This window comes from Anolis sagrei, chromosome 8 (genome assembly GCF_037176765.1).
Source record: "Anolis sagrei isolate rAnoSag1 chromosome 8, rAnoSag1.mat, whole genome shotgun sequence".
In the NCBI taxonomy this organism is placed as follows: domain Eukaryota; kingdom Metazoa; phylum Chordata; class Lepidosauria; order Squamata; family Dactyloidae; genus Anolis; species Anolis sagrei.
This window is the reverse complement of record NC_090028.1, coordinates 14537718-14826075: the sequence shown is the minus strand read 5'-3', so window position 1 is coordinate 14826075 and position 288358 is coordinate 14537718. Positions and strand designations below refer to the sequence as shown.

The following is a 288358-nucleotide window of genomic DNA, read 5'->3' as shown; positions in this document are numbered from 1 at the left end:
TAAGTGCTTTGCAGGTCCATTTGTATGCAATAAAGCTGTGTTTGAACCTTTATTTTGTGTCTGGCATTGTTTAAGGCTTCTGGGTCCTGACAGTGTATTTAAGATTACAAACACAAGAAGCACCTAGAAATCAAACACCTGATAGACGTGAATAATTTGACAGTTCCCGTTTACGACCATGAGATCACTGGTCATCAAGACTTCATTGTGATCCTCCTAAAGCAAAACAACCAATTTTGTTGTAGTGTATTGCCCCTAGCAATATCACCGTAGCCAGTGAGTTTGCGCTTGTTATTGTGAGAAGGCATAACTCCATATTATGTTTTCTCTGAACCCGAAATCTCAACATCAATCATTTTAACTCAGGTTTGATGTTGGGTATTTATTTTACTTTCCTCTTCCTTTTTAAAAATAAATTCTAAGTCTGTTGGACTACCAATATGATCCGTACTTCACAAACATAAAACTGGATTTACTTCCCACTTGCTCAAGATGTGAGAAAGGGTTTATTACTGCTGTTAACACAGGCTGTTAAAGGAAGACAGGAGGTGTGAAGCAACAGCATATCACTGAATGGTATATATATGCGGCAACTTCTAGCTATTTTTGGATTTGCCAGAATATATAATTTGTCCTGACAAAACTGTCCCAGATCTGTGTGGAGAACAAAGCTGTGGGAGAATAGCCAGTTTTGATGGCCTCTGCAACTGAGAGGTCTGTGCATCTGGTATCATGCACCAGGATTATATAGAGAGAGGCTGGATTAAGAGAGTGACGATATAGCTATGAGCTATAAAGTCCTATATGGTTCAGATCCAGACTATTTGGAAGATCATGTCTCTTTGCCTGCCTACGTGATTGCATTTCTGTGTAGGAACCCACACAATCTCTTCGATCATTTGGAGAGACCCTGCTCATGCTCCCACCTCCTTCGCAGGCACGATTGGTGGGGATGAGGGAGAGGGCCTTCTCAGTGGTGGCCCCCCGACTCTGGAACTCACTTCCCGAAGACATCAGACATGTCCCAACTCTGGCAATCTTTAGGAGGAGATTGAAAATGTGGCTGTTCCAGTGTGCCTTCCCAGAATAAGGAAAATTCTCAGCAATATGCCCGCAGAAAGCACTTTACTACTGGTTTGGGATTGACTGCATTCCCTCATCTCTCTTTGAAAACCCTATACCAGTTATATCCTACCTTGTTCATGCCCAGTGTTTATTTTTTAATTTTTCAACTATTACATTTGGCCCAGCCATAGGTTTTTAAATCCTTGTGTGTTACTATTTATTGGTTATTGTTTATATGTGATTTATATTAATACTTTGCATGTTTATGCTGTATATATATGTGTTTGAGTTAGCTACAGTAACACTGGAGCAGCCTATTTCAGAGAACCTCAGTCAGTGTTACCATGGAGACCAAGGCAAGCTGGCAGAAGGAGGAGTGGGAGGAGCCAAGTGAAGAGAGTTTTGAAAACAGACAGTTGGAGAGTCAGTTAGGAGTTGATTTTGTATCTGAGAGGAGTGGAAGTGAAGAGTAGAGTGGGAGAGTGAAGTGTGAAGCAAAGAATTGTGGCTTTGGGAAGCCTGAATAGCTACTGGAGGTTTCTCAGTCTAAGGAGGTTGAAAGGAGAAACATAGCCAGTTTTCTTTAGTCAAGGGAAAGGCTAAAGAATAAGCTTGTTAATTTATTTGATCAAGGAAAGATCAAATAGGGAAGATATTTCTGTAGTGAAACATTGTTTAGTAATAAGAGCTTCACCTCAGTGAGATACTGTGTAACCCGGAAGAGTGAAATGTTTAACTAACCAAGTACTATTCAAAGTTCTATAAATTAAGTTTCAACTTGTAACCACATGCTTTGTACTCAATAAACCAGTTGTCTTTTGTTGGAGACAGTCTCATCTCCATCCATTCTGCGTCTGTATTGCCATATCTCACAGTAATACCTCATATCTCACATTGGTGGCATTTACCATAGATTACATATATGGTAAATGGTGGCAGAATTCAGAGAAATAAACAATAAATCTTCCTTTACTCTCCTGTCACACGACAGCAGCGTGTGCTTTCTCTCCATTCTGATCACCTCCTCGCAGTATTAAATGTATTGTTTTTGTTTATTGCTTTTGTTTATTGATGTACTATTGGGCTTGGCCTCATGTAAGCCTCTCTGTGTCCCTTGGGGAGATGGTAGCGGGGTATAAATAAAGTATTATTATTATTATTATTATTATTATTATTATTATTATATAAAGCCACCTGTTCTGAGATCCTCAAGAAAGGTTCCACACCACAATCACAAACATAGTATATGGGCATTCAAGAGAAGACCTTCTTGGTGGCTATCCCTGGACTCTGGAATTATTTTCTCATTAAAGCTAGAATTCTCCCCTCTCTATTGACCTTCCAATGGCAGACCAAAGCCTTTTTATTTAGACAGACTTTTTAAATAGAGGGCTTTTAAGAATGAGCCAGGGGATTGCCGATTTTTTTACTTATTTATTTTAATATAATTTTAAATAACTTGCTTTAATAACGGCATGTTTTTAATTCTATTTTAACATTAATAATTGTATTTTTAAGGTTTTGATTTGCTTTGGGTTTCCCTCCAGAGGAAAAGCAGGGTATTTGTTGTTCATTCGTTCAGTTGTTGCCTACTCTTCGTGACCATATGGAGCAGTCCACGCCAGAACTCCCTGTCAGCTGTCACCACCACCAGATCTTTCAGGGTCAATCCAGTCACTTCAAGGATCCCATCCATCCATCTTGCCCATCCTTTTTCCTTCCGTTTTCCCCAGCGTTATTGTCTTCTCTAAGCTTTCCTTTCCTCCCATGATGTGGCCAAAGTACTTCATCTTTGCCTCTACTATCCTTCCCTCCAATGAGCAGTTGGGCTTTATTTCCTGACATATGGACTGGTTGAATCTTCTTGCAGTCCAAGGCACTCTCAGAACTTTCCTTTAGCACCAAAGTTGAAAGGCATCTATCTTCTTTCGCTCAGCCTTCCCTATGGTCCAGCTCTCACATCCGTAGGTGGAGCCCCCGGTGGCGCAGTGGGTTAAACCCCTGTGCCGGCAGGACTGAAGACCGACAGGTCACAGGTTCAAATCCGGGGAGAGACGGATGAGCTCCTTCTATCAGCTCCAGCTCCTCATGAGAGGGGACATGAGAGAAGCCTCCCACAAGGATGATAAGAACAGCAAATGATCCGAGCGTCCCCTGGGCAACGTCCTTACAGACGGCCAATTCTCTCACACCAGAAGTGACTTGCAGTTTCTCAAGTCGCTCCTGATATGACCAAAAATAAAAATAAAAAAATCCGTAGGTGACTATGGGGAATACCATTGCTTTAACTATGTGGATCTTCATTGTCAGTGTGATGTCTCCACTCTTCACTATTTTATCGAGACTGGACCCTGCTCTCCTCCCAAGAACTGAGCGTCTCCTGATTTCCTGGCCACAGTCTGCATCTGCAGTAATCTTTGCACCTAGAAATAAAAAGTCTGTCACTGCCTCCACGTTTTCTCCCTCTATTTCCCAGTTGTCAATCATTCTTGTTGCCATAATCTTGGGGTTTTTTTATGTTTAGCTGCAACCCAGCATTTGTGCTTTCTTCTTTCACCTTGATTAGAAGGCTCCTCAGCTCCTCCTCGCTTTCAGCCATCAAAGTGGTGTCATCTACATATCTAAGGTTGTTAATGTTTCTTCCAGCAATTTTTACCCCACGCATTGCATTCACCATTTCCATTTGTTCATCACCGTCACACACACCTTCTTGGAAGGTGCGGGATAAACCCACTATTTCCGGTGTCTGGACTCCAGTCCAGACAACATTCCCACAGTTTTCCGAACTAAATTAGCCCTGAAAAAGTGCGGTAATACCCACCCAGCTCCCCAAAGCCTCCAAAATCCTTTAAAAAGTAAGGAAAATTTACCTGGCCTCCAGTCAACTGCAGCTGGAGCTCTCCTGGTGCATAGAGGAAAACGCTCCCTGGTGCTCTCCTGGCGTGCCATTTCTATGCACCGGGAGGGCTCCAGCTGCAGTATACTGGAGGCTGGGTAAGTTTTCCTTACTTTTAAAGCGGTTGGGGGCTTTGGGGGAGCGGGGTAGGGTTCCAGATGTTCTCTTGGGCCAGTCCTGTGAAAGCATCTGGACACCCACCCCAGAAAGTGCACTCTTTCTGCGGTGGGTGTAGACAGGCCCCCAGGAACATCTGCATTTTTAAAACACTAATAGTTCTGGAATAACCAGGAGCGGCTCGTCCATTACGCGAAGTAAGCGGTCGCAGAACACTTTTTTTTGCCAGGGGCGCAGAGGCGCTTCTGTAAATGCCCCTCGACCGCCACTTGAGGAGCGCCCCCTCAGCTCACAACAGCCCTAGCAGTCTGGGGGGAGCCTCGGCTTTCTTGCCTCACTGCCGGGCAATCCTCTTCCCAAAGGGGCCAGGCCCTTGAGCCTCGTCTAACCCCTCTCGTTCCTGCTCCACCCGGCCACCGGGTGCGAGAGCAGAGCCAGCGCTCAATCATTTTCCTTGTTTGATCCCTTCCCCATGACCAGCTCCCTTTCCCAATCCCCCGGTGCTCCACCCACCTCCTCTCCTCTCCCCAATCCGCGGGTGGGCCAAGGGGCAGAGCCGCCGCATCTGGCCTGCTTCAGGTCCGGAGGCATGTCTGAAGACCCCAGCGTGCGCACCAAAAGTCGCCTCTTCTCCTGACTTTCTCTTCAGCCATTGGGACCGAGAGAGAGAGAGAGAGAGCGAGCCCCTCCGGCTGGAGGTATCTCCCACCTCCGCTCCTCCTTTGTTTTTGCGCCTACCTTCAGGAAAGGTGGGCATCTCCACCTCTCTCTCTCTCTTTCTCTCTCTCTCTTGGTCCCAGTGGCTGAGGAGAAAGTAAGGAGAAGACGTGACTTTTGGTGCACACGCCGGGGTCTTCAGGCACGCCTCCGGACCCAAAGCGGGCCAGGCAAGGGAGCAAGTGTGGCAAGTGTAGTTACTGGGATGTATAGTTCACCTACAATCAAAGAGCATTCTGAACTCCACCAATGATAGAATTGAACCAAATATGGCACACAGAACTCCCACGACAAACAGAAAATATATATCAATGATTGGTTGGGGGGGGGGGCGCCAAAATACTGTTTGCTTACCTTTGAAAATTGCCTAGGGCCACCTCTGGGAATAACTACCTGCCTGGAACCACCCCAAGTCCACACTAAGGCTGTGTGGAAGGATCCAAAGAATCAATGTAGTTCATGGGATGAAAGATTCCCACCCCTGATTTAGGCTAATGTTTTAAAAGAGCAAACAAAGTTCTCAGTGTCTTAGCAAAGACAATAGATTGGCCACAGTTCCTTTCCTTCATGTCAGCTTGATGAAATAGCAACTAATTGATAAGGTAGGAACATGAACAGTATATTGCATTTCTCATATGTTCATGCTTCACTATTCTATTTCCAGCATTGCCAGCGAAATCCAACAATGTACCCTGTTTTATGAAAGGTTATTTTTTTTATTCAAGTTATATAGTAGTTGCTCTTGAAGAGTTGAACTTCCAGAAACTCAAAGAAACATAACGGGGAGAAAATAATCCCAAGGATATTAATAAAATAATGGTGGTTACATACACAGCACACACGCCATCTCTATCATGACATTTAAACTGGGAAAAAACACAAACAACAGCTTCATTTTGTTCTTTTTTCATCCTAAAACTTGAGCTTATTGGACAAAAGCTAAACGGATGAGATAAAATGAAAGATGTGACTTTTTATTTATCTATGCATCCATTCATTTTATGGCTTTACTGCTTTTCTCTTTTTCTGGCTTTGTGATGGTATCAGCTATTACTTTAAGTAATGTGACTAAATGTCAAAGAATGTGCATAGTATTGTGGTTGTTGAACGCCATTCTATTCTAATTTCTAAAAGGATTTTATTGGATGTTCTCCAGTTTTGGCTTGTATTTTGAAAGAGCATTTTAATTATGAACCAGAATTCAAAACTTCCACAGAACATGTTGTATGAAATCTCACTGTGATTCTAATTATAGAGAATTAATAGTAGGATAAACATTATAATCAAAATTGAGATTAATTGTTGATTTAAAAATACTTTACCTGAATTTGGCCAACCAACTCGCAACCAGTGTGTTTGCGCATGTTGTCTCTTTGATCCCAGGAGTCTTGCCAGCATTATCTCAAAGCTTGTTTGATTGTTGTGAGTTTTCTGGGCTGCATCCTCTAAAGATGCCAGCCATGGATGCAAGTGAAAGGTTATGAGAGAATGCTGCTGGAACATGGCCATACAGCCCAGAAAACACACAGAAACCCAGATGTTAAAGCAGGCATGGGCGAACTTTCTAACTTGGGGACTGCATGCTAGTGCTCCCTACTAAGAGGACTTGCCGCTCAGTGATGGAAGGAAGGGAAGGAGGAAGAAAGAAAGAAGGAGGTGAGGGAGGAAGGGAGGTAAGGAGAAAGGAAAGAGAAGGAAGGAGATACAAAAAAGGAAGGAAGGAAGGACAAAAGGGTGGAAGGGAAGGATGGAAGGGAGGGAGGAAAGGAGGAAGGAAAAACAGAAGGAAGTAAGGTAGGAATGGAGATAAGGAGAAAGGAAAGAGAAGGAAGGAAATACAAAAGGGAAGGATGAAAGGGTGGAAGGGAAGGATGGGAGGGAGGGAAGGAGGAAGGAAAAATAGAAGGAAGGGAAGGAGGGAGGGAGGTAAGAAAAAAGGAAAGAGAAGGAAGGAAATACAAAAGGGAAGGAAGGGCAAAAGGGTGGAAGGGAAGGATGGAAGAAAGGGAGGGAGGGAGGAAAAAGGAAGGAAGGAAGGAAGGAAGGAAGGAAGGAAGGAAGGAAGGAAGGAAGGAGAGAAGGAAGATAAGGAGAAAGGAAAGAGAAGGAAGGAAATACAAAAGGGAAGGATGGAAGGAAGGATGGAAGGGTGGAAGGGAAGGATGGAAGGGAAGGAGGAAGGGAGGAAAAATAGATGGAAGGAGGGAAGATAAGTGGAAAGGAAAGAGAAGGAAGGAAATACAAAAGAGAAGGAAGGAAGGAAGGGAGGAAGGTAAGGAAGAATGAAAAATAGAAGAAGGGAAGGAAGGAGGGAATGGAGAGAGGAAGAAAGAGGGAGGGAGGGAGGGAGGGAGGGAAGAGAGGGAGGAAATAGAGAAGGAAGGAAAGATACAAGGGAAGGAAGGATGGAAGGGAGGAAGAAGAGAGAAAGAGGGAGAGAGGGAAGGGGGGAAGAGGTAAGGAAGGATGAAAGGGTGGAAGGGAAGGAGGGAGGGAGAAAGAGGGAGGTAAGGAAGAAAGGAAGGGAGGGAAGAAGGAAAGAGAGATGGAAGGAACAATAGGATGGTGTGAGAGAGTAGGGCCTGAGAAAAGAGTCCAAGGGGCCACATCCGGGCCCCGGGCCTGGTTTTGCCCATACTTGCGTTAAAGCCTTCAACACTACATCTCAGATACCCTTTTCCCATTTCCCTCACTTTTTCAAACTTCAGGGATGCCTTAGTCCTCTCCTGTTTTCCCATATCTGCCTCAACAATTGAGTTTAATGAAACTCGAATAAAATTCTAATATGTGGAGGGTTGGGACATTTTTTCCTTGTCTTCCTGAAGCAGCAAAAAGTAATCTAATAAAGTTCTAATATATGGAGGGTTGAGACATTTTTCCTTGTCTTCCCGAAGCAGCAAAATATTTCAGTTTGGTGAACTTAGGAAAGTCAAAGGGGATTGAGAGGTCACGTACATTTAGCTCTTGGATTCATTGAACAGAATTCACATACCAAATGAACATATGACATTTGCTAGGGCTCGGCAACCACGGAAAAATTTGTTTCTAAACTCGATTCGTTTTTAGGGGGGGTTTGCGTTTCGTTTTTTAAAAGAATTCCGAAATTTTCCTTTAAAAAAGTTCGAAATATACAAAATTTCGTAAAATTACGAATCAATTCATTAATGGCGACGCGATTGCGCAATATGCTAAAAAACCCTCCAAATGGGACAGGGGGAACTTCTGAAGCTTCCCTCTCCCTCTGTTGTTGACTGTTGGTGTGATAATTTATTTCAAACAACAACTATAAAACTTGCACCAGACATACGGAAATAATAACGAAACGATTTCGAAACGATTTCGAAACGATTTCGAAACGATTTCAAAACGATTTCGAAACGATTTCGAAACGATTTCGAAACGATTTTGAAAAGATTACGAAATAAATTGAAAAATTCGTTTCGATTTTTAGTTGCTCCTGCATGGCTCAATATCGGATCGTAAGCTAATTTAAATACGAATCAATAACGAATTACGAAATTAACGAACAAAACCGCCCAGCCCTAACATTTGCAAAAAAAAAGTTCATTGTCACACACTCAGTTCAGCTAGTGTAATGATTTTCTACCAACTGAACAATGAGGAACAGAGAAATGGTGACAGATGGACGCAGGTAGCTAGAGGTGATGGGATGGAATATACATTAATGTTGCTTTGGGTTTGGAGTACCTGTTTCCCATAAGAGAATGCCAAAGCAGCTGTCTGGTTCTTATAGACCCTAAGAGGAAATGCCACCTCTAATCCAGATCTGCTTTCCATTTACTTGTCTCTGAAAAAAAAAATCTAAAACAGCATCTGTTGCAACTTAAAGCAGGTTATTTGCCCCCGCTGAGCTGAGGAGAGTGAATGGAATAAATAAAGAGAATAGATGTTGCTGTGGAGTTTAGTAGTTTGGACTTGATAGATTGCATGTGAAAAGGGAAGCTGCGGCTGGCAAACAACACTCCACAGCCTTGTAGCATGAAAGCAGCGAATGTTTATTAAAAATGAAGGCACAAAGCAGTGATAATCTTTTTATGTCCTGATTGTGACAAGCCATCTTTTCTCCCTCACGCTCTTTATCCGATAGCTGATTATTAATACCTTGAACACTTTGGGCTGAAGTTCGGAACAAGTCCTAAGTTGTGAAAACACATCTCAGTTCTTAATTTTCAGACTTCCCGTATCAGTCTTGCCACATAATAAGTTCCAGGTGGGAACACTGCCAAAGTAGCTTTAGCATCCATGGACAGTCTATAAGATCTGACAAGTGGGCTTGTTCTTCACTTGAGCTCCCAGTCCTGGTTCTCTTCTTTTGTCCCTATTGCTTTCCATTTATTTATTTACGACATGTATATGCTGCCCTTCTCACCCCAAAAGGGACTCAGAGCAGCTTACAAGTAATATGTAAATACAATATATATTTTATGTACCCTTTGTAAAGATAAAGGGGCCGAACAAGATCAAGAAGGACAAGAGAACGTTTAACTGGTTTCTTTCTGGGCATCACAGGCACGGCTGGCGGGGACTAGGGACAAGGCCTTTTCTGTGGTGGCCCCTGGGCTGTGGAACGCCCTTCCCATGGACATTAGATCAGCCCCTTCGTTAATGGTGTTTCAAAGAAAACTAAAAACCTGGCTGTTCGAACAGGCGTTCGGTTAAACAATGCAATGTACACGATGAATATAGGAAACAGAATTATGGAAGACGAACTGGATCACGATTCTAGTTACGAGACGTTAATGTGTTGTTATTGATGTGTCATTTTGTATATTATGCTGTTAATGATTTTAAAATTTTGTATGCTGTTGGATTGACTTTTGCTCTTGTTGTAAACCGCGTTGAGTCGCCTACAAGGCTGAGAAATTGCGGTATACAAGCAAAGTAAATAAATAAATAAATAAATAAATAAATAAATTAGTAGAAAAAGACATAGGGCCATATCTACACAGTTTAATTAAAATGGACTTGGTGTTCAACTGCTGCGGGGAGTCCATAAGATATACTGTTAGATTAGCGGTACACCCATCACATTTATTTACTTTTATTTCTATACCGCTTTTCTCAGCCCGTAGGCGACATCCAGTTTCTAATCTCAGATCCAGAGGGAAAGATCTATTTTGGAGTTGGGGACAGCTGAATTAGCCTGGATCCTGTATGATCCACTGTTCACACTGCTAATTGATTCCATCATGGAGTTTAAGATCATCTAGGGAGGCCCACTTCTCAGTCCCGGCTCCCCCGCAGGCGCGATTGTCAGATATGAGAGACAGGGCCTTCTCAATATTGGCCCCTCGGCTGTGGAACTCCCTCATCAAAGATATTAGATCAATCCCCTCCTTCCTGACCTTCCACAAGAGAGTGAAAATGTGGCTAGTGCAATAGATAGACTTGGAACAATGTGAAATAGCCATTGGAATGGCCTGGATTAAACTCGTGGATTATGTGTTTAACTCTGAATGTATTGTTATAAAATGTTTTAATTGTTTTTAATGTACTTTTAAATTCTATTTTAATATTTATTTAAATGTACACTGCATTTTAAGGCATCAAATCGTTGCCTGCATGTAAAGCCTCCTTGAGTTCCCTTTGGGTGAGAAAGGCGGGGAAGAAATGTTGTAAATAAATAAATAAATAAATTGACCCATCACTGTATTTTCAGCAGTAATCAACTCAATTCCCCATAATTTCTGGTGGTGTCATTTTGAGCCATGTAACCAGAAATGGGATGTCACCAGCAAGAGCAGCAGCACTGGCCTCAAAGAACCTTCAGACCAGCCATATATAGACAGGCAAAGACTCCAGGGATGCTTCTGGGCTGCATCAGAAGAGGTCCAGACTCCTTTACCTGGATTTTCCTGAAAGGTGGAGATGTACCCAGAGAGAACAGGCAAATAGATAGCACTAACCATCCTAGGGAAGTGAACCCACTCAGGTAAAGTGTCTCCCTCAATTTGATCTAAGGGAAGAACAGTCTCTTTATCCTTTAATCCAGCTAAAGGTGATAACCACCAGTAAACAAAGTTGTCACTATCTCAGTCACCCATGTAGACAATTTCAGATGTTGGAGAACATTGGATTTTGGAATTCCAGGTAAGAGGTGTTCAACCTGTAATACTACTGTATTCTACTTCAGTTAGGCCACACTGTGCTGTCGCACGCTGGGCCTGTGCATAAGACTGTAGACAGGACATAAATTCCGTGTGCCCAACAGGACGCTGGGGCTGCCTCAGATTAAAGGCCTTTGGATTTCCTTAAAACAGAGTCTTTAGATTGCTTAAAGGTTCAACAAAGTTATTTATTATTGAAAACAAACAGGTACTTTAGGGCTTTCTTAACAGTTTATTGGCTCTCTCTCAATCTTGTCCACAGGGAACAGGCACTATCTTCATAACTGTAACTAATGGGGAAATCCTTCTAATCTGGGCAGTCTGTCTTTGCCTCTGTTGGCGTGGAGCCCCTGCACCCGGTACCAACTGCTTCTGCCTTCCGCGAGTGACCCTTACCAAGCAGAGCTTTGTAGATTTCCAGGGGAAAAAGAGTTCAGGTTTCGGTGATGGCTGGCTGAAATCCCTCAGCAAAGGAGCTGTAATCTGTATAATCCTTGGCCAAGGTATGGGACCTTTCTCCCCGGCCAAGCTGTAGAAGACGACACTTTCTACAGGAGCTCTTGGTATTATGTCCTGCATGAAAGGCTTCTCTGTGTGGACTGAACTCAAAATGGCTCCTATTCCATCCAAAACCCAAAAAGGGAGCGGGACCAGGGAACCTACTATAATTGACAGGTGGCTTGCCCTATGATTGCAGCCAAAAGAAGCCACCTATCTGCAGAGCCCCAGAAACTCAGGCCTACAACCAACATTCAATGCAAAGCAAACAAAATTGGAGTTCCTGGTACAGCTGTACCTACACACACGCCATGTCCAATTCTGGGCACCACAATTATAGAAGGATATTGAAAAAATTGGAAATGCCCAGAGAAGGGCAACCAAATAGTAAACATTCTGGAAACCATACTTTATGAGACATGGATTAGGGAACTGGTTATGTTTAGATTAGAAAAGAGAATTGAGATATGAGATGATAACCTTATTTAAATACTTGAAGAGATGTCATAGTGAAGATGAGATAAGCTTGTTTTCTGCTGCTTCAGAGATTGGGACATAGAGAAATGGATGCAAATCATAGTAAAAGAGATTAGTGGCTTTTGAACAGGGGCTGTATGGCATCTGTCAGGATACTTTGGTTGTCTGACAGTGGGGCGGACTGAAAGGCTTTGGAGTCTCTTGCAGCTCTATGCTTCTTCTGCAATGTAGTAACTCTAAATAGAGAGAGAAAATCTTCCTAGCTCCCTGGCTTAGAAATAGAACAAATGCAAGTGCAGGCATGTTATCCCATAGTACATTTATATCCTTTCCCCAAATTGCAGACCAAATGGTTCCCAGCACAACAACTATGTGCAATAAGCCTGAAAAATCACAGTTGGCTCAAGATTAACCATTAAGGTTTACGAGATAAAACTTGTCTCCGTGGCTCACTCCAATGGGAAATGAGACAGCTATCTTCATTCTCAGTGTGAGAGATGTTTGTTTGTTTATAACTATGCCAAACCAAGGGCTCTGAAGGCTTTTGTCTTTATCTGTCCCTATGCAAAAAGCCACTCCTTAGGTTTGTGGATAAAATCCATTCTGGAGAAGGAAAAGATCACCCTGTTCCTATACCAGTGATGGGAAACTGGGGGAGGCTCGTACTCACAATAATGCCACAGGAGACCTTGGAGTGTTGTGTTCCCCCACGGAATACCCTTCAGACATTTTTTCCTGCAACCATTATCTAGAACAGAGATCCCCAAACTAAGGCTCGAGGGTCAGATACGGCTCTCCAAGGTCATTTACCTTGGACACTGACAACCTCATCAGATGGGGTACTTTTCGGTGGAATGTGCCTGTACCAGGAGCTCCAATTTTGTTTGCTTTGCATTTAATGTTTGTTATAGTCCTAAGTTTCAGGGACTACCATCAGAACTCAAAAACCACTGGGGGAATTGACACCAAATTTGGACACAAGACACCTAACAGTCCAATATATGTCCTCCACTAAAAAAAAAATTTGATTTTGTCATTTGGGAATTGTCGTTGCTGGGATTTATAGTTTGTTGTTGTTGTTGTTCATTCGTTCAGTCGTCTCCGACTCTTCGTGACCTCATGGACCAGCCCACGCCAGAGCTCCCTGTCGGCCGTTACCACCCCCAGCTCCCTCAAGGTCAGTCCAGTCACTTCAAGGATGCCATCCATCCATCTTGCCCTTGGTCGGCCCCTCTTCCTTTTGACTTCCACTTTCCCCAGCATAATTGTCTTCTCTAGGCTTTGCTGTCTCCTCATGATGTGGCCAAAGTACTTCAACTTTGTCTCTAGTATCTTTCCCTCCAGTGAGCTGTCGGGTTTTATTTCCTGGAGGATGGACTGGTTGGATCTTCTCGCAGTCCAAGGCACTCTCAGAACTTTCCTCCAACACCACAGCTCAAAAGCATCGATCTTCCTTCGCTCAGCCTTCCCTAAGGTCCAGCTCTCACATCCGTAAGTGACTACAGGGAATACCATGGCTTTGACTAGGCGGATCTTTGTTGCCAGTCTGATGTCTCTACTCTTTACTATTTTATCGAGACTGGACATTGCTCTCCTCCCAAGAAGTAAGCGTCTTCTGATTTCCTGGCCACAGTCTGCATCTGCAGTAATCTTTGCACCTAGAAATACAAAATCTGTCATGGCCTCCACGGTTTCTCCCTCTATTTTCCAGTTGTCAATCATTCTTGTTGCCATAATCTTGGTTTTTTTATAGTTTACCTACAATCAAAGAGCATTATGAACTCCACCAATGATGGAATTGGGCCAAACTTAGCACACAGGGCTCCCATGACCAACAGAAAAAAAATGGAAGGGTTTGGTGGACATTGACTTTGAGTTTGGGAATTATAGTTCAGCCACATCCAGAGAGGACTATGGACTCAAACAATGATGGATCTGGACCAAACTTGGCATGAATATTCCAAATGCCCAAATATGAACACAGATGGAGTTTAAGGGAAATAGACCTTGACATTTGGGAGTTGTAGTTGCTGGGATTTATAGTTCACCTACAATCAAAGAGCATTCTGAACTCCACCGATGATAGAATTCAACCAAACATGGCATACAGGACTTCCATGACCAACAGAACACACTGGAAGGGTTTGGTGGGCATTGACCTTGAGTTTGGGAGTTGTAGTTCACCTACATCCAGCGAGCACTGTGGACTCAAACAATGATGGATCTGGACCAAACTTGACACAAATATTCCATATGTCCAAATATGAACACAGATTGAGTTTGGAGGAAATAGACCTTGACATTTGAGATTTGTACTTACTGGGATTTATAGTTCACTACAATTAAAGAGCATTCTGAAACCCACAAACGACAGAAATGGGGCAAACTTCCCACACAGAATCCCCATGACCAACAGAAAATACTTAAGGCCATCCAGTACAACTCTCTTCACCAGGGCAAGAGAATGTAATCAGAGCCCCCCTGACAAAGAGCCATCCAGTCATAAATATAGATAGATAGATAGATGATAGATATGATTCTCACACACCAGAGATATAGTATCATAGATTTGAAAGAGACCCTTAAAGAAGGACTATGATATGTTGCATATTCCAGAGTAGGCAAACCAGACACTCTCCACATCAACACTGACCAAGAAACCCACAAGCATAAAGGAATTACATATATTAGAAACCAACACTTTCTCATTACTTTATTTTCCAGATCACCAGACTGGGCCACTGCAACACGTGGCAGGGGACAGCTAGTCTTCAATGAAAGGATTGTTTTTTTTTACCATTCAACATGTGGTGTTTAAAGTCAGAGGGTTATTCCTGTTCTGGAGTGCAACAGAAAGCATGTTTTCATGCTACTGAGATGGATGTGCTTTAATTTTTTTTGTTTTTACATGAAGAATTAAAACTTGGCTGAAGGTTTGATACTGGAGGACATGGAGCATCTTCACCATTTTCAGGCCATTCTGGTATACTTTGTTTGCAGCCTCAAGTCACAGCTGAAATATTTGCCGCATGGAGTTGCTAACAGATTTATTTAAATGTCTAAAATGGTTCACAGGTGACAATCTGCACAATTTTTGTAGCCCCCAAATTCAGTTGGGTTGGGGTGGGGGTGGGGGGCAAATGGGGTCACAACTCACAGTTTAACAAGCAGTACCATAGTGATATAGGGAGCGTTTTGGTGCATAAAACATACATTTTGACCCCTTGGTTTTTGAAAGTGAATATAGTTTGTGGTCTACCCTTTGCTAACCGATCCTTCCTTGAGGGACGGTCCCAGAAGGTGTTATTGGGTGACACCTGTTCGGCCCCACAACTGTTGTGTGGAGTCCCACAGGGTTCAATCTTGTCCCCGATGTTATTTAACATCTACATGAAGCCGCTGGGGGAGATCATTCGGAGTTTCGGAATGAGATGTTATCTCTACGCAGATGATGTCCAAATCTGTCACTCCTTCCCACCTGTTACCAAGGAGGCTGTCCAGACCTTGAACCGGTGCTTGGCTGCTGTGTCGGACTGGGTGAGAGCTAACAAATTGAAACTGAATCCAGACAGAGGTCCTACTGGTCAGTCGTAAGCCGAACAGGGCTTAGGGTTATAGCCTGTGTTAGACGGGGTTACACTCCCCCTGAAGACGCAGGTTCGCAGCTTGGGAGTGATCCTGGACTCATCGCTGAGCCTGGAAGCTCAGGTCTCGGTGGTGGCCGGGAGAGCTTTTGCACAATTAAAACTTGTGCACCAGCTGCGCCCGTAACTTGGGAAGTCGGATCTGGCCACAGTGGTCCACGCTCTTGTTACATCCCGAATAGAGTACTGCATCGCACTCTACGTGGGGTTGCTTTTGAAGACTATTCGGAAACTCCAACTAGTCCAGCGGGAGGCAGCCAGACTGCTCACCGGAGCGTCATACATGTAGCATACCACCCCCCTGTTGTGTCAGCTCCACTGGCTACCAATCCAATTCCAAGCACAATTCAAAGTGCTGGTTTTGACCTACAAAACCCTATACGGTTCCGGCCCAGCGTATCTGTACGAATGGATCTCCCTCTACGTCCCACCTCGGAGTCTAAGATCTTCTGGGGAGGCCCTGCTCTCGACCCTGCCTCTATCACAAGTGAGATTGGCGGGGACGAGGAGCAGGGCCTTCTCGGTGGTGGCCCCTCACCTGTGGAATTCACTCCCCGGGGAAATTAGATCAGTGACATCCCTCCTTTCCTTTAGGAAAAAATTGAAAACTTGGATTTGGGAGCAGGCATTCGGACATCCTGGCAGCTAAAGAAAGGACTTGGACAATGGACAGGAATTGACTAAGCAGAATGGAATTATGGAACTCTGAAAGATGAACGCTGAGCATGAGATTAGTTTTATTGATTGTGTTATGTACCAATTGTTTTTAACTTGATAATTGTTTTAACTGCTGTTTTGTATGTATGTGTATCTTGTGAGAGGCCCTGCTCTTGGTCCCACCAGCCGCACAGGCGCGCCTGGTGGGGACGAGGGACAGGGCCTTCTCGGTGGTGGCCCCGTGACTCTGGAACTCTCTCCCACCGGAGGTCAGAACCGCCCCGTCTATCCTGACATTTAGGAAACGGGTGAAGACGTGGTTGTGGAGAAAGGCTTTCGATGAATGAGACAACACCCTAGGATTTTGGATGGAAGATGATGTATATTTGATTTTAATATGATGACTGACCACCATAGTTTTAAATATATTGTTATTTTAAATGTGTTACTGTAATTGTGAACTATGATATTTTATTGATTGTATGTGTTTTTACGGTTGGAAACTGGGCTGAGTTCCTCAATGAGGTGAGAAGGTCGGTATACAAAACTTTGAAATAAATAAATAAATAAATTGTGTAGGCATCGAACTGTACCTTTTTGTAAGCTGCCCTGAGTCCCCCCCCCCCCCGGGGGGGGGGGGTTGAGAAGGGCGGGGTAGAAGTACCCAAAATAAATAAATAAATAAATAACCTCAAGTGGAGGCCCTCCAGGAAGGCATATTTCCAGCCAGCTTAAAGCAAGCTGTAATAAAACCGCTGTTGAAAAAACCATCACTGGACCCCACTCAATTCGTCAACTTTCGGCCTGTTTCCAATCTCCCCTTTTTGGGCAAAGTCCTGGAACGTGTGGTGGCCTCACAACTCCAGGCATTCTTGGTAGACACGGATTATCTGGATCCGGCACAGTCTGGCTTTAGGCCGGGGCATGGTACCGAGACAGCCTTGGTCGCCTTAGTGGATGATCTGCGCCGGGAGCTCGACAGGGGGAGTGTGTCCCTGTTGGTGCTGCTGGACCTCTCAGCGGCCTTCGATACCGTCGACCACAGTATCCTTCTGGGACGCCTCGCGGGAATGGGTCTTGGAGGAACTGTTTTACAGTGGCTCCACTCATTCCTCGAGGGTCGGTCTCAGAAGGTGTTACTGGGAGACTCCTGCTCAACCCCACAACCTTTGTCTTGTGGGGTTCCTCAGGGCTCAATATTGTCTCCCATGTTGTTTAACATCTACATGAAGCCGCTGGGTGAGATCATCCGGAGTTTCGGAGTGCGATGTCATCTGTAGGCGGATGATGTCCAACTCTGTCACTCCTTTCCAACCGCTACTAAGGAGGCTGTCGAGGTCCTGAACCGGTGTTTGGCCGCTGTGACGGTCTGGATGGGGGCGAACAAATTGAAATTGAATCCAGACAAGACAGAGGTACTCCTGGTCAGTCGTAAGGCCGAACAGGGTATAGGGTTACAGCCTGTGTTGGATGGGGTCGCACTCCCCCTGAAGACGCAGGTTCGCAGTTTGGGTGTGATCCTGGACTCATTGCTGAGCCTGGAGCCCCAGGTTTCGGCGGTGACCAGGGGAGCATTCGCACAGTTAAAACTCGTGCGCCAACTGCGCCCGTACCTTGGGAAGTCTGACTTGGCCACGGTAGTCCATGCTATGGTTACATCCCGTTTGGACTACTGCAACGCTCTGTACATGGGGTTGCCTTTGAAGACGGCCCGGAAGCTCCAACTAATCCAACGCTCGGCAGCCATGATACTAACGGGAGCGGACCGCAGGGAGCATACAACTCCTCTGCTGCACCAGCTCCACTGGCTGCCGATCTGCTACCGGGCTCAATTCAAAGTGCTGGCGTTGGCCTTTAAAGCCCTAAACGGTCCTGGCCCAACTTACCTATCCGAACGTATCTTGGCCTATCAGCCCACCAGGGCCCTTAGATCTTCTAGGGAGGCCCTGCTTTCTATCCCGCCTGCTTCACAGGTGCGGCTGGCGGGTACGAGAGACAGGGCCTTTTCTGTGGTGGCCCCGCGGCTATGGAACGCCCTGCCCTTGGAGGTAAGATCAGCCCCTTCATTGATGGTATTTCGAAGAAGCTTGAAGACCTGGATGTTCAAGCAGGCATTTGGTTAACTCAGTGCAACAAATGGTAATTGACTAAAAGACTGGCAATATGGATGACGAACTGGATCACGTTTTTAGTTAAGAGTCGAACTGGATTGGTATTGATGTATGAATTGTGTTTTATGTTTTTATGCTTTTAACTGTATACTGTGATTGTTATATTATGTTGTAAACCGCGTTGAGTCGCCAGTTAGGCTGAGAAATATATACAAATATAGCAAATAAATAAATAAATGAGCAGAGAGTGGTTACCTTCTCCTCACTTTCCTTTGGACGGTTGTAGCTTTGTTTGCTCAGGTTAAACTCTATCTCAGTGAGAAGCCACCCCCTTCATTTCTTCTCATATAAGATTGAAATTGCTGCAAAAGGACCAGCTTTAATCTCTTGTTTAAACGGGGCTTCTCACTTGAAATTTCCATATTTCTTCAAGATAACATGAATACTAATTGGTTCCTATGACAATTTAGCCATGTTCGTTTGGAGCAAAATGAAGTATTTATACTACCCATGAGCATCTTTTTTATGGAATTCTCCTTGATGAGAGACAAGGAAGATAATTGAGAGAATAATGAATTTCTGTTTGCCTCTTGCTGTTTCCTTCCAAATATAAAAATCACTGGAGCTCAAGGCCCTAGCAAGAAACCTCCTTGTCCCTTCAGGCTTAATCTTACGGCTTATTATATGATCTTTGTCATTCTTATTTCCAGAGAAATGTGCACTGTAAGTGGAGTTTACAGTCTGTGTCTCCAAGTACTACAGAACATTGATTTTTCAGTAATCAACTGAAGGGATTATTAGAATAGATATTGTCCATTTAAATAATATGGTCCTATATTATCCAGAGATGACGTTTTATGTCCCTAAAACATACAAACCTGTTCAGCACAATGCTCCCTGTGAAATCACTCCGTTGATTCCTGCTTCAGAGAAGTCAAAGGACTAAAAGGCATGGCCAGACTTACCTGACCAAAGAAGTTGCGGTGCTGGGCGTTTCCCACCGCCATTCTTGCCGGAGGGGGGGCTTCTTCCTCCCAGAAGCCCCCTCGGATGGCGGGAAGGTTTCCCGCCGGTGGGTCAGGGGGCCAATGGGGCGTCTGGCCACGCCCACCTCAGGTGAGGCCTGAGCTGGCCTCCCCCTCCTCGGGGGCAGCCTTCATAAGGCTGCCCCTGGCTCACAGGCAGGCACTCGACCTGCAACAGCTGATCCACCCCACCCACCCTGCAAACGGTTTATGTTTTCATTGGCAGTTTACTTGTGTTGTGTTTTCCTGTCATGGTTACCTGTTATCTGTTACCTGTTTGTGGTATGCTCCTTGTCACAACTCTGTGTTGGCGTGGGGCATGGGCCCTGGATCTGGTTTCGTACCCCCCCCCAGCGGTTAGAGGGGGACGCCCGGTGGTTCCAGGGGTGCCAGGTTGCGTTTGCCTGGTATTGTGCCGGCGGCACCCCTGATGTGTTCGGGATCGGGCAGTATTGGGCTGCCCGATCATGATCCAGGACCCATGCTTGGCTGCCAACCCCTTGTCCTGTTATCAATAAATGAGTTGTGGCCATTGTTCTCCCCACATCTTGTGTGAGTGTTCTTATTGGGTTGGCTGTGGGAGGCGTATCGCACGTGCACATGCAATAATGAATTTAGTCCTTTTGTAACCTTTGTTACGATGTGTTAGCTGCTTTCTCCAGGGGTGGTGTGGTGCAGAGCAAGTATTGGAACAACTAGTTCAGTGTTTCTCAACCTGGGGGTCGGGACCCCTGAGGGGGTCACGAGGGGGTGTCAGAGGGGTCACCAAAGACCATCAAAAAACACAATATTTTCTGTTGGTCATGGGGGTTCTATGTGGGAAGTTTGGCCGAATTCTATCGTTGACGGGATTCAGAATGCTATTTCATTGTAAGTGAACTATAACTCCCAGCAGCTATCAACTCCCAAAAGTCAAGGTCTATTTTCTAGGCCTGGGTAACAACGGAAAAATTTGTTTCTAAAATCGATTTGTATTTGGGGGGGGGGTTTTGTTTCGATATTTAAAATAATTACAAAATTTTCCTTTTAAAAAGTTCGATATTTACGAAATTTCGTAAATGGTAAAAAAATTAACGAATCGATTTCCGAAACAATAACGAATCGATTCGTTAATGGCGGACGCGACCGCGAAATACGCTAAAAAACCTCCAAAACCTTCTGAAGCTTCCCTCTCCCTCTGTTCTTGACTGTTGGTGTGATATTATAATTTTTTTCACTAATTAGACCATAAAACTGGCCCAGACATGCGGAAATAATAACGAAACGACCTCAAAACAATAACGAAACGAATACAATATCGAAATACGAAGCATTTACAAAACGTTTTTGAAAATTCGTTTTTTTAAATAATTGCTCCAGAATGGTTCGTTATCGTTTTGTAATTGAAAAAATTAACGAATTATTAACGAATTACGAATTAACGAAACGAAACCGCCCAGCCCTACTATTTTCCCCAAATTCCACCAGTGTTCACATTTGGGCATACTTAGTATCCGTGCCAAGTTTGGCCCAGATCCATCATTGTTTGAGTCCACAGTGCTCCCTGGATGCAGGTGAATTACATCTCCAAAACTCAAGGTCAATGCCTACCAAACAATTCCAGTATTTTCTCTTGGTCATGGGAGTTCTGTACGCCAAATTTTGTTCCAATTCCATCATTGGTGGGGTTCACAATGCTCTTTGATTGTAGGTGAACTATAAATCCCAGTAACTACAACTCCCAAATGACAAAATCATTTCTCCTTCCAACCCCACCAGTATTGAAGTTTGGCATATTGGGTAAGGTATGGTAAAAGTTTTCCCCTGGCATTAAGTCCAGCCATGTCCAAGACTGGGGGTTGGTGCTCAATTTCTAGGCCGAAGAGCTGGTGTTGTCCATAGACACCTCCAAGGCCGACATGACTGCATGGAGCTCCGTTATTGGGCATTTGTGCCAAATTTGGTCTAGTCAATGAAAATTCATCTTGCATTTCAGATATTTTCATTATGATTCATAACAGTAACACAATTACCGTTAGGAAGTAGTTGGTTGAGGGTCACCACAACATGTATTAAGGGGTCGCAGCATTAGGAAGGTTGGGAACCACTGAACTAGTTCCTTTTATTTGTCCCTTTGTTACTTTTTATTGCATACTAGGACATTAAGATCTGCTGGGGAGGCCCTGCTCTTGGTCCTACCCCCTTCGCAGATGTAACTAGAGGGACGTGGGACCTTTTCAGTGGTGGTCCCTTGGCTATGAAACTCCCTCCCCAGTGATATTAGATCCTGGTTTGCAGAAAGTTAAAACTTGGCTCTGGAACCAAACGTTTTGGTTGTTGTACAACCATAGTGAAATATACAACCACAGAGTCAATATAAACGAATCAGCTTGGACTATGATTGCAGGGTGAGGTGCTATGTTTTTAAAGGTTATCTAATTGTATTTATATGTTTTATTTTCTGATTTTAATGTTTAACTAGCTGTACCCACACGATCTCTTCGATCATCTGGAGAGGCCCTGCTCTCGATCCCACCAGCATCGCAGGCGCGATTGGTGGGGACGAGGGAGAGGGCCTTTTCGGTGGTGGCCCCTCGACTCTGGAACTCACTCCCTAAGGACATCAGACAGGCCCCAACTTTGGCAGTCTTTAGGAGGAGCTTGAAGACGTGGCTGTTCCAGTGTGCCTTCCCGGAATAATGATCCCATAGCACTTTGTCCTCTAAAGCACTTTACATTTTTAGGTCTGCTCGTATGCCCTTCCACAAACGCCACTATCAACTTTCGTCCATGCTCCAGCATTTTTAATTTTAACTTTACATTTGGCCTTCCCACAGTTTTAATTGTGCGTTGTCTTATTGATAATGTGTATTTTTACTGTCTATGTTTTTATTTTAACTGCTGTATTGTTGTTATTATTGCTTGTATTGTTGTGTTTGGGCTCGGCCTCATGTAAGCCGCACCAAGTCCCTTGGGGAGATAGTAACGGGGTACAAATGAAGTATTATTATTATTATTATTATTATTATTATTATTATTACCCGCCACGCATTGCTGTGGACAATCTTCCCTCCCTCTTTCTCTCCTTCCTTCCCTCTCTCCTTCTTTCCTTCTCTCCTTCCTTCCTTCCTTCCTTCCTTCCTTCCTTCTCTATATCTTTCCTTCCTTCCCCTCCCTTTTTCTTTCTCTCTTTTCTTCTTTCTCTACCTATTCTTGGACTGTAACTCCCAGCAGTCCTCCTGATTGATCTGTCTACTTACTATCTATCTCTATCTAATCTATATATCTTATCTATCTGGAAGATTGCTGGGAATTGCAGTCCAGGAGTTTTTGAGTGGTTGCCGTTGCCCTGAGCGGCATTCTAACCCCACCTCCTGGCAATGATGGAGTGTGAAAGGGGGTTTCACCCTCTCCCTTAGGAGAGAGGTAGCCAATACAGAGGGATTGTTGCACTCCAGAACAGGAATAACCCTCTGACTTCAAGACACTATACATTGATTAGGAAAACAATAGGCTTGGGTAATCACGGAAAAATTTGGTTCTAAACTCGTTTTGTTTTTAGGGGGCCCTTGCGTTTCATTTTTTTTAATAATTCCAAAATTTTCCTTTTAAAAATGTCGAAATATACGAAATTTCGTATAATTACGAATCGATTCATTAATGGTGGACGCGCTTGAGCAATTTGCTAAAAAAAAAAACCTCCAAATGGGACAGGGGGAACTTCTGAATCTTCCCTCTCCCTCTGTTGTTGATTGTTGGTGTGATAAAACAAACAACAACTATAAAACTTGCACCAGACATGCGAAAATAATTACGAAATAATTACAAAATAATTACGAAATAATTACAAAATAATTACGAAATAATTACGAAATAAATTGAAAAAATTGTTTCGAATCTAATTTACTCCTCACACTATTCCTGCATGGCTCAATATTGGATCGTAAGCTAATTTAAATACGAATTAATAATGAATTACGAAATTAACGAACGAAACCGCCCAAGCCTAGAAAACAATCCTGTTTTAGTGAAGATAAGTAAAAGCAGCAAAGTTGAAAAAAAATACTTTAAGGGAGTAGGTAAATCCAATTACGTAAGAAGATAAGCAGGAAGAAATTAGTCCAAGGTATGGTTCAGCAAAGTTCAAAAGCAAAGTCCAGACTTCTCTAATAAAATCCAAAGAAACAGGGAAACGTTGATCCAAGGCATGAGTCACAAGAGACATGGGGTTAAATCATAAAGCAAAAAATCCTTAAACATGAATCTTCTAAGCAGGGCTACCATGAGGCAAGAGCAAGAACTTAGCAGGATTCTGAAACAATGCTTCATCTGACTATATTTCCCATGCGTGGAACTTTATACACTCACATTAAGCCATTCCGAGCACTCAGAAATTGGTTTCGTTTTCCCTGAATGCCTCTTATCCTTATCTGTTGAAGCCTGGCAGAATGTCAAAGGCCTTGGTCGAGCTGTCTGTTTTGGCTAATTTCCATCTTCCTGTCAATATTTTCATTAGTTCCTGCAGGTGCCAAGTTTTTATCAAGCCACAAATCCTGGGAACTCTCTGGGAGCAATTCAGGGAGTAAACTCTCATACCTATACCCTGTAGGAACATTCTCATGGGAAACTACACTTTGAACCGGCATCTCTATGTCATTGGAAGGAACATTATGGAAGAAACATTAACAACCTCAGATATGCAGATGACACCACTCTGATGGCCGAAAGCGAGGAGGAGCTGAGGAGCCTTCTAATCAAGGTGAAAGAAGAAAGCGCAAAAGCCGAGTTGCAGCTAAACATGAAAAAAACCAAGATTATGGCAAAAAGAATGATTGACAACTGGGACATAGAGGGAGAAAACGTGGAGGCCGTGACAGACTTTGTATTTCTAGGTGCAAAGATTACTGCAGATGCAGACTGTGGCCAGGAAATCAGAAGACGCTTACTTCTTGGGAGGAGAGCAATGTCCAGTCTCGATAAAATAATAAAGAGTAGAGACATCACACTGGCAACAAAGATCCGCATAGTCAAAGCCATGGTATTCCCTGTAGTAACCTACGGATGTGAGAGCTGGACCTTAGGGAAGGCTGAGCGAAGGAAGATCGATGCTTTTGAGCTGTGGTGTTGGAGGAAAGTGCTGAGAGTGCCTTGGACTGCGAGAAGATCCAACCAGTCCATCCTCCAGGAAATAAAGCCCGACTGCTCACTGGAGGGAAGGAGACTAGAGACAAAGTTGAAGTACTTTGGCCACATCATGAGGAGACAGCAAAGCCTAGAGAAGACAATGATGCTGGGGAAAGTGGAAGGCAAAAGGAAGAGGGGCCGACCAAGGGCAAGATGGATGAATGGCATCATTGAAGCGACTGGACTGACCTGGGGGTGGTGACAGCCGACAGGGAGCTCTGGCGTGGGCTGGTCCATGAGGTCACGAAGAGTCGGAGACGACTGAACGAATGAACAACAACATCTCTCATCACTTCTGCCTCACCCTCGGAATGCGAAATACATATATAGCATCCCTACTTCATGGATTTTCACATTTCGCAGTTCATCTTGGAACGTAACACTAGTGATAAGTATTACTTTCATTCTTATTCAGAAAGTTCAAGGAGAATGTGGGAATTGAGAAAACTCTTAGCCCCCAACTAGACAAGAACCACTGATTCACTTGCCAATTGGTGATGCAATAAGTTAATAAATCTCATTGATTCCATTATCTATTCTGGACTCTGGCCAAGTTGGCTGACTGTTAGTAGCATGGTTCTTGTGCTGCTCCAGGTTTGGGGGATTTATTATTACCTTTAAACCTGTAGAGATCCAGAAGGATTCAACAAGGGTAAAATCCCAGTCTCTGACTCAAGCGTGTGTTGGAATGATAGCACTTAACCATTACAAAGTTAAAGAATCATAAATGATTTATTAAGGTTGGCTAGACAGAAAGTTCTCCAAACAATAACCGATATTTACAATGTGATTAACAGGGCCTTTGATGCCCCATAATGAACAGAGATTGAGAAGCTCCTCAGTTGGAGACTTTTGAAGTTGAAGGGAGAGAAGACAATATGTGATATTTATGGTGCTATACTACCATCTAGAGGAGCTACAAATCAATAGAGAAATATGAGAGGCTGGCTTTTTTTCATCCTATAGATGCTGGCTTTCCATTGGTGATCTCCTGAAGGTGGAACACTGTCCTTCTTAAGAAATTCTGCAGAAATCACTGAATGAGATCAGAACTATGACAAATGATGATATAAAGGATTTGAATAAAAGATTTAAAGAAAGAGGTGAATAGATTCAAAGAAACTGTAAAATTTGAATGCTAAATATGAAATTAGACAAAGAAATGGGCAAGGATGCTTTACCCCACATTACTGCATATCAGTTCTGTGTTGCATTTGGCCACTGCCGGGAAGTAGCAGCCAATAGTGAAAGGACCAAGGCAGAGACATCTCCAGCTCATCCCCTGTTTGGGTATCAGCCAGCATGCCAACGACTTAAATCTAGACATAGTTTTCTAAGATCTACAGAGACACTTGCTGGAACACCTCAGCAAGCGAGAGTCCAAAAGTGGCAGGCTCAAACCCAGCACCTCAACCAATGGCTGATACCAAATGAGAGACTCCCTCCTGGGCACACAGAAGACTGGGCGACTTGGAAGGCATTGAATAGACTGCGCTCTGGCACCACGAGATGCAGAGCCAACCTTCAGAAATGGGGCTACAAAGTAGAATCCTCGACATGCGAGTGTGGAGAAGAGCAAACCACTGACCACCTGCTGCAATGCAACCTGAGCCCTGCCACATGCACAATGGAGGACCTTCTTGCCGCAACACCGGAAGCACTCCAAGTGGCCAGATACTGGTCAAAGGACATTTAACCAGCTACCAAACTCACAAGTTGTGTATTTTTCTGTTTCTTTGCTTTGTTCTGTTAGACTGGTTGTTCTGACACGACAAATAAATAAATAACACAGAGCTGCTTTGGAGCCCTTCCACATTAAGTAATCACAAATGTCCTGCCTGACTTTCCAGGCAGGGATGTTGCAGTGACGGGCATCCACCTACCTGACATTGCACCTGGGGGGCTCCTCCTTTGCAAGAGCTCCCTGTGCCAAGAATGTTTCCCACTGCATAGCCAGGTGGCTAATCATCAACAGGTTCTGCTCTGCTTCCTGATTGTCTGGGGTCAGCTGCCAGGGGATTCGCTGGCAGCCTATTTATGGCTGTGCCAGGTGACTCCCTGCCAATGTGCCTTTTAGCTGTCAGCGAAAGCCCTGTTGACACCGAGAAGAAGAGAGAGAGAGACGAGGCAGTGAGAGCATGAGGTGGCAAGCAGGAAGCAGTGTGAGTGAGCTTGGCAGCATCTCCTTTTCAGGGCTAATTGACCCATTGCTTCATCAGCCTCAGGGCCCCTAGCTGCACACTCATCTCCTGATACCTACTAGTCAGATGTCTTTCAGCCTCTCGGGCAGATCAGTCTGATCCGTAGCCCTGGCCCAAGAAGGAAGTCAGTTCCACCAGCGGAAGCTCCACAGGAGTGGCTAAGTGAGCCTCCATCCTTGTCCAACCCCCTTTCTCTCCCCTACCTCAGCTAGGCTGCCCCGTATACTACTTTGGCCCAAGGCTTACCCTGACAACTTCTTGTGGGAGGGCTTTACTTCAGGTTTTTGCATCCCAGCTGAGGACCCCGCATAACCTTCACCTCAGGAAACTTAAAAACTACAGTGCAGCTGCCTGAGGTCCTCAAAAGCAAAGTTTTCAAAGAATTAGCAGTAGAGAGTATCTCTGGGCCATTTCAGGCCCAATCCTTGGAGAACTTTAGAGTGTCCCCTCTGGGGGTAGTCCCTAAGAAGACCTCAGGGGAATACTGCCTTATTCATCACTAGGCCTGGGTAACAACGGAAAAAATTGTTTCTAAAATCGATTCGTTTTTTGGGGGTTTTTGCGTTTCGTTATTTAAAATAATTACAAAATTTTCCTTTTAAAAAGTTCGATATTTACGAAATTTCGTAAATGGTAAAAAATTAACAAATCGATTTCCGAAACAATAACGAATCGATTCGTTAATGGCGGACGCGACCGCGAAATATGCTAAAAAACCTCCAAAAACTTCTGAAGCTTCCCTCTCCCTCTGTTCTTGACTGTTGGTGTGATATTATAATTTTTTTTCACTAATTAAACCATTAAACTGGCCCAGACATGCGCAAATAATAACGAAACGACCTCAGAACAATAACGAAATGAATACAATAACGAAATACGAAGCATTTACAAAACGTATTTAAAAATTCGTTTTTTTAATAATTGCTCCAGAATGGTTCGTTATCGTTTTGTAATTGGAAAAATTAACGAATTATTAACGAATTACAAATTAACGAAACGAAACCGCCCAGGCCTATTCATCACCTCTCTCACCCAAAAGGGGCATCAGTCAATGATGCCATACCACCAGAGCTCTGGTCCATAAAAATGCCTTCTTTGTCTATGCAGTTAGCTTGGTCCAGACTTGTGGCCCACATGCATTTATGGATATTGTGACATTCAGTCGGCCTTCTGGCTGCCCCTGATTAACCCAGAAAATTTTAATCTCTTGGGTTTCAAGGAAGCCCTTCCACATTGGAGTCCTTCCAATGTGGAAGGTACTTCGACAAGGCCATGCCCATGGGCTGTGCAGTCATCTGTGCGTCCTTTGAGAACTTGAGCACATTCCTGGAGTGGGTAGTCAATTCTCTGTCCTGGTCCAGGTTCTTAACGTGTTACCTGGATGTCTTTCTTTTTGTGGGTAGGCAAGGCAGTGGGGATTGCTCCTACCTGCTTAATATTTTTATGGCAATGTCCAGGGTGTTTGGCATCCCGATGGCACAGAAAAAAAAACCTTTAATTTTCCTGCATTTCTCAGGAGAAGAAATGAGCAGGAGGTGGGAAGCAGAATGGCACTGCAGAACCTCTCACTATCACCCACAGATCCTCTAGGGCTCCACACAACACAGTTTGAGATCCCCTGTATAAAAGGATAGGGATTTATTCGAGAAATAAAAATCCCCCCCCCCCCCCAAAATCACTTAGATTGAAATGAGGCTTCTGTGTTTACAAGCCCAAAAACAAAAAGCTGTAAAGAAAGCTAGAACTTTCTTTTGGCTGAAAAATTCCTTTTTGAAAGCCCTCTCTGGGAGCGGAGCCTAAGTGAAGGAAAAAAGTGACCTTTAAACTGAGGTTTGAGGTCCCAGTTTGTGAGTTGGAGGTTGGAAAGGGTGGAGAAAAGAAGTGTGGGTGTTAGCAAGAGCAGTTTGGGTTTGAAGAAGAAGTTTGGGTCAGTCTTTTGTGTAGTATTCAGAATAGTTATTGAGAAGATAGCTAGAATACTGTGTGGAGCAGAACCCCGCTAGTGGTCTGTTCATTTCCTAAGGAAGTCTAGTTCAGGGTTTTTGACTAGATTCCTAAGGGGGATTTTTGGGAGTTACTTTCAGAGATTCATTTCCTGAAGTAGTTTTCTGTGTTGTAACTGTGAAGACTTGTAACCCAGTAGTTTTTAAGAGCTTTACTCAAACGCAACCACAAGCTTTTTATGCCAATATTTTACTGAAACCACTAAGCAATTGTACCTGAATATTTCAAGCCTGTTCAATAAACATTCTTGTTATTTTTATCAATTTATACCAGCCTCAGTGTGAATACTTTTGTGGTCAAAGTATTATTCAAGTCAGCTTTTAACAGCCTTTAAGAAAACTATAGTGATAGAGTGTGTTACTGAACAATAGGCCTGGGCGGTTTCATTTCGTTAATTCGTAATTCGTTAATAATTCGTTAATTTTTCCAATTACAAAACGATAACGAACCATTCTGGAGCAATCATTAAAAATAACGAATTTTTAAACACGTTTTGTAAATGCTTCGTATTTCGTTATTGTATTCGTTTCGTTATTTTTCTGAGGTCGTTTCGTTATTATTTCCGCATGTCTGGGCCAGTTTTATGGTTTAATTAGTGAAAAAAAAATTATAATATCACACCAACAGTCAAGAACAGAGGGAGAGGGAAGCTTCAGAAGTTTTTGGAGGTTTTTTAGCGTATTTCGCGGTCGCGTCCGCCATTAACGAATCGATTCGTTATTGTTTCGGAAATCGATTCGTTAATTTTTTACCATTTACGAAATTTCGTAAATATCGAACTTTTTAAAAGGAAAATTTTGTAATTATTTTAAATATCGAAACAAAAAAAACCCCCAAATACAAATCGATTTTAGAAACAAATTTTTGCATTGTTACCCAGGCCTACTGAACAACCTCTCAATAATACCTCAGCCTGTTTGTTATTAATATGGTGGCAGCGGATATCTTTTGAAGAATCATTGTAAGTCTCTCAGTTCCAGTGGTTCCCAGTTCCTAATTTTTAAAAATACAGTTGGTTCAGCAACCATACTCCCTCTATATTTTGGTGAGCTAGTCTGTAGTGGTGGTGTATCGTTATAATTTGGCTGAGCAATGTTGGGATTATTTTTCTATATTTCCCTGTCTGATAAATCCCTTTAAAATCTTACTACTATCTTCCTGCTCATTATAGCCCCATTCAGGAAATTAGTAACTAAAATGGATTCCGAAATGGCTGCCAAACTTCCTGGGCCTACTTTTCTAGGCTTTTCCTAGCCTAACAGGTAGGGAATTCACTACACCCTGTTCTAGGGAAGCTAGATTTCATAACCAAAATTGTGTTGGTCCAACTAAGCATGCAGAGTTTAAATAATTTATTAATGGAGAGTCTGCAAATGAGTACTGATTCAATGGGTCTACTTTCATTAGGACTAACAATGATTTAACAACTGCTAGATCTTCAAGGCATTTTATTTGTATTCCAATACATTTTATTTCAGTAAATTCATTCTTTAAACTTTTTCTGTTATTACTTAACATAGCCACATGAGAGCAGTATAAGAACACTATTCAGATAGGTAGACTAGATGGACTTAAAAATGAATTAACAATGTCCTCTCAGTGTGCATTAGAGGGCAGCAAAAGAATGGAATGCAGACAACATAAATTAAATAATATTTTGAATAGTGAAGATAAAATCTAAAGCATTTGAGTAATTACCAGTATGATTTAACTGTAAATGTGGGAATGATTTTGGAGTGCTCTTATCCTAACTGCTTAGGAACAACATTTGGATTTTTTTTCTTCATTTTTTGGAATACCTGTACTTACATATATCCACTCCGGTGGGAGTGGATAATTGTAAATACAGGTATTCCAAAAAATGAAGAAAAAAAATTTCCCACCGGAGTGGAAATAATCTATCGGACAGATGGCAAGCTATTCAACCTCAGCAGACTGAAAGCCAAAACCAAGGTTACAACAACAGCTGTTATAGAACTCCAGTATGCTGATGACAATGTCGTCTGTGCGCATTCAGAAGAAGATCTACAAGCCACTCTAAACACCTTCGCAGAAGCATATGAGAAGCTCGGCCTGTCACTGAACATTGAGAAAACCAAGGTGCTGTTCCAGCAGTCACCAGCCAATCCCTCTCCAATGCCAGTAATAAAGCTTAATGGCGTAACATTTGAAAATGTGGACCATTTCCGCTACCTTGGCAGCCCCCTCTCCACCAAAGTCAACATCGACGCTGAAATACAACACCGCCTGAGCTCTGCAAGTGCAGCATTTTCCAGAATGAAGCAGAGAGTGTTTGAGGACCGGGACATCCGTAGGGAGACCAAGGTGCTTGTCTATAAAGCTATTGTCCTCCCAACCCTACTATATGCCTGTGAGACGTGGACTGTCTACAGACTTCACATGCAGCTCCTGGAACGTTTCCATCAGCGCTGCCTCCGGAAAATCCTGCAAATCTCCTGGGAAGACAAGCGGACAAACGTCAGTGTGCTGGAAAAAGCAAAGACCACCAGCATTGAAGTGATGGTCCTCCAACATCAACTCCGCTGGGCCAGCCACGTTGTCTGGATGCCTGACCACCGTCTCCCAAAGCAGTTGCTCTACTCCGAACTTAAGAACGGAAAACAGAATGTTGGTGGACAGGAAAAGAGATTTAAAGATGGGCTCAAAGCCAATCTTAAAAACTCTGGCATAGACACTGAGAACTGGGAAGCCCTGGCCCTTGAGTGCTCCAGCTGGAGGTCACCTGTGACCAGCAGTGCTGCAGAATTTGAGGAGGCACGAGTGGAGGGTGAAAGAGAGAAATGTGCCAGGAGGAAAGCACGTCAAGCCAACCCCGACCGGGACCGCCTTCCACCTGGAAACCAATGCCCTCACTGCGGAAGAAGATGCAGAGCAAGAATAGGGCTCCACAGCCACATACGGACCCACAGGGAAATCCATAATGGAAGACCATCTTACTCGTCCAACGAGGGATCGCCTAAGTAAGTAAGTAAGTAAGTACTTACATATATGCATAAAATTAGTTATTGTGTATACTCAGGCATAATCTGATCTTATGTATAAGTCAAGGTCAGGTTTTTGGAGGCAAAATTATGCATTCTGATATGAACCATGGATAAGTTGATGGGTTTTGTTTTGTTTTGTTTTGTTTTTTTTGGTATTTGTCATGTCAGGAGCAACCTGAGAAACTGCAAGTCATTTCTGGTGTGAGAGAATTGGCCGTCTGCAAGGACATTGCCCAGGGGATGCCCGGATGATTTGATGTTTTATCATCCTGGCCTGGGTAACAACGCAAAAATTTGTTTCTAAAATCGATTTGTATTTAGGGGTTTTTTTTGTTTTGATATTTAAAATAATTACAAAATTTTCCCTTAAAAAAGTTCGGTATTTACGAAATTTCGTTAATATTTACAAAACATTTTGTAAAGATGGCGCCCTTTTTTTTCAATATTTTTTAAATATTTTTTTAATTTAATTATTAATTTAGTAGAATAGGGAGGAGAAATTATTATTAAGGAGGGAAGGCAGGCACTCACTCTGGCGGGCCCTCAAGTGCTGCCGCTGAGTCGGGCCCAGCTCCTCCGAAGCAATGCGAAATTGGGAGAAGGGCTCCCCAAAGGCTATCTAGCCCAGCCCTCCGCTAAGGAATTGAGAGAACGAAGCACAACCCTCCGCTAAGGAATTGGGAGAATGAAGCACACCCACCGCAAAGGTGAGGAAGGAGGGACGGGCCGCCTTCCCGCTGAGGGTCGCTCGCCCTCTCGCTCGCTTGCTCAGCCGGCGCCTTCCCCGCCCTCTCCTCCTCCTCCTCCTCCTCCTCTTTCAGGCTCTGCCTCTGACTAGCTAAGAGAGGAGAGAGAGGAGAGCTCCCAGCAAGCATCGCCAGGCCATCTTACGTATTTCCGAAATGGACGGAAATACAAAATTTTTTGGCGCCTGCCGTTTCGATATTTAAAAACACTTCCGGGTTTAAAAATAAGTTTTGTAATCGTTTTGTAATTGCTAAAATTAACGAATATTTAACGAATTACAAAATTAACGAACGAAACCGCCCAGGCCTAATCCTTGTGGGAGACTTCTCTCATGTCCGAGCATGAGGAGCTGGAGCTGATAGAGGGAGCTCATCCGCCTCTCCCCAGATTCGAACCTGTGACCTATCGGTCTTCAGTCCTGCCAGCACAGGGGTTTAACCCACTGTGCTACTGGGGGCTCCAAGTTGATGATAATTCCATGCAGAAGAAAAAGCATGAATGCAAGCTTTGGGGATCAGTTGCCCCTGGCCGCCACACTCAGTCATTCAAAAAGGCCAGAAACTGTGCCATTGGGGGGGGGGGGGAGTAAAAAAGGTGTTTCTTTTTGGTTTTCCTGGGATGGACTAAAATTTTTCTTTCACCATTCTACTCTGAGCTCCTACTCTGCCAACAATTTCAATAATCAAAACTCAGAGAGTTGTAGTCTAGCAAGATCTAGCAAGGCTGAAGGTTCCCCAATTTTTGAGTAAACTGTCTCCATGGTATCATCTCAGCTTTTTCTATTCTGTATACATTTGATGCAGATATCTCAGTACGTTTTTTTTTTTATCTCTTTCAAGCAGAAATACTTGAGCAAAAGAGATGCAGACAAAGATGTCAATCCCTGGAAATTTTAAAAATAACTTCCCACATTGGCACACCTATAATTTTGGTAAGAGGGATTAACTAGTATTTTAGACATGGCACAAAAAAGCCAGCTTACAATGAAGTGGTAAGAGGAACACTTTGAGTATGCCTATATTTAAGAAATCTGAAACTCTAAGGTTGGTTTTGTGTGCACCACTGAACATTGTTGGGTTTTGATAATAATACTGATCATGGTCCATGAAATGCACTTGGCAAGTGCCTTTTCAACATACCAGTTGTTGTTCCCACCACACGGGTGATGTTGCCTTCCATCTCAAGATGAGACATACTGTAGGAATATCGTACCTTCAAATAATTGCTTCAGAAGTATTGTCGAAGGCTTTCATGGCTGGAATCACTGGGTTGTTGTGTCTTTTCCAGGCAGTATGGCCATGTTCCAGAAGCATTCTCTCCTGACGTTTCGCCTGCATCTATGGCAGGCATCATCAGAGGTTGTGAGGTCTGTTGGAAACTAGGAAATTGCTTCAGAAGTTAAATATTAATTATCAACTGTGATTTGAAGTGCTTTAACATAATTTGGATATGTTGACCAATTACCTTAAAGTCACTAGATGCCATCTGGTTTTGGTTAGGACTTAGATGGGAGACCACCAATGAATATCAGGTGCTGCAGGGTATATTTCAAAGGAAGTAAAAATGATAAAAGGTCTTGAGAACAAGCCCTATGAGGAGCGGCTTAAGGAGCTGGGCATGTTTAGCCTGAAGAAGAGAAGGCTGAGAGGGGATATGATAGCCATGTATAAATATGTGAGAGGAAGCCACAGCGAGGAGGGAGCAAGCTTGTTTTCTGCTTCCTTGGAGACTAGGACGCGAAACAATGGCTTCAAACTACAAGAGAGGAGATTCCATCTGAACATGAGGAAGAACTTCCTGACTGTGAGAGCCGTTCAGCAGTGGAACTCTCTGCCCCAGAGTGTGGTGGAGGCTCCTTCTTTGAAGGCTTTTAAGCAGAGGCTGGATGGCCATCTGTCAGGGGTGATTTGAATGCAATATTCCTGCTTCGTGGCAGGGGGTTGGACTGGATGGCCCATGAGGTCTCTTCCAACTCTTTGATTCTATGATTCTATGATTCTAAGTAGCCGGCAAATCTGCTAATTTCTTGCCATACAGAACCATGTGAACGTCATGGGGTCTTCCTAAGTCAATGGGAAAAGTCGAAGACACACACACACACACATATACCAAAACTAAATATCTGGTTGTCTAGAGGTTGGATTGAAACTCTCAGCAATCCTATCTAATAAGCCAGTAACAAGGTGTTAGTTCAAAAACTGGGGAAGTCATAAGTTCCAATCGTAGATTTTTGTGGCAAGGTGCTTTTCCGTTGCTGGGAAATTACCAGATATATTTTGTGCACAGAATCAGTTCTTAATTGTGAATAAGCTTCAAAAACAGTGTCCTTTTCAAAGACTTCTCATCAGCAAGAAGGAAAATGGTTCAAAACTATGTATTGCAATGTTTCTCAGCCTGGGGGTCGGGACCCCTGTGGGGGTCGTGAAGGGGTGTCAGCGGGGTCACCAAAGACCACCAGAAAACACATATTTCTAATGATCATAGGAACACAGTGCTATCCGGAGATAGGTGAACTACATCTCTCCTAAATCACTGTCAATTCCTCCCAAATCCCTCCAGTATTTTCTGTTGGTCATGTGGGTTCTGTGTGGGAAGTTTGACCCAATTCTATTGTTGGTGAGGTTCAAGTGGATCTTTGATTGTAGATGAACTATAAATTCCAGCAACTGCAACTCCCAAATGCCAAGGCCTATTTTTTCCAAACTCCGCCAGTGTTCACATTTGGGCATATGGGGTATTTGTGCCAAGTTTGGTCCAGATCCATCATTGTTTGAGTCCACAGTACTCTCTGGACGTAGGTGAACTACAACTCCAAAACTCAAAGTCAATGCCCACCAAAACCTTCCAGTATTTTCTGTTGGTCATGGGAGTTCTGTGGGCCAAGTGTGGTTCAAATCCATCATTGATGGAATTCAGAACGCTCTTTCATTGTAGGTGAACTATAAACCCAGCAACTACAGCTTCCAGATGACAAAATCAATTTGCCCTCAACCTCACCAGTATTCAAATTTGGGCGTGTTGGGTATTTGTGCCAAATTTGGTCCAGTGAATGAAAATACAACCTGCATATCAGATATTTACATTACAATTCATTACAGTAGCAAAATTGCAATTATGAAGTAGCAATGAAAATAATTTTATGGTTGGGGGTCACCGCAACATGAGGAACTGTACTAAGGGCTCATGGCATTAGGAAGGTTGAGAACCACTGATGTATTGCTTCCTTTTGAGAAGATACTTTTGTGAAGAATTACTTCCCTACATCTCTCACATATATTGAAAAATCCTGCAAATCTCTTGGGAAGACAAGCGGACAAATGTCAGCAAATGTCTGGAAGAAGCAAAGACCACCAGAATTGAAGTGATGGTCCTCCGCCATCAACTCAGCTGGACCAGCCACGTTGTGCAAATGCCCGATCACCGTCTCCCAAAGCAGTTGCTCTACTCCGAACTCAAGAACGGAAAACGGAATGTTGGTTGGCAGGAAAAGATATTTAAAGGTGGGCTCAAAGCCAACCTTAAAAACTCTGGCATAGACACTGAGAACTGGGAAGCCCTGGCCCTTGAGCATAGAATCATAGAATCAAAGAGTTGGAAGAGACCTCATGGGCCATCCAGTCCAACCCCCTGCCAAGAAGCAGGAATATTGCATTCAAATCACCCCTGACAGATGGCCATCCAGCCTCTGTTTAAAAGCTTCCAAAGAAGGAGCCTCCACCACACTCCGGGGCAGAGAGTTCCACTGCTGAACGGCTCTCACAGTCAGGAAGTTCTTCCTCATGTTCAGATGGAATCTCCTCTCTTGTAGTTTGAAGCCATTGTTCCGCGTCCTAGTCTCCAAGGAAGCAGAAAACAAGCTTGCTCCCTCCTCGCTGTGGCTTCCTCTCACATATTTATACATGGCTATCATATCTCCTCTCAGCCTTCTCTTCTTCAGGCTAAACATGCCCAGCTCCTTAAGCCGCTCCTCATAGGGCTTGTCCTCCAGACCCTTGATCATTTTAGTCACCCTCCTCTGGACACATTCCAGCTTGTCAATATCTCTCTTGAATTGTGGTGCCCAGCACTCCAGTTGGAGGTCAGCTGTGACCAGCAGCTGTAAAATTTGAAGAGTGCTGTAAAATTTGAAGAGGCACGAATGCTGTAAAATTTGAAGAGGCACGAATGGAGGGCGAAAGAGAGAAATGTGCTAAGAGGAAGGCACGTCAAGCCAACCTATAGCAATTGGCTTTTGAACAGGACATGCTCTTTGTGCCCAGCGGGAAGCCGGGGTGCCTCGGATGAGAGGCCCTATGGGTTTTCCTATACAAAGCCTTTAGAAGCTTAAAAGTTTAACAAAGTTCTTTATTATTGCTTAAGCCTTCAACAAACAATCTTAGATCTTCAACAAATCAAGCAAATGCTTCTTAACTTGCCTACAATGGACAGGCAACTTCTTTGGAGAACTATTTCTTTCCTTTACGAGGAAAACCCTTTTTGACCCCTCCCAGGGCAATCTGCTTTCTAGGCTTTGCTGGCGTGGGCCCTACCCCCGGCTCCAAATTGCTTCTTGGGTACCCTAGTAGACCTACCAGCCAAGGCTCTGAAGAATTTCCAGCTGAAGTCCTTAGGATTTTCCCCATGAGAGTTGTAGGTCTGTTTCTCTAACCCCAAAAAGGGTTGTGCTGTAAAGCTGTTTCTCTTAAAAGCTTTTCTTAAGAGACTGTTCTTAAAGCTGTGAGGCTGTAAATTCCCCAGCCAGAGCTTTTGGGACTGTTTTCCCCCGGACTTTGTAAGAAACGAAGCTTCTCTACAGGTAGAAAACTTTCATGTCCTGTAGCTGAGCTTCCAACTGTAAGACTGAACTAAAATGGTTCCCTTTCCCTCCTGAACCTGGAAAAAAGGGCAGAACTAAAACCTAACGATGATAGACAGGTGGCTAGCCCCATGACTGCAGCCTAGCAGGAACCATCCAACTGCAAAATGCATGGCCAGAACAAGCACATGCAAACGCTCAAAGAACGAAAGGGAGTTTGGAGCTCCTAGTACAGCCATGCCAGCACAATCAGCCATGGCAGATAGAGAAAAGATAAATTCCTCCCTATGGTCACAAAAGCTGCTAAAGTTTCCTTTAAGCATCTAGTTGCATAACAAAATGAAACCCAAAAATGCATGCTGCGATAGCATTTGTGCAATGAATGTCACAGTCTGATTGCAATGTCAGCCAAATGTGAAGTCTTCATTAATACACTTTTCACATCACACATGATTCAGGAAAGCTCAGCTTTTGTTTGCACTCTTTAATGAGAACCACTGCTCTACCAATTAAAGCTGTGTCATAAACCAGCTTAACTTCAGTGACTTCCTAGATGCCATGTCATTATAGCAGAGCCCATCCCTGTTCTCTCCCATCATAGACAGCCCTTCCCAAATTTTAGTTTTTGATCCAAGTACATTCTTAGGAAGCCACAGTCCCAAAGATGTGCCCTTTCTTCCCTTCCTTATTTAGTCTCTAACCAAGCTGGCATATGCAGAGAGCCAATCCATGGCTTGCAAAGGTTATAATTTGGTATAAATAAATACAGCAAGACAATTTGCTAATGAGGTTTGCTTACTTCGGTTTCTCATGAATGCTCCTTTGAACTGTGTGTATCTGATTAGGTCTCAGGCACGGAGATTCCATATTGCTGCCCTCAAGAATATTGCCTGTACAAACTTGAAAGCAATACAATAACTAAAATGAAGAACAATTTTAACAAATACAAACTTATTAGTATTTCAATGAGAAGTATGGACCTGCTAATTATTGTATTGTTTTTAAGTGTTTTTTGTGCTACAAATAAGATATGTGCAGTGTGCCTAGGAATTCATTCATGCTTTTTTCAAATTATAATCCAGCCCGCCAACAGTTTGAGGGACTGTGACCTGGCCCTCTGTTTAAAAAGTTTGAGGACCCCTGTGCTAGACTTGTGATTGGTTGCGCAACAGAATCCAAAGTGTGCTTACCAATGGTTCCTCTTCATCCTAGAAAGAAATGACTAATTTGATGCCATAAAGAGGGTTCTGTCTTGGGGTCAGTGGTGTTCGATGTGAAGTTCCCTTACCTTGCCAGCCGGGGGTGGCAGGGCCTAGGAAGAGACAGGCTAGGTAGTTTCAGCTTAGAAGGCCTGGCAGAGAGCTGCAGGAGCCATCTTAGTTTAGGGAAGACTCCAGTTCAGAGAGGGGGAGTGGCCTAGGCCTGAGCCAGCCCAGCAACAGCCAGGATTGGTTTGGAAAAGGGGGCGGAGTTAGCCAGATGGAGAGAAAGAGAGAAGCTTATTTTGACAGTTTAGTTCAGTTCTGGTTAGTGTTAGAGTAGGATTAGAGTTTTAAGGAGTCTCTGTTAGTAAATAGGCAGCTTGCCTGAAGTTTGCACAGCAAAGCAGGCTGTGGCAGACTGGTTACAGCTATTTTTAGAAAAGAAAATAGCTGGGTTTTGTAATAGGAACTGTAACAAAGATAGAACCATTCACTCATGCAACCGATACGCTTCTAAGAACAAAGAACACTTTAATTGTAACAGCCAAACCTCTACAACTGCATTCGCTTTATTCTGTAACTTCTACTCAATAAACCTTTCTTGTTATTTTTAAAATTTAAGCCTGAGTCAAGTGGCATTTGTGGTTTGAGTCACTTTCCTTTTTGAATCAACCTCTCCTGTTTCCCCTCAAAGAAGCCCTTTTAAAAGAGACAGTACATGGTGGTCTAAAAAGCCTTTTAATATTTTAAATAGCTAGAGGGTTCCTGATTATTTGGTTTATGGTGGCAGCGAAAGGTTTTTAAAATAAAGAGACATCCCCTCAAACGCTATAAGGGCCAAAGTGGTGTGAATTCCTTATTGAAGGAGGGACAGTGGTGGGATTGCTTGACCCCCTGCCCAAATAGCATTAAGGAGCCTTTATAATTTGGTGGCAGCGGTGGGATTTCTTGCCCCCTGCCCAATCGGCCATCGAGGGTATCTTTATAATTGGTGGCAGCGGTGGGATTTCTTGCCCCCCTGCCCAATCGGCCATCGAGGGTATCTTTATATTCGACATCTTTATTAATGACTTGGATGGAGGCTTAGTGGACATGCTGATCAAGTTTGCAGATGATACCAAATTGGGAGGGATAGCTAATACTCGAGAGGACGGGATCATAATTCAAAATGATCTTAATGGATTAGAGGGCCAAAACCATCAAAATGAATTTCAACTAGTAGAAATGCAGAAAAAAAAATGCACAGGATGGGGGACAACTGGCTTGGAAACAGTCCAAATGATAATAATTATTTGTTTATTTGACTAGTCATATGACCATTTCAAAATACAAGACAAGGCAAGAAGGATAGGACAGCAGCTGACTTTCTATTTACAGTTAGAATCTTATTTTCCTGGTTCTTCTTTCAGGAAATGTGCTCTTTTCTGTTGCGGTTTATCAGTCTATGCGGAAGCTACCCAGTAGTCTTCCCAGCCCCAGCCCTCTAGTTGAATCACACAGAGTCAGAGTAAAAGGAAAAACAAAATTTACTCTCGAGTAGTCTGAGATAAATATGCAGCTTTACAAAATAACCAGCCTTGAAAATAAACTTAGTCCATTGCAGCCAAATAACTCACACAAAAGTCCAATGCATTAAAATCATGCATTCTCTGCTTCTTATTTATTTATTTATTTATTTATTATTTGAACTTACATGCCGCCACTCCCCTGGGGCTCGGAGCGGCTTACAAGAATAGCTAAAATCTAACAAAGTTTAAAAGCAATTTAAAACAATTTAAAAACAACAGTATCAAACATTAAAAGCCTGTCGGAACAGGTATGTCTTACATGCCCTGCGGAAAGCTGGTAAATCCCGCAAGGCACGGACTTCAGGTGGCAGAGCATTCCAGAGTGATGGTGCCACTGCTGTAAAGGCTCTGCATCTGGTTGCCGCTAGACACAAGGTCTTGACACTGGGGACCTCCAATAGATCTTGGTCCTCAGAACGGAGGGATCTCTGGGGTTGGTAGGGGGTGAGACGATCCCTCAGATACATTGGCCCCAGACCATGCAAGGCCTTAAAGGTGAGTACCATCACTTTGAAAGTGATCCGGTGCTCAATTGGTAACCAATGCAGCTGTAGTAAGATTGGTGTTATGTGGCATCTTATCGGAATTCCCGTAAGAAGCCGAGCAGCTGCATTTTGTACCAACTTGAGCTTCCGAATCACCGACAGAGGGAGGCCAATGTAGAGGGCGTTACAGTAGTCCAGTCTTGAGATGACCGTGGCCTGGATCACCGTAGCTAGGTCGTCCCTGGACAGGGAGGGGGCCAGTCGTCTAGCCTGCCGCAGGTGAAAGAAGGCGGTTCTGCTCACGGCAGAGACCTGGGCCTCCATTGTCAGCAGAGGGTCCAAAAGGACTCCCAGCCTCTTTACCAATGATGACGGGCATAGCGCCTCGCCATCCAGGGTGGACAGATGGATGTCCCCACTGCCCGATCCACCCAGCCATAGGATCTCCGTCTTTGCCGGATTCACCCTCAACCTGCTGGCACGCAGCCATCCAGTAACAGCCTCGAGGCACTGATGGAAACAATCGGGTACAGAGTCCGGTCGGCCTTCCATCTTCAGCACCAGCTAAGTGTCATCGGCATACTGATAACACTCAAGCCCAAAACCTCGAACCAGCTGAGCAAGTGGTCGCATATAGATGTTAAACAACAGAGGGGAGAGAATGGCCCCCTGAGGAACCCCACAAGATAGAGGGGACCTCTCAGAGACCAGGCCTCCCCTCTCCACTCGCTGTCCACGGTTGTGAAGAAAGGAGGACAGCCAGTTTAAAGCTGTCCCCCTGATTCCAGCAACAGCAAGGCGGTGGGTCAAGAGATTGTGGTCGACTGTGTCAAATGCTGCTGTGAGATCCAATAACACAAGCAGTGCTGACCCGCCCTGGTCAAGCTGGCATCGAAGGTGATCCGTGATGGAGACCAGCACAGTCTCTGTCCCGTGCCCCGCACGGAAGCCGGATTGGAAGGGATCTAGTCCGGCTGTGTTCATTGGTGCAAGGAGCTTTGTAGTAAATTGTTCAGGATCTTCAGCAAGTCCTGTAGTATAGAAGTCCCATCCGGTCTCTACCTGATCATCCAATCACCATCTCCATCTCTGAATACACCATGAAGCACTCCTCATGTTATACTCCATGCAGGGAGTGGCTCAAGTTTAATTGCTTAATTGTCCAGGTGTTCTTCCTCAACACACACCCATACAGGCAATGATCCTTGTATAGACTTAGCATACATATGCACATTCTGTAATATTTTCTTGATAGTTTTCTGAATAAAACGGCTTACTCTGATTATGGTGGCTCTTTCTTGTCCCTGCAAGAGGGATGTCAGAAGATCATTTCTGTTGGGGGACCTGCAGTTGGATAATATTGGATGTAAATATCTGTCTCACAGTTCAGCATATGCTGGACAGTCTATTAAGAACTGTTCAATATCTTCCAGAGTTTGTTCTCGCCATACGCAGAACCTCTCACTTCTTGGGATGCTACAGTAATGCCTGGTTTGCATCATAATACCAAGTTGTTCAAACCTAGCCCTAGCATATATTCTTCTTAAGAGTAACAGAAGTGGGAGAGTCAGATAGTGTTCTAAATGAACATTTCTTTTGTGGGAAGCTAAAAACCTTGTGGCAGAAGACCTACCTATGCTTGCTAGGTCCAGTTGAGCATAGATATCTCGAGTGCATTACATGAGCACTTGTTTTGTCTTAGGTCCTAGATCATTCAGAAATTGTAAAGGCAGGTCAATTTTAGTCAACTCATTGATTACAGCCACTATCCATGATGACTTTTAGTCATGCTGGACTTGGTCCTCTAGACATAGGCATGGAAGTCTACTGGGATTCATCTGGTTTATTTTTGACCAGTAATTGAATTGTCTCATTAGGATTTGAGCTTTTACTGGGGGCATTCCTACTGCCGCCATCAGTGTGGTTCTGGAAAGGCCCAGGAGCAGGCATGTAGCCGGGGGGGGGGGGCTCGGGGGGCTTCAGCCCCCCCCCCCCCCGAAATTTTCATGGTGGTTCGTGAAAAGGCCTTATTGGTGCATTATTTAAACTGTTATGTTTATTCATATCATGATCTGATCACCATACTCAATATATCCCATATGCATGGGGGTATTGGGGTAATGATACAAAAGGTTTGCTAGGCTAGACCCTCTTTCACTCAGACTCAGACCCCCCCCCCCCAAAACTCAGCCCCCCCTAAACCCCCCCTGAAAAAAATTCAGCCCCCCTCCCCCCCCGAAACGAAATCCTGGCTACGGGCCTGCCCAGGAGGGTGTGTGATTGCTTAACTTGGAAGGCTTCGACCTTGGTCAAATTGAAGTGCCCCCAAATGTACCTTGGGAAGTCTGACTTGGCCACGGTGGTCCACGCTTTGGTTACATCCCGTTTAGACTACTGCAACGCTCTCTACGTGGGGTTGCCTCTGGAGACTGCCCAGAAGTTGCAGCTAGTCCAACACTCAGCAGCCAGACTACTAACGGGTGCTGGGTACAGGGAGCACACCACTCCGCTGTTACACCAGCTCCACTGGCTGCCAATTAGCTTCCAAGCACAATTCAAAGTGCTGGTGTTAACTTATAAAGCCCTAAATGACTCCGGCCCTGTATACCTCTCCGAACGTATTCTCCTCTATGAACCATCAAGATTATTAAGATCGCCTGGAGAGGCCCTGCTCTCGGTCCCACCGGCCTCGCAAGCGTGTCTGGTGGGGACAAGGGACAGGACCTTCTCGGTGGTGGCCCCTCAACTCTGGAACTCTCTCCCACTGGAGATCAGAACCGCCCCGACTATCCTGACATTTAGGAAATAGATGAAGACTTGGTTATGGAGACAGGCATTCAACGAGTGAGCCAACACTCTGAGATATGGATGGAGGATGATGAACAACGATTTTAGTGTGACGACTGAGCATTATAGTTATTGATTGTAATTGCTGTTTTAATGTTTTACTGTAATATGTATTATGATGTTTTATTGATTGTATGTGATATTATGGTTGGAAACCTGTCTGAGTCCCTCAAGAGAGGTGAGAAGGTCGGTATACAAAATTTTAAATAAATAATAAATAAATTTCAGTCCCAAATATAAGTGTTGGCATTATTTTTGTCTTAAAGACTTCCAGGGCAGGTCTGATTGTGCCTGGGCATGAAAGTGAAAGGGATCTAGGGGCCTTAGTGGACAACTAGTTGAACATGAGCCAACAGTGTGACAGCAGCTGAAAAAGCTGATGGGGCTTTGGATGGAATCAAAAAGAGTATAGATCAAGGGAAGTCATGGTGCCTTTCTATTCCACTTTGGTCAGACCTCTCTTGAAATATTGTGTCCAATTCTGGGCACCATAATTTCGGGCAATATTGACTCTAAGCTGGAAAGTGTCCAGAGAGCGACTAAAATGATCAAAGATCTGGAGACTATGTCCAATTTTTTTTTTGGCCATGTTCTAGAAGCATTCTCTCCTGACGTTTTGCCTGCATCTATGGCAAGCATCCTCTGAGAGAAAAAACCTACAACAACCCAGTGATTCCAGCCATGAAAGCCTTCAACAATACATTGAACATCTCTATGGAGAGAAACTGTTCCAAGACACACAAAAATTGGAAAATTTCAGTTGACATTACTCTGAATATACATTGAGCTTCCATACTTTATTAAAGACTTGTAAAAGTATACCAAACATAATGAAATAGTTAAAGAGTATTTTTTTTATTATAAAACTTATAAAATAATTAAATAGTACAGTTTATACTTTGCTCTTTTTTTCCTTTTACACCATAATCCGTACTTCTTTATGTAACTCTTTTTTTGCTGTATCATGTCCACTTACGCAGGAAGCAAGTGATGAAATAAAAAAGAAGGGCAATGAAAGCTACATATTAATAGGTTCTTGTAGGTTTTTTTGGGCTATAGGGCCATGTTCTAGAGGCATTTCTCCTGACGTTTCACCTGCAACTATGGCAAGCATCCTCAGAGGTAGTGAGGTCTGTTGGAATTAGGACAATGGGTTTATATATCTGTGGAATGACTGGGATGGGGCAAAGAGCTCTCTGCTGAAGCTAGGTGTGAATGTTTCAGCTGACGACCTTCATTAGCATTTGAAGGCCTGGCTGAGCCTGGGAAAATGTTCTGTTGAGAGGTGTTAAGATGTGCCTGGTTGTTTCCTCTCTGCTGTTTTGCTGTTGTAATTTTAGAGTTTTTTAATACTGGTAGCCAGATTTTGTTCATTTTCATGGTCTCCTCCTTTCTGTTGAAATTGTCCACATGCTTGTGGATTTCAATGGCTTCTCTGTGTAGTCTGACATGGTGGTTGTTGGAGTGGTCCAGCATTTCTGTGTTCTCAAATAATATGCTGTGCCCAGGCTGGTTCATCAGGTGCTCTGCTATGGCTGACTTCTCTGGTTGAAGTAGTCTGCAGTGCCTTCCATGTTCCTTGATTCGTGTTTGGGCAATGGTGCGTTTGGTGGTCCCTATGTAGACTTGTCCACAGCTGCATGGTAACAGCTGCATGAGAACACAGAAATGCTGGACCACTCCAACAACCACCATGTCAGACTACACAGAGAAGCCATTGAAATCCACAAGCATGTGGACAATTTCAACAGAAAGGAGGAGACCATGAAAATGAACAAAATCTGGCTACCAGTATTAAAAAACTCTAAAATTACAACAGCAAAACAGCAGAGAGGAAACAACCAGGCACATCTTAACACCTCTCAACAGAACATTTTCCCAGGCTCAGCCAGGCCTTCAAATGCTAATGAAGGTTGTCAGCTGAAACATTCACACCTAGCTTCAGCAGAGAGCTCCTTGCCCCACCCCAGTCATTCCACAGATATATAAACCCATTTTCCTATTTCCAACAGACCTCACTACCTCTGAGGATGCTTGCCATAGATGCAGGCGAAATGTCAGGAGAAATGCCTCTAGAACATGGCCCTATAGCCCGAAAAAACATACAAGAACCTAGTGATTCCAGCCATGAAAGCCTTTGACAATACATATTAATAAATTAAGTTTTGTACACAAACAATAAAGACAACTCTAAAACCAAACTTGGCCTTTATGGGGAGAAAGCCCACTCCCCTCCTTTGAAAGTGTATGTTTAAATTGTTGAATAAACTGCATATTTTGGATATGCTTCTATTGATGGTTTCTTAAACAAACTCTGCATGCGTGTATATATGTATATGTTTTCTTAATCTGTTAGAAAAGCCACTGCTAATTTTAGCTGACCACTGTCTGTGATTAGTGCTGATGTGGCTAATTTTAGTTTGGTAATGGTGGCAATAAAACCAAACTACATTCATCAAATCAAGCTGTGGGTTTGGGAGGAAAGATATTTTTAAACAGTCCTTTTTAACTGTTCCCCAGAAAATTGGATCAGAACGCAACCGCATTTTTGCCATAGGGGGTTTGGCAAAGATGGAGTGGATGTTATTTTTCCTTCTCCTTAACTTGAAATTTTCACATTTAAAACCCATTGTGTCTTGAGTGCTCTGGATTACGAATGTATAAATAATATTCCCAACATGGCAGAAAAGTCTTAAATGAAGCATGTGCACACCAACAAGTTCTAATCATTCGGAACAGGTGGTTTCAAGCACAAATAAAGCCCTAAATGGTTCCCGCCCAGTCTATCTATCTGAACGCATCTCTCCCTATGAACCCCCCAGGAACCTAAGATCGTCTGGGGAGGCCCTGCTCTCGATCCCGCACATCTGGCGGGGATGAGAGACAGAGCCTTCTCTGTGGTGGCCCCTCGGCTGTAGAACTCCCTCCCTAGGGATATTAGATCAGCCCCCTCCCTCCTGACTTTCCAAAAAAGAGTAAAAACCTGGCTCTTTGAGCAAGCATTCAGAACCCTGGAGTAAACAGACAAACTAGAGTTGGAAATTGACCCAGGAACGGCCAAGACAATGTAACGGATGAGGATTGAATGGGAGGACATAGTTCTTTTTAAATTGTTTATTATGTTTAATTTGCACTTAATGTTTTTGCTTTATTAATTATGTATTTTGTTTCGGCATCGAATTGTGCCGAATGTGTATACCGCCCTGAGTTGCCTTCGGGCTGAAATGGGCGGGATAGAAATAATGTAAATAAATGCATAAAATTATTTGTTTCTTCATTATGTGATGATATGGTGGTATCACAGTTTTGTGTGCATTGCATGGAAAGTTTCTTTCTCTGATCCAAAATATAGGAGATAAAAGTAGAACATAGAACCATATTCAGCACCTCTGTACATATATTGGGGATGGAGACGGTAGATCCCTCCAAATTTAGATTTTTTTTGTGGGTATCAGGAGCAACTTGAGAAACTGCAAGTCGCTTCTGGTGAGAGAGACTTGGCCATCTTCAAGGACGTTGTCCAAGGCCCCCGGTGGCGCAGTGGGTTAAAGCACTGAGCTGCTGAGGTTGTTGATCGAAAGGTCGCAGGTTCGATTCCAGGGAGCAGCGTGAGCTTCTGCTGTCAGCCCTAGCTTCTGCCAACCTAGCAGTTTGAAAACATGCAAATGTGAGTAGATCAATAGGTACCGCTCCGGCGGGAAGGTAACGGTGCTCCATGCAGTCATGCCAGCCACATGACCTTGGAGGTGTCTACGGACAACGCTGGCTCTTCGGCTTAGAAATGGAGATGAGCACCACACCCCAGAGTCAGACATGACTGGACTTAATGTCAGGGGACTACCTTTACTTTTACCTTTAAGTATGTTGTCCAAGGAATACATGGATGTTTTACCACCCTGTGGGAGGCTTCTCTCATGTCCCGACATGAGAAGCTGGAGCTGACAGACAGGAGCTCACCCCGTTCCCTGGATTCGAACCACCAACTTTTTGATCAGCAGTCCTGCCAGCACAAGGGTTTAACCCATTGCACCACCAAGGGCTACTTCAGATTTCTTTGCCTTCCTCAACAGTTAACAGATTTTTTTTGAATATTTGTGTATTCAATTATATTTGTAGATTTGAATTGAAATATCTGCCTTTTTTCTTCCTGGAGAGTTTACCTATAGGTAGGCAAAAACATTAAACAGCTCTACCTACTGAATAGGTCCAAGACATGGTGACTTATTAAGCATGTCCATAAAATTGTGGGAATTCTGGCAACAATTATGATTCAGCACCAATAATAATGAGGCGTAACAGCAAATGTGTGTATTTCATAAGTTAGCTGAAGTAGGAAATTCTATTTTGCTCATACTACACAAAAAAAACAACGCATTGTTCTTCTGGATGAAGCAACTCAATGAGTGCCTGCCTCTCTAGTGGTTCATAAACCATGCCTGAGTACTATTCAAAGTGGAAAGGTGAACATAGTAAAATTAAAACTCCTACCATGCTATAACCCTTGCTTTCCCAGCAGCAAGTGAAATTGAAAAGCACCTTTTATCTCAGGGGTGGGGGACATTTTCAAACTTCAGTTCCCAGAAGGTCTAATTACTACAGTAAACACAAAGGAATTGTGAGACTTTGAGATGAAAACAGCAACCTCAAGCTACATAATATGGGGATTGCCAATCCCTTCCCCATATGTCAAGCACCAGTACCATGTTTCCAGCTTTTGGCTTCTACTTGTTCTTTCTCTCCTGGAAATTTGTGTGGGACTATCAGCCAATGACTCATGGATTGGTACCAGTCCATGTGCCACATCTATGAGTAGCAATGTTTAGAAACATAGAAAGGTGCCCCAGCTTTGTTTTATTTTGTAGGCATGTGCAACCATGGTTCTAAATGGTTCTAAACTACTTAGAAAACTAAAGTTCTGGTGGTGAAAACTAGGGGGCGCTGGTGCTTTGCTTCTGTTGTTGTTGTTCATTCGTTCAGTCGTCTCCGACTCTTCGTGACCTCATGGACCAGCCCACGCCAGAGCTCCCTGTCGGCTGTCACCACCCCCAGCTCCTTCAAGGTCAAGCCAGTCACTTCAAGGATGCCATCCATCCATCTTGCCCTTGGTCGGCCCCTCTTCCTTTTGCCTTCCACTTTCTCCAGCATAATTGTCTTCTCTAGGCTTTGCTGTCTCCTCATGATGTGGCCAAAGTACTTCAACTTTGTCTCTAGTATCCTTCCCTCCAGTGAGCAGTTGGGCTTTATTTCCTGGAGGATGGACTGGGTGGATCTTCTCGCAGTCCAAGGCACTCTCAGCACTTTCCTCCAACACCACAGCTCAAAAGCATCCATCTTTCTTCGCTCAGCCTTCCCTAAGGTCCAGCTCTTACATCCGTAGGTTACTACAGGGAAGACCATGGCTTTGCTTCTACAGTGTTGCTAAAGTTCTGGTGGTGAAACTTTCAGAATTCTAACCCAACTTTCAAAATCTATATATATATATATATATATATAAATGCTCTGTGCATAATGAGTACCCTAAAAACAAAAGAACCAATGAACGAAATCACACCCAATTTGGCAACAAAATGTCTCACAACACAAGGAGTGACCATCACTCAAAAATTATGATTTTGTCATTTGGGAGTTGTAGTTACTGGGATTTATAGTTCACCTATAATCAAAGAGCATTCTGGACTCCACCAACGATGGAATTGAACCAAACTTGGAACATAGGACTCTCATGACCAACAGAAAACACTAGAAGAGTTTGGTGGGCATTAACCTTCAGTTTTGGAGTTGTAGTTCACCTACATCCAGAGAGCACTGTGGACTCAAACAATGATGGATCTGGATCAAACTTGGCACGAATACTCAATATGCCCAAATATAAACACAGATGGAGTTTGGGGAAAATAGGCCTTGACATTTGGGAGTTGTAGTTACTGGGATTTATAGTTCACCTACAATCAAGGAGCATTTTGAGCCCACCAATGACAGAATTGGGACAAACTTCCCACACAGAACCCTCTTGACCAACAGAAAATACTGTGTTTTGCAGTGGTCTTTGGCAACCCTTCTGACACCTCCTCGCAACTCCCCTCCCCCCCCCCCCCCCCCCCGAGGTCCCAAAACCCAGGTTGATAAATGCTGCCTTAAGGCCATCCAGTCCAACTCCCTTCACCAGGGCAAGAAAACATAATCAAAGCCCTCCTGACAAAGGGCCATCCTGCCATGCACACACATATATGTATATGACAGATCAAAGATTTGAAAGGGACCCCTAAAGAAGGGCAATGATATGTTGCATGTCCCAGAGTAGGCAAACCAGACATTAACACTGGCAAAGAAACAGCAAGAAATACTGTTTACCCACAAGCATAAAGACATTACATATATTAGAAACCAACACTTTCTCAATACTTTATTTTCCAGATCACCAGACTGGTCCACAGCAACGTGTGGCAAGGGACCGCTAGTTTCATGATAAATGGCAGTTCATAATAGGTTCTGTCATAAAAATCACCAATAATGAAATAATAATGAAATTTTGAAAGTTTTGTAAGAGTTCTGACATTTTCACCACCAGAACTTTAGCAACACTGTAGAAGCAAAGCACCACCGTCCCCTAGTTTTCACCACCAGAACTTTAGTTTTCTAAGTACTTTAGAACCATTTAGAACCATGCTTGGACATTCCTATTATTTAGATCAGTGGTTCCCAATTGTTTTTTGACCAGGACCCCTTGACCAAGGACTACTTTGACCAGGGACCACTTTCCAACATTAGTACCAAAAGGGTAAACTTTAGATTCAGTTTGGTTATTTGGGGTGCCGATTCAGAAAATTGCATTGAGTAGACTACATCAGCTCTAGTTTCTGATACAAAACATATGTCATCCAGTAGTTACTATCTGTTCACCCACAGAAAACTATATTTAATAATCTAGAGCTGATGTGGTAATAGTAATCTTTTGTGGGTAGCCAGCCTCTCCTCTCCCGACATGTCTGTAGTCTTGGCAGTATAAGAGGGTTTTGCAAGACCAGTTGCTCTTGTTGCCACGTGGTTTCGAGGCAACAATGTAGTAATGGTGAGGCCGCGGACCATATTTTTGTTGTTGGGGACCACTGATTTAGATAGTGCAGCATATTTGATTATTGTGGATAACATCAATCCTTTGTTAGGGAGCACAATGCATTGTCTCCATAGCCACTAATGGAATTTATCTTGATCATCTTCTCCTTCTTTCAGAGAACCAGCATCAACAGTTCGTTATGGCACTGTCATAATTCTGATGGTTAAGAGCACCATGCCAAACATGCCAGTTCATTTTGGAGACTGGCTTTGGCCATCAACAATGCAGTTGGTTTTCTTCTCTCTTTCAACCAAGGACAACAGAAAATACAGAAAGCACCTAATCTACTAATGTTCAACAACACCCTAGTTGTTTGGTAACAGTGCAGCTTTTCTGTATGTCTGATTCAGCACCAATTGTACCAGAGCAGATACTGCTCTGTAATACCCAAAACACTTTCACTGGCAATCTCGGTGACATTCAGTTCCAGAAGCTTCACAAAACATCTCAGCATCTGCAGAGAGGAAGACTCGATGGCACCAAAAAGTCAGACTCCGACCATTTAAATCAGTTCTTCCACGTGCATGATTTGCAGCATTGTTTGCCGTAAAACTTGTGGTTACAGACACCGTGTTGGGGGACGAGGTGGCACCAAGCGAAGAAATCCACACAAGAAGGATCATCTGCAGTAAGAAAATTGGAGATATATTTATTTTACAGTATTGCATACTGAAACCTAGCAGACTGATAGTAATGGAAGTTTAGGTTCTTGTGGGTTTTTTCGGGCTATAGGGCCATGTTCCAGAGGCATTTCTCCTGACGTTTCGCCTGCATCTATGGCAAGCATCCTCAGAGGTAGTGAGGTCTCTTGGAAGTAGGAAAAATGGGTTTATATATCTGTGGAATGGCTGGGGTGGGGCAAAGAGCTCTTCTCTGCTGGAGCTAGGTGTGAATGTTTCAACTGACCACCTTCATTAGCATTTGAAGACCTGGCTGAGCCTGGGAAAATCTTATGTTGAGAGGTGTTAAGATGTGCCTGGTTGTTGGAAGTTTAGTTATCCCATGACAAGGGTTTGTTGTGTGTTATGCTTGTGCGCTAAGTTCCACATTGCACAACAGTGCCCACCATTGGCATGTGTTGTGCCTTGCTGCTATTCTTCATGAATATAAAGGCATAGGACCATACAACCCTATGTTGAGGGAATATACAGTTCTATTTAGAGCCTTTCCACACAGCCCTATATCCCATAATATCAAGGCAGGAAATCCAACATTATCTGAGTGTGGACTCAGATAACCCAGTTCAAAGCAGATATTGTGGGATTTTCTGCCTTGATATTCTGGGATATAGGGCTGTGTGGAGGGGTCCATAGAGCAGGGGTCCTCAAACTATGGCCCGGGGGCCAGATGCGGCCCTCCAAGGTCATTTACCTGGCTCTCACTCAGGGTCAACCTAAGTCTGAAACGACTTGAAAGCACACAACAACATCAACAATCCTATCTCATCAGCCAAAAGTAGGCCCACACTTCCCATTGAAATACTAATAATTTTATATTTGTTGAAATTGTTCTTCATTTAATTATTGCATTTTTAAGTGTTTTTGCACTACAAATTGAAAGTGTCTTTGAGCGAAATTTGCAAATACTAAGCAAGGGGCTTTGAATGAAATTAACAACAAAAGAGAAATACACCCTTTCTCCTTAGAAAAAGAGCAATACAGAAGAAAATGTTTTTAAGAAACAAGATGTGAGATGTAGAGGTACAAGAAGGTACTTTCTTACATAGGATGTTGTGTTGTGGTTAACTTCAAAGGTTGTGGTAAAGTGCAGAGTCTTCATGTACAAGAAGGTACTTTCTAGGGCTGGGCGGTTTCGTTCGTTAATTTAGTAATTCATTATTAATTCGTATTTAAATTACCTTACGATCTGATATTGAGCCATGCAGGAATAGTGCGAGGAGTAAATTAGATTCAAAACATTTTTTAATTTATTTCGTTATTGTTTCGTAATTATTTTGTAATTATTTCGTAATTATTTTCGCATGTCTGGTGCAAGTTTTATAGTTGTTGTTTGTTTTATCACACCAACAGTCAACAACAGAGGGAGAGGGACCTTCAGAAGTTCCCCCTGTCCCATTTGGAGGTTTTTTTAGCATATTGTGCAATTGCATCCGCCATTAACGAATCGATTCGAAATTAACGAAATTTCGTAAATAACGAAATTTTGAAATCTCAAAATTTTGGAAGTATTTAGAATTTGGAAACGCTAGCGCCCCCTGGAAACGAATCGAGTTTAGAAACAAATTTTTCCGTGGATACCCAGCCCTAGTCCATCAGAGTCCGTACGTTCCACGTACCGAAGTTCATTTTCCTTTTTTGGCCGCAGGGTGGTGACCCCACTGGACATGGCAGTCCAGTCAGGGATAAGTGAGGCAGACTATGTTTAGGGCACCTTTTCTAGCCCCCTCCCCATTTGGGGTGAGCAGAGTGGGTCCTCAATAGGGCTGCTCAGTTGCGGATACAGCTGCCGAACTACTCAACTGCCTCGGACCTTGAGGTAGAACGACTGAGTCCGTACCCACCGCCCATGTGCCAGTCTGTGACTAGGGGCTTCCAGATTTCACAGTCCTGCCCCCGTCGCCACTCGCTGATCGCCATGGGACTTTGGTTGCTTGGTTTTTGTTTTCTGTGGAAGACGCCTGTGCGTGGGTTTTTTTAATGTGTGGAGGTCAGTGCACAACTGATCAACACACAGACTTCACAGAGTGAGGTTCCACTGGTGATGTAGTTTAACACAATGACCGTGGCTTCTCAGTCTGTTGCAGCCTTCTTCTGCCTTCGCAGCCGTTGTAACATGTGCCATGTTATCCTCCGCCTGCTCCGCCGTTGAGGTCTTTGGGTCTTCGGACTGTGCTTGGTCTGGAACCCCCCCCCCCCCCGCGGCCACTCCTGGGAGTGCACGACTCCAGTTGTTGTGCCTACAGGTTCATCGGAACACACAAGCCCCCTCACCACGACAAGGTGACAGTCCATCAAGGGGGCCAGCCCTAATACTTTCCATCAAAAGGTCAAGGGAGAGGGGCTGAAAAGAGAGTACTTTCCATGACAAAAAAAATGTTCTTGTTTACTTGAGGTTATATAACGGTGTTCAAACGCCAAGGGGGCACGGCAGTCACTTGAAGAGTAGCATCTACGCATGCTACCAGGCTGTCCGACTTCTTCATGAAGAAATTAAAAATAAATCTTGTTTTTTTATCTCTTTTGGGACTGTCTCCTTCCTTACGTGTTCCCATGACTGCACGGACCTAAGAAGACCCAATATAGGGTCTCTAACAAAATAAGATATGTGCAGTGTGCATAGGAATTCATTGTTTTTTTTTTTCAAATTATAATCCAGCCCTCCAACAGTTTGAGGAACTGTGACCTGGCCCTTTGTTCAAAACGTTTGAGGTCCCTGCCATGGAGTGTATGGAAGCAGCCTGGATGGGAGGGTATCAAGGTGTGTGCCATCATAGCCAGATCTGACATCTTCACAAATAGCAGGGCTGGCACAATAGTATAGGCCACTGCTGAAACTCGGGCAACCAGGTTCAGCTCTGAATCCAGCATTATACATAAGACACAGAGCTGAGATTTCAGGGGGAATGCAATCCCATCTCTGTCCTTTCTTGAAGTTGGTTTCAGGAACACATTGGGCTTCTGCTTGGTCCCTCTCCCCCTTTGGGCATTGCATCTTCATGGGAATGGATGCCCACTCTACAGAAATACAGATAGTTCAGAGAAGAGATCGTGGAAGATATATGTCCCGAATACTTTCATCTGTTACTACTACAAATTATATATGCATCTGTAATGTTCAGCCAGACCTCTTGTGTCATTGAAGAGGATGATAGCCACATGTTTGACACACCATGGATTGTCTACAGGGTTGAAGTACAGGGTGCAGCAGCATAACTTCCTTTTTTAAAACTCGCGCCATTCAGTTGGTTGAAGTTGTAGCGGAGCGCTAGTGGTCTCGTTCGAGAGGCGGGAGTATAAAGTTTTGGCCTGACACAGTTCAGTCGTCATCATGCGTTGGAACAGTGAGGAGCATGCTTTTGATGTTGAGGCCTATTTTTTGAGCAGATTTGGAGTGGCCGGGCCGCTCTCCAGATTTGGCCCCTTGTGATTTTTTCTATGGGTTTTTTTGAAATCCCATGTTTATGTGAACCGTCCAAGGACCCTACAAGATTTGAAGACCAACATCCAGGACGAAATTGCTGACATAACACCTGCTATGCTAGCAAGAGTCATGACAAACACAGGAAATCGGTTTACTCAGTGTATGGAGAATGGGGGACATCACCTACCTAATTTGATCTTCAAAACTACGTAAAACAAAACTTTAGGTATGTGCCTACATTATAATTTTTTTCTGATTCATAAAGTTTTGAAAAAAGGAAGTTATGCTGCTAAACCCTGTATAAGATATGGAAGTTGGTAGATTCAAACATTTGACAAGCTCCACTCCTGCTGGTTTCCACTCATGCCCCTTCCACACTGCCCTATATCCCACAATCTGATCCCAGATTATCTGCTTACCCCAGCGGAGACTCATATAATCCAGTTTAAAGTAGATAATTGGTTACATCCCGCCTTGATTACTGCAACGCTCTCTACGTGGGGTTGCCTTTGAAGATGGCTCGGAAGCTCCAACTAGTCCAACGGGCGGCAGCCATGGTACTAACAGGAGCAGGGCGCAGGGAGCATACAACTCCTCTGCTGTACCAGCTCCACTGGCTGCCGATTAGCTACCGGGCCCAATTCAAAGTGCTGGCATTGGCCTTTAAAGCCCTAAACGGTTCTGGCCCAACATATCTATCCGAACGTATCTCGGCCTATCAGCCCACCAGGACCCTAAGATCTTCGGGAGAGGCCCTTCTCTCCATCCCGCCTGCTTCACAGGTGCGGCTGGCGGGAACGAGAGACAGGGCCTTTTCTGTGGTGGCCCCGCGGCTTTGGAATGCCCTCCCTATAGAGATAAGATCAGCCTCCTCGCTGATAGTATTTCGGAAAAAACTCAAGACATGGATGTTTGAGCAAGCATTCGGCTAATCCGATGCGATGAAATCTCTGATCAAGGACTGGCAATCACAGACAACGAAATTGGATTATGATTTTAATTTAAGAGATGCATTGGTCTGTATTGGTGGCCCAATACTGTGTATTGTATATGTATGTGTTTTATATTTTTAATTGGAATATTGTTGTTTTTAAATGTTGTAAACCGCAATGAGTCGCCGTTTTAGGCTGAGATATTAGCGGTATACAAGTGTACTAAATAAAAATAAAATAAATAAATAATCTGGGATCAGATCCTAGAATACAGGGAGGCGTGGAAGGGGCCTCGGTTGCATCAACTTCAGATGAACTATTGGATGGGAAGCTTGTTCTTTCTTTTATGTTTGGTTCACATCGGGTACACATATTTGCTTTTCACATCCAAGAAAACCAAGTTGACCCAAAGGCTATGAGACTCTCAAGTCAAATGATGGAAATGAGCTGAAGAGCAGGTCCAGCTTGCCTAGGGAAAGCATGCTAACTCTCCCTGAAAGCCTCATTTCTTTCCTATGATCTCTCCCCAATGATTCACTGGGCTGAAACTATGTGGTGGGTAATTGAATGTGACTGGCTTCAATACAGTTCCAGCACAGCTGGCTGTGTGCAATGGTGGAGACAGAGACTTAGAGCATGGTGAAGAGATAATTGATCTCCAAGGCCCCAAAGACCTAGTTGCAATAAAGTCAAAAGGACTTCTACAGCTGTAAAGAGAGGGGAGGGTTGGGGCCAAAGCAAATAAATAACAGACATTGGATACACTATTTCCAATAAGAGGAGAGAGGGAAAATGGGGAGAAATTGTATTTGGAAATATAAGTTAAAAAAAAAAGGCTGGGCAAAAATAAACATAGATGAACCCAGTAGGCTTGGGTAACCACGGAAAAAATTGGTTCTAAACTCGTTTTGTTTTTAGGGGGCCCTTGCGTTTCGTTTTTTTTTATAATTCCGAAATTTTCCTTTTAAAATTTTTGAAATATATGAAATTTCATATAATTACGAATCAATTCGTTAATGGCGGACGCGATTGCGCAATATGCTAAGAAACCCTCCAAATGGGACAGGGGGAACTTCTGAAGCTTCCCTCTCCCTCTGTTGTTGACTGTTGGTGTGATAAAACAAACAACAACTATAAAACTTGCACCAGACATGACAAAATAATTACGAAACAATTTCGAAACAATTACAAAATAATTACAAAATAATTACGAAATAATTACAAAATAATTATGAAATAAATTGAAAAAAAAGTTTCGAATCTAATTTACTCCTCACACTATTCCTGCATGGCTCAATATTGGATCGTAAGCTAATTTAAATACGAATTAATAACGAATTACGAAATTAACGAACGAAACCGCCCAAGCCTAGAACCCAGCACCAAATCAAAAGACCTGTCTGCGCTCTTATCTGGATGTTAAGATCTTCGCTCCATGCAGTCATGCCGGCCACATGACCTTGGAGGTGTCTACGGACAACGCCGGCTCTTTGGCTTAGAAATGGAGATGAGCACCAGACACGACTGGACTTAATGTCAGGGGACTACCTTTACCTTTACTTTTAAGATCTTCAGGACAGGTCCTCAAGAATGCTATTCCTACTGAAGATCTACCTAATGGACATTCAGGAGTAGGAGTTCTCCTGTGCTGTCTCTAGAGAACAATATTGTCTCGCCTCAGAAATGCCATCAGTTCTCATTCTTATTTTTTTTTAATTTTTCACTAGTGTCAAAACACACATTGTTTAAAGATCCCTTAAACAGTATTGAGGGTTGTCGAAGGCTTTCATGGCAGGAATCACTGGGCTGTTGTAGGTTTTTCGGGCCATGTTCTAGAAGCATTCGCTCCTGACATTTCGTCTCAATCTATGGCAAGCATCCTCAGAGGTTGTGAGGACCATTTGAAGATTTCAAACAGTCTTCAAAGGCAGCCCCATGCAAAGCGCGTTGCAGTAGTCTATATGAGATGCAACCAGAGTGTGGACTACCATGGCCAACAGACCTCACAACCTTTGAGGATACTTGCCATAGATGCAGGAGAAATGTCAGGAGAGAATGCTTCTAGAACATGGCCATATAGCCCGAAAAACCTATAACAACCCAGTTTTGAGGGTTATTCTAATGATTTTTGTAATTTGATTGCAGAATTTGTTGCCAACAAAGTTTGTTAGCCAACTAGAGTGTATTTTAAGTGGGAAAATTGAAGAAAATTGAAATAAATTATTCATTGGCATAATTCCAGAAGACTTGAAAAAAAATCATGCACGAAAGTATAAATGAATGGATAAGAAACCCCATGCTTTGGACAAGATCTGCATAAAAATAAATTCCCACTCTAAAATCATAGAATCATAGAATCAAAGATTTGGAAGAGACCTCATGGGCCATCCAGTCCAACCCCCTGCCAAGAAGCAGGAATATTGTACTCAAATCACCCCTGACAGATGGCCATCCAGCCTCTGTTTAAAAGCTTCCAAAGAAAGAGGCCTCCACCACACTCCAGGGCAGTGAGTTCCACTGCTGAATGGCTCTCACAGTCAGGAAGTTCTTCCTAATGTTCAGATGGAATCTCCTCTCTTGTAGTTTGAAGCCATTGTTCCGCGTCCTAGTCTCCATGGAAGCAGAAAACAAGCTTGCTCCCTCCTCCCTGTGGCTTCCTCTCACATATTTATACTTCAGGAAATAAAGCCCCACTGCTCACTGGAGGGAAGGATATTAGAGGCAAACATGAAGTATTTTGGAATCATAGAATCAAAGAGTTGGAAGAGACCTCATGGGCCATCCAGTCCAACCCCCTGCCAAGAAGCAGGAATATTGCATTCAAATCACCCCTGACAGATGGCCATCCAGCCTCTGTTTAAAAGCTTCCAAAGAAGGAGCCTCCACCACACTCCGGGGCAGAGAGTTCCACTGCTGAACGGCTCTCACAGTCAGGAAGTTCTTCCTCGTGTTCAGATGGAATCTCCTCTCTTGTAGTTTGAAGCCATTGTTCCGCGTCCTAGTCTCCATGGAAGCAGAAAACAAGCTTGCTCCCTCCTCCCTGTGGCTTCCTCTCACATATTTATACATGGCTATCATATCTCCTCTCAGCCTTCTCTTCTTCAGGCTAAACGTGTCCAGCTCCTTAAGCCGCTCCTCATAGGGCTTGTTCTCCAGACCCTTGATCATTTTAGTTGCTCTCCTCTAGACACATTCCAGCTTGTCAATATCTCTCTTGAATTGTGGTGCCCAGAAGTGGACACAATATTCCAGGTGTGGTCTAACCAAAGCAGAATAGAGGGGTAGCATTACTTCCCTGGACCTAGACACTATGCTCCTATTGATGCAGGCCAAAATCCCATCGGCTTTTTTGCCGCCACATCACATTGTTGGCTCATGTTTAACTTGTTGGCCACGAGGACTCCAAGATCTTTTTCACACGTACTGCTCTCAAGCCAGGCATTTCCCCCCATTCTGTATCTTTGCATTTCATTTTTCCTGCCAAAGTGGAGTATCTTGCATTTGTCACTGTTGAACTTCATTTTGTTAGCTTTTGCCCATCTCTCTAATCTGTCAAGATCATTTTGATTCCTGCTCCTGTCCTCTGGAGTATTGGCTATCCCTCCCAATTTGGTGTCGTCTGCAAACTTGATGACATAATGAGAAGACAGGAAAGCATAGAGAAGACAATGCTGGGGAAAATGGAAGGAAAAAGGAAGAGGGGCCGACCAAGGGCAAGATCGATGGATGGCATCCTTGAAGTGACTGGCTTGACCTTGAAGGAGCTGGGGGTGGTGACGGCCGACAGGGAGCTCTGGCGTGGGCTAGTCCATGAAGTCACAAAGAGTCGGAAGCGACTGAACGAATGAACAACAAAGGTGTTACTATATCACAACTCCTATCAGCTCTAGTCATGATGTCTAGAATTGTAGTCCAGCATTTGGAGGACAACTTAAAATGACATGATGGGTTAAATTAGGCCTGGTGGCCTTGAGTGTGAAGCATTTGATCTAGGAGATCTGTTCTGATACAAATTTACCATTCAAAAAGTAATTATTATTCTTAGTATTACTTTACCTTTCTTTTCTGGAACAAGGCAGAAGATAGTATTGCAGGCTCTGGACATGGCAGGCTGTTGATGAGGAAGACAACCTGTAGCTATCTGGCCCTGGTAAAGACACTGCACCACCCGTATTTGGACTCCACCACCACAGGTCACTGAGCACTGTAAAGAAAAGAAAATGCCCTTTACACATTCATTCCAAACTTTTCAGCTACGATTTCATCCCTACTGCTGCTGTTGCATGCCTTCAAATAATTTCCAATTTATTGTTTGAATTCCCATAATGAAATAAAGAGCCAGACATAAGAACATGAGTTAAAGTGCCATTTCTTGACCTATTTATTTATTTACTATAACTTCTGGGAGAACCTGTAAATTGAAATAACCAGTAAGGGGAGGAACTAATAATATAATAATAATAACTATTATTATATTGTTGTTATTATTACATTGCTGTTAATTGTATATTTATGTTTTGATGTGGGCGCCATGGGGTACCATTTTGTTAGCCGTCCTGATTCCCTCTGCGGAGGTTGAGAAAAGACGGGATATAAAATCCCTAAATAAATAAATAAATTTTTAGTGTGGCTGGCATTGGAACAAGCCCAAATCACAATAAAAACAACAGCATCAAAATCAATCAATGAAAACATAATATAAACCCAACAACAGCATCATAAAAACAATAACATGGCTGTAAACAGAGTAAGAACTGGATCCGGGCTCAAGTAACTGCAATAAATTTCTAAGTAGTGCCGAGGGAAAGTGCAAAAAGTATCAATCTACAGGGAATACCTCTGGTCATAAAGTGGCAAGATTAGTGGGGTGTATGGCTCTTGAGAGTCTCTTCCAACCTGTTCTAAAGTATGAGTCGCAAAGTATGTGACTAAAATGATCAAGGGTCTAGAGAACAAGCCCTATGAGGAGCGGCTTAGGGAACTGGGCATGTTTAGCCTGAAGAAGAGAAGGCTGAGAGGAGATATGATAGCCATGTATAAATATGTGAGAGGAAGCCACAGGGAGGAGGGAGCAAGCTTGTTTTCTGCTTCCTTGGAGACTAGGACGCGGAACAATGGCTTCAAACTACAAGAGAGGAGATTCCATCTGAACATGAGGAAGAACTTCCTGACTGTGAGAGCCGTTCAGCAGTGGAACTCTCTGCCCCGGAGCGTGGTGGAGGCTCCTTCTTTGGAAGCTTTTAAGCAGAGGCTGGATGGCCATTTGTCAGGGGTGATTTGAATGCAATATTCCTGCTTCTTGGCAGAATGGGGTTGGACTGGATGGCCCATGAGGTCTCTTCCAACTCTTTGATTCTATGATTCTATGATTCTATGAGGATCCTTTATGTGCAAGTATATATAGCAATAACATCTTTTCTGAGCCAGAGTGAAGACAGTTCCACCTTGTCTCCTGTGCTATACTAAAATATAATATAATATAATATATATTGTATATACATATAATATACTAGCCGTCCCCTGCCACGCGTTGCTGTGGCCCACATAGGGGTTCTGTGTGGGAGGTGTAGCTTAATTCTATCGTTGGTGGGGTTCAGAATGCTCTGTGATTGTGGGTGAACTATAAATCCCGGCAACTACAACTCCCAAATGTCAAGATTCTATTTTCCCCAAACTCCACCAGTGTTCACATTTCGGCATATTGGGTATTTGTGTAGAGTTTGGTCCAGATCTATCATTGTTTGAGTCCACAGTGATATCTGGATATAGGTGAACTACAACTCCAACACCAAAGGACACGGCCCACCAAACCCTCCCAGTATTTTCTATTGGTCATAGGGGAACTGTGTGCCAAGTTTGGTCCAATTCCATCGTTGGTGGGGTTCAGAATGCTCTTTGATTGTATATGAACCATAAATCCCAGCAACTACAACTCTCAAATGTCAAAATGCTATTTTCACCCAAACTCCACCAGTATTCACATTTGGGCATATTGAGTATTCGTGTAGAGTTTGGTCCAGATCCATCATTGATTGAGTCCACAGTGATCTCTGGATGTAGGTGAACTCCAACTCCAAAACCAAAGGACACTGCCCACCAAACCCTTCCAGTATTTTCTGTTGGTCATGGGAGAACTGTGTGCCAAGTTTGGTTCAATTCCACCATTGGTGGAGTTCAGAATACTCTTTGATTGTAGGTGAACTATAAATCCCAGTAACTACAACTCCCAAGTGACGAAATCATAATTTTTTGAGTGATGGTCACTCCTTGTGTTGTGAGACGTTTTGTTGCCAAATTTGATGTGATTTTCTTCATTGGTTCTTTTGTTTTTAAGGAACTCATTATGCACAGAGCATTTTTATATATATAGATATAATATTATAATGTAATACAGTATAATACAACTAATAATATGATATTATGGTTATATATTTTATATTACATGTAATATTACTAATACTATTACAATATAATTGTATAGTATAATATAGTGACGTATAGCACTGATATTGTACTGTGCTATATTATTATTATTATTATAACTTTATTTGTACCCCGATAGCATCTCCCAAGGGATTCGATGCGGCTTACAACAGGCCGGAGCCCAACACAATACAACAATACAGTACATAGCAAATAAAACAGTTAAGCAGAAAACAATAAAACAATAGCAATACAACAAGACATTATTAAAAACTGAGCCGGCCAGGAGTAGGGGTACAGGATTAAAAGTGCTGAAGTGTCGGAGGGATATGGGATTAAAATATAAGTGCAGTGTGCAGTGTGCGGTGATCTTGGTTCTAACTAAAGTGCTTCTGGGATTTGGTAGTGGGGTTCCTAATCTGAAAAGGCACGTTGGAACAGCCAGGTTTTCAGATTCTTTCTGAAGACCGCCAAAGTAGGGGCCTGTCTGAGATCTTTTGGGAGGGCATTCCAGAGGCGGGGGGCCACCACAGAGAAGGCCCTGTCTCGCGTCCCCACCAAACGCGCCTGTGACGCAGGCGGGATCATGAGCAGGGCCTCTCCTGATGACCGGAGTGAGCGTGTGGGTTCATAGACAGCGATGCGGTCACGCAGGTAGGGTGGTCCCAAACCGTTCAGGGCTTTGTAGGTAAGCACCTGCACCTTATATTGGGCTCGGAAAATAAACGGCAGCCAGTGGAGCTCCTTAAACAGGAGGGTTGACCTCTCTCTGTAATGGGCCCCAGTTAACATCCTGGCTGCTGCCCGTTGGACCAATTGGAATTTCCGAGCCGTTTTCAAGGGCAACCCCACGTAGAGCGCATTGCAGTAATCCAGTCTAGAGGTGACTAAGGCATGGACCACCCCGGCCAGATCAGCCTTAGCGAGGTACGGTCGCAGCTGGCACACAAGTCTCAGTTGTGCAAAAGCCCTCCCGGCCACCGCCAACGCCTGAGCCTCAAGCGAGAGCGATGAATCCAGGAGGACTCCCAAGCTGCGGACCTGTGGCTTCAGGTGGAGTGTAACCCCGTCCAACACAGGTAGCCACCCTATACACCGATCCGGTTTACAATCGACCAGGAGGACCTCTGTCTTGTCAGGATTGATCTTCAGCTTGTTCCTCCTCATCCAGATAGACACAGCAGCCAGGCACTCGTCCAACACCCGAGAAGCCTCCTTGGAGTTAGATGGAAAGGAGTAGTAGAGTTGTGCGTCATCTGCGTAGAGATGGTACCCAACTCCAAAACTCCGGATGACCTCTCCCAGCAGTTTCATGTAGATGTTAAAGAGCATGGGAGACAAAATAGAGCCTTGAGGGACCCCACAGGTCAAAGGCCAGGGATCTGAGCAGGCGTCTCCCAGCTTCACCATCTGGGTTCGTCCCTCCAGGAAGGACTGGAGCCACGACAGAACCATGCCCCCAAGGCCCATCCCAGAGAGACGACCCAGAAGGATACCATGATCGATGGTATCGAAAGCCGAAACATTACATATATTAGAAACCAACACTTTCTCATTACTTTATTTTCCAGATCAACAGACTGGGCCACAGCAACACGTAGCAGGGGAAAGCTAGTATTACAATATAATTGTATAGTACAATATAGTGATGTATAGCACTGATATTGTATTGTGCTAATGGTATATTGTACTGTATGTATTTATATATATCTTGTAAACTGCTCTGAGTCCCCTTCGGGGTGAGAAGGGTGGCATATAAATGTCGCAAATAAATAAATAAATAAAGCACTCAAACTTACACGGATGGGCTTTCAAATAAAATACTTGTATCCAGGATATGTGAGTCATACAGTCAAGCAAGTTCCAAAAATACAGAAGCTTGTTGCAAAACTCTGGCAATTTTTTACAAACCGAGGCACTAATCAATCAAACAATTTCAGGAATTCCAGACAGCCTTTGCAAATCTCTACGGATGTTGTGTACAATGATTTGTAGGTTCAGCCACACTACAATCCTCTGAAGAATGATATGGAAAGCACCATGGAAGACAGCATTGCTGAAACAGCAGGAGCACTTTTATGTAAGTGACTATCAGTTTCCAGACAAATGAGTCAGTGAGAACAATATGCTGTTATTGCTGTTCCTACACTTGACACAGCAGGAATCCCGGCAAGACTACCCCTGCCATTAAACAGAATATGTTGGCTGTCTTAGGCAGCAGATTTTGGTGTCTCAAATGAAGACATTTTTGACTGTATTTTTCTTCTGGCACCCGTGAGGAAGTGTCTGTGGGACGTTCTGCCTTATATGTCAGAAGAACGTGACTATCACTAAACCAGTGGTTCTCAACCTTCGTAATGCCATGATCCCTTAATACAGTTCTTCATATTGTGGTGACCCCCAACCATAAAATTATTTTCGTTGCTACTTCACAACTTTTTTTTTGTCGTGTCAGGAGCGACTTGAGAAACTGCAAGTCGCTTCTGGTGTGAGAGAATTGGCCGCCTGCAAGGACGTTGCCCAGGGGACGCCCAGATGCTTTGATGTTTTTATCATCCTTGTGGGAGGCTTCTCTCATGTCCCCGCATGAGGAGCTGGAGCTGATAGAGGGAGCTTATCCGCCTCTCCCCGGATTTGAACCTGCAACCTGTGGGTCTTCAGTCCTGCTGGCACAGGGATTTTACCCACTGCACCACTGGGGGCTCCACAACTTCACAACTTCACAACTGTAATTTTGCTACTGTTGCGAATTGTAATGTAAATATCTCATATGCAAGATATATTTTCATTCACTGGACTAAATTTGGCACAAATACCGATACACCCAAATTTGAATACTGGTGGGGTTGATTTTGTCATTTGGGAGTTGTAGTTGCAGGTATTTATGCACCGGGACTGTGGCGCAGCTGGCTGGGTATCAGCTGCATTAAGATCATTACTGACCAAAAGGTCATGTGTTCGAAGCCAGCCTGGGTCGGAGTGAGCTTCCGGCCAATTTGTGTAGCTTGTTGTTGACCTTTGCAACCCAAAAGACAGTTAATAATAATATTTATTTGATCAGTCATATGACCATTTCAAAATAAAACACGAGTAAAAAACAAGGCAACAAGGTGATAAGTCAGAAGAAGAAGTTATCTTTGAATATCCATCAGCATTAATAATTTTACTTGGGGATTTCAACGTGGGACTGGGAAGCTCAGCAAATAAACTGACAGAGTTATCCGGCATCCCCAAGGGAGACCTGCCCTTCAATGCTGATTGGAACTCTAGAGACATGACTAGAAATAAAGCAGGGATTGAGCTGGTTTCTGTTCTATACAAGTTCAATCTTTACATACTAAGTGGGGAAAATAAGAAATACTGTTATCCCTTTACCTACCATTCAGCGAGAGCCAGTAGCACCCTGGACTATGTGTCTCTAAGGAATTCAGTGAGTTCTTCTCTGAGGTTACAGTCAAACCAAGGGAAGACAGTGACCATCAACCCTTGTCAACAGTTATTTTCAGTCACTCTGATATACGTTCAACAAATCCCACAGATGCGAAATTTATACACTCCATGTCTACACTTCAATGTAAGACATTAAAATGGCAGGCTGTCAATTTAACAGCCATTGATGAATATCTACGTAACCTGCAAGCTGTCGCATGTGGTGAAGTGATAAAAGCCCAAAAGACAGTTGTATCTGTCAAGTAGGGAATTTAGGTACCACCTGTGTGTGAGGAGGCTAATTTCAAATTTACAAAGTCATAAAAAATATCCAGCGAAAGCATGCGGGGAATGCGGAAAGTACTTCATCAGTGTCGCAGATGGACAGTGAAGTGACAGCTCCCCTAGAGTCCAGAAAATTGGAATGTTAAATAAATAGCCTCTGACTGTCTGTCTATATATGTTGTGTGTCTATGGCATTTAATGTTTGCCATGTATGTGTACATTGTAATCCACCCTGAGTCCCCTGCGGGGTGAGAAGGGCCGAATATAAATACTGTAAATAAATAAATAAATAAATTTATAGTTCACCGACAATTAAAGACCATTCTGCACTCCACCAATGATGGAACTGAACCAAACTTGGCACACAGTTCTCCCATGACCAACAGAAAATACTGGAAAGGTTGGGTGGGAATTGATCTTGAGTTTTGGAGTTGTAGTTTACCTACATTCAGAGAGCACTGTGGACTCTACACAATGATGAATCTGGACCAAACTTGGCACAAATACTCAATATGCCCAAATGTGAACCCTGGTGGAGTTTGGAAAAAATAGACCTTGCCTTATATATGTAAACCAAATCACAAATCAACACCATATAACTAAGCACAAAATTAATGGGGCAATTCACAGTAAGTTTTTTTTTGTCGTGTCAGGAGCGACATGAGAAACTGCAAGTCGCTCCTGTTGTGAGAGAATTGGCCATCTGCAAGGATGTTGTCCAGGGGACGCCTGGATGATTTGATGTTTTTATCATCCTTGTGGGGGGCTTCTGTCATGTCCCCGCATGAGGAGCTGAAGCTGATAGAGGGAGCTCATCCGCCTCTCCCCAGATTCGAACCTGTGACCTGTCGGTCTTCAGTCCTGCCGGCACAGGGCTTTAACCCACTGTGCCACCGGGGGCTTAACAGTAAGTTAAGATAAAAGGACCTTTAAAACATGAAATGTAAGAATTAAAACCCCTAATAAAACATTAAAATCACACGATCCAAGGATGTAGACCGGGCCATTCCTAATGTTGATTGCACATTTTCAATATTTGCCTCTTGTAAGATCACTTCTGACCAAAAGGTCATGAGTTTGAAGCCAGCCCGGGTCGGAATGAGCTTCTGACCAATTGTGTAGCTTGTTGTCGACCTTTGCAACCCGAAAGACAGTTGCATCTGTCAAGTAGGAAAATTAGGTACCAGCTATGTGTGGGGAGGCTAATTTAACAAATTTACGAGGCCATAAAAAAGACTCCAGCAAAGCACTCCAGCAAAGCATTCGGGGAATGCGGAAAGTACTTCATCAGTGTTGCAGATGGACAGTGAAGTGACAGCTCCCCTAGTGTCCAGAAAATTGGAATGTTAAATAGCCTCTGACTGTCTGTCTATATGTGTTGTGTGTCTATGGCATTGAATGTTTGCCATGTATGTATACATTGTAATCCACCCTGAGTCCCCTGCGGGGTGCGAAGGACGGAATATAAATACTGTAAATAAATAAATTGTACTGTGTTACTTTACTAGTCAAAAGCTTGGTTCCATAACCATGACTTTGTTCTCTTTCTAAAGGCCAGAAGGGAGAGTGCTGATCAAATCTCACTGGGGAGAGAGTTCCAGAGCTGAGGAGCCACCACTGAGAAGGCCCTGTCTCTCCTCCCCACCAACCGCACTTACAAAGCAGGCAGGACCTCCCCAGAAGATCTTAACCTCCGAAATGGTTCATAGAGGGAGGTATGTTCGGACAGGTAAGCTGGGCTGGAACTGTGTAGGGCTTTAACAGTTTTGAATTGCACTTGGTAGCAGATTGGCAGCCAGTGGAGCTGGTGTATCTTACAGAATTCTGGTTTAATGAATGCCAGGCCTTCAAAGATGCTGTCTCCAAATGTCTAATCAAGATTTTCATATGAATTTGTGTCTTTTACCTGTTGCCAAGGTGAAGAATACCATCCAGACACTCTACTGTACAAATGGTGCAGGGGACATGCTCCTCGGTTGCACACCTCTTCCAGTTCTATGTGCGGCTTCTTGAGATTTCGGCAACGCCGGGGTGGGAAAGTTATCAATTTGCCACTGATGCTTTTCTCACTGCATTGCATCTCTCGCCTCCTTAGACCTGGGCCACAGGTAACAGAACACTGGGTGGCAAAGCACACAGGAATACCTCAATTAACAACATTGATGTGTTCTTCGCTATTACCTCTTTAACAAAAAAAATGGTACCAAAAGCACAAATCACATAGAAGCAATAAGAATAGATTCCTAAACCACAAAGAAGAATAGTTCAGCATGTTTCAGAACTAATATTAATTGCATACACTGTCAGGGATGGTTAGATAGGTAGGTAGATAGATAGAGAGATTAGATAGATAGATAGATAGATAGATAGATAGATAGATAGATATGATAGATAGATAGATAGATAGATAGATAGATAGAGAGAGATAGATAGATAGATAGAGATAGATGATAGATAGATAGATAGATAGATAGATAGATGGATAGAGAGATTAGATAGATAGATAGATAGATAGATAGATGACAGATAGATAGATAGATAGATAGATAGATAGATAGAGATGATAGATAGATGACAGATAGATAGATAGATAGATAGATAGATAGATAGATAGAGATAGATAGATAGATAGATAGATAGATAGATAGATAGAGATAGATGATAGATAGATAGATAGATAGATAGATAGATAGATAGATAGATAGATAGAATCGTCAACTTTCTAAACACTAGTTCTAGAAATGCATCCAGGAATGACTTTTTCTTTCAACATTCCCAACTTTTTAAAAACGATCTTCAATTTTGCAGCCAATCTAACAAATCAGTAAACTGGGATAGTTGCTAAGACAGGTTTGCCTGCCCTCTTTTTTGCTATTCTCACATGCTCCATACAGAATTTTGGAGGACGCTGCCATTTATTTTACCTTGCTATAGTTAAATGCCCTCTGATGGTGCAGCGGGTTAAACCGCTGAGCTGCTGAACTTGTTGACGGATAGGTTGTCAGTTTGAATCCAGGGAATGGGGGTTTTTTGTTTTGTTTTTTGTCGTGTAAGGAGAGACTTGAGAATCTGCAAGTCGCTTCTGGTGTGAGAGAATTGACCATCTGCAAGGACATTGCCCAGGGGACGCCTGGATGATCTGATGTTTTATCATCTTTGTGGGAAGCTTCTCTCATGTCCCCATATGAGGAGCTGGAGCTGGTAAAGGGAGCTCATCCGCCTCTCCCCGGATTCAAACTTGCGACCTGTCGGTCTTCAGTCCTGCCGGCACTTTGCCACCGGGGGCTCCAGGGAGTGGGGTGAGCTCCTGTTGTTAGCCCCAGCTTCTGCCAACCTAGCAGTTCAAAAACTGGAGACCCCGGTGGCGCAGTGGGTTAAAGCCCTGTGCTGGCAGGACTGAAGATCGACAGGTCACAGGTTCAAATCCGGAGAGAGGCGGATGAGCTCCCTCTATCAGCTCCAGCTCCTCCTGCACGGACATGAGAGAAGCCTCCCACAAGGATGATAAAACATCAAAATCATCTGGGCGTCCCCTGAGCAACATCCTTGCAGACGGCCAATTCTCTCACAACAGGATGCTCCTGACATGAAAAAAAAAGTTCAAAAACTTGCAAATGTGAGTAGATCAATAGGCACGGCTGACAGATAGGTTGGGGGTTCAAATCTAGGGAGCGAGGTAGCTCCTGCTGTTAGTTCCAGCTTCTGCCAACCTAGCAGTTTGAAAACATGCAAATGTGAGTCGATCAATAGGGAAGGTAACGGTGCTCCATGTAGTCATGCTGACCACATGACTTTACAGGTGTCTACAGACAACCCCAGCTCTTCGGCTTAGAAATGGAAATTAACACCACCCCCCAGAATCAGACACAACTAGACTTAATGTCATCTTTACTAATAGGGAGATGCACATACAGTAATATTGGCTAAAGTAGAATCCTTTTCACTGCTATCTAATAAGTTGGGGAAAGAAAGTAGATGTTGCTTGGAAGACTTACTAAATATCTATTTTATGAACCATTATTTTCCAAAATTTATATTTTAAGAGTGGAAGCAAAAAAAGGTGTATCAGACAATGTTATATCAAAATCTGTGTTGCTGAAAATTACTCATACACATAATCTATCTATATATAAATCTGTTAGGTTGGTTCAACCGGACAGCAAAACTCCACAACCCCCCAACGAAACTGTACCAAAATTGCCATGCCCATAACACAACCCACAAGGTACAAACATATCTACTCAAAATGAAAAACAACACAACAACACACTCACAAAATGGCAAAACAACTGAGCATGCGCATTGGTGCCCAGCCGCAAGTTCCCTGGTGCGCGCACACAGTTCCCTCTGTGGAAGCCATGCCCACTCCAAGCCCCGCCGTGCCGCTTCCCGCACACACACCCCCCCTGCCGCACGCACACACACAACCCCACGCTCCATCACTCCCCCCGCCGCACACACACACGCAACCCCACGCTCCATCACTCCCCCCACCGCCACACACACACGCGCAACCCCACTCCCCCCCCCGCTGCCGCACACAGACACGCAACCCCACGCTCCATCACTCCCCCCACCGCCACACACACACGTGCAACCCCACTCCCCCCCGCTGCCGCACACACACACGCAACCCCACGCTCCATCACTCCCCCCGCTGCCGCACACACACTCACAACCTCATGCTCCATCACTCGCCTGCCCCAATCTTACCTCGTTTTACTGCACGCCACCTCCAAACCCCACCCCGCCCCTTCCCGCCCTGTCAAAATCCAGGAAAGACAGGAAGGAAGGAAAGAAGGAAGAAAGAGAAAGGGAGATAAAGAAAAGGGGGGAAGGAAGGAAAGTTAGAGAAAGAAGGAAGAAGAAAAGGAAAGAAAAGGAAAGATGGAAGGAAAGAAAAGAGAGACAGCAGAAGAGAAAGAAAAAGGGGGAAGGAAGGAAAGAGGTAGAGAAGGAAGAAATGAGAGACAGAGGGAGGGAAAGAAAAAGGGGGAAGGAAGGAAGGAGAGAAGGAAAGAAAAAAGGGAACGAAGGAAGGAAAGAGGGAGTGAAGGAAGGGGGAAGATGTAGAGAAAGAGGGAGGGAAGGAAAGAAGGAAAGAGAGAAGGAAGAAAAGAGACCAGAAGAGAAAGAAAAAGGGGGAAGGAAGGAAAAATATAGAGAAGGAAGAGGAGAAGGAAAGATGGGAGGGAAGGAAGGAAGGAGGGAAAGAAGGAGAGAAAGAGGGAAGGTTGGCCACAGCAACGCGTGGCGGGTAAAGGTTGTTATTTCTATTATGATTATGATGCTATTATTATTCCTCTGAGACCCTTTGAGGGGGAATGGGAGAGGTGTCAGGTCCCGGAGGCAATGCATTGCATTATTGTTATTGTTATGATGGTGGTGAAATAAAAGGAAATAAAAAGAGAAAGAAGGAAGCAAACAGGGAGGGAAGAAAGGCAAAGGAAGGAAGGGGGAGGGAATGAAGGAAAGAGAGAAGGATGAAACCAAGTAGTGAAAGAAGGAAAGAAAGAAAGAGGTAGAGAAGGAAGAAAGGACCAAGAAATATATCAATATAGCTTTGCAGCGGCAAGATTGACCATAGCCAAAGATTGGAAAGGAGAAAAAGGTCTAACCAAAAAGGATTGGAGGGAAAGAATGCGAGAATATATGCTAATGGCCAGACTAACTTATAACAGGAGGAATAAGAGTAATGAGGACTTTCTAGAAAAATGGAAGTTGGCCATGGCATATCTGAATAGAGAGTCAGTAATATAGAGGAGCTCCATTAGGAATTTAGGTTTACCATGAATAAGGAGAGATAAATAGGCTTAAAGGCTTCATAGTGTTTCGGTGCGGGAAGTCATGGTGAAGGGTGCACGGGTGTGGGGATGAGGGTTTAGTTTGTTCAGGATAGGGGTTTTGCATGAGTGTAAGGTCTGTGGTATGTGTGTAAAATGCCATGTGCTGATTTCCTGAATGTTATGAAAAAAATTAATATTAAGCTCTGACTGAAAGCAGCAGAAAACAGCCAGAAATAGCAAGTTTATGTGTATTAAGATATGTAATTGATAATAATTTGTACATAACATCAAAATTAACTGATTGATTGAATAAGGTAGATAGGCATGTACACGTCAAAAATATTGGTACCTGATTACATTTGATTTGCCATGGTTTGCTTTTCTGTTATGTACCATAATCAAAATAGTTTTAACCAAAAAAAAAAAAGAGAAGGAAGAAAGGAGAGAAAGGGGGAGGAAAAGGGGGAAGGAATAGGTAGGTACCTCTCTTTCATAATAGTCCAGATATCTACCTCAACTTTGATAAGTTTTACTTTAGGCCACAGCAACGCGTGGCAGGGCACAGCTAGTTTAAATATAAAAAGTTTGAAGCCATTGTTCCGCATCCTAGTCTCCAAGGAAGGAGAAAACAAACTTGCTCCCTCCTCCCTGTGGCTTCCTCTCACATATTTATACATGGCTATCATATCTCCTCTCAGCCTTCTCTTCTTCAGGCTAAACATGCCCAGCTCCTTAAGCCACTCCTCATAGGGCTTGTTCTCCAGACCCTTGATCATTTTAGTCGCTCTCCTCTGGACACATTCCAGCTTGTCAATATCTCTCTTCAATTGTGGTGCCCAGAATTGGACACAATAATCCAGGTGTGGCCTAACCAAAGTGGAATAGAGGGGTAGCATGACTTCCCTGGATCTAGACACTATGCTCCTATTGATGCAGGCCAAAATCCCATTGGCTTTTTTTGCCGCCACATCACATTGTTGGCTCATGTTTAACTTGTTGTCCACGAGGACTCCAAGATCTTTTTCACATGTACTGCTCTCAAGCCAGGCATCGTCCCCCATTTTGTATCTTGCATTTCGTTTTTCCTGCCAAAGTGGAGTATCTTGCATTTGTCACTGTTGAACTTCATTTTGTTAGTTTTGGTCCATCTCTCTAATCTGTCAAGATAGTTTTGAATCCTGCTCCTGTCCTATGGAGTATTGGCTATCCCTCCCAATTTGGTGTCGTCTGCAAACATGATGACCCTGCCTTCTAACCCTTCATCTAAGTCATTAATAAAGATGTTGAACAGGACCGGGCCCAGGACGGAACCCTGTGACACTCCGCTCATCACTTCTTTCCAGGATGAAGAGGAAGTATTGGTGAGCACCCTCTGGGTTCGTCCATTTAACCAATTACAGATCCACCACACCGTAGTTTTGCCTAGCCCACTTTGGACTCACCTTAATGTTTTCCATGGGTACAGCCTCATCCACAATTCGAAACAAACGGATTCTACACTATTTTGTCTCAAAGGGATACCATAATTGACAAAAGCAGTTTTAACAACAGATGTTGCCAGAAAATCATACCTTTTGTTTCAATATAAAATCGTTTTATATCTGAGCCCATATAAAACATGCCAGTTGTTTTACCTCACTCCATGAAGAAATTACCCACTGAAGCCGATCATTTTTGGGACACCGTCCCAAAACACACATCTGCTGTACTTCTGGTTTTGTTCTGCTGTTGCACATATTCTCTGGCAGGATTTTCAGTGTGGAGGGTCCTGCACTTTTGCAGAAAACGTCACGTTTTATAACACCTCTTCCACATGTTTTGGAACACTTTATAAGGATGGGAAAAAGTTTGATGTTAATGACTTATATTGGAGTATAACACAATAGAACAATAAACCAAGTGGATCTCAGCCAATTTGGAGGAGTTGTATACTCCACTCTTCCTCGTGGTTTTGCACTTTGTTGGCCCCGACTTGATTCCTCTGTTTTGGCAATGTTATGTGAGATGTCTGACATCCTATATTGTTCCCAATCAAAGGTCTGTATTAGGGCTGGGCAACCACGCCAAAATTTGTTTCTAAACTCGATTCGTTTTTAGGGGGTTTTTGCGTTTTGATTTTTAAAAGAATTCCGAATTTTTTCTTTAAAAAAGTTCGAAATTTACGAAATTTCGGAAATTACGAAACAATTACGGAAAAATTACAAAACAATTACGAAACGAATTGAAAAATTCGTTTCGATTTTTAGTTGCTCCTGAATGGTTCAATATTTCTTCGTTATCAAAAAATAACGAATTAATAACGAATTACGAAAATAACGAACGAAACCGCCCAGCCCTAGTCTGTATGTATGTACATATAAGAATTTGTGTGAGGTCAAGTGATACCAGCAATTATTCTCAGTGCAGTTTTAAGCTGTGTCATGGTTCCTCAGAATGATGTATGATTGAAAGAAAGATACATTGCGAGCCATTATTTTGGGTGTTGGTGTAAAAGAATGGTTCCCATCCTTTTTTTAAAACCAGGGTTCACTTGAACAGGGACCACTTTGATAAGGGACCACTCTCCAACATTAGTACCAAAAGGGTTCTGAATCAGTTTTTGGTCAACTTTAAATTTGGTTTGGTTATTTGGGGTGCCAATTCAGAAAATTGCATTAGATAGACCACATCAGCTTCTGATACAGAACGGTTCTGGCCCAGACTACCTGTCTGAACGTATCTCCTGCCACGAATCATCACAAAGTTTAATATCTTCAGAAGAGGCCCTGCTCTTGATCCCACCACTATTACAAACATGGTTGATGGGGACGAGAGACAGGGCCTCCTCAGTAGTGGCCCCCACCTATGGAACACCTTCCCTAGAGATATCAGATTGGCCACCTCCCTCTTGTCTTTTAGAAGGAAAATCAAGACCTGGTTATGGGACCAAGCGTTTGATCAGTAAGCAGCAAGTGGAAGAAGATCACACAACTTATGGCAATGAATTAACCCGGACAGGTTTCAATTTTAATGGATGTGTCTTAATTCTTTTAATTGTTGTTTTAATTTTTAATATTTTGATTGTACTGTGGTTGTTTTTATGATGCTAGCATCTTATGATGCTTTTGTTAGGCCGCTCTGAGTCCCCCTTCAGGGGGAGAAGGGCGGGATATAAATATAGGAAATAAATAAATAAATAAAATAATATTCTATCCAGTAGTCACCATCTGCTCACCTACAGAAAACTGTATTTAATTAGCCATGGCACTATAAGAGGGTTTTGTGAGACCAGTCGTTCTCGTTGAAATGGTGTAGGCACGGTGTGACCGGTCCACAGGTTGGGAACCACTGGTGTAGAGTCATAAAACCCATCAGCTTGGGCCAAATTAATTGAAAAGGAGATGAATGCCCTCTGTGGTGTCTACATGATGCACAGGGTCAATTCACTTTAATAATAATAATAATAATCATCATCATCATCATCATCTTTATTTATACCCCACTACCATCTCTGAAGTTCCAAAACTTGCCTACACTCTGTGGTGGTGTGAACAGTAGGCTTGGGCGGTTTCGTTCGTCAATTTCATAATTCGTTATTAATTTGTATTTAAATTAGCTTACGATCCAATATTGAGCCATGCAGGACTACTGTGAGGAGTAATTAAAAATCGAAACAATTTTTCCAATTTATTTCGTATTGTTTCGTAATTGTTTCAAAATTGTTTCGAAATTGTTTCGAAATTGTTTCGTAATTATTTCGGTATTTCTGGTGCAAGTTTTATAGTTGTTGTTTGTTTTATCAAACAACAACCCTAAAAGCACAGGTACGCAGTCTGGGAGTTCTCCTGGATTCATCGCTGAGCCTGGAACCCCAGGTTTCAGTGGTGGTCAGGGGAGCATTCGCACAATTAAAACTTGTGCGCCAGCTGCGTCCGTACCTTGGGAGGGCTGACTTGGCCACGGTAGTACACGCTTTGGTTACATCCCGCTTAGATTACTGCAACGCTCTCTACGTGGGGTTGCCTCTGAAGACTGCCCGGAAGCTGCAGCAAGTACAACGAGCGGCAGCCAGATTACTGACGGGTGCGGGGTACAGGGAGCACACCACTCCGCTGTTACTCGAACTCCACTGGCTGCCGATTAGCTTCCGAGCACAATTCAAAGTGCTGGTGTTAACCTATAAAGCCCTAAACGACTCCGGCCCTGTTTACCTCTCCTGTTTATTCTCCCCTACGAACCATCAAGACCACTAAGATCGTCTGGAGGGGCCCTGCTCTTGGTCCCTCCGCCTGCACAAGCACGGCTGGTGGGGACGAGGGACAGGGCCTTCTCGATGGTGGCCCCTCGACTTTGGAACTCCCTGCCAATAGAGATCAGAACTGCCCCCTCCCTCATGATGTTCAGGAAACTAACAAATACCTGGTTGTGGAACGCGGCATTTGACAACTGATTTAATTCTTTGCCCACATGAAAGGAGGATGATGAATGGGATTGTGATGGTGTCGGACGATTTGGCTCTTTTAACTGGGATGATAATGTTTTAATGTGTATAGTGCTGATATTTTAACCGTGTAATGAAGTAGCATTGTGTTGTTATTGTATATTTTTTGTATGTTAACACATGTTGTGAACCGGTCCGAATCCCTCTTTGAAGGTGAGAGGGTTGGTATATAAAACCTCGAAATAAATAAATAAATAAATAAATAATCAGTGATAAAAAATAAATTGTCACACCAACAGTCAACAACAGAGGGAGAGGGAAGCTTCAGAAGTTCCCTCTGTCCCATTTGGAGGGTTTTTTAGCATATTGCGCAATTGCGTCCACCATTAACGAATCAATTCGAAATTAACGAAATTTCGTATATTTCAAACTTTTTTAAAGGAAAATTTTGGAATTCTTTAAAAAAACGAAATGCAAGGGCCCCCTAAAAACGAAACGAGTTTAGAACCAAATTTTTCCGTGGTTACCCAAGCCTAGTGAACAGTTGGGCTGCTTCCTCTTTCTCTTTTCCAGCTACAATTTCTCTCATAACTTAATCATTCCAATCAGTATCACTGCAAGCAATGAGCAATGACTACCACCAGTATCATAGAAGTCCTCTCCTGTATATCTGCCAGATGAACCCGTGACAGTGGTAAAACCGAAAGAAGAGTCTCCCCAACTCATTTCAAAGCATGGGCAGGTTTTATAAGGGAGAATTTGACAAAATTTTGGAATGGTTCAACATGGTCTTGCTATGTTCTTATCTATAATAACACTCTGTAATTAACATCAGCTATTTCTTTTAACTACCTGAGACCATGGTCCAGGACTCCATTCCGGCAGACACTCTTCAGTATTGCATGTTTGTATCTGTGCTGGAGTTGTAACTGGGCAAAGTGCATGTGGCACAATGTGTTCCTTCTGAAAAGCCCTTTTCTGGACACACTGGATCTGACGACTTTGTTGTCCGCCACCACAGGACCTGCTGCAAGCACTCCACTCTCCTGCTGACCAGCTTCAAGAAAAAATGCATTTGTTATACAAGGAACAAACAATAGATTCAAAACAGGGTTGAAAGCTACAGAGCACCTCACAATCCAGAAAAAGCTATCTCTTGTTACTGTACCAACTGCAGATGTACCCACACTCTATAGTGATTCCAGTTTGACTGTGTAATGAACTCATACCTTTTCTTCGTAGGCCGCAGCATGGAAGTCAGTGAGCTGGCCTCCATGTTGGGAAGGCAGCTCAGGATGGCGGACATGATGGTATAGGCAGAAAGGCAAGGGGAGGAGTCAGCTAACTCCTGATTGGTTCAGACCCCAAGGGGAGTAGTTGAAGGAGAGTGTAAATAGGCTGTCATTTCTGACAGAAGAGAGGGAGAAGGATTTGATCTAGCAGAGAAAAGATTAGGATTTCAGACAGGGAGAAGAGAGTTTCTTAGTGAGCTAGGAATTAGCCTGTTAGGGAATAATTAAAGAGCAAGTGCTTGGGTATAGTTTGACTAGGGCAGTCAAAGTGAAGACTTGTTTACTTGTATTAGGACAGAATACAAGTGGGTTTATTTCCCTAAAGTTCAGAGTAGCCCAGGGGAAACCTAGATACTCTGGAAGGCAGCCAGGGGGGGGGGGGGCTGGTCAAAGAAACGCACTGTTACATATTACGGGATAGTGTGAGGAAAGTAGCTCATGTTAAGGAAAAGTTACTCCTTCTAAAGAAACCATTTGCTTAATAATTCTGTGCTTCAGAAACTAATTACGCGTATGTACCTCTCAGTAGTCAGTCGTTTGCTTCAAATACTTCAATAAACCTGTTCTCTAGTTTACTGTTAATTTGCCTCAGCCTTGTTTCATCATATAAGGTTAGATACAGTAAGCCTCCACATCTCTACAGTTCAGTCACCAGAAAGGGAGCCAAAAGGAAGAACCGGTGTATAGGGACATTTTACCTCAAGTACAAAAACAAGACAATTCCTCAAACTGTAATTCTGGGTGGTGGCAGCAAACCTACCATTACACACTCATGTTATAACAACAACACTCGTATTGAAGTGCTTTGGGTCTGACAGGAGAGATTAGAGACGGTGTGTTGTTTCTCCTGCCTGTAAGAATACACGATATTCATTATAGTGGTGGCAGTGGTGGGATTGATCTAGGGATCTAGGGAAGTCATGCTACCCCTCTATTCCGCTTTGGTTAGACCACACCTGGAATATTGTGTCCAATTCTGGGCACCACAATTCAAGAGAGATATTGACAAGCTGGAATGTGTCCAGAGGAGGGCGACAAAAATGATCAAGGGTCTGGAGAACAAACCCTATGAGGAGCAGCTTAAGGAGCTGGGCATGTTTAGCCTGAAGAAGAGAAGGCTGAGAGGAGATATGATAGCCATGTATAAATATGTGAAAGGAAGCCACAGAGAGGAGGGAGCAAGCTTGTTTTCTGCTTCCTTGGAGACTAGGACACGGAACAATGGCTTCAAACTACAAGAGAGGAGATTCCATCTGAACACGAGGAAGAACTTCCTGACTGTGAGAGCCGTTCAGCAGTGGAACTCACTGCCCCAGAGTGTGGTGGAGGCTCCTTCTTTGGAAGCTTTTAAACAAAGGCTGGATGGCCATCTGTCATGGGTTATTTGAATGCAATATTCCTGCTTCTTGGCAGGGGGTTGGACTGGATGGCCCATGAGGTCTCTTCCAACTCTTTGATTCTATGAATCTATGAAAAGAAAGGTTCCCCCCTGTCACATGCGATAAAAGACCCTTATCTCCCTTACAGGCTGGCATAGCTCCATCTTACTGATGAAGACACAGTGGCACAATGGGTTAACCCCTTGTGCCAGCTGAACTGCTGATCTGAAGGTCGGCAGTTTGAATCCGCAAAATGAGGTGAGCTCCCATCTGTCAGCTCCAGCTTCCTGTGCAGGGACATGAGAGAAGCATCCCACAGTATGGCACAGCGGGGTACAAATAAAGTTATAATAATATAATAATAATAATAATAATAATAATAATAATAATAATAATACATCTGGGCATCCCCTGAGCAACGTCTCTGCAAACAGACGTTCTCTCACACCAGAAGCAACTTGCAGTCTCTCAAGTTGCTTCTAACATGACAAAAAAATTCTTACTGATGCCACTTTAGTTACAATGGCTTCATCCAGTGGGGAGATTTTAGTGCACCAGCTATGGAGGTATCCACAGTGTACAATGAAAGCAGTTGGGTATCATTTTCACTCTCATGGTTCCACCTTATTGTTACCACTTCATTAAATGAGTCTCCATACTTTAATTAATTCTACAATGCAATGACCGTGCATTCCTCCCTAGCAAAGGATTAAATTGAATGACCTGTGCCATCTCTTCTGATTCTGTGATTCTTGGATTTCAAGTAAGATACTTTGCATTATCTGATAGAGAACACTGCTCTACTCCGCATCTGGGAAAGAATTTTAAGCCTCAACAAAACTACATCCTACTCAATGGAGCCACGCTAATAAAAGCAAGAACATAATGCTACAATTTTATAATGTGGATATACCTATGCTCTCAGGCTGGTGGAGTTCTGATGCTGGCTATGTATCAAGTGAATGAGGGAACACCTGGGAAGGAATCCCACTGGAGCATTGCAGCACACTCAAATACCTGGGAGTCACTCTGGACCGTGCTCTGATCTACAAGAAGCACTGCCTGAACATCAAGCAAAAAGTGGGTGCTGGAAACAATATCATATGAAAGCTGACTGGCACAACCTGGGGATCACAACCAGACACAGTGAAGACATCTGCCCTTGCGCTATGCTATTCTACTGTTGAGTATGCATGCCCGGTGTGGAATACATCTCACCACGCTGAAACAGTGGATGTGGCTCTTAATGGAACATGCTGCATTATCACGGGGTGTCTGCACCCTACACCACTGGAGAAATTACACTGTCTAGCCGGTATCGCACCACCTGACATCCGCCGGGAAGTAGCAGCCAATAGTGAAAGGACCAAGGCAGTGACATCTCCAGCCTATCCCTTGTTTGGGTATCAGCCAGCATGTCAACGACTTAAATCAAGACATAGTTTTCTAAGATCTATAGAGACACTCGCTGGAACACCTCAGCAAGCGAGAGCCCAAAAATGGCAGGCTCAAACCCAGAACCTCAATCAATGGATGATACCAAATGAGAAATTCCCTCCTGGGCACACAGAAAACTGAGCGACTTGGAAGGTGCTGAATAGACTGCGCTCTGGCATCACGAGATGCAGAGCCAATCTTAAGAAATGGGGCTACAAAGTGGAATCCTCAAGATGCGAGTGTGGAGAAGAGCAAACCACTGACCACCTGCTGCAGTGCAACCTGAGCCCTGCCACATGCACAATGGAGGACCTTCTTGCGGCAACACCAGAGGCGCTCCAAGTGTCCAGCTACTGGTCAAAGGACATTTAATCAACTACCAAGCTTGCAAATTCTGTGTTTTTTTCTGTTTGTTTGTTTGTTTTTGTTAAAAATGTAATACAAATGTCTGGTTGCTGATGACACGATAAATAAATAAATGAGGGAACAAAAATGGTGACTTCGTCTAAGCACAATTTTGCGACCAGATTTCAACCACTAAAGGAAAGAACTTTGAACACAGGATTATAGGATTGCTCTTAAAGCCTTTACCATATATAAGAAAACTGAGCATATAAGACGACCCCCAACTTTTCTAGTCAAAATATAGAGTTTGGGATATACTCGGCATATAAGACTACCCCTCTTCCAAGGCACACCAAATAAAAATTTAAAAACATCAGATTTGATTTCAATTTGGTAATTTTCCTATTACTGTACCTCCTTCTCTGCCTCTCAGATCTCACACATGCGCACCTGCACTGCTTCATTGCAGTCTTCAGGAGCAAGTTCTGAGAAGCAGAGGAGGAGGAGGTACAGTAATAGGACACAAGGGCAGGTCAGACAGGTAAAAGAGGTGTGCTTTTCTGGGACCAGAGCCACTCTATCTCTTTTTTCCATACCCTGAGTGACCCGGACGCCTGCAGCTTGCTCTGCCCTTCACTTACACCTTCCCAGTGTGGCACCCCTTCACCTCACCATCGGGACCGCATTAAGTCCATGAATCGTGATGAATGGATTTTCTTCTACCGTACTTGTACAGCATCGCCCTTAATGCTTTCATACAATAGCTGCATATGGCAGGGATCCGGCCACTGCCATTTTTGAGATCTCCCCACCATATGCGGCAATCACAGATCCTCCAATCTAGATTGGAAGTTTCAGCACCCGCTCTATAAGACTACTCCCGGCGTATAAGACTACTCCTAGCATATCAGACTACTCTCATCATGTAAGTCTACTCCTGGTGTGTAAGATGACCTCTGACTTTTGAGAAGATTTTCTTGGGTCAAAAAGTAGTCTTATACACCAGAAAATACGGTAATTCAATTTCACCCTTTGTCCTCTCTTTCCTCCAAGAAATTCAAGGCAGTATCTACGTTTTCTCTATTCACCTTTTAGTTTTAACAGCCAACCTATCTATATATATAAAATGCTCCGTGCATAATGAGTACCTTAAAAACAAAAGAACCAATAAACGAAATCACACCAAATCTGGCAACAAAATGTCTCACTAATCATGGAGTGACAATCCCTCAAAAAATTATGATTTTGTCATTTGGGAGTTGTAGTTGCTGGGATTTATAGTTCACCTACAATCAAAGAGCATTCTGAACTCCATCAATGATGGAATTGAACCAAACTTGGCATACAGAACTCCCATGACCTACAGAAAATACTTGAAGGGTTTGGTGGGCATTGACCTTGAGTTTGGGAGTTGTAGTTCACCTACATCCAGAGAGCACTGTGGACTCAAACAATGATGGATCTGGACCAAACTTGGCACAAGCACTCAATACGCCCAAATATGAACACAGATGGAGTTTGTGGGAAATAGACCTTGACATTTGGGAGTTATAGTCATTCTGAACCCCACCAACAACAGAATTCGGGCAAACTTCCCACACAGAACCCCAATGACGAACAGAAAATACTTAAGGCCATCCAGTCCAACTCCCTTCACGAGGGCAAGAAAACATAATCAAAGCCCTCCTGAGAAAGAGCCATAGATTAGATAGATAGATAGATATTATTCACACATACAGATATAATATCATAGATTTGAAAGGGACCCTTAAAGAAGGACTATGATATGTCGCATGTTCCAGAGTAAGCAAACCAGACACTCTCCAAATCAACACTGACAAAGAAACAACAAGAAATACTGTTTACCCACAAGCAGAAAGAAATTATATATATTAAAAACCAACACTTTCTCGTTACTTTATTTTCCAGATCAACAGACTGGGCCACAGCAACACGTGGCAGGGGACAGCTAGTATATTACAAGAAGGGTAAGAAATGTGCCTTCCAAGTCGCCCAGTCCTCTGTGTGCCCAGGGGGGAGTCTCTCATTTGGTATCAGCCATTGGTTGAGGTTCTGGGTTTGAGCCTGCCACTTTTGGACTCTCGCTTGCTGTGGTGTTCAGTGAGTGTCTCTGTAGATCTTAGAAAACTATTTCTTGAATTTAAGTCGTTGACATGCTGGCTGATACCCAAACAAGGGATGAGCTGGAGATGTCTCTGCCTTGGTCCTTTCACTATTGGCTGCAACTTCCCAGCGGATGTCAGGTGGTGCAATACCGGCTAAGCAGTGTAATTTCTCCAGTGGTGTAGGGCGCAGACACCCTGTGATAATGCGGCATGTCTCATTAAGAGCCACATCCACTGTTTTAGTGTGGTGAGATGTGTTCCACACCGGGCATGCGTACTCAGCAGCAGAGTAGCATAGAGCAAGGGCAGATGTCTTCACTGTATCTGGTTGTGATCCCCAGGTTGTGCCAGTCAGCTTTCGTATGATATTGTTTCTAGCACCCACTTTATCATATGAAAGCTGACTGGAAGGGTAAGAAATGTGCAGCCTTCGAGATGAACTGAGACTACAACTTTCTTCCATCTTGACCGCTGGCCAATCTGACTGAGCCTGATGAAAACTGGAGGTCAGCAATATTGAAGTGACCACAGCTGAGTGTCATCTGGTAAGGTTCAAGAACTTGGATCTAAATCCAACTACACCACAGAGCCTCTCACCAAGCTCTTTTCATCTTACATCCTTCAAATCAAGGAAGAAATAAATAGCTGGCTATACTGAGCAACCCTGTCATTAGACTGTGAAGGATTTAGACAGTGATCACTGGTGGATAATTAAAAAAATGGATTTATTTTAAAACAAGACAGCAAATTATTAATCCAGTGACCACTGGCAGACAAATATATCTTTAAGACATGCCAGAGGCTTCAGGAATTTGACATGAAAACTCCTCAAACTATGACTGTTAAAAATGGGATGCAAGGTCAAAAGAACCTCTCAGAATATGATTGCACACTCTTGGTATTTATTTTATTTATATTGTGCCTTTATCTCAGGACGGGGAGCCAAAATGACTCTCAAAATATGTTTGAAGGAGTAATATAAATATAATTAGCTATTATATTAAACATAATGGCAGTAATGAAATTATCATATTAAAACAACAGAATTCGCAAGGAATTCAGGTCTGACTCTGGGGTGTGGTGTTCATCTCCATTTCTAAGCCGAAGAGCCAGTGTTGTCCATAGACACCTCCAAGGTCATGTGGCCGGCATGACTGCATGGAGCGCCGTTACCTTCCCGCCGGAGCGGTACCTATTGATCTACTCACATTTGCATGTTTTCGAACTGCTAGGTTGGCAGAAGCTAGGGCTGACAGCGGAAGCTCACGCCACTCCGCAAAAGGCATGGCCCGAATTACCGGGCCAGGGAAGTTGCGGAGCTGGCCTCTCCCTGTTTGCGGGCAGCCTTATATAGGCTGCCCGCAAACAGGGAGAGGTCACCTCCGGCCTCTCCGGCAGTGAGGTGTGGTCTGCTGCCAATTGGCCACTTGGCCGGGCGGCGGAAAACTTTCCCACCACCCGAGGGGGCTTCTGGGAGGAAGAAGCCCCCCTGAGGCAAGAATGGCAGGCTCCCCAGCAGACACTGATACTGCCAGTCCCTCCCTCACCCAAATTGTGCTTCAGTAGTTATATTTATGGGAGCCCCCGGTGGCGCAGTGGGTTAAAGCACTGAGCTGCTGAGCTTGTTGATCGAAAGGTCACAGGTTCGATTCCAGGGAGCGGCGTGAGCTTCCGCTGTCAGCCCTAGCTTCTGCCAACCTAGCAGTTCGAAAACATGCAAATGTGAGTAGATCAATAGGTACCGCTCCGGCGGGAAGGTAACGGCGCTCCATGCAGTCATGCCGGCCACATGACCTTGGAGGTGTCTATGGACAACGCTGGCTCTTCGGCTTAGAAATGGAGATTAGCACCACACCCCAGAGTCAGACATGACTGGACTTAATGTCAGGGGACTACTTTTACCTTTTTAGTTATATTTATATTTTTAATGTACCAAACATACTTTGTATGAAAATGTGACTCTATTTCCTGTGCTGGTCAATGACCGAAATAAATGATTTGATTTGATTTGATACTGCCAGTCTCCCCAGCAGGCACTGTGCCTGCACCAGCTGATCCACCCCACCCACTCTACATGCTGTTTATGTTTTCATTGGCGGTTAGCTGTGTTTCTGTTTTCACCTTGTCCTGGTTAACTGTTAAAAGTTACTTGTTGTTATGCTCATTGTCGCAACTCCCTGTTGGCATGGAGCATGGGCCCTGGATCTGGCTTGGTATCCCCCCTAGCGGAAAGGGGGAACGTCTGGTGGTCCGAGGGGTGCTGAGTTTACGTTGGCCCGGTATTGTGCCGGCAGCACCCTGACACTTTGCGGTATCGGAAAGGGGGAACGTCTGGTGGTCCGAGGGGTGCCGAGTTTACGTTGGCCCGGTATTGTGCTGGCAGCACCCTGACACTTTGCGGTATCGGAAAGGGGGAACGTCTGGTGGTCCGAGGGGTGCCGAGTTTACGTTGGCCCGGTATTGTGCCGGCAGCACCCTGACACTTTGCGGTATCGGAAAGGGGGAACGTCTGGTGGTCCGAGGGGTGCCGAGTTTACGTTGGCCCGGTATTGTGCCGGCAGCACCCTGACACTTTGCGGTATCGGAAAGGGGGAACGTCTGGTGGTCCGAGGGGTGCCGAGTTTACGTTGGCCCGGTATTGTGCTGGCAGCACCCTGACACTTTGCGGTATCGGAAAGGGGGAACGTCTGGTGGTCCGAGGGGTGCCGAGTTTACGTTGGCCCGGTATTGTGCCGGCAGCACCCTGACACTTTGCGGTATCGGAAAGGGGGAACGTCTGGTGGTCCGAGGGGTGCCGAGTTTACGTTGGCCCGGTATTGTGCTGGCAGCACCCTGACACTTTGCGGTATCGGAAAGGGGGAACGTCTGGTGGTCCGAGGGGTGCCGAGTTTACGTTGGCCCGGTATTGTGCCGGCAGCACCCTGACACTTTGCGGTATCGGAAAGGGGGAACGTCTGGTGGTCCCAGGGGTGCTGAGTTTACGTTGGCCCGGTATTGTGCTGGCAGCACCCTGACACTTTGCGGTATCGGAAAGGGGGAACGTCTGGTGGTCCCAGGGGTGCCGAGTTTACATTGCCCCGGTATTGTGCCGGCAGCACCCTGACACTTTGTGGTATCGGACAGCAGCGGGCTGCCCGATCTTGATCCAGGACCCATGCATGGCTGCCAACCCTTGTTCCTGTTATCAATAAATGAGTTGTGGCCATTATTCATCCTAACAACATGTGTATGTATATTTCTCTGGTTGGCGGTGGGAGGTGTATTGCCCTTGCACACGCAACAGAAAAATGCAAAGTACGTCATTTTTCTTTTAAAGATCCCCCTTTCAGTAGCTGCAGTTGCACCTCAGCAAGAGTTCATAAAGGAAGCAAGTCCCAAAGGCAATAGGTAAATCCAGAAAACAACGGTTAAAACATGAACATTAATCCAGGAAACGAGGAGCAAAACATGGGTATGAATCCAAAGGTAAATCCATAAAATAAAGAGCATGAATCTTGGGTCTTGAACTAAAGCATGAACTAGGAACAAGACAGGAGTTCCTCATGGAATGCATTACCTAGTGAGTTTAGGCTAGCCCCCTCCTTATAAACTTTTAGTAGAACCTCAAGACGTGGCTTTTCTGTTGTGCTTTTGGGGAGTGATCTCATATTGGGGAGTCCTCATATTGTATTGTCTCCTGTCTGAAATGTGAGGGCACATCAATTTGGCCAAGATCGAAGCCTTCCAAGCTAAGCAGCTTCGCACCTTCCTGGGCCTTTCCAGAACAACGCTGATGACGGCAGTAAGGGCTGAGCTAGGAATACTCCCAGTAAAAGCTCAAATCTTAATGAGACAGTTTAATTACTGGTCAAAAGTAAACTCTATGGATCCCAGTAGACTTCCTCGCCTACATCTAGAGGATCAAGTCCAGCATGACCAGAAGTCATCGTGGATGGCGGCTCTGAATAATGAGCTGGCTGGATTCGGTCTACCTTTGCAATTTCTGGGTGTTCTGGGTCCGGGGGCAGGGCAAGTGCTCAAGTGGCGCATTAGGGATGTCTATGCACAGCTGGACCTAGAGAGCATAGGTAGGTCTTCAGCCACAAGGTTTTTGGCTTCCCACAAAAGGAATATTCATTTAGAGCACTACCTAACTATTCCACTTCCTCTACCCTTAAGAAGAATATATACTAGGGCTGGGTTTGAACAACTCAGTACTATGGTGCAAACCGGGCACTAAAATCCCAAGAAGTGAGAGATTCTGCGTCTGGGGAGAACAAACAGTCGAAGACATTGAACATTTCTTAATTGACTGTCCAGCATATACTGAACTGCGAGACAGATATTTACATCCAATATTATCCAACTGCAGGTCCCCCAACAGAAATTATATTCTGACATTCATCTTGCAAGGGCAGGAAAGATCCAGTATAATCAGAGTAAACCTTTTTATTCTGAAAGCTATTAAGAAAAGAGCAGATTTCCTGAAAGAAGAACCAGGAAAATAAGATTCTGACTATAAATAGAAAGTCAGCTGCTGTCCTCACCTTTTTGCCTAGTTTTTTTACTCATGTTCTATTTTGAAATGGTCATATGACTGATCAAATAAATAAATATTATTATTATAGCTGTATTGTCTCCTGTCTCAAAGAAGGATTGTCACTACTACTCCGTTCATGAGTCTCTTTTACAAATATGTAGGTTTTATCTTTATCTCATCCCGAGTTTTTATCGTTGCATTTTACACATGTGGCCTACTCCTTGTGATTGTGTTTGATTTTCTATTGTATTATTTTGTATTGTTTTGTTATATTTTATGCTTGTCTTATTTTATTTTATTATGATATTGCCTTATGTTTTTTGTTACCGTATTGTAATGCATTTCTGGACTCTTTGATTGTAGGTGAACTATAAATCCCAGCAACTACAACTCCCAAATGACAAAATCAATCCCCCACTCCCAACCCCACCAGTACTCAAATTTGGGCATTTCAGGTATTTGTGCCAAATTTGGTCCAGTGAATGATAATACATCAAGATTATTAAGATCAAGATTATTAAGATCAAGACCATCAAGATTATTAAGATCGTCTGGAGAGGCCCTGCTCTCGGTCCCACCGGCCTCGCAAGCGCGTCTGGTGGGGGACGAGGGACAGGGCCTTCTCGGTGGTGGCCCTTCGACTCTGGAACTCTCTCCCACCGGAGATCAGAACCGCCCCTTCTATCCTGACATTCAGGAAGCAGGTGAAGATGTGGTTATGGAGACAGGCATTCGACGAGTGAACCAACACCCTGAGATATGGATGGAGGATGATGAACACCGATTTTAGTGGGACGACTGACCATTGTATTTATTGAATGTAATTGCTGTTTTAATGTTTTATTGTAATATGAAGTATGATGTTTTATTGACTCTATGTGATATTATGGTTGGAAACCGGTCTGAGTCCCTCAAGAGAGGTGAGAAGGTCGGTATACAAAACTTTTAAATAATAAATAAATAAATACATCCTGCATATAATATATTTACATTACAATTCATAACAGCAGCAAAATTGCAGTTATGAAGTAGCAACAAAAAATAATTTTATGGTTGGGGGTCACCACAACAGGAGGAACTGTATTAAGGGGTCGTGCCATTAGAAAGGTTGGGAACCACTGCTTTGAAACTGGTGTGTGCTCTAGAATCATAGAATCAAAGAGTTGGAAGAGACCTCATGGGCCATCCAGTCCAACCCCATTCTGCCAAGGAGGAGGAATATTGCATTCAAATCACCCCTGACAGATGGCCATCCAGCCTCTGTTTAAAAGCTTCCAAAGAAGGAGCCTCCACCACACTCCGGGGCAGAGAGTTCCACTGCTGAACGGCTCTCACAGTCAGGAAGTTCTTCATGTTCAGATGGAATCTCCTCTCTTGTAGTTTGAAGCCATTGTTCCATTGCGTCCTAGTCTCCAGGGAAGCAGAAAACAAGCTTGCTCCCTCCTCCCTGTGGCTTCCTCTCACATATTTATACATGGCTATCATATCCCCTCTCAGCCTTCTCTTCTCTTCTCACAGCTAACAGCCACTGGCAAGGGAGTGATGGTCAAAGCTTAGATTCTACAGGAGCAAAGAAGAGGAGCTCAGAGGCAAAGTTCTCAGAGGCAAAGTTCTCTAGTTCTCAGTCTGAATTTTAAATGAACTGTCCAAGGTCTTAAACCTGTTTAAGGGACAGATTTGGGATACGGGTTTGGCTTAATATCCAGAACGAAGAGAGCCCCCAGCTATTACAATTCAGAGAGGGCTTCAGCTTGTATATCTGCACCTGGCACATTTCAGATCTACCCACACAGCTTCAAAGTGCACATGCTGTATACAATGAAGGCAGAGGCATGCAACATTCACTACTTGTGTGGCTTTTGCATCAATTAAAATAAATGCTATGTTTAAGAAGTTGCCAGCCACAATTAAAAGATAAATATAAACAACATGGAAAAAGCAGCAGGAAATGTAATAGAAGGATTTTCTGTCTGCAAGGTCCAGATACCATGGATAGTGAAATAAATGTCTGGCAGAAGATTAATCACATGAAAATAGATTATTTGGCTAGGGATATTACTTCAAATTAGTTTGCAGACAATGGTGTAAGCTTAAGGCAAAGCAATGAAATTGCTGCAACTGTCACAGGGCATCTTACCCCAGTTAAATCTTATCTCTGCTTTCTTGTGGTTCTTCCATTATTTCCTTTTAGATTTTATGCAGTATCTGCCTCTCTTTCTTCTCTCTTTGTCCATATGTGGGTTTAAATGCCTAGTTCTCTAGATGTCGCTGAATATAAATAAGCACATGCATTCACACATATCTGCATAAAGCTATCCTGTCGGTGAAATAGTTTTCAATATATAATATATTATTTTTTGTCATGGCAGGAGCGACTTGAAAAACTGCAAGTTGCTTCTGGTGTGAGAGAATTGGCAGTGTGCAAGGACATTGCCCAGAGGACACTCAGATGTTCTACCATCCTTGTGGGAGGCTTCCCTCATGTCCCCGCATGAGGAGCTAGAGCTGATAGAGGGAGCTCATCCGGAGCTCTCCCCGGATTTGAGCCTGCAACCTGTCAGACCATCTTGAGGGGCAGCCCAACATAGGGTCCATTACAGTAATCCAACCTGGAGGTAACTAAGGGATTGCACTCCCCCTGAAGTCACAGGTCCGCAGTTTGGGTGTCCTCCTGGACTCATCACTGATGCTTGAAGCTCAGGCGTCGGCGGTGGCTGGGAGGGCCTTTGCACAATTAAGATTTGTGCACCAGCTGCGACCGTACCTCATGAAGGCAGATCTGGCCAGGGTGGTCCATGCCTTAGTCACCTCCAGATTGGACTACTGTAATGCACTCTATGTGGGGTTCCCCTTGAAAACGGCCCGGGAATTTCAATTGGTTCAATGAGCGGCGGCCAGATTGTTAACTGGTGCTCCTTTCAGGGAGCGGTTAACCCTCCTGTTTAAGGAGCTCCATTGGCTGACGTTCATTTTCCGGTCCCAATTCAAGGTGCAGGTGCTTACGTACAAAGCCCTAAATGGTTTGGGACCCGCCTACTTGCGTGACCACATCACTGTATACGAACCCACGTGATCTCTTCGATCATCTGGAGAGGCCCTGCTCGTGCTCCTGCCTCCATCGCAAGCGCGATTGGCAGGGACGAGGGACAGGGCCTTCTCAGTGGTGGCCCCTCGACTCTGGAACTCACTCTCCAGGGACATCAGACATGCTCCAACGTTGGCAATCTTTAGGAGGAGCCTGAAAACATGGTTGTTCCAGTGTGCCTTCCCAGATTAAGGAAACTCCCAGCAATATGTCCCTTAACACACTTTAGTAGTGATTTAGGATTGTCTGCACGCTCTATCCCTCTCCAAAATTTCTATCCTGTTTATATGTCACCTGGTCACACCCAGCATTATTTTTTTTAAATAATTAATTAGTACATCTGGCCCTGCCATAGGTTTTTAAACGTCGTTGTGTTATTGTTAATGTTTACTGCTATTTTCTGTTTATGAGTTTATTTATTGTTGTATTACTGTTGCTATGTTTTATTGTTGTATTGTGGGCTCGGCCTCATGTAAGCCGCACCAAGTCCCTTGGGGAGATGGTAGTGGGGTACAAATAAAGTTTAATAATTAATAATTTAATAATGGACTCCCATAGTCAAGTAAAGATTTTCAAGGTACGGTCACAGCTGGTGCACAAGTCTCCATTGCACAGAGGCCCTCTTGGCCACTGCTGATGCCTGAGCATCAAGTGTCAGCGCTGAGTCCAGGAGGACCCCCAGACTGCGGACCTGTGTCTTTAGAGAGAGTGTAACCCCATCAAGCGTAGGTTGCCACCTTATATCCTGATCCGTTGAGTGACTGACCTGGAGGACCTCTGTCTTGTCAGAGTTAAGCTTCAGCTTGTTTGCTCTCATCCAGCTCATCAAAACAGCCAGGAGCTTCCTTGGCATTTGGTGGAAAAGACTAGCAGAGTTGAGCGTCATCTCAGTAGAGATGGCACCCAACTCCAAATATATATATATGACATAGAGGAAATTCCATCTGAACACGAAGAAACCGTTCAGGAGTGGAACTCTCTGCCCCGGAGTGTGGTGGAGGCTCCTTCTTTGGAAGCTTTTAAACAGAGGCTGGATGGCCATCTGTCAGGGGTGATTTGAATGCAACATTCCTGCTTCTTGGCAGGGGGTTGGACTAGATGGCCCATGAGGTCTCTTCCAACTCTTTGAGTCTATGATTCTATGATTCTATTTGAGTCATTTAAGGCTGATGAAACCTTGACTGATAATTCCACACACAAAAAAACCTGAGAGGGCAGATGCCATCATTTGGTGACCCACTTGGTCCAAGTGTGGGATGGGCTTTGTCTCCTACCAGCAACAATAATAATAATCTTTATTTATACCCTGCCACCATCTCCCCAAGGGGGACTCGGGGTGGCTTACATGAGGCCACGCCCATCAATACAGAAAACACAATAATCATTAAAAAAAACATAAAATGCAAACCAATGTAAATATGCAGAATCTATATATATATAAATGCTCTGTGCATAATGAGTTCCTTAAAAACAAAAGAACCCATGAACCAAATTTGGCAACAAAATGTTTCACAACATAAGGAGTGACCATCACTCAAAAAATTATGTTTTTGTCATTTGGGAGTTGTAGTTGCTGGGATTTATAGTTCACCTACAATCAAAGAGCATTCTGAACTCCATCAACGATGGAATTGAACCAAATTTGGCACACAGAACTCCCATGACCAACAGAAAATACTGGAAGGGTTTGGTGGGCATTGACCTTGAGTTTGGGAGTTGTAGTTCACCTACACTCAGAGAGCACTGTGGACTCAAACAATGATGGATCTGGACCAAACTTGGCACAAGCACTCAATACGCCGAAATATGAACACAGATGGAGTTTGGGGAAAATAGACCTTGACATTTGGGAGTTGTAGTCCCTTGGATTTGCAGTTCACCTACAATCAAAGAGCATTCTGAACTCCACAAATGACAGAATTGGGGCAAACTTCCCACACAGAACCCCCATGACCAACAGAAAATGCTTAAGGCCATCCAGTCCAACTCCCTTCACCAAGGCAAGAAAACGTAATCAAAGTCCTTCTGACAAAGAGCCGTCCAACCATAGATATAGATAGATAGATAGATAGATAGATAGATAGATAGATAGATAGGAGATAAGGAGTTGTAATTGCTGGGATTTATAGTTCACCTACAATCAAATAGCATGATAGAATTGAACCAACCAGGGCACACAGGACTCCCGTGACCAACAGAAAACACTAGAAGGGTTTCGTGAGCATTGGCCTTGAGTTTGGGAGTTGTAGTTCACCTACATCCAGAGACTACCATGGTCTCAAACAATGATGGATCTGGACCAAACTTGGCACGAATATTCCATATGCCCAAATATGAACACAGATGGAGTTTGGGAGAAATAGGCCTTGACATTTGGGAGTTGTAGTTATTGGGATTTATAGTTCACCTACAATCAAAGAGTTTTCTGAAAGCCATCAACAACAGAATTGGGGCAAACTTCCCACACAGAATCCCATGATCAACAGAAAATACTCAAGGCCATCCAGTCCAACTCCCTTCACCAGGGCAAGAAAACGTAATCAAAGCCCTCCTAACAAACATCTATCCAGCCATAGATATAGATAGATATATATGATTCACACACGCACAAATATAGTGTCATAGATTTGAAAAGGACCCCTAAAGAAGGACAATGATATGTTGCATATTCCAGAGTAGGCAAACCAGGCACTCTCCACATCAACACTGACAAAGAAACAGCAAGAAATACTGTTTACCCACAAGCAGAAAGACATTACATATATCAGAAACCAACACTTTCTCATTACTTTATTTTTCCAGATCAACAGACTGGGCCACAGCAATGCGTGGCAGGGGACAGCTAGTAACAATATAAATTCAAAACATCAAGCCACTAAAAATGATCACAGTGGGCAGTGGGAGATAGGGCAGTGTAAAATATCAGGAGGGGGATCTGGGGGATAAGGTAGGAAATCATTGAACAAACCAGAGAATAAAGTGCTTCTGATGACATTTCATGCAGACTTTGGTCAGGGATTATCATACATTTAGTCATTGAAGGCACATTGGAGCAGTGAAGTTTTCAGGCTCCTCCTAAAAATTTCCAGGGTGGGGGCTTGTCTAATATCTCTGGGGAGCGAATTCCAGAGCCGAGGGGCCACCACAGAGAAGGCCCTCTCTCTCTTCCCCACAAGCCGTGCTTGCGATGAAGGCGGGAGTGAGAGAAGGGCCTCTCCGGAAGATCGAAGAGGTCACGTGGGTTCGTAGATGGAAATGTGGTCATGCAGGTAGGTGGGTCCCAAACCATTTAGGGCTTTGTAGGTCAAAACCTGTACCTTGAATTGGGAAATAAATGGCAGCCAGTGGAGCTCCTTAAATTGGGGGGGGGGGGGTGGACCGCTCCCTGTAGCTCACATCAGTTAGTAGTCTGGCTGCCGCTCATTGGACCAGTTCGAATTTCCGGGCCATCTTCAAGGGCAGCCCCACGTAGAGTGCATTGCAATCTAGAGGTAACTAAGGCGTGGACCACCATGGCCAAATCCGACTTCATGAGGTACAGTCGCAGTTGGCACACAAGCTTCAATTGTGCGAAGGCCCTCCCAGCCATCGCCGACACCTGAGCTTCAAGCGTTAGCGCTGAATCTAGGACACCCAAGCTGTGGACCTGTGACTTCAGTGGTAGTGCAACCTCGTGAAGCACAGGTTGCCACCCTATACCTTGATCTGGCCTACGATTGACCTGGAGGACCTCTGTCTTGTCAGGTTTGATCCTCAGCTTATTCCCTTCAAAACACACATAAAATATTTACTGTACAATCTGATAAAGTTTCCTTTGATGAACAGTCTAGAGGTCAAGCCAACTACTTAAGCTGATCCTTTTTTTACTCTGTTGCAGCCACTTTAAATTTCGATCCCAACCCTGGATAGCTGACATCAGACTTTAAATACTGAAAAATAAATGTAGATTTCTGGAATAGATGTATATGCAAAACACTTACTAGGCTGGGCAAGGATTTCCATTACATATTTTTGTCTCCGTTAAAGGTTTGGTCTTTGGGCCACAGAAGGAGGAATTGACTCGGGTTTGATGATCTTGTAAACATACAGCTTTCGCTATCAAGTGTCCTATGGAAAAACCCAAGAGAAATAAGATGCACAATGATTGAATGGAGACATGTAAGAAAGAATAGTTTTGTAACAAGAGCAGAGAATAGCAAGACATTATGAAGAATGGGAAAGCAATCTGGTGGTTTTGAAATTCTCACCAAAATTGTGAATTTGCCAATCTGGGGATCTGTGGATAGTAGGCTTGGGTAACCACGGAAAAATTTGGTTCTAAACTCGTTTTGTTTTTAGGGGGCCCTTGCGTTTTGTTTTTTTTAATAATTCCGAAATTTTCCTTTTAAAAAATTCGAAATATACGAAATTTCGTATAATTACGAATTGATTCGTTAATGGTGGACGCGATTGCGCAATATGCTAAAAAAAACCTCCAAATGGGACAGGGGGAACTTCTGAAGCTTCCCTCTCTCTCTGTTGTTGACTGTTGGTGTGATAAAACAAACCACAACTATAAAACTTGCACCAGACATGCAAAAATAATTACGAAATAATTACGAAATAATTACGAAATAAATTGAAAAAATTGTTTCGAATCTAATTTACTCCTCACACTATTCCTGTATGGCTCAATATTGGATCGTAAGCTAATTTAAATACGAATTAAAAACGAATTACGGAATTAACGAACGAAACCGCCCAAGCCTAGTGGAAATATATACTTCAGCGCATCTGTGAAGCTTACTGTACATTCTAGATAAATAAAAATACACAGAATTCTACAAACATTTAAAAATTATAAATAGCTAAAAATTAGGGCTGGGCGGTTTCGTTTCGTTAATTCGTAATTCGTTAATAATTCGTTAATTTTTTCAATTACAAAACGATAACGAACCATTCTGGAGCAATTTTTTTAAAAAAACGAATTTTTAAACACGTTTTGTAAATGCTTCGTATTTCGTTATTGTATTCGTTTCGTTATTGTTCTGAGGTTGTTTCGTTATTATTTCCGCATGTCTGGGGCAAGTTTTTTGTTTAATTAGTGAAAAAAAATTATAATATCACACCAACAGTCAACAACAGAGGTAGAGGGAAGCTTCAGAAGTTTTTGAGGTTTTTTAGCGTATTTCGCGGTCGCGTCCGCCATTAACGAATCGATTCGTTATTGTTTCGGAAATCGATTCGTTAATGTTTTGTAATTTTTTTCACATTTACGAAATTTCGTAAATATCGAACTTTTTAAAAGGAAAATTTTGTAATTATTTTAAATAACGAAACGCAAAAACCCCCAAAAAACGAATCAATTTTAGAAACAAATTTTTCCGTTGTTACCCAGGCCTACTAAAAATGTGTGCCATTGAGAAATGCACAACAATATGTTTTAGTCAAAGAAGAAAATTTATATAAAATGTGCACATTTGCAAAATTACATAAACAAAATGAGCACCTAGTGGGACATATGAAGTTACATATGGAGAGGAAAAAACGACCGCTTTACCAAAAACTGAATGTTGGTTTGCATTGAGTTGAGAAGAATCCCTGCGCACCGGGATTGTGGCACAGCTGGCTGAGTGTCAGCTGCATTAAGATTGCTCTGACCAAAAGGTCATGAGTTCGAATCCAGTCCGGGTTGGAGTGGGTTTCCAACCAATTGTGTGTAGCCTGTTGTTGACCTTTGCAACCCGAAAGACAGTTGCATCTGTCAAGTAGGAAAATAAGGTACCACCTTAAAGTGTGGGGAGGCTAAATTAACTGATTTATGAGGCCATAAAGAAGACTCCAGCAAAGCATTCCAGCGGGGAAGCATGCGGGGAATGCGGAAGTGCTTCATCAGCGTCGCAGATGGACGATGAAAGTGACAGCTCCCTGGCGGCCAGAAAAAGTTAAATAGCCTCTGTGTATGTCTGTATATGCTTGTATGTCAAAAATTGGCATTGAATGTTTCCCATATATGTGTACACTGTAATCCGGCCTGAGTCCCCTGCAGGGTGAGAAGGGCGGAATATAAAAGCTGTAAATAAATGAATAAATAAATGAATAAATAAATATTATTTATTTCATTAATAGCTAAGGAGAGTCAAATGCCTTGTGTGACAATGTCCAAATTTGGGTAAAGGTAAAGGTTTTCCCCTGACTTTAAGGCCAGTCGTGTCTGACTCTGAGGGTTGGTGCTCATCTCTATTTCTAAGCCGAAGAGCCTGCATTGCCCATAGACACCTCCAAGGACATGTGGCCAGCATGACTGCATGGAGCACTGCCAAAGCAGTATCTATTCATCTACTCACATTTGCATGTTTTCAAACTGCTAGGTTGGCAGAAGCTGGGCCTAACAGTGGGAGCTCACCTTGCTCTCTGAAGTTGAACTGCCAATCTTTTGGTCAGCAAGTTCAGCAGCTCAGCGGTTTATTTGTTTATTTATTTACAGTATTTGTATACTGCATTTCTCAAAGAGGTTTACACATAGATAATGGTAAAAATTCGATCCTTTATAATTACAATTGTAAAACCGCACATAAATCATATTAAAAACAGTACATTACCAAATATCAAAACAGTTATTAAAACTATAAAACAATCTCATCAGTCGAGTCGCTATTCCAGTCCTTGTCCCATTAAAAGCTGCATACATCTATTGTCCGAAGGCCTGGTCCCAGAACCATGATTTTAATATGGGCATCACCATACATACAAAAATAATTTGATTTTGAAGAAGCAATACTCTAATGGCTTTTAGATAATTTCCCAAGTTAGCACATTATCACGATTCCTTGATATCTTTCCAGTGTTTAAATCCACTCCCATGAGCTCTTTCATGAATTGTTCATCATTCATCCATGTAATCAGTGTTTTTTGTTTAGATTAAGCCCTTTACATATTCTACATCCTCAGCGAATTTTTTAGTCACAAACTGATAATATATGAGTGTGCCGTGTCTTTTCATCAATATTAAACTGAGAGCTTCGTGTCTAATCACATTTTCCTCTGTTTTTCTTTTACTGTGAATGTGACACGTAGACTTTTGTGTGCAATGTTGGCACTGAAAATTGCCATTCTGAAAAACAGATGATTAAGGGAGACAGAAATTGGGCTTTGCGATATTCCCCGAAGAATGGTTAATTTGATAATGCTGAAATCCTTTCTGCTGCAGACCTTAACTGGCAATGGTGCCGCTGTGAGATATTAGGCAACTGTTCCGGCTGTATGTGACTCATACATTTTTTTGGTTTCCTCTACTATCCTTTAGGGATAGAAGGAATATTGAAAAGCTTTTGGAAAATGGTACAAAAATGTTGCAAAAACATGATAAAAACTGATTAGAATTGTTTCAGTTCGGAACTTAACTGTCAAAATCACATTGAGTATTTTGTTTGTATAGAAGCAGCTTTTTTTACACAGAAAATGCCAATTTTTGTGCAAAACTACCATATGTCAATTTTGTGCAGCATTTTGTTGTTCATTCGTTCAGTCGTCTCCGACTCTTCGTGACCTCATGGACCAGCCCACGCCAGAGCTCCATGTCGGCCGCTACCACCCCCAGCTCCCTCAAGGTCAGTCCAGTCACTTCAAGGATGCCATCCATCCATCTTGCCCTTGGTCGGCCCCTCTTCCTTTTGCCTTCCACTTTCCCCAGCATAATTGTCTTCTCTAGGCTTTCCTGTCTCCTCATGATGTGACCAAAGTACTTCAACTTTGTCTCTAGTATCTTTCCCTCCAGTGAGCAGTCGGGCTTTATTTCCTGGAGGATGGACTGGTTGGATCTTCTCGCAGTCCAAGGCACTCTCAGAACTTTCCTCCAACACCACAGCTCAAAAGCATCGATCTTCCTTCGTTCAGCCTTCCCTAAGGTCCAGCTCTCACATCCGTAGGTGACTACAGGGAATACCATGGCTTTGACTAGGCGGATCTTTGTTGCCAGTCTGATGTCTCTACTCTTCACTATTTTATCGAGACTGGACATTGCTCTCCTCCCAAGAAGTAAGCGTCTTCTGATTTCCTGGCCACAATCTGCATCTGCAGTAATCTTTGCACCTAGAAATACAAAGTCTGTCACGGCCTCCACGGTTTCTCCCTCTATTTTCCAGTTGTCAATCATTCTTGTTGCCATAATCTTGGTTTTTTTGATGTTTAGCTGCAACCCGGCTTTTGCGCTTTTGTGCAGCATAGCTCCAGAATTATGAATAGTCTTTGAAAACTACTTGGTTTTTGAAGAGCTTATTGGAACAGGAAATAAATTGCTAAAATTACTTGCCACAATTACAGAAAAACAAGTCCTTACAGGTTAGGACAGGCCTGTCCTAATTTTGCCTAATATCCATGTTTCTAATATCGATTTGTACGCACAAATTCAATGAATTTGATACGACTTACGGGGAGTAATTATATTTTTACACACCCCTAATATTTATATTTATTTATCATTGGACTGGATGACCTCCAAAGCATCTCACAACTTTGTAGTTCTATGAAACCACTCAGCCATAAACTATCCTTAAACCAGATGATTCAAGCTCACTTTATTTTGTGTCTTCCAAAAATCCCATTGAAAACACATTTTATTTTATTAGCTGAGCTTTTGTTTACAGAGTCATTTGCATGAAATGTTGTTAATGCAAGAAAGTACTGCATCTTTTGAAATAAAATCTGCGGTTAAATATGATTGAAATATATTTCCACCTGAATAGTCCTGAAAACATTGTTGAAAAAGAAATAATGTATTAAAATGTCATGGCATGATTTTTCTTGCACTAGTGGGTCTTATGTACAATTCAAGTTTTTTCAGCAGATGACTTACCCCCACCACATGTGACTGAACACTCAGACTGCACTGTCACCCACATGTAGCTGTGTCTTTTTGTGAATATTTTATTCTTGTTGACCAGCTTCGAGAAGGTGTACTGCCAAGCAATTCCTGGGTTTTTTCCTTGTAACAGGATCTAGATGGTTTGAAAGAGAAACAAGAAGATCAAAACAGGAGGAAAAGAATCCATTCATTAAAATTGTTGCATAATCTATATAAATAAAAATGTAATGTTCATTTGTGGGGTTAACATAACTAAAAAACCACTGGATGAATTGCCGCCAAATTTGGCCACAAGACACCTACTAACCCAAGGAGTGACTGTCACTTAAAAAATGATTTTGTCATTTGGGAGTTGTAGCTGCTGGGATTTATAGTTTACTTATAATCAAAGAGCACTCTGAACTCCACTAGTGATGGAATTGAACCAAACGTTGCACACAGGATTCCCATGACCAACATAAAACACTAGAAAGGTTTGGTTGGCATTGACCTTGTGTCTGGGAGTTGTAGTTCACCTACATTCAGAGAGCACTGTGGACTCAAACAATGAAGGATCAGGACCAAACTTGGCACGAATATTCCATATGACCTAGTAGGAACACAGATGGAGCTTGGGGGAAATAGACCTTGACATTTGGGAATTGTAGTTACTGGGATTTATAGTTCACCTATAATCAAAGAGCATGCTGAACCCCATGAATGACAGAATTGGATCAAACTTCCCACACAGAACCCCTTTGACCAACACTTAAGGCCATCCAGTCCAACTCCCTTCACTAGGGCAAGAAAACATAATCAAAGCCCTCCTGACAAACATCCATCCAGTCATAGATATAGATAGATATGTATGATTCACACACGCACAGATATAGTGTCATAGATTTGAAAAGGACCCCTAAAGAAGGATAATGATATGCTGCATGTTCCAGAAAAGGCAAACCAGACAATCTCCACATCAACACTGACAAAGAAACAACAAGAAATACAGTTTACCCATAAACATAAAGAAATTACATATATTAAAAACCAACACTTTCTAAAACCAGGGTCCCCATCCCGCAGTCAACCAATTTTGAATGTGTCCATCTGAAATTGGGTGACCGAAACAATAGGGATTCTGTTAGTGTACCGTCCACCTCGCTGCACTACGGTCTCCCTACCTGAGCTAGCTGGGGTGGTCTCAAGCTTGGCATTGAAGTCCCAACGGCTCCTCATGCTGGGGGACTTCAATGTATACGCCGAGGCTACCCTATTAGGAGCGGCTCAGGACTTCATGTCTTCCATGCAACGCATGGCAGGGGACGGCTAGTATTAAATAATATCTTTTAGCTCTGAATGATCCTGAAATTCTAGATGCTCCCAGTATAGCTGAAGACCTGGAAGATATGAGAGAAGCCTCCTTGCAGGATCATAACACATCTGGGTGCCCCCTGGGTAAAGTCTTCATAGACGGCTGATTCTCTCACACCAAAAGTGACTTGCAGCATGCAATCAACTAAACAAACAAAAAATTGGCCCTTTTCAGGACCAAACATGACAATAATCTCAATCAACATCAAAGAACAGCTGCTCCATCAACTGTGTCGAGATAAGAAATGGGAATACCTTAGATGTAGGATGTTGTGTCATTGGAGGAGGTTGAGCATCCTGTGGGGCAGCATAACTACAATATAGTCTCATGTATAAATCTCATCCCACATTAAATATCCATATCACCTTACAACACTTCACTACATGCTCCACGGACAATATTGTCTACGTACTCCAATGTCCGTGTCAATTATTATATGTTGGAATGACCACCAGACCCCTGAAAATCAGAATTAGTGAACACCGCTCTCGAATAAGAAATGGGTCTACTGACTCTTCTTTATATGCACATTTCCAAGAGAAGGCACACTCTTGCTATAGCTTTAAATTTTGTGCTTTGGAGAAGGTATCACCTAAACCTCATGCTGATGTGAAAAGGTACTTGTTACAGAGAGAGTCATTTTGGATTTTCAAATTACAAACACTTATTCCCCAAGGGCTTAATGATAGAATAGATTACACTTGCTTCCTGTAACATTCTATCCTACTTAAGAGTCACCAGTTACCATCACAATTGCTCTATCCAGAACTCCTTACTCAGAGCCAAGGCTGTTTACAGGAATGTAAGTAGACTTACATGGGTTTGAGAATCCCTTCAAACAATGGGGTTTGGGGCATTCTAGTATATCTTTTTGTTTATATATTGTCCTTTTCCTATCTAGTGAATCCTAAAACTATAATGCTGATAGGAAATCAAAACAGAACTGATAGCCACTAGGGCTGGGCGGTTTCGTTTCGTTAATTCGTAATTCGTTAAAAAATTCGTTAATTTTTCAATTACAAAACGATAACGAACCAGTCTGGAGCAATTTTTTTAAAAAACGAATTTTTAAATCATTTCGTAAATGTTTTGTATTTCGTTATTGTATTCGTTTCATTATCGTTTTGAGGTCGTTTCGTTATTATTTCCGCATGTCTGGGGCAAGTTTTATAGTTGTTTTTGGTTTTCTAAGGGTTTTTATAGTTGTTTTTGGTTTAATTAAGCTTCAGAAGTTCCCCCTGTCCCATTTGGAGGTTTTTTAGCGTATTGCGCGGTTGCGTCCGCCATTAACGAATCGATTCGTTATTGTTTCGGAAATCGATTCGTTATTGTTTTGTAATTTTTTCACATTTACGAAATTTCGTAAATATCGAATGTTTTTAAACGAAAATTTTGTAATTATTTTAAATAACGAAACGCAAAAACCCCCAAAAAACGAATCGATTTTAGAAACAAATTTTTCCGTTGTTACCCAGGCCTAATAGCCACCTATAAGAATGTAAGTAGGCATGCATGTACAATGACAACCTTTTTAAAAACTTTTCAAAACTATGTCAATTTGGTGATTGTAGTATATCTATTATTTTCATGTATAAATCTAGACATTTTAGCAAAACAATCTAGCCAAAAATATTTGGTTGACTTATTCATGGATCAGCATATCTTAACTATTATCAAAAGGGGAAGCATTCCATTTTCTGAGCAAAGGAACCACAGACATGATCTCAGTCTATTACAGAGAGAACCTAAAAGAAGCACCGGTCCCCTCTACTCTTTCCACTGCAGCATCACTTCTGGCCTTTTCAAATCCCTGTGTGGCAGCAACCAGAGCCAGCTGGCTCTCATTTATGCAACATAGCAAAATGCATAATTTTGGCCCCAAAACTACTGCTCAACTTATACATGAAGCCAATGCAAACACAACTATATACAACATGTTCTTCCATAGAAGGGGATTTCCAGAAGGCTACTGCCTTCAAGTGGTCTCACTTTACCTAATGGTAGGGCTAGCCTTCAGCCTAGCAATGGCACCTGAAGCTTAGCTCGGGTTTATCACTCATTGATAACAAAAACTCTATTTAACTTTCATCATGGGGATTCCAGGCAACTTAAAAGAGATAATTCAAGTATATAGACAGGGATCCCTAAAGGAGAGCTGGAAGAAATAAGTAATAAAGACACAAACTCTGGTGTCTCAACTCATAAGTCTTGCATGATGTGCACTCCAAATAACATTTTGTTTTGTCTGTGTAGGCATGACTATCTTTTCCATCATGAGCCATTTAATTTTATAATGCTATAAATTTTATGTGTACAGCCCAAAAGTCATTACCAGGGGAAGAGGGTGAGATTTCCATCTGTTTCAATTCAGATCATAGAAAATTCAAAGAATCCTCACTTTTGTACCTTACCTAAGTAGTTTTTAACTCTTTACAGACTGAATTCAAAACATGGGATACAGGAATTAGATCTTTAAAAACAGGAAAAGAATGAATGTTTTCATTTTAAATTAGTGCAAGGAAAATCATACCATGACATTTTAATACGTTATTTCTTTTTCAACAATGTTTTCAGGACTATTCAGGTGGAAATATATTTCAATCATATTATTTAACCGCACATTTTATTTCAAAAGATGCAGTACTTTCTTGCATTAACAACATTTAGAATCGTAGAATCATAGAATCAAAGAGTTGGAAGAGACCTCATGGGCCATCCAGTCCAACCCCCTGACAAGAAGCAGGAATATTGCATTCAAATCACCCCTGACAGATGGCCATCCAGCCTCTGCTTAAAAGCTTCCAAAGAAGGAGCCTCCACCACACTCCGGGGCAGAGAGTTCCACTGCTAAACGGCTCTCACAGTCAGGAAGTTCTTCCTAATGTTCAGATGGAATCTCCTCTCTTGTAGTTTGAAGCCATTGTTCCGCGTCCTAGTCTCCAGGGAAGCAGAAAACAAGCTTGCTCCCTCCTCCTCCCTGTGGCTTCCTCTAACATATTTATACATGGCTATCATATCCCCTCTCAGCCTTCTCTTCTTCAGGCTAAACATGCCCAGCTCCTTAAGCCGCTCCTCATAGGGCTTGTTCTCCAGACCCTTGATCATTTTAGTTGCTCTCCTCTGGACACATTCCCGCTTGTCAATATCTCTCTTGAATTGTGGTGCCCAGAATTGGACACAATATTCCACCTGCAGAAAAGCTTCATTTCCACAGCTTCAGGGGAAACAGCTTCTGGGGAGAAATAGTCCCAAAGCTCTGGCTGGGAACTTACAGCCTCTCAGCCTTACAGCATCCAGGGGAAACGGTTTTGCAGACCCAAAGAACTCCAGCTGGAGAATCTACAAAGCCTTGACTGGTAGGTCTACTCGGGACCCAATAAGTAGTTTGGAACCGGTAGTAGGACCCACATCAGCAAAGCCTAGATAGTAGATTGCCTGGGAGAGGTTAAAAAAGGGTTTTCCTTTTAAAAGAAAGCAAACAGTTCTCAAAGCCAGTTGCCTGTCCCTTGTGGACAAGACTAAGAAAGCCACCAGTCATGTGTATGATTGTTGTTGAAGATTGAAAAAGTATTTGTTTAATTTGTTCAATAATAAAGGACTTTGTTAAACCTTTAAAGCCTCTAAAGACTCTTCCAGATTACTGCAATGCTCTCTACGTGGGGCTGCCTCTGAAGACTGCCCGGAAGCTGCAGCTAGTCCAACGCTCGGCAGCCAGATTTCTAATGGGTGCTGGGTACAGGGAGCAAACAACCCCTCTGTTACGCCAGCTCCACTGGCTGCCGATTAGCCTCCGAGCACAATTCAAAGTGCTGGTTTTGACCTACAAAACCCTAAACGACTCTGGCCCTGTTTACCTGTCCGAACGGATTCTCCCCTACGAACCATCAAGGTCTTTAAGATCTTCCGGGGGGGGGGGCTGCTCTCGATCCCACCACTGTCACAATCGCGGTTGGTGGGAATGAGAGACTGGGCCTTCTCGATGGTGGCTCCCCGGCTTTGGAACTCCCTCCCACAGGAGATTAGAACTGCTCCCTCCCTCCTGACGTTCAGGAAGCCAACAAAGACTTGGCTATGGAATGCGGCCTTTGATAACTGAGTCAACTTTGGTCCACATGGAAGGAGAATGAATAACTGTGAATTATGACCAGGAATGCTTTGACGACGTGGCTATATAAGTGTGATGATGACGATGTTGTATTGTAATATGTTTTTAATTGTGTAATGATGGTGCATTGTGTGGTTTGTATTTTTGTATATGAACACATGTTGTGAACCGGATCTGAGTCCCTCTTGTAGGTGAGAAGATCAGTATAGAAAACTTTTAAATAAATAAATAATAAATAAAATCCTTAGGGCCTCTCTATCAAGGCACCCTGGCTTCCTGCTGGGCACAAAGTGCACGTCCTGTTCAAAAGACAATCATTACAGGCCCAGCGCATGACAGCACAGCATGGATAAGCTCCCCCTGTCAGCTCCAGCTCCCCACGCGAGGACATGAGAGAAGCCTCCCACAAGGGTGGTAAAACATCAAAATATCCGGGCAACAACCCCTGGGCAACGTCCTTGCAGACGGCCAATTCTCTCACACCAGAAGCGACTTGCTGTTTCTTGAGTTGCTCCTGACACGGAAAAACAAAACCTGTTCCACTGACACAGAAAAACAAATTAAATGGACTTAACATTGCATATGATGGATTGTTGTCACTATTCAGTGTCAACTGATTTTTTTTAAAAAGGAACAACCCAGATTCTGTACCAGAGCAGCAATAATAATGAAAAGGGAACTGTCACCATTTGGAAAATGATAATGCCATGGAGAAAGAAGGAAGGAAACTTTAAGCCACAACAATGGAAAACGTTATTAGAAACGTGCATTTGCTGTAATAACATACATGATCTAGGGAGCTCACTATTCACGATTCAATAGACAATTTTATTGTGTGGAGGTGGGGAAAGGAGTATAAAGAGAGAATAGGGAAGGTCAATTCATTTTCCAATCTGTTGGCCAGATTCTATTTCAGTCCATGAATTCTGGTAGAGATCCAAACCGGAAATATAGGAATTAGTCCAGCAATATATATATATAGCTTGGCTTTCTGCCTTATTACAAGACTTAAGGTGGAGAAACACCTAATACCAGGCGCATGTAAAATAATGCATGACATGTTATAGAACACTGGGGATTTAAGCAGCTTCTCTTTTGCACCCACCCACAGTGAAAGCAAGCAAATATATATTGTGCGTATGAAAGGCGCACACAGAGAGAAATTCTAATAATATCAGATGATAAAAATGTAAAAAATAGATCCAGTGATTATTTAATTAAATTTCCGATGCTGCTTAAGTGCTTCTATGTATGATTCAGAAAGTACAAACATTATATCTGCTTATCTATATAAATAAAAAATGTAATGTTTGTTTGTGGGATTAACAGAACTCAAAAACCACTGGGGGAATTGACCCAAATTTGGTCACAATACACCTAACAACCCAATGTATGTCCTTCACTCATAAAAACACTGAAAAACACAGCAGAAGGGACTTTAAAAGCCCCCAAAAACTAAACGACAATACAGAAAAAAGGGAAGAAAGAGGGAGGGAAGGGGAGAAAAGAAAGAAAGAAAATAAAAGAAAGAGGGAGGGAGGGAGGGAAAGAAGGAAAGGGAGAAGGAAGCATGGAAGCAAAGAGAGAAGAAAGGAAGAGAGAGAAGGAAGGAAGGAAGGAAGGAAGGAAGGAAGGAAGGAAGGAAGGAAGGAAGGAAGGAAGGAGAGTAAGAGGGAGGGAAAGAAAAGGGGGGAAGGAAGGAAAGTTGGGGAAGGAAAGAAGGAAGGAAGGAAGGAAGGAAGGAGAGAAGGAAAGAAAAAGGGAAAGAAGGAAGGAAAGAGGGAGAGAAGGAAAGGGGGAAGATGTAGAGAAAGAGGGAAGGAAGGAAAGAAGGAAAGAGAGAAGGAAGAAAAGAGAGACAGCAGAAGAGAAAGAAAAGGGGGAAGGAAAGAGATAGAGAAGGAAGGAAGAAGAGAAGGAAAGACGGGAAGGAAGGAAGGAGGGAGTGAAGGAAGGAGGGAAAGGAGAGAAAGAGGGAAGGTTGGCCACAGCAATGCTTGGCGGGTACAGCTAGTTACCCAATATAATAATAATAATAATAATAATAATAATAATAATAATAATAATAATCTTTATTTATACCCTGCCACCATCTCCCCAAAGGGGACTCGGGGCGGCTTACACAAGCCCAAGCCCAACAGTATATTACAACAAAATAAAACCAAAACAAAAAAATCACAATTAAATAGATAAAAACATAAGAAACCATGTTTACTGATTTAAGCAAATTTTTACCACTCACATTTTATTTTATTCATTTGCATTTTATTGTTGTTTTCATCTTATTTTGATATTTTGGTTGAATAAATATGATTTTCTGTGATCGCCATGTGGTTTAGAACGTTTTAAACAGTTAGATAAAATTCAGAGCCTTTCCTCACAGTCTATTGTCATGAGCAGCCAAAAAAAGCCAATGCACCCCTGGGCTAAGTCAACAAGATCATAATGTTCAGATCAAGGGACATAGTTGTGTTACTAGTCTATGTTGTTCAGACCTCTCCTGGAATATTGTGCTGTTATCAACACCGTATGATGGACATGTCCAACAAAAAGCAACTAAGATGATCCAAAGTCTGGTGTGATGATCCAAAAGCCTACCTTTAGACCAGAATAAGCTCAGGAATAGGCCCAGATTTTTTGTGGCATCCATTTTGTGTAATGGTGCCTGGAGGCAGCCATCTAAGGTTAGTAATTTCCTAGTGGAGGTGGAGCCTAGAAGCAGCCTGGGGGAAAATGTGGAGAACTCTTGTGATTGGCTGGGAGAAAGTGGGCGGAGCTTGGTTGAAGCACAGAAAAAAACGAGCCTTGAAGAGACCTTTTGAAATCTGACAGATAGTTAGATTCTGGGTTTTGAAGAAGACAGGTAGGAGAGAGTTAGAAAGAGGAGAGTAGAAGTTTGTGAAGCCAAAGAGTTAGAGAGTTCAGAGAGTTATTAAGGAAGAAATAGCTGGTATAGTGATTACAAACAGATCCCAGGAAAAGGACGGTTTGAAGTAAAAGGATTCTAGTCAGGAAGAAGTCTGCTAGTTTCCTGAGGGAGTTAAGAGTTGTTATTGGAAACCAAGAACTGAACTGTTTTAAAGTAACCAAATAATCTTCATCTCGTTCTTGCAATTGTTACGCTTAAGTACCTATGTTTTTGAAAACCACACAAATAAACATCTTTGTTCTTTGTTGACAAACATTTGCCTCAGTGTGCCACTGTGTGAAGAAGTATCCATAACAGTTTAGGGAGACAGAGTTTTCAGATTGGTGGCAGCAACCACTTAGAAGAATCTCAATAATATCCACCTCTGTGTTCTGCACCCTGAGTTCGGGTTCAGCACAATCCAGCTTACTTTCTAAACTCTGGTCAAACTATATATTCTACCAATAAAAATCAATTTGAAAAAAAAATCCTCTAAACCCATTTTGTCTTTGGTGGAAGCCTGATTCCAGAGCAAAAGATCCTCAGAATAGTATTAATTGGTGGCAGCGTGTTACCTTTAATTGAGGCAGCAGCCTGAAGATTATTCTGCCTCTCTCAAACCCAGATTTAAGTGCCCCTAAGTCTCTACATATATTGGTGGCAGCAGTGGGATGTAGGGCTGGGCGGTTTCGTTTCGTTAATTCGTAATTCGTTAATAATTCGTTAATTTTTTTCAATTACAAAACGATAACAAACCATTCTGGAGCAATTTTTTTTTAAAAACGAATTTTTAAATAGTTTTGTAAATGCTTTGTATTTCGTTATTGTATTCGTTTCGTTATTGTTTTGAGGTCGTTTCGTTATTATTTCCGCATGTCTGGGGCAAGTTTTATGGTTGTTTTTTGTTTAATTAGTGAAAAAAAATTATAATATCACACCAACAGTCAACAACAGAGGGAGAGGGAAGCTTCAGAAGTTTTTGGAAGTTTTTTAGCGTATTTCACGGTCGCGTCCGCCATTAACGAATCGATTCGTTATTGTTTCGGAAATCGATTCGTTAATGTTTTGTAATTTTTTTCACATTTACGAAATTTCGTAAATATCGAACTTTTTTAAAGGAAAATTTTGTAATTATTTTAAATAACTAAACGCAAAAAACCCCAAAAAATGAATCGATTTTAGAAACAAATTTTTCCGTTGTTACCCAGGCCTAGTGGGATGATTGAATGAAGGGTCCACCCTGCCAGAAGATCATCTTAGTCTTCAGCCTCTATTTAATTAATCAAATAACAAATAGTTCCTCTTTACATCTGGAAACCAAGCTTTATGATGAACATCTGAGAAAACTGAGATGTGACACAACAGCTATCTTGAAATATCTGAAGAGATGTCATGTAAAAAATGGAGTAATATCTTCTTCTACTCCAGAGACTAGAACTGATTGAATAGATTCAAATTACAAGAAATAGACGCTAGTTAAACATGGATTGTCTCTGAGTTTGGTGGACTCTTGGAATCTCATCGTATTGAGGTCAGTAAGCTGGGTGATAACGGAGGGATTCTCCATGGATCACCAAATCTGACATGGGAAAGCCATCAACCCGCATCGCGCCTTACCTTATCCCACAGAGGTAAGCATCGCTGTCTGGGTTCCCCCTGTTCTATGGAACATGGGAAGCTTCATGTGTTCCTGATGCTGCCTTTTACAACAGCTTGACTTCAATTCAGACACAGAGCCCCACTGGAAGTACATCTACGTCATGTGGTGGGATCCAGTGGGCTCTGTGCCTGAAGTGAGGCTAAACTGTCATAGGATGGGCAATTTTGCCCATGTGATGAAATCATTGGTCTGTGGAAATCTTTAAAGAGATACTGGAAGAACATGTTAAAGTAAAAGTGTGACAGCGCGAGTGGTGCCACCTGTGTGTAGAACTTTAAAGTGCAAAGGTTTAAACTGTATAACATGCCCAAACTTGCCTAGTTTGTAAATGTATAATTGAATTGATTGGTTATTTATAGCTGTCAATCAAGGTGGTTTGCACCAGTTATATTGCTTCCTCAGCTCAATGCTTGGCTCCACCTCTTCCTGGAGGAGGGCAGAGCTTTTCCTTTTCCATTCTACCATCAAACTTTCTATCAGATAGATGTGAGAAAGAGACTTGGCTCTAAAGCCCTTAATTAAGTTACCTCTCATCACCAATTCTAAGGTTTTTACCCTTGGGACTCATACTTCATGTCCAGTTCATCCTGGACAACGTTGAGGAGACACAAGCGCCTTCAAATCAGTCCTTTGGCATCAAAGGGAAGACTCTGTGCCTTTAACATAGGCCATTGGACTGGGGGTTGTGTTTGTTCCGACCTTCACAGCCATTGAGAAAAGAGGGAACAGGAAAAGCTTCTCAGCTGCGAAATCTCCTTGGACCCAAGACAACCAGAGACTGTAATGTATATTTCCCTTACCGCTTTGAAACTTCCAGTTTATTGCCTTAACGGGATAACTCTTTGTGAACAATAAAACCTATTTTGAGTTATTAGGCCTGGGTAACAACGGAAAAATTTGTTTCTAAAATCGATTTGTATTTGGGGTTTTTTTTGTTTCGATATTTAAAATAATTACAAAATTTTCCTTTTAAAAAGTTCGATATTTACGAAATTTCGTAAATGGTAAAAAATTAACGAATCGATTTCCGAAACAATAACGAATCGATTCGTTAATGGCGGACGCGACCGCGAAATACGCTAAAAAACCTCCAAAACCTTCTGAAGCTTCCCTCTCCCTCTGTTGTTGACTGTTGGTGTGATATTATAATTTTTTTTCACTAATTAAACCATAAAACTGGCCCAGACATGCGGAAATAATAACGAAACGACCTCAAAACAATAACGAAACGAATACAATATCGAAATACGAAGCATTTACAAAACGTTTTTGAAAATTCGTTTTTTTTAATAATTGCTCCAGAATGGTTCGTTATCGTTTTGTAATTGAAAAAATTAACGAATTATTAACGAATTACGAATTAACGAAACGAAACCGCCCAGCCCTATGAGTTATCTACAGTGTTTTGGTCCTTGGGAGTTCCAGTTTTCTAGAGGAAGGCAAGAAGCAATCCCCTGGGGAAAAGGTGTCACGTCTATGTCTCTTTCACTAAGAGTTTTATCACCCCCAGGCGCTATGGCATAAGAAGCTAGGCAAGACTATTTTGTGCCAACCACATCTCAGAGTATTCTGTGAAGTGGGGACTATGGGGGAGAAAGGATACACAAGCTGAGGCTTAATTTTGACAAAAGGCAGATGGGGAAAATATAATCTAGAGAGATAGGGAAAAGCTTGTTAAGAGACAAAGAAAAGCTGTAATAGTGATAGGACAGGAAGCTGGAAGAACTGACTAGAGTTATGAATGATTAAATAGTTCAGGGGTTAATACAGTGGTTCTCGACCTTCCTGATGACATGACCCCTTAACACAGTTCCTCATGTTGTGCTGACCCCAACCATAGCATAGTTTTGTTGCTACTTCATAACTGTAATTTTCCTACTGTAATGAATCGTAATATAAATATGCAGGATGTGTTTTCATTCACTGGACCAAACTTGGCACGAATACTCAATATGCCCGAATGTGGACTCTGGTGGAGTTTGGGGGAAAACAGACGTTGACATTTGGGGATTGTAATTGCTGGGATGTATAGTTCACCTACAATCAAAGAGCCCCTTCAACACCGCCAATGATGAAATTGAACCAAACTTGGCACACAGAACTCCCATGACCAACGGAAAATACTGGAAAATATGCCCGAATGTGGACTCTGGTGGAGTTTGGGGGAAAACAAGACGTTGACATTTGGGGATTGTAATTGCTGGGATTTATAGTTCACCTACAATCAAAGAGCCCCTTCAACACCGCCAATGATGAAATTGAACCAAACTTGGCACACAGAACTCCCATGACCAATGGAAAATACTGGAAAATATGCCCGAATGTGGACTCTGGTGGAGTTTGGGGAAAAACAGACGTTGACATTTGGGGATTGTAATTGCTGGGATTTATAGTTCACCTACAATCAAAGAGCCCCTTCAACACCGCCAATGATGAAATTGAACCAAACTTGGCACACAGAACTCCCATGACCAACAGAAAATACTAGAGGGATTTGGGAGTAATTGACAGTTATTTCAGAGAAATGTAGTTCACCTACCACGAGAGAGCACTATGAACTCAAACGATTATGGATCTAGACCAAATTTGGCACAAATACCTGATACATTGAAAAGTAAATACTGGTGGGGTTTGCAGGGCAGGGATTGACTTTGTCATTTGGGAGTTGGAGCTGCTGGGATTTATAGTTCACCTACAATCAAAGAGCTTTCTGAATGCCACCAACGATGGAACTGAACACAGAACTCCCATGACCAGTTTGATACCGGGCACAATTCAAAGTGCTGGCTTTAGCCTATAAAGCCCTAAACAGTTCTGGCCCAACTTACTTGTCCGAACGCATCTCCTCCTATGAACCAGCTAGGATGTTAAGATCATCTGGGGGAGCCCTGCTCTCGGTCCTGCCTGCATCACAAGTACGTCTGGCGGGGACGAGAGCCAGGGCCTTCTCAGTGGTGGCCCCTCAGCTGTAGAACGCCCTTCCTACAGAAATTAGATCGGCTTCCTCCCTGTTAGCATTTCGGAGGAAAGTGAAGACCTGCTTGTTTGAGCAGACATTTGAATAGGCAGTGTAACGAATATAGGACTATGGAACAATTGGGTGATGAGACTGGATCTTGATTTTAACTATGAGACGATAATGAGATGTTATGATGTTTAAATGATTGTTGTAATGCTATTGTTTTAATTGTTTTTAACAGTTTTATGATGTTTTAAGCATTTAATTTTGCTAATGTGAACCGCTCTGAGTCGCCCTAGGGCTGAGAAGAGCGGTATACCAATATAGTAAATAAATAAATAAAATACTGAAAGAGTTTGGTGGGCATTGACTTTGAGTTTTGGAGTTGTAGTTGACCTACATCCAGAGAGCACTGTGGACTCAAACAATGAGGATTCACCGTCTGTTTCCAAAAAAGAAAAGGAGGATCGGCGGAGAAATCTTCGGCCTTCGCTGCTAAAGGGGTTTCTTACTTACTTACTTAGGCGATCCCTCATTGGACGAGTAAGATGGTCTTCCATCATTGGTTTCCTTGTGGGTCCGTATGTGGCTGTGGAGCCCTATTCTTGCTCTGCATCTTCTTCCGCAGTGAGGGCATTGGTTTCCAGGTGGAAGGCGGTCCCGGTTGGGGTTGGCTTGACGCGCCTTCCTCCTGGCACGTTTCTCTCTTTCACTCTCCACTAGTGCCTCCTCGAATTCTGCAGCACTGCTGGTCACAGCTGACCTCCAGCTGGAGCGCTCAAGGGCCAGGGCTTCCCAATTCTCAGTGTCTATGCCAGAGTTTTTAAGGTTGGCTTGGAGCCCATCTTTAAATCTCTTTTCCTGTCCACCAATGTTCCGTTTTCCATTCTTAAGTTCAGAGTAGAGCAACTGCTTTGGGAGACGGTGGTCAGGCATCCGGACAACGTGGCCGGCCCAGCGGGGTTGATGTTGGAGGACCATCGCTTCAATGCTGGTGGTCTTTGCTTCTTCCAGCACGCTGACGTTTGTCTGCTTGTCTTCCCAGGAGATTTGCAGGATTTTCCTGAGGCAGCGCTGATGGAATCGTTCCAGGAGTTGCATGTGACGTCTGTAGACCACGTTTCACAGGCATATAGCAGGGTTGGGAGGACAATAGATTTCTAGACAAGCACCTTGGTATCCCTACGGATGTCCCGGTCCTCAAACACTCTCTGCTTCATTCAGGAAAATGCTGCACTTGCAGAGCTCAGGCGGTGTTGTATTTCGGCGTCGATGTTGACTTTTGTGGAGAGGTGGGGTTTCTAATACCATCAGAAATGTGTGTTTCTTAATGGTCTTTGGAGACCCCTCTGACACCCCCTTGTGACCCCCCCCCCCCAGGGATCCTGACCCCCAGGCTGAGAAATGTTAGGTTAATGTGTGAGTTAAATATGTCTTAATAAACTTCCACTTGTTTATTCCCTTTTTCTTACAGTTGTGCTTGGCTGTTCCTGTTAAGTTTTGATAGAGCGTCTTGTCATGCTTGCTTACCATAGTAAAATGCTGCATAACTTTTATTTCCATTGCCAAGACAAAGCTATTGCCAAGGTATCATTTGTATAGGGATGAGAACATAAAACACTATCTCTTCCTACAACAGTGTCAAGTGTTTGCCGAAAACGGTTTTCCAGGGCAATCCAATATCTACCGTTGGCGAACACGGCCATGCTATTAAAACTATGAATTTTGAAAGACCTCCAGTGCTTCAGTCTACTTAACTGGACAAGTTCCAGAAACATCCCAGCCAATTGGCATTTGCTTCTGGATTTACAGCTGGCAAACCATCTCCTTAAACATTTCCAGGTCTTCCACAGAACTGTTTTAATGTATGCCTTTAACACAACAGCCACCTGACTTCAGACACAACACTCAGCAGTTTTGACCACAAGGCAATGCATTATGAAATTTATAACTTTGTATATTTAAAAAAAAAACCCTACAGACTCAATGGCTAAGATTTGCCAATTCTATGTGGAACATTTGTTTGCTTAGGGGATAAGACAGTGAAAACAATGAGCATATTCCAATCTATTAAATAAACAGACATTTGCTTTTTATTTCAAAGATAAAACTAAATAAATATCTGTAACCGCCTTTTTCTCTATTTCTCTCTTTTCCATTCTGCGCCTGTTCCAGTTTACTTTACATTAACCAAAGGCAACTCTATGGCATTAACTCTAGACAAAGAAGATTTGCAAAACTGGACTTGATGTGTAGTGCGCCAGCTGCGCCCGTACCTTGGGAAGTCTGACTTGGTCACGGTAGTCCACGCTCTGGTTACATCCCGCATAGATTACTGCAACGCGCTCTACGTGGGGTTGCCCTTGAAGACTGCCCGGAAGCTTCAGATGGTCCAGCGCTCGGCAGCCAGGTTGCTAACAGGAGCGGCACTCAGGGAGCATACCACTCCTCTGTTGAGCCAGCTCCACTGGCTGCCAATTTGCTACCGGGCACAATTCAAGGTGCTGGCGTTAGCCTATAAAGCCCTAAACGGTTCTGGCCCCACTTACCTCTCCGAACGCATCTCCACCTATGAACCGACGCGGACATTAAGATCGTCCGGGGAGGCCCTGCTCTCGGTCCCGCCTGCGTCACAGGCGTGGTTGGCGGGGACGAGGGACAGGGCCTTCTCGGTGGTGGCCCCTCGGCTATGGAATGCCCTACCTGTAGACATTAGGCCTGGGTAACAACGGAAAAATTTGTTTCTAAAATCGATTTGTATTTGGGGGTTTTTTTTGTTTCGATATTTAAAATAATTACAAAATTTTCCTTTTAAAAAGTTCGATATTTACGAAATTTCGTAAATGGTAAAAAATTAACGAATCGAATTCCGAAACAATAACGAATCGATTCGTTAATGGCGGACGCGACCGCGAAATACGCTAAAAAACCTCCAAAACCTTCTGAAGCTTCCCTCTCCCTCTGTTGTTGACTGTTCGTGTGATATTATAAATTTTTTTCACTAATTAAACCATAAAACTGGCCCAGACATGCGGAAATAATAACGAAACGACTTCAAAACAATAACGAAACGAATACAATATCGAAATACGAAGCATTTACAAAACGTTTTTGAAAATTCGTTTTTTTTAATAATTGCTCCAGAATGGTTCGTTATCGTTTTGTAATTGAAAAAATTAACGAATTATTAACGAATTACGAATTAATGAAACAAAACTGCCCAGCCCTAGTAGACATCAGACAGGCCCCTTCGCTGCTGGCGTTTCGGAAGAAGGTTAAGACCTGGCTCTATGAACAAGCGTTTGGCTAAACAGTGCAACTGAATATAGGAGGACGGTTAAATTTGATCTCAGGAATGGCACAAGGATTACGAGAACGGATTCTGATTTCATATTGAGGCGTTATGAATTGTTAATGATTGTTTGATTTTGTTGCTGTATATGATGTGTTTTAATTGTTTAGGATATTGTTGTGATAGTATTGATGTTATTGTGATAATTTCATTGTGTAAACCGCATTGAGTCGCCTTATCAGGCTGAAAAATGCGGTATAGAAATAAAGCAAATAAATAATAAATAATAGTGTGAGGCCTACTTGCATTATAGCTCCCTTTCCTTCTTTTCCCCCTAAGGTTTCCTCTAAGCTTCTTTTCAAGTAATATAAACCTGCATTAATTACTTTCTGGTCCAAAGCTGCCACCACCCTGACATTTTTTTAACAAGTTCTAGAAATTAAAGCCAGATGACCTTAAATGATCTGTGCAATGTTCTAATGGTAAGCATTTAACTTAATCATTTTAAGGGGAAAAAAATCTGTATGTCTCTAGTTAAGATGACACAACATTACCAAAACCATATGCAAAAATCTGATAAGAACTTGCAATGCCAGATAGATTGTTCTATCATATGTTCCCTATTTTGTTCTATTTCATTCCTCTTCCAGATAGGATCTCCCTGCTTTTACAGAATCAGATTCAGAATATTTTATTTATTATTTAAATAATAGTCCACGCTCTGGTTACATCCCGTTTAGACTACTGAAATGCTCTCTACGTGGGGTTGCCCTTGAAGACGGCTCGGAAGCTCCAATTGGTCCAACGTGCGGCAGACATGATACTAACAGGAGCGGGGCGCAGGGAGCATACAACCCCCCTGCTGTACCAGCTCCACTGGCTGCCGATCTGCTACCGGGCTCAATTCAAGGTGCTGGCATTGGTCTATAAAGCCTTAAATGGTTCTGGCCCAAGATACCTAACTGACCGCCTCTCGGCCTATGAGCCCATGAGGACTTTGAGATCTTCTGGGGAGGCCTTGCTCTCGATCCCACCTGCGTCACAGGCACAGCTGGCGGGGACGAGAGATAGGGCCTTCTCGGTGGTGGCTCCTCGGCTGTGGAACACCCTTCCCGCAGACATCAGGCTAGCCCCCTCCCTGTTGATATTCCGCAGGAAGCTAAAGACCTGGTTGTTTGAGAAGGCATTTGAATAGTAGTGCAATGACGGGTAACTCGACCATAGGAATGGATCAACGGAAATGGTATTGGATTGTGAACTTGACGATGAGACGACTCGGAATGGCTTGTAGTTATATTGATGTTTTTGATGTGATGTTTTGATAATGATGTACTATGGATTATTTTTTGTATGTTGTATTTTGCACCTGTTTTTTATGTTGTACACCGCAATGAGTCGCCATTAGGCTGAGAATCGCGGTATATAAGCGAAGTAATAAATAAATAAATAAATAAATTTATTTAGTGCATTTCTATGCCGCCTTTCTCAGCCTGAAGGCAACTCAAGTCAGATTACACTGGCACGATTCGATGCCACAATGAACATAAACAAAATTAAAACAAAATTAAAAACAATTAACACACATTTTAAAAACCTTATAAAAGTATTTAAAGCATAAAACACCAGTAACTTCTTATTAATTAGCTCATTTTCCAAAGATATTGTCAAGCCCTTCCATGTTCATTCTTTCCTGGATTCCATATTCATCCATTACACTGCGTTTTCAAAGGCTTGTTCAATTTTTTTCCCAGAATGTCAGTAGGGAGGGGGCGGTTCAAGATGAGTTTCAAGATGGCAATGGTTTGGTCAGTGATACTGAGTCAGAGAATGGCCAGGAGATCCCTGTAGTTTCCCATGAGAATGTCCCTGAGGGGTGTGGGGATGCACCTGCAGAAATTAATGAGCAAATAGATAACGAGCCAAGAGAGCAAATAGATAATGAGCCAAAAGAGAAAACAGATAATGAGCCAAGAGATAGACGAGAAGAGTTCAGTCAAAACAGGAGAGCTGTGCAAAGGCTTAGGCGATCTGCCAGGCTTCGGGAGAAAACAATAACAAACAAAGCCTCAACTAAAGAGAAACCAATTTCTGACCACTAGTGACCTAGCTAACGAGGGGATAAAAGTCTGAAGCTTGAGATATGTAGTCAGCTCAAGCATTGTTGAGTTTCACGCTAAGTTTTGTTTTATGGAAACCTTGCTTTGAAGTTTCATGCTAAGATTATTCTCGTTCATAGTTTTGGATTCCTATATTTCATGATTGCTTACCCAAGCCTTGGATCAATGTATTCCTGATTTTTTGGATTGTATTGGAGATGTGTGGACTTTGCTTTTATGGACATTGCTGAACTCTGTTGTTCATTCGTTCAGTCATCTCCGACTCTTTGTGACCTCATGGACCAGCCCACGCCAGAACTCCCTGTCAGCTGTCACCACCCCCAGCTCCTTCAAGGTCAGTCCAGTCACTTCAAGGATGCCATCCATCCATCTTGCCCTTGGTCGGCCCCTCTTCCTTTGAACTCTACCTTGGACTAATTTGTTTCTGCTTAGCTTCTTACCAAATTGGATTTATCTATTCCTTTAAAGTGCTTTTTACTTTGCTGCTTTTTACTTATCTTCACTAAAAAAGGATTGTTTTCCTACTCAATGTATGGTGTCTTGAAGTCAGAGGGTTATTCCTGTTCTGGAGTGCAACAAATATCCCCAGAAGATCTTAAATTCCTAGCTGGTTCATAGGGAGAGATACGTTCGGACAGGTAGGCTGGGCTGGGACTGTTTAGGACTAAACAGGCTAAAGCCAACACTTTGAATTGTGCCCAGCAGCAAACTGACAGCCAGCAGATCTGGCGCAACAGAGGCATTGTGTGCTTCCTGAGTGCTGGTCCCGTTAGCAACCTGGCTGCCACCCGCTGGACCATTTGAAGCTTCTGGCGCCACTTGCATGTAAATATATAGTTGAATTGTTTGGTTATCTACAGCTTTCTATTAATGTTGTTTTGCATCGGTTGAATTGTTTCCCCAGCTCAATTGTTTGGCTCCACCCCTTCCCAGGAAGGAGGGCAGTGCTTTCTTTTTCATTCTTCTATCAAACAACTCAACAGATGGACATGAGAAAGGCTTGGCTCTAAACCCTTAGTCAACTCATCTCTTACCACCAATTCTTAAGTTTGTACTCTTAAGATTCATACTTCATGCCCAGCTCACCTGGACAACATTGAGGAATCTTAAGTGCCTTCTAACCAGTCCTTTGGCATCAAGAGGAAAACTTTGTGCCTTCAATATAGGCTATTGGACTGGGGTTGTGAATGTTCAGACTTAACAGCCATTGAGATAGAAGGAACTTGGAAGCTACTCAGCTGGAAAACTCCTTGGACCCAAGACTCTAGAGACTATAATGTATATTTTCTTTACCCCTTTTGGAACATCAAGTTCAATGCCTAAGAAAGATAACTCTTTGTGAACAATAAAGCCTATTTCGAGTTATCTATAGTGTCTTGATCCTTGAGAGTTCCAGTTCTCTAAAGGAAGGCAAGAAGCAATCCCCTGGGGAAAAGATGTCACGTCCATGTTTCTTTCACTAAGAACTATAGCCCCCAGGCAGCGACGGCACAAGTGAGATGATACATTTTGGTTATATCACATTTATGTGCCTGTAAATTCACAATAAACAAGCTATACTTAAGGTATATGATTTTAAAGGGTATTGACTAGAACAGATGACCATTCTCACATGCTAGTCTTTCAAAAACATATTTGCAATACAGATTATTATTGTTGTGCACTACACTGCAAAAAAAAGTGGTTTTTTTTTTTTAAAAAAGCACCCTGACAGTACTACAAAAACATGAAAATCCAGCTTATTAGTTTGAAGCATATTGACTAAAGGCAGCAGGGAACTGCTGTATCATCTCCAAACAGTCTTATGATCAGTTGTGTTGGGCTATCTTTCCATTGGCCATTTCCCAGTTTATTAGGGTGAATTTGTTGGAATTTGCTTTTCTTTGGCTGTGAACAATCTTTTGTTTGGTTTTGCTTGCTTGTTTTCTGTGAAATATCAAACAAGCCTGACTGCATAACATTTAATATTCTGGCAATAAAAATTTAAACCTTTAAAAAACCAAATTTGTAACAAAAGTGGTGGTGATTATGGAGGTAATGATTATTGTAACCCAGAGCCTACAAACATGGTTTGAATCGAGATTATATATGGTAGGCCTGGGTAACAACGGAAAAATTTGTTTCTAAAATCGATTTGTATTTGGGGGTTTTTTTTGTTTCGATATTTAAAATAATTACAAAATTTTCCTTTTAAAAAGTTCGATATTTACGAAATTTCGTAAATGGTAAAAAATTAACGAATCGATTTCCGAAACAATAACGAATCAATTCGTTAATGGCGGACGCGACCGCGAAATACGCTAAAAAACCTCCAAAACCTTCTGAAGCTTCCCTCTCCCTCTGTTCTTGACTGTTGGTGTGATATTATATTTTTTTTCACTAATTAAACCATAAAACTGGCCCAGACATGCGGAAATAATAACGAAACGACCTCAAAACAATAACGAAACGAATACAATATCGAAATACGAAGCATTTACAAAACGTTTTTGAAAATTCGTTTTTTTTAATAATTGCTCCAGAATGGTTCGTTATCGTTTTGTAATTGAAAAAATTAACGAATTATTAACGAATTACGAATTAACGAAACGAAACCGCCCAGCCCTAATATATGGGATTGTCTTTTCATGTAAAATCCACCTTGTATACTCAAAAGATCTTCTTGGAATATTGACTTCAGTTAGCCAGTAACTATCACCCAATGGACTTTTTCTTCAGTTGTCCCCAGATGGGGACATGACCTGCCAGAAAAGATTCAACAGCTGGATACACTGTCTGAATTTAAAATAGCTCTGAAGATCAGTCTCTTCCGGCAAGCCTACCCAGATGTTTTTTAAATTATAAGTTTTGGAGTATGAATTGGCTCTTTCAATATGTATTGGTTTTATATATTCCTTTTACAGCTGTTATATATTTTGCAAGTAATGTTAAGTGTTTTCAAATAACGTTGTATGCCTGTTGCTGTATTTTAATGTTTTCTCCACCTTGAACAATAAGGAAAGACAGGTTAAATTATTATTATTATTATTATTATTATTATTATTATTGTCACTGTTATTATTATTTTAAAGTGATTGCATAGTATAAATTTATGTGCATGTAGTTATATAGTTGGTTAAGCTACACAAGAAACCCGGGGAAGGTATACACAAAACTGGGGCTGGATTTACTTGATGGACAACAGATCAGCCCCTGGTATACTCCCACGCAGGACTGACCCCAGCCACCGCGGAGATTGGAGGGACTCTCCAATGCTCAATCATCATCATCATCATCATCATCATCATCATCATCATCATTTAATAACTTATTAATTGCCCTCCATCCAAGAATGCTCCAGGCGATTTACAGCTAAATTACAAAAGATAAAATACATACATACAAAAATTAAAAATCAACAGAGATCGAATGCTCTAGTAAAAAGCCAGGTCTTAAGTGTGAGAGTAAAAGGCCCTAAGTCACGCATGGCTCTCATGTAGGGCAGCAAGGAATTCCACAAGGCAGGGGCAGAAATAGAAAAAGCCCTGCACCTGGTCCTTTCCAAGTGCACTTCTCTAGGACCCGATATATGGAGTAAGTCACGTTGGGCTGGTCATTGCGACCTCCGATGATGGGAGGAGAGGCAGTCCCTAAGGTACGATGGACCCTGGCCATAAAGAGTTTTAAAGGTCAGAATGAGCATCTTATATGGGCCACGGTACTCAGTTGGAAGCCAGTGTAAATGTTGCAGCACTGGTGTTATATGGCATTCCATGGACGTTCTTGTGAGTAACCTGGCTGCCGCATTCTGAACAATACGAAGCTTTCGGGTCGTAGACATCGGAAGGCCCACATACAGGGAGTTGCAATAGTCCAGCCTAGACGTGACTGTGGCATGGATGACAGTTGCCAGAGCCTCGTCAGATAGGTAGGGTGCCAGTTGCCTCGCTTGTCGTAGATGGAAAAAGGCCTGTTTGCTGGCAGCAGCGACCTGAGCTTCCATTGTCAGCTGTGAATCCAGGACGACACCTAAGCTCTTAACAGTGATCGATGGAGATAGGGTGGCACCATCGAAGGTGGGTTATGGAGGAGTCAGACCTGCCGGGCGGCCATGCCAGAAAATCTCAGTCTTCGCCGGTTCACCTTCAGTCTGCTAGCACATAGCCAGTTTGACAAAGCTTCCAGACATAGGGTGAAATTGTCTGGAATTGACGTTGCTCCAGGCTCCAGGTGCAGAAGGAGTTGGATATCGTCTGCATATTGGTAGCAATCCAGGCCGAAACTCTGAGCCAAACTAGCAAGGGGTCTAACGTAGATGTTGAAGAGAAGAGGAGAGAGAATTGCACCTTGGGGGACCCCACATAGGAGGGGGGATCTATCGGAGACTTGATCCATGTACTCGACGCGTTGACTCCGGTTCCAGAGAAATGAGTTGAACCAATTGAGGGCCTGACCATGAACTGCGGACATGGCAAGACGGTGAATCATTAGATCGTAGTCGACGGTGTCAAACGCTGCGGTAAGGCCACAATCGCCACCATAACTGCCCCACCAACTCATGTGTTGATGGTTTTCAGCCACAACACAGGTCCTACACATTCTCTGTCACCTGCTCCTTTCTTTGCTCTTTTCCCAGCATTCCAAGACACTCAAACAAATTTAATGGCATGTGAAGGAGAACAGGTGGGACATGTTTCACTGGTGGGGGGGGGGGCACTGCAATCTTGTGTCTGAGCCACCTGAGCTTGAGAAACATACGATGGGATGAAACTGGAACTTTTGGGAAATGTCCAAACTGTCCCTACAGGCTCCAAGTTCATGGAATGTCTGAATTCTATGGAATAATTTGGACTCTCCCCTTGCTTTGGCTAACATGGGCAAAGCTGTGCTGGGGTGGCCTTGCCTCATATTATCCCACTTCAGTCCTGTGAGTTCAATGTAGGTCACTTCTTGAGTGGTCAGTGTAGATTTATTATTTATTTCGAGTACTTCTACTCCGCCCTTCTCAACCCCCGAGGGGGGACTCAGGGCGGCTTACAAAAAGGCACAATTCAATGCCTACACAAAATACACATACGTACAAAACAATAGTTAAAACAATTATCACAGTTAAAAACAGTCAATATATAACACAATCAATAAAACTAATCTCATGCTCAGCGTTCGTCTTTCAGAGTTCCATAATTCCATTCCACTTAGTCAATTCCTGCCCATCGTCAAAGTCCTTTCTTTATCTGCCAGATTGTCCGAATGCCTGGTCCCAAATCCATGTTTTCAATTTTTTCCTAAAGGAAAGGAGCGATGTTGCAGAGAGTGAATTCCACAGGTGGGGGGCCACCACCGAGAAGGCCCTGCTCCTCGTCCCCGCCAACCTCACTTTGTGATAGAGGTGGGGTCAAGAGCAGGGCCTCCCCAGAAGATCTTAGACTCCGAGGTGGGATGTAGAGGGAGATCCGTTCGGACAGATACACTGGGCCGGAACCGTATAGGGTTTTGTAGGTCAAAACCAGCACTTTGAATTGTGCTCGGAATTGGATCGGCAGCCAGTGGAGCTGACACAACAGGGGGGTGGTATGCTCCCTGTATGACGCTCCTGTAAGTACTCTGGCTGCTTCCCGCTGGACTAGTTGGAGTTTCCAAACAGTCTTCAAAGGCAACCCCACGTAGAGTGCATTGCAGTAATCTAATCGGGATGTAACAAGAGCGTGAACCACCATGGTCAGATTCGACTTCCCAAGGTACGGGCGCAGCTGGCACACAAGTTCTCCCGGCCACCGCCGAGACCGGGGCTTCCAGGCTCAGCAATGAGTCCAGAATCACTCCCAAGCTGCGAACCTGCGTCTTCAGGGGGAGTGTAACCCATCTAACACAGGCTGTAACCCTATGCCCTGTTCGGCCTTACAGTCTCTGGTATGTAAGAAACCTGTCAACATCTCTCTTTTTTTTTAAAAAAACTTTTTTCAGTGTTAAGTTGTTTCCCAAAATAGTTAGTAAGATAAACCTTTATTTCTGACAGAACTGTATGGTGGACAATAAAAAAGATGGAGCCACTCAAAACCATGTATATGATTATCCCATGTTCCCTGGGTTTAGAAACCCTGGAGACATCAAGTGTCAGTCACTATCCCCTTCTATTTTTATTGTTACAGCAGTCACTTGTCGCCTGGAGTGACCCTAGTCAGAGCAATGGCGCAATCAGAGGAAACAGAAGAGGAGATGTTGCCACTTCAGGTGATGAGTGAATGGCATTACTTATGTTGCACCTACAGATCGAGGAGCCCCCAGTGGTGCAGTGGGTTAAACCCCTGTGCCGGCAGGACTGAAGACCACAGGTTCGAATCCGCAGGTTGCAGGTTCGAATCCGGGGAGAGGTGGATGAGCTCCCTCTATCAGCTCCAGCTCCTCATATGGGGACATGAGAGAAGCCTTCCACAAGGGTGATAAAAACATCAAATCATCTGGGTGTCCCCTGGACATCCTTGCAGACGGCCAATTCTCTCACACCAGAAGTGACTTGCAGTTTCTCAAGTCGCTCCTGACATGACAAAAAAAAAACAACAACAACAGATCAATGCAACAAAGAGAATGGGATGGGATGGGACGGTGGACACTGAATCCAGATGGTCAGAACTCCTCCCACCTCTGCAGCAGTCGGGGGTAGCAGTCTGAACCATCCTGGGGTCAATGTTGCACTGGAGCCCTGGAGTCTCTTTTCACCACAAACCACGCAGGTTCCAATTGATCCAATGTAAGAGTTTAATAAAAGCTGAATATATGAAAAGCAAGTAAATATAAAAAGGGTTCAAAAGCCAAAGGTCCAATAACGAATTCAAAGAAAGTCTCTAAATCAATTCCACTGAAATTCCAAAGCAAGGTACATAAATCTAAGGCAGGCAAAGCTATGCCTCACAGGATCAGAATTCGGGAAAAACTTGAAAACTTGAATACATGAAATACAAGGCCCATGAAACCAAGAGATTTTCACCTGAATGCAGCATTGCTCTCACAAAGAATATTGCAGCATGAATCACTTTTTAAAAGCCAGAATCCCTCCCATGAGATCCTTTCTCTTACACCTGCCATCTTGTGCCTTATCTCTAAGTTGACTGGAGAAGCAAGTCTGTCTTAATTACAGGCCCTGTTTCCTCAACCCCAGTCTCTCTGACCTTGACAAACATTTGTCTCCTCAATTCTATTATTTTCTATTTTCTGTATAAGTGGGATATTTGTTGAGCTTACTAGCTCAGGAACCCATTCATATTGAAACATTTGTTTCCCACATTCTGCACTTCTGGCAGGTTCACCTTCACCTTTCTCTTGGGATCTGTCAAGAGCAGGAGATTTGGAAACATCTCTCTCTTGAGTCGCTTCCAGTCTCCTCTGGTCCCTCTGAATCTCTCCCAGCATCTCCTTCCTCCTCATTTGAACACTCAGAATCTGACCAGGCCTCAGCAGTCAATTTGATGTTCACCACACTAGATCATCCCTGGGATAAGTGGTCTATGTAGAACCACTCCCAGTGGAAACTATGAAACAAATCCCAAAAGTGGAATTAATACACGACTGAAACTTACTTCAAAGACGAGGGTCTCATTTGTTGGCCCAGATGCAGTGAGTCTCTCTGGATGGTTAAAAGAGCGCTGATATTCAAATATTGTTCCAGCAAAGTAGAATTTTCCAGGCCAGTCAATAGTCCAGTCCTTTGTTAAGTAATACCTCTTATTTAAGTTACGCACCGCAAGGTAGCTACCAGACATCTGCAATTCTTGGACTTCAATGCTATAAGCGCCTGCTGGAATTGTAACAATAGGGTAATAATCTAAAAAAGAAAGAAAATGTAGCATTTTGTTGCAGTTGTACAATACGGGGCAAAGGATTCCATGAAAGTGAAAAACCACAAAGAAACAACTATTTTTAAAACTGAGAGAACAACTTTATGAGATTTTCTAGATTTTTCAGCATGACTCTATGGTCAACGTCCACTGGAAACAGAACACAGACTCACCTTGGAAAACCTAGAGCCGGCATGGGCAAACTTTCTAACTTGGGGGCTGCATGCTATCACTCTCTGCTAGGAGGACTGGCTGTCCGGTGATAGAAGGGAGGGAGGGAGGGAAGGAAGAAGGAAGGAAGGAAGGGAGGAAAGAGAGACAAGAGGAAGGAGGAAAGGGAGGAAAGGAATGATGGAAGGAGAAAAAGGAAGAGAGGGAAGGAAGGAGGAAAGATGGAAAGAAGTAAAGACAAAAAAAGGAGGGAGGGAGGAAGGAAGGAAGGAAGGAAGGAAGGGAAAGAAGGGAAAAAAGAATAGAAGTAAAGAAAGGAAGGATAAAAGAAAGAAGGAAGGAAAGGCAACAGGGAAGGAAGGAAGGAGAAAGGGGGAGAGAGGGAAGGAAGGGCAAAAAGGTGAAAGAGAAAGACAAAAAGGTGGAAGGGAAGGAAGGAGAAAGAGGGAGGGAAAAGAGGGAAGTAAGGGGGAAGGAAAGAGAGAAGGTAGAAAAGACAAAAGGGAGAGAAGGATGGAAGGACTAAAAAGTGGAAAGGCATGGAGAGAGGGAAAAAGAGGGAGGGAGAAAAGGAAGGAAAGACAAAAGGGAAGGAAGGAAAAGAGGCAGAGAGAGAAGGAAAGATGAAAAGGTGGAAGAGAAGGATGGAAGGAGAAGGGGGGAAGGGGGAGGGAAGGAGGGAAGAAAGAGAGAAGGAAAGAAAAACAAAAGGGAAGGAAGGATGGAAGGACTAAAGAGTGGAAAGGGATGGAGGAAGGGAGAAAGAGGGCGTAGAAGGGGAGGGAAGATAGGGAGGGAGGGAAAGAAGGAAAGAGAGAAGGAAGAAGGGAGGGAAGGGTGGAAGGGAAGGAGAAAGAGGAAGGGAGGAGGGAAGGAGAGAAGGAAGGATAAGATGATAAGAGAGAGGAGGGCCTAGGAAAAGAGCTCAAGGGGCCACATCCGCGCCCCCAGGGGCGGCTCGTCCATTACATGAAGTAAGCGGTCACAGAACACTTTTTTTTGCCAGGGGCACAGAGGCGCCTCTGTAAATGCCCCTCGACTGCCACTTGAGGAGTGCCCCTTCAGCTCACAACAGCCCTAGCAGTCTGGGGGGAGCCTCGGCTTTCTTGCCTCGCTGCCGGGCGATCCTCTTCCCAAAGGGGCCGGGCACTTGAGCCTCGCCTAGCCCCTCTCGTTCCTGCTCCACCTGGCGAGCAGAGCCGGCGCTCAATCATTCTCCGTGTTCGATCCCTTCCCCATGACCGGCTCCCTTTCCTGATCCCCCGGTGCTCCACCCACCTCCTCTCCTCTCCCCAATCTGCAGGTGGGCCAAGGGGCGGAGCCGCCGTGCCTGGCCCACTTTGGGTCCGGAGGCATGTTTGAAGACCCCAGCGTGTGCAGCAAAAGTCACCTCTTCTCCTGACTTTCTCTTCAGCCATTGGGACCAAGAGAGAGAGAGAGAGAGAGAGAGAGCCTCTCCGGCTGGAGGTATCTCCCACCTCTGCTCCCTCATTTGGTTTTGCGCCCGCCTACCTTCAGGAAAGGTGGGCATCTCCACCTCTGTCTCTCTCTCTTGGTCCCAATGGCTGAGGAGAAAGTCAGGAGAAGAGGTGACTTTTGGTGCACACGCCAGGGTCTTCAGGCATGCCTCCAGACCCAAAGTGGGCCAGGGAAGGGAGCAAGTGCGGCAAGTGTAGTTACTGGGATGTACAGTTCACCTACAATCAAAGAGCATTCTGAACTCCACCACTGATGGAATTGAACCAAATATGGCACACAGAACTCCCACGATGAACAGAAAATATATATTAATGATTGGTTGGGGGGGGGCGCCAAAATACTGTTTGCTTACCGTTGAAAATTACCTAGGGCCGCCTCTGCGCACCCCCTGTGCCTGGGTTTGTCCATACCTGACCTAGAGAGGAGTTATCCCAGGAGGCAGTCCCGACCCACCCCATACCTGCAAAGATCGAGACTGTACTGGAAGGTCCAGCTTTAAATCCTGGAATAAACTTTGATAATCAGATTTATTCCAGGTTAAAACAAACTAGTCTGGAGCATAATTTGAACACACAAGCCAATTTGTTTCCTATGCTATCTTATATGACAGTGTAGATGGGACCTCAGTTTTCCAAATCTGCAATCTTAAAGTACAAGGAGTCAAACTATATGGAGAAGCAAATAAAAACCTGGCTTAAATCTCATGTGGAATTTTCTTACTCTTACCATTCATTTTATGCTGTATCAAATAATGGCCTGAAAAGAAGGTGCATGTAGAATTATCTCCTTTGCATACGCCACAAGCATCCAATGTCGTGTTAGAGCCGAGCTGATGGTCACACCCGACTTGCTGCAAGAAAGAAAGTCAGTTTGAAAGACCACAAGGAAACACAAAGTAACTGCTACTTTTAAAAATGGGAAAAATCGGTTTCCAAAGAGTTGGTTTACCATGATATAATTTCTCAATAGGATGTCAGCTGAACTATGAGAAAAGTTGGAGAGAATTTTATTTGGTGCCCCTTTCAATGCACATCATAGCTAGTTTTACAAATGCTTGCTGTAAAGCAAGCATTTACCCGTCAAGGAATGCAGACAAAAAATTACAAATTAAGGGAAAGATGCACATAAAATGGGCAATTAGTGGAAAATACATCCAGGACTTTAAGATCGTCTGGGGAGGCCATGCTCTCGGTCCCGCCTTCGTCACAAGTATGGCTGGCGGGGATGAGAGAAAGGCCTTCTCAGTGGTGGCCCCTCGGCTATGGAATGCCCTCCCTAAGGATATCAGATCGGCCCCCTCTCTTTTAATATTTCGAAAGAGAGTCAAGACTTGGCTCTTTGAGCAGGCATTTCCAAATACAATGTAATAGACATAGGAAATGGAATGGCTGAATGATAATTGGACAATGTTTTAAAAGGAGACCCTAATGTGTATGTTTATTGACATAGATGAAGGGTTAGAAGGCAGGATCATCAGGTTTGCAGACGACACCAAATTGGGAGGGATAGCCAATACTCCAGAGGACAGGAGCAGGATTCAAAACGATCTTGACAGATTAGAGAGATTGGCCAAAACTAACACAATGAAGGTCAACAGTGACAAATGCAAGATACTCCACTTTGGCAGGAAAAACGAAATGCAAAGATACAGAATGGGGGACAATGACTGGCTCGAGAGCAGTACGTGTGAAAAAGATCTTGGAGTCCTCGTGGACAACAAGTTAAACATGAGCCAACAATGTGATGTGGTGGCAAAAAAAGCCAATGGGATTTTGGCCTGCATCAATAGGAGCATAGTGTCTAGGTCCAGGGAAGTAATGCTACCCCTCTATTCTGCTTTGGTTAGACCACATCTGGAATATTGTGTCCAATTCTGGGCACCACAATTCAAGAGAGATATTCACAAGCTGGAATGTGTCCAGAGGAGGGCGACTAAAATGATCAAGGGTCTGGAGAACAAACCCTATGAGGAGCGGCTTAAGGAGCTGGACATGTTTAGCCTGAAGAAGAGAAGGCTGAGAGGGGATATGATAGCCATGTATAAATATGTGAGAGGAAGCCACAGGGAGGAGGAAGCAAGCTTGTTTTCTGCTTCCCTGGAGACTAGGATGCGAAACAATGGCTTCAAACTACAAGAAAGGAGATTCCATCTGAACATGAGGAAGAACTTCCCGACTGTGAGAGCCGTTCAGCAGTGGAACTCTCTGCCCCGGAGTGTGGTGGAGGCTGCTCCTTTGGAAGCTTTTAAACAGAGGCTGGATGGCCATCTGTCAGGGGTGATTTGAATGCAATATTCCTGCTTCTTGGCAGGGGGTTGGACTGGATGGCCCATGAGGTCTCTTCCAACTCTTTGATTCTATGATTCTATTCTATAATTCTATGATTCTATGTTTTATTGATTTTGTTATGGTTTTATTATCTGATTGTTTGTATTTATTGAAATTGTATTTTATGGTCCTGGCACCAATTGTAAACCGCCCCGAGTCGCCTGCAGGCTAAGAGGGACAGTAGAAATATAGTAAATAAATAAATAAATAAATAAACAAACAAACAAACAAACAAACATGTACATATTTCCGTGATTTTAAAAAATAAAATCTCAAAATACAAAATAAACAAAAAAATCAAGGAAGCTGAAAATTTTATTCTGTTTGAAACGTAACTCCAGAGCGACTGGGAAACTTAAGAGCTCTAACTAGCCAGCAGTTTTATCTGGATATACTTTTAATCCTTGAATAGTAACTTCTTCTCTGCAGCAACATTTTCTCAAATAATCAGCAATATGGCCAATATGGCAGTATCTGTCCGAACGCATCTCCCTTTACGTCCCATCTCGGAGTCTGAGATCCTCTGGGGATGCCCTGCTCCCGACCCCGCCTCTGTCACAAGTGAGATTGGTGGGGACGAGGAGCAGGGCCTTCTCAGTGGTGGCCCCTCACCTATGGAATTCACTCCCCGGGGAGATCAGATCAGCAACATCCCTCCTTTCATTCAGAAAGAAATTAAAGACGTGGATGTGGGACCAGGCGTTTGGGCAATCTGGCAGATGAATAAGGGACTGTGACGATGGATAGGAATTGGACAAGGTGGAACGAAATATGAACTCTGAGTTGGCGAATGCTGTGTCTGAGATTGGCTATTGATTGTGTGATATATTGTTGTTATAATTGTTTTAATTGTTGACCATTTAATTGCTGGTTTTATATGTTATTGTATTTGTGTAGGCACCAAGATGTGCCTTTTGTAAGCCACCCTGAGTCCCCCCTCGAGGGTTGAGAAGGGCGGGGTAGAAGTACACGAAATAAATAAATAAATAAATAAAATCCTGACATATGGGCATTGGGAACATCTCTGAAAATTCCCTTTTAAAACTGCATTGCCTTCAGCATCATAAGATTCTTGTCCTTATTTACCACTGAACATCCCTGAAACAGATAGTACTTAAAGCTGAACCTTACCTCACAGATCCCATCAATGCAAACGTCATGGTTGTTTGAGGAGCAAGGGGTTCCGTCTTTCACTTGATTAGACATTGCAAAGAAAAAATCAAAGTCTTCTGCTGTGCAGTACAGCTTGCAGAGATCTTTCTCTGAAAAAAAAACAACAGGTTGATTATAAAGTTTTAAAATAGTATTGATATTCCAGTCAGAGGAATTCTAAGGGCCTGTTGGCTTATGTTGACCCTACACCAGCGTTTCTCAACTTGGGGGTCGGGACCCCCAGGAGGGTCCCAAGGGGGGGTTTCAGAGGGGTCACCAAAGACCATCAGAAAACACAGTGTTTTCTGTTGGTCATGGGGTTCTGTGTGGAAAATTTGGCCCAGTTCTATCATTGGTGGGGTTCAGAATGCTCTTAGATTGTAGGTGAACTATAAATCCCTGCAACTATAACTCCCAAATGTCAAGATCTATTTTCCCCAAACTACGGAGCCCCCGGTGGCGCAGTGGGTTAAAGCACTGAGCTGCTGAGCTTGTTGATCGAAAGGTCGCAGGTTCGATTCCGGGGAGCGGCATGAGCTTCCGCTGTCAGCCCTAGCTTCTGTCAACCTAGCAGTTCGAAAACATGCAAATGTGAGTAGATCAATAGGTACCGCTCCGGCGGGAAGGTAACGGCGCTCCATGCAGTCATGCCGGCCACATGACCTTGGAGGTGTCTACGGACAACGCTGGCTCTTTGGCTTAGAAATGGAGATGAGCACCACACCCCAGAGTCAGACATGACTGGACTTAATGTCAGGGGACTAACTTTACCTTACACCAATGTTCACATTTGGGCATGTTGAGTATTCGTGCCAAGTTTGGTCCAGATCTATCCTTGTTTGAGTCCAAAGTGCTCTCTGAATTTAGGTGAACTACAACTCCAAAACTCAAGGTCAATGCTCACGAAACCCTTCCAGTATTTTCTGTTGGTCATGGGAGTTCTGTGTGCCAAGTTTGGTTCAATTCCATTGTTGGTGGAGTTCAGAACGCTCTTTGATTGTAGGCGAAATATAAATCCCAGCAACTACAACTCTTAAATGAAAAAATTAATCCCCCTAACCCCACCAGTATTAAAATTTGGGCATATCAGGTATTTATGCCAAATTTGGTCCAGTGAATGAAAATACATCCTGCTGCCTATAAGATATTTACATTAAGATTCATAACAGTATCAAAATTACAGTTCTGAAGTAGCAACAAAAATAATTTTATAGTTTGGAGTCACCACAACATGAGCAACTGTATTAAGGGGTTGTGGCATTAGGAAGGTTGAGAACCACTGCCCTACACATTTCAACCTGTACTATATTACACTCACTCCTAATAGGTTTTTTTTTCTAATTTTCAGATTATAATTAAAAACATCTTAAGCCTAAATTCAGTTTTTAGTCCTAACTAGATTAAACCCAATTTAGCAATATCTAATTGGGACTCTTCTTTCTAAGCTTTCTAAGCTATTTTCCCAATGAAGGGGTTAGCATTGTGACTGTCATTTCCACAGGGCTTTGTTTTGGACATCCTCAGGTTGACAGCACGCATGAAGATAGGTGTTATCCATCCATTCAAGTGATCATAATCCTGCAATCTCAAATGTTGTGCTGTTTGTGATAGTGATTCCTCTGCTTTTAATTGTATGTACCCTGGGCTTGGCCCCATGTAAGCCGCCCCGAATCCCTTCGGGGAGATGGGAATCGGGGCCTTCTTCTTCTCCAAGGTTCCTCCCTTCTTCCATGGTGCTAACCCTCCTGTGTCTCCTGCCTTCCCACAGCATCAAGTTGCCCAAGCCCCCCCCCCCTCCACTTTAGGTACCACCCCCTGGAGGAGGAGAAGCCTGCTGGCTTTGTTTGCCAGCCAAGCCTCCCTTAAGTGTAGACTAGCAATAGTAACCAACGTGAGGAGGGCACCCCTCCAAGGTCCTGGAGGTCACTGGCCAGCTGACCCCGGTCTCCCTGGAGGGGAAGGTGGCAGGAAGGTAAGCAGATAGATGGCCCTCTTATCCCTGAATCCAGGACCCCCACACAACAGGCCACCACTGATGATGCCATTAGGTCACCCCCTGCCTTTGCCCTGTTTTGAAGGGAGATGATTGGGGGTGATGGTGGTTGAGAGAGCAGAAACCCATCTCTTTCTCTGTTTCGAGGTGGCTGTTGTGAGGGGATGAGGAGACAGGAAGAGGCCCTTTGTGCCAGGGGAAGTTGAGAGCTGCCACCTTACACTCCTAGTACACAGGGCTTTCTCCTGCTTCTCTCCACTCGCTACTGTTTCCTCCATAGAATCATAGAATCAAAGAGTTGGAAGAGACCTCATGGGCCATCCAGTCCAACCCCCTGCCAAGAAGCAGGAATATTGCATTCAAATCACCCCTGACAGATGGCCATCCAGCCTCTGTTTAAAAGCTTCCAAAGAAGGAGCCTCCACCACACTCCGGGGCAGAGAGTTCCACTGCTGAACGGCTCTCACAGTCAGGAAGTTCTTCCTCATGTTCAGATGGAATCTCCTTTCTTGTAGTTTGAAGCCATTGTTCCGCGTCCTAGTCTCCAGGGAAGCAGAAAACAAGCTTGCTCCCTCCTCCCTGTGCCTTCCTCTCACATATTTATACATGGCTATCATATCTCCTCTCAGCCTTCTCTTCTTCAGGCTAAACATGCCCAGCTCCTTAAGCCGCTCCTCATAGGGCTTGTTCTCCAGACCCTTGATCATTTTAGTCGCCCTCCTCTGGACACATTTCAGCTTGTCAATATCTCTCTTGAATTGTGGTGCCCAGAATTGGACACAATATTCCAGGTGTGGTCTAACCAAAGCAGAATAGAGTGGTAGCATGACTTCCCTAGATCTAGACACTATGCTCCTATTGATGCAGGCCAAAATCCCATTGGCTTTTTTTGCCGCCACATCACATTGTTGGCTCATGTTTAACTTGTTGTCCACGAGGACTCCAAGATCTTTTTCACACGTACTGCTCTCGAGCCAGGCATCCCCCATTCTGTATCTTTGCATTTCATTTTTCCTGCCAAAGTGGAGTATCTTGCATTTGTCACTGTTGAACTTCATTTTGTTAGTTTTGGCCCATCTCTCTAATTATAGTTGTTGTTTGTTTTATCAGTGATAAAAAATAAATTATCACACCAACAGTCAACAACAGAGGGAGAGGGAAGCTTCAGAAGTTCCCCCTGTCCCATTTGGAGGGTTTTTTTAGCATATTGCGCAATCGCGTCCGCCATTAACGAATCGATTCGTAATTTTACAAAATTTCGTATATTTCGAAAGTTTAGAACCAAATTTTTCCGTAGTTACCCAAGCCTAGTGTGCAGAGGTCCCTGTTCTTTGACGGATGTCATCATTTGGCACATAGTCAAGAAGTGTCAAGCCAAGTGTCTAACTGGAACTAACAGGCAAATTTAAGTCTTTGTTTACCTGGGCTTTTTCAGTCATCATTTCTTTATTGTTGATAGCCTTTTAATTTGAGAGATCAGTAGAGTATTTTTCCCCCAGTGTGTCATGTGCTGCCATCATATTTGTGTCTTTTCCACAACTATTGTTTATTTCTTTTCTGAAAATTTACCGCAAAGTGATTTGCTACCCCCAGTTCATAGATCACAACTTGGAGTAGTCCTGATTTAAAACTTTGATAAAGCTGATCTGCTACAAAGATTTCAATAGACAAGCCAAGAAATGAAACAAATAACTGGACACAATTACTGATTTACCTTCAACTTTGGTGTAAGGTTTCCATTTGTAGTACCACCCACGGAAAGGTTTGCTGTTATATTCGGCACACTGCTGGGCACGGAAGTTGGGGCCGCCAGATGGGCAGGGCTGAGTATTGCAAAGCTGATAAATGCGACTTGAACCCTGACAGAATTTACCCCCATGCTGAGGCCTACAAAGAAAAAAAAAAGGAAAAAATTGCAGTGCCAAGCACAGAATAGATATCCAGCTGCTAAACTCATTACAATGAACTGTAAAACACACAGATACATCCAATTATTCTAAACCACGCTTTGCATGAGATTCTGGCTTCCATTTCATTTCCTAGAACATTGTAGCTACTAAATGCCATCTCATAAATTCAGCAACAATGGGCTGTAATTTCATAAATTATTGCCTATTTAATAGTTTTTGATCAGCTAAAAAATGCTCCCTTACATCCAAATATTGGCTGAATTGACATATTGTATCTATCATGGTCAGGCTCCTAAAGTTCTGCATTAGTGCAAACAGGTGAATATGTGTTCAGTCGCCTCCGACTCTTCGTGACCTCATGGACCAGTCCACGCCAGAGCTCCCTGTTGGCTGTCACCACCCCCAGCTCCTTCAAGGTCAGTCCAGTCACTTCAAGGATGCCATCCATCCATCTTGTCCTTGGTCGGCCCCTCTTCCTTTTACCTTCTACTTTCCCCAGCATAATTGTCTTCTCCAGGCTTTGCTGTCTCCTCATGATGTGGCCAAAGTACTTCAACTTTGTCTCTAGTATCCTTCCCTCCAGTGAGCAGCCAGGCTTTATTTCTTGGAGGATGGACTGGTTGGATCTTCTCGCAGTCCAAGGCACTCTCAGAACTTTCCTCCAACACCACAGCTCAAAAGCATCTCTCTTCCTTCGCTCAGCCTTCCCTAAGGTCCAGCTCTCACATCCGTATGTTACTACAGGGAATACCATGGCTCTGACTATGCGGATCTTTGTTGCCAGTATGATGCCTCTACTCTTTACTATTTTATCGAGACTGGACATTGCTCTCCTCCCAAGAAGTAAGCGTCTCCTGATTTCCTGGCCACAGTCTGCATCTGCAGTAATCTTTGCACCTAGAAATACAAAGTCTGTCACGGCCTCCACATTTTCTCCCTCTGTTTTCCAGTTGTCAATCATTCTTGGGGCCATAATCTTGGTTTTTTTGATGTTTAGCTGCAACCCAGCTTTTGCGTTTTCTTCTTTCACCTTGATTAGAAGGCTCCTCAGCTCCTCCTCGCTTTTGGCCATCAGAGTGGTGTCATCTGCATATCTGAGGTTGTTAATGTTTCTTCCAGCAATTTTTACCCCAGCTTTGCATTCATCCAGCCCCGCACATCGCATGATGTGTTCTGCATACAAGTTAAAAAGGTTGGGTGAGAGGATGCAGCCTTGCCGTACGCCTTTCCCAATCTTGAACCAGTCTGTTGTTCCGTGGTCAGTTCTTACTGTTGCCACTTGGTCCTTGTACAGATTCCTCAGGAGAGAAACAAGGTGGCTTGGGATGCCCATCCCACCAAGAACTTACCACAATTTATTATGATCCACACAGCCAATGAAGCAGAAGTGGATATTTTCCAAACCAAGCTAAATGTATATTTTCATATTCTATTAATGTTTTTTAACAACTTTTCTCAATGCTACTACATTTACCTCTTCCATTTCTTTTAAATCCTTTGTTATTATTACTCCAGCTTACTTGATTTTAATGTAGACTTTCAGGAAGCATGTTGGCCATGTGCTGTGTGAAACAAAATAAGGCACTAGATGCAGCTTTGGCATGACTCATTGGACCTTACCTCGACTTCTTAGTGAAAAAGGCTCAATAAAATACCTTCTTTGAAATAAACTGTGCTAACATAAGGTGATCACATGTCTAAATAGAATCATAGAATCAAAGAGTTGGAAGAGACCTCATGGGCCATCCAGTCCAACCCCATTCTGCCAAGAAGCAGGAATATTGCATTCAAATCACCCCTGACAGATGGCCATCCAGCCTCTGTTTAAAAGCTTCCAAAGAAGGAGCCTCCACCACACTCTGGGGCAGAGAGTTCCACTACTGAACAGCTCTCACAGTCTGGAAGTTCTTCCTCCTGTTCAGGTGGAATCTCCTCTCTTGTAGTTTGAAGCCATTGCTCCGCGTCCTAGTCTCCAAGGAAGCAGAAAACAAGCTTGCTCCCTCCTCCCTGTGGCTTCCTCTCACATATTTATACATGGCTATCATATCTCCTTCTCTTCTTCAGGCTAAACATGCCCAGCTCCTTAAGCCGCTCCTCATAGGGCTTGTTCTCCAGACCCTTGATCATTTTAGTCACCCTCTTCTGGACACATTCCAGCTTGTCAATATCTCTCTTGAATTGTAGTGCCCAGAATTGGACACAATATTCCAGGTGTGGTCTAAACAGAGCAGAATAGAGGGGTAGCATGACTTCCCTATCTCCTCTCAGCCTTCTCTTCTTCAGGCTAAACATGCCCAGCTCCTTAAGCCGCTCCTCACAGGGCTTGTTCTCCATGTACATGTTCTATACAAAGCATTTTCTATATATGAAATTGACTTGGGTTGGTTCTATCCCTCTAGAATTGAACAAAATGCTTCAGGTGTGCACTTCTGTTCCATTTGCTGCCGTTCTCATGATCACTGATCAAGTAACAGCGCACAACAAATAAAGTATGTACATATGTTGAAGCAATTTTGTTGATTTGGTGGTTTTAAGGTACATAGATATCTAAAATTGCATTCTAATATTTTCATGAACAATACAGCAAGTAAGACTCAATCCCACAGATTTGAGTAGGTATGGCCATATGTCTCCTGGGCACTCTTCACATTCTTTACAGCCAAGCTATTAAATTAAGTAATTTATTTCTTTCTTGAGAAAAAAAAAAACACAAGATTGTAAAATGTTGTGATGTATGGAAAACAGATCCATGAATTTATGCTGCAGCAGCTAGTACAAGCTTAATGATTTTAACAAATCTGTATAGGTCTGTTGTACTGTGCGTGACCTCTAAAGGTGTTGGGTGCTGTAAAGATGTATCTAATGCTGAGAAATAGTCAGAATACCAGGGTCATTTTTCTTACAAGCTCAACACATTCCATTTGTATTGTACATTATTATTACATATCATTCTTTATGCCAGGCAAAGACATAAACCCAACATTTGACACAAAACAGTAATGAGAACTGGAGAATCCAGATAATACATTTCCGCAATACATGGAACAATGATGTGATAAGAATGAACTGGATTTGGGATTTGCTGAATTGATCCAAAATTCAATGGACTCTAGAGCACATACCTGTACTAGTTTCACAGCATTCAACGATCAGCACTGAACAATAATGGCATAAAAAGGTAAAGGTAGTCCCCTGATATTAAGTCCAGTCATGTCTGACTCTGGGGTGTGGTGCTCATCTCCATTTCTAAGCCAAAGAGCCAGCGTTGTCCGTAGACACCTCCAAGGTCATGTGGCCGGCATGACTGCATGGAGCGCCGTTACCTTCCCGCTGGAGCGGTACCTATTGATCTACTCACATTTGCATGTTTTCGAACTGCTAGGTTGGCAGAAGCTAGGGCTGACAGCGGAAGCTCACGCCGCTCCCCGGGATCGAATTATTATTTATTATTATTATTATTAACTTTATTTGTACCCCGCTAGCATCTCCCGAAGGACTCGATGCGGCTTACACAGGCCGAAGCCTCAAAACACAATACAATAGAGAACATAACACAACAATAGCAAAGCAAATCAAAACAATAAGCAAACCTGCGACCTTTCGATCAACAAGCTCAGCAGCTCAGGGCTTTAACCCACTGCGCCACCGGGGGCTCCCAATAATGGCATACATTCATGGATTAAAATGTCCACTAACAAGCTGTCTATATAATGCAATTCAGAGCATATGATTTTCTATGATCAGTATAATAATAATAATAATAATAATAATAATAATAATAATAATAATTTAAAGATCGAATGGCAAAGATTCTGACACAAGCCAGTCAAGGTGGTCCCAGTGGTGATCGGCACACTGGGTGCAGTGCCTAAAGACCTTGGCCTGCACTTAAACACAATTGGCGCTGACAAAATTGCCATCTGTCAGCTGCAGAAGGCCACCTTACTAGGATCTGCACGCATTATTCGCCGATACATCACACAGTCCTAGACACTTGGGAAGTATCCGACGTGTGATCCAATACAACACCTAGCAGAGTGTCTGCTGTGGATTCATCTTGTTGTGTTTCATAATAATAATAATAATAATAATAATAATAATAATAATAATACCTTTATTCTTATATCCTGCCACCATCTCCCTGAAGGGACTTGGGGCAGCTTACATTTATTTATTATTTATTTATTTACTTTATTTGTATATCGCTCTTCTCAGCCCTTAGGCGACTCAGAGCGATTTACAACAATTTAGGTATACACAATACAAAATCATTAAGCTAGGGCTGTCCAAACACGGAAAAATTTGTTTCCAAACTCGATTCGTTTTTAGGGGTTTTTTGCGTTTCGTTATTTAAAAGAATTCCGAAATTTTCCCTAAAAAAAGTTCGATATTTACAAAATTTCGGAAATCATAAAACAATTACGAAACAATTACGAATTGATTACGGATCGATTCGTTAATGGCGGCCGCAATCGTGCAATACGCTAAAAAAACTTCTGAAGCTTCCCTCTCCCTCTGTTGTTGACTGTTGGTGCGATAATTATATTTTTTTTCACTGAGAAAACAAACAGCAACCCTAAAACTTGCACCAGACATGCGGAAATAATAACGAAACAATTACGAAACGAATTGGAAAAATTCGTTTCGTTTTTTAGTTGCTCCTGAATGGTTCAATATCGCTTCGTTATAAAAAAAAATAACAAATTTTTAACGAATTACAAAATTACGAAACGAAACCGCCCAGCCCTACATTAAGCATTTAAAAGCATTAGCATCACAAATAATTAAACATCAATATCAATACATCACTACATCAATATAACAAATCCATCAGGTCTCATCAATGAAATCAGAATCCAAACTCGTTATCCGATATTCCATGTTCCGATAGTCAGTCAATCAATCACACTGCTTAGTCGAATGCCTGTTCAAACAGCCAGGTCTTTACTTTCTTCCGGAATGCCAGCAAGGAGGGAGTCGATCTAATGTCTGCAGGAAGGGCGTTCCACAGCCGAGGGGCCACCACTGAGAAGGCCCTGTCTCTCGTCCCCGCCAGGCGTGCTTGTGAAGCCAGTGGGATCGAGAGCAGGGCCTCCCCAGACGATCTTAATGTCCTAACTGGTTCATAGGAGGAGACGCGTTCGGACAGGTAGGTCGGGCCAGAACCATTTAGGGCTTTAAAGGCTAAAGCCAGCACTTTGAATTGTGCCCGGTAGCAAATTGGCAGCCAGTGGAGATGGCGCAGCAGTGGAGTGGTGTGCTCCCTGAGTGCCGCTCCTGTTAACATCCTGGCTGCCGATCGTTGGACCGTTTGAAGCTTCCGAGCAGTCTTCAGAGGCAACCCCACGTAGAGAGCATTGCAGTAGTCTAAACGGGATGTGACTAGAGCATGGACTACCATGACCAAGTCAGACTTCCCAAGGTACGGGCGCAGCTGGCGCACTAGTTTTAACTGTGCGAATGCTCCTCTGGTCACCGCTGAAACCTGGGGTTCCAGGCTCAGCGATGAGTCCAAGATCACACCCAAGCTGCGAACCTGCGTCTTCAGGGGGAGTGTGACCCCGTCCAACATATGGAACAACGTGCTCACAAGACAAAAAACAAAATAATGCATTCAAGCTAAAACACAATTAAGATAAGAGCATAGTAAAATATAACAATCCAGATAAAACACTTCAATAAAACAGTCTGGCTGGATGAGACTCCAAATAGGAGTCTTTTCAGAAATGAGTGTGAAATAATTGGTAGTGGTCACCTTTATTACATCTTCTGTCATCCTACAGAACACAGAGAAATAACATAAATGTCTAATGAATTGCCTTTCTCAAAAGAATCTCAAATAATGATAAAAGCAATACCTTTTTAAACCAGAGTCTTACTTTGGATTGTTGCAGTGTCTCTCTTGGTATGTAACTCCACCCCCACAAGTCCTTGAACAATCCGTCCACTTAGACCACGTGGACCACTGGCCATTAATAGATTTAGGACCATAGTCTCCATATCGTACACATTGACCTCGTCGGCACCACTGTAGGAAAGAATTGTAAAAACAAAAAACAACCAACCAAAAATAATGCCGTATTAGTGCCAGCCAAGATGGATAACAAGATCTTTAAAAAAAAAAAAACAGATATAAGAAGTAAGACAAAAACCAGAAATGGTAGAAAGGAAACTAAGGCTTAGATAGTAGGGCTGTCCAACCACGGAAAAATTTGTTTCTAAACTCGATTCGTTTTTAGGGGTTTTTTTGCGTTTTGTTATTTAAAAGAATTCCGAAATTTTCCTTAAAAAAAGTTCGGTATTTACGAAATTTCGTAAATTATGAAACAATTACGAAACAATTACGAATCGATTCGTTAATGGCGGACGCGACCGCGCAATACGCTAAAAAACCTCCAAATGGGACAGGGGGAATTTCTGAAGCTTCCCTCTCCCTCTGTTGTTGACCGTTGGTGTGATAATTATAATTTTTTTTCACTGATTAAACAAACAACAACTATAAAACTTGCCCCAGACATGCGGAAATAATAACGAAATGATTTCAAAACGATAACGAAACGAATACAAAACGAATCCGAAGCAATTACGAAACGAATTTAAAAATTCGTTTCGTTTTTTAGATGCTCCTGAATGGTTCGTTATCGCTTCGTTATAAAAAAAAATAACAAATTTTTAACGAATTACGAAATTACGAAACGAAACCGCCCAGCCCTATTAGATAGGTAAGAATCATAAAGGGGATTCAAATGATATATAAAGTTTAAGAAAGGTGGGAAAAGGAAATTGGAGCCAGTAGTTTGTTTATTTTTAAAATTTTAGTTTGCTTCATTAATTTCTGCAAATCCACATCAACTTTTTAAATTATCTTGTTTTAATTTATCATATTGGTCAATATGCTTTTAGTCTGTTTAGATTAGTCTGTTTTAAATTGTCTTAGACTGGATCTAGGTAAAGGTAAAGGTTTCCCCCTGACATTAAGTCCAGTTGTGTCCAACTGGGGTGTGATGCTCATCTCCATTTCTAAGCCAAAGAGCCAGCGTTGTCCATAGACACCTCCAAGGTCATGTGGCTGGCATGACTGCATAAAAAGTGCCAATAAGAGCATGCTGGCAATTCGATAGGGAGGACAACAAAAAGCTCCTCCGCATGGAATATGGAGCGACAGCACCATCCTGTGGCCGGAGTCGAGCACAGCCTCCAGATCCTGGAGATGGAAATGATGGGGAAAGCCTATACCTTTGTTTATGTTTTGCATGTAATTGTTCATTGTATAACAGCACTGAATGGTTGTCGTATATGTGTTCTGGAATCCATCCTGTGTCCCCTCAAGGAAGTAGAGTTGAATATAAATAAAGTATGTTATCATTATTAATTATTATTATTTATTATTATTAATTATTAAAGGACAATTGATAAAAAGTGTTCCTGCCATACATCAAGGGAACCACTGACCGCATAGGGAAGCTGATGAGGAAACACAACATACAAACAATCTACAAACCCACTAAGAAAATCCAACAAATGCTACCTTCAGCAAAGGACAAGAGGGATCCTCTCACCTCTGCAGGAGTCTACCGTATACCATGCAGCTGTGGACAAGTCTACATAGGGACCACCAAACGCAGCATTGCCCAAACACGAATCAAGGAACATGAAAGGCACTGCAGACTACTTCAACCAGAGAAGTCAGCCATAGCAGAGCACCTGATGAACCAGCCTGGACACAGCATATTATCTGAGAACACAGAACTGCTGGACCACACCAACAACCACCATGTCAGACGACACAGAGAAGCCATTGAAATCCACAAGCATGTGGACAATTGCAACAGAAAGGAAAAAACCATGAAAATGAACAAAATCTGGCTACCAGTATTAAAAAACTCTAAAATTACAACAGCAAAACAGCAGAGAGGAAACAACCAGGCACATCTTAACACCTCTCAAAAAAAGATTTCCCCAGGCTCAGCCAGGCCTTCAAATGCTAATGAAGGTGGTCATTTGAAACATTCACACCTAGCTCCAGCAGAGAAGAGCTCTTTGCCCCACCCCAGCCATTCCACAGATATATAAACCCATTGTCCCATTTCCAACAGACCTCACTACCTCTGAGGATGCTTGCCATAGATGCAGGCGAAACATCAGGAAAAATGCCTCTAGAACATGGCCCTATAGCCCGAAAAAACCCACAAGAACCTAGTGATTCCAGCCATGAAAGCCTTCGACAATACAAAGTATGTTATTATTATTAATTATTATTTTTAATTATTATTAATTATTAAAGGACAATTGATAATGTTTGACTATGGCCTGGAAGTGGATTTGGATAAGTTAAATGGAGTACTCAATACTATATGGCTAGTTAAATAGCCACCAGACTGGTAATAGCTCAATGGAATGTAAGTATACTGTTTTAATTTTTTATGTCTTAATGTTTATGTTTTAACTGTTATAATTGCTGTTTTGTATTTTGTGATACGGCATCAAATTGTTGCCAATTGGAAGCCGCCCTGAGTCCCCCTGGGGGTTGAGAAGGGTGGGGTAAGATGTTCGAAATAAATACAATATTATTATGAGGAGGAAGAACTTCCTGACTGTGAGAGCCGTTCAGCAGTGGAACTCTCTGCCCCGGAGTGTGGTGGAGGCTCCTTCTTTGGAAGCTTTTAAACAGAGGCTGGATGGCCATCTGTCAGGGGTGATTTGAATGCAATATTCCTGCTTCTTGGCAGAATGGGGTTGGACGGGATGGCCCATGAGGTCTCTTCCAACTCTTTGATTCTATGATTCTATGACTATCATCATCATCATCATCATCATCATCATCATCATCATCATACTTCAGACCAAAAAAACTCAGATAGATCTTATATTTATCCAAAAAGAAATATTGACGCACTAGAAAACATGAAACTTACCATGTTTATCCCACAAGGGGTTCCTTCTGCAGCTGGCATAAATTTTGTCTCACATCGATGGCCTATTTTATGGCACCATAATGATTTACATATATCCTGGAATTTTAAAAAATATATACATATAAATTATTCAGCTTTTGGTTCTGGATTAAGCCAACATTTTAATTCTCAGCATCTTTGATACTAAAAATATTGAGACCAGGAAGGTAAGGAGAGGTTCAGCGCTTACTTATTTTAACTAAGTGAGAAGTTACTTTATTGGAGAAGTTATGTATTTTTCTCCAGTGCTTTACAGCCTTGGGGAAGAAACCTAGAGAACAGAGCATCTTGCCTTCCTTCTTTGGGACTTTCCAAGGCTGCGACTTGCTGTCAAAATGGGCACAAAGGTGTTAGATGTTGGGGTTCAGCTTGCATGTGAACCTGAACCTGATTCTCTGATTGTATTTCCTGATGCAACTGAACAGGCCACTGAACATGTATTTTTTAGGGCTGGGCGGTTTCGTTTCGTTAATTCGTAATTCGTTAATAATTCGTTAATTTTTTTAATTACGAAACGATAACGAACCATTCTGGAGCAATTTTTACAAAAAACGAATTTTTAAACACGTTTTGTAAATGCTTCGTATTTCATTATTGTATTCGTTTCATTATTGTTCTGAGGTCGTTTCGTTATTATTTCCGCATGTCTGGGGCAAGTTTTTTGTTTAATTAGTGAAAAAAATTATAATATCACACCAACAGTCAACAACAGAGGGAGAGGGAAGCTTCAGAAGTTTTTGGAGGTTTTTTAGCGTATTTCACGGTCGCGTCCGCCATTAACGAATCGATTCGTTATTGTTTCGGAAATCGATTCGTTAATGTTTTGTAATTTTTTTCACATTTATGAAATTTCGTAAATATCGAACTTTTTAAAAGGAAAATTTTGTAATTATTTTAAATAACAAAACGCAAAACCCCCCAAAAAACGAATCGATTTTAGAAACAAATTTTTCCGTGGTTACCCAGGCCTAGTATTTTTCCCTGATGGTTTTGAAACTGTTGATTCTGAGGTCAGTGGCTTGGAAAGTGAAACTACACATCCTGATGAGGATGTCTCAGAATCAAGCGGTGATAGCTCTCCAGAGGAGCTAGCACTTGCCCTTTTTAATGAGGATAGAAAAAGACAGATTTGGAAAAACAGGAGGTAATTGCAGAGTCTGCGAAGGTCAAGCAGATTAAGGGAAAAGGAGGCACAGGCTTCAAAGCCTGGAGGCGTGTCCTGAAACAGTTTCTTTAGTTTTAAGTGCCTCTCCCCGGGTTGTCTCGTTAGATCAAGCATCGTTTAGACTGAGGCATTACCTTGGCAGATTTCCCGTTTCCCATGGCCTGCATTCCCAGAGGCTTTTAGTTTTCAAGTATGGTTAATGAAATTCTAAGAGATTCCAGGTTTTTATAGTGTTGGCTTTTGGAATTTTGATCTAGTTCATAGATATTCCTGACTGCTGATTTTTACTGTGGTTTTTTGACTCTGTATTTTCCTCTATTTTGTAACCATTTTTCATTAATAAAAAAAGATTGTTTTTTCCCACAGTCAAGTGTGGTAGTCTCGTTTCATGATCTGGGTTGCAACATTAGAAATGAATTCTTATTTCATCTAATCATCTTCAGCTTATCATCTCATGAGACACTACTGCAAGTAGGGCTGGGCAACCACGGAAAAATTTGTTTCTAAACTCGATTCGTTTTTAGGGTTTTTTTGCGTTTCATTTTGTAAAAGAATTCCAAATTTTTTCTTTAAAAAAGTTTGATATTTACGAAATTTCGGAAATTACGAAACAATTTTGAAACAATAACGAATCGATTCGTTAATGGCGGACGCGATTGCGCAATACGCTAAAAAAACCTCCAAATGGGACAGGGGGAACTTCTGAAGCTTCTCTCTCCCTCTGTTGTTGACTGTTGGTGTGATAATTTATTTTTTATCACTGATAAAACAAACAACAACTATAAAACTTGCACCAGACATACGGAAATAATAACAAAATAATAACGAAACAATTTCGAAACAATTTCGAAACAATTACGAAACAATACGAAATAAATTTTAAAAATTCGTTTCGATTTTTAGTTGCTCCTGAATGGTTCAATATCGGATCGTAAGCCACTTTAAATACGAATTATTAATGAATTACGAAATTAACGAACGAAACCGCCCAGCCCTAACTGCAAGTATCAGGCTGAAATTGAATTACTCTTTTTTATTGTGATAGCTGTAGCTAAAACTCTATTAGGTAGAACAAGAACACAACTCTGCCTTTGATATAAGCAACAAGAAGGTGGAAAGGGAAGGTGCATTTTTTTCTTAGAGATGTTAAGATAGAATACAGGCAGTCTCCTAATTACAAACATCCAACTTAGAAATGACTCATAGTTAAGGACAAGGGTGAGACAACAGGAAGTGAGATAAATCTACCCATCAGAAGGGAAATTCATGGAGAAAGGTGTCTCAACTGAAGTTTCATTACGTGTGTCCTTTGTTTAATTTCTGTTTTGTGTATTTTGATATGTCTTTTATAGAAATATATTTAATATGTATCTTTTATAGAAATACATTGCATTTGTGGTATTTTTACAATGTTTATATGTTTTAATTATTCTGTAACCTGCCTTGAGCCAGGAGGAGAGGCAAGTAAGAATTATTATTATCATCATCATCATCATCATCATCATTCATTCATTCATTACCAATCCTTGTTTTTACACGGCTGTGTGGAAACATTACCAAATCTTGTTTCCACAAGGCTATGTGTAGGCTACAAGAGCTTTAAGATCAGCAGGGGAGGCCCTGCTCTCTGCCCCAACCTCTTCACAAGTGCGGTTGGTTGGAACGAGAGACAGGGCCTTCTCAGTGGTGGCTGTGGAACTTTCTCCCTGGTGACATCAGGAAGGCCCCATCTCTCCTGGTTTTTAGGGGAAGAGACCTGTCTCTTCTCAGGCATTTGGTGAATAGGAAACTATAGAATGAGATTCTTAACAGCTTGAATAACGGACTGTGGATTTTGGAAAACAATTTGAACATGAGATTATGACTCAGCATTTTATATGGGTTTTATTCTGTTTAATTGGTTAATATGTGTTTTAATTGCTTATATGTTTAGATTGCTTATATTTTGATGAGATGTGTTTATTGTTTACCTATGTGGCATTGAATTTTGCCCGATTTGTAAGTCACCTTGAGTCCCCTCGGGGATAGAGAAAGGTGGGATAGAAATGAAGTAAGTAAGTAAATACTCCAATACTCCAGAGGACAGGAGCAGAATTCAAAACAATCTTGACAGATTAGAGAGATGGGCCAAAACTAACAAAATGAAGTTCAACAGTGACACATGCAAGGTACTCCACTTTGGCAGGAAAAACGAAATGCAAAGATACAAAATGGGGGGCAATGCCTGGCTCGAGAGCAGTACGTGTGAAAAAGATCTTGGAGTCCTCGTGGACAACAAGTTAAACATGAGCCAACAATGTGATTTCGCAGCAAAAAAAGGGAATGGGATTTTGGCCTGCATCAATAGGAGCATAGTGTCTAGATCTAAGGAAGTAATGCTACCCCTCTATTCCGCTTTGGTTAGACCACACCTGGAATATTGTGTGCAATTCTGGGCACCACAATTCAAGAGAGATATTGACAAGCTGGAATATGTCCAGAAGAGGGCGACTAAACTGAGCAAGGGTCTGGAGAACAAGCCCTATGAGGAGCGGCTAAAGGAGCTGGGCATGTTTAGCCTGAAGAAGAGAAGGCTGAGAGGTGATATGATAGCCATGTATAAATATGTGAGAGGAAGCCACAGGGAGGAGGGAGCAAGCTTGCTTTCTGCTTCCCTGGAGACTAGAACGCAATGGAAAGTATGAAAGTATTTCATAATAAATGGCAGTTCCTATTTGGTTTTCTCATTAAAATCACCAATAATGAAATAATAATTAAATTTTGAAAGTTTTGTTAGAGTTCTGAAATTTTCATCACCAGAACTTTAGTTTTGTAAGTACTTTAAAACCATTTAGAACCATGGATTGCCCAAGCCTAGTGTTCACTCTTCTCTATTCTATCTAAAGATAGATAGATAGATAGATAGATAGATAGATAGAGATATATGGCTGGAGTTACACTTAAATAATGTACCTGTTCTGACTTACATACAAATTCAACTTAAGAACTAACCTACAGAACCTATCTTGTTCATAACCTGGGGATTGTCTGTATCAGAATTGTCCACTTGGGGGAAACCAAGGAGCAGTTCCCTGTATGATCCAATGGCACAATAGTAATAGTAAATGGATAGTAACAAATAATAACTTGAGGATTGCCTGTATATGGCAATGGAGATAGGACCTGAATCTCAAGAGCAGAATCATATACAGGTGTACTCATCGTTAAGTGTCACAGCCATTTAATTCAATGATTATTCCTTGGAACTAGATGTAAGACGGCACACTACAGCCACATTTGTCTTAAACTGAAGTTTGAACCTGCTCTCACCTTCCTAACTCAGTTCCTGAATTTATTTCAATTACATTCCACATCCTGGCAGCACAATCTTTTCCTGCAGCCATGCTGGACCACCTTGACTTCCATCCAAACCCACACCTTCAAAGTAAGCATTGGCTTTGCCAAGCAATTTACAGTTTAGAAATAGAGCAAAGACCCTGAAGCCCATTGGAACCCCTCCATTCATTCATAAACTTCTCATCTGTAGCACACTGTTGTTCCCTGCTGCAAGTCCGGACACTGCCTGCAAATTATCAGAAAAGAGGGTAGCGAGAAAAGAAGTACCTTCACAAAACTCAGGTTGCAGAGTTTTGCTTTTGCTCCAAACTGCCATTTGCATTGTGTATCAGCATCATAGATCTGCCCTGGGAGTTTATCGGGATATTTGTATTGTCCGGCCTGTTTTGGTTCATCTATCAGACAAGCTGCTTGAGAAGTACTGTTAAGGAAGAAAATTACCTATTTAATCATTGTGCTGTTATATATTATTATTATTATTATTATTATTATTATTATTATTTAAAACACTTATATTCCGCCCTTCTCACCCCGAAGGGGACTCAGAGCGGAGCGCAACATATACATGGCAAACATTCAATGCCTGGATACAATACATAAACATTAAAAACATATGAACCATCAAGATTATTAAGATCGTCTGGAGAGGCCCTGCTCTCGGTCCCACCGGCCTCGCAAGCGTGTCTGGTGGGGACGAGGGACAGGGCCTTCTCGGTGGTGGCCCCTCGGCTCTGGAACTCTCTCCCACTGGAGATCAGAACCGCCCCTTCTATCCTGACATTTAGGAAACAGGTGAAGACTTGGCTATGGAGACAGGCATTTGACGAGTGAATCAAAACCCTGAGATATGGAAGGAGGATGATGAACAACGATTTTAGTGTGACAACTGACCATTGTAGTTATTGATTGTACCTTTCCGACCGCATCTCGGCCTATGAACCCACCTTTCCGACCGCATCTCGGCCTATGAACCCACCAGGACTTTGAGATCTTCCGGGGAGGCCCTGCTCTCGATCTCGCCAGCTTCACAAGCACGGCTGGCGAGGACGAGAGATAGGGCTTTCTCGGTGGTGGCTCCCTGGCTGTGGAACGCCCTTCCCACAGACATTAGATTAGCACCATCTCTAATGGTATTCCGCAAAAAAGTAAAGACCTGGTTATTTCAGCAGGCGTTCGAATAATTAGTGCAATGACTGGTAATGACATAGGAATGGAACAATGGGTGACGAATCTGGATCGTGTTTTTAGTGATGAGATGCTAGTGATTGGTTATTACAGTAATTTGTGTACTAACTGTGTATTGATTAGGTTGTTAACTGTTTTTATATTGGTGTATTGAACTTTGCTGTTTCCTGTCTGTTGTGAACCGCTGTGAGTTGCCTCCGGGCTGAGAATAGCGGTATAGAAGTAAAGTAAAGTAAATAAATAAATAATAATAATTGCTGTTTTAATGTTTTACTGTAATATGAATTATGATGTTTTATTGATTGTCTGTGATATTATGGTTGGAAACCGGCCTGAGTCCCTCAAGAGAGGTGAGAAGGCCGGTATATAAAACTTTTAAATAAATAAATACATAAATAAATAAATTTATCTAAATATTAAAATACACCATTTAAAATAGGACAATTTAAAACCGTCCTAGCCATCCGCATCAAATCCAATTGGCCCTGTCATCTTTCCCATTGTCGCTTCATTGCCCTGTCCCGAAAGCTTGGTCCCACAGCCAAGTTTTTACCATCCTTCTAAAGGACAGGAAGAAGGGGGCCGACCTGATCTCACAAGGAAGGGAGTTCCATAGTCGGGGAGCAATCACCGAGAAGGCCCTGTCTCTCGTCCCCACCAATCGCGTCTGTGACAATGGCGGGACGGAAAGCAAGGCCTCCCCGGAGGATCTTAATCTCCGCGATGGTACATAGAGGGAGATGCGTTTGGACAGGTAATTTGGGCCGGGACCATTTAGGGCTTTATAGGCCAAAGCCAGCACTTTGAATTGTGCCTGGTAGCAAACTGGCAGCCAGTGGAGCCTGCGTAACATGGGAGTTGTATGCTCCCTGTATGCCGCCCCAGTTATTAACATGGCTGCCTCTCGTTGGACTATTTGAAGCTTCTGAGCAGTCTTCAAAGGCAACCCCATGTAGAGTGCGTTGCAGTAGTCTATTCTAGATTTAACAAGAGCATGGATCACCGTGGCCAAGTCAGACTTCCCAAGTTTTAATTGTGCGAATGCTCCCCTGGCCACCGCTGCAACCTGGGATTACAGACTCAGTGATGAATCCGGGAGAACTCCCAAGCTGTGAACCTGTGCCTTCAAGGGGAGTGTGACCCCGTCCAGCACAGGTTGCGACCCTATACCCTGTTCGGCCTTGCGACTGACCAGGATATATAATCATGCAGAATCACAAAATGACCTGTCCAGGTCAATTTTATTTGTTAATCCCCAATCAACAGGTGGGGTCAAGTATAATCCAAAACAATCGCAACTAATAATAATAATAATAATAATAATAATAATAATAATTTATTTATTTACTTTATTTACTTTATTTGTATACCGCTGTTCTCAGCTCTTAGGCGATTCACAGCATTTAACAACAATAGCAGCAAAAATTCAATGCTAACAACAACAGGATATTTAAAAACAATTAACACCATAACAGATTAAGCAATTAACACAGTAACCATTCACTGGCGTCTCATAACTAAAAACATGATCCAAACTCGTCATCCATTGTTCCGTTCCTATATTCATTGCACTGCCTATTCAAACGCCTGTTCAAATAACCAGGTTTTCACTTTTCTCCGAAATACCATTAATGATGGAGCTGATCTGATGTCCATGGGAAGGGTGTTCCACAGCCAAGGGGCCACCACCGAGAAGGCCCTGTGGATCCTGAACTTGGTGGCAAAGCCAAGGTAGCATCCCTGCCCGGTCTACCCCTCGGCTAGTTAGGGTGAAACACCCCGGTCCCCAGGGAACGTAATCCGGGCAACCTCTAAGGGCAATGTGTTGGAGAAGTCCCTCTCAGGGTATCTGAGACCCAACTCTCCCCATTCCTAGGCCATTAGAATTCCCCTCACCTCATCAAATTGAACCTTAGGTGAGTGTTTTAGTTAATGACCTTCACCCCTGAAGGGGTGCCTTGGGCATACACCAAATGTTAACTTTTCTTAACTGTTTACCGTGATCACCTATTTAATGACACACTTTCCCAATTTGCCCCGTAACAGTATAGGGTAGGCAAAAAAATGCCCTCCTAGAACATAAGAGGGGGAAAAAATTCTACCTGGCCCCTTAATGGCAACCCTAATATACTGTTTAATGGGAGGGAGTGGAGGGTCAACACTTGACTGCAGAATGAAGAAGGGAGCAGGCCAGTGCCAAGGGCCCGCTACCACCCCCTTCAAATAGTTCCAACCAGAACTCAATTGTTCTTTCCTCAGGGGAGGAGGCAAAAGTCTCTTCCATCCCAGCTGCGCCAGGGTGGAAAAGCTTCTTTGAGGAGCAATTCTGAGGAATAAACTGATTCTAGTTTCATCTGAACTGTCTGTTTTGTGCCTGACTGCGCCTCATTTTTCCTCTCAGAATCAAGACAGAGGTTGGGTAGAAATGGCTGAAGTGACTCTCTTATGTTCTAGGAGGGGTTTTTTTTTGCCTACCCTATACTGTTATGGGGCAAATTGGGAAAGTGTGTCATTAAATAGGTGATCACGGTAAACAGTTAAGAAAAGCTAAAATTTGGTGTATGCCCAAGGCACCCCTTCAGGGGTGAAGGTCATTAACTAAAACACTCACCTAAGGTTCAAAAGATCTTGGAGTCCTCGTGGACAACAAGTTAAACATGAGCCAACAATGTGATGTGGCAGCAAAAAAAGCCAATGGGATTTTGGCCTGCATCAATAGGAGCATAGTGTCTAGATCTAAGGAAGTAATGCTACCCCTCTATTCTGCTTTGGTTAGACCACATCTGGAATACTGTGTCCAATTCTGGGCACCACAATTCAAGAGAGATATTGACAAGCTGGAATGTGTCCAGAGGAGGGCGACTAAAATGATCAAGGGTCTGGAGAACAAGCCCTATGAGGAGCGGCTTAGGGAACTGGGCATGTTTAGCCTGAAGAAGAGAAGGCTGAGAGGAGATATGATAGCCATGTATAAATATGTGAGAGGAAGCCACAGGGAGCAGGGAGCAAGCTTGTTTTCTGCTTCCTTGGAGACTAGGACGCGGAACAATGGCTTCAAACTACAAGAGAGGGGATTCCATCTGAACATTAGGAAGAACTTCCTGACTGTGAGAGCCGTTCAGCAGTGGAACTCTCTGCCCCGGAGTGTGGTGGAGGCTCCTTCTTTGGAAGCTTTTAAGCAGAGGCTGGATGGCCATTTGTCAGGGGTGATTTGAATGCAATATTCCTGCTTCTTGGCAGGGGGTTGGACTGGATGGCCCATGAGGTCTCTTCCAACTCTTTGATTCTATGATTCTAATTTGATGAGGTGAGGGGAATTCTAATGGCCTAGGAATGAGGAGAGTCGGGTCACAGATACCCTGAGAGGGACTTCTCCGACACATTTCCCTTAGAGGTTGCCCGGATCAGGTTCCCTGGGGACCGGGGTGTTTCACCCTAACTAGCCAAGGAGTAGGCCGGGCAGGGACGCTACCTTGGCTTTGTCACCAAGTTCAGGATCCATAGGTTTAGATCCAGTCAAAATTTAATAAGGAAACATTGCAAGTATCAGTGGTCAAATGGACCAAACGGAGAACCTGACCCTGCCTGAGGCAGTGGGACACCTAAGGCTGGGTTGGTTTATTTGGGAGTTATAAAAACTTAAGTGTGGTACCTTTAAGTAGCTTAAAGAAGGGTCTACTTTAAGAAATGGGGACAATCACATTGGTTGTGCACAATCCATTTGGGTAGCAGGTGCTATGGTCACAATATTTATCAATCGTCCATGATCTATTATTGTCCACTCTTACATCTTTAGAATGCTACTAATGTATATGCATGTCAATAAACAAAAAATAATAGCATGGTTTCAAAATGTTAAGACATTTAATATCAGTTAGACCTACCTGAGAAATTTGTTAAGGTACTGTCGGCTGCAAACTGACCACGAAAAAACACCATTATTTCCCGTGAGAGTGGGAGACATGATGTTACCTTCAGCTTTCCTGCAGGGATTTCCTTCTCCATCATGAATCATGCCCAAGCTAGAAGGAAGGAAGGAAGGAAGGAAGGAAGGAAGGAAGGAAGGAAGGAAGCAAGGGAGGAAGGGAGGAAGGAGGGGTGGGTTTAAAGAAATAGTAAAGCACGTGAGAATAGACACTTGCATTCGATTGTGGTGTATTATTATTAGAACATGCCTCTGTGGGAAAGTATTTGGATACTAAAAGTGGATCACAAAGCAGTATCTCTGTTGTAAATTCTAAGGCTTTCTATAAGCATTTAAAGGAACAAGAAGAAGAACAAATTGTAGCAAGTAACAGTGCCCATGCTCATTGGTTGAAATTAATTATAAATCAATATATTGCAAAAAAAAACAAACAAACAAACAAGTGGAGTGGATCCAAACTTTCTGTCCTTCAGGCATAAGGATTCCATAACTGAAGATATCACTCTGTTTGGTGGCAAGAGTATTTCCATCAGATGAAAACACCTGTTGGATACAAAGATCTATACATTGAAGTGCAAACTTGTATGTGGCTGGGCTTAGCACAGCGGGTTAAACTGCTAAGCTGCCAAAAATCCTGACAAATTAAAAGGTTGGCAGTTGGTGTGAGCACCTGCTGACAAAACCAGCTCCATGCCCACCTAGCAGATGGAAAACAGAAATGTGGGTAGATAAATAGGTACCTCTTTAAGCGGGGAGATAATAAAAGGCACCGATAAAAACATGGTAGTGATTCAATTGGGAAGATGTCTAAGGCTGACAAAGCTCCTTGACATAGAAGATGGATCAACAGCACCCCTCCCCCCCAAATGGCCGGAGTCAAGCACAGCCTCCAGATGCCGAAAATGAAAAATATGGGGAAGCCTTTGCCTCTGTTTATGTATTGTCTGTCCTTGTTAATTAAATAACAGTATTGAATGTTTGCAATATATGTGTTCTGTAATCCGCCCTGAGTCCTCTCAGGGAGATAGAGTGGAATATAAAGTTGTTTAGTATATAAAACACAACAAGATTAGTACACAGCAAACAAGGTCACTCTGCTGGCTGTTGTATTCCCAAGTGTCTTGGACTTGTGTGATGTTTGTTGTTCATTCGTTCAGTCGTTTCTGACTCTTCGCGACCTCATGGACCAGTCCACGCCAGAGCTCCCTGTCAGCCGTCACCACCCCCAGCTCCTTCAAGGCCAATCCAGTCACTTCAAGGATGCCATCCATCCATCTTGCTCTTGTGTGATGTATTGGCGAATAATGCATGCAGATCCCAGTAGGGTGGCCTTTAGCAACTGACAGATGGTAATTTTGTCAGCACCAATTGTGTTTAAGTGCAGGCCAAGGTCTTTTAGGCACTGCACCCAGTGTGGGACCACCTTTACTGGCTTGTGCCAGAGTCGTCGTCGTCGTCATCATCATCATCATCATCATCATCATTTGAAAAACAACAAGATGAGTCCACAGCAGACACTCTGCTGAATTGGATCACACGTCGGACACTTCCCAAGTGTCTAGGACTGTGTGATGTATCAGCGAATAATGCATGCAGATCCCAGTAAGGTGACCTTCTGCAGCAGGCAGGTGGTAATTTTGTCAGCGCCGATTGTGTTTAAGTGCAGGCTAAGATCTTTAGGCACTGCACCGAGTGTGCTGGTCACCACTGGGACCACCTTTACTGGCTTGTGCCACAGTCTTTGCAGTTCGATTTTTAAATCCTCATATCGTGTCAGGTTTTCTAGTTGTTTCTCTGCAATCCTGCTGTCACCTGGAATTGCAACATTGACGATCCATACTTTGTTTTTTAACACGATTGTGAGGTCAGGAGTATTGTGCTCCAAAACTCTGTCTGTCTGAATCCGGAAGTCCCAGAGGAGTTTGGTGTGTTCATTCTCTGTAACTTTTTCCAGTTTGTGATCCCACCAGTTCTTTGTTGCAGGCAGATGGTATTTTTGGCACAAGTTCCAATGAATAATCTGAGCAATGGTGTTATACCTCTGCTTGTAGACTGTCTGCGCGATCTTCTTCCAGCAGCTGAGGATGTGATCTATTGTTTCATCTGCTTCCTAGCAGAGTCTTCATTTGGGATCTGTTGTCAACTTTTCAATTCTGGCTTTGATGACATTGGTTTGAATGGCTTGTTCTTGGGCTGCCAGAATCAGGCCCTCCTTTGTCTCCTTTTCCAGAGTTCCATTTGTGAGCCACAGCCATGTTTTTTCTTTGTCAATTTGGCTCTCAATTTTTCCCAGGAACTGTCCATTGCCAGTTTTCTCTTCTGCTCTGGATTGTGTTTTTACGCTATTTCCTCTTTGTCTTTTGTACTTTAAGCAGTTTACTACTATTGACTTCCCTCAATGTTGATTCTTGACTGCCTTTCACATAATCTGCCCATGTATTATTATTATTATTATTATTATTATTATTATTATTATTATTATTGAAGTACTGGCTTGACCTTAAAGGAGCTGGAGTGGGTGACAGCTGACAGGGAGCTCTGGCGTGGGCCGGTTCATGAGGTTACGAAGTCGGAAGCAACTGAACGAATGAACTACTACTACTACTACTACTATTAAAGAAGATAGTTCAAGAAACCACTGTGTTGGGGTTCAGCCTGATCTGTGTGAACCTGAGCCCCAATCTCTGTGTGAACCTGATTCTCTGATTGTATTTCCAACTGAGCAAGCCACTGAACATGTATCTCTCCCTGACAGTGTTGAAATTGTTGTTGATGTTGAGGTCAGTGGCAAGGAAAGTGAAACTGAACAGCCGGGTGAAAATGTTTTGGAATCCAGCCGTGATAGCTCTCCACCTGGGTTTTTTAATGAGGACTGAAGGGAACAGATAGCTAGAGACAGGAGTGATTCACAGTTTCTACGAAGGTCAAATAGATTACAGGAGAGACAGGCCCAGTCTTCAAAGTCAAGGGGCATTTCAAGGAATAGTTTCTTTGGTTTAAGGGGCCTCCTTCCGGATGTCTCCTTAGATCAAGCAACGTTTTGGACTGCGGCTGTGCCTTGGCAGAATTCCTGTATTCTATGGCCGGTAATCCCAGAGGCTTCTAGTTTTCAAGTACATGGTTAGTGAGAGGCTAACAGGTTCCCGGTTCTTGTATTGTGGTTTTTGGAATTTTGCTCAAGTTCAGAGATTTTCCTGACTGCTGTGTTTCTATTGTGGCTTTTTGACTTTGCATTTGCCTTTCTTTTGTAACCAATTTTTCATCAATAAAAGAGGATTGTTTTTCCTACAGTCCAGTGTGGTGGATTTAATCTTATGGTCACGTTTCCTGATCTGGGATGCAGCACACTGTCTGAATCAGACTATCGCCACATTTGAATGCGATTTCAGATGTCTCATTTTAAAACATTTTAAATTCGCCAGAATTTCATTTTCATGGCCCTCTCCAGTGCCTCATTGATGAATATTCTCCACCATTTCTTTAGGGTGGATCCTGTTATCTGCAACCATTTTCCAGAGTGTTTGGCCCCAGGGCACTATGGGAGATACAAAGTGGGTGATAGATACCCTACAGGACTGCCACTGTTGTAGCATTAGCAACATGTTAACATAAAAATCATTATTATCGTGAATTGGGTGTTACCTGTAGGGGAAAAAGAAAAAAAGGTGCCATTGTTTTAGGAATGGAGATCCCTATATCTAAATAAAAATGTGTTGAATAATTTCTCGCTGCCAACACACAACATTTAATAAAACTGTCCCCCAATATCATCACATCCAAATATGGTGGGACATTCTTGGAGATAATATTACATGTGCTGTAGTTTGAACACAAAACCCATGCTGTAAAATCTAGGTTGCTCGAAATCTCAATCTATAAAGCTTTTGCTTTTCATAAGCCAACTTGAGCCTCTTTGTCCGATCCTGCACATCACAAGGGAGGAAGTTCTATTAAGCCTGAAGTGATTTATTTGACAAAGAAAAAACCCTTTGCTTGTTTCAAATGTGCCCTCCCGTCTGTAATTACTATCTAACTGCTAATAGGATCATTAGGCAAGACTTCTGAAGATCGTCTGCCCGCAGGCATCTGAAAGACCACGGCTGCCAATTTCCCATATTATACAGCTGAAAAGGCACACGTTTGGAAAAATGACAACGAGGGAAAGTTTGAACAGTTATTGCCAAAGGAAAGCACTGCAATCTTTCCTGGATACTTTCTTTGGAAGGCATTTCATAAATCCTTCCTGTCCGGATATCAGCATTTATATGCCAAGTTGCCGAGGTTATAATAGAAAAGTCGAGACAACTCTCAGAAAAAAAAAGAAAAGCATTGCCACTTTACTGGAAATCTATATATTCGCTCGCTTTATTATTTTGTCCATTGCATTCCAATGAACACAAGACGGCATACATTGTTTTCTTTCTCCCCGTTTTCGCCTCAAAAGAAAACTGTGATATATTTTAGGCTGAGAGAATAAATGGATGATACAGAGATGCCCAATGAGTTTCATATCTCTATTGAGGACTAGAAACTGACTCTCTCAAATCTTATCCAAAGAGAAGAAATAAAGTTGAGGCCTAAATCTCTCTCTCTCTCTCTCTCTTCCTCTCTCTCCCTCTCCCCCCCCCCTCTCTCTTCCTCCCTCCCTCTCTATATATAAATGCTCTATTAGTTTTGAGTGACATCATAATGCAAAATCCTGTTCCAACTCAGGGTAGTTTTCACCTTGCTCCAGACGCCACCACACCAAGGCTGTAGGTTTTTGTAGTTTATTGAGAAAAGCAAAATCAAAACAAAGAAATAGAAATGCAATAGTTCCATAGGCCAAACAGAGACTTAAATGTAGAGGCAAAGTTCCCAAGAGCCAAAGGCAAAAACATGAAGCATAATCCCTTAGCAATGGTCAAACAAAAGTCCATGGTAAACAGCTGAAAACAAGACACAAATCCCAGACTCAGGAAGCCAGAAGCATGCTGCGAAAAGCCAAGAAAAATCTCCAGAAGTTAACATGGGAAGAGCAATGTTGGACTGACAACTGCCTGTCAGCTACAAGACTAAATACCTTTTGCGAACATGAAAGCAATGTGTTGACCTTGGGCACCTTTGGATTCTTGCTTGCTGGCCAAACGAGTGCTTCTCCAAAGCCTTAATTGCAAACAATCTTGTCTACTCATTAATTCATTAACTGCAAGGCTATGCAGCCCCTTATCTGGGTCCAGCTGGGACGGATCCTCCACCTGGCCATGTGGGATTTCACTCTCGCTATCAGTCTCTCTAATTGCAGGAACATTCCTTTCCCCGGGGAACTGACTTGTTGTTTCTCCTTCAGCAGCCACACTATCAGCCCCGTCTGAAACATGTACAGGAATCTGTAACCCATCAGCTTCCTCGTCATCCTGCAGGAAATCAGGCTCTGAAGGCCCAAAGTCAGTCTCAGAAGGCACAAACAGCTCAGCTTCAGACTCAGAGTCAACCTGAATCACAACAAATCCACTGAACGAATTGCTGCCAAATTTGGCCACAAGACACCTACTAACCCAAGAAGTGACCATCACTTAAAAAAATGATTTTGTCACTTGGGAGTTGTAGTTACTGGGATTTATAGTTCACCTACAATCAAAAAGAGCATTCTGAACTCCACCAATGATGGAATTGAACCAAACTTGGCACACAGGACTCCCATGACCAACAGAAAATACTAGAAGGGTTTGGTGGGCAATTGATCTTGAGTTTGGGAGTTGTAATTCACCTATATCTAGAGAGCACTGTGGACTCAAACAATGATGGATCTGGACCAAACTTGGTACGAATACTCAATATGCCCAAATGTGAACACTGGTGGAGTTTGGGAAAACTAGACCTTGACATTTGGGATTCGTAGTTGCTGAGATTTATCATGTTTACACCAGCTGACTATGACACTTAAACACTAAATCAATAAAGAATCTAGACCAAACTTGGCATGAATACTTCATTTGACCAAATATGAAGTTTGGGGGAAATAGACCATGACATTTGGGAGTTGTAGTTACTGGGATTTATAGTTCACCTACAATCAAAGAGCATTCTGAACTCCACTAACGATAGAATTGGGCCAAACTTCCCACACAAAACCCCCATGACCAACAGAATATACTGTGTTTTCTGGTGGTCTTTGGAGATCCTTCTGATACCCCCTCACAACCCTCAGGTTGAGAAATGCTGCCTTACAGCCATCCAATCCAACTCCCTTCACCAGGGCAAGAAAACATAATCCAAGCCCTCCTAACAAAGAGCCATCCAGCCATAGATATAGATAGATATATATGATTCACACACACACATATATGTATATGACAGATATAGCATCATAGATTTGAAAGGGACCCCTAAAGAAGGACAATTATATGTCCATGTTCCAGAGTAGGCAAACCAGACAAGCTCTACATCAACATTAACAAAGAAACAGCAAGAAATTCTGTTTACCCACAAGCATAAAGAAATTACATATAATAGAAACTAACACTTTCTCATTACTTTATTTTCCAGATCACTAGACTTGGCCACAGCAATGTGTGGTAGGGAATGGCTAGTATACTATAGTATACTATATGAAAAGCATCTCTTTTCATTAGGCACAATTCATTAGTAAGCAAAAGGTGAAATTAATAGGTGAAGGAAAAGCTCAACTCCACTACATCTCCTGACCATGCTTTCTTTCCCTAATGTTCTTAGGATCCTAGAATACCCTTGCGCCATGTTCTCGTGTTATTCCCATTGATTTCAATATTATTTTCTACAAAAATATCCTTGGCCGATCCATGTATAATATCAAAATCCATCATTTCGGATCCTAGACCTTCTCTCAACATATACAAAAAGTCAACCTATACAATACTACATAGGTCAGTTACATTCTAAATTCTTTATCCATGTTCCTTCACATTCTCACCACTGAAAATATATACCTGCAACACTAGGCCTGGGTAACAACGGAAAAATTTGTTTCTAAACTCGTTTCGTTTTTAGGGGTCCATTGCGTTTCGTTTTTTTAAAGAATTCTGAAATTTTCCTTTTAAAAATTTTGAAATTTACGAAATTTCGTATAATTACGAATCGATTCGTTAATGGCGGACACGATTACGCAATATGCTAAAAAAAAACCCCTCCAAATGGGACATGGGGAACTTCGGAAGCTTCCCTCTTCCTCTGTTGTTGACTGTTGGTGTGATAAAACAAACAACAACTATAAAACTTGCACCAGACATACGAAAATAATAATGAAATTATTACAAAATAATTTCAAAATAATTTCAAAATAATAACGAAATAATTACAAAATAAATTGAAAAAATTGTTTCGAATCTAATTTACTCCTCACACTATTCCTGCATGGCTCAATATTGGATCGTAAGCTAATTTAAATACGAATTAATAACGAATTACGAAATTAACGAACGAAACCGCCCAAGCCTACTGCAAATGTTATCCTAAAATGTACCATTCTGAATCCTATAATTTCTTTATCCTAAAATGGGATAAAATTTTGTTATCCTAAAATGGGATAAAATTCTGTTATCCTAAAATGTACCATTCTGAATCCTATAATTTCTTTGACACTGTTGCTACCTTCCATCCTGCCCCCCTTGAAATCCTAAGCAAAATTACTCCTGCTTTTAGGATTAGCCTTTAAGTCCTCATTTCCTTTCAGATGGACAGAAAGCCGCAAAAGAGGCCACTCTTGGTAGACATGAGGTCACAGCAGATGGTTTACAGCATATTTGCACAATGACAACTGAAAAGCTTGAAGCAGTCATGCAGAATCAGATTCATGTAACACGTAAATGGGATGACAGCGGCATGCCTATTGACAAAAGGGGGTGAGCTGAATGGAACTGTCAGCAAACAAAGGGGAACTTCTATGTGGGATGTATTTCCGTACAGTTTCCCAAACAAAGGGCATTCTGGATTTAATCTCGCCTTCATGCTCAGTACGACAGTTAGTCTGCTACTGATACCTTGGGAATGTAACATCATGACAAACATTAATTTGCTTGAAGGCATTGTGTACCAATCCCTTTCTGGAAAAGGTGAGGTAGGAAATTGTAGTTACAAAATGTTAAATAATCTGTCAAGATAGCCAGTTGATGCCATATGCTAGATTCCAAAACAGCAAAAATTATGTCAATATAAATATATAAGAAAGGATGCATTAAATTAGAAGAGAAACCTAACTTGTCCAAGATCTTCTTCTATTGGGTGTCAGTCAAATGCCTTCTAATAAATCCATGATAAAGATGAAGGATTTGACCACAAAATGAGAAGACAGGAAAGCTTGGAGAAGATAATGATGATGGGAAAAATGGAAGGAAGTGGGACCGACCAAGGGCAAGATGGATGGATGTTATCCTTGAAGTGACTGGCTTGACCTTGAAGGATCTGGGGGCGGAGATGGCTGACAGGGAGCTCTGGCATGGGCTGTTTCATGTGGTCACAAAGAGTTGGAAGCGACTGAACGAATACACAATGAATAAATGAATAAACAACACAAATCCATGGGGAAGACAACAAGGAAGAGCTTGGCTACTCCTTAGCATCTTGCGCATAACACATGATCTCTGAAGAAGCAGGCTTCTCATAGCTACCACAGCTTGCTGTTAGTGACAAGATCTAGTCTCCATGTCTATTCCAGGGCTGAACTTGTAGTCTTGTAGGGTTTTTTTGAACTACAATTCCTTGCTGTAACGACGCCACCAGTTCTAGAGGTGTTACTGATTTGTCAGGGTCTCCTACAATTTGTAATGAAACTACAAAATCGATAACACAACCACTAGCCTGTAATATTTTGTTTATCTTCCTTTGATGTATAACGCGGCTTGACTCGAAAGTATATGAAACAGAGACTTGGATTTAAGAGAAACTGTAATAAGTTTATTGAAGTATAGAAGCTTAATGGTTTCAATGTTTCTTAACTCCTAGAGGTACATTCCTTTAGTGGTTACATTTATAACCTTTCATAAAACAACTCTTAAGAGGACTGTTCTTTCCACTGGACAGGTTTTAAACTTAGTTCCTTCAAAATGTGTTTCTTTCCTTAACAGATCACTCCAAGTACTAGCCTATTCTTTCCCTCTGTTATCTCTGTTACAGTAAAGATTCTTACTGGGGTTCTCTTCCCCTTTTTACTCAAACCCTAACTACTATTCTAAATAAGTCAACTTGACCTATCTAAACTACACAGGCTAAAAGCCTAAACCTTCCTGCTTCTCAGCACAGTAGAACCAGCTTTCCCTGTGGTTCTGTGACCACAGACTGCCTATTTAAAATGCCTGCTCTTGCCAAGTGGCAGTTGGCTCTTCCCCTTTTCCATGGCAACCCATCTCAGAGTGAGCTGAGCTGGCTACTATCCCCCCAGTTATGCTATTTTAAATACTTACCCCTTTAAACACCTACCTATAATTATACATGACTGTAGGTTAAAATCCACACTTCACCACACTTGCCATTCCTCAACATTGCCTTTGCTTGCTAACAACATCTGGACCAATGGATGAAGCCCTTGAACACAAGGTTCAAGGTTCATGTTTGTAGAAGAACAGGAAGTGTATGGTCTATGACCCCTACTTTCTTTTGTTCAGGAGACTCGTGGGCACATTACATTATCACTTACTTTATTCTCCTCTAGACTTCTTCTAATAGTATCATCTAAAAGCCAAAACAGATGTGTAGATACATCCTTTCCATGCTTTAAAAGAATATTCTTAGAAAGCCTCTATGAGAAGGGCCATGCTACAGAGAAGAGCGACAGCTGCTAAGAACCAAGAGATCAGATCATCTATGTATTATAATGCCACAGAGAAGACAATTCCACTCCTAGAATCCTCCAGACAATTTGATCAATTGTCAGGAATTCTGGAAGGGAGGAGGGTGAGCAAGACTGGGAACCATAGATTCTAGTGGAAAATAAATTTAATTAGTAAATTAAAGTGTATTTACATATCTGTTTAATTGTCATCATCATGTTGAAGTAGCTTATAGGGAGAAAGACTCACGAGAAATATCTTACTTGTGTCCAGATTCATGAGCAACAGTAAATGCCAGACCAAGCCCAGTGTCTTCATTGATGGTACAACTGCGGTATTTGCTGCACATTCCACTGATTGGAGCAAAACCTGCCAAGAAGTGATGAAAAATGGCAGAATTATAGGAGAAAGCAACAAAACTGTGTCTGTGTATACACACAGGATGTCCCAAAGACAAACAGACAGATAGGCAGACAGACAGATAAAGAGAAAGATAGATAGACTTTAATGGCTGATAGTAGTTGGTGGTGGCGATTTAAAGGCTAAGCAAATACGTTTACACTAAATAATTAATATTATAATTATTATTTAATCAGAGTTACAAATTCCATCTTAAAATACAGATTCATGTAATGCATCCAAATGATTGTCCTTGTGCAACAATGCAAAAATTGTTGTTGTTGTTCATTCGTTCAGTCATTTCCGACTCTTCATGACCTCATGGACCAGCCCACGCCAGAGCTCCCTGCTGGCCCTCACCACCCCGAGCTCCTTCAAGGTCAATCCAGTCACTTCAAGCATCTCATCCATCCGACTTGCCCTTGGTTGGCCGCTCTTCCTTTTTCCTTCCATTTTCCCCAGCATAATTGTCTTCTCTAAGCTTCCCTTTCTTCTCATGATGTGGCCAAATGACTTAATCTTGGCCTCTACTATCTTTCCCTCCAATGAGCAGTCGGGCTTTATTTCCTGGAGGATGGACTGGTTGGATCTTCTCGCAGTCCAAGGCACTCTCAGAACTTTCCTCCAGCACCACAGTTCAAAAGCATCTCTCTTCCTTCGCTCAGTCTTCCCTATGGTCCACCTCTCACATCCGTAGGTGACTAACAGGGAATACCACTGCTTTAACAATATGGATCTTTGTTGCCAGTGTGATGTCTCTACTCTTCACTATTTTATCGAGATTAGACATTGCTCTCCTCCCAAGAAGTAAGCGTCTCCTGATTTCCTGGCTGCAGTCAGGCTGCAGTCAGGTGCAATAATCTTTACACCTAGAAATACAAAGTCTGTCACTGCCTCCATGTTTTCTCCCTCTATTTCCCAGTTGTCAATAATTCTTGTTGCCATAATCTTGGTATGCAAACATTAGTTCCTGCTAATTTTTGCATTGGGGATGAAATAATTTTTCCAAAATTATAAGATTTTAAGGTGTACATATATTGGGGAATAATGAGCTGGCTGGATTCGGTCTGCCTTTGCAATTTCTGGGTGTTCTGGGTCCGGGGGCAGGGCAAGTGCTCAAGCGGCGCATTCAGGATGTCTATGCACAGCTGGACCTAGAGAGCATAGGTAGGTCTTCAGCCACAAGGTTTTTAGCTTCCCACAAAAGCAATATTCATTTAGAGCACTACCTAACTATTCCACTTCCACTACCCTTAAGAAGAATATATACTAGGGCTAGGTTTGAACAACTCGGTACTATGGTGCAAACCGGGCGTTAGTGTAACATCTCAAGAAGTGAGAGATTCTGCGTCTGGGGAGAACAAACAGTGGAAGACATTGAACATTTCTTAATTGACTGTCCAGCATACACTGAACTGAGAGACAGATATTTACTAGGGCTGGGTAACCACGGAAAAATTTGTTTCTAAACTCGATCCGTTTCCAGGGAGCGCTAGCGTTTCCAAATTCTAAATACTTCTGAAATTTTGAGATTTCAAAGTTTCGTTATTTCAAAATTTCGTTAATTTCGAATCGATTTGTTAATGGCGGACGCGATTGCGCAATATGCTAAAAAAAACCTCCAAATGGGACAGGGGGAACTTCTGAAGCTTCCCTCTCCCTCTGTTGTTGACTGCTGGTGTGATAATTTATTTTTTATCACTGATAAAACAAACAACAACCCTAAAACTTGCACCAGACATACGGAAATAATTACGAAACAATTTTGAAACAATTTCGAAATAAATTGAAAAAAATGTTTCGATTTTTAATTACTCCTGCATGGCTCAATATCGGATCGTAAGCTAATTTAAATACGAATTAATAACGAATTACGAAATTAACGAACGAAACCGCCCAGCCCTAATATTTACATCCAATATTATCCAACTGCAGGTCCCCCAATAGAAATGATATTCTGACATCCCTCTTGCAAGGGCAGGAAAGATCCAGCATAATCAGAGTAAGCCTTTTTATTCTGAAAGCTATTAAGAAAAGAGCAGATTTCCTGAAAGAAGAACCAGGAAAATAAGATTCTGACTTATCACCTTGTTGCCTTGTTTTTTATTCGTGTTCTATTTTGAAATGGTCATATGACTGATCAAATAAATAAATATTATTATTATTATTATATATTGGGGAATATAACCTCATGCATACTAAGGCTGGATCTACACTGCCACATAATCCATATCATCAATTAAGATCATCCACATTATTTGCTTTGAACTGGATGATATGAGTCTACAATGCCATTTATTTATTTATTTATTTATTGCACTTGTTAACCGCCACTCTCAGCCCGAACGCGACTCGTGGCGGTGTACAGAACATAGAACATAAAGACAACAGTTACAATAGATCAGGGCCATAACATACATCTTACTAACACACAGCTAATTAAACTAAAAATCCGCTTCGTCTTGTTTGGGTCATAATCAATCTCATGGTCATAATCCATTCCGGTGGTCATTCCAAAAACATAGCACTTAGTTGAAGGCCTTTTCGAAGAGCCAGGTTTTCAGGCCCTTGCGGAAGGCCATAAGGGAAGGCGCTTGTCTGATTTCAGCAGGGAGGGAGTTCCACAGCCGGGGGGCCACCACCGAGAAGGCCCGCTCTCTAGTCCCCGCCAGGCGTGCCTGTGAGGCAGGCGGGACCGAGAGAAGGGCCTCCCCGGATGATCTCAAGGTCCTCGTGGGCTCGTAGGCCGAGATGCGGTACTCAAGGTATTTTGGGCCGGAACCGTTTAGGGCTTTGTAGGTTAGCACCAGCACCTTAAATTGGGCCCGGTAGCTGATCGGCAGCCAGTGGAGCTGGGACAGCAAGGGCGTTGTATGCTCCCTGCGTCCCGCTCCGGTTAACAACATGGCTGCCGCGCGCTGGACTAGCTGGAGCTTCCGGGCCGTCTTCAAGGGCAGCCCCACGTAGAGAGCGTTGCAGTAGTCAAGGCGGGATGTGACCAAAGCGTGTACCACCATGGCCAAGTCAGACTTCCCAAGATACGGGCGCAGCTGGCGCACAAGCCGAAGCTGTGCAAATGCTCCCCTGGTCACCAGGATCCAGGCTCAGCGATGAGTCCAGGGTCACACCCAGGCTGCGAACCTGTGCCATATACCGTAATCCAGTTCAAAGCAGATAATCTGGATTTTATATGGCAATGTAGATCCAGCCTAAAACAGAGATATTTCCTGCAAGAATTCAGAACACATCTAGTTTTGTCAGGTAGAAGGAATACAGAAGGCAAACCCGAATGCACATGGTAATGTTGGGCCCGATCCAAGAAAAAATGCATTCTGTCTGCAGCAGCTGGCCTACAAAACTAACAGGGCTCATTTTCTCTGCTGACTCAACATCAGTCCAGTCAGCTGGGAAAGCTATTTTGAAAAGGGGCGCCAGCTCTTTTCTGAAGGTCAGCCAGAAAGAACAAGCGTGCCAGAGATATTTTATAAATCTAAAACAACATGACTGAACTGTAGATTCCCCAATGGCCATCCAAAATGAGAAGACTTCTTTTTCAAATCCTAATGAGTTGATAATAGCTAGAGAAGAAATGTGCGAAAGACTGGCATCACTTTAATACTTTCTTGTTTGTTTTTTCACACCAGATTGTCCTAGTCATCAGATTATTCAGTAGCTGTGCTTTTGGGTAGAAATCCCATCAAAATGAAGACTCTTTCTAAACAGTTTGATAGTTTTAGCAATTAGCTTTTCTTGAGCACTCATAGTACAGTAGAAGAAAAAGCATGCTACTGTTCCATTATCCAGGAGAAGGCCACTAGGGGGGCACTAAAGAGCAAAGGAAAGTTCAATTTATGGTGGTGGAGGGTGGGTTGAAGGAGGAAAACAATTTCCCCCTGTTTTCCTGTTATCCCCCCTCTACCCACACACCCTACGGATGTGAGAGCTGGACCTTAGGGAAGGCTGAGCGAAGGAAGATCGATGCTTTTGAGCTGTGGTGTTGGAGGAAAGTTCTGAGAGTGCCTTGGACTGCGAGAAGATCCAACCAGTCCATCCTCCAGGAAATAAAGCCCGACTGCTCACTGGAGGGAAGGATACTAGAGACAAAGTTGAAGTACTTTGGCCACATCATGAGGAGACAGCAAAGCCTAGAGAAGACAATTATGCTGGGGAAAGTAGAAGGTAAAAGAAAGAGAGGCCGACCAAGGGCAAGATGGATGGATAGCATCCTTGAAGTGACTGGACTGACCTTGAAGGAGATGGGGGTGGTGATGGCCGACAGGGAGCTCTGCTGTGGGATGGTCCATGAGGTCACGAAGAGTCGGAGACGACTGAACGAATGAACAACAACAACAACCCACACACATACACACTCATGTCCCCATCGTGGAAACAACCCCTTTTTTATAATATGGGAAGCAGGGAGAGGGAAGAACCAGCGGAAATGGGGTAAATGGTTTTCCTCCTTCATAGAATTATAGAATCAAAGAGTTGGAAGAGACCTCATGGGCCATCCAGTCCAACCCCATGCCAAGAAGCAGGAATATTGCATTCAAATCACCCCTGACAGATGGCCATCCAGCCTCTGTTTAAAAGCTTCCAAAGAAGGAGCCTCCACCACACTCCGGGGCAGAGAGTTCCACTGCTGAACAGCTCTCATAGTCAGGAAGTTCTTCCTCATGTTCAGATGGAATCTCCTCTCTTGTAGTTTGAAGCCATTGTTCCGCGTCCTAGTCTCCAAGGAAGCAGAAAACAATCTTGCTCCCTCCTCCCTGTGGCTTCCTCTCATATATTTATACATAGCTATTAGGCTTGGGCGGTTTCGTTCATTAATTTCGTAATTCGTTATTAATTCGTATTTAAATTAGCTTACGATCCAATATTGAGCAATGCAGGAATAGTGTTAGGAGTTAATTAGATTCGAAACAATTTTTTCAATTTATTTCGTAATTGTTTCGTTATTGTTTCGTAATTATTTCGTAATTATTTTGTAATTATTTCATAATTATTTTCGCATACCTGGTGCAAGTTTTATAGTTGTTGTTTGTTTTATCACACCAACAGTCAACAACAGAGGGAGAGGGAAGCTTCAGAAGTTCCCCCTGTCCCATTTGGAGGTTTTTTTAGCATATTGCGCAATCACGTTTGCCATTAACGAATCGATTTGTAATTATACGAAATTTCGTAAATTTCAAAATTTTTAAAAGGAAAATTTCGGAATTCTTTTAAAAAACGAAACGCGATGGACCCCTAAAAACGAAACGAGTATAGAAACAAATTTTTCCGTTGTTACCCAGGCCTACAAATTAGGTATATGCCCAAAATGTCATGCATGATGAGAAGAAGTGTTAAACCAATTTGTACAAGACATGAAATCACATATATTTTAATATGCCAGCTAAACAGGAGAAACAGGTGTGTAGACCATGGAAACAATGAATTGTTGTTCATATTGTTTTCAGCTCTCTTTAAAATATGAAGATCTCAAGGATTAGTTTAATGCAACCTGAAGTTTTAAAAAACGAAATGCGATGGACCCCTAAAAACGAAACGAGTTTAGAAACAAATTTTTCCGTTGTTACCCAAGCCTACTAAAGACCATTTGGAATCTCTCTCAAAGGATATTGTGTGAGTCAATGCAACTGTTCACATGACTGTATATATGTTGCTCTGCATTACAAAGAGTAAACTCCTTGTTCTTTTACTGATCATATGAGTGGCATATTTTCTTTCTCTGGCAAGACAGTGTGTGGACTGGTAAAACGTGAACTGTATGTGATTTTCGTTCTGCCACACAGATACCAAACATTCTCCAAACCTTTACAGGACAATAGTAATTGAAAACAAATGCATCAATCGCTTTTACTTTTGGCTATACTTATATGCATGTCTATTGGCAGGAGATCTTAATTGAAAAACACACACACAAACAAACCCACAATCAACTAACCAACTGCACTGCAGTATTTGGCAATACTGGATTGAAGTTGCAGTTCTGAATAATCATGTTACTTGCTTCAGAACAAGAATATCAATTCACTACAGAATATGTCCTTGTCATACCTAAAGTGTCACATGGCTCATTCTTCCAGGAGCATATATCAAATCCAGTGAGCAAGATGGCATGATCATGACGTTTCCCGTTCTTTCCAACTAAAGCTGATTGCCATTGACAAAAGCTGTTTAACGATTGGTCTGCATGATGGTTGATCACCAGTCCACCCTACAAAGAATTCATAGACAAATATAAATTTAACTGCCAACAATCACAGAAGAAAATATGCTTGGAAGGACTTGCCTACATAAGTCCAACACACAGATTCTGTTGCACCTCAGCAGGAGTTCACCTTGTTCAAGCACTCACCAGGAAGCCCAACGTAGTTATAAACAGTTTACATACAGTAAAAGAGTAAAATCCAAATATGTGAAGAAAGAAGAAGCCCCAAAAAGCCAGACATAAATCTCTAATGAAAATGTTAAAGCATGAACAGGAATCCAAGATACATGGAACAAAACGTGGGCTTGCTTAATCCAAGAAACAAGAAAAAAAACATGATCTTGAATAATCCCCAAAACAAGGAACAAAACTGTTGAAGTGTTTTGCAATGTGTAATATAGATTTCAAAATATGTATGTATGTATGTTTAAAATGCAGTAGCTTTGTGCCGAGAGTATTCCTGTGTGGAAAGAGTTAACTGAACCATGGAGGGAACGGCATTCCTAGAGAGGTCATAAATCAAACATCATACGTCACTTTGGAATGCAGGAGGTGTGGACTAGTACTGATAACAGCGTGTTCTGTGTGTTCGTGATGTAGTTACCTGACGGAGATGAGGCAATTTTACAAAGTGCTACTGTGTATAGCTGTAAATAAAGTAGTTTATAGTCTAAAGGTGACTGTGATGATCATGCTCCTTGCCTTGCTGTGCAGGTGATGCCACTGAGCTTGAGTTTGTGAGTAAAATCCCCAAGACTGGCAGCAAAACTTAACTAGGAAACTTGGTTTGAATCAATAACGGGACCAGGAACAAGGCAGGAGTTTCTCGCTCCATTCGCGACGTTGCTTGATCTGAATCCCAAGAGCATCTTTTCCCTAATTAAGGACAACAATGCATGAAGGCATGTCGTTGGGCTTGAGAAGCCTGTCTGAGCCACCCTTTTCCAGGCCTCAATTTGCACCTGGAATTCTTCCCCCACAGGAGCCACCTTGATTCTCTGTCTAATTCACCTCCATTGGGTGAACTCATGGCCTCCTCCCTTCTCTGCCTGTCAGCTTCAGAAACTGTTTCATTTTCACATAGAGAATCAGCATCTAATTCCAAATCCTTCTCTGTTTTCCCAACCAGAGAATCACCATCCTGTTCCAATATCCCCTCTGAGTACCTCCAGAAGCATCAGGCCCTGCAGGCTCTGAACCCCCAAACCACTCATCATCGTCATCAGCTGGCTGAACTACAACAGATTCACCCCAAGTTGACCATGAGCTGTTCCCATGAACCACAGTAGCTTACAGTAAGTATCTTGTGGAGTGGCTAAAGCTGGAAATTCTGCTCCACTTTTGCTGGAAATTCTGATATATAGCAGGGAAATTATTTCTCTGCTATACATCAGTGCTTTGTGGATTGTGGCCATTTTGCTGCCATTCCTCACCAGTCATGGAGTTCTAGCCACGTTCCTGGCTATAATGGGCTCCTCAGGTGGTGTTAAAATGGGACACATGTGTGACCAGTCAGAAGGCAGGAGACAGAGGTCCTACTGGTCAGTCGTAAGGCCGAACAGGGTATAGGGTTACAGCCTGTGCTGGACGGGGTTACACTCCCCCTGAAGACTCAGGTTCACAGCTTGGGAGTGATCCTGGACTCATCACTGGGCCTGGAACCCCAGGTCTCAGCGGTGGCCGGGAGAACCTTTGCGCAATTAAAACTTGTGCACCAGTTGCGCCCGTACCTCGGGAAGTCTGATCTGGCCACAGTGGTCCATGCTCTTGTTACATTCCGTATAGACTACTGCAACACACTCTACATGGGGTTGCCCTTGAAGACTGTTCGGAAACTTCAACTGGTCCAGCAAGCGGCAGCCAGATTGCTTACTGGAGCGACATACAGGGAGCACACCACCCCCCTGCTGTGTCAGCTCCACTGGCTGCCGATTCAATTCCGAGCACAATTCAAGGTGCTGGATTTGACCTACAAAACACTTTACGGTTCCGGTCCAGTGTATCTGTCCAAACGTATCTCCCTCTATGTCCCACCCCGGAATTTGAGATCATCTGGGGAGGCCCTGCTCTCGACCCCACCGCTATCACAAGTGAGGCTGGTGGGGACGAGGAGCAGGGCCTTCTCAGCGATGGCCCCTCACCTGTGGAACTCACTCCCAGGGGAAATCAGGGCATCAACATCCCTCCTCGCCTTCAGGAGGAAGGTAAAGACGTGGTTGTGGGACCAGGCCTTTGGGCAACCTGACAATTAGATATGGAAACCAGATGGATAGGACTGAAAGGACTGACAATTGTGGAATTGGAATTTGGACTATGAGATTGTGAAACGCTGACCGTCAATGAGGTTTGTATTGGTTTTATTGGTTTTATGGTTGTTTTTGCCTATAATAATTATTGTTTTCTGTTAATTGTTGTTATTGCTAGAATTGCTGTTTTGTTAACTGATGTTATTGTCTTTTGCTGTTATGTGATGCGGGCATCGAATTGTGCCTTGCTTTTGTAAGTCGCCCTGAGTCCCCCCTCGGGGTGAGAAGGGTGGGGTAGAAGCAACCAAAATAAATAAATAAATAAAATGCAGAATATAATTAAAATCAATGAATGAAACTTACAGGTTCCTGCTCCAAAAGAAGAAGGCTCACAATCACAATATTAATGTCACTTCCAATCGTACCATCCTTGAAAAGACTCGATACCTATGTAAAGCATTAACATGGACAAGAAAGTAAGGAGAAGAAAGTAACAGTAAGGACAGCACCCATTACCTATCTACGGTAATATATAATAGTCTTATACCTGCAGGACCAATATCTGAAGTTTCATACATATGACAAAGTATGTTCACTCTAGAAATTTCTGAGGTCCTCCAGGCAATTCTATGGAAGGGGGCATCTACAGTTTCAAACCAGTGTAGAAGAAAGTGTTTACAGAGTGCTGATTACACTGGAAATCCTGGAACCAGTTTGAGGCCCAGATGGAAGGTCTCTACTTTAGGTTTACATCTGTGTGGATTCTGCAACAAAATGGGGGTTGGAGGGCCAACAGTGTCATGTTCTGGTATATCAAGAGGCAGGCCTCTACTTGAAAATTGTCATGAACACTTTTTAAACCAGATTCTTTTTATTGCAATTTTCAGTGTGAGAAAATATCTCAAATTACATAACTTTTACACTTTTACACAAAGAATGACATTGTACATACAGATCTACAGATTCTATGTAATTACTAGAGTTGGGCGGTTTCATTCGTTAATTTCGTAATTCGTTATTAATTCGTATTTAAATTAGCTTACGACCCGATATTGAGCCATGCAGGAGTAATTAAAAAACGAAACAAATTTTTTCAATTTATTTCGTAATTGTTTCGTAATTGTTTCGTAATTGTTTCGAAATTGTTTCGAAATTGTTTCGTAATTATTTCCGTATGTCTGGTGCAAGTTTTAGGGTTGTTGTTTGTTTTATCAGTGATAAAAAATAATTTATCACACCAACAGTCAACAACAGAGGGAGAGGGAAGCTTCAGAAGTTCCTCCTGTCCCATTTGAATAGATTCGTAATTGTTTCGAAATCGTTTCGTAATTGTTTCGTAATTTTACGAAATTTCGTATATTTCGAACTTTTTTAAAGGAAAATTTCGGAATTCTTTTAAAAAACGAAACGCAAAAACCCCCTAAAAACGAATCGAGTTTAGAAACAAATTTTTCCGTGGTTACCCAGCCCTAGTAATTACATTGAATTCACAACTTACAGTTATATTGGCTAACAAACAAACAAAGTGGTTACACGTTTACTCAACAGTCACCTTCACATGTAAACATTCACCCATCCTCATGCATCCAAATATTACCATACACTTTTCTCTTTCCTTGGAGAAGAACACCTGTTAGGTCAGACCCTATTTCCCTGCAGCCTGCCAACTCATAGTTCCAAAAGTTCCATAATGCCAAATCTCTTTTCCAAGGCACAATGCCAACGGATTAGATCCCTGTTTTCTATACAGCAGAACCTTACTCCATGCAAAAGTCTAATGATTCCAAAACCACACTCTTTCCTCTTCCCTTGAGAAAAGGAGGCATACACCATCTCTGTCCTTCCCATGGACCAGACCATAGTGGGTGAACCGCTCCGCTGTCTGTCACAATTTGAGAATTATTAGATTGAGTCTTTTATAGAAATATTCTGCTGATGTAGTCACAAAGTTGTAAATTAATGATAAATGTCTTCCATCCTTGACTCCAACAGTTTCCTGGCCAGATGTTGACTCTTTTTGGTTGGTGTTAGCCTTGTGTTGACTTCCTTCTTAACCTTGTAAACATTTTTCTTATCACTGTCGCAGTTCTTATCAATGTCAACAGTTTACCATTTCAGTTCTCATTAGCAACTTTTAATTACAATCCCTCAAGCAGGCAGTTCATGATTTAGTCATTGCGGGCCTTATTTATTTTATTTATTGTGCCATCCGCAACCAGAACACTGTGCCATATTTCTAACAGAACAAAGCAAACAAACAGATAAAAAAAAACACACACATTTTGCAAATTTGGTAGCTGATTAAATGTCCTTTGACCAGTATCTGGCCACTTGGAGTGCCTCTGGTGTTGCCGCAAGAAGGTCCTCCATCGTGCATGTGGCAGGGCTCAGGTTGCATTGCAGCAGGTGGTCTGTGGTTTGCTCTTCTCCACACTCGCATGTCGTGGATTCCACTTTGTAGCTCTATTTCTTAAGATTGGCTCTGCATCTCGTGGTGCCAGAGCGCAGTCTGTTCAGTGCCTTCCAAGTCGCCCAGTCTTCTGTGTGCCCAGAGGGGAGTCTCTCATCTGGTATCACCCATGGATTGAGGTGCTGGGTTTGAGCCTGCCACTTTTGAACTCTCACTTGCTGAGGTGTTCCAGCGAGTATCTCTGTAAACCTAAGAAAACTATTTCTTGATTTAAGTTTTTGGCGTGCTGGCTGATGCCCAAACAAGGGATGGGCTGAAGATGTCTCTGCCTTGGTCCTTTCACTATTGGCTGCTACTTCCCGGCGGATATCAGGTGGTGCAATACCGGCAAAACAGTGTAATTTCTCCAGTGGTGTAGGGCGCAGACACCCCATGATAATGCGGCATGTCTCACTAAGAACCACATCCACTGTTTTAGTGTGGTGAGATGTGTTCCACACTGGGCATGCATACTCAGCAGCAGAGTAGCATAGCGCAAGGGCAGACGTCTTCACTGTATCTGGTTGTGATCCCCAGGTTGTGCCAGTCAGCTTACGTATGATATTGTTTCTAGCACCCACTTTTTGCTTGATGTTCAGGCAGTGCTTCTTGTAGGTCAGAGAACGGTCCAGAGTGACTCCCAGGTATTTGGGTGCGCTGCAATGCTCCAGTGGGATTCCTTCCCAGGTGATCCTCAGAGCTCGGGATGCTTGTCTGTTCTTAAGGTGAAAGGCACATGTCTGTGTTTTAGATGGATTAGGGATCAGTTGCAGGCCTTAATCTTTTAGAATGGTGTTGCCAAAATAATTAGCTCTCATTCATTCATCTTTTATTCAATTCAATTCATACCCACACATATCAAATCCACATTTATCAACTCTGCACATTATATTTCTCGTGACAAGATGGTCCTCAAGAAGACTGCCCTCAGAGCAACTTATTGGTCAAGACGAAGCACTTTGAATTATGGTGGGAAGCAAGTTGAGAATCTGCACTACAGCTGATATTTCTTCACATCTTCTCCCTCTTTCCCTCCAGCTTCAGGTCCAACTGTCTCCATACCATCTTTCATTAATGACGGATGATTGGACTTATTTCCAGAGAAATAGGCATTCAGACTTCTGAGCAAGTCTCTCGCCAGTGTAAGCAAGGAGAGAGGTCAGGAGGGGAAGAGGGAGCAAGTTCATAACCTCCTTTCCTTCCTCACACCGGAGCAGAGCTTAATCGCTTGAACAAGGCCTTGGGATTGACTGCATTGTACCATTTAATTTAAAATGACACCACTCCTTCCAAGTACAAAAGCTATGCGCAGACCAGGCCAAGGACTGCTGTGAAAAGGAAATGGTTTATGAAAGAAAAACACGTCTCCACAAATATATTTCACTCTATCTTCGCGATGCAAGTCTATCAGGCAGCATTTAGAGCAAGCTTTTGCCAACGATTCTGTCATTTCCATCCGTCTTCTTCGAGGAGCACATTGGGCACAGCCAATCAAGTTAGAGAAGGGGGGAAAGACTCCCTTTGTTGAAACTCTGATTTGTTTCAGTTAGGCCTGGGTAACAACGCAAAAATTTGTTTCTAAAATCGATTTGTATTTGGGGTTTTTTTTTGTTTCGATATTTAAAATAATTACAAAATTTTCCTTTTAAAAAGTTCGATATTTACGAAATTTCGTAAATGGTAAAAAAATTAACGAATCGATTTCCGAAACAATAACGAATCGATTCGTTAATGGCGGACGCGACCGCGAAATACGCTAAAAAACCTCCAAAAACTTCTGAAGCTTCCCTCTCCCTCTGTTCTTGACTGTTGGTGTGATATTATAATTTTTTTTCACTAATTAAACCATAAAACTGGCCCAGACATGCGGAAATAATAACGAAACGACCTCAGAACAATAACGAAACGAATACAATAACGAAATACGAAGCATTTACAAAACGTATTTAAAAATTCGGTTTTTTTAATAATTGCTCCAGAATGGTTCGTTATCGTTTTGTAATTGAAAAAATTAACAAATTATTAACGAATTACAAATTAACGAAACGAAACCGCCCAGGCCTAGTTTCAGTTTCCTTCTGTGTGTTCTTTCTTTGTCCCTCCTTCCTTCCTTTGGCCTTGCTATGCAGTTTCTCAGGCTTATTATTATTATTATTATTATTATTATTAATTATTATTATTTGTACCCCGCTAGCATCTCCCGAAGGACTCGATGTGGCTTACAAAGGCCAAGGCCTCAACATAACAACAACCAACAATAACAATGCAAGCAAATTAAAAACATAAGCAATAACACAACAAAACATTACACTATTACACAATAAAATCAGGGCCGGGCCAATGGGTACAGGTTAAAAGTGCTGGGTGTGTGAGGTGGTATGTTGGAGTTCTGGGCAAGTGCAATGTGCAGAGAGTATTAAACTCTAATAAAGTGCTTCTCGGACAGAGTGCTGGAGATTATCCTATTCTGGAAAGGCACATCGGAATAGCCAAGTTTTCAAGTTCTTCCTAAAGACTTCCAACATGGGTGCTAGTCTAATGTCTTTGGGGAGGGTGTTCCAAAGGCTTTCACCAGATTTGTGCAGTAAAGGTAACATTGACATTGTATATTCCCTGCTGCTACATTGCAGCCACAGTCACATATGTTTGTAAATATTTTTGATTCAAACTGCAGGATAAAAACAATTTCCTGGAAAGCTCACCCCAGAATTCATATGTCAGCAAGGTATATTTTGCATCATAAACAGGAGATATTTGGAAGTTTTTAAACAAAGGCTGGATTGCCATCTGTCAGTGGATGTCTGCACCCTACACCACTGGAGAAATTACACTGTCTAGCCGGTATCGCACTACCTGACATCTGCCGGGAAGTGGCAGCCAATAGTGAAAGGACCAAGGCAGAGACATCTCCAGCTCATCCCCTGTTTGGGTATCAGCCAGCACGCCAAAAACTTAAATCCAGACATAGTTTTCTAAGATCTACAGAGACACTCGCTGGAACGCCTCAGCAAGCGAGAGTCCAAAAGTGGCAGGCTCAAACCCAGAACCTCAACCAATGGCTGATACCAAATGAGAGACTCCCCCCTGGGCACACAGAGTACTGGGCGACTTGGAAGGCGCTGAACAGACTGCGCTCTGGCACCACGAGATGCAGAGCCAACCTTCAGAAATGGGGCTACAAAGTGGAATCCTCGACATGCGAGTGTGGAAAGGAGCAAACCACAGACCATCTGCTGCAATGCAACCTGAGCCCAGCCACATGCACAATGGAGGACCTTCTTGCAGCAACACCAGAAGCACTCCAAGTGGCCAGATACTGGTCAAAGGACATTTAATCAACTACCAAACTCACACATTTTGTATTTTCTCTGTTTGTTTGCTTTGTTCTGTTAGAAATGTAATATAATTGACTGGCTGCCCTGACATGATAAATAAATAAGCGGTGCTTTGAATGCAATTTTCCTGCTTCTTGGCAGGGGGTTGGACTGAATGGCCCAAGAGGTCTCTTCCAACTCTATGATTCTATGATTCTATTATCTTGGAACTGTATTGTTATTGTTGTTATGTGCCTTCAAGTCAACTGCTATTACAGTGACCCCCTCCTAGAATTTTCGTGGCAAGATGTAATATTCAGTGAAGCTTTTAATTTTCTTCATCTGAGGCTAAGAAAGTATGACTTGTCCAAGAACAGTCAATGGCTTTCACAGTCAATGGGGATTTGGACTTTGCTTTTCCGGGATCCTTATACAAAAACTGCACATTGCAAATCACATTTTCAATATGACCAGAAATAGTAACTCAAATATTGTTAAATGCAATATAATGAGATTTCAGCTTCCAAAATAACAATTTCTATGTTGTAGGAGGTTCTTCATCAGCTGGAATGTGTCCAGAAGAGGGCAACTAAAATGATCAAGGGTCTGGAGAACAAGCCCTATGAGGAGCGGCTTAAGGAGCTGGGCATGTTTAGCCTGAAGAAGAGAAGGCTGAGAGGAGATATGATAGCCATGTATAAATATGTGAGAGGAAGCCACAGGGAGGAGGGAGCAAGCTTGTTTTCTGCTTCCCTGGAGACTAGGACGCGGAACAATGGCTTCAAACTACAAGAGAGGAGATTCCATCTGAACACGAGGAAGAACTTCCTGACTGTGAGAGCCGTTCAGCAGTGGAACTCTCTGCCCCGGAGTGTGGTGGAGGCTCCTTCTTTGGAAGCTTTTAAGCAGAGGCTGGATGGCCATCTGTCAGGGGTGATTTGAATGCAATATTCCTGCTTCTTGGCAGGGGGTTGGACTGGATGGCCCATGAGGTCTCTTCCAACTCTTTGATTCTATGATTCTATGATTCTATATAACACATTTAGCAATATTTGAGTTACTATTTCTGACGTCATGTACTTATGTGCCGTCACACCCAGACGCTATAACATTAAAACTAAGATGTGCTTCTCTCTTTATCTGGGCAAACTGCTGGGGGTCTTTCTTGGAAGCAATAACTCAATACTTTCAGCAACTGATGCCAGTCAAGATATGAACATCAACAAAATATTTATTTCCAAAGTCCTTGGCAGACTTGGCACAGCTTGATAAAGTTACAACACAAACGGTCAATTTGGCAAACCATAGGATTGTTCTTTCCTTTTCCTTCAATTACTGAGGTAACTTTTCTCCAAAAGGTAGAAAAAATCCTGGGATCTTTCACCCTAACCCTGAGCTGCTATGATTAGAAAGACCAGGTCTTCCCCTATTTAAGCACAAGGTTAGCTTTGGAGATGAAGTAATGCTCAGTAGTACTCAATAACTATTTCTCTATTTTTCAATTACTCAATAGCTTTCCTCAATAACTATAGTATCTCAATAAGCTTCTCTTTATCTCAATTGCCTTTCTTAATAACTCAATTTCTTTCTCTGTCTAAATAACCCAATAACTCAATTACTCATTTACTCAATTGCTATTCTATCTATCTATCTATCTATCTATCTATCTATCTATCTCAATTTCTCTTTTTAAAAATATTTTTATTGTTTTATCATAGTTATTACATTTGTTATACATTTGTTTATAGCAGTTACATATTACATATTATTCATCATCTTCTTTAACATATAATCTTATTATTCTGCTTAAGCATTTCCCCCCCTTTTTTCACCGCCACTGTGCTCCCCTCCCCCCATTTCAAGCCACAACTTTTACATATCATCTGTCCAAAATCTCATTTCTTCTTGTGGCGGTAACCTTCCTTCTTTATTTTTTAAACCATTTACAACAAATTTTCCCCATACAACATCAAAATCACTTTGTTTCCATATACCTTTTTTTAACTTTTAGTATACATGTAAGCTTATCATTTAGTGCCAGTTTCCATGCTTCCCTGTACCACTCCTTTATTTGTATGTTTATTTCTTTTTTCCAGTTCCTTGCTATGAGCAGTCTTGCTATTGTTAATAGGTTTGTTATCGCTTCTTTATCCTCCTTTTTCAATTGTTTATTGTTATATAATGATAATAAAGCTATACTAGGACTTTTCTCAATTTTCATATTCATTATATCTTCTATTTCTCTAAATACTTTCTCCCAAAAATTATTTACATATTTACATTGCCACCACATATGTACATATTAGGGCTGTCCAAACACAGAAAAAATTGTTTCTAAACTCGATTTGTTTTTAGGGTTTTTTTGCGTTTCGTTATTTAAAAGAATTCCGAAATTTTCCTTTAAAAAAGTTCGATATTTACGAAATTTCGGAAATAATAAAACAATTACGAAACAATTACGAATCGATTACGAATCGATTCGTTAATGGCGGCTGCAATCGCGCAATACGCTAAAAAAAGTCTGAAACTTCCCTCTCCCTCTGTTGTTAACTGTTGGTGTGATAATTATATATTTTTTCACTGAGAAAACAAATAGCAACCCTAAAACTTGCACCAGACATGCGGAAATAATAACGAATCAATAACGAATCAATAACGAATCAATTACGAAACAATTACGAAACGAATTGGAAAAATTCGTTTCGTTTTTTAGTTGCTCCTGAATGGTTCAATATCGCTTCGTTATAAAAAAAATAACGAATTTTTAACGAATTACGAAATTACGAAACGAAACCGCCCAGCCCTAGTACATATGTTCCTGGTTCTTGACACCCTCTCCAGCAATTTTTTGAATTATTTTTATTTATATATGCTATTCTTACTGGTGTCAGATACCACTTCCATATTAGCTTATAATAATTTCCTTTAACCCGTATTGATAAGTTTTTTAAATGTCTTTGTCTCCATAAATGTTGTCACTCTGTTTCATTTATTTTTATCCCTAAATCTTCTTCCCAAACCTCTTTAAGGGTGTTTTTATCCCCAAATCTCCTTGAGGATGTTATTTTTTTGTGTTTCCTTCCTTTATTTCAATTATTATCTTATATATTTTACTAGTTGTTCCTCTCAAATTTTCATGCTCTTCTACAACCCTTCCATTCTGTATTATTTGTTCAAATTGGTTAAGTTTGCTTCCATTTTTATTATTTTATTATCTATCTCAATTTCTCAATTGTACTCACAATGGCTTTTCAGAGCTTCCTGCCTGACCTAACAGCACAACTGAGGCTTTTTTCTCAACTGAAGGAGGCAGGGGAGATTCCAAAATGGAGATCTCAACCCCAGGAAAAAGGGCGGTCTCTAAACCCAAAGAGATACTTTCTAAACCAATAACTGCAGAGGGCCTGCAGCCTGGCTTTCCAGACTCTGATACTGTTTAACTTCCAGGGTGCTGCTGGGTCTATAGCAACCATGGGGAAATGCAAAGGAATGCTATCCCATGCAGCTAAAAGGCAATGTAAACCATGCTCCTGGATGACGGAACAAATCTCCTGGTATATAGTAATTGTTATTTTGGAAGCTTAAGTTTCATTGTGTTGACAAAATATTGATCAACAATCTTTCATTTATAAACAGTTACTAATTAATCGTGTTAATGTTCCCACGTTATGTTTAATGACGAATTTCCTGTAATATAGAAATTGTGATTTGCAATCTGCCATTTTTGTATTTGTTGTTATAGATATCTGTGCATGTTACACTCTCTGGGACCTTAGCCCAATACTCAAACCACTACATCACATTGGCTCTGCTTTCTGAATTTTATCATCACAAAATGGAACCCCCCAGCGACACAATGGATTAAACCCTTGTGCCGGCAGGACTGCAGACTGAAAGGTTGGCGATTGGAATCCGTGGTGTGGGGTGAGCTCCTGTCTGTCAGCTCCAGCTTCTTATGCGGGGACATGAGAGAAGCCTCCCACATGATGGTAAAACATTCAGGCATCCCCTAGGGAAACGTCCTTGTAGATGGCCAATTCTCTCATACCAGAAGCAACTTGCAGTTTCTCAAAACATTCCGGATACACACAAAAAATCATCACAAAATGTAGCTAAGTATAATACTACTACTAATAATAATATGATATTGTAATTATATATTTATATTACATGTAATATTACTAATAATATTACAATATAATTGGTATAGTATAGTGTTTAATGCTGATATATTCAATTCAAAATGTTGGTTTTGACCTATAAAACCCTATACGGATCCGGTTCAGTGTACCTGTCTGAACGTATATCCTTCTATGGCCCACCTCGGAGCTTAAGATCCTCTGGGGAGGCCCTGCTCTCGGCCCTACCTTTGTCTTAAACACTTTTGGCGGGGACGAGGGACAGGGCCTTCTCGGTGGTTGCCCCCCACCTGTGGAATTTGCTTCCTGGGGAAACTAGATCATCATCATCCCTCCTCACCTTCAGAAAAAAGGTAAAATCGTGGTTGTGGGACCAGGCCTTCGAGCAATCAGGTTAGAGGACAATGGATAATACTTGACTATGGCTTGGAAGTGGATTAGGATAAGTGAAGCAGAGTAATCATTAGTATATGGCTAGATAAATAACCACCAGACTGGCAATAGCTAAATGGATCGTAAGTATGTTGTTGTTGTTGTTTATTCGTTCAGTCGTCTCCGACTCTTTGTGACCTCATGGACCAGCCTACGCCAGAGCTCCCTGTCGGCCGTTACCACCCCCAGCTCCCTCAAGGTCAGTCCAGTCACTTCAAGGATGCCATCCATCCATCTTGCCCTTGGTCGGCCCCTCTTCCTTTTACCTTCCACTTTCCCCAGCATAATTGTCTTCTCTAGGCTTTCCTGTCTCCTCATGATGTGACCAAAGTACTTCAACTTTGTCTCTAGTATCTTTCCCTCCAGTGAGCAGTCGGGCTTTATTTCCTGGAGGATAGACTGGTTGGATCTTCTCGCAGTCCAAGGCACTCTCAGCACTTTCCTCCAGCACCACAGCTCAAAAGCATCGATCTTCCTTCGCTCAGCCTTCCCTAAGGTCCAGCTCTCACATCCGTAGGTGACTACAGGGAATACCATGGCTTTGACTATGCGGATCTTTGTTGCCAGTCTGATGTCTCTACTCTTTACTATTTTATCGAGGCTGGACATTGCTCTCCTCCCAAGAAGTAAGCGTCTTCTGATTTCCTGGCCACAGTCTGCATCTGCAGTAATCTTTGCACCTAGAAATACAAAGTCTGTCACGGCCTCCACGGTTTCTCCCTCTATTTTCCAGTTGTCAATCATTTTCCAGTTGTCAATCATCGTAAGTATACTGTTTAGTTTTTATTTTAATGTTAATGGTTTTAATTATTATTTTTGCTATTTGTATTTTATGAAACAGCATTGAATTGTTGCCCATTGTAAGCCACCCTGAGTCCCCCTAGGAGTTGAGAAGGGCGGGGTAAAAATGTTTGAAATAATTGAATAAATAAATAAATATTGAACTATGTTAATAGTATAGTGTATTGTATGTATATATACCTTGTAAGCCACTCTGAGTCCCCTTTGGGGTGAGAAGGGCGGCATATAAATGTCGTAAATAAATAAATATTAAATAAATAAGTGGCATGGGTATATTTAGCATCCTTTCATCCTTACCATGTTCATCACTGTTAAGATGTAGGTTGTAACATTCTCCTTGCTGTGTTTCTCCAGCATTTTCTTGTCGGCCACAACCAGAGTTTCTACATTCAAAGCGCCACCTTTCTGGCTTTTAACGGGAGATCTTTTGAACCTTGTCGAACTTCCATATTCATCAGAAAGAATGAATGTTTCCTCTACTGGTGGTTTAGGTGCATCTAAAAGGAAACAGCAAAGACATGGAAAAGCTCAGAATGAGTTCGTTTTTCAATGAGCAGTTTGGACCTGAACTATAGGACCAAGGCACAAGACCCTTGAATGAGTCTACACCAGTGGTTCTCAACCTTCTGAATGCTGTGACCCCTTAATGCAGTTCCTCATGTTGTGGTGACCCCCAACCATCAAATTATTTTTGTTGCTCCTTCATAATTGTAATTTTGCTACTGTTACAAATCATAATGTAAATATCTGATCTGCAGGATGTATTTTCATTCACTGGACTAAACTTGGCACAAATACCCAATACACCCAAATTTGACTACTGGCAGGGTTGGAGGGGTTGATTTTGTCATTTGGGAGTTGTAGTTGCAGGGATTTATAGTTCACCTACAATCAAATAGCATTCTGAACTCTGCTAATGATGAAATTGAACCAAACCTGGCACACAGAATTCCTATGACCAATGGAAAATACTGGAAGGATTTGATGGGCACTGACCTTGAGTTTGGGAGTTGTAGTTCACCTACCTCCAGAAACTCAAACAATGATGGATCTGGACCTAACTTGGCATGAATATTCAATATGCCCAAATGTAAAAACTAGTGGAGTTTGGGGAAAATAGATCTTGACATTTGGGAGTTGTAGTTGTTGGGATTTATAGTTCACCTAGAATCAAATAGCATTCTGAACTCCGCCAATGATGAAATTGAACCAAACTTGGCACACAGAATTCCTATGACCAACGGAAAATACTGGAAGGATTTGATGGGCACTGACCTTGAGTTTGGGAGTTGTAGTTCACCTACCTCCAGAAACTCAAACAATGATGGATCTGGACCTAACTTGGCATGAATATTCAATATGCCCAAATGTAAACACTAGTGGAGTTTGGGGAAAATAGATCTTGACATTTGGGAGTTGTAGTTGCTGGGATTTATAGTTCACCTACAATCAAATAGCATTCTGAACTCCGCCAATGATGAAATTGAACCAAACTTGGCACACAGAACTCCCATGACCAACAGAAAATACTGTTTTCTGATGGTCTTTGGCGACCCCTCTGACACCCCCTCGCGACCCCCACAGGGATCCCGACCCCCAGGTTGAGAACCACTGGTCTACACTATTGTGATCGATGCCAAATACTGATTAAAACATGCCCAAATCACTCTTCTTTGTTAACAAAAGGATAGAATCATAGAATTATAGGATCATTGAGTTGGAAGAGACCTCATGGTCCATCCAGTCCAACCCCCTGCCAAGAAGCATTCAAAACATCCCCGACAGATGGCCGTCCGGCATCTTTTTAAAAGCCTCCAAAGAAGGAGCCTCCACCACACTCTGAGTCAGAGAGTTCCACTGCTGAACACCTCTCACAGTTAGGAAGTTCTTCCTCATGTTCAGGTGGAATCTCCTTTCCTGTAGTTTGAAGCCATTGTTCCATTGCGTCCTAGTCTCTAGGGCAGCAGAAAACAAGCTTGCTCCCTCCTCCCTATGACTTTCCCTCACATATTTATACATGACCATCATGTCTTCTCTCAGCCTTATCTTCTGCAACATATAGATAGAAATACATTAACTGAGTTCCACAAGCAAATTCTGGGTTCAATAAGTCTGAAAACTTCAGGTTGCATTAAACTAATCCTTGAGATCTTCATATTTTAAAGAGAGCTGAAAACAATATGAACAACAATTCATTTTTTCCATGGTCTACACACCTGTTTCTCCTGTTTAGCTGGCATATTAAAATATATGTGATTTCATGTCTTGTACACATTGGTTTAACACTTCTTCTCATCATGCATGATATTTTGGGCGTATACCTAATTTGTAGGCCTGGGTAACAACAGAAAAATTTGTTTCTAAACTCGTTTCGTTTTTAGCGGTCCATCGCGTTTTGTTTTTTAAAAGAATTCCGAAATTTTCCTTTTAAAAATTTTGAAATTTACGAAATTTCGTATAATTACGAATCGATTCGTTAATGGCGGACGCGATTGCGCAATATGCTAAAAAAACCTCCAAATGGGACAGGGGGGACTTCTGAAGCTTCCCTCTCCCTCTGTTGTTGACTGTTGGTGTGATAAAACAAACAACAACTATAAAACTTGCACCAGACATGCGAAAATAATTACGAAATAATTACGAAATAATTTCAAAATAATAACAAAACAATTACGAAACAATTACGAAATAAATTGAAAAAATTGTTTCGAATCTAATTAACTCCTAACACTATTCCTGCATGGCTCAATATTGGATCGTAAGCTAATTTAAATACGAATTAATAACGAATTACGAAATTAACAAACGAAACCGCCCAAGCCTACTAATTTGTGCTAACTATACACATTTAAAATGTCAATGTGACAACCACTGATTTGCAGCCACTGCCAGGCACATTTATTCCGATCTGTGATCGGCTCTTGCTCCCTTGCTCCTGAATAACATAGGAACACACTAAAGGATAACAGTGAGATTTGTGTATGCACCACAGAACACAATATCTCTGTCAACAGTTCATTCAGCTTTCTGTTGTTCTCTTTTTCTCTCAGTAATGCATTTTGTGTGCACATTCTATACAGCTGTTAATCATGCTCATTACACAATTATTTACTAGGGCTGGGCAACCACGGAAAAATTTGTTTCTAAACTCGATTCGTTTTTAGGGGTTTTTTGCGTTTCGATTTTTAAAAGAATTCCGAATTTTTTTCTTTAAAAAAGTTCGAAATTTACAAAATTTTGGAAATTACGAAACAATTACGAAACAATTACGAATCGATTCGTTAATGGTGGACGCGACCGCGCAATACGCTAAAAAAACCTCCAAATGGGACAGGGGGAACTTCTGAAGCTTCCCTCTCCCTCTGTTGTTGACTGTTGGTGTGATAATTATATTTTTTTTCCACTGATAAAACAAACAACAACTATAAAACTTGCACCAGACATGCGGAAATAATAACGAAACGATTTCAAAATGATTTCGAAACGATTTCGAAACAATCACGAAACAATTACGAAACGAATTGAAAAATTCATTTCGATTTTTAATTGCTCCTGAATGGTTCAATATCGCTTCATTATCAAAAAAATAACGAATTAATAACGAATTACGAAATTAACGAACGAAACCGCCCAGCCTTATTATTTACAGTAAGTGTTCTGTCGCGCGCTGGGCCTGTAATAGCTATATATTTTAAGCCCAGCGGGAAGCCAGGGGCGCCTCAAAGAGAGGTTCTCAGGGATTTTTCTGAAGTGATGGTCTTTAGAGTCTTTAATGATGCAACAAAGTCTTTATTATGGAACAAACAACAAATCTTCAATTGTTCAAGGCTTTCTTAGCCTAGTCCTCAATAGACTGGCACCTGACTTTGATTAACTAAACTTTCTGTGTAGGAAAAAAACATTTTTAACCTCTCCCAGGCTGCTTTCTATCTATGCCTCTTCGGTGTGGGACCTACTACCAACTCCAAATGCGTCTGGGTATTGAGTAGACCTACCAGCCGAGGCTTGAAGATATTTCAGCTGGAGTTCCGTGGATCTGTAATGCTGTTTTCCCTTCGAGAGTTCTTAGAAACTTAAGGGCTGTTCCCTCTGATGCTGTGAGGCTGAGAGGCTGTGAGCTCTCAGCCAGAGCTTTTAGGACCTTTCTCCTGGATGGTTAATTCCCCTGGAAGCTCTTGAGAAAGGAAGCTTTTCTATGGGACGAGCTGGTCTACGTCCTATAGCAGTGTTTCTCAACCTAGGGGTCAGGACCCCTGGAGGGGTCGCAAGGGGGTGTCAGGGGGTGTCTAGTTCACCTACAATGTGCAATGAGCATGATTGTAGGTGAACTAGAGGGGTCACCAAAGACCACAAGAAAACACTATTTTCTGTTGGTCATGGAGGTTCTGTGTGGGAAGTTTGGCCCAATTCAATCCTTGGTAGGGTTCGAATGCTCTTTGATTGTAGGTGAACTATAAATCCCAGCAACTACAACTCCCAAATGTCAAGTTCTATTTCCCCCAAACTCTACTAGTGTTTACATTTGGGTATGCTGAGAATTTGTGCCAAGTTCGGTCCAGATCCATCATTGTTTGAGTTTACAGTTCTCTCTGGATGTAGGTAAACTACAACTCCCAAAACTCAAGGTCAGTGCCCACCAAACCCTTCCAGTATTTTCTGTTGGTCATGGGAATTCTGTGTGCCAAGTTTGATTCAGTTCCATCGTTGGTGGAGTTCAGAATGCTCTTTGATTGTAGGTGAATTATAAATCCCAGCAATTACAACTCCCCCAGAACAAAATCAATCCCCTCCCCCAATCTGTTACTATTCATAACAGCACCAAAATGACAGTTATGAAGTAGCAATGAAACTAATTTTATGGTTGGGGGTCACCATAACATGAGGAAGCGTATTAAGGGGTCATGGCATTAGGAAGGTTGAGAAACACTGTCCTATAGCTTAGCTACCTTGTGTGAGACTGCCCAAAAATGGCTCCTTTCCCTCCCAGAGCCCAGAATAAGGGGCGGAACCAAAGCTTAATTATGATGGACAGGAGGCCTGTCCTATAACTGCAAAACAGATAACAACAAGAAAGTAAAGTTGGAGCTCCTGGTACCAGCACAGTAAGAGCAAGTGGATAACAATTGCTGTAGTTGTGCTAAAAATATTGTATATCACTGTGTAAATCTAAAAACTCAGCTAAAAATATTCTTCTCCTAGATTACCAATAGCTCCTTCTTTTGGAGGTTGTATGGGAAGATGATTATGCTTAATAGCAGAAGGCTACATTGCCTTTGGATTTCTTGAATACTGATATTAGATGTATCTCGGGTCTCTTCGGCATATCTCTTATTGAGTCTATTCAGTGCCTTGCAGAATTGAACCATTCTTGTATTGTCGAACGCTTTCATGGCCGGAATCACTGGGTTGTTGTAGGTTTTCCGGGCTATATGGCCATGTTCTAGAGGCATTTTCTCCTGACGTTTCGCCTGCATATATGGCAAGCATCCTCATAGTTAGTGAGGATGCTTGCCACCTCACTACCTCTGAGGATGCTTGCCATAGATGCAGGTGAAACGTCAGGAGAAAATGCCTCTAGAACATGGCCATATAGCCCGGAAAACCTACAACAACCCAGTGAACCATTCTTGTTAGAAGAGGAGTTTCCATGCACTGAAGAGTTACAATATCCATGCAACTTATATTCATTGACTTCAATCACTGTTTCAGTTTGTTCTACAGAATTACAAAAAAAAAAATGGGATTTAGCATCTCACAAAACAATTGTTTACCTACTCATGGCAGAGGGTTGGACTAGATGGCCCATGTGGACTCTTCCAACTCTATTCTTCTATGATTCTACTTTCACAGTCCCTATGTAATGATATTTCTGGAGAAATGGTCTCATGGACCCACCAATTAATTGGATGATAACCCAAGATGAGACCTTCCCTATGACATTGGTACAGATAAGACCAACTATCTGGTGATTATTCCATTTTATTTAGATGTTCGATGCCCCAGTTCCTTCAAGGTCATTCCAGTCACTTCAAGGATGCCATCCATCCATCTTGCCCTTGGTCGGCCCCTCTTCCTTTTGCCTTCCACTTTCCCCAGCATAATTGTCTTCTCTAGGCTTTGCTGTCTCCTCATGATGTGGCCAAAGTACTTCAACTTTGTCTCTAGTATCCTTCCCTCCAGTGAGCAGTCAGGCTTTATTTCCTGGAGGATGGACTGGTTGGATCTTCTCGCAGTCCAAGGCACTCTCATCACTTTCCTCCAGCACCACAGCTCAAAAGCATCGATCTTCCTTCGCTCAGCCTTCCCTAAGGTCCAGCTCTCACATCCGTAGGTGACTATGGGGAATACCATGGCTTTGACTATGCGGATCTTTGTTGCCAGTCTAATGTCTCTACTCTTTACTATTTTATCGAGACTGGACATTGCTCTCCTCCCAAGAAGTAAGCGTCTTCTGATTTCCTGGCCACAGTCTGCGTCTGCAGTAATCTTTGTGCCTAGAAATACAAAGTCTGTCACGGCCTCCACATTTTCTCCCTCTATTTTCCAGTTGTCAATCATTCTTGTTGCCATAATCTTGGTTTTTTTGATGTTTAGCTGCAACCCAGCTTTTGCGCTTTCTTCTTTCACCTTGATTAGAAGGCTCCTCAGCTCCTCCTCGCTTTCGGCCATCAGAGTGGTGTCATCTGCATATCTGAGGTTGTTAATGTTTCTTCCAGCAATTTTCACCCCAGCTTTGCATTCATCAAGCCCTGCACATCGCATGATGTGTTCTGCCTACAAGTTAAAGAGGTTGGGTGAGAGTATGCAGCCTTGCCGTACGCCTTTCCCAATCTTGAACCAGTCTGTTGTTCCGTGGTCAGTTCTGACTGTTGCCACTTGGTCCTTGTACAGATTCCTCAGGAGAGAGACAAGGTGGCTTGGTATGCCCATCCCACCAAGAACTTGCCACAATTTATTATGATCCACACAGTCAAAGGCTTTAGAATAGTCAATGAAGCAGAAGTAGATGTTTTTCTGAAACTGTATTTAGTGAGATGTATTTCACAAAATTGTAGTCAAAGACCCCCTTTGCCATAAATAAGCATGCAAATATGCAGATGACTAGGATGGTTTAAAATGCAGTAGGTGGTTCCCAAACCATCCCAAACCGTTCAGGGCTTTGTAGGTCAAAACCTGCACCTTGAATTGGGCCTGGAAAATAAACAGCAGCCAGTGGAGCTCCTTAAACAGGGGGGTTGACCACTCTCTTTAATTTGCACCAGTTAATAATCTGGCTGCCACCCGTTGGACCAATTGGAATTTCCACGCTGTCTTCAAGGGCAGCCCCACGTAGAGTGCATTGCGATAGTATAATCTAGAGGTAACTAAGGCGTGGGCCACATCCGACTTCACGAGGTATGGTCGCAGCTGGTGCATGAGCTTCAATTGTGCTAAGGCAATTAAATCCTTTCTCATCCCTGGATCATCCTCCCTGATAATATACCTTGTCCTATCTCCCATTGTTTTAAAAAGTTTTAAAATTTTATCTCTGAATTTGGCCCTGCCCAGTGTAATCTTTTGTGTTTAATGTTTGATTTTAGATGGTTGTGTTGCTTATTATATTAGTTTTGCATTTTATGTATTTTATAGGCCTGGGTAACAACGCAAAACTTTGTTTCTAAAATCGATTTGTAATTGGGGTGCGAAAGGTGAGAGAGAGAGAAAGAAGAGAAAAGGAAAGAAAGAGAAGGAGACCTCCCTCTCGCCCTCTCGCTCGCCCTCTCGCTCGCCGCTCGCCCTCGCCCTCTCGCTCGCCCTCTCGCTCGCCGCTTGCCCTCTCGCTCGCCCTCTCACTCGCTTGCTCAGCCGGTGCCGAGAGAGGAGAGCTCCCAGCAAGCCAGGTGGCCATCTTACGTATTTCCGAAATGGACGGAAATACAAAAATTTTTGGCGCCTGCCGTTTCGATATTTAAAAACACTTCCAGGTTTAAAAATAAGTTTTGTAATCATTTTGTAATTCAAAAATTAACGAATTTTTTAACGAATTACGAATTAACGAAACGAATTGCCCAGCCCTAGTATTTTACTTTCTGGTTTTGTTATGCTTTTGTGTTATATTATGTGTACTGTACTGATGGGCGTCCTTATGGGGGAGATGGAGCGGGGTATAAAGTATTATTATTATTATTATTATTATTATTATTACTATTATTATTCACTGGTATCTCTTTTCTTCACTGTCTTAGAGAGTGTCTTCACTGTGTCTCCTTCCTTAACAGCTCATACTTTACCAAACCATAGTGTTTTGAAGGGTTCCCCTGATCCTCCTGAAAAGCTTTCATGAGACATGAGGAAATATGGAAAACCTGTTCTAAGTGGTCTCCCAGTTCCAAGTATTTATTTGTTTGAGTAGTAGTCCTGCCTTGTTTGTAGTGTTCTAGCTAAAATATTTGTTTAGACAGGAGGAATATGAGATCATATGGGTTCACAAAACTATAGAAATTCATCCTGTGCAGTAGGCAACCTTTCCAAGACATCTTTGTTATGAGATTAATTTTGTATTTGCTGTTCCTTTTAAAAAGAGGGGAGCGTTATTTGTATAAAGAGAATGGTATCATTAAAGCGTGACTCGCTAAACATGATCCATTTGGCATACCTGCCCTGTTGTACTGTACCTTGAGATAAGAAGCTTAAAACCAATGCTGACTAAGGCTGATTTTCATAAAAGCTACATGATACTATAAAGCCTGCCGCTTAAAATGGATGATGTTAATATATGTGAACAGCTGATCTATTGTATACTAGTCACCCCCTGCCATGCGTTGCTGTGGCCTAGTCTGTATATATGTGTTTTGTGTGTGATTATATGTGTGTGTGTGTGTGTATATATTTGTGCATATGTGTATATATGTGGTTTTGCACATGTGTTGTAATGTATTTTTTTTTAAAAAATGGCTTTTTAAGTTTTTTCTCTGTTGTTTTTCAGTGTTTTTATGAGTAACTAGCCATCCCATGCCACACGTTTCTGTGGCCCACATGGGGGTTCTGTGTGGGAGGCCTGGCCCAATTCTATCGTTGGTGGGGTTCAGAATGCTCTGTGATTGTAGGTGAACTATAAATCCCAGCAAATACCAAATGTCAAGGTCTATTTTCCCCAAATTCCACCAGTATTCACATTTGGGCATATTGAGTATTCTTGTAAAGTTTGGTCTAGATCCATCATTGTTTGAGTCCATAGTGATCTCTGGATATAGGTGAACTACAACTCCAAAACCAAAGGACACTGGGAATTCTGTGTGCCAAGTTTGGTTCAATTCCATCGTTGATGGGGTTCAGAATGTTCTTTGATTGTAGGTGAACTATAAATCCCAGCAACTACAACTTCCAAATGACAAAATCAATTTTTTTTGAGTGAAGGACATACATTGGGTTGTTAGGTGTCTTATGTCAAAATTTGGTGTCAATTCGTCCAGTGGTTTTTGAGTTATGTTAATTCCACAAACGAACATTACATTTTTATTTATATAGATGTGTGTCTTTGTGCATGCACTTTCAAGTTGTCTGTTGACTTATGGATGGATTCACAGGGTTCATATTAGACAAGGAGTACTCAGTGGTTTGTCATTGCCTTCTTCTAAAATATAAGCAGCAGCACCTAGTATTCCTTGGTGGTTTTCCAGACTTTGCTTAGTTTTTAAAATCAGATAGTATCTAGTGCCTTCAGGGTATTTTATTTGGGTTAATTAATACAACTAGTGTAGAGTGAGGCAATATGTTATGAGGGTTAAAAACAAGTAATGCCCCCACCTTCGGAACTCCTCAACAGATGGCAACAGGCCTGTATCGAGGGGGGATGGGTTAGAGGTTCCACCCCCCCCCCTGAAATTTTTCAGGTTAAAAAAATAAACCTGGGTTACTCATGAATTTTAACTGGTTAACCAAATCTCTATGCTAAGTCTATGAGATGCAAAGAATTGAGAGACCCTCCAGAACTGCAAGCACTATCTCAAGCCAATATTGACAATTTATTCACACTGTCATTACTTGCAGCAATAGCCAATGTAGTGAAGCAACGAAGTTGGGGGTGGGGGGAAGGTGTTGAATGTTCTCATTAAGGAGGCCAGACTTGGTGGAGGTGGTTGACAGGGGCGGAGCTGCCGGCTATTGAAGGCTGCTCTGCCCCCTGCTGTGCTCTTTGCTTCAGCGTGAGCTAAGAGGCAGGTTTCAACTCCCCCCCCCCTCACATTTTCACCCCCCCCCCCCAATTTTCAAAACTCCCCCACACTGAAATTTTCAACCCTCCCCAAAAAAACTTTCTGGCTACAGCCCTGGATGGCAGTACTGGTATGCGGCAGGTACTGGCCTGTTCAGTAGACTCTCCTCTACAGTGAACGGTTGTGCTGTTAAAGTGCGAAGAATGGAACCCTGCGCAGACAGTTGATCATTAAACAAAGTGCAGTCATTGAATTCTTGACAGCAGAAGGTGTCACCTCAACATCTTTAAACTTACTCGCCCAGTATTCACATCAACACAATCACCATTCTCTGATGAATCTTTTTTGGGGTGACACCTTCTGCTGTCAAGAATTCAATGACTGCATGTTGCTTAAGTTGCATTGGCCAACCGTCTGCACAGGGTTCCATACTTCGCACTTTAACAACACAACTGTTCAATGCTAAGGCTTCTCACCAAAATGGAACTGTAGAGGAGAGTCTACTGAACAAGCCAGTACCTGCCACATACCAGTACTTCTATCTGTTGAGGAGTTATGAAGGTGGAGGCATTACTTTTCATTCAAATCACGTAGTTTCAACTTCTGGGTCAACTCGCTATTAACTATGAGCTGACTAGGGCTGTGTCTACACTGGTCACTTAAACCAAAGCAAGTTCTGAGGATTATGTCCTAGACTGAGCATTATGGTGGCTAGATGCAATGGGCTGAACACTCTGTGGCAGTGTGTTGCTGCCCAGACGATCCAGTCAGGTAGAAACCACAAAGGCTTAAATTGATCATCCTCTTGTCTTCAATGTCATCAACATTGCTCCCTGTTGGCCATGGGACTCCCTACAAGTGCCTAACCATCAATCCAGACAAGGTCTGATCTATCAGCATTTTAGAGAATTAATGGGATCTTGGAATATTTCTAGTGAAAACCTAGTGTCTCTGTCCACTATATCAGCCTGCTATATAGATTATATATATTTATTTATTTATTTATTTATTTATTATTTGCACTTGTTAACCGCCACTCTCAGCCCGGAGGCGACTCGTGGCGGTGTACAGAACATAGAACATAAAGACAACAGTTACAGTAAATTCAGGGCCATAACACACATCTTACTAACACACAGCTACTTAAACTAAAAATCCGCTTCGTCTTGTTTGGGTCATAATCAGTCTCGTAGTCATAGTCCATTCCGGTGGTCATTCCAAAACATAGCACTTAATTGAAGGCCTTTTCGAAGAGCCAGGTTTTCAGGCCCTTGCGGAAGGCCATGAGGGAAGGCGCCTGTCTAATTTCAGCAGGGAGGGAGTTCCACAGCCGGGGGGCCACCACCGAGAAGGCCCGCTCTCTAGTCCCCGCCATGCGTGCCTGTGAGGCAGGCGGGACCGAGAGAAGGGCCTCCCCGGATGATCTCAAGGTCCTCGTGGGCTCGTAGGCCGAGATGCGGTACTCAAGGTATTTTGGGCCGGAACCGTTTAGGGCTTTGTAGGTTAGCACCAGCACCTTGAATTGGGCCCGGTAGCTGATCGGCAGCCAGTGGAGCTGGGACAGCAAGGGCGTTGTGTGCTCCCTGCGTCCCGCTCCGGATTATATATATAGATTATATATATAGATTGTATAGATTATAGACTGCTCATTGGAGGGAAGAATAGTAGAGGCCAAGATGAAGTACTTTGGCCACATCATGAGAAGAAAGGAAAGCTTAGAGAAGACAATGATGCTGGGGAAAATGGAAGGAAAAAGGAAGAGGGGCCGACCAAGGGCAAGATGGATGGATGGTATCCTTGGAGTGACTGGCTTGACTCTGAAGGAACAGGGGTGGTGACGGCCGACAGGGAGCTCTAGTGTGGACTGGTCCATGAAGTCACAAAGAGTTGGAAACGACTGAACGAATGAACAACAACAACAATATAGTTTTAAGTAAAATTTATGGAGGAAACCCCATTGAGATATCAGGTAGGCTAGGTCACAAGCATTCTACTGATGCCCATGGGCATATTATTTGTGAATGTTTTGTAAAAATATGTCACCCACCCAGTCCACATGGTCAACAGTCACTTTGTGTGCACCAGGTATCTACTATAAATTGGTCTTCTGAACAAAAATCTGGTGAAATATTCATTTAAGGCAAAAGGAACAATTGACCAAGTCACCACAGCTAACCTAAACACATCAGTTTCAGTGGTTGGTTATTAAAAGACCCCAGTATCCAGGTCTGAGCTGGTGTGATATAGGAACCTGAGATGTCAGTAAGCAGGCCTCCATTTTGAGAGGGTAAGCAAGGGAGGCAGACATCTTGGGAGTGTAAGAGTAAAAGAGGGGAGGAGCTGGAGCTTTCTCTGGATTGGTTAAGGCAGACGGGAGGAGTTTAGCCCTGAGAGGGAAAAGTTGTCAGCTTGTCAGGAAGAGGAGAGATTGATTTTTGGCTTTGAAGGAAGAGGGTGATTCTTGGGAACAGAGTAGAGAGGTTGATTTTTGGTGAGCAAAGATTTTTACTGTCAGAGGGCATCTGGGACAAGCGATTCTACATTTATTTGGCCAGGAGGGCCAAAGTAGACGCCTGTGTGCTTGTGTTGGATTTATTACACAAGTGGGTTGCTCTCTGGGGTCAGAGTAGTTTAGCTGTTAGAGAACTCTGTCTAGAGTGTAGCTATTTGCTCTGGGAACAACCAGGTTAGGTTTGTCTGGGGAACTCACAGCTACTGTGTCAGGGTAGAGTGAGGAGTCTTGCTCATATCTAAGTTAGGAAACCTATTTAAGTAACCATTAAGAATATCGTGCCTCTGTAACCATTCAAGCTTGTGCGCCTCGATAAAGAAGATAGTTGTTTGTTCAAATATATTAATAAACATTTCTCTAGTTCAACTTTTAAATAGCCTCAGTAGTGGTTCATTCTGTGAGGATAATTCCAGTGGTTTTTAACATCTTTACATCTCAGTCATTTCAGAGAGCCAAGGGAGAGCTGGTGGGCAGGAAGGGATTTACCTCAGGGACAACATCTTTAGGATTCCCTAATTACTTTGGGTGGTGGCAGCAACTCTTCAGAGTATACATGTTACCTCAACAATCATCTAAACCAGGGGTCCCCAAACATTTTGAACAGAGGGCCGGGTCACAGTCCCTCAAACTGTTGGAGGGCCGGATTATAATTTGGAAAAAAAACATGAATGAATTCCTATCCACACCTCACATATCTTATTTGTAGTACAAAAAACACTTTAAATAATACAATAATTAAAATGAAGAACTATTTTAACAAATATAAACTTAGCAGTTTAGAATAAATATAAACCTAGCAGTTTGAAAACATGCAAATGTGAGTAGATCAGTAGATACCGCTCCGGCAGGAAGGTAACGGTGCTCCATGCAGTCATGCCGGCCACATGACCTTGGAGGTGTCTATGGACAACACCGGCTCTTCGGCTTAAAAATGGAGATGAGCAGCAGAGTCCCAGAGTCGGACATGACTGGATTTAAGCCCCCCCCCCCCCCCGCTTCTCCTGCCTCCGGGATGCAGCGAGGCGGCATCCCGAAGGGAGGAGAGGCTGGGCCCATGGAGACGGGGGGCAAAGCAGGCCGAAGCCGCTTTGCCCACCACCTCCCCCCCCCCCTCTCCTCCCTTCGAGATGCAGCCAGAATGCATCCCGAAGGGAGGAGAGGCTGGGCCCACAGAAGCAGTGGGCAAAGCAGGCCCAAGCCGCTTTGCCCGCTGCCTCCCCCCGTCTCCTGCCTCCGGGATGCAGCCAGGATGCATCCCAAAGGGAGGAGAGGCTGGGCCCACGGAGCCGGCGGGCAAAGTGGGCCCAAGCCACTTTGCCCGCCGCCTCCCCCTCATTGCCCGCCACCTCCCTCCCCTTTCGCCCACCTCTCACTCTTCTCCACAGCCCGCGGGCCGGATAGATGCCCTCGGGGGACGTATCTGGCCCACGGGCCGTAGTTTGGGGACCCCTGATCTAAACGCTCCGTGCCAGAGTCGTGTTGGTGTCCAGCAGCGAGGTTTATTTTGAGATACCAGTTCATGATTCTTTAAAGTGGTACAGCAGGTGGGATGTATTAGAAAACATAATCCCTAGGATCTATGATTGATTCATTATAGCTGGTAGAGCCACTAGCACAAGTATGAATGAGTAAGTATAAACCTATTTCCCTCACAATAAAATGGGAGTGCTAATAAACTACTGTAAAACCAATCGAGGTAACTTTCAAAGTTCTGGGGTGTTTTTAAGCACATATGTGTTTCTACAATAACAGAATAATCCCTATATACTCCAGTTTCCAGGCTCAACTGTACAAATGGTAAAACCACAATAGCTACTACTACCATTCACAGAAATGGAAAAAGGACGATTTCATGACTCTCCATGAAATCTGATACATTCATCAGAACTATTAGACTGTGGCTTAATTAATGCCATAACAAACTATTCTCTTTATTTGGTCCGTTTAAAGCATGTAGTCATCAAAGTCACGACTGCAAACCAGTCCCCCCCAAAAGCACCTAATTATCTATGAACGTCTACATTAAAAGAAGAGAGAAAGTTTCCTTACATACATTTCTTGCGACGTCCACAAAAATGCTGCTTTTGAAACCTTCCGTGGTGGTAATCATTGTGGGCAGTGTGATTTCTGTGCTGGCCAAGGGGAAAGTGATGGGGATGTGAATCTATTTTGTACCGGTGCACTTTGTCTTCTGCTGTCCGTTTGTACAATACATGCGGATGGTGCCCAGCGGGTGGCGTGTAGTTGTGTTCCTGCGCTAGGTGTTGAGGTAATGGAGATATAAGGAAGTCATTCTCCTGTGTCCTTATCAAACCTGACTAAAAGATAAATATAAAAAGAAGTGAAGGTTACAAATAAGCTTAGACAACCATTCTCAGATGTATCCACAGGGTAGATGACTAACCACTTCACCACATGGTCTTTAGGAAGTGTCCTAACTCACTTCCAGGATGCTTACTTGACGGAGCCCACTGGACGCCATTATGTGACGTAAGGCTACTTCCAGCCGGGCTCCGTAGAAGAAGCACCCTGGCAGCATGCTAGGATGCTTCCCAGAGAACATGGTAGGCTTCCCATGTTCTCATTCAGAAGAACAGTGGGAAGTTGTGTGGTGACACTTCCTCCCGTAGGATAGGTAAAATGTGCAGAGGCAATGTCGGGCAATTGTGTGCCCCCCCCCCCCATGCTCACCAGATTGGCCAAGTTGCATGGTGAATCCACCCTTCGCTGCCCAGCTTATTGACCTCAGTGAGATGAGGTCCTAAGTCAGCTTTGTTGACTTTTGGACAACTTAGTCTACTTATGATCTTTGAGCTTAGGGTCCCCTCATCCTTGACTAATGGCTGGGATTCAAACACCTTATTACAGTGGTTCTCAACCTGGGGTCCCCAGATGTTTTTGGCCTACAACTCCCAGAAATCCCAGCCAGTTTACCAGCTGTTAGGATTTCTGGGAGTTGTAGGCCAAAAACATCTGGGGACCCCAGGTTGAGAACCACTGCCTTATTAGGAACCACTGGTAAGAAGGTTGGCCTATCTACCTCCCCAATCTTAAAGCCACTAGCACTTCACCTAGGTTAGAAGTGCCACTCAACCTACTACAACTACCGCAATTCCTCAGGTACACATACAGTCTTCCATCTGCATTCTTACCTGAATGGCTAGGATAACTCACTATTTTAAATTTGCCATAATGCCCAAGATATAGCATCACTATGGGGGATGACAGGAGTCTGTTAGAACAGAGGACCTTTGGCCTCTAAATGTTGTTGGACTCTAACTCTATAATCCCTATATAACGCCATTAATGAACAAGGTTGCTAGCAGCTGAATTTCAACATACGGAAGGCCACAAGTTCCACATTCCTGCATTAGTCAATATTAAATTCCAGAAGCTTCTCAAAGCACTCATGTCCATCATATTTTGTGAGTGAGGGTCGGTGGGTACACAGCAGTGATATCTTCTATTCTAGTCATATCGCCAAGAAAATTCAGTTTAAAAAACATGAATAGAAAGAGAAAGATCTGATTCAAGTGCATCAAACCTATAGAGGAAATTGAGATTACAATTACCACAGTAGCAATTGAAAAAATGTATAATATCAGTAGAAAAATGTATAATATCACAAAGGACTATCACCTCACCTGCCTCACAGGAAACCTGCTACAAAACAGGAGCTTTTTTGTTGAGTTCCAGGGCCAGAGAAGCAGATGACGAAAACAGAAGAACGGCCTGCCTCAGGGGAACGTGCAAAAAGTGGGCGCTAGAAACAATATCATATGAAAGCTGACTGGTACAACCTGGGGATCACAACCAGATACAGTGAAGACATCTGCCCTTGCGCTGTGCTACTCTGCTGCTGAGTACGCATGCCCAGTGTGGAACACATCTCACCACGCTAAAACAGTGGATGTGGCTATTAATGAGACATACCGCATTATCTGCACATTATCTGCGCCCTACACCACTGGAGAAATTACACTGTTTAGCCGGTATTACACCACCTGACATCCACCGGGAAGTAGAAATCAATAGTGAAAGGACCAAGGCAGTGACATCTCCAGCCCACCCCGTTTGGGTATCAGCCAGCACGTCAACGACTTAAATCAAGAAATAGTTTTCTAAGGTAAAGGGACAGCTCCCCTGGTGGCCAGAATACCCTCAAGAAAAGCTGGAATGTTAAATTGCCTCTGTGTGTCTGTCTATATATGTTGTGTGTCTATGACATTGAATGTTTGCCATGTATATGTACATTGTAATCTGCCCTGAGTCTGCGAAATATAAATACTGTAAATAAATAAATAAATGATTGGCTCCCACTTGCTTTTGTGTTGAGCTGATTTTTGTAGGCGGGGGGGGGGGGGGGGGCTTTCCATTACGTGCTCCCAAATATAACAAAAGTAACGAAAGAACGGATGAAGCAAAGGAAAATTGTTCCGCACACAACTATACTGGCTACATGAGGGTGTTTGTCACCTCTGAAGCAAACAAATTACTCCCACATCCGCATCCCATTCCAAATTTCACTATTTTTCTTCTTTGCCAAACTTTTGGTCTGCACTGAGCTCCAAAATATCTTCTCTTTACTTCTGTTTTCTCAAAGAAATTACACAGATTAGCTTGCATGAGAACTGAGTCAACAGAGAACAATATGCATTACATCAGTCTGCATGAAACTCTTCTTTACCTCTGGAGAAGGAGCTAAGCTTTATAATTAGTGCAGTTTGACATCACTTTAACTAGCATGACTGACTGCTATAGAATTCTAGGTAGCATAGTTTGGTGAGGTAATCAGCAGTTTTTTGCAGAGAAGACCAAAGACCCTGGAAAACTATATTTCCAGTGTTTCTATATAGGGCTGGGTAACCACGGAAAAATTTGTTTCTAAACTCGATTTGTTTTTAAGGGGTCCGCCACGTTTCGTTTCTTTAAAGAATTCCAAAATTTTCCTTTTAAAAATTTCGAAATATACGAAATTTCATCAATTTCGAATTGATTCGTTAATGGCGGACACAATTGCGCAATATGCTAAAAAAAACCCTCCAAATATGCTAAAAATATGCTGAAAAACCCTCCAAATGGGACAGGGGGAACTTCTAAAGCTTCCCTCTCCCTCTGTTGTTGACTGTTGGTGTGATAATTTATTTTTTATCACTGATAAAACAAACAACAACTATAAAACTTGCACCAGGCATGCGAAAATAATTACGATACAATTTCGAAACAATTTCGAAACAATTACGAAACAATTACGAAATAAGTTGAAAAAAATGTTTCGAATCTATTTAACTCCTCACACTATTCCAAAATGGCTCAATATCGGATCGTAAGCTAATTTAAATACGAATTAATAACAAATTACGAAATTAACGAACGGAACCGCCCAGCCCTATTTCTATATCATTGAGTCATGGCAATTAAAGTGGTATCAAAATACATCGATTTTGCACTATAGGTGAACCCTAGGTTGCAATTCACAGAAGTCATGAGTGTAAATAATATAATTACTTAGAAGCACTAAACCAGTGTTTCTCAACCTGGGGGTCGGGACCCCTGAGGGGGTCGCGAAGAGGTGTCAGAGGGGTCGCCAAAGACCATCAGAAAACACAGCATTTTCTGATGGTCATGAGGATTCCATGTGGGAAGTTTGAGCCAATTCTATCGTTGGTGGAGTTCAGAATGTTCTTTGATTGTAATGAACTATAAATCCCCGCAACTACAACTCCCAAATGTCAAGGTCTATATTCCCCAGGCTCCACCAGTGTTCACATTTGCGCATATTGAGTATTTGTTCCAAGTTTGGTCCAGATCCACCATTGCGTGAGTCAACGGTACTCTCTGGATATAGGGAACAATGGCTTCAAACTACAAGAAAGGAGATTCTATCTGAACACTAGGGAGAACTTCCAGAATGTGAGAGCCGTTCAGCAGTGGAACTCTCTGCCCCAGAGTGTGGTGGAGGCTCCTTCTTTGGAAGCTTTTAAACAGAGGCTGGATGGCCATCTGTCAGGGGTGATTTGAATGCGGTGTTCCTGCTTCTTGGCAGGGGGTTGGACTGGATGGCCCATGAGGTCTCTTCCAACTCTTTGATTCTATGATTCTATGAACTACAACTCCCAAACTCAAGATCAATACCTACCAACCCTTTCTAGTGTTTCTAGTGTTTTCCGTTGGCCATGGGAATTCTGTGTGGCAAATTAGGTTCAAATCCATTGCTGATGGAGTTCAGAATGCTCTTTGATTATAGGTGAACTATAAATCCCAGCAAATACAACTCCCAAATTACAAAATCAATCCTCCCCCAACCCCACTAGCATTTACATGTGGGTGCATTGGGTATTTGTGCCCAGTTTGGTCCAGTGAGTGAAAATACATCTTCCATATCTGATATTTACATTATGATTTATAACAGTAGTAAAATGACCGTTATGAAGTAGCAACAAAAACAATGTTATGGTTGGGGGTCACCACCACATGAGGGACTGCATTAAGGGGTCACGGCATTAGGAAGGTTGACAACCACTGCACTAAACCATAATAGGAGAAAGGTTTTTTGCCCTTATAACAATATAATCACATGTATATGTGCACATGCACATGTCACACACCTCTGCAACTATAATGCAAAGAATAATAACTCATACTCTCATTAGCATCCTTAACATGTCCTACTTTCTGGACAATTTTGGTTTGAGGGGTTGACATGCTCTCCATCAAAGTCATAAATGTTGTGAACCTTGTTAACCACAGTGGTAGCTTTTGTGGTTTATCTTCTACTGACACATCAAAACCAGATGTAGTAAGTGGTTTAGCTGCTCACATGCTAATGGCTCGGTGGTGACCTACCATGTTGCTACTATATATTACAGCCAACTGGTGAATTGCCCTAGACATTTCAAATTAGAAACATGTCTATGTCTTCTGAATACAGAAATAGTAAGTGAAATGGTGGTTATTTCAACGAAGCTCCCTGGCAATGGATTACATTCATTAGAAATTACTTAGTTCGTTTGAGAGAGGGATTATATAAAGCCGTTTTATGTATGTATCTGTTGTCAAGTCACCTATTTATGGTAACTTGATTTATAGTGACACCATGAATTTCATAAGAATTTTGTAGGCAAGGAATACTCAAAGGTGGTTTTGCCAGTTCGTTCCTTAGAAATATAGTCATAAGCTGGATCTACACTGCCATATAATGGAGATTAGCAAAGAAGATAATCCAGATGATATGCTTTGTCTACACTGCCACATAATCCTGTTCAAAGCAGATCATCTGGATTTTATGACAGTGTAGATAGGGCTTAAATCATCTCCTATTTGGCGGCAGTCTCTCATCCAAGTACTAACCAGAATTTCCTTAGGGCCCTTCTACACTACCATATAAAATCCAATTTACCTGCTTTAAACTGGATTATATGGCAGCGTGGGCTCATATAATCCAGCTCAAAGCAGATATTGTGGATTATCCGCTTTGATAATCTGGATTATATGATAGTGTAGAAGAGGCCTGAGACTTGAAAAACTTGTACCTGGTCATCCAGAGATTTAATCTCAGTGTCAGCAACTTTCCAATCTTTGGTCAGGGACTTAATTTTCTTGTCTTCTCTGTGCAGTGAATTGGCAATACGTCTTGGACAGCAGTGGCTTCCAAAGTGACCCATTTAAGGTAGAATCAGGTGTTAAACAGGGATGTGTTATTGCCCCAACTTTATTCTCCATCTTCATCGCTATGATACTTCATCTTGTTGACGGGAAGCTTCCCATCAGAGTGGAAATCATCTATCGGACAGATGGCAAGCTATTTAACCTCAGCAGACTGAAAGCCAAAACCAAGGTTACAACAACATCTATTATAGAACTGCAGTATGCTGATGATAACGTTGTCTGTGCACATTCAGAAGATCTACAAGCCACTCTAAACACCTTCACAGAAGCATACAAGCAGCTCGGCCTGTCATTGAACATCGAGAAAACCAAAGTGCTGTTCCAGCAGTCACCAGCCAATCCCTCTCCAATGTCAGAGATACAGCTTAATGGTGTAACATTAGAAAACGTTGACCATTTCCACTACCTTGGCAGCCACCTCTCCACCAAAGTCAACATCGACACCAAAATACAACACTGCTTGAGCTCTGCGAGTGCAGCACTTTTCCAAATGAAGCAGAAAGTGTTTGAGGACGGGACATCTGTAGGGATACCAAGGTGCTTGTTTATAAAGCTATTGTCCTCCCAATCCTGCAATATACCTGTGAAACGTGGACTGTCTACAGACATCACATGCAACTCCTAGAATGATTCCATCAGTGCTGCCTCCGGAAAATCCTGCAAATCTCTTGGGAAGACAAGCAGACAAACATCAGCATGCTGGAAGAAGCAAAGACCACCAGCATTGAAGCGATGGTCCTCTGCTATCAACTCCACTGGACCGGCCACATTGTCCGGATGCCCGACCACCATCTCCCAAAGCAGTTGCTCTACTCTGAACACAAGAATGGAAAACGGAATGTTGGTGGACAGGAAAAAAGATGTAAAGATGGGCTCAAAGCCAACCATAAAAACTCTGGCATAGACACTGAGAATTGGTAAGCCCTGGCCTGTGAGTGCTCCAGCTGGAGGTCAGCTGTGACCAGCAGTGCTGCAGAATTTGAAGAGGCAAGAATGGAGGGCGAAAGAGAGAAATGTGCCAAGAGGAAGGCATGTCAAGCCTTCCACCTGGAAACCGATGCCTTCACTGTGGGAGAAGATGCGGGTCAAGAATAGGGCTCCACAGCCACCTACGAATCCACAAGGAATCCCATCATGGAAGACCATCTTCCTCATCCAACAAGGGATCGCCTAAGTAAGTAAGTAAGTAAGTAAGACCAAAATTAGGGCAGGTTTGGGCTCCATAATGATCTACGGACCCATCCTGGAGGATGATCCTACTCTGACAATGAGGGATCACCTAAGCAAAGTAAGTAAGTATTCAAAGTAGCGGATTACACTAGAGATGGAGAAAATATTCATAGAGAGGACAGAACTGATATTTTAATCCTTATTATTTATGTTATCATTTGTTAAGAAATGATACCATTCATATGCAGTAAAAAGGAGAAGGAGATCTAATCATCATTTGGTATTCTACATGAGTAATGGAGTGTCTACTAGCTGGTTTTGTTCCCTCCTATTGAGTGAAAAAAGAAACATGGTGAGTCTGCTTTTTATTTTGCCATTTTAAAGGTTCCTAATGTTTGAACTTATACCTGGAGGCTTCATTTCATAAATGATTTGAACCAGATGGAACAGAATTGTCTGCGATTTCCTCTTCAGAACCTGCCCATGATATAAACTATATTGTAGTCTCAACTATATAATATTACCACTTCACATCACATTAGTTACAAAATTACTAGGAACTCTGTCCAGGTCCTGAACCGGTGCTTGGCCGCTGTGACGGTCTGGATGAGGGCAAACAAATTGAAATTGAATCCATACAAGACAGAGGTACTCCTGGTCAGTCGCAAGGCCGAACAGGGTATAGGGTTACAGCCTGTGTTGGATGGGGCCGCACTCCCCATGAAGACGCAGGTTCGCAGCTTGGGTGTGACCCTGGACTCATCGCTGAGCCTGGAACCCCAGGTTTCGGCGGTGACCAGGGGAGCATTTGCACAGTTAAAGCTTGTGCGCCAGCTGCGCCCGTACCTTGGGAAGTCTGACTTGGCCACGGTAGTCCACGCTCTGGTTACATCCCGTTTAGACTACTGCAACGCTCTCTACGTGGGGTTGCCTTTGAAGACAGCTTGGAAGCTCCAACTAGTCCAACGCTCGGCAGCCATGATTTTAACAGAAGCGGAGCGCAGGGAGCATACAACCCCCCTGTTGTGCCAACACCGCTGGCTACCGATCTGCTACTGGGCTGAATTCAAAGTGCTGGCGTTGGCCTTTAAAGCCCTAAACGGTTCCGGCCCAAGCTACCTATCCAACCGCATCTCTGCCTATGAACCCACCAGGACTTTGAGATCTTCCGGGGAGACCTTGCTCTCGATCCCGCCTGCTTCTCAAGCTCGGCTGGCGGGGACGAGAGATAGGGCCTTCTTGGTGGTGGCTCCTCGGCTGTAGAACGCCCTTCCTACGGACATTAGACTAGCACCATCTCTAATGGTATTCCGCAAAAAAGTGAAGACCTGGCTGTTTGAGCAGGCGTTCCAATAATTAGTGCAGTGATTGGTTAATGAACATTGGAATGGAACAATGGATGACGAATCTGGAACATGTTTTTGATGACGAGACGACAGTGAATGGGTATTGTAGTAACTGCTTTTTAATTGTGTAATGTGTTAGGTTGTTAACTGTTTCTATACTGTAGCACTGAATTTTTGCTGTTTGTATTTGTTGTGAACCGCTGTGAGTCGCCTTCGGGCTGAGAACAGCGGTATAGAAGTAAGGTAAATAATAATAATAACTCTGTTCTTGTTTGGTTGGTACACTCTTTAAAAAGGTTTTGCTAATAGCTGGTAAAAGGAGAGATAGTCAAGACATACAAAGGGATATACTTCTTCATGGAAAGTGGGATTCATTCATTCAAAGGCATCATGATGTTTCCTGCTTGATATCAAGATCCCATATTTCTGCTGGAAATTAAATGATATTATCACAAATCCCTCTTCAAATTGTAATTAATTGAGACCAAGATCCATGATTTGAGTCGGAAGGGGACAAATCATGGACCTTGTAACTTCACTTCACTATTTACTCCTCCCAGTAGACTAAAATCAAGGAAAAACTTCATGAGAACCACCATTCCTCTTAATGTTCCCCCAGCAACAGCATCCTTCAGCTAAACCAGGAAATCCCAATTGGATGCCCCCCCCCCCCACGAGGGTCTTCCTCCAGGGGCAAACCAAGAATGGGCATCAAAGAGTTGGAAGAGACCTCATGGGCCATCCAGTTCAACCCCCTGCCAAGAAGCACGAATATTGCATTCAAATCACCCCTGACAGATGGCCATCCAACCTCTATTTAAAAGCTTCCAAAGAAGGAGCCTCCACCACACTCCGGGGCAGAGAGTTCCACTGCTGAACGGCTCTCACAGTCAGGAAATTCTTCCTCATGTTCAGATGGAATCTCCTCTCTTGTAGTTGGAAGCCATTGTTCCGCATCCTAGTCTGCAAGGAAGCAGAAAACAAGCTTGCTCCCTCCTCCCTGTGGCTTCCTCTCACATATTTATACATGGCTATCATATCTCCTCTCAGCCTTCTCTTCTTCAGGCTAAACATGCCCAGCTCCTTAAGCCGCTCCTCATAGGGCTTGTTCTCCAGACCCTTGATCATTTTAGTCGCCCTCCTCTGGACACATTCCAGCTTGTCAATATCTCTCTTGAATTGTGGTGCCCAGAATTGGACACAATATTCCAGGTGTGGTCTAACCAAAGCAGAATAGAGGGGTAGCATGACTTCCCTAGATGTAGACACTATGCTCCTATTGATGCAGGCCAAAATCCCATTGGCTTTTTTTGCCGCCACATCACATTGTTGGCTCATGTTTAACTTGTTGTCCATGAGGACTCCAAGATCTTTTTCATACATACTGCTTTCCCCTGACATTAAGTCCAATCATGTCCGACTTTGGGGTGTGGTGCTCATCTCCATTTTTAAGTCAAAGAAGCCAGCTTTGTCTGTAGACAACCCCAAGGTCATGTGGCCAACATGACTGCATGGAGCACTGTTACCTTCCTGTTGGAGCGGTACCTATTGATCAACTCACATTTGCATGCTTCCGGGCAGCCTTCAAAGGCAACCCCACGTAGAGAGCGTTGCTGTAAAATATACGGGATGTAACTGCTAGGTTGACAGAAGCTGGTGCTGATAGCAGAAGTTTATTCTGCTCCCTGGATTCGAACCTGCGACCTTTCGATCAGCAAGTTTAGCAACTCAGTGGTTTAACCCACTGCGCTACTGGGGGCTCCTATGCAAGTTATAGCAACAAATCAGTTAAGCATTGGTCTGCAAACATGAGGTGTACTGCACTAAGTCTGACTTGGTCAGGGTGGTCCATGCTCTGGTTACATCCCGTATATTTTACAGCAACGCTCTCTACGTGGGGTTGCCTTTGAAGGCTGCCCGGAAGCTGCAATTAGTCCAACACTCGGCAGCCAGGCTACTAATGGGAGCGAGGTACAGGGAGCGTACAACTCCTCTATTGCGCCAGCTCCACTGGCTGCCAATTAGCTTCTGAACACAATTCAAAGTGCTGGTTTTAACCTACAAAACCCTATATGGTTCCAGCCCAGTTTACCTGTCCAAACGTATTCTCCCCTATGAACCATCAAGAGTATTAAGATCATCTGGAAAGGCTCTGCTCTCAGTCCCGCCACCTTCACAGGTGCGTCTGGTGGGAACGAAAGACAGGGCCTTTTCTGTGGTGGCTTCTCAGCTATGGAATTCCCTCCTGAATGAAATTAGATCTGCCCCCTTCCTCCTGACCTTTAGGAAGCTAGTGAAAACTTGACCGTGGAATGAAGCTTTTGCAGAATGATATCTGAGACCGGCAATTGACCAAAGTTACTGACCACAATATATGGACTGAATATACGGACTGAGTTGACGTGATTTTATCTTGGCGAACAGCTGTTATGTAATTTATCCTATATGTATTGGTTAATTTTTATGTTGATGTATGATATTTTAGATTTTAGTGTTAGCATTGAATTTTTGCTGTCAGCAGGTCTGAGTCCCTCGACGGAGGTAGAGAAGATCGGGATATAAAAGTTTTAAATAAATAATAAATAATTATATTCACACATCTTATAGTGATGTGATTTCAATCTGCTGTAGTTAACTGTATGACAAGAGAATACATTGCAGGTTAATAAGAAAGCCAACCTTTAGTGTGCTACAAGTCTTTTTGAGATAGCTGAAGCCTTCACACCCCTTGTATTCTTCATAAATTGTCAGAGTCTTGTCTGTGTTACATCAAAATAAAATTCTGGACAAAGACTTATCCCTCTCTCTAAATTCTGCCTTACAGCTACAAATGTCGTAGCTCCAGAAAATTGCTTCCATGAAGTGTTAATCAAATTACAAGCCACAGTTCATCAATATGCATGTTGGATTGTCTAGAGACTCACAAACCAGATGTAAATACAAAAGTATGAACTGCAGCAATATGAAATCCAAAATGTAAGAACGAAGAGGGTAATTAGACCAATGACCTGAGCTCTATCTATAAAAAAGAAGAATCAAATTAACTACTGCAGAGTTTTCAGCAGTAAATTTCTCCTCAGTGATCTCCCAACAAACTCAACTGTTATATTAAAATATAAGTGTGTACGTTTGTATTCATTTAGAGATACATAGCTAAAGTTATATAGTACCTGTTTTACAACAAACTGGTTCAAGATTGGGAAAGGCGTACGGCAGGTTTGTATACTCTCCCCCAACCTATTCAACTTGTATGCAGAACACATCATGCAATGTGCGGGGCTTGACAAATGCAAGGCTGGGGTAAAAATCGCTGGAAGAAACATTTACTACCTTAGATATGTAGATGATACCACTTTGATGTCTGAAAGCAAGGAGGAGCTGAGGAGCCTTCTAATCAAGGTGAAAGAAGAAAGCGCAAAAGCTGGGTTGCAGCTAAACATTAAAAAAAAACAAGATTATGGCAACAAGAATGACTGACAACTGGGAAATAGAGGGAGAAAACGTGGAGGCAGTGACAGATTTTGTATTTCTAGGTGCAAAGATTACTGCAGACACAGATTGCAGCCAGGAAATCAGGAGACGCTTCCTTCTTGGGCGGAGAGCAATGTCCAAACTCAATAAAATAGCGAAGAGTAGAGACATCACACTGGCAATAAAGATCCGCCTAGTCAAAGCCATGGTCTTCCCTGTAGTAACCTACGGATGTGAGAGCTGGACCTTAGGGAAGGCTGAGCGAAGGAAGATATATGCTTTTGAGCTGTGGTGCTGGAGGAAAGTGCTGAGAGTGCCTTGGAATGCAAGAAGATCCAACCAGTCCATCCTCCAGGAAATAAAGCCTGACTGCTCATTGGAGGGAAGGATACTAGAGACAAAGTTGAAGTACTTTGGCCACATCATGAGGAGACAGCAAAGCCTAGAGAAGACAATGATGCTGGGGAAAGTGGAAGGCAAAAGGAAGAGGGGCCGACCAAGGGCAAGATGGATGGATGGCATCCTTGAAGTGACTGGACTGACCTTGAAGGAGCTGGGGGTGGTGACGGCCGACAGGGAGCTCTGGCGTGGCCTGGTCCATGAGGTCACGAAGAGTCGGAGACGACTGAACGAATGAACAACAAATGTTCAGCAGATGGAACAAACTGAGAAGGTTTAGGTTCTCGGGGACACCTGGCCATGATATGGTGACAATGCTACAATTGCGATAGTCAGGTGCTTGGGATGAAATCTATATTTTGATTGTGATGGGCATTCAAAAGTCATTTAGTGTGAAACTTGATACTAGAGTAAGAAGTAGCTTTTTCCTGTGACTCAACAGAGTTCTTATATTATTTTGGCACCTGCCTAGCAATTTCTCCTGAAACCACTGGCCATACCACAATCTTGAAGGGCAAACTTGTTTTCCTCTCATAGTCTAACTTCTAACCCATTGCTTGATCTTGTCGGATGTGGTGCAAAATCCTACTCCTTTGCCAATGTTGGCAAAATTTTCATCTCACCATCCGGCCAACTTTCTTAAATGCAGCAGAGTTCCAGGAAGCAAACTATGTCAGGTCAGCCATAAATGAATCACTAAAAAGATAGATACAGAGTAGATCAGTGGTTCTCAACCTTCTTAATGCTGCAACCCCTTAATACAGTTACTCCTGTTGTGCTGACCCCCATGAATAACATTATTTTTGTTGCTACTTCTTAACTGTAATTTTGCTACTGTTATGAATCGTAACGTAAATATCTGATATGCAGGATGTCCTTTCATTCACTGGACCCAAATTTTGCACAAATACCCAATATGCCCAAATTTGAATACTGGTGGGATTGGGCAAGGGGATTGATTTTGTAATTTGGGAGTTGTAGTTGCTGGGATTTATAGTTCACCTATAATCAAAGCGCATTCCAAACTCCAGCAACAATGGAATTGAACCAAACTTGGCACACAGAACCTCTTTGACCAACAGAAAATACTGGAAGGGTTTTGTGGGCATTGCTCTTGAGTTTTGGAGTTGTAGTTCACCTACATACAGAGAGCACTGTGGACTCAAACAATGGCTCTGAACCAAACTTGGCACAAATACTCAATATGCCCACGTGTGAACACTGGTGGAGTTTGGGGAAAATAGACCTTGACATTTGGGAGTTGTAGTTGCTGGGATTTATAGTTCACCAACTATCAAAGCACATTCTGAGCCCCACCAGCGATAGAATTGGGCCAATCTTTCCACACAGAGCTCCCATGCACAGTAGAAAATACTGTGTTTTCTCATGGTCTTTGGAGACCCCTTTGACACCCCCTCACGACCCCCACAGGGGTCCCGACCCCCAGGTTGAGAAATGCTGGTGTAGATGGTGAAAGGAATATTCAAAAGAATTTTGGAATGCTGTTGAAAAATTTCTTCCGGTTTTAAGAAATCTTGGAAAATCCTGGACTTACAAAAACATTCTGCACAAAATGTGTACATAGTTTGTACAGAAAACGGATTTTCTGCGCAGAAAATACAAGAAATAATATTTCTGTGAAAAAAATGTTTTTTTCTGTTCAAAACAATTATGTCTGACTCTGTCCTCATCCACATTGACCATATAATCCAGGTTAATTCAAATAATCTGCATCCAGAAACTGAGTGTAGATGGGTCCTAAATCCCAATTGCAAATCATCTTTTAAAGGGGAGGTTTTCACAGCTTTTCTCACAATGGAAAGCATATTGCTAAAATTACTCATTGCTTCCTTTGAGAAGAGATGTAGTTAAGAATTACACATCTGATACTGAGTTGAAAAGGAAAACTGGAAGATATGTGTGTAAATATGCACAGCAATTGTAAAAACATACAAAAATTTTGGCATTCTGTAAATGATGAATGCTATCGAAATGACAGGCTTTGGTCATTTTGTGGAGAGTATGTGTGTTTAATATAATGACACAGCTTTCTGGGACGGTGTGTATTTTAAGCCTTCAAATGCTAAGTTGCATCGCTCGACATAGCATTTTAGTTCACCCACAAATTAAAGGGATCTTCAGCAAGATGAAAGGACCCTTCAAACATCCATTTTGTTCTCGGGCTACAAGACTGTTCAGCTGAAGTTATTCCCACAGGAATGAGCACTCGTCCTAAATGTTCAGCAACAGTTAGAAGAAGGTACCAAACTAGCCTTCCTACTAATTTTCAGATATGAACAGAGAAATGAGGTTGCACTGAATGTTCTCTTTGTGCTTTGGCAGTTGGCTGGACATTTTGAAAGCATGTCTGAAACATCCGTTTCCAGCTTTGTGCAGCAACGATGTAGTAACAGGGTATCTCTGCTAACAAAGCCTCTGACTAAGAAGCTCTTTTTTGCAATATGTTTCTACTAGGGCTGGGCAGTTTCGTTCGTTAATTTCGTAATTCGTTATTAATTCGTTATTTTTTTGATAACGAAGTGATATTGAACCATTCAGGAGCAACTAAAAATCGAAACGAATTTTTCAATTCGTTTCGTAATTGTTTCGAAATCGTTTCGTAATTGTTTCGAAATCGTTTCGAAATCGTTTCATTATTATTTCCACATGTCTGGTGCAAGTTTTATAGTTGTTGTTTGTTTTATCAGTAAAAAAATATATAATTATCACACCAACAGTCAACAACAGAGCGAGAGGGAAGCTTCAGAAGTTCCCCCTGTCCCATTTTTTTAGCGTATTGCGCGGTCGCGTCCGCCATTAACGAATCGATTCGTAATTGTTTTGTAATTGTTTCGTAATTTCCGAAATTTCGTAAATTTCGAACTTTTTTAAAGAAAAATTTCGGAATTCTTTTAAAAATTGAAATGCAAAAACCCCCTAAAAACGAATCGAGTTTAGAAACAAATTTTTCCGTGGTTGCCCAGCCCTAGTTTCTACACTCAGCCAGTGCTGCTTTTCCTCCTAGTCTTCTGTTAAGGAAAAATATTTTTCTAGAAGCATCAGCATTGAGATGATGGGGAAGGAGGACTTGAAAACCGAATTTCAGGACATTATCCCACACAGTCCCCCTATTTCTAAGCACTTAAAAACAGCACAGAAACTAAATACAACAGAGCCCATCATACAACACAGGGAGACTTTCCTCTTGTGTCAATCATGCTTTGTTAGGGAAGTGTTAAATGTATACATGTTTGGGACCTGCCTACCTGTGTGACCGCATTTCTGTATACGAACCCACACGATCTCTTCGATCATTTGGAGAGGCCCTACTCGCACTCCCACCTGTATCGCAAGCGCGATTGGTGGGGACGAGAGAGAGGGCCTTTTCGGTGGTGGCCCCTTGACTCTGGAACTCACTTCCTAAGGACATCAGGCTTGCCCCAACTCTGGCAGTCTTTAGGAGGAGCTTGAAGACGTGGTTGTTCCAGTGTGCCTTCCTAGAATAATGATCCGAATCCTTCCTTAATGGTTTGAAAGTGTTATTTCCCGTTTCATTGGGTGATCTTTACTTTGAAAGTAGTTGTTTTACTCCAGAAACGGGGGGGGAGGGCAAAGGGAAATTAATCCTTCTCTGGTTTAAAATGGCTTCCCAGGCTTGAGACAGAAGTGGGGGAGAGGAAAGGGAGGAAATTCATCCACTCTGGTTTAAAAACAGCTTCTCTGGCTTGAGACAGAATCGGGGGGAGAGGAAAGGGAGGAAATTCATCCACTCTGGTTTAAAAACGGCTCCTCTGGCTTGAGACAGAATTGGGGGGAGAGGAAAGGGAGGAAATTCATCCACTCTGGTTTAAAACGTCTTCTCTGGCTTGAGACAGAATCGGGGGGGAGAGGAAAGGGAGGAAAACCACCCACTCTGGTTTAAAACAGCTTCTCTGACTTGAGCCGATGCCAGGGACCAGAAGTGGAGAAAAGCTGAATAATTTCCGACTCTCTTACTGCTTCATAACAGAAATGGCGGAAAAAGCTTTGGAAGGGCAAAGGGACTTCAGGTTTCCTTAAAAACTTCAAAGTCGCTTCAAAAAGCAAATCTTTCCAAATTTATTCCGAATTACAAAGATTCCAACTGAACCTAACCATACTTATTGAGCCTTGCTTTTTAATTTGGTTGTTTATCATATACTTTGCATTGTGATTCTGTACCTTCATTGAGCATTCCAATTCTTTGCATTATAGTTGTGCATCCCATACTGTACACTCTACAATGGCATTCCGTCATTAACAATGTTAATATTATGCATGTGAGTTCATACCTTCTGCTGTCATTGCCAACATAGTGAGACGTATGAGACTTTTCGTGTGTAAACACTTTGCACAAAAAAAACCCCATGTCTATTCAGTACATCACATTTCAAACAACTGTATGCGCTGGGAAAGGCAACATTGTTTCCTGTTTTCTTTACTGCAGAACATACACGGCATAGTTACTTTGTTTTCCCAGCGCTCCGAGAAAGATCTTTTGAAATGCATTGGACTGCATAAATAGTGGGATTTTTCTACCTTAGAAGTCCTAGTCCAGCACAGTTGTAGGATTTCTCTTAAACATCACACTGGAAAATGTGAAATGCTGACATGAACTGCCGTCCTTTGAGAATGTATAACGTGTTTTTCCTCAGTGGTTTCCTCAGAAGTAGTTCTTTGACAAGTGCTACTTCCAAAGTAATGTATTAAACTTTTTCAGATTCTTCTCCCATCCTTTTGGCTCCCCATACTCACTTCCTAATGGACCTCCTAGACATTGTGTTAGAATACAACTACTTTAGCTTCGATATTTGCAGACCTTTGGGACAGCTATGGGCAGCCATTGGCACCTTCAGTAGCCAATTTATTTGTTTCTCACTTAGAAACTAAATACATCCTAAACACAACCACTAATCAATTTTTGCCAGACATTATATTCTATGGAAGATATATTGATATCTTTACAGTAGTTAGTTCTCAATCCATAGCTGACCAATTATGCACCTGGATTAACACACTACACAAACATATGAAATTTTCTAGCCAGTGTAGTCATACTAATACTAACTTTTTAGACATTATGGTCATCAAGAATGGACAAAAACTACTAGTGAAAAATTATAGTAAGCCGACAGATAAAAATTCAATCCTATTTTTTTCCAGTTTTCACCATCATTCACTGAAATCCAATTTACCATACTCACAGTTTTTAAGATTAAAACGTAATTCTAATACCCAAAAGGATTTTGACTCTTCGGCAGATATTCTGAAAACACAACTTAGAGAAAGAGGACACCCCAATAGGATACTGAACACAGCTATCCATAAGGCTAACTCCATTAGCAGGAAGGTACTACTACAAGAAAGACCTAGAAAACATAACAATTGCATGATCTGGCCTCTAACTTTAACACAATACTCATATTAAAAAAAAGATAATCTTTAAACACTGGCATCTAGTACAAGACATCACAGGATGCCAAAGCACACCCATAATTGCCCATAAAAGATCTAAAAACTTAAGAGACATTATGATTCATTCAAAATACCACTCTCTGACGATGCTTCAAAAACAGATTAAGGGTCACACTAGCTGTGCCCATTGTGACTGCTGTTCTCAGTTCTTGAAGGGCAAAACATTCTCACATTAAACATCCACATCACCTTACAGCATTTTACTACATGCTCCACGGACAATATAGTTTACGTACTCCAATGTCCATGAAAATTACTATATGTTGGGATGACCACCAGACCCCTGAAAATCAGAATTAATGAACACCGCTCTCACATAAGAAATGGGTCCACTGACTCTTCTTTATATCTTGATTGCTGGTAAATCAATGCAGTGATGGATGGGCTGAAGTCCTTTAGCTGATACATCCCATCATTTTCCATAGTTAGAGATAGAACTGGGCCACTAAACACCAAATTCTACCCAGAACTGATACTTTCAATCCCCAAGGCTAGATATAGATGGCAAACCAGCCCCTTCCCCCCCCCCCCAAAAAAAACCAAATCAAAATCAATTTTTTTCAGGCATATTACATTTTACCATCCCAGCTACTATGTAAACACTGCAAGCAAGTTACTAACAAGAATGGGCGCTTGTCTGTCAGTTCAAAGCCACAAATTGGGGTGAGCTCATGACTGTCAGTCTAGCTTCTGCCAACCTAACAGTTTGAAAGCACGCAATGCAAGTAGATCAATAGGTACTGTCTTGGCGGGATGGTAAAAGGGTGCCCCATGCAGACATGCCGGCAAAAAGATGGGAGATTCCTATGGACTGCATGCTCCTCAGTATAGAAAAATGGAACAAGAGCACACCCCATGGCCAGAGTTGAGCATTGCCTCCAGATGCCAGAGATGAAAGGGGAAGAGCTTTACCTTATCTGTATATTGTATGTCACTGTTTGTTGTGTAAAAGGTATTGAATGTTTCCCTTATATGTGTACAGTAATCTGCTCTGAGTCCCTCTGGAGAGATAAAGCGGAATATTATTTATTATTTATTTATTTAAAAGTTTTATATACTGACCTTCTCACCTCTCTTGAGGGACTCAGACCGGTTTCCAACCATAATATCACATACAGTCAATAAAACATCATAATTCATATTACAATAAAACCTTAAAACAGCAATTACATTCAATAACTATAATGGTCAGTCGTCACACTAAAATCGTTGTTCATCATCCTCCATCCATATCTAAGGGTATTGCCCCACTCGTCGAATGCCTGTCTCCATAACCACCACTTCACCTGTTTCCTAAATGTCAGGATAGAAGGGGCAGTTCTGATATCCAGTGGGAGAGAGTTCCAGAGTCGAGGAGCCACCACCGAGAAGGCCCTGTCCCTCGTCCCCACCAGACGTGCTTGCGAGGCCGGTGGGACCGAGAGCAGGGCCTCTCCAGACGATCTTAAAAATCTTGATGGTTCATAGGGGAGAATACGTTCGGAAAGGTAAACGGGGCCGGAGTCGTTTAGGGCTTTATAGGTTAACACCAGCACTTTGAATTGTGCTCGGAAGCTAATTGGCAGCCAGTGGAGCTGGTGTAACAGCGGAGTGGTGTGCTCCCTGTACCAAGCACCCGTTAGTAGTCTGGCTGCCGAGCGTTGGACTAGCTGCAGCTTCCGGGCAGTCTTCAGAGGCAACCCCACGTAGAGAGCGTTGCAGTAGTCTAAACGGGATGTAACCAAAGCGTGGACCACCTTGGCCAAGTCAGACTTCCCAAGGTATGGGCGCAGCTGGCACACAAGTTTTAATTGTGCAAAAGCTCCCCTGACCACCGCCGAAATATGGGGCTCCAGGCTCAGTGTTGAATCTAGGAGAACTCCCAAACTGCGAACCTGCACCATTGTTGTTGTTGTTTTGTTGTTGTTGTTATTTGTATCTAGCTTTTAGTCTATTCCTGGGATTGAATTTCCATGCTTTAGCAGAGTTATCCAACAGGATCTACTAACACAATCCTTTTAGATCAATTGATACCCTTTGGCCATGCTTCTGACACAGTGATGCAGTAGGCAGAATGTTGAGCAAAAACTCTACAAAATCAGTTTTTAGATTTGAGCAAGCAACACTCAGCTTTAGGGAAAACAAAGGCAAACTTCCCTCCAAAGAAATCTTGTTGAGACATCCCTTTAATGCAGTGGTTCTCAACCTTCCTAATGCCACGACCCCTTAATACAGTGCCTCATGTTGGGGTGACCTCCAATCATAAAATTATTTTCGTTGCTACTTCATAACTGTAATGTTACTGCTATGAATCATAATGTAAACATCTGATATGCAGGATGTACTTTCATTCACTGGATGAAATTTGGCACAAATACCCAATATTCCCAAATTTGAATACTGGTGGGGTTGGGCAGGATTGATTTTGTCATTTGGGAATTGTAGTTGCTGGGATTTATAGTTCATCTACAATCAAAGAGCATTCTTAACTCTACCAACAATGGAATTGAACCAAACTTGGCACACAAAACTCCCATGACCAACAGAAAATATTGGAAGAGTTTGGTGAGCATTGACATTGACTTTTGGATTTATAGTTCACCTACATCTAGAGAGCACTGTGGACTTCAACAATGATAGCTCTGGACCAAACTTGGCACAAATACTCAATACGCCCAAATGTGAACACTGGTGGAATTTAGGGAAAATAGACCTTGACATTTGGGAGCTGTAGTTGCTGGGATTTATAGTTCACCTACAATCAAAGAGCATTCTGAACTCCATCAACGATGGAATTGAACCAAACTTCCCACACAGAACCCCCAATAGCAGCAGAAAATACTGTGTTTTCTAATGGTCATTGGTGACCCCTCTGACAACCCCTCGTGACCCCCCCAGGGGTCCCGACCCCCAGGTTGAGAAACACTGCTTTAATGGGTTTACCTTAAGATCACTTTAGCCAGAAATGACTCAAAGGCACACAAATGCTGTTAACAAAGGTACTCAGCACAATCAGCAAAACAATCCAAAATGAGGGAGCCAAGTTTGAAATGTATTTCCCTTTGGGATTGCAGCACCTCATGGAAAGGGGCAGATACATTCTTCTTCACATAGATTTCAGGTGGGGTACAGATCTGATTAGAGTTCTAGCTCACTTTTCCAAAGCAATATCCTGAACAGTTGCAGTTACCAAAGAGAAACGGACCTAAGAGATGTTTGTTATGAGGAGGGGACACATTTGGGTAAAGCAATGCAGGACAAACATCTAGATATTTTATTAGTCATGACAGCTCCAACATGCATTGCAAAGCAAACAGGAAGCCATGGGATGAGGATATTAATTTCTAATGTTTTGTTGTGAATTGATACTCATGCACTGACAAGAACAAACAATGAAATGCTGGAATGTAAAGGAATGATAAAGAAGATGTCATAGAAAGGGCAGAAATAAACTGATCCCTATAGTCACAGCTGGAAAATCAAAAGGAATGAAGCAATTTTCAAGACAAGCATTAAGAAAATAATAGAAAGAAACTCCCCAAAACTTTACTTTTGGATAATATCACTCCCTACAATATAAAACGCAGGTGCTGAGATATAGGAACTTAAATATGTCCATGCAGAAACATGAAAATATTCCATGTGAAGAAGGCACTTGGAGTTTTGTAACACATATATTTAGAGTTCTTGCTCTAGATCAGCGTTTCTCAACCTGGGGGTAGGGACCCCTGGGGTGGTCGTGAAAGGGGTTTCAGAGGGGTCACCAAAGACCACCAGAAAACACAGTATTTTCTGTTGTTCATGGGGCGTCTGGTTAGGAAGTTTGGCCCAATTCTAACATTGGTGGGGTTCAGAATGCTCTTTGATTGTAGGTGAACTATAAATCCCAGCAACTACAATTCCCAAATGTCAAGGTTTATTTTCCCCAAACTCCACCAGTGTTCACATTTGGCCATATTGAGCATGCCAAGTTTGGTCCAGATCCATCATTGTTTGAGTCCACAGTGCTCTCTGGATGTAGGTGAACTACAACTCCCAAACTCAAGGCCAATGCCCACCAAACCCTTCCAGTATTTTCTGTTGGTCATGGGAGAACTGTGTGCCAAGTTTGGTTCAATTCCATCATTGATAGAGTTAGAATGCTCTTTGATTGTAGGTGTACTATAAATCCCAGCAACTACAACTCCCAAATGACAAAATCATAATTTTTTGAGTGATGGTCACTCCTTGTGTTGTGAGACGTTTTATTGCCAAATTTGGTGTGATTTCGTTCATTGGTTCTTTTGTTTTTAGGGTACTCATGCACAGAGCATTTATATATATATATATACTAGGGCTGGGCGGTTTCGTTCGTTAATTTCGTAATTCGTTATTAATTCGTTATTAATGAACTCCAAAACTCAAGGTCAATGTCTACCAAACTTTTCCAGTTTGGTCATGGGAGTTCTGTGTGCCAAGTTTGGTTCAATTCCATCCTTGGTGGATTTCAGAATGCTCTTTGATTGTAGGTGAACTATAAATCCCAGCAACTATAACTTTCAAATGACAAAATCAATCCACCCCCCCCCCCCCCGCACACACACACACACCAGTATTCACAATTGGGTATCTGTGCCAAATTTGGTCCAGTCATCCTTCATATCGTTTAATTACATTACACTTGATAACAGTAGCAAAATTACAGTTATAAAGCAGCAATGAAAATAATTTTATGGTTTGGAGTCACCACAACATGAGGAACTGTGTTAAGGGGCCGCGTCATTAGGAAGGTTGAGAAACACTGCTCTAGATATTTGTTTTTAAGTAGCCATGTCAATTTATGGACAGAATAACATTCTGGTAGAGTTACACCTTTTGGATTGCTAAAATGGCATAAAGAACACGAGCTTCTGACTTCACCAAAACTTCAGGCTTTGATGACTGGAGGAGTAAGAATAAGTCCTAAATTCTTGTGAAATGTTTTGCTCAGTTGTCCCAGAAGGAAAGGGAAACAGATATTTACTCAAGGTTAATCCAGTAAACCAATTTAAAAAAAGATTTGCAGAAAGCAAACCCAGAAAATACACCCATCCAAAGCAACAGTCAGTGAGGAATGCACATCCTAAATAGTTGCTAAATAGAGGTGTTCATTCTCCCTTCAATCCTCTATGAAAAAGCAGAATCTATTTTACAAGTCACCTCACTATGATCTACTAGCTTCTGTTCAAACTTTCAGAGAAGTATATGGCATGTCAGAGTCAGGACAACTGGTCATGATTTTGATTTCCATGGTTCCATCTTTGAACATGCAGAAAGATCGTTGCTTTCTCATCATAATGGAATCACAGACGTTAGAAGAAACAACAAAGTCAATTGAGTCCAACTTCTTTCTATGCAGGAAAGTCAATCCACACACACACACACACACACACACACTACGTGGGGTTGCCTTTGAAGACGGCCCGGAAACTCCAACTGGTCCAACGTGCGGCAGCCATGATACTAACAGGAGCGGGACGCAGGGAGCATACAACGCCCTTGTTGTACCAGCTCCACTGGCTGCCGAACTGCTACCGGGCTCAATTCAAGGTGCTGGCATTGGCCTATAAAGCCCTAAACGGTTCTGGCCCAAGATACCTAACTGACCGCCTCTCGACCTATGAGCCCACGAGGACTTTGAGATCTTCCGGGGAGGCCCTGCTCTCGATCCTGCCTGCTTTACAGGCACGGCTGGCGGGGACGAGAGACAGGGCCTTCTCGGTGGTGGCTCCTCGGCTGTGGAACACCCTTCCCGTGGACATCAGACTAGCTCCCTCCCTGATGATATTCCGCAGGAAATTAAAGACCTGGCTGTTTAAGAAGGCGTTTGAACAAGAAGTGCAATGATTGGTAATTGACCATAGGAATGGAACAACGGAAAATGATACTGGATTGTGGTTTTGACGATGAGACGACACGGAATGGCTTTTGTAGTAATGATGATGTTTTTGATGAGGATGTTTTTTGATAACGATGAATTGTGGATTATTTTATACTGTATCTTGTATTTTGCACCCTGTTTTTTCTATGTTGTACACCGCAGTGAGTCGCCCCTGGGCTGAGAACTGCGGTATATAAGCAAAGTAAATAAAGAAAGAAAGAAAGAATCAAAGCACTCCCAATAAATGCACGACTTTAAAATACGGTGCCAGACTATTCCAAGCCAGACTATTCAACTGTGGAAAAGAAAGACAAAAAAAAGCTCTACTTAATGTTTAAGCCGAATCTCTTTTCTGATCACTTGACTCCATTGTTTTAGTATGGTAGCTCCTCCTTCCTATACATGACATCTTCTCGGACACTCTGATTTTACCTCTCGGGACCTCATCACATGGGGGAAAGCATGGGACAGCACAGGGAACCATCTTATTCCATCTCCTCCTATCAAAGTCCATCTTCTGCCATCACACATCCTTTTCCCTGCCTTCACCCATTATTTATTTATTTATTTACTTACTTATTTATTTTGGTTGCTTCTACCCCGCCCTTCTCACCCGGGGGGGGGGGGGGGGACTCAGGGTGGCTTACAAAAGCGAGGCACAATTCGATGCCCACATCACATCACAGCAAAAGACAATAACATCAGTTAACGAAGACAGCTATTCTAGTAATAACAACAATTAACAGAAACAATAATTATTATAGGCAAAAACAACCATAAAAGCAATAAAAGCAATAAAAGCAATACAAACCTCATTGACGGTCAGTGTTTCACAGTTTCATAGTTTAAATTCCAATTCCACAATTGTCAGTCCTTTCAGTCCAATCCATCTGGTTTCCATATCTAATTGTCAGGTTGCCCAAAGGCCTGGTCCCACAACCACGTCTTTACCTTCCTCCTGAAGGTGAGGAGGGATGTTGATGCTCTGATTTCCCCCGGGAGTGAGTTCCACAGGTGAGGGGCCACCACTGAGAAGGCCCTGCTCCTCATCCCCACCAGCCTCACTTGTGATAGCGGTGGGGTCAAGAGCAGGGCCTCCCCAGATGATCTCAGATTCCGGGGTGGGACGTAGAGGGAGATACGTTCGGACAGATACGCTGGACCGGAACCGTAAAGGGTTTTGTAGGTCAAAACCAGCACCTTGAACTGTGCTCGGAACTGAACCGGCAGCCAGTGGAGCTGACACAACAGGGGGGTGGTGTGCTCCCTGTATGTCGCTCTGGTGAGCAATCTGGCTGCCACTTGCTGGACCAGTTGAAGTTTACGAACAGACTTCAAGGGCAACCCCACGTAGAGTGCGTTGCAGTAGTCTATATAGGATGTAACAAGAGCATGGCCTGGGGTTCCAGGCTCAGCGATGAGTCCAGGATCACTCCCAAACTGTGAACCTGAGTCTTCAGGGGGAGTGTAACCCCGTCCAGCACAGGCTGTAACCCTATGCCCTGTTCAGCCTTACGACTGACCAGTAGGACCTCTGTCTTGTCTGGATTCAGTTTTGTGCTATTAGGAGTTGGTTAGCATCCGACTCCTCAAAAGGGCTCAGTTTTGCTACACTGTTGAAATGGAGCCTCATGGAGTTCCACCAGAAGTTGCTTTGCATGATGTGATAGACTATGTGGGACTCAGTGTTGACAGCATGGTGAAAGGGGGAGAAGATGTAGAGAAGACTGCATGTGATGAGGTTATCAGTCTTTTCTTCTCAAATTTAAACCAACCCAGCATTCTAAGTTGTATTTTATAAGACTTGTGCTGCTTCTACACTGTCCTAAAATCCCTGGATCTGATCCCAAATTATCTACTCATCCCAGATTATATGGCAGTGTATACTCATATAATCCAGTTCAATGCAGATAATCTGGGATCAGATCCTGGGATATAAGGACAGTGTTGAAGGGGCCTCGGTCTCCAAATCTTGGTTTATTTATTTCTCGTGTCAGGGCAGCCAGCCAGTTATATTACATTTCTAATGGAACAAAGCAAACAAACAGAGAGAATGCAAAATGTGTGGGTTTGGTAGTTGATTAAATGTCCTTTGACCAGTATCTGGCCACTTGGAGTGCTTCTGATGTTGCTGCAAGAAGGTACATACAACATGATCTATCCAAATATACAAGGAAAAAAAACCAATGGCATATTTTCTCCCCCAAAACTAATAATCTGAAGTTTATCTGGAAGTTCATCAGAAGGCCCAAATTTGTTTTGACCATCATTAGTTGGAATAATTACAAAAGAGGCGATGTGAGATCCTAGAGTAAATAGGTACTGCTTTAAAGCAGGGAAGTTTTTAACGCGCCCATAAGGAAATGACAGAAAAAAAATACCAGAGATTGGATCAAGGAGGAAGTTTACGAACAAAGCTCTTTGGCAGGGAAAGTGGAGTGACAGCATCCCCCATAACCGGAACCGAGTATAACCTCCAAGATGCCAAAGATGAGCAAGCCTATATACCTCTATCTATGTACAGTTGTCTGCCTTGTCAATGTATGTTTGTTGTTCATTCGTTCAGTCGTTTCCAATTTTTCGTGACCTCACGGACCAGCCCATGCCAGAGCTCTCTGTCGGCCGTCACCACCTCCAGCTCCTTCAAGGTCAGTCTAGTGACTTCAAGGATGCCATTCATCCATCTTGCCCTTGGTCGGCCCCTCTTCCTTTTACCTTCCACTTTCCCCAGCATCATTGTCTTCTCCAGGCTTTGCTGTCTCCTCATGATGTGGCCAAAGTACTTCAACTTTGCCTCTAGTATCCTTCCCTCCAATGAGCAGTCGGGCTTTATTTCCTGGAGGATGGACTGGTTGGATCTTCTCACAGTCCAAGGCACTCTCAGCACCACAGCTCAAAAGCATCGATCTTCCTTCGCTCAGCCTTCCCTAAGGTCCAGGTCTCACATCCGTAGGTGACTATGGGGAATACCATGGCTTTGACTATGTGGATCTTTGTTGCCAGTGTGATGTCTCTGCTCTTTACTATTTTATCGAGATTGGGCATTGCTCTCCTCCCAAGAAGGAAGCGTCTTCTGATTTCCTGACCACTGTCTGCATCTGCAGTAATCTTTGCACCTAGAAATACAAAGTCTGTCACAGCCTACACATTTTCTCCCTCTATTTCCCAGTTGTCAGTGTATAACAGCACTGAATGTTTGCCATTTATGTGCTCTGTGATCCGTCCTGAGTCCCCTTTGGGGTGAGAAGAGAAGAATATAAATACTGCAAATAAATAAATAAATAAAGAGGGACTCTTGGTCAGATTAGACTGCAAAAAAGTAGATTGCCAACTGATGATCTTCTGGAGACTTTTGGGGTAAAACCTTTAGAATGAGAAAGGATTGGCAATGGGGAAAGATGCATGGAAATGTAATCCAACATCTGGAAGGTACACACTGTTCAACTCTGGATCAGACAGAAAAAACTGCTTAATGTATTGTCATAGGCTTTCATGGCTGGAATCACTAGGTTCTTGTGGGTTTTTTCGGGCTATAGAGCCATGTTCTAGAGGCATTTCTCCTGACATTTCGCCTGCATCTATGGCAAGCATCCTCAGAGGTAGTGAGGTGGCAAGCATCCTCACTACCTCTGAGGAAGCTTGCCATAGATGCAGGCGAAACGTCAGGAGAAATGCCTCTAGAACATGGCTCTATAGCCCGAAAAAACCCACAAGAACCTAGTAAAACTGCTTAAGCTTGTATAAAATAGGTTTGTAGAGGTTAACAATAAAACTTCACCCCTTTAATTAAAAAACAAAACAAATACGGTAACAACAAAAAGGATTCTTGGTACTGGAAACAATATCTTTTTCCCCAGGACAATATGTGTTGGAAATCTTCTGTGTTGGAACACTCTGTACTTTCTCTGGAACATCTATTCTTATCTTCAGAAATCTCTTGCTAAAAGTAAGCATTGTGGTTGATTTATAATGAGTTATAAAGGAGAAAAACTGATCAACACATGAAAAGTCAGAGCAAATTAGGAGACAAAGCTCTATGTACTAATTGCTGGTCACTTGCTTTATTTATTTTCTGACACATTTCAGCCACTAACAAGTTGGCCCTTAATCTTAGATGTCACAAATATAATGACATCTAAGGTTATAATAGTACACATTTGTACTACAGCTATTATTTTAATGCTCTATTTAGTACAGCACATTGTGTTCCTCCGCTCCCCTGTGCCACTATCCCACGTGGATCTGTTGCAAGCTATGGTTCTGTGAATACATGCAGTTTGTTTGGTGATGGTTATCATGCAAAGTGTGCCATCAACAGTGCGAGAGGATTCATTTGTTTCTTGTTGTACACAAAGAAGATCAGTCATACACCATCCTACAAAAAAATCAACATTGAGAATGACAGCTCAGATGAGGGACACCGCACAGAGAACACGAAATCGCCACTCCCAACCCTACCCGCACCCTTTGTTTCTCAGATGTTTACAAACAAGTCTGGCGATGGAGAGACAGAGGCTGAGGAGAGGGAGCCATGATCACTGAGCATTTTCCTTCCATATGGCAGACATGTATTCTATTATTACTATTTTTTTGTTTCAAGCTTATAAATACCATTTCTTGATTAAATCATCAAGCAAAAAGTGAGTGCCAGAAACAATATCATACGAAAGCTGACTGGCACAACCTGGGGATCACAACCAGATACAGTGAAGACATCTGCCCTTGCGCTGTGCTACTCTGCTGCTGAGTATGCATGCCCAGTAAGGAACACATCTCACCATATTAAAACAGTGGATGTGGCTCTTAATGAGACATGCCGCATTATCACAGGGTGTCTGCACCCTACACCACTGGAGAAATTACACTGCTTAGCCGGTATTGCACCACCTGACATCTGCCAGGAAGTAGCAGCCAATAGTGAAAGGACCAAGGCAGAGACATCTCCAGCTCATCCCCTGTTTGGGTATCAGCCAGCCTGCTAACGACTTAAATCTAGACATAGTTTTCTAAGATCTACAGAGACACTCGCTGGAACACCTCAGCAAGCGAGAGTCCAAAAGTGGCAGGCTCAAACCCAGCACCTCAACCAATGGTTGATACCAAATGAGAGACTCCCTCCTGGGCACACAGAAGACTGGGCGACTTGGAAGGCGATGAACAGACTGCGCTCTGGCACCACGAGATGCAGAGCCAACCTTCAGAAATGGGGCTACAAAGTAGAATCCTCGACATGCGAGTGTGGAGAGGAGCAAACCACTGACCACCTGCTGCAATGCAACCTGAGCCCTGCCACATGCACAATGGAGGAACTTCTTGCAGCAACACCGGAAGCACTCCAAGTGGCCAGATACTGGTCAAAGGACATTTAACCAGCTACCAAACTCACAAGTTGTGTATTCTTCTGTTTGTTTGCTTTGTTCTGTTAGAAATGTAATAAAATGGACTGGCTGCTCTGACACGACAAATAAAATTGATTAAATCCTTGAGTTTGGAGTTGGTCCAAAATTCACTTAGAACAGCATGTTCTCAAACAATGGTCTCTAGGACCACCAGTAAGCTGGGGGTGTTCTTGGGTTAGCCTAAAAACACTACAAAGTAGGAGGAAGAGGAAACATTTGTGAGTAAACTTGATAATTTGCATAGTGCTGTAAATCAAAGGCAGACAAATAGTGAGCTTCTGGGACATACGTTGCCTTTCATTATGAGTTGAGACCCACAGGCAGACATCAGGTGCACAATAGTAGCTCAAGGCTGGTTGGGATACTCTAACAAGGTTATTTCCAAGCTGGCACAGCTGGTGCAGGGAATCAGTTTGCCATCTCCACCATAAGGAGACCAGCTATGTTGGAAATAGTTTTATTTATTTATTTATTTATTTATTTATTTCGGTTGCTTCTACCCTGCCCTTCTCACCCCGGAGGGGACTCAGTGTGGCTTACAAAAGCAAGGCACAATTCAATGCCCGCATCACATAACAACAAAAGACAACAACATCAATTAACAAAAACAGCAATTCTGGCAATAACACTGTGACGATGTGTAAATTTTATTCCTTTGGTTATGTGTAATTTAAACAGTAGTTTATGGATGGTAAGTATGGAGGATTATATTTTGTTGGAGATGGTGGCTTGGCGTTAGCTGGGTTGCCATAGCAACAGGGGTGGAGCCAACTGCCTCTTCACGGGGCAGCTGTTTTGAAAGTCAGTCAGTAAGCCGGTGAGCTACTGGGAAGACTGAGTCTCTGGGTGGAGATTCAGGGAATGTGTCTGTAGTCGGTGTGCTATAGGGAAGACTGAATCTCTGGGTGGAGATTCAGGGAATTGGTGACCAAAGGGGTTACAGAAAAGGACCCGGTAGTGATAAAACTACAGGGGGTTATTGATTCTGAGTTAAGAATCAAGGTTTGGCTGGGAGCCAATTCTGTTAATAAGCCTTTTAGCTTATTTGTTTTATTAGGACAGTTGTCCAGAAGAGTTACATCTGCTTATAGAAATCTCTTGAAGTCTGTGCCTGAGATTACTCATGAAACCTTACTAATGTAACCAATCAAGATTTGTGCCCCTTGTGAAGAAACAGTTAAACATGTTATACTCCTGTTAAAATAAACTTGTTACTGTTTTCCTCAAGCCTTGCCTGATACAGTTTCTCTCAAGGCAAACAGCCTGCATAAGAAGTAAAGTCAAGCCAGGGACAGTAAACGCTACGCTATCAAATGAATAAAGCCTTCTGTAATTAATAGTCCCTTTATAAAATAGCTCCTAAGCCGATATTGATCGTTGCCCGGCTTTTCTCACAGATTAGGTGGCAGTAAGCTTTAACCGCACTCCTTCACAAACACAATTAACAGAAACAATAATTATTAAAGGTCAAAACAACCATAAAACCAATAAGAGCAATAAAACCAATCCAAACCTCATTGACGGTCAGCGTTTCACAATCTCATAGTTCAAATTCCAATTCCACAATTGTCAGTCCTTTCAGTCCTATCCATCTGGCTGCCATATCTAAATGTCAGATTGTCCAAAGGCCTAGTCCCACAACCACGTCTTTACCTTCCTCCTGAAGGAGAGGAGGGATGTTGATGCCCTAATTTCCCCCGGGAGTGAGTTCCACAGGTGGGGGGCCACCACTGAAAAGGCCCTGCTCCTCATCCCCACCAACCTCACTTGTGATAGCGGTGGGGTCGAGAGCAGGGCCTCCCCAAATGATCTCAAATTCTGGGGTGGGACGTTTGGACAGATACACTGGACCGGGACCGTAAATGGTTTTGTAGGTCAAAACCAGCACCTTGAATTGTGCTCGGAATTGAACCGGCAGCCAGTGGAGCTGACACAGCAGGGGGGTGGTGTGCTCCCTGTATGTCGCTCCAGTAAGCAATCTGGCTGCCGTTCGCTGGACCAGTTGAAGTTTCCGAACAGTCTTCAGGGCAACCCCACGTAGAGTGTGTTGCAGTAGTCTATACGGGATGTAACAAGAGCGTGGACACTGTGGCCAGATCAGACTTCCCAAGGTACGGGGGCAACTGGTGCACAAGTTTTAATTGCGCAAAAGCTCTCCCGGCCACCGCTGAGACCTGGGGTTCCAGGCTCAGCAATGAGTCCAGGATCACTCCCAAGCTGCGAACCTGCATCTTCAGGGGGAGTGTAACCCCGTCCAGCACAGGCTGTAACTCTATACCCTGTTCAGCCTTACGACTGACCAGTTCTGGTGAATTATTTCTGGGGGGGGGGGGTGCTGCCTTACATAGTAGTCTGTCTCCTTTGAGTTCACTTTGAGCTTTTTGATTGACCCACCCTCCCGCCACTAACAGTATATAATATGTCGATCTCTTATCAGGGCTGGGAAGGAATCCAGAGGGGTTTCACCTACTCTATATTGTTTGCAAGACCTAATTGGGAGTGAGGGCCTTTAAATAGATCATCCTATGGAAATCAGCCACAGGTTTACATTTGGTGTATCCCTTTGTGGTCTGGGTCAGGAACGGATACCCTCACCAGTGTTCCACGTAACCAGGTGAGGGCGAACGGAAATGGCCTCGAAATGGTGAGAGTTCTGGCTCCGTAAAATCCTTTGGACTTGGGGCAGAATTCTTCATACATTTTCATGAGCAGTTGCCCTGGAGACGTTAAAGTTGTGTTGTAGTAGGGTTTTTGGGGGCTATATGGCCATGTTCTAGAGGCATTCTCTCCTGAAGTTTCGCCTGCATCTATGGCAAGCATCCTCAGAGATTGTGAGGTCCTCACAACCTCTGAGGATGCTTGCCATAGATGCAGGCGAAACATCAGGAGAAAATGCCTCTAGAACATGGCCATATAGCCCCAAAAAACCTACAACAACCCAGTGATTCCAGCCATGAAAGCCTTCGACAAGACGTTAAAGTTGACCATATCCAGGGAACCAGATGTTTCGTCCAGCTTAGCCGAGGTGTAGGTCAAGGGCCGCTACCTCAGCTAAAAACATACAACAGGTTCATGACCCTTTAGTTATATTTCTAAATTCAGAAATGTTGAATTAGGTAACATTTCAAATAAAAGTTGCCCATATTTTATTCCACATTTTTGTCTGGTCTCTTATTGAGGTTGTGAGATGGCAATCCAGGTATAGGGTACCTCTGAGCATTTGCTCAATCAAGGAAAATTTGGAATTCATACTCCAACCAAAACAACATTTATTTCACACAAAGATCCATTCCTGGTTCTTCTCCAACAATTACTTCCCAGCAACCTAATTTAGGGGGTCTAGGGCAACACTTGGGTTATTGCTATTGCTAAATAACTGGGAGATAGAAATTGCTCATCTACTGAAAATTTCCCAAAAGATCTCAATCTGTCATCTGCTCACACTTCACCAGAAGCATTCAAAATCCTCCACATCCACGATAGTTGATATTATATAAGACAACAGTTGACCCTTGGCATCCACTGGGGTTTGGTTCCAGGACCACCACCATCAATCCATACATACCCGAATTAGTCAATGTCCAAACCCATTATATACAATGGTGTAGTAAAATGGGGTTCCTTGTATAATACGGCAAAATCAAGGTTTGCTTTTGGGAAATTGTTTTCAATATTTTTAAGCTTTGGGTGATTAACTCACTGGATACAGAGGGCTAACTATCTATATAAATAAAAATGTAATGTTCATTTGTGGGATTAACATAACTCAAAAACCACTGGGTGAATTGCCACCATATTTGGTCACAAGACACCTACTAACCCTAGGAGTGACCATCACTCAACCCCCCCCCTCCCAAAAAAGCAGTGATAAGACCGTTAAAATGCTTACTTCTTGGGAGGAGAGAAAATGCTTACTTCTTGGGAGGAGAGAAATGACCAATCTTGATAAAATAGTGAAGAGTAGAGGCATCACACTGGCAACAAAGATCTGCATAGTTAAAGCAATGGTATTCCTCATAGTGACCTATGGATGTGAGAGCTGGACCATAGGGAAGGCTGAGTGAAGAAGGAGAGATGCTTTTGAACTGTGGTGTTGGAGGAAAGTTCTGAGAGTGCCTTGGCCCACCAGAAGATCCAACCAGTCCACACTTCAAGAAATAAAGCCCAACTGATCATTGGAGGGAAGAATAGTAGAAGCCAAGATTAAGTACTTCAGCCACATCATGAGAAGACAGGAAAGCTTAGAGAAGACAATTATGCTGGGGAAAATGGAAGGAAAAAGGAAGAGGGGCTGACCAAGGGCAAGGTGGATAGATGAGATCATGGAAGTGACTGGATTGACTTTGAAGGAGCTGGGGGTGGTGACGGCCGACAGAGAGCTCTGGTGTGGGCTGGTCCATGGAGTCACGAAGAGTCGGAAACAACAGAATGAATGAACAACACAGGGAAAACAGTGACCAAGTGATTAACATGGTTAATGGACAATGTTAAGAACATGCTTTCTCTCTTCTTGTGTTATGATTTCAAACACAGGACTTCCTTCTGACAGATCTATCGATACTAAGTACATTCTTGATCTTCAAAACCATATTTTGGTTTTCATCTGGGTAAAGAAATGAGGGCAGTATAATTAGACACTTCATATAAGTTGTTATGAATGAGTAAATCATTTCACAGAGAAGTGTTGAGCTCTGAAAACTATCTTGTCCTTTGTTCTTGCTTGGGTTTACAGTTCCACATTCCAATACATCTGGCAAAGAAATATCTAGCCCTCCAGATGTTGCTGGACCATCACAACTACTTTGCCAATAGAGAAGGAGGATTGGAGAGGCAGCCCCACATGATCTGAAGGCATGTACAAGCAATATACATCTGGGCTACATACATTTTATACTTACTAAGTAAGACTAAGTAAGGCTTCCATATATTTGAGCAAAAGGTCGATGGCCATCTGGCAAGAATGCTATAATTGGAGATATTTCTATTTAGGGTTCTGTATTTTAGACTAGATGATTTCATAATATCCCATTCCAGCATTAAAATTCTACAGTACTGTAACCCAACTTTCTTCGACTGAGGAGCCATTTGCCTCCCAGATGTGCTGAAATGAAGCCTCCAATAACTCCAGCCAGAACTAAAGAATTCTGAACTGATAGTTTGCCATTTTAACCAGTTAACTCTGTTTGCATATTACCATATCTATTTTTCAGATGCAGAAGATGTAAGTTAAGTTTGACTTACTTACATAATGCATAGAATCATAGAATCAATGAATCAAAGAGTTGGAAGGGACCTCATGGGCCATCCAGTCCAACCCCCTGCCAAGAAGCAGGAATATTGCATTCAAATCACCCCTGACAGGTGGCCATCCAGCCTCTGTTTAAAAGTTTCCAAAGAAGGAGCCTCCACCACACTCCAGGGCAGAGAGTTCCACTGCTGAACGGCTCTCACAGTCAGGAAGTTCTTCCTTATGTTCGGATGGAATCTCCTTTCTTGTAGTTTGAAGCCATTGTATGAATTCTATCTATCATCTATCTATCCATCCATCCATCCATCCATCCATCTATCTATCTATCTATCTATCTATCTATCTATCTATCTATATCTATGGCTGGATGGCTCTTTCATAGAATCATAGAATCAAAGAATCAAAGAGTTGGAAGAGACCTCATGGGCCATCCAGTCCAACCCCCTGCCAAGAAGCAGGAATATTGCATTCAAATCACCCCTGACAAATGGCCATCCAGCCTCTGCTTAAAAGCTTCCAAAGAAGGAGCCTCCACCACACTCCGGGGCAGAGAGTTCCACTGCTGAACGGCTCTCACAGTCAGGAAGTTCTTCCTAATGTTCAGATGGAATCTCCTCTCTTGTAGTTTGAAGCCTTTGTTCCGTGTCCTAGTCTCCAAGGAAGCAGAGAACAAGCTTGCTCCCTCCTCCCTGTGGCTTCCTCTCACATATTTATACATGGCTATCATATCTCCTCTCAGCCTTCTCTTCTTCAGGCTAAACATGCCCAGTTCCCTAAGCCGCTCCTCATAGGGCTTGTTCTCCAGACCCTTGATCATTTTAGTCGCCCTCCTCTGGACACATTCCAGCTTGTCAATATCTCTCTTGAATTGTGGTGCCCAGAATTGGACAGGAGGGCTTTGATTATGTTTCCTTGCCCTTGTGAAAGGAGTTGGACTGGATGGCCTTGAGTATTTTCTGTTGGTCATGGGGGTTCAGTGTGGGAATTCTGCCCCGATTCTGTCATTTGTGGGGTTCAGAACGCTCTTTGATTGTAGGTGAACTGTGAATCCCAGTGTCTACAACTCCCAAATGTCAAGGTCTATTTCCCCCAAACTCCATCTGTGTTCATATTTGGGCGTATTGAGTGCTTACGCCAGGTTTGGTCCAGATCCATCATTGTTTGAGTCCACAATGCTCTTTGGATGTAGGTGAACTACAACTCCCAAACTCAAGGTCAATGCCCACCAAACCTTTGTAGTGTTTTCTGTTGGGAGGTCTGTGTGCCAAGTTTGGTTAAATTCCATAGTTGGTGGAGTTCAGAATGCTCTTTGATTGTAGGTGAACTATAAATCCCAGCAACTACAACTCCCAAATGACAAAATCATAATTTTTTGTGTGATGGTCACTCTGTATTATGAGATGTTTTGTTGCCAAATTTGGTGTGATTTTGTCCATTGATTCTTTTGTTTTTAAGGAACTCATTATGCACAGAGCATTTATATATAGATAGATACACACACACACATGCATGCATGCTGTGGATTGCATAGGGAAGGGTTAACACCTCTGTTGTGTTTATTTTGCTGTCTGTGCCTTTGTTCAGAAGATTTCACCTCATTTTCTGTTCCTGTGATTATTTTGAAAAAATTTGAAAAAATTTGAAAAATTTGGCTTGTTATGGAAACAAGGATTGGTGAGAAAGTCTCAGCGGAGACACCTTTTTCCCATGACAATAACTATTCCAATAGTGGATTTCCCTTCCGAGGGCTAGATTTATCTCACTGTTGTCTGATCCCTGTTCTTAACTATGAGTTGTTTGTAAGTCAGATGTTTGTAACTCGGCTACTGCCTGTACATTCACTTAAAACACATTATGCATGGACACAATTTCACATATCAGGTGAAATTACATCAGAGCTGATATTCCCATCACCCACAGGACTGGATTTAAGGACAGGTGACCCAAGTAAAGCCACCTATAGCTCTGGCAAAAGTGGCACTGGTGTCCAAAAAGTTATATCTGTTATGAATAGGGCTGGGCGGTTTCGTTTCGTAATTTCGTAATTCGTTAAAAATTCGGGTTTTTTTTTATAACGAAGCGATATTGAACCATTCAGGAGCAACTAAAAAACGAAACGAATTTTTCCAATTCGTTTCGTAATTGTTTCGGAATTGATTAGTTATTGATTCGTTATTGATTCGTTATTATTTCCGCATGTCTGGTGCAAGTTTTAGGGTTGCTGTTTGTTTTCTCAGTGAAAAAAAATTTATTTATTTATTTATTTCTGTTACTTATACCCCGCCCTTCTCACCCCCGAGGGGGGACTCAGGGCGGCTTACACAGACGGCACAATTCGATGCCCTTATACAAATACATACAAATATAAAAAATAAAAACAGTAATTAGTAATTAACAGATTAAAAACATTAATATATAGCACCATAGCACAACAATAAGCAATCTCATGGTCAGTGTTCGCGTTCCATAGGTCCAATGGTTAAAATAGGTTCCTACAATATTTGCCTTTCATTATGGTCCTTCTTTTTAGCTGCCAGAGTTTCCGAAAGCCTGGTCCCACATCCAAGTTTTCAGCTGTTTCCTGAATGAGAGGAGGGAGGGCGCTGTTCTAATCTCTAATCTAATTATCACACCAACAGTCAACAACAGAGGGAGAGGGAAGCTTCAGAAGTTTTTTTAGCGTATTGCACGATCGCGGCCGCCATTAACGAATCGATTCGTAATCGATTCGTAATTGTTTCGTAATTGTTTTATTATTTCCGAAATTTTGTAAATATCGAACGTTTTTAAAGGAAAATTTCGGAATTCTTTTAAATAACGAAACGCAAAGAACCCCTAAAAATGAATCGAGTTTAGAAACATTTTTTTCCGTGTTTGGACAGCCCTAGTTATGAACAATTTATTCACTTATCTATTCAGCATCAGAGATATATACAAATAGTTCATCTTCACCTGTGCAGGTGGTATGGTTAACCTATACAGTGAAATGCTACTTTGAAATTCAGATTTTTTTGCACATGATAATGATGATCAACTCCACATGCTCAAATAAATAAATCACATATGCTAATCAGCATCCCAGCCAACGTCACTGCAGGCGACAAGCAACAGACACTAGCCAGGTCACCCGTTGACAAGAAGGAGCGAGATGGATGATGAGTGTCATCCCATGTCCTCAGGCGACCCAAGCTTGAAACTGGCTCAAATGCTTACAAAGTTGCAATTTGCTCCATATTCTTGGGGAGAATTCAGAGAAAGCCTGTGTTGACCTGAATCAACTCCATTAATCATTTGGCCACCATGGAGTCGATTTTCACCCCTTTCGAGATAACAGGTCAATTTAGATATGTCCCAAACTGAGGAAGTCTTCACCAGATTACGCAGCAATGGCACAGCGTTTATAATCAGTAATGGGCATATGGGGATTCCAACCTTGCTAGGAACCCCTATATGCTAGGAATGTTATTGAATATTGAGAAAACCAAAGTGCTCTTCCAGCAGTCACCAGCCAACCCCTCTCCAATGCCAGAAATACAGCGTAATGATGTAACATTAGAAAATGTTGATCATTTCTGCTCCTTTGGCAGCACCTCTCCACAAAAGTCAACATTGACACTGAAATACAACACTGCCTGAGCTCTGCGAGTGCAGATTTTTTCTGAATGAAACAGAGAGTGTTTGAGGACCGAGACATCCATAGGGATACCAAATTGCTTGTTTATACAGCTATTGTCCTCCCAACCCTGCTATATGCCTGCGAGATGGGGACTGTCTATGGATGTCACATGCAACCCCTGGAATGATTCCATCAACGCTGCATCCAGAAAATCCTGCAAATCTCTTGGGAAGACAAGAGGACAAATGTCAGCGTGCTGGAAGAAGCAAAGGCCACCAGCATTGAAGCAATGGTCCTCTGCCATTTACAACTTTGGGACTACATCAACAGAATATTCCTATAAAAGACTCGGTCTAATAATGCTCAAATTGTGACCGACCTGAGGAGTCTGGTTCACCCGCTATTATTAAACTTTATTTGTACCCTGCTAGCATCTCCCAAAGGACTCGATGCAGCTTACAAAGGCCAAGGCCTCAAACAACAACAACAGACAATAACAATATAATACAAGCAAATCAAAAACATAAGCAATAACAACAACAAAACATTACACTATTGCACAATAAAACCAGGGATGGGCCAATGAAGGGTACAAGTTAAAAGTGCTGGGTGTAAGAGGTGATATGTTGGGATTCTGGGCAAGTGCAATGTGCAGAGAGTCTTAAGCTCTAATAAAGTGCTTCTGGGACGTAGTGCTGGAGGTTATCCTATTCCGGAAAGGCACATCGGAATAGCCAGGTCTTCAAGTTCTTCCTAAAGACTGCCAGCGTGGGTGCTAGTCTAATGTCTTTGGGGAGGGTGTTCCAAAGTCAGGGGGCAACCACAGAAAAGGCCCTGTACCTCATCCCCACCAAACGCGCCTGCGACGCAGGTGGAATTGTGAGCAGGGCCTCTCCGGATGAACGGAGGGAGTCTCCGGATGAACGCTATGCTCTGCTCCATGGGAAGGAGGGAGATAGTGTGCCTATGGAGAGTGGCAGATCTGCACGGGAACAGTCTGGTCACTTTGGGGCTTCTTTCTCAAGGGAAGAGGAAGAAGTGCGCTTTTGGAGTCTTGGGTTTTGTGCAGGGAGTCAGGTTCTGCTGTATGGAAAACAGAGATCTGGTCCTTGGCATTGTTCTTAGGGAAAGAAGTTTTGGCATTTCGGCGTTTTGAAGTTTTGATGTTATGGAAGTTATGGAACTATGCATTGACAGGCTGCAGGAAAGCAGGGTCTGGCCTAACAGGTGCTTCTCTAAGGAGGGAGAAAAGGATATGGTAATATTTTGGATGCATGTGGATGAATGCGAGTACATGTGTGTGTATGTTGAGTGAAAATGTAATTCTTCTTTGTTTGTTTGTTAACCAATATAATTGTGAATCCAATGTACAGTTTGCTACAAACAGTCCTCGTTATTCTTCTGTTGTTCTACTATATATACTCATGGATAACTTGACCTCGATTATAAGTTGAGGGTGGGTCTTCAGATTACTTTAATTGCAGAAAGCTGAATTCAAAGTGCTACAGAAGTTTGCACTCAGAAGGAGGGAAAGAAGAATGGGAGCGATCCTACCCTCCCAATAGGCTCAAGGAAAAAGGCTCATGAATAACTTTCTCCAGCTTGACCACATTGCATCCTGGTGTTCATCTGTGAAATGTTAGAAAGTAAGTAGTAGTAGTAGTAGTAGTAGTAGTAGTAGTAGTAGTAGTAGTGGGGCATGAATGGGAGCTTACTATTTGCCCATCACTGCTGTACCTACCATTTCCATGGAGAGGGGATTTTCTCCTGGATCAGGGTTTCTAACAAAGATCAGAATCACAACTTGCTAATGTTATTTCAGCAGATAAGTGGATCTTAGACTCCTCCAGATATATTTCTCTGTTCTGACCAGGATCACAGGGTTATCTACAGACCTCCTCTAAACCTGCCATTTATTTTTTAAATATTATGTGACATGACTGGCAATATGAGCTAATTCTGGTGGCATATGCCGGTTCTTCTCTCTTAGGTGATCCTTCATTGTCCGAGGATTATGGTCCTCCAAGTGTAGTGTCCTGGCGGTGGGTCTGTAGGTAACTGTGGAGCCCTATTCTTGATCTGCATCTTCTCCCACAGTGAGGGCGTCGGTTTCCAGGTGGAAGGTGGTCCCGGTCGGGGTTGGCTTGATGCATCTTCCACTTGGCACATTTCTCTCTTTCGCCCTCCATTCATGCCTCTTCAAATTCTACAGCACTGCACGTCACAGCTGATCTCCAACTGGAGTGCCCAGTTCTCAGTGTCAATGCTGGAGTATTTAAGGTTGGCTTTGAGCCCATCTTTACATCTCTTTTTCTGTCCTCCCAACATTCTGTTTTCCATTCTTGAGTTTGGAATAGAGCAACTGCTTTGGGAGACGGTGGTCGTGCATTTGGGCAACATGGCCGGCCCAGCGGAGTTGATGGAGGAGGAACATCGCTTCAATGCTGGTGGTCTTTGCTTCTTCTAGCACGCTGACATTTGTCTGTTTGTCTTCCCAAGAGATTTGCAGGATTTTTCGGAGGCAGCACTGCTGGAATCATTCCAGGAGTTGCATGTGACGTCTGTAGACTGTCCACATCTCGCAGGTGTATAGCAGGGTTGGGAGGACAATAGCTTTATAATCAAGCACCTTGGTATCCCTACAGATGTCCTGGTCCTCAAACACTCTCTGCTTCGTTCGGAAAAAGCTGCACTTGCAGAGCTCTGGCATTGTTGTATTTCAGTGTCAATGTTTACTTTGGCTGCCAAGTGGCTGCCAAGGTAGCTGATATGGTCAACATTTTCTAATGTCACACCATTAAGTTGTATTTCTGGCATTGGAGAGGGGTTGGCTGGTGACTGCTGGAAGCGCACTTTGGTTTTCTCAATGTTTAATGACAGACCAAGCTTCTCATAAGTTTCTGCGAAGGTGTTTAGAGTGGCTTGTAGATCTTCTTCTGAATGCGCACAGATGACATTGTCATCAGCATACTAGAGCTCTAAGACAGAGGTTGTAACTTTGGTTTTGGCTTTCAGTCTACTGATGTTAAATAGCTTGCCATCTGTCTGATAGATGATTTCCACTCCGGTGGGAAGCTTCCCATCAACAAGATGAAGTATCATAGTGATGAAGATGGAGAATAAAGTTGGGGCAATAACACATCCCTGTTTGACACCTGATTCCACCTTAAATGGGTCACTCTGGGAGCATTGCTGTCCAAGACTGCCGGTTAAGCCCAAACCCATCCACGGAGCCCACCGACTCCCATTAAACAATGCCGGCAAGGCTCCATGGATGATCCAGGGCGGAACAAGCACATGTCACCATTGCAGCAACATGGGTGACTTCCCATGTTACCATAGGAAGCAATTGGGGGAAGCCACACAACCAACGCTTCCCCCCACGGGATCAGCTCAATCAGGAGTCAGGCAATGTGGGGCATGGAATGGTGGATCTCCCATGCCCCCTGGCAAGGGTCGCCAGATTTACCATGATGCATGGCGATTCTGGCAGCCGAGTGATAAGGTCGGTATATATGTCAACACTTTTGTGACTTTGCTCTGCCTCATTCTCATTCGTGCACAAAGAAACCCTTAGTACAACAGGTGCTCTGCTTCTGAATTTTCCTTCCTAACTTAGAATCTTTCCCAGACTTCTCATCTGTCCCAGTTTCCAATTACTGGCAGATTTTCTGAATTGTGACTTTGTAATATATTTTAACTATAAGAAACATGTTCAATTACAATATTAACTTTAAACATTTCCTGCTGTGTGGACTAGGCTAATTTAAAGCATATGGAATGAATAATAACATCCTACCTCCCAAATCCCTTTGAAAGGGGAAAAGAAAAAAATTCATTGCCGAATTAATAAGGTGCAGAAACAAGTTTCCTTTTTGTCTCCTATAAGCAAATTTCTCTTTCTGTTGATGGGTATTATGTTTCCTTCTCCTTCTCTCTCTTTCTCTCTCACCCTCTCTCATCTTCATTCAAAATTGAGATATTTCTGTTTTAAATTTAGTAGTTGATTTATTCTCTTGACATAATGTTGTTTTAGACTTTGATCTCACAGGGTCAGACTAGATGGGTGCTCACTAGGCCTGCGTAACAACAGAAAAATTTGTTTCTAAAATCGATTCGTTTTTTGGGGGGTTTTGCGTTTCGTTATTTAAAATAATTACAAAATTTTCCTTTTAAAAAGTTCGATATTTACGAAATTTCGTAAATGTGAAAAAAATTACAAAACATTAACGAATCGATTTCCGAAACAATAACGAATCGATTCGTTAATGGCGGACGCGATCACGAAATATGCTAAAAAACCTCCAAAAACTTCTGAAGCTTCCCTCTCCCTCTGTTGTTGACTGTTGGTGTGATATTATAATTTTTTTTCACTAATTAAACAAAAAACAACCATAAAACTTGCCCCAGACATGAGGAAATAATAACGAAATGACCTCAAAACAATAACTAAACGAATACAATAACGAAATACGAAGCATTTACAAAACTATTTAAAAATTCGTTTTTTAAAAAAATTGCTCCAGAATGGTTTGTTATCGTTTTGTAATTAAAAAAATTAACGAATTATTAACGAATTACGAATTAACGAAACGAAACCGCCCAGCCCTAGTGCTCACCTATTAGTGATCCATTCACATTACACTATTATACTGCTATGCTTCCATTTTAACAACTATGGTAATATCCTATGCTATTTATTTATTTATTTATTTATTTGGGGTTCTTTTACCCCGCCCTTCTCACCCCGAAGGGGACTCAGGGCAGCTTACAAAAGCAAGACACAATTTGATGCCTGCATCATAAAAACAATCAAACACAAAATTACATCAATACACAGTTAACACCAATTATACATTATAACCATAAAATCAATAAAATCAATAAAAAACCAAATACAAACCTAGTTTCTCCTCTTACATGGTCAGCGTTCGCTACTCATAAATCTAGTTTTACGTTCCACTTCATCAATCCTGATGGTCTTACTCGCCTGGTTGTCTGATTTAATTGCCGGAGTGCCCAAAGGCCTGGTCCCATAACCAAGTCTTCACCCTTCTCCTAAAGGCGAGGAGGGATGATGATGCCCTGATTTCCCCTGGGAGTGAGTTCCACAGGTGAGGGGCCACCACTGAGAAAGCCCTGCTCCTCGTCCCCACCAGCCTCACTTGTGACAGTGGTGGGGTCGATAGCAGGGCCTCCCCAGATGATCTCAGACTCCGAGGTGGGACGTAGAGGGAGATACGTTTGGACAGATATAATGGACCGGAACCGAACAGGGTTTTGTAGGTCAAAACCAGCACCTTGAATTGTGCTCAGAACTGAATCAGCAGCCAGTGGAGCTGGCACAGCAGGGGGGTGGTGTGCTCCCTGTATGTCGCTCCGGTAAGCAATCTGGCTGCCGCTCGCTGGACTAGTTGAAGTTTCCGAACAGTCTTCAAGGGCACATTGAAGAGCGCATTGCAGTAGTCTATTCGGGATGTAACAAGAGCGTGGACCACCGTGGCCAGATCAGACTTCCCGAGGTACGGGCGCAACTGGTGCACAAGTTTTAATTGCGCAAAAGCTCTCCCGGCCACCGCTGAGACCTGGGGTTCCAGGCTCAGCGATGAGTCCAGGATCACTCCCAAGGTGCGAACCTGCGTCTTCAGGGGGAGTGTAACCCCGTCCAGCACAGGCTGTAACCCTATACCCTGTTCGGCCTTACGACTGCTATCTTGGGATGTGCAGCTTGGGGAGGTATTAGAGCTCTCTAATTGAGTATTCCCAATTTTTCACTGATGGAAAATAATGTAGTTTAAGATTCTATTATATGGCAATGTAGATTGAGCCAAAATTGTCTTCCATCATCCAACTGCTGAAGTAACCGTTGTTTCAGAGGAAGGAAGGACCAGAAACCACTTTGCTATGAAATTCATCAGGTCACCATAAATAGATTTCCATAATTATGGAAAAAAATATGGAAAAAATAGACCCATGTCTGATTCTACAGCAAGCTGGCTTCAGGAAAGGCAAAAGCTGCACATCGCAAGTGCTGAACCTGACTCAGCACATAGAAGATGGCTTTGAAAGTCAGCAGATCACAGGAGCTGTCTTCATAGACCTGTTAGCAGCCTATGATACTGTGAACCACCGCCTCCTCCTGAGAAAAATGTATAATATCACAAAGGACTACCACCTCACCCGCCTCATAGGAAACCTGCTACAAAACAGGAGCTTCTTTGTTGAGTTCCAGGACCGGAGAAGCAGATGGCGGAAACAGAAAAATGGCCTGCCTCAGGGGAGTGTGCTTGCTCCATCCATGTTCAACATTTACACAAATGACCAGCCACTGTCAGAAGGGACACGATCATCTATGCTGATGATCGTGCCATTATCGCTCAAGCAGCGAGCTTTGAGATGGCTGAACAGAAGCTCTAGGTGCTCTTTCTGCTGATTACAGGGAAAACCAGCTGATCCCTAATCTATCTAAAACACAGACATGTGCTTTTCACCTTAAGAACAGACAAGCATCCCGAACTCTGAGGATTACCTGGGAAGGAATCCCACTGGAGCTTTGCGGCGCACCCAAATACCTGGGAGTTACTCTGGACCATGCTCTGACTTACAAGAAGCACTGCCTGAATATCAAGCAAAAAGTGGGTGATAGAAATAATATCATATGAAAGGTGACTGTCACAACCTGGGGATCACAACCAGACACAGTGAAGACATCTGCCCTTGCACTATGCTACTCTGCTGCTGAGTATGCATGCCCAGTGTGGAACACATCTCACCACACTAAAACAGTGGATGTTGCTCTGAATGAGACATGCCGCATTATCACAGGGTGTCTGCGCCCTACACCACTGGAGAAATTACACTGTTTAGCCGGTATTGCACCACCTGACATCCGCTGGGAAGTAGCAGCCAATAGTGAAAGGACCAAGGCAGAGACATCTCCAGCTCATCCCCTGTTTGGGTATCAGCCAGCACGTCAACGACTTAAATCTAGAAATAGTTTTCTAAGATCTACAGAGACACTCGCTGAAACACCTCAGCAAGCGAGAGTCCAAAAGTGGCAGGCTCAAACCCAGAACTTCAATCAGTGGCTGATACCAAATGAGAGACTCCCCCCTGGGCACACAGAAAACTGGGCGACTTGGAAGGCACTGAACAGACTGCACTCTGGCACCACAAGATGCAGAGCCAACCTTAAGAAATGAGGCTACAGGGTGGAATCCACGACATGTGAGAGTGGAGAAGAGCAAACCACAGACCACCTGCTGCAATGCAACCTGAGCCCTGCCACATGCACAATGGAGGACCTTCTTGCAGCAACACCAGAAGCACTCCAAGTGGCCAGATACTGGTCAAAGGACATTTAATCAACTACCAAGCTTGCAAACTTTGTGTTTTGTTTGTTTGTTTGTTAAAAAATGCAATACAACGGTTTGGTTTGCTTCTGACATGATAAATAAATACCATAAATAGATAGGCACCTTCATGGCACACACACATAAAGAGCATTCTGAACTCCACTAATGATGGAATTGAACCAAACTTGGCACACAGAACTTCCATGACAAACAGAAAATACTGGAAAGGTTTGATGGGCATTGACCTTGAGTTTTGGCATTGTAGTTCACCTACATCTAGAGAGAACTGGGGACCAAAACAGTTGTATGCATAAAAAAACAGAAAAACAAACAAACAAAACACAAAATTTGCAGACGTGGTATTCTATTAAATGTCCTTTGACCAGTAGCTGGCCACTTGGAGTGCCTCTGGTGTTGCTGCAAGGAGGTCCTCCATTGTGCATGTAGCAAGGCTCAGGTTGCATTGTAGTAGTTGGTCTGTGCTTTGCTCTTCTCCACACTCGCATGTCGTGGATTCCACTTTGTAGACCCATTTCTTAAGGTTGGCTCTGCCTTTCGTGGTGCCAGAAAGCAGTCTGTTCAGCGCCTTCCAAGTCGTCCAGTTTTCTGTATGCCCAGGGGGGAGTCTCTCATTTGGTATCAGCAATTGGTTGAGGTGCTGGGTTTGAGCCTGCCACTTTTGGACTCTCAGTTGCTGAGGTGTTCCAGCGAGTGTCTCTGTAGATCTTAGAAAACTATTTCTTGATTTAAGTCGTTGACGTGCTGGCTGATACCCAGACAGGGGATGAACTGGAGATGTCACTGCCTTGGTTCTTTCACTATTGGCTGTTACTTCCCGGCAGATGTCAGGTGGTGCAATACCGGCTAGTCAGTGTAATTTCTCCAGTGTTGTAAGGTGCAGACATTCGTGATAATGCGGCATGTCTCATTAAGAGCCACATCCACTGTTTTAGTGTGGTGAAATGTGTTCCACACTGGGCATGCATACTCAGCAGCAGAGTAGCATAGCGCAAGGGCAGATGTCTTCACTGTGTCTGGTTGAGATCCCCAGGTTGTGCCAGTCACCTTTCATATGATATTATTTCTAGCACCCACTTTTTGCTTGATATTCAGGCAGTGCTTCTTGTAGGTCAGAGCATGGTCCAGAGTGACTTCCAGGTATTTGGATGCGCCGCAAGGCTCCAGTGGGATTCCTTCCCAGGTAATCAGCGCCTTCCAAGTCGCCCAGTTTTCTGTATGCCCAGGGGAGAGTCTCTTGGCATCAGCCATTGATTGAGGTTCTGGGTTTTAGCCTGTCACCAGTGGCGCAGTGGGTTAAACCCCTGTGCCGGCAGGACTGAAGACCAACAAGTCGCAGGTTCAAATCCGAGGAGAGGCGGATGAGCTCCCTCTATCAGCTCCAGCTCCTCATGCGCGGACATGAGAGAAGCCTCCCACAAGGATGATAAAACATCAAATCATCCGGGTGTCCCCTGGGCAACGTCCTTGCACACGGCCAATTCTCTCACACCAGAAGTGACTTGCAGTTTTTTAGGTCGCTCCTGACACGACAAAAAAAAAGCCTGCCACTTTTGGACTCTCGCTTGCTGAGGTGTTCCAGCGAGTGTCTCTGTGCGTCTTAGAAAACTATTTCTTGATTTAAGTCCTTGGCGCGCTGGCTGATACCCAAATAGAGGAACAAGGACTGTTTCATACTATTATTTCTCAATACTGATATCATCTGGAAAGTTATATATCAACACTTTATTTCTTCCAAGATCTGACAGTCTGTCTCTGCCTGAAGGTATCAGCTGAAGAAGGTGGAGAAAATGTCCCAGCAATTTGACATTTTCTCTTATCAGTTACAAGCCTTCACAAAATTCTCATTTGACTTAATTTTGATCTGTACAATTGCCAATTTCATAAGACAGATTTAAAAAAAAACACAATCCTACAATTTTGTACAAATGTTACACTTTTCTGCTACTACTTGAGCTTTCAGCAGTCCACAGTACTGCCACTCAAATCAATGTCAAAGTATATCAGTACAAAATGTGCCTGAAATGTCAGTGTATACCTGCCAAAAGAGAATTTGGCAAGAAAAAGGAAAAATTCCCTTTCCCCACAGACAGAATCAGAAAAGCAGACAGCAATGTAATCAGCTGTTTTCTTATCCAAGGGATCTATATTGTGGCTGTGTCTAAACAGATCATGGTTTCATTACAAGAATTAGGTTCCTGCTTACTAGCATTGTCCTAGTTTAATCCAAAGGAAAAGGAACACAAATGAAGCCTTCTCTAAAAGACTCCAAGGTAAGATAGCCTTCATACCAGTTAAAGCAGAGTAGGCTACTTTGAAAGATAAGTCAGGTATATTGATCCACCAAGAGACCTTGAAAAACTACACCCCAAGATGCCCAATGCAGTAAGGCCTTCGACAAGGTCCCCCATGACCTTCTGGCAAGGAAACTAGTCCAATGTGGGTAGGCAATTACAGATGGATCTGTAATTGGTTAAATGGACGAACCCAGAGGGTGATTCTCCCCAATGCTTCCTCTTCATCTTGGAAAGAAGTGGCGAGTGGAGTGCCGCAGGGTTCCGTCCTGGGCCCGGTCCTGTTCAACTTCTTTATTAATGACTTAGATGAAGGGTTAGAAGGCAGGATCATCAAGTTTGCAGACGACACCAAATTGGGAGGGATAGCCAATACTCCAGAGGACAGGAGCAGGATTCAAAACGATCTTGACAGATTAGAGAGATGAATGGCCAAAACTAACAAAATGAAGTTCAACAGTGACAAATGCAAGATACTCCACTTTGGCAGGAAAAACAAAATGCAAAGATACAGAATGGGGGACAATGCCTGGCTCGAGACCAGTACGTGTGAAAAAGATCTTGGAGTCCTCGTGGACAACAAGTTAAACATGAGCCAACAATGTCATGTGGCAGCAAAAAAAGTCAATGGGATTTTGGCCTGAATCAATAGGAGCATAGTGTCTAGATCTAGGGAAGTCATGCTCCCCCTCTATTGTGTCCAGTTCTGGGCACCATAATTCAAGAGAGATATTGACAAGCTGGAATGTGTCCAGAGGAGGGCAACTAAAATGATCAAGGGTCTGGAGAACAAGCCCTATGAGGAGCGGCTTAAGGAGCTGGGCATGTTTAGCCTGAAGAAGAGAAGGCTGAGAGGAGATATGATAGCCATGTATAAATATGTGAGAGGAAGCCACAGGGAGGAGGGAGCAAGCTTGTTTTCTGCTTCCTTGGAGACTAGGACGCGGAACAATGGCTTCAAACTACAAGAGAGGAGATTCCATCTGAACATTAGGAAGAACTTCCTGACTGTGAGAGCCGTTCAGCAGTGGAACTCTCTGCCCCGGAGTGTGGTGGAGGCTCCTTCTTTGGAAGCTTTTAAGCAGAGGCTGGATGGCCATTTGTCAGGGGTGATTTGAATGCAATATTCCTGCTTCTTGGCAGGGGGTTGGACTGGATGGCCCATGAGGTCTCTTCCAACTCTTTGATTCTATGATTCTATGAAATATGTGAGAGGAAGTCACAGGGAGGAGGGAGCAAGCTTGTTTTCTGCTTCCCTGGAGACTAGGACAAGGAACAATGGCTTCAAACTACAAGAGAGGAGATTCCATCTGAACATGAGGAAGAACTTCCTGACTGTGAGAGCCGTTCAGCAGTGGAACTCTCTGCCCCAGAGTGTGGTGGAGGCTCCTTCTTTGGAAGCTTTTAAACAGAGGCTGGATGGCCTCAAAGTTCTGTCATTGGAATATAAGTCCTCCCTTGTGGGAAAGCTTGATTCTACAACTCCTGCTAAAATGAGCCCTCCTCCGTAAATTACCTGCTTCCCTACCTGCTTCCCTAAAAACTCTATCTCGCCCGAGTTTTTAATTAGTTTTAATCAGTTTGTCCTTTTCATCACTACATGTAGCCCGCCCATTATTATTGTGCCTGTGCATATTTTTTATTTTTTTATTGTTATATATTCATATGTTTTATGTAACTATGATGTTATTGTTTATTGTTGTGTTTTTGATTTTTCTTTATTGTAATTGTCATTTGGGCTTGGCCTCATGTAAGCCGCTCCGAGTCCCCATTGGGGAGATGGTGGCAGGGTAATAAATAAAGATTATTATTATTATTATTATTATTATTATTATTATTACCTGTCGGGGTGTTTTGAATGCAATATTCCTGCTTCTTGGCAGGGGGTTGGACTGGATGGCCCATGAGGTCTCTTCCGACTCTTTGATTCTATGATTCCGATTCTAAGTTGGTGAAAAAAAATTTTTGTTGTGTCAGGAGCGTTGGTTCTGGTGTGAGAGAATTGGCCGTCTGCAAGGATGTTGCCCAGGGGACGCCCAGATGATTTGATGTTTTATCATCCTTGTGGGAGGCTTCTCTCGTGTCTCCGCATAAGGAGCTGGAGCTGATAGAGGGAGCTCATCCACCTCTCCCCGGATTCAAACCTGCGACCTGTCGGTCTTCAGTCCTGCCGGCGCAGGGGTTTAACCCACTGCGCCACCAGGGGCTCCAAGTTGATGATAATTCCATGTCTCTTTCCAATGGGACGCCGGGGTGCCTCAGCTGACAGGCCCTATAGATTTCCTTACACAAAGTTCTGCTGAGGCTTTGAATGCAATATTCCTGCTTCTTGGCAGGGGGTTGGACTGGATGGCCCATGAGGTCTCTTCCAACTCTATGATTCTATGATTCTGATTCTAAGTTGGTGAATGACCCAATGGGAGAGGTGTAACCTGGATTATTACAGGTGAGAAAACATTTGGCCCAGTGTTACATGAGGTCCAAATTCAGTTCCTAATATCTCAAATCACTGTTGGGAAATGCTCCCCTCTATAATTCCATATTGGATCTTTTATTAAGTCCCTGTATTAAGAAACCGTTTGTAATAGTTTCTAACCTTTGCCGGCTAGGCCGAAGCCTGAGAGTTAGTGGGCTGGGTCTCCATCTTGGTATAGGCAAGGAGGCAGGGGAGGAGTCAGCCAACTCCTGATTGGTTTAAGCACCAATGGGAGGAGTTGGGTAAGAGTGAAAAAGGCTATCACTTCTGACAGGAAAGGGACAAGGGTTTAACGAACAGAGAGCAAGATTCTAACAGAGCAGGGAGAAGGATTTTAACAGAGAAGGGGGATTTAGACAGGGAGAAGGAAGCTTTTGAGTGAGTCAAGCTGTTAGGGAATAAGAAAGGGACAAGGGCTTCAGTATTACTGTACTAGGAGAGTCAGTGAGAAGACTTGTCAACTTGTATTAATAGAGAGTACAAGTGAGCTTATTGCCCTATAGTGGAGAGTAGACTGGAGAAAGTCTGGTTACTCTGTAAGACAGTCAGGGGGACTGATCTTAGAAACACAGTGTTTCAAAGGGTTGAATAGTGTGAAGAAGATATCTCACTTCAAATAAAAGCTACTCCGTCTGTAGAAACCTTATGTCTAGTAAGCCTGAGCCTCAGTAACAGAAATACGCGTGTGTACCTCTCATTTTATGAGTTGTCATCTTCTTGAAGTTCAATAAACCTGTTATTAGTTCATCTTTAACTGGTGTCTGCCTTGGTCTGTCATACTTAGTGAAACCAAGTCAATCTATTAGGGCTGGGCGGTTTCGTTCATTAATTTCGTAATTCGTTATTAATTCGTTATTTTTTTTTGATAACGAAGCGATATTGAACCATTCAGGAGCAACTAAAAAACGAAACGAATTTTTCCAATTCGTTTCATAATTGTTTCGAAATTGTTTCGTAATTGTTTCGAAATTGTTTCGTTATTATTTCGTTATTATTTCCGTATGTCTGGTGCAGTTTTATAATCGTTGTTTGTTTTATCAGTGATAAAAAAAATTATCACACCAACAGTCAACAACAGAGGGAGAGGGAAGCTTCAGAAGTTCCCCCTGTCCCATTTGGAGGGTTTTTTAGCGTATTACGCAATTGCGTCTGCCATTAACGAATCGATTCGTTATTGTTTCGAAATTGTTTCGTAATTTCCGAAATTTCGTAAATATCGAACTTTTTAAAAGAAAAATTTTGGAATTCTTTTAAATAACGAAACGCAAAACCCCCCTAAAAACGAATCGAATTTAGAAACAAAATTTTCCGTGGTTGGACAGCCCTACAATCTACATCTCTTTATAGTCCAGTCAGCAAGCAAAGGAGCCCAAAAAGAAGAAACTGAAGTCTGGGTGCATATTACCTCGAATATATTCACACCTTTGTTTCCTCAAACAGTAAAATTGAGGTGGTGGCGGCAAAAATCTACCAGTATCATCGGTCTCTCACACCATTAGTCATTCCCTCACGCAAATTCCTGTCATACAAGGTGATCGGTCAGCGTTCTCTAATACAGTGGAGTCAGGGTGGGATAGAAAGGTTTCCCCCCTGTCACACAGGTGCGATTAAGGGATACCTCGCCTTTCGTTCTTTATTACACCATTCTTGTTCAAAGTAGAATAATGATATGAATAAGTCATGTAGGCAAAAGCTACAGATCTTTAGCTATTTTTTCCAACTTAGATTGCACAGTTTTTTTCTCTCTCCCCCCTAATCATCTCTGTGGGCAAAGGCAGCAAGCAAACAACGGAATAACTGTGTTCTCTCCGTTCTCTCTCCATTTCTCTCACACACACATACACATACACACATGAAAAAGCGAGATCAAAGAAACCCTGCAGTCTATTGAAATACAATTGCTTCCAAATCACATTGTGATGCTCCATGCTTGAAAGAATGGGTCACTCAGTTTTCTTGCAGGGAAGCTACTGCTAATGAAAGGAACAATGCAAAGATTAGTGCTACCAACCGTGCAGAAGCAACACCACTTTCAGTTTAATTGTGGCAAACAAAGCAAATAGGAAAGAAGGGCAACCAAGTGATGCAATGAAGCTGGGGGGCAGGGGGAGCAGAACAGGAGGTATAGATGGGAGTTGTCCATGATCATAACAGTGTGTTGAGCCCAAACGTACAATTACGGAACCTTGTCCAAAATTTAGGACTGCCTTGCAATTCATCTCACCCCCTGTGTGAAAGTAATAATTTATTTTATTTATTTACTAGCTGTACCCGCCACACGTTGCTGTGGCCAACCTTGCCTCCCTCTTTCTCTTCTTTCTTTCTCTCCTTCCTTCCCTCTCTCTTTCCTTCCTTCCCTCTTTTTCTTTCCCTTCTTCTTTCTTCCTTCTCTACCTGTTTCCTTTCTTGCTTCCTTTGCTCTTTGCTTCCATGCTTCCTTGTCTCTTTCCTTCCTTCCTTCCTTCCTTCCTTCCCTCCCTCTTTTTCTCTTTTGTTCCTTCTCTCCTTCTTTCCCTCTTTCACTTTTTTATTTCATTCCTTTCCTCCTTCTCTCCTTCCTTCCTTCCTTCCTTCCTTCCTTCTCTACCCATCTTTCTCTCCTTCCCTCCTTCTTTCCCCTCTTTCTCTCCCTCCTTCTCTCATTCCTTCCTTCTTTACCTTTCTTTCTTTCCTTCTCTCCTTCCCTCCTTCTTTCCCTCTTTCTCCCCCTCCTTCTCTCCTTCCTTCTTTCTCTACCCTTCTTTCTTTCCTTCCTTCTCTCCTTCCCTCTTTCTCCCCCTCCTTCTCTTCTTCCCTCCTTCCTTCTCTACCCTCCTTCTTTCTTCCTTCTCTACCTGTTTCTTTTCTTGCTTCCTTTGCTCGTTGGTTCCATCCTTCCTTGTCTCTTTCCTTCCCTCCCTCCCTCCCTCTTTTTCTCTTTTGTTCCTTCTCTCCTCCCTTCCCTCTTTCACTTTTTTATTTCATTCTCTTCCTCCTTCTCTCCTTCCTTCCTTCTCTACCCTTCTTTCTTTCCTTCTTTCTCTCCTTCCCTCCTTCTTTCCCTTCTTCTTTTCCTTTTCCTCTTCCTCCTTTTCTCCTTCCTTCCTTCTCTACCTTTCCTTCTTTCCTTCTCTCCTTCTTTCCCTCTTTCTCCCCCTCCTTCTCTCCTTCCTTCCTCCTCTACCCTTCTTTTTTCCTTCCTTCTCTCCTTCCCTCTTTCTCCCCCTCTTTCTCTTCTTCCTTCCTTCTCTACCCTTCTTCTTTCTTCCTTCTCTACCTGTTTCTTTTCTTGCTTTCTTTGCTCTTTCCTTCCATCCTTCCTTGTCTCTTTCCTTCCTTCCCTCCCTCCCTCTTTTTCTCTTTTGTTCCTTCTCTCCTCCCTTCCCTCTTTCACTTTTTTATTTCATTCTCTTCCTCCCTCTCTCCTTCCTTCCTTCTCTACCTTTCTTTCTTTCCTTCTTTCTCTCCTTCCCTCCTTCTTTCCCTCTTTCTCTCCCTCCTTCTCTCCTTCCTTCCTTCTCTACTTTTCTTTCTTTCCTTCTCTCCTTCCCTCCTTCTTTCCCTCTTTCTCCCCCTCCTTCTCTCCTTCCTTCCTCCTCTACCCTTCTTTTTTCCTTCCTTCTCTCCTTCCCTCTTTCTCCCCCTCTTTCTCTTCTTCCTTCCTTCTCTACCCTTCTTCTTTCTTCCTTCTCTACCTGTTTCTTTTCTTGCTTTCTTTGCTCTTTGCTTCCATCCTTCCTTGTCTCTTTCCTTCCTTCCCTCCCTCCCTCCCTCTTTTTCTCTTTTGTTCCTTCTCTCCTCCCTTCCCTCTTTCACTTTTTTATTTTATTCTCTTCCTCCTTCTCTCCTTCTTTCCTTCTCTAACTTTCTTTCTTTCCTTCTTTCTCTCCTTCCCTCCTTCTTTCCCCTCTTCTTTCCCTCTTTCTCTCCCTCCTTCTCTCCTTCCTTCCTTCTCTACCTTTCTTTCTTTCCTTCTCTCCTTCCCTCCTTCTTTCCCTCTTTCTCCCCCTCCTTCTCTCCTTCCTTCCTTCTCTATCATACTTTCTTTCCTTCCTTCTCTCCTTCCCTCTTTCTCCCTCTCCTTCCTTCCTTCCTTCCTTCCTTCTCCACCCTTCTTTTTTCCTTCCTTCTCTCCTTCCCTCCTTCTTTCTCTTCTTCTCTCCCTCCTTCTCTCCTTCCTTCCTTCTCTACTCTTTTCTTTCTTACCTTCTCTCCTTCTGTTCTTCTCTCCATTCTTTTCTCCTTAATTCCTTCCTTCCTACCTACCTACCTCCTTTCTGTGTATGTGTTTTGTGTGTATATATGCATATATGTGTGTATGTGTGTTTCGTAAATATATGTGGGTTTGCGCGTGCGTTGTAATGTATTTTGGGGGGTCTTGGCTTTTTATGTCCCTTCTGCTGTGTTTTTATGAGTGATGGTCACTTGTTGGCCTGAGAGGTGTTTTGTGTCAAAATTTTGTGTCAACTGGTCCAGTGGTTTTTGAATTATGTTAATCCCACAAACGAGGATTAAATTTTTATTTATATAGACTATACTTGTATACCACCTTTTTCAGCCTTATCAGCGACTCAAGGCGGTTTGCAACAAGTCAGTACACATAACAACAAAATACAAATTGGACATTGAAACAGTATAAAACCGCAATAGTAGCAGTAAAAACAATAAAAGCCAACATCATTATCACCAGCGTCTCATAGTTAAATAACGTTGTCCAAGTTCCATTGTTGGTGATTCCATTTCCTATGTTAGTCACTCTGCATTTGGAAACACTTGCTCATATAACCATGTCTTAACTTGTCTCCGAAACGTTAAGAGTGAGGGAGCCGATCTAATCTCCTTAGGGAGGGCGTTCCATAGCTGAGGGGCCACCACTGAGAAGGCCCTGTCTCTCTTCCCCGCCAAACATACTTGTAATGAGGGCAGGATTGAGAGAAGAGCCTCCCCAGACAATCTTAAAATCCTAGATGGTTCATAAGGGGAGATGCGTTCAGACAGGTAAATTGGACCAGAACCGTTTAGGGCTTTATAGGTCCTGGAACGTAACCCACGAAAAGTGAGGGAACACTGTACATCTAAGACTTCTTACCTGCAAAACATGCAAGCAACCCTGAGCTACAGCCTCCTCCCTGATCCTTTTCAAAGAATTGCTAACAACTTCCCATTAATAATAGTGCCAGAAAATCTTTTTCAGCCCAAAGCCAAAGTGAATGTTACCAAGAACAACAGGATCTATATAGCAACTGGCAGTGGGTCTGTTTTCCCCAACACACAGTGAGATTCAACAGTAGGCTTGTAGAGCATAAGTCTTCGCTAAAACAGAACCTATCTCATTTGTAACTTGGGGACTGCCTGTAAATGGTTTTGATTTATGGCAATCTTATGAATGAGACACCCTGTTAGAAACAGAGCCCTCAAACAGAGCCCTCTGGCTGCCGTTTATTTTCAGGACCCAATTCTAAGTATAAGTTATCACCTATAAAGCCCTAAATGGTTTGGGACCCGCCTACCTTCGTGAATGTATCTCTCTCCATGAACCAATCCAGGCCCTTCAATCTTTGGGGGAGGCCCTCTTTTTGCCCCTGCCAGTCTCACAAGCTCATCTTGTGGGCATAAGGGAGAGAGCCTTCTCCTCTGTGGCTCCCTGACTCTGGAACTCACTACCTGGAGAGATGAAGAAAGCCCCTATACTAGAAACCTTTAAAAAGGACCTTAAAACCTGGCTCTTCTGCTGCGCCTTTGGCGAGTAGGTGCACAACATGACACTACTGCTCCCCTCAACGCTTCTGTCACTGGAGTACATGCCCCCCTAATGGGAAGTTTAGTTTCACAACCCTGTGTTTCTTTATGAGCTCCCTCCAAATAACTTGCTCCTATTCTTATCTCATTTGAGTTTTTTAACATTTTATCCTGCACATGTGGCCCGCCCACTGTCACTGTGATTGTTTTTATTGGAATGTTATTTTGTTATTGTATTCATATGGGTATTTTTGTGATTTTGATACTGTTGCTTGTTGCTTATGTTTTGGTTTTATTTTGCTGTAATATGTTGTCCAGGCTTGGCCTCACGTAAGCCACCCCGAGTCCCCATTGGGGAGATGGTGACGGGATATAAATAAAGATGATGATGATTATTATTATTATTATTATTATTAAAGTCCTATTCTTTTAAAACAATTCTTGACGGTTGTCTCCATTTTCACTTATGATTGAGCCAAAGTATAGATTTTTAAAAACTTTTTCAGAGGGAAGTGGCAGCCAATAGTGAAAGGACCAAGGCGGAGACATCTCCAGCTCAACACCTGTTTGGGTATCAGCCAGCACGTCAATGACTTAAATCCATACATAGTTTTCTAAGATCCACAGAGACACTCGCTGGAACACCTCAGCAAGCGAGAGTCCAAAAGTGGCAGGCTCAAACCCGGAACCTCAACCAATGGCTGATACCAAATGAGAAACTCCCCCCAGGGCACACAGAGGACTGGGCGACTTGGAAGGCGCTGAACAGACTGCGCTCTGGCACCACAAGATGCAGAGCCAACCTTCAGAAATGGGGCTACAAAGTGGAATCCTCGACATGTGAGTGTGGAAAGGAGCAAACCACTGACCACCTGCTGCAATGCAACCTGAGCCCAGCCACATGCACAATGGAGGACCTTCTTGCAGCAACACCAGGAGCACTCCAAGTGACCAGATACTGGTCAAAGGACATTTAATCAACTACCAAACTCACACATTTTGTATTTTCTCTATTTGCTTGCTTTGTTCTGTTCGAAATGTAATATAATTGACTGGCTGCCCTGACACGAGAAATAAATAAAATCATTTATTTTAAAGATAAGTAAATCACCTGTGGTCATTATTTTTGTTTTTGTATATGGTAAGTAATGGTGATTCAGTGATAGACCCTTTCTGTCTGTATTCCAGACTGGTTATGGACTCGTTGATGGCTGATAGCTCCCATGTCAGTGGAATGCTGAACCCTCCAGGTTTTAGACTGAAGTTCAAAGGAGCTATCCAAAGTTCTGAACACAAAGCAAATAATGAATGCTTTTAGCAATTTTCATCTTGCTGTGAGAAAGATTTAGAAGCTATGCAGTTTTCAAAGCCTGTTTGCAATTTGGTACTTATTCTTTGTTGTTTTGGATCAAAAACAGCACTTTCTATGCAGGAAACAATATTGGTACTGGGGTGCAGAGTGGTTTCTGGGCTGTATGTCTATATTCTAGCAGCATTTTCTCCTGATGTTTTGCAACCCCATCCAGCACAGGTTGCCACCCTATACCCCAATCTGGCTTACGATTGACCAGGAGGACCTCTGTCTTGTTCGGATTGACCCTCAGCTTATTCATCCTCATATGATTCTCTCCCCCCCCCACCCCCCACCCCCCAGCAGCCTCCTCCTTGCCCCCTCTGCTCCTCCATGCCTCAAAGGGTCCCTTCCTCGCCAGGCTAGGCTCCCAAGCCTGGCACTCAGCCTGGCGAGGAAGGAGCACGGAGCAGCGGAGGGGGAAACTGCTGCCACCACGGCCCTCTTCGTGCCTCAAAGGCATGGGCCAGCTTCAGTCCTCCATGTGTTTTGGACTTCCACAATTCCAAACAGCCAGTAGGAAGTTCAAAATACCTGGAGGGCCAATATTTGCCTATATATATATATATATATATATATATATATATATATATATATATATTAGGCCTGGGTAACAACGCAAAAATTTGTTTCTAAAATCGATTTGTATTTGGGGTTTTTTTTTGTTTTGATATTTAAAATAATTACAAAATTTTCCTTTTAAAAAGTTCGATATTTACGAAATTTCGTAAATGGTAAAAAATTAACGAATCGATTTCCGAAACAATAACGAATCGATTCGTTAATGGCGGACGCGACCGCGAAATACGCTAAAAAACCTCCAAAAACTTCTGAAGCTTCCCTCTCCCTCTGTTCTTGACTGTTGGTGTGATATTATAATTTTTTTCACTAATTAAACCATAAAACTGGCCCAGACATGCGGAAATAATAACGAAACGACCTCAGAACAATAACGAAACGAATACAATAACGAAATACGAAGCATTTACAAAACGTGTTTAAAAATTCGTTTTTTTAATGATTGCTCCAGAATGGTTCGTTATCGTTTTGTAATTGGAAAAATTAACGAATTATTAACGAATTACGAATTAACGAAACGAAACCGCCCAGGCCTAATATATATATATATGCTCTGTGCATAATGAGTACCTTAAAAACAAAAAAAACTACTGGGCCAAATGATCCCAAATTTGGCTACAAAACTCCTCAAAATCCAAGGAGTGACCATCACTGGAAAAAAAAACCCCACAAAAATATCTTTAAATTCAATATATTACTATATTAAATAGACTCATAGAATAGAATTAGAAGGGACTCTACCATAGTATTGCGGGAGGACAGGAAGGAAGGAGAGAAGAAAGGAGGGAGGGAAAAAGGGAAGGAATGTACGAGGGAAAGGGGGAAGGAAAGAGAGAAGGAGGGAGGGAAAGAAGGAAGGAGGGAAGGAAGGGAGAGAAAGAGGTACAGAAGGAAGAATACAAAGTAGAAAGGAAAGAAAAGGGGGAGGAAAGGCAGGAAAGAAGTAAAGAATGAAGGAAGGAGAAAAGGAAATAAATAGTGAAAGAAGGAAGGAAACAGGAAGGGAAGAAAGGAGACAAAGGAAGAAGTAGAGAAAGGAGAAGGGAAGGAAGGAAAGAGAAAAGGAAAGATGAAACCAAAGAGCAAAAGAAGGAATGAAAAAAAGAGGTAGAGAAGGAAGAAAGGAGAGGAAGGGGAAGAAAAAGGGGGGGGGGGAATAGGTAGGTACTAGGCTTGGGCGGTTTCGTTCGTTAATTTCGTAATTCGTTATTAATTCGTATTTAAATTAGCTTACGATCCAATATTGAGCCATGCAGGAATAGTGTGAGGAGTAAATTAGATTCGAAACAATTTTTTCAATTTATTTCGTAATTATTTCGTTATTATTTCGTAATTATTTTCGCATGTCTGGTGCAAGTTTTATAGTTGTTGTTTTATCACACCAACAGTCAACAACAGAGGGAGAGGGAAGCTTTAGAAGTTCCCCCTGTCCCATTTGGAGGTTTTTTTAGCATATTGCGCAATTGTGTCCGCCATTAACGAATCAATTCATAATTATACAAAATTTCGTATATTTCGAAATTTTTAAAAGGAAAATTTCGGAATTCTTTAAAAAAACGAAACGCGATGGACCCCAAAAAACAAAACGAGTTTAGAAACAAATTTTCCGTTGTTACCCAAGCCTAGTAGGTACCGCTCTTTCATAATAGTCCAGATATCTACCTCTACTTCAAAAATACTTACTATAGGCCACAGCAACGCGTGGCAGGGCACAGCTGGTATATATATAATTTTTCAGTGATTAGTTGGGGGTGGGGGCACCAAAATTCTGTTTGCTTACACTTGAAAATTACCTGGGGCCATCCCTGCATGCAGTACAACATAATCTGGATTGCTGTGTGATTCCCAGCAATACTATAAAGCAAGTCCCAAAGTCTCACTATTCCAGATCCCACATATGTGGGATATGTGCTTGCAGAGCAAAAGAGCTGAGCTGAAGATACACAGTGATGCCAAATCCAACCAGAGCACATGTAGACACTCACACCCGAGGAACAGGGAATAGAGCGCCTGACATCTCAAAGCAATCTTTGTGCATAACAACTGAGATTCATGTTGCAAATATGGTTCGTATAAGTAAATATGCAGTAAAGGCAAAAGTAGGAACTGAGAGTATGCATATATTATGCATACCTATACCGCAGGAATGAGGAACGTATGGCCCTCCAGATGTTGTTGGCCAGCAACTCAAAGTAGCCTAAGGTGAGGGACAAGTTGTCGTCCAACACATTTCCTCTCCCTGATGCTGACACATAGGCGGAATCTGGAGCACTTCCAGTCAAGTATACACTTTTGCATACATATGCTGTACATTCTGGTTGCACAAAAGACACTAACATCTGCTCTCAATGTATTTTCATTAAGTCTGCCTCTCCAATACCAATTTGAAAATAGCTACTGGTTGAGCATGGAACAATATCTGGTAACTAAAGCTCTCTTATTGGAACAATTGAAAGAGTAAGGATGTTGATAGCTACCATATACTTGTATATGTGGGCCTTATGTATAAGCCAAGGGCGGGTTTGCAGGCCAAAATTATGGATTTTGTTATGACCTGTCGATAAGACAAAGTTGTTCTCAACTTATACATGAGGTCAACTTGTACATGCATATAGTATAAACAGTATGTAAACATTGTCTTCTGAACTGTGATTATATAATTCAGGCCTTCCCATCGCAGAAATGTCTAATGGACAAGGGCCCAAACAACTCTAAACAGGGGAATGTGGCACGCTTACTCCCAAACCAAAGCAAATGTATGGAAACTAGATTATATGTAAGGAGACAGTACACACTTACCAAGCCTATGCATGTAGATAGGGCAACCGAAGAAGAGCTGTAGTTCCTTATAAATCCTTGATAGAAACACTGCTCGATTTCATGTTCTTTAGAATCTGTAATTCCATCTTTCCCAAGCACCTGAACCATCAAATTGCTGCTAAAAAAGACAGAGGGTTCAAGCTCCAAGTGCAGTTCCTGTCCAAATGCTGAAAATCTGTAGTGCAAGGAATTCCTTGAGCTTGGAGCAGTCCTCTTTTTCCTCGTGCTGTGCAAAACATTGTGCGAAATGTATGATCCGCTGGAGTCCACCTCGACGGGGGTGACAAAGATGTAATCTGGAAGGAGAAAGTGTTGAGTTAGCCATACACGGACATTAGTCAAGGGTGGGAGGGCTGTTTGTCGGTTTGTGTAAAGCAGTGATTCTCAACTTGTGGGTCCCCAGGTGTTTTGGTCTACAACTCCCAGAAATACCAGCCAGTTTACAAGCTGTGAAGATTTCTGGAAGTTGAAGGCCAAAACATCTGGGGACCCACAGTTTGAGAACCACTGGCTTAAAGGATAAATCTCTGTGAGGCATGGTTTTCCTTTTAAAAAATCAGGTTTATCAGCTATGGTGTTGGAGGAAAGTTCTGAGAGTGTCTTGGACTGCGAGAAGATCCAACCAGTCCATCCTCCTGGAAATAAAGCCCGACTGCTCATTGGAGGGAAGGATACTAGAGGCAAAGTTGAAGTACTTTGGCCACATCATGAGGAGACAGCAAAGCCTAGAGAAGACAATGATGATGGGGAAAGTGGAAGGTAAAAGGAAGAGGGGCCGACCAAGGGCAAGATGGATGGATGGCATCCTTGAAGTGACTGGACTGACCTTGAAGGAGCTGGGGGTGGTGACGGCCGACAGGGAGTTCTGGCGTGGGCTGGTCCATGAGGTCACGAAGAGTCGGAGACGACTGAATGAATGAACAACAACAACAACCCTTTTGGGACTAATGTTGGAGAGTGGTCCCTGGTCAAAGTGGTCCCTGGTAAAAAAAAAAGTTGGGAACCACTGGTCTATGTTGATACAGCTATGCATCCATAAATATTTCCGAAGCAATTTCAGCTGGTAAAAAACAAGGATCATAAAACAGGACTTCTTTTCCCTCTCCTCTCTTGTCACAAGCTGGAATGTGTCCAGAGGACAGCGACTAAAATTATAAAAGGTCTGGAGAACAAGCCCTATGAGGAGCGACTAAAGGAGCTGGGCCTGTTTAGCCTGAAGAAGAGAAGGCTGAGAGGGGATATGATAGCCATGTATAAATATGTGAGAGGAAGCCACAGGGAGGAGGAGGGAGCAAGCTTGTTTTCTGCTTCCTTGGAGACTAGGACGCGGAACAATGGCTTCAAACTACAAGAGAGGAGATTCCATCTGAACATGAGGAAGAACTTCCTGACTGTGAGCACCGTTCAGCAGTGGAACTCTCTGCCCCGGAGTGTGGTGGAGGCTCCTTCTTTGGAAGCTTTTAAACAGAGGCTGGATGGCCATCTGTCAGGGGTGATTTGAATGCAATATTCCTGCTTCTTGGCAGGGGGTTGGACTGGATGGCCCATGAGGTCTCTTCCAACTCTTTGATTCTATGATTCTATGATTCACACCAGGAGAGAAAGACTGGCATAGCTGTGAAATTTCCCACAGTCGTCTTGGTGAGGACATCTATCATCAGGAAGATGTCTGTTCTTCTTCCATTGTCCTTTCCATTAATTGATGACAAATGGGTTGTATGTTTTTATTACATTTCCCTAGCTCCCTGCCTCTTGTAAAGCAGCAGAAAGATGACTGGAGCAGCAAGAGGAAGACCAGCACAATTTGTTCAATGGGATTAAAGGATTAAATTGTTAGAGTCTCAAAAGACTCTGGCATTATTCCGTCCTCCACACCCTTGGATCCCAATGCATGCTAGCGTAGCGAGGTGGGGGTTCAACTGAAACTAAGCTCCTTTGGGGAAAGAGAACTTCATGCCTCTCTGTCTTAACATTGTAATCAAAACAATGTGTCATCTGATCAAACAACCCAATAAGTGTAATGAAGAGATAGAATCATAGAGTTGGGAGAGACCTTGTGGGCTATCCTGTCCAACTAGGGCTGGGCAACCACGGAAAATTTTGTTTCTAAACTCGATTCGTTTTTAGGGGGTTTTTGCGTTTCGATTTTTGAAAGAATTCCGAAATTTTTCTTTAAAAAAGTTCGATATTTACGAAATTACGAAACAATTACGAAACAATTACGAATCGATTCGTTAATGGCGGACGCGACCACGCAATACGCTAAAAAAACCTCCAAATGGAACAGGGGGAACTTCTGAAGCTTCCCTCTCCCTCTGTTGTTGACTGTTGGTGTGATAATTATATATTTTTTTCACTGATAAAACAAACAACAACTATAAAACTTGCCCCAGACATGCGGAAATAATAACGAAACAATTTCGAAACGATTTCGAAACGAATACGAAACGAATACGAAACAATTACGAAACGAATTGAAAAATTCGTTTCGATTTTTAGTTGCTCCTGAATGGTTCAATATCGCTTCGTTATTAAAAAAATAACGAATTAGTAACGAATTACGAAATTAACGAACGAAACCGCCCAGCCCTATGTCCAACCCCTGCCAAGAAGCAGGAAAATCACATTCAAACCACCCATGACAGATGACCTTTCAATATATATAAAAAGGTAAAGGTAGTCCCCTGACATTAAGTCCAGTCATGTCTGACTCTGGGGTGTGGTGCTCATCTCCATTTCTAAGCCGAAGAGCCAGCGTTGTCCATAGACACCTCCAAGGTCATGTGGCCAGCAATATACAATATATATATATATATATATATATATATATATATATATATATATATACACTAGCTGTGCCCTGCCACGCGTTGCTGTGGCCTTTAGTAAGAGTTTTGAAGTGTCTGCCTGGCCTCTCTTCCTTCCTTCCCTTGCTCTCTTTCCCTCTTTCTCTCTCACACACTCCTTCCTTTCCCCTCTTTCTCTCTCTCTCTCTATTTCTCTCTCTGGCATCCCTCCTTCCTCCCCCTTCTTTATGTTTGTGTGTAAACTTGAGTATTTTCTGTTGGTCATGGGGGTTCAGTGTGGCATGTTTGCCCCAATTCTGTCGTTGGTGGGGTTCAGGATGCTCTTTTGAGTGTTGGTGAACTCTGAATCCCAGTGACTACAACTCCCAAATGTCAAGGTCTATTTCCCTCAAACTCCATCTGTGTTCATATTTGGGCGTATTGAATGCTTATGCTAAGTTTGGTCCGGATCCATCATTGTTTGAGTCCACAGTGCTGTCTGGATATCGGTGAACTACAACTCCCATACTCAAGGTCATGGAGGGAAGGGGTGGGGCGAAGGGAGGGGGCGTGTCTTTCCAGAGAGGGAGGGAGGAGGGAAGGGGTGGGGGCGAAGGGAGGGGGCGACTTTGAAGACACGCCCCCTCCCTTTGCCCCACCCCTTCCTTCCGTGACTCACTCCTTCCCTCCTCCCTCCCTCTCCGGTTAGACATGCCCCCTCCCTTCGCACCACCCCTTTCCCTCCAGGAGTGAATCACGGAGGGAAGGGGTGGGGCGAAGGGAGGGGGCGTGTCTTTCCGGTGGGGATGCGGCGCGGCGAGGCTTGGAGTGTGTGGAGCAGGGCTTGGAGGCAGCATGGGAGGGGTAAGATGAAGGAGGGGGTGGAGGGAAGGGGGTGGGGGAAGTTGCGTTGTTTGTTTGTGTGTGTGTGTGTGGGGGCAGCGACGTGTTCATACTGGGCGGGGCGAGGGAGGGAGGGAAGTGCGGAGGGTGCGTTGGCCGTTCGCCCATGTGTGCGCGCGCGCTGGGGACTTTGCGCCAGTGTGCATGCTCAGTTGTTTTGACGTTTTTTCTGTGTGTGGTTGTGTTGTTTTCAATTTTGAATGGATTAGTTTGTACCGAGTGGGTTGTCCTTGGGGCATGGCAATTTTGGCGCAGTTTCGTTGGGGAGTTTTAGAGTTTTGCTGTCCCGTTGAACCAACCTAACAGATTTATATATATAGATACACTAGTGTAAGTAGGAAACAAAACAGATGAACAAAAGAAAAAAATGAAAAAAGAAAAAATATGCAAAAGATTTACAAAAGAGTGAATATTCAGTGCTCATTAAACATATGAATAATCATAGAATCATAGAATCATAGAATCAAAGAGTTGGAAGAGACCTCATGGGCCATCCAGTCCAACCCCCTGCCAAGAAGCAGGAATATTGCATTCAAATCACCCCTGACAGATGGCCATCCAGCCTCTGCTTAAAAGCTTCCAAAGAAGGAGCCTCCACCACACTCTGGGGCAGAGAGTTCCACTGCTGAACGGCTCTCACAGTCAGGAAGTTCTTCCTCATGTTCAGATGGAATCTCCTCTCTTGTAGTTTGAAGCCATTGTTCCGCGTCCTAGTCTCCAAGGAAGCAGAAAACAAGCTTGCTCCCTCCTCCCTGTGGCTTCCTCTCACATATTTATACATGGCTATCATATCTCCTCTCAGCCTTCTCTTCTTCAGGCTAAACATGCCCAGTTCCCTAAGCCGCTCCTCATAGGGCTTGTTCTCCAGACCCTTGATCATTTTAGTCGCCCTCCTCTGGACACATTCCAGCTTGTCAATATCTCTCTTGAATTGTGGTGCCCAGAACTGGACACAATATTCTAGGTGTGGTCTAACCAAAGCAGAATAGAGGGGTAGCATTACTTCCTTAGATCTAGACACTATACTCCTATTGATGCAGGCCAAAATCCCATTGGCTTTTTTTGCCGCCACATCACATTGTTGGCTCATGTTTAACTTGGAAGCAGAAAACAAGCTTGCTCCCTCCTCCCTGTGGCTTCCTCTCACAATCAGATTTGGTTGCACAATTATTTATACCTTAACATTTCATAACCCTCTATCCCCCCCACCCGTGAACCCCACCCGCTGACCTCCGAAACCCCTCAAAACAGGATCACACTACTAAACAACAACTACCCAAATATCATCTTTCACTGAATCCACTTTATGGCAATCTTCAAGTTTACCTGTGTCTTCTTTTCCAAATACCCAAGTGCCAGCCTCCATTTGTTTGCAAATTCTTCACTATTTCTTCCTCTGCTGCTATTTGTCAGCTTGGCCATTTGGATATAATCTACTAAATTATCTCTCCAATCTTTAATAGATAACTCTTTTTCCCCTTTCCAAGTTTTGGACATTATTAGTCTTGCTGCAACAAAGCAATATTGACAAATTTCTTCATCTCCTGCACTGATACGCATTCTAAATAGTCCTAATAGGCACATTTCCAGGTTTTTCTAAACCTTATTGTTAATCATATTGTTAAGCATATAATCATAAACCACCCATGAGAGATGACCATCCAGGCTCTGCTTTAAAACTTCCAAAGTAGGAGCCTCCACCACACTCTGGGGCAGAGAGTTCCACTGCTGAACAGCTCTCACAGTCAGGATGCTCTTCTAAATGTTCTGGTGGAATCTCCTTTGCTGTAGTTTGAAGCCATCATTCTGTTTTCTAGTCTCCAGGGCAGCGGGGAAAAAAATAAGTCTGCTCCCTCCTCCCTATGACTTCCTCTCACATCTTGATCCATGGCACTCATCATGTTTCCTCCCAGCCTTCTCTTCTGAAGGCTAAACATGCCCAGCTCTTTAAGCCACTCCTCATAGGGCTTGTTCTCTAGACCCTTGATCATTTTAGTCTCCCTCCTCTGAATACCAAGGCATTCTCTGAGGCCAAGATGAAGTACTTTGGCCAAATCATGAGAAGAAAGGAAAGCTTAGAGAAGACAATGATGCTGGGGAAAATGGAAGGAAAAAGGAAGAGGGGCCAAGTCATTTCTGACTCTTCGTGACCTCATGGACCAGCCCACGCCAGAGCTCCCTGTCGGCTGTCACCACCCCCAGCTCCTTCAAGGTCAATCCAGTCACTTCAAGGATGCCATCCATCCATCTTGCCCTTGGTCGGCCCCTCTTCCTTTTTCCTTCCATTTTCCCTAGCATAATTGTCTTCTCTAAGCTTTCCTTTCTTCTCATGATGATGCTCCCTGTGTGTTATTCCAGAAAGTAATCTGGCTGCCACCCACTGGACTAGTTGAAGTTTCTGAACAGTCTTCAAAGGCAGCCCCACGTAGAGCACATTGCAGTAATCTATCCGGGATGAAACAAGAGCATGGGGTATTTGTGCCAAATTAGGTCCAGTGAATGAAAATACATCCTGTATACCAGATATTTTCATTATGATTCATAACAGTAGCAACATTACAGTTATGAAGTAGCAATTAAAACCCGTGCGCCAGCTGCGCCCGTACCTTGGGAAGTTGGATCTGGCCACGGTGGTCCACGCTCTTGTTACATCCCGGATAAATTACTGCAACTCACTCTATGTGGGGCTGCCTTTGAAGACTGTTCGGAAACTTCAATTAGTCCAGCGGGAGGCAGCCAGATTGCTCACCGGAGCGTCATACAGGGAGCATACCACCCCCCTGTTGTGTCAGCTCCACTGGCTGCCAATCCAGTTCTGAGCACAATTCAAAGTGCTGGTTTTGACCTACAAAACCCTATACGGTTCCAGCCCAGCGTATCTGTCTGAATGCATCTCCCTCTACGTCCCACCTCGGAGTCTGAGATCCTCTGGGGAGGCCCTGCTCTCGGCCCCGCCTCTGTCACAAGTGAGATTGGCCGGGACGAGGAGCAGGACCTTCTCGGTGGTGGCCCCTCACCTATGGAATTCACTCCCCGGGGAAATTAGATCATCGCCATGCCTCCTTTCCTTTAGGAGGAAATTGAAGACATGGATTTGGAACCAGGCGTTCGGTTAATCGGGCAGATAGATAAATAAAGGACAACGACGACCGATAGGAATGGGAAATTGTGGAATGAAGTTATGGACTCTGAGTTGCAAACGTTGAGCATAAGATTGGCTTTTTATTGATTGTGGTGTATATTGATTGTTTTAACTGTCGAAACTGTTTTAATCGCTGTCTATATTTTATCTGTATTACTGTGCAGGCATCGAATTGTGCCTTTTTGTAAGCCGCCCTGAGTCCCCCCTCGGGGGTTGAGAAGGGCGGGGTAGAAGCATACGAAATAAATAAAATAAATAAAACGAAAATAATTTTATGGTTGGGAGTCACCACAACACGAGATACTATATAAGGGGGCATTAGGAAGGTCGAGAAACACTGAGTTAAATGGGTGAAAATGGACTAAATGAAAATAAATTATTTGTCTGCATTGCAATGCAATCAGTACTGCTGTCTCACCTTAAATAGCTTTCCTTGCAAATTTGGAATTGCTTTTAGGGGTTTCCCCTCTGCAGATAGTGGGAATCTCCTATCAAGAGCTCCTCGCTTTCCTCCAGAGGTGCTAATCAGTGACAGAAGTTCAAGATGCTCAATAGGCAGCTCGCCAAAAATGCAAGCAGCTGCAAGAGGGAGGAATTCCCCATGGATCAGACACCCGGTGCACCGGGATTCGCCTTTCTCTCTCTCTGGGCACAAGGTCCTTGTTAACACTCCTAGCAAGCGCATCATGCTTCCATCTTCCTGAGCTACAAAGCATTCACAGCTCTATCTTCACCAGCAATGAAACAAAACCTCTTTAAGGTGGTTCGGAATTCTTCTTTATCACCCTATGCACAGAACTGCATAAAAAGCATTGCAGAAGACAACCAGGTATGTCAGCTATCATTCGGATGGAGAAATGTGCTTTCATAGAATCATAGAGTTGGAAGAGACCTCATGGGCCATCCAGTCCAACCCCCTGCCAAGAAGCAGGAAAATTGCATTCAAAGCACCCCCAGGAGATGGCCATCCAGCCTCTGTTTAAAAACTTCCAAAGAAGGAGCCTCCACCACACTCCGGGGCAGAGAGTTCCACTGCTGAATGGTTCTCACAGTCAGGAAGTTCTTCCTCATGTTCAGATGGAATCTCCTTTCTTGTACTTTGAATAATAATAATAATACTCACTCCCCAGATTCAAAGAGCATTCTGAACTTGAACCAAATATGGCTCACAGAACTCCCATGATGAACAGAAAATATATATCAATGATTGGTTGGGGGGGGGGGGCGCCAAAATACTGTTTGCTTACCTTTGAAAATTACCTAGAGCTGCCTCTGCTTCCAACTCTATGATTCTATGATTCTATAAGTTGCTCCTGACACGGAAAAAAATAATCACCTCCCAACAAAGGATTCTCCCAGGCAGGAAGCAGCCAGGCTTTGAAGCTCCAAGGCTTCCCAATGCCAATCAAGCTTGCCAACTGCAGCCTTCACAGTTGCCTCCAAGAGAAAAGAGTTCTTCTTCCCACAGATGTATAAACTCCACTTGCCTAGCTTCCAAGAGACCTCACAACCTCAGAGGATGCCTGCCATAGATGTAGGCAAAAGGTTAGGAGAGAATGCTTCTGAAACAGGACCAAAACTAACAAAATGAAGTTCAACAGTGAGAAATGCAAGATACTCCACTTTGGCAGGAAAAACGAAATGCAAAGATACAGAATGGGGGACAATGCCTGGCTTGAGACCAGTACGTGTGAAAAAGATCTTGGAGTCCTCGTGGACAACAAGTTAAACATGAGCCAACAATGTGATGTGGCGGCAAAAAAAGCCAATGGGATTTTGGCCTGCATTAATAAGAGCATAGTGTCTAGATCTAAGGAAGTCATGCTACCCCTCTATTCTGCTTTAGTTAGACCACATCTGGAATATTGTGTCCAATTCTGGGCACCACAATTCAAGAGAGATATTGACAAGCTGGAATGTGTCCAGAGGAGGGTGACTAAAATGATCAAGAGTCTGGAGAACAAGCCCTATGAGGAGCGGCTTAAGGAGCTGGGCATGTTTAGCCTGAAGAAGAGAAGGCTGAGAGGAGATATGATAGCCATGTATAAATATGTGAGAGGAAGCCACAGAGAGGAGGGAGCAAGCTTGTTTTCTGCTTCCTTGCAGACTAGGACGCGGAACAATGGCTTCAAACTACAAGAAAGGAGATTCCATCTGAACATGAGGAAGAACTTCCTGACAGTGAGAGCCGTTCAGCAGTGGAACTCTCTGCCCCGGAGTGTGGTGGAGGCTCCTTCTTTGGAAGCTTTTAAACAGAGGCTGGATGGCCATCTGTCAGGGGTGATTTGAATGCAATATTTCTGCTTCTTGGCAGGGGGTTGGACTGGATGGCCCATGAGGTCTCTTCCAACTCTTTGATTCTATGATTCATGGCCAGACAGCCTGGAAAATGCACATCAACCTTAGTGCATTGCAGTAAGCAAGGGCAGTGATGCCAAGCTGCCCCCATTCATTTAAAAGTGTCAACAAAGAGAGAGACAATAGGCTTGGGCAATGCATGGTTCTAAATGGTTCTAAAGTACTTACAAAACTCAAGTTCTGGTGGTGAAAATTTCAGAACTCTAACAAAACTTTCAAAATTTAATTATTATTTCATTATTGGTGATTTTAATGACAACCAATTAGGAGTTCCATTTATTATGACATTTATTAGGACATTTTGAAAGTTTTGTTAGGGTTCTGAAATTTTCACCACCAGAACTTTAGTTTTGCAAGTACTTTAGAACCATTTAGAACCATGGATTGCCCAAGCCTAAGAGACCTGGAGCCCCCGGTGGCGCAGTGGGTTAAAGCACTGAGCTGCTGAGCTTGTTGATCGAAAGGTCACAGGTTCGATTCCGGGGAGCGGCGTGAGCTTCCGCTGTCAGCCCTAGCTTCTGCCAACCTAGCAGTTCGAAAACATGCAAATGTGAGTAGATCAATAGGTACTGCTCCGGCGGGAAGGTAACGGCGCTCCATGCAGTCATGCCGGCCACATGACCTTGGAGGTGTCTACGGACAACGCTGGCTCTTTGGCTTAAAAATGGAGATGAGCACCACACCCCAGAGTCAGACATGACTGGACTTAATCTTTACCTTTACCTATACATCCCAGTAACTACAACTCGCATACGTCAAGGTCTATTTTCCCCCAAGAGCGCCTCAAGAGCGCCCCTGGGCAAAATCAACTATACTGCGAATGCTTACTTTGCGTAATGGGTTGAGCCGCCCGTGCTCCCAGGCAGGAAGCAGCCAGGCTTTGAAGCTGCAAGGCTACTCAGTGCTAATAAGCATTGTCAGGGGACTATCTTTACCTTTACCTATACATCCCAGTAACTACAACTCGCATACGTCAAGGTCTATTTTCCCCCAAGAGCACCTCAAGAGCATCCCTGGGCAAAATCAACTATACTGCGAATGCTTACTTTGCGTAATGGGTTGAGCCGCCCGTGCTCCCAGGCAGGAAGCAGACAGGCTTTGAAGCTGCAAGGCTACTCAATGCTAATAAAGCTGGCCAATTGCAGCCTTCACAGTTGCCTCCAACAGAAAGGAATTCTTTCTCCCACCCTGGATGTATAAACCGCACTTGCCTAGTTTCCAAGAGACCTCACAACCTCTGAGGGTGCCTGCCATAGATGTGGGTGAAATGTCAGGAGAGAATGCTTCTGGAACATGGCCAGATAGCCTGGAAAATGCACATCTACCTCAACCTCTGAGGGTGCATGACATAGATGTGGGTGAAACGTCAGGAGAGAATGCTTCCGGAACATGGCCAGACAGCCTGGAAAATGCACATCTACCTCAACCTCTGAGGGTGCCTGACATAGATGTGGGTGAAACGTCAGGAGAGAATGCTTCTGGAACGAGAGAATGCTTCTGGTAGATGTGCATTTTCCAGGCTTGTCTGGCCATGTTCCAGAAGCATTCTCTCCTGACATTTCACCCACATCTATGCCAGGCACCCTCAGAGGTTGAGGTAAATGTGCATTTTCCAGGCTGTCTGGCCATGTTCCAGAAGCATTCTCTCCTGACGTTTCAACCACATCTATGGCAGGCACCCTCAGAGGAAAATGCACATTTACCTCAACCTCTGAGGGTGCCTGACATAGATGTGGATGAAACGTCAGGAGAGAATGCTTCTGGAAAATGCCTGGAAAATGCACATCAACCGTAGTGCAATGCACGACTGCATTGCACTAAGCCAGGGCAGTGATGCCAAACTTCCCCCATTCATTTAAAAGTGTCAACAAAGAGAGAGACAAGTGTTTCGTGTCTATAGATGTAGTGAGAGAGAGGAAGGAAAGAAGACCAGGTACCAACCGTGGCTGAAGCTTGCGAGGCTGCTGCTGCTGTCCCCGGTGAGCGCCGCCGCCGCCAAAGACGCGCAACAGAAGCAGCACAGCTGCAGACTCTGCAAAGGAAGGGGAGACACGGGAGGAGAAGCCAGTGGGGAGGCGGAGAGGGGGCTGGGGACCCCCCGGGATACCCCCCACCCACCCACCCGGGAGAAGGCGCCTGGCGACCTACCTTGGCCACTCCGCGCAGAGCCAGGAGGGCCAGCATGGGGGATCCGCCGCCCAGCGCCAGGAGGAAGGAGAAGAGGAGGCGAGGCATGGAGCCCTTGCTCCGGGGGACATCGGGGGGACCCGAGGAGGCTTCACCTGCCCCGACAGACGCCTCCTCCTCCTCCTCCTCCTCCTCCTCTTCCCTCTTCTCCTTCTCCTTCTCCTTCTCCTTCAGCCACGTGCAGAGGGAGCTCCCAGCCCCGCCGCATGTTGACGGAGCTGCCGGGGCTGAGCCGGCTTGGCACCCCCCGGCTGCACCGCCCACCGCGGGCAGACGGGCAAGGAGGCCCATCCGGACACACAGGGAGGGAGGGGACTGAGGGGGGGAGGAGGGAGGGAAGGAGGGGGGGCTGCTGCTTCCTCCTCCACTGCTTCCTTCCCCCCCCCTCCTTCCTTTTCCTCTTCCTCTTTCCCTTCCTCTCTTCCTTCCTCCTCCTTATCTTCTTCCTCTTTCCTCTTCTTTCTCCCCTTCTTTCCCTCCCTCTCCTATTCTTCTTCTTCCTCCTCATTTTCTTCCTCCTCTTCTTTCTCTCTCTCTCCTATTCTTCCTCCTCCTCCTTGTCTTCTTCCTTCTTCCTCTCCCTCTTTCCCTTTCTCTCCTATCCTTCTTCCTCCTCATCTTCTTCCTTCTTTCTTTTCTTCTTTCTCCCCTTCTTTCCCTTCCTCTCCTAACTTCTTCTTCCCCTCCTTATCTTCTTCCTCTTTCCTCTTCTTCTTCCCCCACTTCTTTCCCTTCCTCTCCTATTCTTCTTCCTCCCCCTCTTCTTTTTTTCTTCTCCTCTTCTTCCTCCTCCTTATGTCTTCCTCCTTCCTCTTCTTCTTCTTCCCTTTCTTACCCTTCCTCGCCTATTTTTCTTCCTCCTCCTCCTCCTCCTCTTCTTTCCCTTCCTCTCCTATATTTCTTCTTCCTCCTCTTCATTTTTTCTTCCTCCTCCTTATGTCTTCCTCCTTCCTCTTCTTCTTCCTCCTCCTCTTCTTTCCCTTCCTCTCCTATTCTTCTTCCTCCTCCTTCCTCTTCTTCCTCATCTCCCTCTTTCCCTTCCTCTTCTTCTTTTTCCTACTCCTCTCCCTCCTGGTTTTTTCTCCTCCTTCTTCCTTCTTCCTCTTCTTCCTTCTCTCCCCTTTTCCCTTCCTCTCCTATTCTTCCCCCCTCCTTCTCTCCCTCCTGTTTTTCTTCTTCTTCCTCCTTCCTCTTCTTCCTCCTCCTCTTCTTTCTTTCTCTCTTCCTCTTGCTCTCCTATTCTTCCTCCTCCTTCTCTTTTTCCTGTTTCTTCTTCCTCCTCTTCTTACTTTTCTTCTTTCTCCCTCCTTTTCTCTTCCTATCCTCTTCTTTTTCCTCCTTCCTCTCCCTCTTTCCATTCCTCTCCTATTCTTCCTCCCCTTCTCCTCCTTCTGTTTCTTATTCTCCTTCTTCTTCTTCCTCCTCCTCTTCTTCTTCCTCTTCTTCTTCCTCCCTCTCTTTCCCTTCCTATCCTCTCCCTCCTTACTCTCCCGCTTTCTCTCCCTCTCCAATTCTTCTTCCTCCTCTTCCTCCTGCTTTTCTCCTCCTCTTCTTCATTTTTCCTCTTCTTCTCCTCTTTTTATTCCTTCTCCCCCTTTCCCTTCCTCCCCTGTTCTTCTTCCTCCTCCTCCTCTTCCTCCTATTTTTCTCCTTTTCTTCCTCCTCTTCTTTTCCCTCTCCCTCTTCCTCTTATTCTTCCTCCTACTACTACTCTTCTTTTTCCTCCTCTTCCTCCTCTTTTTCTTCCTCTGTTCCCCTCCTCATTCTCCTGTTCCTCTTCTTCTTCCAATTCCACTTCTTCTCCTCCTCTTTTCCCTCCTTCTCCTCCACTTCTTTTTCCTCGTCCTCCTCCTCCTCTTGTTCAGCTTCCTACCCCTTATTTCCTCCTCTTCCTCCTCTTCATCCTCCCCTCCTCCTTTTCCTCTTCTCCTCTTCCCCTACTTCACCCATTTTTCTTCCCTTCTTGTCCTTCCCCCTCTTCTTCCTATTCCTCCTCCATTTGTTCTCTAAGTTTTCCTCTTTGTGCTCTTCCCCCTCCTCTCCTTCCTTCCTTTTCATTTTCTTCTTCCTTTCCCTTCTCTTCTTTCCCTTCCTCCTCTTCATGCTTTTACTCTTCTTTCTCCTTCCTCCTTCCCTTCTCCCCCCCCCCCTTTTCTCCTCTTTTTCCTCCTCCATAGCTGCCAAACCACACAATTATAACCATCATTAATTACCACCTACATTGTTTATTGGTGTTTATTGGAGTTCCTGCTGTTATTAGCTGACAGCATCAAATTAGACAAATCCTAGCAAGATTCTTTGCCTTGCCATAAAGGGGGATTGAGGATAGGAAATAACATTTATTGCTGTTCCTGTTGTTATAATTATTATGTAATTAGCTGACAGTATCAACAAAATAGATCAATGTGAGGTCCTTCCCTTCTTATATTTATCGTGTCAGGAGCAAACCAAATGGTTGTATTGCATTTTTTAACAGACAAACAAACAAACCAACAAACAACAAAGTTTGCAAGCTTGGTAGTTGATTAAATGTCCTTTGACCTGTATCTGGCTACTTGGAGTGCCTCTGGTGTTGCTGCAAGGAGGTCCTCCATTGTGCATGTGGCAGGGCTCAGGTTGCATTGCAGCAGGTGGTCAGTGGTTTGCTCCTCTCCACATTCGCATGTCGTGGGTTCCACTTTGTAGCCCCATTTCTTAAGATTGGCTCTGCATCTCGTGGTGCCAGAGCGCAGTCTGTTCAGCGCCTTCCAAGTCGCCCAGTCCTCTGTGTGCCCAGGGGGGAGTCTCTCATTTGGTATCAGCCATTGATTGAGGTTCTGGGTTTGAACCTGCCACTTTTGGACTCTCGCTTGCTGAGGTGTTCCAGCAAGTGTCTCTGTAGATCTTAGAAAACTATTTCTTGATTTAAGTCGTTGACGTGCTGGCTGATACCCAAACAGGGGATGGGCCGGAAATGTCACTGCCTTGGTCCTTTCACTATTGGCTGCTACTTCCCAGCAGATGTCAAGTGGTGCAATACTGGCTAAACAGTGCAATTTCTCCAGTGGTTTAGGGCGCAGACACCCTGTGATAATGCGGCATGTCTCATTAAGAGCCACCTCTACTATTTTAGCGTGGTGAGATGTGTTCCACACTGGGCATGCGTACTCAGCAGCAGAGTAGCATAGCACAAGGGCAGATGTCTTCACTGTGTCTGGTTGTGATCCCCAGGCTGTGCCAGTCAGCTTTCGTATGATATTGTTTCTAGTGCCCACTTTTTCCTTGATGTTCAGGCAATGCTTCTTGTAGGTCAGAGCACGGTCCAGAGTGACTCCCAGGTATTTGGGTGTGCTGCAATGCTTATTGTAACATGCACAGATATCTATAACAACAATTACAAAAACTGTAGATTGCAAATCACAATTTCCATAAGAATTTCTACATTGAATGTAACATGAGAACATTCACACGATTAATTAAAGACTGTTAATAATTGGAAGAAAACTTTTCAATACTTTGTCAACACAGTAAAACTAGAGCTTCCAAAGTCACGATTAAATAATGTCAGGCACAGTGACACAAAATAACACTTTCTACATTGTCGAAAGATCTTCTTCCATAAACAACATCAGTGACAGTGACATACAACAAGGTCTCCCGGGTTGTTTCCCTTGTTTCACAATGTCTTCATCAGGTTTTATGATGTTGTAATTCACTAAATAAGAAACACAGCAACATACAAATAATAGATATACTACAATCCCCAAATTGACATAGTTTTGAAAAGGTTGTCATTGTGCGGCATGTCTCATTCAGAGCCACATCCACTGTTTTAGCGTGGTGAGATGTGTTCCACACTGGGCATGCGTACTCAGCAGCAGAGTAGCATAGCGCAAGGGCAGATATCTTCACTGTGTCTGGTTGTGATCCCCAGGCTGTGCCAGTCAGCTTTCGTATGATATTGTTTCTAGTGCCCACTTTTTGCTTGATATTTAGGCAGTGCTTCCTGTAGGTCAGAGCACGGTCCAGAGTGAGTCCCAGGTATTTGGGTGTGCTGCAATCCTCAGAGCTTGGGATGCTTGTCTGTTCTTAAAGTGAAAGGCACATGTCTGTGTTTTAGATAAATGTATAAATATGTGAGAGGAAGCCACAGGGAGGAGGGAGAAAGCTTGTTTTCTGCTTCCTTGGAGACTAGGACGCAGAACAATGGCTTCAAACTACAAGAGAGGAGATTCCATCTGAACACGAGGAAGAACTTCCTGACTGTGAGAGCCGTTCAGCAGTGGAACTCTCTGCCCCGGAGTGTGGTGGAGGCTCCTTCTTTGGAAGCTTTTAAACAGAGGCTGGATGGCCATCTGTCAGGGGTGATTTGAATGCAACATTTCTGCTTCTTGGCAGGGAGTTGGACTGGATGGTCCAGAATTCTTTGATTCTATGATTCTATGATTCTAGATGGATTAGGGATCAGCTGGTTTTCCCTGTAATAGGCAGTAAGAGCACCTAGAGCTTCGGAGAGCTTCTGTTCTACCATCTCAAAGCTCCCTGCTTGAGTGGTAATGGCATGATCATCAGCATAGATGAAACTCTCTGTTCCTTCTGGAAGTGGCTGGTCATTTGTTTAGATGTTGAACATGGATGGAGCAAGCACGCTCCCCTGAGGCAGGCCGTTCTTCTGTTTCCGCCATCTGCTTCTCTGGCCCTAAAACTCAGCAAAAAAGCTCCTGTTTTGTAGCAGGTTTCTTATGAGGTGGGTGAGGTGGTAGTCCTTTCTGATATTGTGGGATTGTGGCGCAGCTGGCTGAGTGTCAGCTGCATTAAGATCACTCTGACCAAAAGGTCATGAGTTCGAAGCCAGCCCGGGCTGGAGTGGGTGTCCAGCCATTGTGTAGCCCGTTGTCGACCTTTGCAACCCGAAAGACAGTTGCATCTGTCAAGTAGGAAAATAAGGCACCACCTTGTGTGGGAGGCTAAATTTAACTAATTTATGAGGCCATAAAGAAAGAAGACTCCGGGGAATGTGGAATGCGGAAGAACTTCATCGGTGTCGTTGATGGACGATGAAAAGCAGCAGCTCCCCTGGCGGCCAGAAAAAAGTTAAATAGCCTTTGTCTGTTAAATGTTGTTTGTCAAACTGGCATTGAATGTTTGCCATATATGTGTTTACTGTAATCCGCCCTGAGTCCCCTGCGGGGTGAGAAGGGCGGAATATAAGAACTGTAAATAAAAAATAAAATAAATAAATATTATACATTTTTCTCAGGAGGACGTGGTGGTTCACAGTATCATAAGCTTATGATGGGGAGGGTGAGTAAGAAGAAATAAAATTTGATGCTGTTGTGTTATTCATTCGTATGTGATATATCAACCAAACAGGTCCAGGCAGGAACCTTCTTTTTCTTCCCAAAACCAAAAACTGTCGTATATTTAACCAAGATTTCCTTCTGCCTCCCAGTTGCTTGCCAAATTCATATTGACACCAGCAGGGCTGACAAGCATGCAAAACCAATAAGCTGTCCCACAAAATGCCCATGTATTTACTTTGGCATCTTGGTGAGAACAAATTTTCACTGTCCAACACATTGGCAACCACCAAGTATATCTAAGCAAATAACTGGGAAGTACTCAGTTATGTGACAACGACGGGCTCATTGTCTGACACCGATTCATGTTGGACAAAGCTGTGATTCTTGCCAGCCCGTTTTTTATCAATCAGAATAACTCAAGCCAATTCCCATCTATATAAATAAAAATGTAATGTTCGTTTATGGGTTTAACAGAACTCAAAAACCACTGGACGAATTGACATGAAATTTGGACACTATACCCCTAACAGTCCAATGAGTGACCATCACTCATAAAAAACCCTCGAAAAACAGCAAAAAAGACTTAAAATCCCAAAAAATCTAAATGATGAAAAGCTAAATGACAATACAAAAAAAGGGAAGGAAGAGGGAGGGAAGGAAGGGGAGAATGAATGAATGAATGAATGAGAAAAGAAAGAAAGAAAGAAAGAAAGAAAGAAAAGGGAAGAAAGAGAGAAGGAAGCATGGAAGCAAAGAGCGAAGGAAGGAAGGAAAGAGGTAGAGAAGGAAGAAAGGAGAGAAAGTAGTAGGAAATGAAAAGGGGGGGAGAAAGGAAAGTGTGAAGGAAGGAAGGGTGGAAGGAAGGAAAGAAAAAAGAGAAGGAAAGAAAGAGCAGAGGGAGGAGGGAAAGAAGGAAAGTGGGAGGGAAGGGAAGAGAGAAGAAAAGATGGAAGCAAAAAGCAAAGGAAGGAAGGAAAAAGATAGGGAAGGAAGAAAGGAAAGAAAGAAAGAGGAAGGAAAAGGAAAGAAGAAAAGGGGAGGAAGGAAGGAAAGAGGGAGCGAAGGAAGGAGGGAAAGAAGGAGAGAAAGAGGGAGAGAAGGAAGAAAGGAGAGAAAGTAGTAGGAAAAGAAAAGGGGGGAAGGAAGGAAAGTGAGAAAGAAGGAAGGATTGAAGGAAGGAAAGAAAAAAGAGAAGGAAAGAAAGAGCAGAGGGAGGAGGGAGGGAAGGAAAGAGAGAAAGAAAAAGATGGAAGCAAAAACCAAAGGAAGGAAGGAAAGAGATAGAGAAGGAAGAAAGGAAAGAAAGAGGAAGGAAAAGGAAAAAAGAAAAGGGGAGGAAGGAAGGAAAGAGGGAGCGAAGCAAGGAGGGAAAGAAGGAGATAAAGAGGGAGAGAAGGTTGGCCACGGGCACAGCTAGTCTCTATAAATAAAAATGTAATGTTCGTTTGTAGGATTAACATAACTCAAAAAACACTGGACTAATTGACACCAAATTTGGACATGAGACACCTATCAAGCCAATGAAATAAAAAATTGATTAGTCATTTGGGAGTTGTAGTTGTTGGGATGTATAGTTCACCTACAATCAAAGAGCATTCTGAACTCCACCAATGACGGAATTGGACCAAACTTCCAACACAGAACTCACACGACCAACAGAAAACAATAGAAGTGGTTGGTGGGCATTGATCTTGAGTTTGGGAGTTGTAGTTCACCTTCATCCAGAGAGCACTGTGGACTCAAACAATGATGAGTCTGGACCAAACTTGGCACAAATACTCCCTATGCCCAAATATGAACACAGATGGAGTTTGGGGAAAATAGACCTTGACATTTGGGATGTGCAGTTACTGGGATGTATAGTTCACCTACAATCAAAGAGCATTCTGAACCTCACCAATGACAGAATTGGGGCAAACCTCCCACACAGAACCCCCATAACCAACAGAAAATATTTAAGTCCATACAGTCCAGCTCCCTTCACTGGGGCAAAAAAATGTAATCAAAGTCCTCCTGATAAAGAGCCATCCAGTCATAGACATAGATAAATAGTAGGGCTGTCCAAACACGGAAAAAATTGTTTCTAAACTCGATTCGTTTTTAGGGGTTTTTTGCGTTTTGTTATTTAAAAGAATTCCAAAATTTTCCTTAAAAAAAGTTCGATATTTATGAAATTTCAGAAATCATAAAACAATTACGAAACAATTACGAATCGATTACGAATCGATTCGTTAATGGCGGCCGCGATCGCGCAATACGCTAAAAAAACTTCTGAAGCTTCCCTCTCCCTCTGTTGTTGACTGTTGGTGTGATAATTATATTTTTTTTCACTGAGAAAACAAACAGCAACCCTAAAACTTGCACCAGACATGCGGAAATAATAACGAAACATTTACGAATCAATAATGAATCAATAACGAAACAATTACGAAACGAATTGAAAAAATTCGTTTCGTTTTTTAGTTGCTCCTGAATGGTTCAATATCGTTTCGTTATCAAAAAAATAACGAATTTTTAACGAATTACGAAATTACGAAACGAAACCGCCCAGCCCTAATAGATAGATAGATTCACACATACACTGATATAGCATCATAGATTTGAAAGGGATCCCTAAAGAAGGACAATTATATGTTGTATGTTCCACAGTAGGCAAACCAGACACTCTCCACATCAACACTGATAAAGAAACAGCAAGAAATACTGTTTACCCACAAGCATGAAAAAATTACATATATTAGAAACCAACACTTTCCCATTACTTTATTTTCCAGATAACGACACTGGGCCACAGCAATGCGTGGTAGGGGATGGCTAGTTTTGAAATAAATGTATAGGCAGACAGCCCTTCTTGCTTTTTAAAACTTCTCTATAAGAATAAAACTTCTTATCAACATCAGGGAATAGCTAGTGAAGAATAATTTTAGTGTCAGGCTAAGTGAGGCAGCTGCCTCAAGAAGCAAATAGCAAGAGGGCAAGCAAGGAACAAAGCAGTGTGCACAAGATGACTTGCCCCACATCCACTTAGTTTCCTTTTTGCTCGTTGGTGAACATTGTTTTCTTGCTAATGTCAAAATTAAGATTTTTCAGTGGACTGGGGATGTTTTTCAACATACTTGATGATTAGAGTTGTGTGCAGCTGTTTCCTAGGCCTGGGTAACAACGCAAAAATTTGTTTCTAAAATCGATTTGTATTTGGGGATTTTTTTTGTTTCGATATTTAAAATAATTACAAAATTTTCCCTTTAAAAAGTTCGGTATTTACGAAATTTCGTTAATATTTACAAAACATTTTGTAAAGATGGCGCCCTTTTTTTCCAATATTTTTTCAATATTTTTTTAATTTAATTATTAATTTAGTAGAATAGGGAGGAGAAATTATTATTAAGGAGGGAAGGCAGGCACTCACTCTGGCGGGCCCTCAAGCGCTGCCGCCGAGTCGGGCCCGGCTCCTCCGAAGCTAAGGTTTCAGTGCGGAATTGGGAGAAGGGGCTCCCCAAAGGCCATCTAGTCCCGCCCTCTGCTATGGTCTCAATGCGAAATTGGGAGAAGGGCTCCCCAAAGGCCATCTAGCCCAGCCCTCCGCTAAGGTTTCAGTGCGGAATTGGGAGAACGAAGCACACCCACCGCAAAGGTGAGGAAGGAGGGACGGGCCACCTTCCCGCTGAGGGTCGCTCGCCCTCTCGCTCGCTTGCTCAGCCAGCGCCTTCCCCGCCCTCTCCTCCTCCTCCTCCTCCTCCTCCTCCTCCTCTTTCAGGCTCTGACTGGCTAAGGAGAGGAGAGAGAGGAGAGCTCCCAGCAAGCATAGCCATCTTACGTATTTCCGAAATGGACGGAAATACAAAAATATTTGGCGCATGCCGTTTCGATATTTAAAAACACTTCCAGGTTTAAAAATAAGTTTTGTAATCGTTTTGTAATTGCTAAAATTAACGAATATTTAACGAATTACAAAATTAACGAACGAAACCACCCAGGCCTACTGTTTCCCTATGTTACATTCATTCTTTCATTACTTTCATTACCTTCAGGAGTTCATAATGGGAAGGCCCCTCCCGGTACGAAAATCAGCTTGACATGAAAGCAAGCAGGAGCTGATCATTGGCTCCCCCTCTGCTTCCATGAGCACATGGCACACCATGCCTCCTTACCTTGAAAAGAGAGGGTGTGTGCCATGCAGTCCCAGTGCTGGCGCCCGACTGTAGCTGAGTGCCTCCTCTAGAGTAAGAAAGTCAGAAATTGCCTCCTTGCCTTGGAAAGACAGAGTGTATGTGTGTGGCATTCAGGCCCAGCGTTGGCATCTGCCTGCAGCCAAGCACCTCCTCTAGAGTAAGAAAGTCAGAACTTGCCTCCTTGCCTCGGAAAGAGAGAGAGTGTGTGTGTGGCATGCAGGACCAGCATTGACACCTGCCTGTAGCTGAGCACCCCCCCCCCCCCCCCAGAGTAAGAAAGTCAGAACTTGCCTGGTTTACTTTGAAAGAGCGTGTGCGTGATGTGCAGGCCCAGTGTTGGCAACTACCTGCAGCCGAGCACCTTCTCTAGAATAAGAAAGTCAGAACTTGCCTCCTTGCCTTGGAAAGAGTGTGTGTGTGTGTGTGACGTACAGGCCCAGCATTGGCACCTGCCTGCAGCCGAGCGCCTTCTATAGAGTCAAATAGAATTTGCCTCCTTGCCTTAGAAAGAGAGTGTGTGCATGGTGTGCAGGCCCAGCATTGGCACCTGCCTGGTTCTGAGTGCTTCCTCTAGAGTAAGAAAGTCAGAACTTGCCTCTTTTCCTTGGAAAGAGATTATGTGTATGTGCGGCGTGCAGGCCCAACACACACACCCGCCTGCAGCTGAGTGCCTCCTCTAGAGTAAGAAAGTCAGAACTTGCCTCCTTGTCTTACAAAGAGAGAGTGTGTGTGCATGGCATGCAGGCCCAGCAGTAGCAGCTACCTGCTGCGGAGTGCCTCCTCTAGAGTAAGAAAGTCAGAACTTGCCTCTTTGCCTTGGAAAGAGAGAAAATATGTCTGTAATGTGCAGGTCCAGTGTTGGCACCTGCCTGCAGCCAAGCACTTCCTCTAGAGTAAGAAAGTCAGAATTTGCCTCCTTGCCTTGGAAAGAGAGAGTGTGTGCATGGCATGCAGGCCCAGCGTTGGCACCTGCCTGCTGCTGAGTGCCTCATCTAGAGTAAGATCGCACAGACAGACTACAAGCAGAGGCACAACACCATTGCTCAGATGATTCATTGGAACCTGTGTCACAAATACCATCTGCCTGCAACAAAAAACTGGTGGGATCACAAACAGGAAAAGGTTTCAGAAAATGAACACGTCAAACTCCTCTGGGACTTCCAAATTCAGACAGAAAGAGTTCTGAAGCACAATACTCCTGACCTCACGATCGTGTTAAAAAACAAAGTATGGATTGTCGATGTCGCAATCCCAGGTGACAGAAGGATTGCAGAGAAACAACTGGAAAAGCTGACACAATATGAATATTTAAAGATTGAACTGCACAAGCCAGTCAAGGTGGTCCCAGTGGTGGTCAGCACACTGGGTGCAGTGCCTAAAGACCTTGGCCTACACTAAAGAACAATTGGCGCTGAGAAAATTACCAGCTGCCAGCTGCAGAAGGCCACCTTACTGAGATCTGCATGCATTATTCGTGGATACATCACACAGTCCTAGAGACGTGGGAAGTGTCTGACGTGTGATCCAATACAACAGCCAGCAGAGTGATCTTGTCTGCTGTGGACTCATCTTGTTGTGTTTCAAATAATAATAACAGCAGAAACCCCAGAGGCCATCTAGTCTAACTCCCTTCTGCCATGCAGGGAAAATACCACCAAAGCAACACATGAGCTGTGGGAGGGAATTAAGGTTATGGAAGCAAAGAAAGTGGAGTGGGGGGTCCTGGATGGTGACGGAGACAGAGGAGAAAGGGTCTGTGTCCCAGGAGGACACTTCTGCAGTTTCTGCTGTTTCCGTCAGCATTTCTTAGGAGGAAGTAAGAGGAGGAGACAGGAAGCAACATGGCGTCATGGAACCCCTCACTATCACCATGGTGCCCAAAGGGTTCTGTGGAGCACAGTTTGAGAAACCTGCCCTAAGCAATTGCTTCCTTACCAAACTACTCTCACTGTCCAAGATTTCCTTCTAATGATCAATCAACTGAGACTGAAAACCAGTAGACGTATCCTACCCTGAAAGACAGCAAAGAAAAGCTGGCAGCCTCCTCTATGTGAGAATCCTTGAGATATTTAAGGAGTACAATCATGCCACCCACCAAGTTGAACGTGTTCAGCTTCTTCAAATTTTCCTGAGGGTTATCTCAACCTGGGGGATCATCAGGGAGTTTCAGAGGGGCCACCAAAGACCATCAGAAAGCAGTTGCTTCTTGCCCAAAGTTTGGGAAAGATATAAAAGATACCTATTTACCAAAATTCCATTATGGATCTCCCCACTGGAAGCAAACCAGAGAAGACTGTTGGGGTGGATTTATTTATTTATTTATTTATTTATTTGCTCTATTTCTATACCGCGTTTCTCAGCCTAATTAGGCGACTCAATGAGGTTTACACAATGAAAATTATCACAACAATAACAGTTAAAACACATCGTACACAATAACAAAATACACAATTATTATCAATTCGTGATGCCTCAATAACAACGCAAAACCCATAGTCCTTGTGCCATTCCTATGTTCGATTTACCGTCTTCCTATGTTCAATTGCAATGATTAGCCAAACGCTTGCTCAAAGAGCCAGGTTTTAACCTTCTTCCGAAACGCCAGCAGCGAAGGGGCCTGTCTGATGTCAATGGGTAGGGCATTCCATAGCCGAGGGGCCACCACCGAGAAGGCCCTGTCTCTCGTCCCCGCCAACCGTGCCTGTGATGCAGGCGGGACAGAGAGCAGGGCCTCCCCTGAAGATCTTAGTGTCCACGTCGGTTCATAGGTGGAGATGCGTTCGGAGAGGTAAGTGGGGCCGGAACCGTTTAGGGCTTTGTAGGCTAACGCCAGCACCTTGAATTGTGCCTGGTAGCAGATTGGCAGCCAGTGGAGCTGGCTCAGCAGAGGAGTGGTGTGCTCCCTGAGTGCTGCTCCTGTTAGCAACCTGGCTGCCGAACGCTGGACCATCTGAAGCTTCCGGGCAGTCTTCAAGGGCAGCCCCACGTAAAGCGCGTTGCAGTAATCTATGCGGGATGTGACCAGAGCGTGGACTACCGTGGCCAAGTCAAACGTCCCGAGGTACGGGCGCAGCTGGCGCACGAGCCGGAGCTGTGCAAATGCTCCCCTGGCCACCGCCGAGACCTGGGGCTCCAGGCTCAGCGGTGAATCCAGGATCACACCCAGGATCACACCCATTGGCCTACTTTTTTTTTTTATTAAATTTTATTAAACACATACAAAATTTAAATACAAGGATAGAGGGAGAACATTTTGATGTGGATAGTGCAGATAGAAAGGTACTAAAATACCCTATTTGTTGGAAAGGCTCCCAAAGGGTATACTATAGGGGGGGGGGGGTTGGGTAGGGAGAGGAAGGGGTGGGGGATAGGGTAGAGAGAGGGTAAGGATAGACTAGGGAAGGGGGGTGGTTAAAAGGGAAAGAAAAAGCTTTGGGCTTCCATCCAGTCCGTGAGGATTTTCTGTAGATATTTTCAATTTAAATTCTTTAATGCTTCTTTCTTCCTTTTTGCTTTAGTTTTGTGATTTACTCTGTTCTGTTCTTGTTTTTATTTTGTTTTATGTTGTCGTTAATTTTAGTTGTTGTTATTGTTGTTTTTTCTTTATTGTGATTTGATGATTTTTTTAAATTTATTTTTTATTTTTTATTTTTTATTTTTATTTTTTTTATGGTTAGTTCTTATTTTTAGTATCTGATATCTATTTTCCTTTTTTTAAGGAAGGCTTTCACCAAGCCCCAGTTTGTGGGTTTACTTGGAATGCCATGGTTTGGTGTTATCCAATAGGTCAGTTCATCCATGGTCATTATGTCGAGGATTTTGTTGAACCAGTCTTCTCTTTGAGGGGCTTCTTTCTGTTTCCATTTTTTGGCAAATGCAATTCGTGCTGCTAGGGTTAGGTACTGGAATAACTTGTCGTTGTTTTTTTCCTCCTTGATGTCATACATTCCTAGCAGAAAGAATTCTGGTTTCTTTTCTACTTTTATTCCTAGAATCTTTTGGATGTCTTTTCGAATCATTGTCCAGTAGCTTTTGGCCGTTGGGCAAGACCACCAGATATGAAAGAAGGTTCCAATCTTCTGCTCGCACTTCCAGCATTTATCTGAAGCGCCTTTGTTGCACTTTGAAATAATTTGGGGGGTCAGGTACCACCGATGGATCATTTTGACGAGATTTTCTTTTAGTTCGTATGAATATATTGCCTTCATTCTTTGGTTCCAAACTTTCTCCCACTTGTTCAGTTCAATTTGGTGGCCTATGTCTTGGGCCCACTTGATCATTGATTCTTTTATTTGTTCCGTTTCGGTGGTCCACTCTAATAATTTTTTGTAAAGTTTTGTAATCAGTTTGTTATTTGTCCTCAATATGTCATCCCAGAATCCGTTTTGATCTGCGAAGTCAGCAATTTTGTCTATCTTATAGATGTCCACCAGTTGTCTATAGTGTAGCCAAGAAAGGTTAGGGAAGTTTTCTTTTATTTTTTTTTCGTCTTTGAGTACATATTTTCCTTCAGTTTTCTCAAGGATGTCTCGGTACGTAGGCCATCTTTGCCAGCCCATTTCTCTGCGGTGGAGGGCTTCTAGTGACGAGAGCCACAATGGAGTTTTGTTGTAAAGATTTTTTTTGTGTCTCTCCCAGATCTTCATTAGGCCTGCCCTTATGTAGTGATTGTTAAAGTTCCGCTCTATTTTTGTTTTTTCGTAGTGGAGGTAGGCATGCCAGCCTCTCCTGAGGTCTGCGCCTTCTAAGGTGAGTAAATTTCTATTTGTTAGTAAGGCCCAATCTTTGATCCATATCAAGCCGCAGGCTTCATAATAGCACCTCAAGTCCGGGAGGCCGAGGCCGCCTCTTCTTTTGTCGTCGATAAGTGTCAAACGCTTGATCCTGGGCTTTCTCCCCTGCCAAATAAATTTAGATATAGCTTTGTTCCATTCCTTAAAGATGTTTGTGTTTCTAATAACTGGAAGGGACTGAAACAAAAATAACATCTTGGGCAGGATTGACATCTTTATTAATGAGATTCTCCCTAGTAGAGACAGCTTCAGCTTTCCCCAGTTGTCCAAGTTTTCTCTTACTTCTTTCCATGTCTTTTCATAGTTGTTTTTAATTAGTTGGGAGTTCTTGGTTGTTAATATTATTCCCAGATATCGTATTTTCTCTACTACCTTAAATTCTGTTAAAGTGGAAAGTTCTTCTTTTCTTTTTTGGGACATGTTTTTAGTAAGTATCTCCGTTTTTTTTTTGTTTTTTTTTAGGCCTGCTACAGACCCGTATTCTTGGATTTTGGTAATCCATTTGGGGATTGTTTCTATAGGGTTAGTGATGATGCATATTAAGTCGTCCGCAAACGCCCTTAATTTGTACCTTTCCTTGTTTATGTTGATGCCTCTTAAATCGGGGTCCTCTCTGATGGAATTGAGAAGAGTTTCCAGGCTCAGGATGAATAATAGAGGCGACAACGGGCATCCTTGTCTCGTGCCTTTGCCGATTCTCAGGGTGTTAGATTCTTGCATGTTGATTATCATTTTGGCTTCTTGGGAGCTGTAGATTGAGTTTATGGCGTTTTGAAACTGGTATCCCAAGTCGAGTTCTTTAATTAGTAATTTCAAATAATCCCAATTGAGATTATCAAACGCCTTTTCGGCGTCGAGGCTCAATAGTGCTAGTTCTTCTTGGTTGTTCTTCTCTAGATGTTCTATGATATTTAGAATAATTCTGATGTTGTCTTTTAATTGCCTATTGGGCAAAAAGCCTGCTTGTTCCTCTTTTACCCATTTTTTTAGAAACTGTTTGAGCCTCTCGGCGAGTATGCTGGCGAAGATCTTATAGTCCACATTAAGGAGGGATATGGGCCTATAATTTTTGACGTCCCTCGGATCTTGATTTTCTTTATGTAACATTGTAATATAGGCTGATTTCCAGGTGTTAGGTGGTGGATTTTTTCCGTTGAGAATTCCATTCATTATTTCAAGAAGATGGGGTGTTATTTCTTCTAACATTACTTTATAATAGACCGCCGTGAACCCATCCGGCCCTGGGGCTTTGTTGTTGTCCATCCTTTTAATTGCGTCACTGATTTCTTCCCTTGTTATTTCCCTATTTAAATGTAATCTTTGTTGATCGGTTATCTTCTGTAGCTTTTGTTTACTCAGGAAGGATGCTATATCTTCTTTTTTTATATTATCCCTGGCATAGAGTTTTTGATAATATTTGAAGAATTGGCCTATTATATCTTGTTCTTTGGTGTAGAGTTTCCCCTCTTTTTCAATTTCTGTTATAATTTGTGACTGTTTTTTCTGCCAGGTTTTCCTGGCTAGCCACCTGCCTGGCCTGTTTGCGTGTTGGAAATTTTTTTGTTTCATGAATTTGAGTTGGTTGGCTAGTTGGTCTGTTTCCAATTTTTCCTTTTGAGAGGTCCAGGTTTTGAGTTCTTGTTTTAGTGTCTTGTCTAGAGGGGTTTGTTTTAGTTTACTCTCTATTCGGGAGATTTGGCCCGTCACCTCTTCCATCCTTTGTTTTTTCAGTTTTATCTTCAGTGAGTTTTGTTTAATGAAGTGACCTCGCATCACTGCCTTGCTAGCATCCCAGACAATGTGCGGTGGGGTTTCTTTTGCTGCGTTGATTGTGAAGTATTCCCTTAGAAATTCTTTGTTTTTACTTATGTCCTCCTCTAATCTAAGGAGATTGTCATTTAATCTCCATCTGAATGTCTTTTTTGTCTGCATTAGAGTAAATTCAATGGGGCAATGGTCTGATAAGGATCTTGGTAAAATTTTTATGTTTGAGTTCTTTGTGATGACTGAATTGGATACCCAAACCATATCAATCCTAGACCAGGATTGGTGGCGGTTTGATAGGAATGTGAAGTCTTTGTCTCTAGGGTGCATCGTCCTCCACAGATCTTTCAAGTTGAATTCCTCTTTCAGTTTTAGAAATGTTTTTGGTAGTTGGATAGTTTTAGGGTCTGATTTTCTCCCTGGTGTTAGTTTGTCTAGTTTAGCATCTATAACCTCATTGAAGTCCCCGGTTATGATTAGATTATCAAAAGTTTGTTTAGACAAGTTTTCCCTTAGCTCTTTAACAAATTTCGTCTTGGGGCCATTGGGGGCGTATATGTTGCAAAAAAGCAACTTCTGACCGTTTTGATTTATGTTGATGCCTATCATTCTACCTTCTTGATCTTTAAAGGCCAGGCTTGCCGCTATCCTTGGGTTTGCATATATGACTACTCCCCTTTTTTTTTCCTGTGATGATGAGATGAATTCCTTGCCTAGTGTGCTTTGAACTAGATTAGATGATTGTTTATTGTTTATGTGGGTTTCTTGTATGGCAATTAGATCATATTTACCTTGTTTTAATTGATTAACCACCCTCCTCCTTTTCCATGCCGAGTTTAGACCGTTAATATTATTACTCCAGACTTTTAATTGCATTATATTATTTTATTGTGTTGTTATATCGGGTGCGTCTAGATCCAATAAGGGGGTATTCAAGGTCGTCGTCTCTGTATGGGTCGGAGATAGGAGTCTTGCTCTTTTGTTCTCTCTACCGTCTTGGTCGTCAGGTGATCTCTCTCTTTCCAGGTCTTTCAACATTCTTTTGTGGAATTCTTTTGCTTTTCCTTCCGTTTTGATCCATATTTTCTCCTCCTTGTAGGTAATCATCATTCCCTCTATTTTTTCCCATCTAAAACGGGTTTGGTGTTTTCTTAGGAACTCTGCTAAAAACATGTATTTTTTTCTCCTATTAAGGATGCTTGGAGGGTGTTCTTTCAAGATGGAGATTCTTTTTCCTTTGAAGTATTGCGGTTTTTTGTTATTTTCTCTTAATACTTGCTCTCGGATGTTTCTTTTTGTAAAATGGACTATAACGTCCCGAGCCACTTTATTTTTTCTCGCGTAATTGGTCATAATTCTGTAAGATTTTTCAATATTTTCTGATATTTCTTCCTCTGAGCGCTCTAGTAGGTCTGCTGTTATTTTACATATTATTTTGTTGATGTTCTCGTTGGAATCCTCTTCAATATTTCTATATCTGAGCTGGAATTCCGCCTCCTTTATTTCAAGCTTTTCTTGTCTTATGTCTAGATTTCTGCTCATGCTTTCCAATTTGTCAATCCTCGTCTTCAGGTTGTCTTGTGTTTGTTCAATTTTCTTTTTGTCTAGTTTGATATCATTTACATCTTGTTGGAGTGAATGTAATTTTTCTTTAATACCACTTATTTCCCCTGCTAGCTCTCCTTTCATTTCTAGCATCTTTTCCTGAAAAGCTTTCTGTGATTCCTGGGATTCTTTTTGATTTTCTGCCAGTTTTAATAGTTCCCTCAGAATGTCTTTTGAGCTTGGGTTGTCCGGTAGAGATTGTTTCCTTTGCTGGACTTTTGGCTCTTCTTTATCTGTTTTTAATTTTGGTGTAGCCATTTTTGTTTTCTCCACTCCTTGCCGATTTTGTTCCTCGTGTTCTGTCTCCAGCCCTTCCTGTTATAATTTTCCTTCTTCCAGGGGGGGGGGGGGGTAGGGATTGTGCAAAGAAAACTATTTCATAGATGGTGCAGGATTTTGCCTCCCTTTTCGTTGGGTGGAAGGGTTATTTGTGGGGGTTGTTGGGGTGGGAGATTAGTAGTTTAGTTTGCTAGTACTAATAGTTTGGTCTTTCAAAGAATTCTGACTCTCATTGCTCACCTGCAGATGGTAGTTTGCTAGTACTAATTTGTTATTGCTAATTTGCTAATTTTGCTAGTGCTGAATTATTAATACGATTTGTTGTCGCTGTGATTGCCCCCGTGGGCTTTTCTCCCTGGTTTGGGGATTTTTGTGTTAGCAGCTTAGTATAAACTCCTTTGGGAAGGGTTGGATGGGGAGGGTCTATTTTAGGTTTTTAATAAATAGAGTGGATCCTAGAACGTTCTACTTGCTTTCCCCTTCCCCCCTTTTCCTTCTCTTTTATCTTTCTCCTGGTATCACTGGAGCCCCTTCAGACACTTCCCATTTCACTCTCTTGCCCTTTCTTTCTTTTGGAGGGGGTATTCCTTATTGTTCTTATATATGTATATATATATGTTTTAATTATGTTTGTTTTGCTTTCTTGCTCCCTTCTGAGGGCTGTTCTGGGGGCTTATTTCTTAATTCTTTCTAGGCTGCTACTCCCCAAGTCTCTCTCCCCCCCCTTTAAATTCCCCTTCTGTTAACCTAATTTCTTACTTCTTAATCTTTTTTGTCCGTTCAAGTGTGGCACCTGTCCATCTTCTTGTCTTCCTTGTTGTCTAGGAGCTTTGTGGCAGGCTCTATGGTATATTTTATTTACTTCCTGCTTCCTGCTTCCTGTCTCTTGGTCTCTGCCCCTCCACTTTGCGCTACTCTGTTTTGTCTGCTTTGTTTTGTCACGCCGCCATGTTTGCTCCGCGTTATCTCGTCCTGGGGGTCTCCCTCTTCGTTTCTCCTTGTTTCTCCCTGTCCGTTCGCTGTCCCGACGCCGCCTCCACTCCTCCGGCTTTTCCACTGTTCGTCGGCTCTCTCTCCGTCCTCGCGTCGATCAGGTAAGTTGCTCCCTATGGCCTTCCTCGCCGGGTCTTGAATTGCCTCGCAGTTTTTATCGCGCCGCTGTATCACCTTCCTGTGGGGTCTCCTCTCGCTCCTTTTGCCCCCTTTCACCCCAGGATGCAACGGAGCCCACTATATCCTAAGGGGATTCTTGGGGCTTCTCGAAGCGAGCTTTGGGATCCCCGCGTGCGGTGTTTGTTGTTTCCCACGGCGCTGCCCGGCCAACTGGTTGCCGTCCCTTGGTCGACTAAATTACTCTAAATATTTAGTTGGATGTTACAGTACTCAGTTGTCAAATTGGTTAATTGGTGGGATGTGTCTCTGGCTGATTGTTGGCTGATTGTTGATGGGTTATCCTGCTAATTTGCTGGGTGTGTACCTAGCAGCGTGCGTTGTAGGGATTGTGAAGTTTTGCTCATTGCTAGTTGTTTCTTTCCCTCAGGTGTTGAGTGTTCGTATCCTCGTTGCTCTTCCCCTTACTCCCCTTGCACCCTCCTTTTGTTAGGGTGTATTAAGGCCCGTTGACCTTTACTCTAATGTGG

General features: G+C 42.9%; 1 protein-coding gene across 1 annotated transcript; it reads right to left on the bottom strand.

Annotated features, from left to right (window-relative positions):
- Positions 1-49476: 49476 nt before the first annotated feature.
- Positions 49477-269059, bottom strand: ADAMTS18 (ADAM metallopeptidase with thrombospondin type 1 motif 18). The gene is made up of 23 exons (XM_067471038.1): positions 268785-269059; positions 268578-268668; positions 257427-257743; positions 197202-197466; positions 182741-182940; positions 171672-171755; positions 168909-169068; positions 162713-162818; positions 152627-152764; positions 147825-147978; positions 143018-143113; positions 139982-140130; positions 133907-134079; positions 130179-130309; positions 127447-127570; positions 124813-125057; positions 98859-99000; positions 94006-94132; positions 76695-76899; positions 73057-73248; positions 67543-67755; positions 59556-59703; positions 49477-51089 (listed from the first exon to the last, which is right to left on the bottom strand). Exons 1-23 carry the CDS (start codon positions 268869-268871, stop codon positions 50974-50976), a joined length of 3663 nt encoding a protein of 1220 aa, XP_067327139.1. The 5' UTR covers positions 268872-269059; the 3' UTR covers positions 49477-50973.
- Between the last annotated feature and the right edge of the window lie 19299 nt (positions 269060-288358).

Coding starts and splice junctions, on each gene's coding strand:
- ADAMTS18 (XM_067471038.1), bottom strand. CDS start 268,871: ATGCCTCGCCTCCTCTTCTCCTTCCTCCTGGCGCTGGGCGGCGGATCC. Junction 268,669..268,784: donor CTCTGCGCGGAGTGGCCAAG/GTAGGTCGCCAG, acceptor CTTCCTTTGCAG/AGTCTGCAGCTGTGCTGCTT. Junction 169,069..171,671: donor TTCTTTTGGAGCAGGAACCT/GTAAGTTTCATT, acceptor AATTCTTTGTAG/GGTGGACTGGTGATCAACCA.